This window comes from Notamacropus eugenii, chromosome 6, assembly GCF_028372415.1.
Source record: "Notamacropus eugenii isolate mMacEug1 chromosome 6, mMacEug1.pri_v2, whole genome shotgun sequence".
NCBI lineage: Eukaryota > Metazoa > Chordata > Mammalia > Diprotodontia > Macropodidae > Notamacropus > Notamacropus eugenii.
In genome coordinates, this window is record NC_092877.1 from 325,860,564 (window position 1) to 326,148,921 (window position 288,358).

Below are 288,358 nucleotides of genomic sequence, written 5' to 3' on the forward strand. Positions count from 1 at the left end.
TCACTGGCTCTAACCAATGCCTAGAATGCTCTCCCTCCTCACATCCAACTCTGAATTTTACTAGCTTTCTTCAAGATTCAGCTCAAATCTCACTCTTAAAGGAGGCCTTTCCTGGACCTCTCAGCTTCTGGTCCCTTCCCTTAGAAGATTATCTTCTATCCACCCTGTATATATGTTATATGTACTTAGCTATTTAAAGATTATCTCCTCCATTAGACTTTAAACTCTCTGAGGGCACAGATTCTTTCATGCTTAATGTGATCTCTTACACTTTTTTGTTGTGGTTAAGTCATTTTCAGTTGTGTCCAACTCTTCATGACTCTATGTAAGGTTTTCTTGGCAAAGAAATGAAGAGTGGTTTGCCATTTCCTTCTCCAACTCATTTTACAGACGAGGAAGCTGAGGCAAACCGGGTTAAGTCCTTTACCCAGAGTCGCATAGCTAGTAAGTGTCTGAGGTTATATTTGAACTCATGAGATTGAGTCTTCCCAGTTCCAATCCCCGCTTTACATAGTAAGTTTTTAACAAACACTTGCTGACTGAATAACTTGAACATATTACCAATAGTCAAAGACCTGTAATTGTTTTGGAATTACAGCTCCCAGAGTGTGATATTCTTCTACCTATGCCAATGGCAACTTATCTATAAGATAGTTTTAGGGTTACCTAAGAAAGATTAAATTGCTTGTCTGTGACAACACAGCTAGAAAGTGTCAGAGGTGGGATTTGAACCTAATTCTTAATAATTTTATATCCTGATTGCTAATCACTATATCATGCTACCTCCCTTGAATACAATAGGCATTCAAAAAATAGCTATGGGTTGACTAACTTAAAATGACCATCTTAGAGTCTTACTTCTACCTAGCATTTCTCTTTGAAACTCTCATACTTATATAAAGGAATAAAGCCAAATGTATTGGTCCCCAAGAAAATTCCTTCAATTTTCTGTTAATAACCAAATTATAATTTTAAAAGAATAACCAATTAATTTGAGGGTCTGGAATAATTCCAAGATCCATTAGAAATCATTGAGGTGGTATGAGTTCTTGATCTCTATGGTGGGTGATCCTTAGCCAGCAGCTTTCTTTACGTACAATTCCTACTAAAGCTAATGCACTCTCTTTTTCTAGACACAACATCACACTTTAGTTTGAGTCCTAAGGTTTTTTTCCTGGAGATTATTTTGCTTAAGCTCAGGACATGACAGATTCTTTCAAAATGCCTTCTTAAAAGGAAAGCCAAGCCTACCCTGTCACTTCCCTTTGATACCTTGGTCTAGACCACAAAGAACTTGTTGAACAAGAGATTTAAAACTCAGCAAATTTGCTACTGTTCAATAAAGGATGAACAGATCATACATGGAAAGAGGTAGAGATTTCCACAGGAGATTCTCAAAAATCTCAAAGAGTATTATTTTGGCCCAGAAGTTAGTAATAGAGTAGTAAAACATGAATGATTGGGACTCTCTTGGTCAATTATTCAATAGTCAATTCAATATTATTGATCCAAAAGAAATAAACAATATGAGAAATTCAGACAAACATGGAAAGATTTGTGTGAACTGATACATAGTAAAGAAAGTACAATTAGGAAGTATCTAAAATTATAAATTGTAGAGAAGGTCCTGCATTGGTAAAGTTATCCCCTGGGAACTTCCTTTGCTGATGAAATGACAGCTCTTATAAGAATTTACATATTTACATGAATATACACACACATACATCTATGCATATATACATGCATGCATACATATCAATCCCAAGCAATGAAGATGTACATGGTTGGGGTGAGCAGGTATCCTTCCTTACAGCCTTGTCAAGATGAAAATGATTCAATAAATTTAGTCACTAAATTATTTATTACCTTAAAGTGTTAATCAATAAGGTAATATTCGTAATGCACTCAGCACAGTTCTGACATGTAGTTAAGTGCTATACAAATGGTTATTCCTTCACTCCTCACTTTAACTTGATAAGAGGCATTTATTAAAATGACCCTTAAGAAAGAGCTCTTAAGAAGAGAGCAAGGATTAAAAACTTGATCAGCATAGAAGGTATTATAATAAATATGAGTTGTTAAATCTTAGTATTGTGGCAAAAGTACTTGATTTTAGCCAGAATGACTTAGGTTTGAATTTTGTCTCTGATGCATATTAGCTGTGCACGGTTGGAACCCCAAATATCCTTTCAGCCTCACTGTACTCTATTCCTCTTCTTATACTTAAGAATGGTGCCAAAGTAGCCTTCCCTTTTGTCCAAGCATCTTTTGTCTCCCATTTCTCTGTCTTTGTACTACCCATCTGCCATGCCTAGACCGCACTCTCTCCTCACCTCAGACACATAGCTCAAGCCTACATTCTACATTGTCTTTCCATATTTCCCCCAACTGCTGATGCTCTCCATCATACATTCTCCTGTATTTCTTTTGTATTGATGCAGCATATAGCTATTTCTATAGATAAGTTTTGCTTTCCCCCAATAAAATAGAAGTTCCCTTTGAGAAAGAAGCATTTCATTTGGAGGGGGTTTGCATCCCCAGTAGCTAGCACAGCGCCTAACCTATAGTAAATGCTTATTGCCTAGTTATTTGGCTGATTGACCACAGCATGTCACCTCACATTTCTGAGCCCCAGTTTCCCTGTTTTAAAAACTCAGATAAAAAGTTGGCTGTGAAACTCTAGCATGTTGACAAAATGCTTTGCAAATTTCCACGTACTATATAAACATCGGTTGTTATTTTCAGTAAACCCAAAGGATGACTTTCTAATGATGTAATTTGAGGCACTGTGGCATGAGTGTAAAAGATATTTCGGGTCTAAGGTTCTTTCCATGGCCCCTCCAACTGACCCACAGAGGGAACTATCTACTCTATTTCTGTATATGTCAGATAGGAATCATGACATCTAAGGCATCGAGAAAGACCCACCTCTGCCAGGAACTGGTCATGTGCTCAAGGCAAGTCACTTAATCTCCCTTGACTTCCCTTTCCTTGTTTACAACATTAAGGAGGTGGATAAGTCCACATCAGAGGTTCCTTCTAGGTCCACAATACTACAATGAAAGAAATGTACTCTCTAGGCTGACTGAGAGAGAAATTCTGCATCTTTTTATCTTTTGTTTGGTTTTTCCCATTAAAGCGTGATGCCTCCTCCTGTGTGTAGATAGTCCCTGGAGCCCTAAAGAATCAAGTGTTACATCCGTACCTCTCCCTAGATGCCATCCTCATTAGTTTCAGCATCTCTTACTTTCTAAAGATTCCAGCCGTCTTGGCTGGATCATCTTTATCTCACAACAATTTGGATTTTTTCCCTGTAAGTGATTGCCATCTGCTTTTTCCCCCTTAATTGACTTACTGCAATTAAACCACTAAAGCAGTTTCTTCTCAGTATACATACTTTCCCTTCTATGACTTGTTTTTTTAAAAGATCATTTTCTCCTATCTTTATATCTATTTTGTTTCATGAGGAGGATCCAAAAGGAGGGGGTAAGAACAAACATTTATTAAGTACCTACTATGTGCTAAATACTGTGCTAAGCACTTTACAAATATTATTTCAATTTGATAAGACGGGAGAGATATATGGTGGGTGTTACGCCACACACTAAAAACAACTAAATGAAAGGAAGAAAAAAACATAAAGGATTTATCAAAGAAGTGCATGAACACAAGAATCTGGGTTCAAATGTTAGCTTTGCTTGACCTTCAGCAAATCACTTCATCTCTCTGGATCTCACTCTCTTCATCTGTAAAACCAGGAGGTTGGACTACATGAAGGATCTTTCATATTCTAAACCTACGATCTTATAATGTTTAAGCACTTTCTACGTGCCACTCACTGTAAGAGGCACTGAAAATACAAATCCGATAAATAAGCCAATACCTATTCATAAGGAAGTTACATTCTCATGAGAAAGACAACAAATACATATGTAAGTATACACAGAATCAATTGAAAGAGAATAAATACAAAGTAGTTAAATAAAAGATCATTTTCAAAGAAGGACAGTATTAGGGCAATCGGGAAAGTCTTTATTAGAAGGTGGTGCTTGAGTAGTGTTTTGTCTGGAATGGAGCTTCATCATGTCATGCTTGTACTATCACAAGAAACTCTCAGTGGGTCTGTCGGCTTCAAGTCTCTTTCCACTGCATTCCATCCTCCATTCAACCACCAAATTGATCATCCTAATGGGCAAGTATGATCATGTCACCTCCCTCCCGCCAACAAACTCCAGTGGCTCCCTATCATCTAGAGGATCCCCCCCCAAAAAATCCTCTCTTTGGTAATCAAAGCCCTTCATAACCTGATCTCCTTCTGCCTGTACAAGCTTCTTATACTGTACTCCCTACCACACACTCTTTTTTTCCTTCTTTATTTATTTATTTATTTAACTTTTAACATTCATTTTCACAAAATTTTGGGTTCCACATTTTCTCCCTTTCTGTCCCCTCCCCCCACCCCAAAACACCGAGCGTTCTAATTGCCCCTATCTGCCAATCTGCCCTTGTTCCTAACTTTGAGTTCCAACTTCTCTTCCTCCCTCCCTCCCCACCCCTTCCCTTTGGAAGGCAAGCAATTCAATATAGGCCAAATCTGTGTAGTTTTGCAAATGACTTCCATAATAGTTGTGTTGTGTAAGAACTAATTATATTTCCCTCTATCCTATCCTGTCCCCCATTACTTCTGTTCTCTCTTTTGATCCTGTCCCTCCCCATGAGTGTTGACTTCAAATTGCTCCCTCCTCCCCATGCCCTCCCTTCCATCATCCCCCCCACCCTGCTTATCCCCTTCTCCCCCACTTTCCTGTATTGTAAGATAGGTTTTCATACCAAAATGAGTGTGCATTTTATTCCTTCCTTTAGTGGAATGTGATGAGAGTAAACTTCATGTTTTTCTGTCACCTCCCCTCTTTTTCCCTTCACTAAAACGTCTTTTGCTTGCCTCTTTTATGAGAGATAATTTTCCCCATTCCATTTCTCCCTTTCTCCTCCCAATATATTTCTCTCTCACTGCTTGATTTCATTTTTTTAAGATATGATCCCATCCTCTTCAATTCACTCTGTGCACTCTGTCTCTATGTGTGTGTGCGTGTGCGTGTGCATGTGTGCCACACACTCTTTAATGCAGCAACACTGGCCTTTTTGCTTTTCCAAGAACAAGACACTCCATCTCTCTTCCCCAGGCATTTTCTCTGATTGTCCTTCATGCCTGGAGTGTTCTTCCTCCTCATCTCTACCTGCTGGCTTCCTTTAAAAGTTCCAAGGAAGCTTTGCTCAAACTGTCTTAATTCTAATGCCTTCTCTCTGCTAAATATTTATAATTTATCTTGTTTGTAGCTTGTTTGTTCATATTTGTTTGCTCTTTATTGTCCCTATTCAATTGTGAGTTCCATGAGGTCGGGTATTAACCTTTGCTTCTTTTTGTATCCCCAAGGTTTAGCACAGTAACTGGCACATGGGTGTTTAAAAAAATTTATTGATTAACTGAAGAAAAAGAAGGATTCTCTGAGGAGGAATTGAAGAAAGGGCAAATTTTAGGAAGGGGTGATGACCAGTGCAGACACAGAGATGGGAAATGAAGCTTTGTATATGAAAAAAAAAATTATTTGGAGACAAGCTAATACAAAGTTTAACACCATGTCTAGAACATAGTAGGTACTTAATAAATGTTAGCTGACTAATTGGCTAACAGATCACATGGCAACAGTAAGGGGTACCTGATGGAGACAGCCTATATACTCTTTGTCCTGCGTCAAGAAAATGTGACCAAGCACGATGACACAGGCCTATAATCCCTACAACTGGAAGAAGCTGAGGTTCTAAATCCAATCGGGTGCGCAAAGTAAGTCCAGCATTAAGACTGAGTCCTCAGAAACAGAGGATCACCTGACTGGCCTTAGAGGGGGCAAACCACCTAGACCAGAAAAATAAAACATGTTAAAGCTTCCATATGATCAGCAATGGGTTAGACCCCATGAGTGGAATGACTACTGTACTTCCAATCAGGGTGAGATTGAGAGTGAGAGACAGGCAGGGAAAGGAGGGAAAAAGAGAGGATATGAGAGAAAGGAAGAGGGACAAAAGGAGAGTGAGTGAGAGAGAGGGAGGAAGAGAGAAAGAAGACAGAGAAAGATGGAGGAAGAGGAAAGGAAAAGGAGAGGGGAAAGGGAGAGATGGAGAGAGGAAGAGAGAGAGAGAGAGAAGGAGGATAAAGAGGAGGAGGAATGGAAAGAGCTCAAGGAAAGGTCTCCTGTGATCATCTTATGTTAAAACATGAACCAAAGACACTCAGAATAGCAGAGCAAGGTAGGCTGGGATCTTTAGCCTTGGAGGGGATGCCCACATTGACTAGCAGGCTGCAACCTCCAAATAAAGAAACTTTGAAACAGCTTCACCAAAAAAAAAAATCATGTTATCAGAGACAACTCTGATGAAACATCAATCGATCACATGGTTGGAACAAGACATAACCAGTTGGCAGTCTGTAGGTTGCACCTGTATCCTTCCAATGTCAAGGAAAAGTGAAGTCAACCTCCAACATGTTGGATGAAACCTTCCAGGGACAAACTTAGGGGCAATATAGAAAAGAGCTGCACAAGATCATCAGGGGTAAGTAGGCTGCAGTTTATATCTTTGGAGAGAATTTCTGAATAATAGATGAGATCATAAATCCATTCTAAAATTTGCATGTTTACTATCAATGTAAAGACAGAAACTCTCCGTACCATTCACACATTCAAAAATTCCAACTGTCATAGTCAATGGGCAAATGATATATGCTAACCCTGATAACACAAATTTTCATTAAGCTGATTAATCATCCTATCAGTCAGTTGTTGGTAGCCTCAGTGGAGGGTGCTCAAATTTCATTCTGTAATACGTTTACAAGAGAAACTTTCCAAGTGAAGTCAGCCAATCACATAATCAGTTTCTAAATCTTGAAGTTTGTTATCTTCTATTTTACAAAATATTCAGCCCTCTAAAGGCAGCATTGCAAAATGGATAGAACAGTCTTCAAGGCATGACAACCTGGATTCAGCTCTCTCCTTTGGCACATACTGGCTCTGCATGATCCTGGGCATGTCATAATCAGCTAGTGGCACAGGGGTTTTGGAATCAGGAAGATCTCAGTTCAAGTCTGACCAAAGATACTTTACTAGCTGTGTGACCCTGGGCAAGTCAATTAACCTCTGCCTTCCTCCATTTCCTTAATTGTAAAATGGAAATAATAATAGTTCCTCCCTAGCACCAGGTATTCATGTGAGGATAGAATGAGATATTTATAAAGTGCTTTTTACTATGCCTGGCATATATTAAACTCTTAATAAATGTTTGTTCCCTTTCTTCTCCTTTCCCCCTCCCAATGATCCTGAAGAAGAAATTGGAGAGCTGTCACATGTCTGCATGAGTAGAGGGAATTTCCTTGGATTTGGATCCATACCCCCAAAATGGTCCCTTCATACAATGATTCTGTACTTCTCTGATCCTGTGGATAGATATATGTTCAAGAAGTTAACTTCTTAGAAATATTTCTTTTCCCCCAGCTATAGGGAAAAGGTTAAGCCTCTCATTATTGCTTTCATTCTTTTTATTCCCCTTCCATCTATTATAACATCAAAAACACATGACCTTGGGCAAGTCACTTTCCTCCATGGATCTCAGTTTCCTCTTCCTTAAAGATGAGAGAGAAGGGTAGAGCCTCATATTCTCCAGACTCTTTAATCAAAGAAATAACAGCCATTTTCCCTTTCCTCATAATTTTCCACAATGCAAATGTTATCACCCATTCACAATTGATCAATTGAGAACGCAGATATGTCCAATGTTATCCCAGCCTCCCATTATTAGTAAGTAGTGAAGCTAAGATTATTTGCTTTTGCATAGAGCTACGCCATATCCTCTTGGAAAGCTTCTAGTAAAATTACCTTCAATAGATGTCAGCCCTGCTCTCTTCCTTATAGAATTGATGCCAAGGTACCTGGTAATAACCTGGAGATTTTATTGCCTTCCAGGCTTTTCTATGGTGTCTATGCACCACGTGGTTGTTGGGACTGTTTGGACAAAAGCAAGTGCATTTACGTTACTATAGATTGACTACAAAGGCAGGCTCTGGGAGTAGTTCAGAAGCTCTCTCCCCAAAACCTTTGATGATATCCAGAACTTTGGAACAGTAGACTGGACTGGCCAGCAGTAAAACTATAATTACAGCTTGTTATTTGCACTGCCAGGAAGATCAGATGGAAAAGAAACCTTCTCCCCTCTGCACTGTGACCCAGCCCTTGACAAAGGACAGTGTGCTCTGGGAGACAACCAGTTTTGGATTGTGCTGCCAGAAGCCCTTCCTCCTTCCCCACACCTCCCCACCCCTTATTAAGGAACAGCCTTATGGAGCCAACAAATGAAGGGTCATGTTTACTCTGCAGGTGCAAGAGACACACATGCTGACCAGTAGGTTTCCGTAAGTGTCTCTTGCTGCTTCGAGTAGTTCTCTATGGTGCCTTTGATTTAACCTTTTTGATACATGCCAGCATAAAGCATGGATTTCCTAATCAGCTCCCAAGAAAAAGAAGAAATCACCGGGAACATTTACAAGATGAAGTTAACTTTGACCCTGAAGATTGTTGCCTTTTAAAATATTCCTGTCTTTGCCAACTTCCTACCTGCTTGTCATATAGCTTTAGGCTATCTATCACACAATGGAAACATTATTAACTGTCTCTTCCATCTGAGGCTAGAACGTGGCCAAGTTGGTCTGCCTGACCTTTGGCCTCGATTCCTAAATTGTCTTGTTTGGAGCAGGTGTAGATTGTGTTCTCGCCCGGTTCCTGAGCCATCTGCAGTCACCTGTGCCAGTTTGTAAGGGTTAGCTGCTATGAGGCAATGGGGTCTCTCGGATAGAACGTGGCACCTGGATTCTCATCCAGACTCTGGTATTGTTCTCTGACCCTAGACAACTTCATTAAGCTCAGATTTCCCATTTATAAAATGGGGCTACTAATACCACACACTTAATATAGTAGTTATAAGTATCAAATGAGGAAAATATGTGGAAAGTATAATATAAATGGAAACAACTATGGTCCTAGCCCCTGAGAACACAGTGTAACTCGTTGGGTCTTGGATGAAAGTGCTGTGTGAACCTTAGAGGCTCCCATGAATCCGAAATAACTCCTATTATATGGGCCAGTCATCATTAGAGCCATTTTGATTACTTATCCCCATAGTGCCTTGCTCATAGGATAGGAATTGGATTTATGATTTCATCGTAAAGAAAAACCCCAGAGGAGGAAATTCTCTCCACCAACAGAGGTCATCACCTTCTTCATAACCTATATTCTTCAAGACTAGCCTAGAGCAAAAGGAAGTGAAGTGAAAGCCAGGAGGTGTGAAAAGGGGATTTGAGCACAGGTCTTCCTGTCCCCGCGTTCAGCTCTTTCGTCAATAAGCCACAGCCTTAATTTGACAAATGTTTGTTGAATTGAGTTTTATGATGAGGAAATGGGGGTTCAATTAACTAATTGAGCCAAGGTCATAGAGTGTCAGGATTAGAACTAGAACCTGTGGTTTTTGACTTATAGTACAGGATTCCTACCCCTACACCACTAACATCTATCATACTCCATGGCCTTTCTCTAGGAAACAACTGAATGTTGCCTGAGTGTTATGTATTGTATAACACAAAATGTGGGAGGAGGAGAGCCAATTGCCTGAGGAGATGTCAGTTAAGCATCTTTTCCTGTGTGGATTCAAGATGATATCCTCTCTGTTCTGATTTCTGAGAATGCCTTTGGCCTGGCATTCAACGGCATGGGGCCTGGGTAAGTAGCCAACTGTAAAGTTAGTAAGTCCACAAGCATGTCTTAAGCACTTACCTTGTATAGGGACCAGTACATGGCTACACCAACCAGCACCACTCCAGGCTAAGAAAGCAGAGCAGAATTAGTAAAACTATGCCAAAAAACAAAATAATAATAACTCGCATTTTCTTAGGATCTTAAGGTTAACAATGGCTTTTCTCACTTTAACCCTGTGAGACAGATAAAGTAAGTATCCCCATTTTACAGATGAGGAAATTGAGATACTCTGAAGTTGTGTTTTACGCAGAGTCATAAAGCCAGTAAATGTTGGAGGTAAACTTTGCTCTTCTGATGCCAATGCCCTTTCTATTGTATCATAGGGACTTTCATCAGGGCATGCTTTCTGTGGTGCAGTGGTGGGGGTGGTGTAGGGGAAAAGCACTGGATTTTGAGTCAGAGGACTTGAGTTCAAAAACTACCTCTGAAGCATGCTACCTTTGTAACCTCAGGAAATTTAACTTTCCTGGGCCTCAGTTTTTCCATCTGAGTAAAATGAGGTCAGTGAACAAGAAGGCTTTGAGGATGTGATTCTGTCCCAACCCAGTTTGGCAGTGTTCCCTTTAGAATCCCATTTTCATGAGGGAGAAGGAGGGAAAGCATCTCTTTCCTCTACTTTGCCCTTTACGCAACTGCAGATCAGGACACTAAGAACCTTTATGTGTGTTTATTTACTTACTATTACGCTTTCTTAAAAATAAAAAAAAAAAAATCAGTCATTTCTCAACGTAACCCAGCCTCCATAGCACTCTACTTTGAAACAAAGGGAAACAGTTAAGCAAAAGTCAACCTACACACTCACCTTATCTGACAATCTCTACCAAGAGGAGGGAAGTGGGTTTCATCACCTGCTCTTTGGCCTTGAAATTGGTTATTACAATCTATCAGCTTTTTGGCTACCTTTAAGCAACCAGGAAGCTAGGGAAGCACAATGGACCTAAGCTTAGGAAGACTTTTCTTCAAATCCTGACTCAAATGCTTACTTAGCCTTGTGACCATAGGAAAGTTATTATTTCAGCCTCAGTTTTCTTATCTGTAAAATATGGAACGATAATAGCGCCTACCTTCGAGAGTTGTGAAGATTGACAGACATGATATACATCAAGGGTCCTGCAAATCTTTAAAGCACTGTGTGAATGAGAGTATTATTATTAATTTCATTTCTCTCAGAAAATATCTGACAGAATTTGTACTTGTCAAATATGCTACACATGGAAATCTTTTTTCAGGCATGGTTTGGCTCTATGACCGCTGAGATATCTTTGAATTATGAAATCCTGTGAATCTGAGATTCTCTGAATTCCTCAGATTCATTTTTCTTACAATAACGTTTCATTACGTTCCTGTGTTACAATTTTTTTAGTCATTTATTTAGTCATCCATTCTATGGATACCAATTCTTTGCCACAACAACAAACATTGCTATGAATATTTTAACATGCATTAGGCCTTTTATCCTCCTATCTTTGACTCACTGAAGGTAAATGTTTATTAGTGGGATTGCCGGGTCAAAGGATATGTATGAATACTTAAGTGACTTTTTTAACATTTTTCCAAATCATTTTCCTGAATGATTGGACCAATTTGCTACTCCAGCAGTGTATGAGTATGCCTGATCTCCCATAGCTCCTCCAACATGGACTATTTCTACCTTTTATCATTTTTGCCATTTTGTTAACATCTGAAATAAAGCTTTATTTTTTAATTTATGTTTCTCCTTATTAGTGATTGGGAATATTTTTATAGGGTTTCTTGTAATTTGTAGCTCCTCTTTTGAAAATTCTCCTTCATGTGGTTGTTGATCTACATGAGTTTATTCTAGTATTTCCCAAAAAATGCATCCAGTGGAGCAGAGTGAATGCATTTAGAGCAGTAACAGTAGTAGATATGGATAACATCTAACTAGGTTAACAACCCCATCCTTGGGTATAAATTAGGTATTTTGAAAAGTACATTAACTCCTTTGGGTACTAGGGTTCCACTTAGTAGTCTGGATCAGTAATTTTCTAAATAATACCCTCATGACCTAGACAGAATTAAAGTGGATATAATTTACACATAAGCAGTAGTTTACTCACCTTGGGAGTATCTTAACTATTATTAATAAATAGCAATTGATGTATTCTACACTCATTCAATCTTAAATACTCCCCCAACTTCCTTCTGTTAAGACAGTATCAAGTCAAGCTGGCCAGAACATAGGAGTAGGGGATTTCAAATTGGAAGAAACCATATAAAGTCCAACCTCTTCATTTACTAATGAGGTGACTAGGAGGGGAAGTAATTAAATCAGGAAACAAAGTCTAGGTCTCCTGTTTCACAGAGCTCATAAGCATCAGAGCCGAAATTTGGTCAATAAGGAAATCCATTGCTTTTAGACCAATGGAAGGAGGGCTGATGCCAGAGCAAGGAGATCTAAATTCAAATGCAGATTTTGTTACTTAATGCCTGTGTCACGTTGAACAAATTGATTCTCTCTCTAGAACTCAGTGAAGGTAAGATGAGGGCACTGCTTTAGGTGAGTTCTAAGATCCCTTCCAGCACTAAATTCATGATCATGGCATGCCAAAATCATTGTTTTTCATTACCCAGTACTTCAGAAATGTCTGTACATATGATAACAGACAATGGCAGAATGAATGATTGCTGCTCCCAGTTGAATGGCCCTCATGTCTCCTGACCCAGGCCTCAAAAGGTGTTCTGTTGCTCCTTGCTAGGACAGGTGGGTAGAAAGAAGGCAATCAGTTGCCAGCATTTAGAAGCTGTGACCCTTCGCTTCTGTTTTCTTCTCACTACCCAAAGGTGGCTGTACTCATATTACAATAGCACAGGAAAATGGGGGAATGGGCGGTCTACAGTGTTCCACCCACTCTCCTTCAATATAATGACAAGGAAGTCAAAGGGTGTAACTGACTTTGCCACATTAAGCCCATTCCTACTGTTTGGGTAAAGTCAGGCTTTGAGAAAGAATCACGGGAAGTGTTGCAAGACTTGCTTAGCAAATACTATTTTGTAATATTTTGATAATGTCAGGGCCTTTGGGGCCAAAACTTGATGTGGTAGAAAGAGCACTAGACTGGAAGTCAGGAGACCTCCTATTATGACCTTCAACAAATTACTTGCTGGACCTCATACCAGAGAGACTTGGGTTCAACTTATGACTTTGGAGTATACTTGTGTGAACTTGGCAAAGTCACTTAACTTGTCTCAAACTCTGTAAAATTGTGCCAATGATACCAGTAGCCTCTCTCTATTAGGAATGTGTGGGACTCAAGTGAGATAATACATGTAAAGCATTTGGGGAATCTTAAAGGGCCACATAAGTGTCAGCTATTATTATTTTTCATACAGTTAAACCTCAGTTTACTAATTTATTAAATTAGGTGGTTAGACTAAATAATCTTAGAGGTCCTTCCTAGTTGTAACATTCTGTATTCCCCTCATGGATAGCTGAGAAAATATAAAAGAAAATGAAACCACATAAGCCTTTCATTTTACAAATGAAAGTCCTTTTCTCTAGGATAGAACATCTAAGTTTTCTAAAAACATATCTCTTCTTTGAGGAAAATTATGCCTGCTTTTCTCCATTAAATGAACATTGAACAAAATGTCCACTTTTTATTCTAAGGACACACTGCTGTTTTTGAAGAGAATTTTTGGACAGTTCTGCCAAAAAGAGCTTTGGCAGCTCCTACGAGTACCGTCTTTGTGATGGACAGTCCTGATTTTGTTTTAACCAAATGTTCAGTTGCACACAGGTCACTAACTTAAAAAAATATCAGGGAGGGACAAATATATCTGTATCCTTTTCCTTTTTCTGAGTTTCAAAGGGACAGAAAAACTTCATGAGTTCCACACTCTGAATTCAGCAGAAATAAACTGATTAAGAAGTTGGAAAGAAATCAAATGGTGAAAGAAAGGTGCTGATCACTGCTTATAAGAGGAATTAATTTATGCAGCACCAGCTTTCTCTAGTAGCACAGGTGAGAAAGCTCTTTTCAGTGAATATTTTCTAAAGTCATAGACCCGTTAAGAAAATGCATTTACAATTCATCAGATTGTTAACTTTGTATTATTTACTTGGTTTGGTACATTGTTGTTTTTTTCTCTTAGACAATTTTTCACCTTTAGAAGGGAAGATTTTAACTGGGAGGAGGTGGAGAGAAGGAGTTCAAAAGCTAAAACAGACCTTCAGTCAGTACTATGTTCAAGAAAACTTGGCAATTATAAAAATCTCAAGACCAGGTCAGTCCATAGATCAAGATTAGAGAAGATTAGAACAGAACCCTAACTAAGTTTGAGCATCTTATGCCAAAAACTAGAGGCACACTTCTTTCAGTTCTGCTCACCCTGTACCTCTATCATCCCCACACTAAAAGATACCACCAGACTCACTAAAGGATGAACTATCCAGATTTACTACATCTGACAAGGGAAGACCTCTGTGCTACTGTTCATTTTCTACCACTTTCCAACTCCTACCCAACCCTGTACTCAACTGAGTTGAATTTGCCTAAGAATCTGAATTCCTTGTTATAGTATCATTGGGAAATAATATTTCCTCAACACAAAACCTCACCTTCTGTCTTGCCAATTAACTATTATAAATTGACTATTGCAATTCAGAAGAATAAACACTTGGTGATAATTGTGGCCAGCGAGCATTATTCTATCTTAGGGGAATGAGCATCACACTGGGAATCAGGTGATCTAGGTTAGAATCCTGATTCCACCACTTTTTAATGATACATAAAACCCAGGAAAATACTAATTTCCTTTCCAAAGGGAAAGCTGTATAGGATGGGAAGCAGTTGTGCTGTAAAAGAGAAAACATTGGACTCAGAGAACTAGCTGAGTGGTTTTGCTCTAACATCATCATCATCGTCGTCACCATCATCACCATCACCATGAATTGCTAGTATTTATATAGCACTTTGAAGTTTGCAAAAACTTTGTATGTATCTATTTTTGGTGGCCATTGGGGTTAAGTATGTTGTCCAGGGTCACCCAGTTGGTAAGTGTCTAAAGTCATATTTGAACTCAGATTCTCTTGACTCAAGGGCAAGTGCTTTAACCACTGCACCACCTAACAGCCCCACTTTGCATATCTTATAACATTTAATTCTGACGACAACCTTGGGAGGTACATATCGTTATAATACCCATTTTATGAGTGAGAGGAAACTGAGGTTAAGAGAGACTGACTGACTTGCCAAGATCACAAAGTTATTAAACAATTTAATTCAGTTCTCCCTGACTTCAAGTCCAAAATTCCATCCACTATGCCACCTACCAAATCCCTTTTAATAACAATTTTGAAAATCAGAGAAAGCAATACAAAAAAAAAAAATGCCCCAGGTGAACTGAGGCACAGGTGGCAAAAATCAAACCTTCCAATCAATTCTGTGACTCCAAATGTGAAAATTCTACAAGAAGAAAGATGGTTCAATTGAGTAAGAATTAGTTACTAGAGTGAGGTGAGACTGAAATCTGCAGAAGGATAAAGTCTGACTCATGTGAAATGGGGCAAGGTAGACCTGACCAAAGTATTTGCAGATCTTGGATGGAGATTCTGAGTTCAGACCTCTTTGTCTTACTGACTCATCCTTCTTTCAGAGTCAGCCTGACAAGGTCTATGCTGCTTTCAAGTTATTTCAATATGATCTATTTTAAAGGACCTCCAGGAGTGTTTATCTGGGATAGCATCTACTCTAGCTGACTTCCTCGAGGAAGAGCTACACCTCAGCCTTCTCAGCAAAATGAAGATCTATCCTACTTTAAATAACTCCAAGGAATGGAATTATGAATGTTTTGCTGGTTATTTATTCACATTTCTAACAAACACACTCTAAGGCAATTTTTCCTTATACCTTAATACTTGACCCTCTACAAAATTCCCTGTCTCATTTTTTTCCTTGGGGTATGTAAGTTCCCCTGGGTTCTCAAGGGCTATGCCAACAGAATACAAACTTTGGCAGATGCTACCAAGGCAGAAATGCTTTGAGCACAGTATGTCTGCCATTCAAGTAGATACCTAGCTAAGTGCCCCATAGAAATCCTTCCTGGTATAATAAAAGACTGTTTCTTACTACTTTAACTTCATTAGAAATTAAGAAGAAGTAGGCATATAGTAAGACACATACACTGGCAGTTAGGTAGCTCAATGAATAGAAGCCTGACTTGGCTTCAGAAAGACATGCTCTTTAGCTGTGTGAATTAGCATGCATATAGATAATACAGGAGCTAGTGCACTGGGCCTGGGGTCAGGAAGACCTGAGTTCAAATCTAGCCTCAGACACTCCCTTGCTGTGAAACCCTGGGCACACAATCTGTTTGCCTCAGTTTTGTCACCTGTAAAATGGCAATAATAATAGTACGTACCACACAGGGATGTTGTAAGGATAAAATGGGATGTTGTAAGGATAAGAAGCACTTAGCATAGCATAGTAAGCATTTAATAAATGCTTATTCTTACCTTCCTTCCTGTATAACCCTGGGTAAGTCATTTAACATCTCTCAGTCTCAGTTTCCTTTCCTGCAAAATGGAAATAATAACAATACCACTCATCTAATATAGCAGTTCTCAGGATCAAATGAGATAACGTGCAAAATGTTTTGTAAATTTTAGATCGCTATATAGATGGTAGCTCTTATACACCAAAAGACTAAAATGAAGTAGTTTTTCCTTTGTTAGATAGATTTTTTTTTTTGGTTTTGCTCCTGCAGTTGAAATCATTTTTGAAACAAGTCAACGTTTTATGTCTTGTTTCAAAAGTCTATTGAGGGTTTCAGAGAGAGGGCACCTCCTAATATTTTTTTTCTTTTTGCAAATAACTGCCAAAACATGGCATTAAAGTACAACTCTCAAATTAGTTAATAGCAGCATATTCTATCTTAGGATTCTGCTTATGAACATCGTCATCATCTTATCCTCCTCATGGAATAATAAATCTAGGGCTAGAAGGAACCTTAGAAGCCATCTAAACCAACCCCCTCATCATACAGAGAAAGAATCTAAAGTCCAGATGTTAACTTGTCCAACACCATATGGACAGCAAATGTCAAAAATGGGATTTGAACACAGGTCTTCTCATTCCAGTATTAGTATTCTGCCCAAAGACAGAGCTGCCTCCTGAATGGAGTTCAGAGGGAAGTGGTGCGAACTTAAGGTCTGGACCTGTGATTCTATAGCTCTAAAGTACTTCCTCTATCAAAGCTAATCGGTGCATTCTCTGAAACTTGAAGTCTTAGAGAAGACTGGTTTAATGCCCAGAACACTAAATAATTCGCCTAGGGTTGTCACACAGCCGGCATATATCCCAGGCAAGACAGACCCAGTCTTCCAGCTCTCTACTTACTTCCACAGCTGCCATCATTCTCTCATATTCTATAAGTTACAGGAAGCTAAAATAATTTCTTTTTTGTTATTGGGTAAAAGTAGTGGGAGACAAAGTTACGGAAGCTAGATGATAGCATCTTTAATTAATAGGTAGAATGATGAATTTGATACGTACCATCATCATATTCCCACATGGTTCTGAATTTTTTTCTGCTAGATTATTATTAGCAATAATAATAATAACTGATACAGCCTTCAAAGTTTGCACATTGCTTTGTACATACGTACTCCCTTCCCTCCCCCCCCGCCCCCCATGGATTGTTGTCCTTTGTTCTTGAAGAGGAACAAAGTGACATCACTATGTTAGAGTCAAGTTACAATGTGTCCAACTGTGACTTATCAGAACAATACGAACTTGGAAGGCTCTACCTCAGGTCAAGCACAAAGAGTCCACATGACCATGTGGGGTAGATTCTCTAATTTTGCACTTCTTGCATTTCTTTCAAACTGCTTCAACTCTGCTTTCCTCACAGAGCACAGCCCCTCCTTTGATATGGATATGCCATGTTGGGTGGTCCTTTGCCAGGATCTCTCATGTCAGACAGTCAGCTTGAAACTTCTTCGCAGAGACCCTGAGAATGTATTACTTCTTCTGACTCTGTGAGCACTTGCCTTGTGTGAGTTCTCCATAAAATAGTTTTTAGACAAGTGTACATTTGGCATTCGAATAACATGGCCAGACCATCAGATTATGTATTCATATATACTTACATGTGTGTATATGTACATATATGGTATATATTATATATATGTGTGCATAGATGTGCATATAAATATATACAGACATATCTATAGATAGATTGATATAGATCTGTATCTATCTGTCTATCAATATCATGTGAGTCTTACGAGAACTCGATACTACAGGTATCACGATACCCATTTTAAAATTCAGGAAACTAATGATCACAAATTTTAAGTGGTCAGGATCACATGGTTCATATACTCAGTATTTGGTGCTTTCCTTTAGCAGTGACCATTTATTTCCAGAGTGTCTTCATGTCACTAATTTGCCAGTGGCAAGAACTTTCTTTGTGCAATGCTCATTTAGTCTTCAGCAAACATCTGTTTTCCCAAAGGTATTGCAGCTCCTGCTACATGTGGCTCCCTGCCCTCATCTAATATGTCCATACGTGCTCAAAGGTTGCAAACTTGAGCAGTATTTCAATAGTATGATTACCCTGTATTATTTGACCTTTATGACTCCAGGACAAAGGGACCATTGGTGGCATGGAGGGAAAAACACTAGTCTTAGAGTCTAGAGACCTTGATTTCAGTTTCAGCTGGGCCACTAACCACCTGTGTGACTGTGGTCAGATTACTTTACCTCTCTGATCCTCAGTTTCCTTATTTGTAAAGTGAAATCATCTAGTCTGATCTGCTTATTTTACAGTTGAGGCAACTGAGGATTTGCATTTTAATTTTTTATTTTTATACCAGAAAAAAACATTAAAATGTCATTATTAAATAGTAATAATGACCACATTAGCACTTTCCTTACAAATATAGGTAGAAATAGATAGTAGAAGATAAATAGTGCAAGTGCTATTAGCCCTGTTTTCCAGAAAAGAAGCTAAAACTCAAAATAAGTGACTTGCCTAAGGGCACAAAATGTAGCAAGTATCTGAACTAGGATTTGAACTGAAGCTTCCTGCCTGAATAAGTGAGAGAATGAATGCAAGGGTACGCTATAAAAAAAAAAAAATTAAAAAAAATCCCTGCCATCCCTAACATTGCCCTCGAAACATTTACTTTGATTATTTCAGGTTTCTTTCTGATTCAGTGATACTAGCCTTCTTGTTGTTTCTTGCATTTTCACTGGCTTTTCCCTAAGCCCAGAATCCCTTATCTCCATTTTCTGGCTTTCCTGGTTTCTTTCAAGTCCCAGATAAAGTTGTACCTTCTACAGAAAGCATTTCTCAATATTTCTTAATTCTAGTGTTCTCCCTCTGTGGATTATTTCTTGTTTATTCTGTAAATAGCTTGTGTGTACAGAATTGTTTTAATGTTATCTTTCCCATTAGACCGTGAGTTCCCTGAGGGCATGAGCTGTCTTTTGTCTTTCTTTGTGTTCACAGAGCTTAGCACATAGTATCTGGAATATAGTAAGCATTTAATAAATTTTTATTGACTGAATGACTTCTGTACTTAACCTACCACCACCCAAAAGTCCTAACTAAAAGCTCCCTAACCTTCCACTGTGCCCTCTGGAATGCCTGCTCCATAAGCAACAACTTGCTTTCATCTTAAATATTTTCCTTTCTCACTCCTTTCATTTTCTGGCTCTCACTGAGTCCTGACTCCTCATTGATGACATATTCTCCCTTGGCCACCCTTTGTAGAACTGACTGCAGTTTCCCTCATTCCCTTTGCCTCACTAGTTGAGGTGGGAGACATGGAAGATTCTTTGCTTCCTATTGCCACTTCCAGGTTCTGCCTCTACCATTATCAGGTAGTAGTAACCTCTCCTTCTCTGAAGTTCACACAATTCATGTTTACCGACCAATGAAAATCCTCATAGCTGTTGTCTGCAGAAGGACATTCTCCTTCTTTCCTTGATAAATGATTCACAATCTTTGTCCCCTCCCTATCATACTACAGAACTTCAAAATACATATTTTTAATTCCTCAAAAACCGTAAGTTCAACTTACTCATTTTCCATGACCTCCTCCTCCTCCCCACCTCAGCCGCAAACAAAGACGGCCACATTCTTGATCTTGCCATCTCCCATAAATGTATTAATTCCATGTTCATAAACTCTGAAATTCACTTCTCCTCCTACCAATCTGACTGTTCCTTCTCAGTCTCCTTTGTTGACTCCTCACCCATATTGTGCCCAGTAACTGTGGATATTCTATAGAGTTCTGTGCTGGGTCCTCTTCTACCTCTATGCTATTTCACTTGGTCATCTCATCAGCTCCCAGGAATTAAATTAGTATCTCTATGTTGATCATTCTCAAATGCACTTATCCCACCCTTACCTCTCCACTGATCTCCTGTCTCACATCTCCAACTGTTTATTAAATGCCTTGAATTGAATATTCAGTAGACATTTTAAGCTCAACATGTCCAAAACTGAATTCCATATAATTCCTCGTAAACTCTTCCCCGTTCCAAATTTTTCTATTACTATCAAGAGCATTGTTCTCTTAGTCCCTAGGTGTCATCTTTGACTGTTCACTGTCTCTCATCTCCACTCCCATATCCAATCTGTTACCAATGCCTCTAGATTTCACCTTCACAACATTTCTCACATCTGCCCTATTTTCTCCCAAGACATTGTCACCATACTGATACATGCCCTCATTACATCATGCCTGGATTACTGGAATAGCCTGCTGGTTGGTCTCCCTGCCAAAAACCTCTTCCCACTCCAATGCATGCTCCGTTAAGCCATCAGTTTCATTTTTTTTGAAGCATGGGTCTAACCATACTCCATAAGCTCCAGTGGCTCCCTATCATCTTCAGGATCAAATATAAAATCTTCTGTTTGATGTCCAAATCTCAGCTTTACAACCTTCTTACACTTTACACCCCATTCTTTGATCCAGTAACCTCTGTGTTATTTCTCAAACAAAATACTTCATCTCCCAGCTCTGAACAATTTCAGACTGTCTCTCATGCCTGAAATGCTTTCCCTTGTCATCTCCTCCTCCTAGCGTCCCTGGTTACCGTGAAGTCCCAACTAAAATTCCACCTTCTACAGGAAGTCTTTCCTAATCTGTCTTAATTCTAGTACTGGGCTCTCTGGTGATAATTTAATATTTTTTCTATGTGTAGCTTGTTTGCTATTTGCATGTTGTTTCCCCTATTACACTAAAGCTCCTTGACGACAAACACTGTCTTTTGCCTTTTTTTGTATCTTCAGCAGTAAACACAGTGCCTGACACGTAGTGGACATTTAATACAAGCTTATTGCCTAAGTAGTGATTTTGCAAGTATGAGCTCTGGCTAAAAATGTAGATTTCAACCCATTGGTGGCTTACTCAGTAGACATTCTTTGTGAGTAGCAGCCACTCAGACCTTCATCACTCTCATTCTGGTGAAGGGCATCTCTCTGTCATAGCGAGGCTGGTCATTGGATGACAGCCTGTCATCAAGTACATTCTTGAAACATTCCCAGTTTGGTAGGAACTTCCTTTGCTAGTATAACCTTTCAAAATCTGTGGTCACCTCCACACCATCATGAGGCATCAGATTAGTTTTTTAGTGAAGGGTTATTTCAACACCTAAAAATAGATCACTAGCTATAGACTCAGATTTCTCTATTAGCATTTTCCTTATAGCAAGTGTTAAAATTTTACCTCACTCAACAGTAGTATATTTCTTTTATTATGATGTTTCTATGATAACCAAAAGTAAAAAGCCTCCATAATGTCTAAGGCCTTCATTTCATAGAGGGCAAAACCACAGAGAAAAATTTAACAACAATAAATTACTGGCAAAATAAATGTTAAATTGTGTGGGACAGTGAGAGAATCATTAGAAATAGGGTCATATTAGAGCTGGAAAGAACCTCAGAAGTCACTTTAAAGATGTCAGCCTATAAGATCTGCAAGTACCTGGAACCAGAATAAAATATAATTAGGAAATGTTTAATAAAATTAATAAAAATACAACATAAATAAGGTTAGCTTTTAATTTTCTATGTCAAAATGCAACCCACAGATATCTTTTTCTATCTGACTTTGACCTTACTGACTAGTCTAACCCCTCATTTTCTAAATAAGGAAACTAAGGCCCAGAGAGGTTAAGAGACTGATCCAAGATCAAAAAACTAATAAAAATCCAAGGCAGGATCTGAATCTAGATCTTCCTGACTCCAAGTCCAGGGTTCTATTCATTATAGCACCCTACTACTCTAGCAAAGGCTTTTCAAAAACCTTAGAATGCTAGTCCAACACTTCCTTTTATGTATGGAGAAAATGAGACTCAGAGTCTTGTCTAAGGTCACACAGGTAAAAGTAGAAACATAAAAATTTCAACCCAGGTCCTCTGACTTCAAATCCATTGCTCTTACAAATTTAATACATAAGTGTTATACAAGTTCAGGAGGTAAAGAGAATTCACTCAGATCTGGAGTGGCTAGAAAGATTTCACTAGAAGAGATGAGACTTGGGCTAGTCAGTGAGGGTTAAATGAGATCTGGATAGGTTAAAGGGTAAGGTTATGATTTGACTCAAGTAGACCAAAATGGACCATCATTCATAAATTAAATCCTGTAACTCATTCAAGTTTCATTTTTATACTTTGCCAACTTCAAAAGATATCCATCACCTACTGAGGGCACCATCTAATTATGAACAGAATTTGATATGGAAAACCTGCTGTCAGTTATTTAAAACCCCAGCAGGATAGGATTTTTCTAGTAGAAACTTAAAACTCATGTTACAAAGGAAATCACATAGATGTCCATGAATGATGTTCACAGGAAATTTTACCAAAGGGATAACCACCAGTCAAGATATGTGGTTAATGATTAGAATTGTAATGGAGAGATAAATTATTGACCTAGAGAAACTAAGTTAGTATCAATCCAATGAAATTCAACAAATATTTATTAAGGGTCAACTACATGCAAAGGAGTATACTAGATGCTGGGATACAAAGACAAGAATGACAGACTCCTAGCTGCCAAAGCACTTTGCATCCTACATTCTACCTGACAGAAGGTGGGGGAAGGAGGATAGTATGACAAGTACCTAGTTAAATAAAATATAAAATATGAACTGTGACTTTAAAAGGGGTGAAGAAAATTGGAATCATTGAAAGTTAAGGGTAGGAAAAGAACTTTGAGAGACTAGAATCATAGATTTGCAGCTAGAAAAGACCTTAAGGTTTATAGAATTTACAGCTGGAAGCGGCTTTTGAAGCCACTGAATCTGACCTCCCTTCTTTACAAATGAAGAAACTCAGTAGATTAACTGTCTTGCCCAAAGTCATACAGTTTAGTTAGTGACAAAACCAAGTTCTGTCTCTGTATCCAGTAATCCACCTAGCCCAGCCTATCAGGTTTTTCTCATGTCATCCTTCATTCTTGAAGAGGACCATGACATCAGGGAGATGATGACATGACTTGCAATTGACTTTGATCTGAGTGAGGGAGGGCTGTACGAGGTCACCTAACTCATTTTCTTCTCCAGAGCCATCTAGGTCCAGTGATCAGAACTCATTATACAGAGTAGAAGACCAAAGGGCTAGATAAGGCAGCTTATGTTATAGCCCTACAAATGAATGTAACTGTATGATTTTATCCATTTCTGTGGGGAGACAGATGTATGGTCAAATTTATCTATTTCTTTGCGTGTATGTGGCAGCTATTCTAGAGTGTATCTATGTTTATATATCATAATGTGTATGTATTTTTAAGATACCATCTTCATTACAATTTTATGACACATTTTAATGGCCAAATTTTATCCTATAGATGCTAGTCAGAGGGCCGACTGTCCAATTGGACAATATGACTCTGAAATCCAGAGAAGCCCAAGAGGCTTGCCCAGGGTCACACAGCTAGTTATTCCATTGTATTTGATTCAACAAACATTTATTAAGTATCCACCATGTGCAAGTCTCTTTGACAGAATACAATGAAAGAAGGAAAAAAGATCTCCCCTGCCCTTAAGAATCTTATGTTCTACTGGAGAGTCCGAGTTTGAACCCAGGCTTCCGCAGTCCAATGTTATATCTGTTATTCTTCAGTGTGTCTGGGATTCTTCTACATAGAACATTCATTACTCATGAACCACCCACTTGATCATGGATATAAATTCATGACACTTTTCAGGAGGGAACTATAACATGGTGAGAAAGATTGCAAATTGTGATCTCATTTCTCTAACATCGGGAACAAGAAAATGTGGTTGGTTTCAGAAGTTGGAGATGAAAATGTAGGCTCGCGTCTGTTATGGAACATAAATAAAAATATAGATGCCATGTATGCTTAGCACTAATGATTCACTGGAAAGATAGATAGAAAGAAAGAGAGAGAGATATGCATATAACATGCACATATACATATGTGTATATATGCATAAACACACACATACATGGGTCAGGTCAAAACTGGATATAAAAAACAATGAGGAAAATTCTCCCTTCTCCTAATTCTCAAGTGAACTATAAATGTTCTTTCTATTTTCTGCTTTGCCCATCCTCCACATCTTTCTACACAGTCCCTCACAGATACATATATGCTTCAGAGCATCTTTTCCTCAGATAAACTATTCATCTTTATGCTTCTCCTTTCTAGTGCTAGGTATTACTACTGAGAGTCAGGGTAGACAAAGACATATTTGCAGTGATGAGAAGACTCCTCCATCCTCCCTCAAAAATTCTGTCAAGTTGGTCTGTCTGTTTTGGCTACAGTTATTCCTCTGGTCCCAGGAGGAGGAATTAGGGAAAAGGGTCCCAGATGGTGCTGAGAATGAGTTCCAAGAGAGACATGGGGAGCTGGAGGCTTTGTATCTCAGGTCTCACATAACGATCGTTGTGTGATCTTTCATTACAAGCAATAAGCTCAGGTCTCCCCTCCCCACCAAAAAAGAGGCTAGTCAAGAACCAGAAAAACTATAGCCTGGTTAAAAGAGACAAGCCTGGATAAAGTAAAAATTACATTTTGAACTGCTCAAAACATTCATAGGAAATACACAGTCTTAAACCTGTTGACATCCTGCTATGAGAACACCAGAATTCTCAAGCTGAAAAATGGCCAGTCATTTTCAGTAAAAGGAAGAACAAAGAACATCCTGGTTGGGGGGAAAGAATTCTGGGTACCCAAATTTCAGCACTTCAAAAGATCTATGATTTATTGAGGGTGTTGACTTCCTGCACCAATGGAGATTACACATCAGATAATTTCATGAGTTGTGGTCAAAACATTCATCACCTGGTACCAAACTTTTGATGGTGAGCTTCTGGGAAAATAGCCAGGCTGGACCTCAGACAGTCTATCCCTCGAATCCTTTCCAGTTTGGTAGAATCTACCAGAAATGGCACAGCTTTGGAGAACCCATGACCACATCCTTACCACAGTGAGGTAAATGCTACTATGGCATTGTGGCCCCATTCAAAGATGAAGGGATGAGAAAAAATTAATACCCAGAAGAAGGCAAGGAAATGAAACTGTTAAGGGAAGATAGATGACAGGATGGAAGGCATCTTCCAAGCTCCAACTAGGAAATAGCATTTTGTGCTCTATTAATCTTCCCATGAAATATATTTTCCAATCTTGCCACAGCTACTTTAGTGGAGCAAGGAATAGAAAAGAGAGTGTCTTTGGGAAATGCCTTCTCAAGCCTTCCTCTGTTTCAATGTTTTGTGGTGGCAAGGGTCCCAGAGAACCCAGAATATGGACTTTACTTGAAAGTCATAGATCATTAAAACTAAATAGGATTGTAAAGATAATTTAGTCCAACATTTCCATTTTATAGAAGAGGAAGCTGAAGGTCACAGAGATAAAGGTTACTCAGTCACGCAGCTGATAGAGTCAACATTAAAATCTGGGATGTCTGACTCTTGGCTTACACCCTTTCAACTATGACTGAACCTTAAAGTTAAAGGTCTTGGCATTTTATCATTATTATTTTTGTGATTATTATTAATCTTGGAATTAGATATAAAAAGAATGGGCAGGAACCAAACTTTGCCTCTCTTTGCATCCCCAGCACTTAGCACAGTGCTTGGCACATAGTAGGAGATCAACATGTTTATTGATTTATTATTGATTTAACAAACATACAAAAACAAATACTGTGGTATTTTTCTATGGGAATATACTAAAGGGAAAAATTGTTCTAATAAAATAAAGTATTGAAAATATATGTGGATGAATAAGAAACTTATGGTGTAATGAATAAATCATTCTTGGATTAGAAAGACCTGAGTTCTAATGCACACTGTTTGTGCGACCTAGGGCAAGTGACTTAGCTTTCCCAAGTAATATTCTGAGACTATAAATTGTTCAGCTACAGCACCGGTAGAGGAAGGCCCTCACCTGGAGTCCTCACAAGAGATTTAAATTACCTTTAAGAATTAGGGTAGGGTGGGGGGGGGGGGCAAACTCTAATATTTATAGTACTTGCCATGTGATTGGCTGGGGGGCAGGGCATGAAGGAGTAAGCAGAGAATGGGGGTGAGGGGGAAGAAGCCTGGAGTTTACACTTGTAATTTCATCAGTATTTGGAACACTCAATAGAGAACACATGTCAGTATTGCCCATGGCCACACACGGCTAGCTTGTCAGAGAAAGAACTTGAACCCAGGTCTTCTTGATTCTAAAAGCCAGCCCTCTGTGCACTAGACCACATTGTCTCTAGCTGGCACATAGTCAGTGCTTAATAACTTCTTTAGTTGAATTGAATTGCTTTAGGAGTTCCATTTGCATAAGCAGCTAGTAAACTTAAGTTTCTCTACTGGATAGCATACTGAGTCACACAGCGAGGAGGCGTGATAGCTAGAGGGCTGGATCTGGAGTCAGGAAGACCCTCATACAAATCCTGTCTCATAGACTTATTATTTCTCCCTAAACAAGTCATTTAATCTCTATGCCTCCATTTCCTCATCTAGAAAATGAAAGAGTTGGATTTAATGACCTTGAAGACCCTCCCAGCTCTTAGCTGATGTTCCTATTAGAAAACCATGACCATGTGACACATCCCTGGCTGTCAAATGTTTCAGAAGAAGCTGCCCAATCCATTCAGGAAGGAAAAAGTTTCAGCCAGTCCTTCCTTCCTTTTAAAAAATGTGAATAGGGAAAGTAAAGCACATTCCTCTTTTCACATATGGGGGATGTGATCTTGTTAAAACATAGATGTGGGAGGTGATGGAGATGTAAAATGTGATAAAGTCTTTACAGTTAATCAAGAGATGAACTTTCGGGCCACGGGAAAAGTCTAGCATTTCAAACTGATAGATTTCCCTTGAATTTTTTTTTGTTTTGTACTTTTTTTGTTAACTCCTTTCCATGAGGAAATAATAAGAAATTGCATTTATCTAAATGTCAAGCCACAGTTTAACAGCCAAGCATCATAATAAAATATTTCTTCAAATCCACTCCCAAAAGATTACCTAAGTTTTAAATACATCAATTAGCCCAGACTACTTAAGTGCCATCTTAGAGGAGGGAATAGTGAAATGGTTTGGGAAGGTAGGGAGGAGTTAGGCTGAGGAAGGCACTGACCAACTTTCAGATCAGCTAAGTCAATCTAGAAGGGAGAGTCCCTAAGATCCTTCTTGCCTTTAAATCCCTGTAATTCTTATAAAGTTAGAAAGAAAGAGCACAGGTCTTTGTTTAGCTCCTTGCTAGATCTCAAGCCTGCTGCTTTTGCATCAATAAAGCTCCCAATGGCTACAGAGAAGGTCTAAGTGAATTCATTCACATTTTGAACCAGCTCTCCCATCTCTCTCTTCAATATAATAGTGCGGAAATCCGGGAGTCCAAATATTAATTGGACTCCAATGATCTTCTCCAAGCCACTGGGCTAAGAGCAACTTTTAGGATATCAACCCCTTCCCCTGATGACCCCAAGTGGCTTGCCTCTCTCCATCCTGGACTCAGTTGGCACCGCATTCTGCACCCCACACTGATCACCACCCCCCAACTTGTTCTGGTCCCTGAAGTGAACTCTTTGCCCCTGTTCAGCAGGAAGCAGCCACTGAAGACAATGACCTTCGTCCCTTTTCCCTAAAAGAATTCTCCTGCCTAGTGGTTTAGTAGGGAAATGATGTGGATAGAAATAGTGCTCTAAGAGCTAAAATAATATGGATTGACTTTGTAAAGCCCTTGGTGCCCTAAAGTCTCCCCTTACCACAACTTCTTATCCTGGACCATAAGATTCCCTGTCCCCACCCCTCATCCTGGGGATGAAATTTCCTTATCTTGTGACATTCATACTCCTCACCCTGTGCTTTTATCTTGCAAGACTTACCCTAGATCTCCAATCCCCACAAGGAAATCCTACAATCATCCTATATAAGTCTGGTCCTTTTCCTATATCACTGCCTTTGTTTAGCTCCTTTCTAAATCTCTAGCTCACTGCTTGTGCATCAATAAAGCTTACAGTGGCTACAGAAGGAAGGAAGGAAGGAAGGAAGGAAGGAAGGAAGGAAGGAAGGAAGGAAGGAAGGAAGGAAGGAAGGAAGGAAGGAAGGAAGGAGGAGAGCACAGATTTTGGAGTCAGCATTCAAATCCTAACTTCCATCAACCTCAATTTCCTCATCTTAGGGCTGTCTGAGGCAAAAAAACAAAACCAAACCCCCAAACCCCCATCATAGTATCCTATATTGGGGGAAATAAATCCTAGAGATGTCCTGAATCAGGAAATATTGACTCTTGCATCACTCCTGTAGTAGGTAAAGAAACATTCAATAAGTGGAAAAACATTTATTAAACATCTACTATGTGCTAAGCACTGGGGCTACAAATATAAAAATGAAATAATCATGGGATCATGGTTCTAGAGTGAGAAAGCGTCTCAGAAGCTATCTCATTCAAGCTTCTCATTTCATAGATGTAGAAACTGAGGTGCCCAGAGCTGAAGTCATTTGCACATAACTGGTAAGCCTCAAAGGCAAAATTTGAAACTAATTACACAATTGTGATCTTTTTTTACTATGCAATCCTGAGCTCTGGAAGATTACATTCTTCTGGGAAGGAACTGTAGGGACAAATAATCATAAGATCTGTGTAATATAAATACACAATAGCTGAGAGGTGGCACTAACCACTGGAGGTATCGAGAAAAGACTCTTAAAGGACATTCACTGAACATGAGTGGGGTCTTAAGAAAGCAGCACTGACATGTTAATGCCATCACATCTCAAAGGAGTTTGCAGATGAGTGGAAAACCCAAGATCTCCAGGTTTATTTTGTTTTGTTTTTTTTGGTTCTGAATTGATGACGCACAGCTAGAATATTCAAAAGTAAGGGGCAATTCAAAACTAAAGGATCCATTTCAGTCACTCACAGTATCATACACTGATATTTTGCTATAATACTGTCTTTTGAATCCTAGGCTATGGAGCCATTGTCCAGGTGATGCCATTATACAATGAAGTCTTTCTACCCCACCCATTTCAGACTAAAACTGAGGGCATGAGACACCTATATTTTAGCAGATTCTGCTTGAGAGTCAAAAGGCTGTTATAATGTGGTTCCAGCGTATATAAATCATGTTGAACTCGATTCATTTGGGTATCTAGAACCCTTGAACAAAATGCCTTCTCTATACACATTGCCATCTTTAATAAAGTAGGATGGCATATGACTGTAATACCAAACCTCTCATTAGACATATTTTTTATACATAAACACTTCCTTTAATGCATCAATAGTTCTATGATCTCATCAATGGGGGTATTCCCTCCCGATAGAACTAGCTCTCTGTAATCACTACTACTACCTTCTCATCTTATCTGATTATTGTCCGTCCTTACTCACAAATGCTCCAAAATAGAACATGCAGGAAGCCTTCCTGTAGGCCTCTGAACTACATGAGCATCAGTGTAGCATTTGGTTTTTCCATCATTCACTCTTCTGGGAGGAGTTCCCCTCCTTTCCCGGTCAGATATACCTTTGTTATCTTTCACCTGGCTTCTTGCATACCCATCTCCATTGGGTATGCAAGTAATATGGTACAGCCTTCTTAGAGCCACTTTGAGTTTCTCCAGAGCCATTTGGTTCAATCAATGCAAGGCAAACATGCACTGAAGCAAACCTATTTGGGGCCCTTTTCTAATTTACTTTTAACTGCTTGGCATTTTATTTTATTTTTTATTAAATTGTGCAGTGGTCTTTCTAGTTTACTTTTGATTACTTGGTCTTTTATTTGTTATCTATTCTGTTTTTACAGTGGTCTTGGGCCAAAAACATTCAAGTGTTTGTTATTATTCTCAGTCTTTTTTTTCCATCTTCATTCTCTTTGACCTTTGTGCAGGATTGGACACTTGATTACCATTTTCCTTGAAGTTTCCTCTCCTTTGCCTTCTCTATTACTACAATCTCTTGAGTCTTCTCCTAACTCTATGATCACTCCTCCAATTCCTTTTTGACCCATAATGTAGCCATTCTCCAAGGCTCTACCTTCAGTCTAAACTGTTCCCAGTAATCCTTACACATGGAATACACTTTATCCCATCCCACCCTTAATCTCTTCCTGTAGAAACCTCACTCATCCTTGGAGAATTTATTTAAAGACCATGAAGCCTCCTGTGATGAGCCCCCAGCCAGAAGGGAATTTTCCTTCCTCTAAACACTCATTGCAAGCTTTGGATCCTCTTTGTCCTCAACACTTTCTGCTTTGCATTATGATCTACAAGCAGTAAACTTGGAGGTTAGGAACTGAATTATTTTATCTCTGTATTTCGGTCCACTGCACATAGTAGTCCCTAGATCCTTAAGTATTGATAGTGTATATTTGTTTAATATTTTCTTATTGAAAATATTCTGATTTTCTTACTGTTTCTTAAGAAGTTAAGCTCTTCAGACACTTTGGGATAAAAGGGGTGAACCAGTCATCCAGCCCCATAACCTCAGAGTTGCCCCTGATTGCTGTCTTTCACTCAATGTACTATCTAATCTGTTTCCAATTCTATTGTTTCTACCTTCACACTAACTGTCCTTTAAGCGTCTTCTCTTCATGCACACAGCCCTAACTTTGGTGCAGGCTTTCATCACTTGACACCTAGACTATGACCCTAACCTGCTGGTTGGTCCCCCTCAAGCCCTTCCCCATGCCAATCAATCCTCCACTCTGCTGTTAAAGTGATCTTCCCATGTGACCGTGTCACTACTTGGTGATCTCCATGGGATATGCCCATTATCACTAGGATCAAATATAAAATGCTGTTGGGTGTTGTAAGTCTTGTATAAGCTGGCCCTTTTTTGCCTTTCCAGTCTTTGCTCCCCTCCCCATACTCTTAGTGAGATCTTGGCTGATCCTCATATAGGACACCTTTCCACAAACTGTGCCCACTCACATCTGGGTGACAAACTCTCTCCTTACCTGTGTTTCCTTGGTCAATCCTACTTTCTGCATGCCTTTCCAGCCTCCCCTTCTGAGACTACTTTTTACCAACTCTCCATCAATATCTTGGATGTATACTTGTTTCTACTTTGTTCCCATTAAAACGTGAGATCTAGAGGACAGGGACTGTGTTTTTTGCCCTTCCTTGTAACCCCAATGTAGTGCCTGGCACTTAGCAACTGCTTAATAAATGCTTGTTGACTGACCCGTATGAATTTGATCTAATTACATGGGAGTCTGTTCACTGATCAATCCCTAGTTTTTTCACCACTGACTACACCAACGCATTCTCATGCCTCCTTTTTTCATTTCCAGAGGAGATAAGGCAGTTTGGTGTGGAGAGGAGGGGAGGAAAGGGACAAGGGAGAAGATTCTCTAAGTTATAGGTGACCTCATTAAAGACAAAAAATGGAAGATGGAGGTTCTGAGAGTCAAAATGATGAAAAAGGACTATGCCTTCAAAGGGGCTGGTGTGAAAAAAAAAGTGGGGGGATGGGTGGAAAAAAAGATTAACTGTAGCCTTCAAATTTACCTCTGCTCACCTGGATCCACTGGATTCTGAAAAGTAGAATGCTCTAAAAAGTAGAATATGCTAAAGTAGAGCAGAGCATTTCAGTCCCAACGCAAGTAAATTGACTTATTCAGAAAAACCTTAGGGAACTAGAAAACTGCTTTTAGTACAGATGAACTAAGATCAAAAACAAAAGGGAAGGACAGAAATAAACATAGGAAAAGTTCATTATTTTGGGTCCTACAATTTTATATTTATGGGCTGGGCTGAAATTTATTCTTTTAGTAGGAATAAAAGGTTTAAAAATTAAATTTAGGAAGGGGCTTTTTGAAGGAGGGTAGAGGAAAATAATTTTGGGAGGACAAACTGGTTTCTGGGAATCAGTGTGGCTGTGTGAGAGGTTTTGCTCCCTTTGGACTCTGAAGGCCTCAATTTAAGTACTGGCTTTGCTACTGCTTCTCACACTTGTGTGATAGGGCAAGTTACTTAACCATTCTGATTCTCAGCTGCCTTACACCTATAAAATGAGGGTGAACAAGTCCCTTCCAGCTTTAAACTGACCGTACTATGAACTCCTTGATACCAATGAACACTTTTTTGAAACATATCCTGATTTTAAAAAATAGTCCTAATTCATCCAAAATGTTAGCAATATTTTATTAGCTATAGTTTATCATATGGAGTTGGAATGAATAAAAACAATTCTTAAAAAATATTCTATAAATCAGACCTTGAACTCATGCCAAATACTGAGCAAAAATTGCAAAGAAGAAAAGAAAACATCTCCTTAACAATTAAGGGAAACAAATGATTAAAGCACTCATGGAGTCACTCGGAATGGTACAGCTAAATAACGAAGAGGTTAATTATAATTGATTCTTATTTAAAGCCCGTAAAAGATTCTCTAAGACTTAGAACTCAGCTTCCTGGTCCCCTGATAGCTCATACTAGAAAGAAATAGTAGGATTTGTTTCAAAATATTCGGAAACAGGCTTTTCACTATCCAATTAGGACAAATGAACAAACTTTTACTTAACACCAATAAAGGTGGAACATCTATTTAGGCTGTTTCTGTGCTGTTCTGGAATCTCCAGTGTTTAAACATAGTTGGTTTACAACTAGCATAAAAGTTGATTGGATTGAATTCTATGCTGGAAACAGGCAGTTTATATTCAAAACGTCTCTTACCCAGTGCTTACTTCTTAAGTCCTTTCTAGGAGGCCAGGCATTTTAAGACAGTCAACTCAAGAGGATGTCCTTTCCACCTAAAATAATCCTCTGTGGTTTTAGAGGTAATAAAGTCACTGGGGGTGTGGATGGGGTGGGGGTAGGGCAAGGAGAACCTAATTATGCTAGCAGCTGCAAATCTACTCAAACCTCTTCAAAGATGTTTTGCTAGATCACCGGAAAAGCCAAATGCACAGGTGAGTCTTAAAGCAAGTTTGACTAGTTGTTTTTGATCAGTATTCTATTTCCCAAAGACACTGAGGATAACTAATATGAATTAACATCAGTGAATTCATTTCCACAGTTTTCTTTAATCAGGGATGAAGACACTACAGTTCTAAGTACCAGACAGAATCTTCGAGACTAAATCAAGAAAAAAAATTAAAACCAGAACACTACCAAAACCTTGAAAAATGAAACACTTCTAAATGGAAATATACAACTGGCCTGGTACCCATGACATATATAGATATATATGTATATATATATATATATACACACACACACACACACACACACAATACATTTTTCAATACACATCTATACAAGAGAATGTTTTGGTAGCAATACAGACCATGCCTTGGTCTCTTTTTGAACACAAGTGAAATAGCACCATGGGCAGCACCTTCATAAGCTAATGAATTGAACTGTACAAACATTTTCAGTGAAAACATGTATGTCTTTTATTCTTCCCATCCTAAAGGCAGTCCCTGAGGCGTGAAGAAAAAGTTGTGTGCCTTCAAGTAGCATTGTACTGAGGAAACAGGGCCTGCGCCTACCATAAATTACTAAGAACTGCTATGCTACGTGTTGTTTGTGTATACAAATGAAGACAGACCTGCCTAATGTTATCTACAAGTGTAGACTGATTTTCCTGTTTTGTTCTAAGTATGCTTTCACTGGGAGGATGCTTAACCCTTGGGAAATGACTATAAGCGACATCTGGATTTTTTGATAATTCCACATCATAGATGCCAGGTCAGCAACTGGACAAGACAGTGCTTGTACCACCCAAATTCACACACACACACATACACATACACACATACACGCATACATGCACACACACATACACACATGCATGCACATGAATACACATTCCCCCTGGGGTGTGGAATCTTAATAAAAAAAAGTTAGATTGCAAGTTCCTTAGAAGTAGAAACTTCTTAAATGACAAGGACTCAAGCATATTTATTTTGCATCTCCTACAGCACTTTGGATGTTGCTTTTCCAGTTGATGGCATTTTTCATCCATGTGTCAAAAAGTGATTTCATTGGTATAGGATCTCCTGATGTGAGAACTCCCTTTCCCTAAAGCAGATCACAACCTCTAGACTGAGATTGAGAGAAGTTAAGTGACTGCCATGTGGTCACACAGTATGAGAGGTTACATTTAAAGCCAGGTCTTTCTTTGTGAATCCAAATTCAGCTGTGTATCCGCTATATTCTACTGCTTTCTTCATCCACATATTAGAAAAATGCCATTGGCTTTGTGAATCAAGACAATGCTCCTGCTTGGAAAGGATGGAGAAGTAACAGGATTGGCAAACACTCCCTCTCTAATTTACTGACTACATTCATCTCCGGCTGGTCCTTTCCAATTTGCAGACTGAGAAGGCAGAGCTACCACACCCCTAAAAATGGCAGCCACCCTCCTCTTGGGTTTGACAACCATCTACTAGACAGCAGCGTTGCCTTAGCCTGAATTTTATTGTATTTTTGAAGCATTCCCTCCTTCAGCTTGCTGGGAGGCCACATTTGGCCATAGTCCATTTTTTTACATGCCATCCCAACAGAATTGTCTATCCAATATCATGGTCATAATTCCCATGGAGTCTTGGGGCTCCAGGATCTTATCATCTGATAGCTAACATTTAGGTAGTGCTTCATGGTTTGAAAAGTGCTTTACATGTATCATTCCACTGGATCCTCAGAACAGTTGCAAAATGAGTCTGCTTTGACTATATTCAGTTATGAGGACCATGCACAGCCACTCTAGATTTTACTCTCTTACCTTTCACTGAGACTGGAGAAGGTGAACATTTGTCACCTGTGTAAATATTTCTCTCTAATTAAATAAGGTACACTATAAATGATGACAATAGGATAGTGTTTTAGTAAAAACACCGTAGAGGCTCCTTAGTATTTCACAAAAATCTTACAAAGGTTTAAACATTTGGGAAACAGAAAGGTTTTGTACATTTTGCTGTTAGGAAAATTTTAAAATCACAGAAATCAACCTAGATCTATTAAGATAAAATTTAATGGAGTTAAATGTAAAAGTCCTATGCTAGGGTTCAAAAAATCAACTTCATAAGAACAATTCAAATAATAAAGTTTGTTGTGGAAAAACAAAGCAAACAAAAATATATAAACCAGGCCAGTGAAAAAGTCCTTGACCTTAGGCAGTTATACAGAAATAGCCAGATAAATAAAATTACTTCTGATTTATCCTCATTGTCAGGAGGCTCATCAGTAAAGGAATGACTTCATTTTATCTGGCTCTACAACCATTTTTTAAACCAATGGGGGTATTGTCTTAGGTAGGAAACATACTTGATATTTCCAATAATTTTAATAAGTCTGTGTTTGAGCCTGTAGGAATGAATGCTACAAAAGGCTGTAGGTGGTATTATAGATGAACTATTCTGCTAACCAAAAAAAAAAAAAATTCTCACTTTTAGTTTCTTGTTTAATTCAAGTTTCTGACTTTTCTTTAATTGGCTTTAAAACACCGACCTGGGCTTTAGTTGAACCCAATCAAGACTCAAACAGCTGACCATCCTCAAGATGGCACCTGCATGGAGCAGAGATCTCTTCCTTGAACACTCACCAGCTTTTACATGAGTCAAGTGACATGTCACTCCTTTGCCTTCACCAAGCTCAGGTCCACAAACCTGGGAAAAGTTATTATCTCTTAACTATTTAACCCATTAACAAAACAAAGGCATAAAAAGCTGGTGGAGGGAGGAGATCTCTTTTTCAATAAGGAATTTTCTACTGGGTACTCAGCCACAAAAAGTGGTGTCCATTCCACAAAGAGAAGCGCCTAAGGTAATACATCCAAGAAAACGTCAGGTTTCTTGAGCTGAAGGAAAAATAACTGGTTTTATAGGAAAAGAGTTGGTGCTGACTTGGTTCATTGATTTCTCTAGAACTACTTGAGTTCTTAATGGAATACAATAGGCAAGCTTGCTTTGTTCTTTATACTTACTGTTAAAAAGATCAGTCAAAACAGGTGAATGATGAAAGTCAGCTCAATTATGAAGTCTACTTTTTATAAAAAAAATAAGTCTTTCATAGCAGGTTTTTCAAAATTAATAGAGAGAATTTCTACAAAGAATAATCATATTTAGTAAGGTCTTTAAAAAATATTTAAATTGTTGTTTATAACTGCAGGTCTATTCATTTCAGCCACTGCTGAACATGCAAAATATTGGCATCTGCGATGAAGAATCAGAGTCCAACAGCCTGTGGGACACGTGCCATTCAGCTGACTTAACATTATTCACACAGGCTTTGGCAGCATGAGGGGATATTCACTTATCTCTTTCCTCCACCACTATCCCTCTTCAAGAGTAGTGCATTAGCTCCCAATTAGTCAATGGCTGGGCAATGGCCTCGATCAAGTTCTCTCTAGTGATTTCAAGTTTTAAGGAAATAAAAAATAGCTCATCCCCACAAAAAGTTGGGGCCCCCTGATGCAGAACTGCTACTGACTTCAGAGGGAGCCTGGTATCTAAGTTAAGTCACTAAAGTATTAGAAAGTTCACCAGTGAAAATATAAAAATCTGTAATCAGGCCTCCTACTTTAAAGGTAGATTCATTGCCATTTCTTTGATCACACACACATACACACACACACGCACACACACACACACACACACACACACACACACACAAAATTCCCAGAATGTTTATGTCTCCCAAACAAGAAAATGATGAACTGTTCTGGGGACTGCTTTGATGCTCCATAGGCAAATTAGTATTCCTGGTGTACTCGTATCTTATTAACTAATACACTAACAGGTCAGTTTTAGTACCCTTTGAGTAAAATAGTCTAATGACATTCTTTTAAAAGCTTTACACTGAAAGGTCTCAGGAAACATGAGATAAAGGTCTTTAGTTGAGTGAGATGTTGTCCTAGCTATCTTAATACACTTTCTGGAATTTTAATTTCGTTCAGCAAGCACTCACTTGTCCTGCCGCCATTCTCAAGACAACATGGGAAATGAAATAGCTGTATGTGTGCACAGAGAAAAAAAATTCTGTGAGAATGGATATAGCTTATAGAAGGGGGAAAGGAAAAGAAAGATCAACAGCATCTAGTTTATTACTCATAGAAAGAGATTTTCAGAATTTACAAACACCCACAATGTTCATTCCAAGGAGAGATTTGGATTTGAAGGGATCACCCATGTTTCTTTCTTCTTTTTCTTTTTTTGCTTTTTTACAATATATACAATGGAAGACTTTGATTTCTTTTTGTCTTATTTTTGTTTCTGCGCACTTGCTGAGTTCAAGCTGACAACTGTAAATACCAGGTATAGAAAATTTGTCTTCAGTTTAGTTAACATGGCCTACTATTGTCTTATAAGAGAAGTATAAAATTATGATTTCATTGTAAGGAACTCAGATCAACATCAGGTTTATGTTACAAGAGATATTATCAGTAAATATAGCTGTACAATCGAGGGTCATCTGCGGACCTAGGAATAATATTATATTATTTTCTGAATTACAATATTCAAACAAGAATAGTCCCCTACTCTATTCTCATTAGACTTGTTTTTAAGCAGTTCCCCCATTCTGTTTACAACAGAACATGGTGTACCTCAGTTCCACATCCAAAAAAAAGATGTGCTCTAGGAAAAAAAATGTTACATTTTAATTAAAAAAATTACATATAGAAATCAAAACCTATGTTAAATATTTAATACTCTCCAACCAACATCAACAGTTTGCGATGTAATAATTTACAATGATGATCCGTCATACAGGTTTTTCAGCAGCAAATGAAATTTAGCATACTGTGTAAATGTGCTAATAGTACCCAGTCTGGTATGACATAGTGGTGGGCACATCAGTTCATTGTGGCCAGCTAAGTCCTTGTGGTTGCCGATGAAGTTATGGAGACTCCTTGTTCTGATGTCACAGTGCTTTTTTGCTTGGCACAACAGAGAACGTGCAGTTCAGTCAACAGACTCCTGAGGTTTGTGTTAAGTAAACAAACTGAACTGGGTGCATCGTACCATCTACTGAGGAAGAGGATGTGAGGTCCTAGTTGTGAGACATGAAACACTTGGCGTCTGAATACCCATGAGTTAAGAAGGATTTGCTGAGGTTGTGTAGGTCATCAATCTGCAATTGAAAAAGAAAAGAAAAAAAAATTATGATCACAAGCATTTTTCACTACAAATAATGATTATTTTAGAATGTGAAGGAGGGTTGTGTAATGAAGAATCAAAGGTGCCAGGCACAATAAACACTGTACTATAGGCCTAAAGAAGGCCTGTGAATCTTGACTTTATTAAAATGTAAAAATCTAAAGCTACCATAAATAAAGCCAGTAGACATTCACAGGCAAAGAAATCAGTACGATTTTCAATGAGAATCCTGACTACTTACTGAGGCGGTGATGTGGGCAGCTACTGGGATATTTGAGGCAGGGGAGGGGAGGGAAGGATAAAAAGGGGCCATTATAAACATAAAAGTCTATCCTTGAGGCACAAGTTGTAGAAAAAGTCTTTGTTAAAAATCAAGTGAGAGACACAAAAATGTAGCACTGCTTAATAGAAGAATTTGGGGGGTGGGTGGCAGAATCAAGGAAGATGCTTAGTTTAACAACAAATAGCCAAGAAGGAGGCCAATTCAAATTTAGACTTACAGGTACCGTTCAATGAGGTATCATAGAATTTATTTCACTTGGGTGTTTTTTAATGTTTTATTTTCAGTTCCAAATTTTCTCCCTCTCTCCACTTCCTCTCCTGTCTTTAAGAAGGCAAGAAATAAAATGAGTTGTCATAGGACTGGGGAGGTGGAACGGATGGACAGCTAGGTGGTGCAGTAGATAGAGAGCCTGGGCATGGAGTCAAGTAGACCTGAGTTCAAATCCAGCCTCAGACGCTGACTAGCTGTGGAACCCTGAACAAGTCCCTTAATCTTGTCTGCCTCAGTTTCCTTATTTGTAAAATGAGCTGGAGAAAGAAATGGCAAACCATTCCAGGATCTTTGTCAAGAAAATCCCAAATGGGATCACAGAGTCAGACATGACTGAAAATGATTGAACACAGTAAATCATTGCATTGTGTTTCACTTTATTTTCAATTCCAAATTCTCTCCCTCCCTCCACTCCCTCACCTGTCCAATGAGAAGACAAGAAATAGGAGGACACAGCATAGGATCTGGAGGTGAATGTGGACCCTAGAGATAAATTCTTTTATAGATAAAGAAATTGAGGTTCACAGAGGATGCAATATGTTCAAGATCACACAAGTGGGAAGCATTTAAAGCTAATTCCTCTGACTCCAGTCTGCGATATTTTCACTCAATTACAGTACCTCCAACTCAAGAAGGCAATGCTTACAAAAAAGTGTTATTCATTCCCCTTTATACAGAATAGTGCTGAGACAGATGCCTTTTATAACCTCAGTCCTTCTTTAAAAATAAAATGCTCTTAACAAACTCTCCTCAACCATCCCCAGTCTTCAGCTAAGTCTATAAGAAGGAGACACCAGATCCCTAAGCTCCGAAAAAAACCCAATGAAGAAGGTTACAATACTGCCCCAGCTCTCCCCCTCCCTGCCTTCTGCCTCATCTCCTTTCCAAAGGGGGGTTTTGCTAATATTTACTCTGGCTTTCAGGTAAGTCCAAACTCATGAAACTAGGATTATAGGCTTATATATGAGAGTAGTTCTGTATATGTTAAAATATGAACTCTGCTACTAAAAGATAGGCAAACAGTCTTATTTTTCCCCATTTGCAAATAAAGACTTGCCATAGAGACACCAAGGTAGAAATTTGAAAAAGGCCTCCCTGTCCTGTGCCCATTAATTGCCAAGGAACAGAATTTACTTTGTGTGGTCTTCAAGTGAAAGGGAAGCCTATCTTTGCAAATGACGTGTGGTATGCTGGGAAACTCCCCAGAGAATTATCTCACAGATCTCTTATTTACTCTCAACTTTCTCCTGAAGCCCTCTAGCAGCGAGTGGAATGTTCCTCCCAGAATATCTCCATGCAGCTTCCTTAACAGAGCTTCGACGCAAGGGGCCTAAAATTAGACAGTAATGCCATACTTTATTACGGGACTGGTGACAAACAAAGAAATTGCTTAATTTAAACAGGGAAAGAGGGAAGGGTGCATGGTTTGCTTTGCATTTCATATCTGGCAGTTTTCCAGAAGAGCTGAATGAATAGCTCAGCAGAGAAACAAACTGTACCCAGTGATCTGCGTGAGCACATGCTCCAACCTGCACTGGCTGTACGAGGGATGAGGTTGGGGGCCGTTGGGGAGGGAGGGAATGCAGAGCTGCGCAGTACGTGTTGAAATCTATTGCTCTGAGTTGCTTTAAATACACTCAAGTCATTTCTGGCATGTAAGCTGAAGTCACGGGAGATAAGAGGCAATCTGCTGGCTGTTATGGACCTACCTACACCTGAAAAACAGCAAGTACATTATTCCTCAAGTCGTTCTGGGCAAAGCTTAGACTAATGCTCATTGGAAACTACAGAATGTCAATGTTAACCAAGAGCTGGGGTTCTCCCAGGATTCTCTAATATAAGCCGAAAGCAAGAAGGAAACTAGGGTCTGCTGAGCTCCAGTCATTTTAAAAGGCACTTGCTAGCAGAACATATACAAAAAAGCTTTTCATTGTGTGGGTTGGGATGTGTGTGTGTGTGTACACATATATATGTATGTATAGGTATATGTACATGCATGTATGTGTACATACCTGCTTGCATGTATATCTGTACACATACACATAAATGTGTATTATAAGTATATGCGTATAGGTACATATATGTGTCCAGCCAGTAAATAAGCATTTTTATTGTCTATTCTGTGCCAAACACTGTGCTAAAGTCATTAACCTCATTTTTTACCAAAACCCTTTTGACATAGTTTGATCACTGACCTTTGTCAATAGATCTGGCTCCTGATGAGCTATTTCTAAAATTTAAATCTTAATATGATTTAAACTCTTGGGCTCTTTCTAAACATGAAACCCATTCTCAGTGTAAGCATATACTACCAATTTGGGATATTTGGAAGGATGCACAAGATAACACAATTCCCAATATTTTGACCTTTGTCCATCATGAATGGAATAAATCTTTGGTCTTCCAAGTGACTCCCTTATTAGGATAGTACATATCTGATAGTAGGTTTCCAGGAAGTTTATTAATTTCCTTTCTTTATGGGTTAACATCTTATACATGCGGGTATCTGTACATCACATCGATAAATACATTTATTTATTTACACACACACACACACACACACACACACACACACACACACACAAAACCATGTTAGGAAAGCAAGTCACTAAGTGCTATATGGAAATGCCTTCATAAATTTCTATGATTTAGAAAAACTATCTAAAAATACAAAGAGCGATAACTATGTCAAGCTCAAGTGATGAGAGAACAAAACGAACAACTCTGATTATGTAAAATTTAAAAGCTTGCGCAGGAACAAAATCAATTTAAGCAGAATTAAATGAATACTAGGGGAAAAGATATTTCCAGAAAGTATGTCTGATAAAGATCTGCTATCGAAGACATATAGTAAATTGGTGCAAATAGAATCATTCCCCAACAGTTAAGGGTAAAAGAATATTTACAGGCAATTTTGAAAAAAAAAAAATAAATGCAAACTATTGACAATCATATAAAAAAGTTCCAAATCATTAAAAGTAGTAGAAATGGAAATTAAAACAATTGAGATTTCAACTCACACTAATCAAACTGGAAAACATGAAAAACAAGGAAAATGATACATGTTGGAGGGACTGTGGGAAACTAGTCACATCAACACATGGCTGGTGGAGTTCTGACTCAGTCTAAACTTTCTGGAAAATAAAACCATGAACTGTTGCAGAGTAGAAAGTGTAAGTGAGAGAGTAATGATCACAATAAAGTAAAGAAAACCACTGGAAGGCATTAAAACTCTGATCAATACAGGGTCCATTAAGAGGAAATTCAGAAAGATGGTGGACTATGGGTGTGGGTGGAGGCACTTGAGCCTTCAGATAGAGTCAATATCTTGGTTTGTCTTGAATAAGTACTTGTCTGTTACAAGAGGGAGATTTCATTGTTGTCAGGGAGCAGGGTGAAATGTCACCAAGAAATAATAAAGAGGTAAAAAAAAATCTATAAAACTATTTTTCCTAAATGAAAGAAAAACGAGTGTAAGATTTTTCCTACTTTTCAAGCTGCTTCATTGTATTGGATTGTTCCTATCATGAAAGCAAGCCAATATCTTGTATGGTTACAAAACTGGTCCAAGAAGCACCATCAAAGTCATCCAGATTGGGTTTAAAACCATTTATTTAAGGGTGTGTTTACAAGCCCTGAAATCGATCAACAGCTTGTTTAGCAATGCGTGACATAGCAGCATACATCTGGTGAGAGCATTATTTGTAATTCCTGTTTTACTGAGGATAGAGGTAAAGAATAGCAAAGTTGTTCAACATATACTGTAACACTGCCAGAAATACCATATTTCCTGTTCTAAATACACTTAAAAATTATTGTATTAATTAGTTTTCTTCAGTGGAGCTCACTGTCTGAAATCTCACATATGGTTCAACTAGAAAAATAATTCGAGGAATTAAATTCAACTATTTAAAGTAAAATAATGACAATCTAAAGAAAAGAGTATGCTACTCGACAGGGCAAGTAAAAGCTAAGCAGAATCGAAGAAAAAGAAATTTAAATACCCCCAAGTAACAGTATTATTTGTACCTTTTCACATATACAAATTAGTAAAAGGAGCAGGTAGGGGGCGCAGTGGATAGAGCGATGGGCCTGGAGTCAGGAAGACTCATCTTCCTGAATTCAAATCTGGCCTCCAACCCTTACTAAGTGCGTGTCACTGGGCAAGTCAATTCATCTTGTTTGTCTCAGTTTCCACATCTGTACAATAAGTTGGAGAGGAAGTGGGAAACCATTCCAGTACCTTTGCCAAGAAAACCCCAAATGGGCTCAGAAAAGAGTCGAACATGACTGAAAATAACTGAACAACAACCACAAAACTTAGTAAAAACAGTTTTTTTAGTTTAGATAAAATAAAAACCAAAATTTCTAAATATGACTTGTTGGTTCATTTATGGCTGTACAGGTGCAAATTATGGAAGACTACAGTCTCCAAAGAATTAAATTTTAGGGCTGCCCAAAAGATAATGGAGAGGTACATGTTGGGAAAGCGAGTTGTTCATAGCAAGGGAAAGGGCTAAGCAATGAATAGTCCAGTCATTCCATTGGTATCCTTGCAATGTCAAGAGAAATAAAGAAATCCCTCGCACGTTGGGCAGACCCCCATTGAGGAAGTTAAACAGCTGTCAATGGGCACAAGTACTACAGGATGTATCTATATAAATGAGATCACCGATATGCTGCACTGAAGTCATTAACTCATTTGACTAGTGTGTCCAAGATCATGAGTTCTTTCCCCACGTGATCCATTGAGCCATGCTCTTGTTACATGACCACAGATCATATCTAAATTCCTCCAGCTATCTTATAAATGCATATCACACATGGAGATTGGGGGAGGGAATCAGGATGACAAAAAAAAGTGTATGTCCTGCTCATAGTGGGTCTGCAGGGTCATCTCCACATACAGGCAATAATATCTTTTTATTCACTCATGGTTCAATACTTTGAATTATCATTTCTTTCACAATTTAAACAGCTTTGACATTCTCCATCTGACCATCTGTCCTTAAGCATTTTTTTAATGATTCAATACCTTCAAACTACAATCCTGGGTTCCTATTCATAGACATAATTCTTTTTTAAATGGGTAGTCCACAGCTGCTGCTTCTATTTCCATTCCAATTCCATTCCTGGACCTCCACAATCTGGTTTCCATTTTCACCAGTCCACTGAAACTTTCTCAAGGGTCATCACTGACCTCCTCTTAGATAAATCCAATAGTCTCCTCTTCATCCTTACCCTTTGAGATCTCTCCATTGCCCTAAGCACTTAACTCCTGGGTACTCAAATCATAATTCTTCCCACTACATACTCTAGGTTTATTTATTTATTGGGGGAAAGGGGAAGTGCCAATTGAGGTTAACTGACTTACCCAAGGTAACACAGTTAGTAAGTGTCTGAGGCCAGATTTAAATTCAAGTCCTCCAGACTCCAGGGCCAGTGCTGTATCCACTGTACCACCCAGCATCTTTAGTTTTTTTCCCCACCAAGCTTGAAATTTGACTTTATCTTTTCCAAACTATAGAACCTAAAAGCTAATACAATGCATACCTGATTAAGCCCTGTCAACAACATTCTCAACTAGTGTTCATCTAGCCTCTGCTAAAGGACTGACCATAAAGAAACCCACCTTCTCCCAAGGGATCCCTTTCCATTTTCCAACCTGGAAGCAGGATCTGAAGGGATTCGAGTAGATGACCTCAATGGTCTCTTCTGAATTCTAATTTTGGATCACTCTAACGATTAAGAGCTTTTCCTTACATTGCTGGCATATAACCTCCTTGAGAGTAGGGGCTGTTCCATTCGTTCTATTTCCAGCACCCATGGCAGTGCCTAGCATATCAGAAATGCTTAATAAATGCTTGCTGACCCATCTGGCTCCTTCCAACTTCTACTCATTGAGTTTAGTTATGCCCTTGGAAGCTGAACAAGACTAAGCTTTCTCCAATAAGGCAACCCTTCCAAATTCTTGAAGGCAGAGATCTTTTCCCTTAAGTTTTCTCTTCTTGTAATTAAACATCCTAAGTTCCTTCCACCCATCCATCTTGTTGTGTGGCAAGTTTCTTGAGTTCTCTCAGTCAGCCTGGTTACCTACGTCTAAACATTTCAATTTGTCTACTCTCCATCTTTGCTAAAATGTGGCACCCAGAACTGAACTCATTACCCATTCTCAACTGCCCCACCATCACCAAAAGAATCTCCTTGCAGCATTGATCTTGTTCTCAGTCCTTAAGTCACATCATTATTAGGCATTTATTAACATCTAATTTTGCCCAACATTAATTTAAGTGCTACCCAGATTTCAAACTGTTTCCACCAAATAGACTCAACCCAACAGAGAAAAAGACACTAATAATAAACCCAATAGATAAAAAACACTAATAATAATAAAAACACTAAAAATGACATTTATATAATGTTTTTAATACACACAATATCAAATATGTGATACTGAGCTAAAAGACTAAAAAAAAAATCTAAATTAATAAATAGATGAAAAAAAAGAATTTACATTATACACGCTTTCAAGAAGAAGGGTACCATGTCTTCTTTCTTCAGTCTTTTGGATCCAACCAATTCCCCAATACTGCTTAGTTCTACCACCTTTCCATAAACACACACACACACACACACACACACACACACACACACACACACACACACACACACACACACACACACACACACACCCCTCCCCAAGTCTAGTGCTATCTAGTTCTTCTAACAATTATAAAGAATTGTAACAATGACCTGGCAAAGTTCATCTAAAATTATACTTCATAATGATAAAATATACTATTTTAAAAAAAGATCAAACCTTTTATGGTATATGCGCATTTTTAAAGCATAGCAAAAATGCTGATTTCTAAATCTGCTTTAATCTCACAAATCTGGTATCAAATAATGAGTAACAGTTAAAGGTTTTCTATGAACACACACATATGGAGAGCAAATGAGAACATATATAGGTATCCTTTGTTTTAAACAAGCTCATTTGTGGTATATATACATACACACACACACACACATATATATATAGAAAGGATTATGCCTAGATTTAAGTCTAAAAAGTGTGGTATGGAGTCTAATTTTTCTAGCAATTATAAAGAATCATAACAAGAAAAGAAAGGAAAATGAATTTTGGAAGCTGTGACCATGAGATTTGGGGCTCCTCATGCAAGGAAGGAATCCCTTAGCTCTTAGAAAGAGCCAAATTGGGAGGTGGAAGGGGGCAGAGTGGGTGGTGGAACATAGACCTAGAAGTTGCAAACAGGTATTAAAAGCATCCCCAGTACAAAAGTAGCCATTACAGCCAAGATATACTTCTGTACTAACTCCTTCTTCCAACAAATTTTCGCTTGATTCTATTGGGGACCCTAGAAATTCCATTTAAAAATCATTGATTATTAAGTACCTACTTTGCCTTGCTGGAAATATAAAGGCAAAAATGAAAAAAGTCTCCTCTAAAGGAGCTTACATTCCACAGAGGGGATACATATGTACGTAAGTATGAAAAAAAATGAAAAGCATACAAAGTCATTCTAAATGAGAAAGTCCTAACAAACTGGTGGAAACCAGAAAAGGCTTCCTATCCAAAGAGGCACCCCAGCAATGCTTTGAGGGAAATGAGAAATTCTTAAGGTAGGGTTTGGGAGGGGGAGGGGGAACCTGCTCAAAAGCATGGTGAAAGAGATGGAATTTTGTATTTTATGGTAGAGGCAATGGGGAGCCACTGAATATTTTTGAGTGGCATGGGGGAAGGAAACATGTTTCAGGATCTATGTTTCAGGATATGGAGGACAGAGTGGAATACAGTGAAGGCTGCTACAATAAAACCTAGGCAATAAAAATCCAACTTTATAACTAAAATCACTAGGGAAAAGAGGATTCACTTTAGAGTCCACTAATAAAATGGAGAATACGTTAGATGTTTTCCATGCATAGAACAAGCCCAATGAATAGAAAGGTTGTACAAGATTCCCCTTTCATAGAAGCCAAGAGTATGCTTCTTAGATCTTTTTCCTAACACCCACTGAAAATAAATAGAATATGAGATTCTGACTATGACTAATTTAAGCCCTAAGAGCAGTACACAATTTGTGACTAGTTTGTTCTTTCTTTTCTAAAACCACCCGTAAAGTACATCTATTAAAAAGAGAAACAAAAGAGTATCATTATGAAAAATGAAGCTGGAGTTAAGCTAGCTAGAGGTAGCTACAGATATTTGCTTCTTGAAGCTGAAAGGGTGGAGAAAAGTCATTTCAGCAAATGAAAAGAAACTTGAATAGGGTAAAGTCGGGCTGTTACTTGGCGACTTGGTCTCTTTGATGGCAAAGGGTAACCTCCTAGCAGAGCCAAAAGCTTTAATGGGGCTGCTTAAATAGCACTTTTGCCTGATCCAAGTCACATGGGTGGGGGCTGAAACACGGCAAGGAGGCTAGCCAACATTTCAGTGCATTGCATTGCCAAGGAAGAAAATGCAGGGAAAGCCGCCAATGTGTGGAAGGCCCTCTCTCTCCTGTCTTTTTGTCCCGAGAAAAGACCTTCTGGCAGGACTGGTGCCTTTCTGAGACCACCAAAGAAGAGAGGTACATGTAAATGATGCAGGCAAAAGCCAACGGTTACGGACAACACCAAGCCATCTGTCAGTTCCCTGGAAAGTCCAAAGAGGAGAAAGGATGTTGGTACTGTTGCTTTGCTCTTCTTCAATGGTTTTTTTAAAAGGTTCAGAGAATTTATTTTTAAAAGGTTAGATGTTCTGTTAAAAGATGGAAGAGGGGAAAGCACTGATTTCAGTAGTAATTAATGATATTTGATGAAGTCAATATTAGCATCTAATGGTCATTCAGTCTGGCTGGTTCTGTCTACTGACACAGGGTACCCAGAGATACGCCAAATGGTAGCAGCCATGGCAGTAAGGATCTGACTTGATTTACATTCAAAGTACAACCTCCCGTACAAGGTAGATAGCATGGTCAGCAAAGTTCTCTGTGCACATACCCTTTTTACAGTCTGGCAACTGGGGAATCAATGAAGCTTGTTCCTGTCCCATTTACTCTCATCTGACAGCAAATGGAGGTTTCTGTTTGGCCTCTCCCTGGAGCCCTCTCATGAATGACTTCAAAAAAAAGTGCTTTCTTCTGCATCTAAGTCATCATCTGGATACCCCATTGTTTCTTATCAACAATCCTCAATGTTTCCTTAACAACGTATAAAAACAGTTCTCAAGACAAGTGTTTTAAATAGGGGGTGCTAGGACTGCAGTGAGCTGAGGTAAGGATCATTAACATCGCTGACATCATTGTTGGCAGCTGGAGAAAAGGGGAAACCTGTGTTTAATCTATTTCCTACTCACCACAAGCTTTAGCTGGAGTCCCCTAGAATATGGTTTGTGGTTGACTTTATGGAAGAATTGGGTAATGCAAGAAAAATGTACTGAGGCCAATAAGCATCTTTAAAAGTTACTACAAGGTACCTCTGACAAGTGGTCTCTGCTTGACATCTGTTCTGGGATCCACGTAGATAAGACTCACATTAGGTCCAGCTGGCAAGGCTTTCCTTTCCACAGGGTTTTGGTTATTAGGAAAGCCCGAATACACAATAGCTAGACTGCATATGCTAGTATTTTTGAGGCTTACTACTAGACTTTCCCCATTGCACACACCTAATTTACATCTCCTGGAAAACATAACTTTAAAACCACAAGCTAAAGGTTTCAGCCTTCATCTCCACTCCCGCCTTCAGGGGGGTACCAAGGGAGAAATGTTAGGGGGCGGGGGTAGGATATATGAGCTAGAGCTCTTTGATGTTAAATAAATTATCCTAAAAATCAGGGTTGTCTAGACAATGAAAGAACACTATCTTAAGCCAACTGAAATTTGTTTTAAAATACATGTGGGGAATATATTTTTAAAATGTATGCATCCTAAAAATCCTCATTTTTTCCTTCTCAAAGTATTCCAGATAAAGTACAAATGAGATTTATTAGCTGTGGGGAAAACACAACTGGCCTACCCTAAAAAGGAGTTTGGAAAAACAACTTCCACTTTACCAATCCCTCGATATCACTAGGGACCAAGGGTGGGTGGGGCTTGTCTAATTGGGTCAAGTTAATTATAAGCTATAATTTGGAGTACAGTGAAGTAGTTACTATAAACTTGGGCTGCCTTTGTATCACCAGTGCCACAACTTTTTTAAAGTTGCTTTGAAAAAGTTATAAAAAGTAATTGAGGAAGTTCAGCAATCACCATAATTTAAAAAAAAAAACCCACAATGAAAATGGAAAACAGAGTGATCTAATGGGACACCAAAAATTAATCTGAGCCAAATCATGTTCCATTCAAACCTTTGGAAAAAATAAAATTTTCAAACCACAACAAGACAGACTTATACCAACTTTTCCCCAGTCTCTCTGACTTCAGGGGAATCAGAGTATGAAATTGTTCTAATATCTTGCCTTCCTATGGTACTTAAAAATGGTACAAAAAAAAAAAGGAAAGGAAGGAAGGAAGGAAGGAAGGAAGGAAGGAAGGAAGGAAGGAAGGAAGGAAGGAAGGAAGGAAGGAAGGAAGGAAGGAAGGAGGGAAGGAGGGAGGGAGGGAAGGAAGGAAGGAAGGAAGGAAGGAAGGAAGGAAGGAAGGAAGGAAGGAAGGAAGGAAGGAAGGAAGGAAGAAAGGAAGGAAGGAAGGAAGGGAGAAAAAAAAAAGACACCCTAACAACTGAGAAGAAATCCACTAGCAGGAAACAACTGAATTATAAGGGCAAAAGCCAAAGTCTGGGGGGAACCTCGAAGGAAGAAATGAAATTCTTTTCAGAAGACATGCAGGAGAATACTACAGTCTCCAAAGAAAAGGCAACTGGGAGAATGAGATCTAAGGGAACCGTACCATGGTGTAATTTCATACCCACAAAGGGAACATCATGAGGTGATACGTTAACGATTACGACAGACAGCCTTAGCCTAACTCGAAGGGACTCTTAAAATTAATGCTTTCCACAGAAATCCTTTGAAAGGCCACTTCTATCACTTTCACAGAAGAAATAAAAAAAGAGAAAAAGAAAACAAACGTGAGGCTCTGCCCTTTGCAGTCTTTCGCTGACGTCACAACTCGGCAAAGAATGAATGCTACATGAAAGAATTCCCAAAGATTTCTTATGAATAGGCTTAAACGGATGTTCAGTGAGTTACTCATGCACTATTTCCAGGTTCCCAAGCAGAGCTAATAATATTTTGGGAGGAATTGGGTGTTTTGGGTGGGCTTTTTTCAAAACTCTCATATGAAGAAACTGCACCAGAGAGTAACATAGCCAATGCGGTATGACTAACTTTGTGAAAGACTGAAACTGCTGCCAGATGCAGGCCTAATTGTTCTCAGCTGGGGGAGTGTGAATCAAATCTGAAAGATGGACTGAAATCATTGATAATGTACTTATTGTTCACAGTTCTAAGTCCTTCTGAGCAGAGAAGGGCTAGAAATTTCAAGATCCCTGCAAACTTTTTTTCTAAACTCTAATTGAGAAGGATCTCCAATTTATACCAGACCTTGACCTATGATTTTGCCCATACAAAGCCTCTAATTCTTCTTTAAAGATTTATTTCCATTAGACATCTAGAGATCCTTTTCCTCTATTAGCTGATGTCTAGGGTTTTTTTTCTTTTATCTGAGAAACTGCATTTACTCAAACGTCCCCTAATATCATTCTGAATTACATATTATCCTGCTTTCCTGGTGCTAAGTAGATTGCCTAGCAAGACTCAAGGTACTCTAAGGACATCATCGTGGCTGCTGGTGCCAAATGAGGACATTTGCTTTGCTAGAATTTTCTCCTAAAGGAATATTTAGAAATGACCCTAAGGTGATCCCAACCTGATTGGGATCAATTAAGGTATTTCCATATCTCTTGGAGTGCCACCCAGGAGCATTCGGATGTCCCTCCACCAAAGTTGGCTGAGTTAAATTCATTTTTCCTCTTAGGAGATCTTTGATTTGCTAGACCTCCTTAACAGTGCTTTCCCAACAGGGGTGGAAACACAACTTACTGAAAATAGTAATGTCACTGAACTGGATAGATAAGGTTAATAATGCTGATAATGATGCTAACTGGCATTTTTATAGTGCTTTCAGATTTACAAGGTGCCTTAAATACATTATCACGTTTGGGCTTTACCTCATAAGGCAGGTGGGTAGTGCAGGTATAAACTCATTTCACAGATAAGAAAACTGAGGTTCAGAAAGACTTTAAGTAATTCATAGGACTTCCTTTGGAACACACAACTGGTAAATGTGGGAGTTGAGGGGGAAGGTCAGAGCACCAAAGGTCCAACAAACTTCTGAGCAGATTTTTCCCAGAGTGATCAACCACAGAAACTCTAATTTCTAAAGCACAGAGAGAGGCTGAAACCTGATTTGAACTTAGTAGGAACTGAAAAGATGTTTTCTGAATTAAATAAAGAAATTTCACCTTTTCAGAGAACAGAAAATATCTAAACATATAACAGCAAAGAAGAGGGAACACTCACTTCAATGTAAGAGATCTTCGGATTATGTTTATACATACATACATACGTATATGTGTGTGTGTGTGTAGAGAGATATGCCAAAGGCATACATATATGCACACAAATGTGTGCATATATATATATATGAAAAGAGAAAAGGGGGCGAGAAAAGAAAGAAAGTTATGCTTGGAGGAGTATCTAATTGGGGGAAGTTGAAGCCTTATGGCAGGCTATGATGGGAGCAAGAAGGGTGAGCTAGCTGGGCTTTATAGCCCCTACTTAACAGAATGATGACAATGATTATTTTTGCATATGTTACAATTTTTTCCCTTTTTTGGGTTGTTTTTCCCCCAGTAAGCACAGGGAAGTGTTCAGAAGGGGACTGGCAACAGGTTGCCCCCCCAAAAAAAGGAAGAAAGAAAAAATAAGAGTCATTAAAGCACTTTTGTGCACCAAAGAGAACAGAAAGAAAGCCAGAAGAAAACATAAGCACACGGGACAGCTAGGAAAGTTACATGTTGACGTTATTGTACAGCTAAAATGAAAACCCAACATGCGCAACAGGGGGACGTCCAGATTCCGCCAGATTTCTAATGAGGGAAAATGTTCTGTGCTGGGATGGTGGCTCCTCAGAGAGTTGTGTCTTTCCTTATAGAAAGCTGCTTGGCATTTCTCAACTTCCACCTACTGTCCCAGAGTGCTAATAAGCAAACTGAGTCTACATGACAACCTATCAAACACCTGAAGTCAGCTATCATGTTAATCAATCAATAAGCATTAAATTAGGGTCTGCTCATACCAAGTCGGGGCAAAAAAAACCAATCCTTGACCTCAGGAAACTCACATCCTGTAAGGGGAAACAATATGTACTGATAGAAGTAAATATAAAGTGTATACCTCAATTCTGGTGCAGGAATAGATGGAGAAATCAGGAAAGGCCCCATGTAGAAAGAATTACTTAAATTAGCATTAAAGGGAGCTAGGGATTCTTAGAGGTGGTAGTACACGAGAATGCATTCTGGGCACAAGGCACAGCCTTTGTAAAGGCATGGAGATGGGAGATAGAATATTACATGTAAGGAATCAGCAAATCGTCCTGGTTTCACTGGATGGAAAAAAAATAATGTACAATATATTTGAAAAGGGAGGCTACAGTTAGGTTTTTATGGGTTTTATATGACAAATGAAAGAGTTTATATTTGATACTGGAAGTATGAAGGAGCTGCTAGAGTTTTCTTGAGGTGGCTAGGAGGCAAAATAGATAGAGCACTGGATTTGGAGTCAGGAAAATTGATCTTCTCGAGTTCAAATCCAGCCTTAGACACTTACTAGCTGTGTGACCTTTGGCAAATCACTTAACTCAGTTTCCTCATTTGTAAAATGAGCTGGAAAAGGCAAACCACTCTAGTATCTCTGCAAAAAACAAAACCCCAAATGGGGTCATGAAGAGTCAGACAAGACTGAAATGACTGAACAGCAAGAGAATTTTCTTAAGCAGGAGAGTGATGTGGTCAGACAATTTTTTTGGGGGGGGGAGCCGATTTCTTTGGCAGCTATGTGGGGGATGGACTTTGGAGAGGGGAAACACTTGAAACAAAGAGGCTAATAGGTGGCTTTTGCAATGAACCCAGTGATAAGACCTGAACTAGGCTGGTGGCCAAGGAAAGGATCCAAGGAGATGTCACAGAGGCTGAAATAATAAGGTGTGGGAAGCAACTGGATATGTGGGGAGGGCTGAGAACTAAGTGTTGTGAGTCTGGATGCTTGGAATGATGGTGGCACCCTTGTCAAAAATAAAGAGGTTGGGAAGAGAGGCAACTTTTGGGGAGGGGGGGAAGCTAGTGAGTCCTGTTTTCCATAGGTTGGACCTGAGATGCATGTTAGACATCGAGTGGAAAAAATATCCAATAGGAGGGTGATGATGGAGGCCTGAAGCTGTGATAGAAAATAGGGTTGGACAGAGTTAAGTAAGGAGTCATCTGATAAGAGATAACTGAACCTACAATGGCTGATGAGACCACCTAGCAAGAGGGTACAGAAAAAGAAGATAAGAGAGTCCAGGACAAAGCCTTGGGGTGTACTCCCAATTAAAGGATGGGACAAAAGTGATCATTTAAAGAGACTGAGAAGAAGCACGTGTCCCTGGTGAATCTTCAGTTTTCCAGGATAAATGTCCCTTATTCCATTCAACTGATCTTCACAGCGCAAGAATTTAAGGTCCCTCATCCATCCAGGCTGCCCTCCTCTCCACTCTCTTTAGCTCAACAATTCCTCTTTCCTGTAATATTATACCCAAAACTTTACACAACACCCTAGGCATAGCGGTCCGGGGGCTGAATAGAAGGACTCTCACCTACCTCATCTGGGGCAGTAGGCCTCTCTTCCCCACAGCTCAAAATCTCATGAGCTTTTTTTCTTTGCTGTAAATGACAAACTCAAATTGAGCTTGCAGTCCACCAAAACTCCCAGACAGCTTTCACACAAGCTAATCATTTTTCCCCCCATGATGTTCCTATGAAGTTGATTTTTTGAACCCATGTACAAGATTTTACCAGATCCCTGGTAGATGTTTCTTTTTATGAAGTAGGATCTATAGGGAGAATGATTCACATAAATATCCAGGTTCATTCCATAAATATAGAAGAAAGCCTAAGGGGACGTATTTCTTGTCTGCAGTAAATGCTAACACGGGGAAGTAGGAACTGAAGTGAGCCACCATCGGCGTTATGACATGCATTCCTCTACCATCCCTCATAAACACATTTTCTGCTAATAAGGGTACTATGGGATTTAAAATATTGAACTGACCACAGAAAAAATACATTGATTTCCAAATGGCTAATTCAAAGATATCCCATATTAAGTACCAATGGAATGCCCAGCAAGAAAAGATAAATTTTCAACTCAACCATGGGAACAGTTGGAACTATGTCACACATAGGAAACAATAGCTGTTATTCTCTCCAGACTATAGTCCCAGACACTGACAAAATGAATTCAAAATACTACTTAACCACATAATTACACCATTACTATCAAACAGTGACAGGCTACAATTAGCACTTAATTAACAACCCAAAGATGAGCTTCGCTTAAACCAGGTTCAAAAATGCCTCAAGTTTTTTTTTTTTTCAAAATAATCAGGCTACAAATGGGTAATCTATTTGGTATGACCTGATTCTGCCTTCTGCTACCATGAAAACAAAGTTGTGTTTCATGTTATTTCCCATTTTAAAGACAAAGCTAGATGCCAAGAATTGTTTTCAGTTTATCTCCTCCTCCACAAAATTCCACTGGATAGTCTTGCCACATGCTATGGATGCTGGTCTAGGACATAATATTTGACCTTCTCCAGGTAAGGGACATATTAACAAAATAGAAACAATGGAAATACAGTGAATATAAAGGTACAGAATCTTTTATACTAATATGCTCCTAACTCTCACTGCAATAAGTCAGTCTCTTGGCTCCCCTACTCAAATCCTCCCTCCCACTGTGTGAGTGTGTGAGTATGTATGTGTGTGCATATGTATGAGTGTAAGTGCGTGTGTGAGTGTGTGTGTATATGTGTGTGTATGTGAGTGTATGAGTGTGTATGTATGAGTGTGTGTGAATGTGTATGTGTATGTACATGTGGGTGTGAGTGAGTGTGTGTGGAAGTGAATGGGTGAGTGTGTGTGTGAGTGTGAGTGTATGTGAGTGTGTGTATGTATGAGTGTGTGTGTATGTGTATGAGTGTGTGTGTGGAAGTGCATGGGTGAGTGTGTGTATGTGTGTGTGTATGCATGTGTGTGTATGTGCAAGTCTGTGTATGTATACGTATGTGTGTTAAGAGTGTGTATATGAGTGTGTGCGAGTGTGTCTGTGTGTGTATGTAAGTGTGTGTGAGTGTGTGTGTTTTGAGTCATTTAATAAATGAATTTAATAAACTGAATAAACTGGTGTAGGGAAAAATGTAGACATTCTCCAAGCTACCAGGGCCCAATCACCTTGGGCATCTTGCCGCCTTCTCTGCCACCTGTCTCTCAGATATCACAAAGAACATAATTTCTCCAAATTCAAACCCCTGGAAGTCACTCTTCTCTTCTCCCCTTTCACTCTGTGAATACACATACCTCTGAGACTCACCCTGGGGCTGGATTAGAAGGTGAGTCAATCCTCATCTCAGACTTATATATCTAGCTGGCCAGACCATACTTCATTCCAACTACCATTCAGCAGGACACTAAAGCCAAATCAACATAGGCATCCCACATCTGCCCTGTCACCATGCCCATACCTCTCTCTCCCAAATCCTCCCCAGACTTCACCCCCTTTCACCTCTTGCTCAGGAAACAATAATTAAATCAGTAGCACTACTGATACTCTAAAAGGTCATGAGAAGCTACTGCTCTATGGCTCCATTCATAATTACTGTGATTTCCTAGAACAAAGCTCTTTTTTCCCAGCTACTGCCCTGCCCACTCTTCCCATATATGATGACTTACGAGATCTAGATATTAGAAAACTTGAATAGACTTTTAGGTTCTCCAGAAATCCATCAAAAGGCTATAGCACCTTCAGTATTCCCTATCCTTACTTCCTTTGGGTGAAAACAAGTAAAGACATTGAGTGGAGCGAAGAAGGAGTAAATGGAAGTGGTGAGTATAATTCATATTAATCCTGAAAAATAAAAATACAATAAGATCTTAAAAGGTTACATGCCTAATGTTTTATATTCTCAGTCTAGAGGAAGTGTGGTGGGGGAAACTACTGGTTCAAGCTCTCAGATGATGGAGATAAAAGAGTAAATGGAAGATGGCCGAGTAGAAAGATGCAAATACACATAGCTCCGAACCCACAACCCATAGAACATTTGTATAAAGTAACTCATGGCAAATTCTGGAGCAGTGAGGCCACAGAACAGTGGAGCGAAGGAGATTTCTGTTCCAGAGGGACCGGCAAACCTCTCACAAAAGGTCCGTCGCGCTGCAGACGCGGAGCCCAGCCCAGACCTGCTGCGGCCGCGGCCCCGGCACCGAGAGGAACAGATCCGAGCAGGCTTCAGGGTCGGGATCTCCAGCAGCCGCACAAGTCCCTCCACCCACAGGTGACGGGGGTTGGTGAGAGGGTCTCTTTGGCAGGTCGAGAGGGGAGTGGGGTGCCCCCATAACTCAGGCCCCCCCGGGAGGCAGAAGCTGAGAGGCGGCTGCAGACCAGGGCTCTCCAAGCAGGCAGGAGCCTAGATCCATTGTTGAAGGTCTGTGCATAAACCCCCTGAGGGAACTGAGCCTGAGAGGAGGCCCTGCCCCCACCTGAGCACCTGAACTTAATCTCACACTGAATAGCAGCCCTGCCCCTGCCAAAAGCCCTGAGGCGGGAAGCAGCATTTGAATCTCAGACCCCAAATGCTAGCTGGGAGGATCAGGAGGCGAGGTGGGTGTGAGGAGAATATTCAGAGGTCAAGTCACTGGCTGGGAAAATGCCCAGAAAAGGGAAAAGAAATAAGACTATAGAAGGTTACTTTCTTGGTGAACAGGCATTTCCTCCCTTCCTTTCTGATGAGGAAGAACAATGCTTACCATTAGGCAAAGACACAGAAATCAAGGCTTCTGTGTCCCAGCCCACCCAATGGGCTCAGGCCATGGAAGAGCTCAAAAAGAATTTTGAAAATCAAGTTAGAGAGGTGGAGGAAAAGCTGGGAAGAGAAATGAGAGACATGAAGTCAAAGCATGAACAGCAGGTCAGCACCCTACTAGAGGAGACCCAAAAAAATGTTGAAGAAAATAACACCTTGAAAAATAGGCTAACTCAATTGGCAAAAGAGGTTCAAGAAGCCAATGAGAAGAATGCTTTCAAAAGCAGAATTAACCAGATGGAAAAGGAGATTCAAAAGCTCACTGAAGAAAATAGTTCTTTAAAAATTAGAATGGCACAGATGGAGGCTAAGGACTTTATGAGAAAGCAAGAAATCACAAAACAAAACCAAAAGAATGGAAAAATGGAAGATAATGTGAAATATCTCATTGGAAAAGCAACTGACCTGGAAAAGAGATCCAGGAGAGACAATTTAAAAATTATGGGACTACCTGAAAGCCATGATCAAAAAAAGAGCCTAGACATCATCTTTCATGAAATTATCAAGGAAAACTGCCCTGAGATTCTAGAATCAGAGGGCAAAATAAATATTCAAGGAATCCACAGAACACAGCCTGAAAGAGATCCAAAAAGAGAAACTCCTAGGAACATTGTGGCCAAATTCCAGAGTTCCCTGGTCAAGGAGAAAATATTGCAAGCAGCTAGAAAGAAACAATTCAAGTATTGTGGAAATACAATCAGGATAACACAAGATCTAGCAGCTTCTACATTAAGGGATCGAAGGGCATGGAATAGGATATTCCAGAAGTCAAAGGAACTAGGACTAAAACCAAGAATCACCTACCCAGCAAAACTGAGTATAATACTTCAGGGGAAAAATTGGTCTTTCAATGAAATAGAGGATTTTCAAGCATTCTTGATGAAAAGACCAGAGCTGAAAAGAAAATTTGACTTTCAAACACAAGAATGAAGAGAACCATGAAAAGGTGAACAGCAAAGAGAAGTCATAAGGGACTTACTAAAGTTGAACTGTTTACATTCCTGCATGGAAAGACAATATTTGTAACTCTTGAAACTTTTCAGTATCTGGGTACTGGGTGGGAGTAGACACACACACCTGCACACATGCACACACACATAGAGACAGAGTGCACAGAGTGAATTGAAGAGGATGAGACCATATCTTAAAAAAAATGAAATCAAGCAGTGAGAGAGAAATATATTGGGAGGAGAAAGGGAGAAATTGAATGGGGCAAATTATCTCTCATAAAAGAGGCAAGCAAAAGACTCATTAGTGGAGGGATAAAGAGGGGAGGTGAGAGAAAAACATGAAGTCTACTCTCATCACATTCCACTGAAGGAAAGAATAAAATGCACACTCATTTTGGTAGGAAAACCTATCTTACAATATAGGAAAGTGGGGGACAAGGGGACAAGCACGGTGGGAGGGATGAAAGAAGGGAGGGCATGGGGAGGAGGGTGCAATTTGAGGTCGACACTCATGGGGAGGGATAGGATCAAAAGAGAATAGAAGTAATGAGGGACAGGATAGGATGGAGGAAAATATAGTTAGTCTTATACAACACAACTATTATGGAAGTCATTTGCAAAACTACACAGATTTGGCCTATATTGAATTGCTTGCCTTCCAAAGGGAAGGGGTGGAGAGGGAGGGAGGTAAAGAAGTTGGAACTCAAAGTGTTAGGATCAACTGTCGAGTAATGTTCTTGCCACTAGGAAATAAGAAATACAGGTTAAGGGGTACAGAAAGCTATCTGGCCCTACAGGACAAAAGAGAAGACGGAGACAAGGGCAGAGAGGGATGATAGAAGAGAGAGCAGATTGGTCATAGGGGCAATTAGAATGCTTGGTGTTGGGGGGGGAGGGGAAAAAAGGAGAGAAAATTTGTAACCCAAAATTTTGTGAAAATGAATGTTAAAAGTTAAATAAATAAATTTAATTAAAAAATAAAAAAAAAATAAAAAAGAGTAAATGGTATTCTCACTTTGGTGAAATACATACATCCAACCACCCACCATCTTCAATCAACCAGTACCACAGAGGGCAAATGATGGTGAGTTTTTCAATTGGACATTTTTACTCTTTCAGACATGAACCAATGATCAAGTGAATTCTGCTGCCAAATATGGAGAAGGGGATAAAATGAAAGCAAAAAGCTAGAGAACTGAAACAATGTATTTTCTTTTCATTGAAAATTTATCTAAATTAATCAGAAATTAACTGGAAATTGGAAATGAGTAGGAGAAAAACCTATGTTATCAAAAACACTAGGATGGGAAAATATTCTTTTCTCTAGTTGTTTGTGCAATAAATGATCACCCTTGGGGATAAGGATGCTTCTTTCATTACTCTCTTTTCTACAAGGTCCTAGATACCTGATAAAATAGAGGGAACTCAGAAACCATCTAGCTTATTAGTCCATATCTGAACAAGAATCTCATCTATGGTACTCAACAGGCAACCATTCAGCCTGTGCTGGTGACCTGCACAGCCCTCCCTCACTCAAACAAAGTCAAGTGCAAGTCATGTCATCATTTCTCTGATGGCATGGTCTTCTTTGGCAATGAAGAACAAACACAATAAACCCCCAGAGAGATGGAGGGAAGCCATTACCATCTGAGGTACCCAATCTGTTCTACTTCTGGACAGCTCTAAATGTGAAGGTGTTTTTCATTTTTTTTTCCTTAAATCAAGATACAATATGCTTTTTACAACTTTTACCCTTCGTTCCTAATTTTCTGGTTGCCTCTTCTAGAAACAAGCCCACTAACCCTTGTCTTCTTCATTCCACATGGTAGCTAGCCCTTCAAATATTGAAGACAAGCATCTCTTCCTCTCCAAGGTAAACATTCCCAGTTCTTTCAAATGATCCTCACATGAAAACAATTCCCTTCACCATCCTGCTTGCCTTTGTCTGGGACACTTTCTAACTTATCAATAACCTTTCGAAAATGTGATGTTTAGAACTGAACATGGTAGTCTTGATGTGGTCCTACTAGGGCAACGTAAAAAGCTGAAGCAAGAAAATGAATCCAAATGGATTTGCAGCATAAGTAAGAAACTAGATCTGGAATTAAAGGATCTGAGTGCAAATCCCAGCCCTGACAATTATTACCAATGTGATCTAGGGTGACTCCCTTCATTTCTCTGGATCTGTTTCCTCACTGGCCAAAAGAGGTCAAAGAGGTCAGACTAGATGGCTCTAAATCTACAGCTCTACCTCCATCTGCTCTGTTGCTCTTTAAGTGTAGAAATCTTGGCATTCAGTGCCGTGATAAAATGAACCCTCACAATCTGGAATTTGGTCCATTTCATCTAATGCTGAAGGGACAGAGATATGGGAAGATAAGAAAAAGACAAAAACAAAGGCAGAAAGACAGACAGATGTCAGAGATGAGAGAGAGCACACGTATGACCGACGTAAAGATGAAATAGTTTCTAAAACGAAGAAACAAAAACTTTGAGGGAGGAAGCCAACAATTATAGATTTCTGCCCAACAGACATTAGGAGAAAAAACATGGGAGGAAGAAATGGTTATCCACCTTCTTATGAAGGTTGGAAAGATAGGTTGTGAATTACTTTAAATGCCAAATACAGGAGTTTCTATTTGATGCTGGGATTAACAGAGAACCATTAGAGTTAATTGATTAAGGAAGTGATGTTGTCAGAACTGTGCTTTGGGAAAATCACTTCAGTAGTGGTAACAGCACTTTACAAAATGCTTCATGGGAACAGTAAGAAGGCTATGAAGTAGTTCTTCACCTGTCTTCAAAGGACTTCATTCAATACTTTCTTCAGTATGACAGTAAAAATCTAACCAAGGAGATCTTTTCCAATTTACTTGGGTCTTGTGAACTTGAACTCAGTGGATTCAAGAAAAGAGTGACTGAGAAGCCAGGGGTGCCTTTATTTTTGTTTTTCCTTATAGGCTATTTTGAAAATGGCAAGTCTCTGCTCTGACTAAAAATATGCATTATGAACATACCTAAGACAATGAGTCACTAGAAAAACAAAATTTGAAGGGCCATGCACAAAGACGTTAAAAAAACACTGGACTGGATTTTAAAGACAAACATGTCTATGGTGATGACAAGAACCAGGTAGCTGAAATCAAATATTAGTTTTAAGTGCCTGAGCTGGAAAAATCATCAAAAGCTGGTTAATATTTATTTCCCTCAAAAGATACGAAGTTCAAAAAAATAATGTATCCTGGTAGAATCACGGATATAATTCTTGCTGACTGTGTACTCCTGAAACAAACAAAACACCTGATATTGTTTTAGATCTTGGCTATCCTTAACAGGCTTTTATCATGAGCACCCTGATTGTGCCTTCAACAGCTACTAATGTGATTTTCCCAAAGCAAGATCTGACCATGTTAATCCTCTAATCAAATAACAGTTCTCTATTATAAACTCCAACATCAAATGAAAACTCTTCTTTTTGGCATTGAAAGTTTCCCTTCCCAGCTTTATCACACATTCCTTCCTTTCATGGTGTTTCTTACTGTTCCTCAAAGCACTGACTTCTCCTCTCTCTTTGTATCTTAATACTGGCTGTCCCCAATGCCTATAATACACTTCCTCCTCACCTCTACTTTTTAGAATAACTACTTTCTTTCAAAGCCGAGATCAGCTATCTACATGAAATCTTTCCTGATCTCCACACCCCACCCCACCCCACCTCCAGCTATTAGTGCTTCCTTCAAAATTACCTTGCACTTTTTGAAGTACATATGTGTGTGAATATATGTATGTAAATACATACTTTTTTTGAGGGTGGGGTGGGTATGGGTATGTATATATAATATACATTGTTCAGTTGTTTTAGTCATGTCCAACTCTTAGCGACCCCCTTTGGGGTTTTCTTGGCAAAGATGCTGGAGTAGTTTGCCATGTACTTTATGTATACACACACACACATACATACATACATATATACACATACAAGTGTGTGTATGTGTGTGTGTAGTATATATAGAGGTGTGTGTGTATGTATGTTGTCTCCCCTAAGAGAATGGAAGCACGTTGAGATCAGGGGCTGTTTCAATTTTATCTTAATATCCCCACACTTGGTACAGTGCCTGGCACATAACAGGTACATATTAATGACTGCTGATTGACATATTTGCATAAAAGATTGGACCCTTGTGTTTTGTTTCATTTACCAAATATTTTCTGGAGGGAAGGAGGGAGAAAGAAAAAAGAAGGGAAGAAAGGAAGGAAAGAAAAAAGGAAGAAAGAAGTTAAGCCCCTACTAATGGTGAGACATTGTTCTAGGACTAGGCTCTGGAGATGCAGAGACAGAGATGACAAAGATCTTGCTCTGCAGAAGATCATAAGAAGGAAATACCATATAAACAAATGATTATGGCACAAGGAAGAGTGAGCACCATGTAGGACGCATTAAAGAGGTTACTGGCTAGACGCAGAAATAGCACTGTGGAGGCTATGTTACTACTCAAGCTAAGAGAAAATGAAAGCTTGAAAGAAGGTAGTTGTGGAAGAAGTGAAAGGAGACAGGAGACATGATCAAGGCACAATCAATAGGAATTTACTCCAGAGCTAGAAGACTGGGGTCAAATCCTATCTGGGATGTTTTGTGACTTTGGTTAAGTTGCCTAATCTACCAGGTCCTCAGTTTCTTCCCCTGTAAAATATAAAAGGTAGAATCTGGCTTCAGACACTTATGTGTTGTGTGACCCTGGGCAAGTCATTTCACCCAGTTTGCCTCAGTTTCCTCATCTGTAAAAATGACCTAGAGAAGGAAATGGCAAAATCACTCCAGTCTCTCTGCCAAGGAAATCCCAAATGGGGATTTCCAAGAGTCAAGACCAAGAGTTGGACAAGACTGAAAAGGACTCAACAATAAAAAAGCTCTTTGAATAAAGACATAGTTTTGTTTTTGTGTTTCTAGAGGCCAGCACAGTCCCTAGGACATAGTAGGTCCTTAATAAGTGCTTGTTGGATTGAATAGAAGGAATTGAAGAAACATGAGCCAATAAAAAAAGAAAAATGGGGACCAAATGGCACTAGAAGAAAGGAACCATGAGGATATAATGTCTCAGAAAGCAAGGAAGGAGAGGGTTTTCAGAAGAAGGTAGTGTTGCCCGTCAAACCCTGAAGTTGGAATGTAACAGTCAAATCACAAATGATGCTGGACAGAGGTCATCCCTTCACATCCATTCTCAACACATGGAATCGGATTCATTTGGCACTCTCTGGGTAAAGCGCACCTTACGTAAAATCTCATCCTCTGAACTACTCTTTACATGCTGCCCTTCAGGAATTAAAGGCATAATGGATTATTCTTTGTCAATCAAATGAGATAATATTCGCAAAGCCCTCAGCACAGTGCCTGGCACATAATAAGCATTATATAAATACCTATTCCCTCCCTCCTTCCCCCAATCACTGGGTATTAGTATCAGCTTATCTAAAATAACACAAAACCATAAAATATTCATCCAGGATAAATTCCATTATAAAAAAAATAAATCTCCCAAGAAATCTGACGTATTTCATTGCAACAGAACTCTATTAAATTGAGGGTGTTGCTACAAGTTGTGATTCTACTCCACAGGACCTTGTCATAGTCAAGGATGATACGTACAAGCCAAGCCTTTATTCATCTCTAAACTCTTGGATATTTTCTGTGCCCTGGTTAATTTTAGTGGGTGGCTTGGAAATCTGGGTGGGGTTTGGAATATTTGAGGTGATGAAGGGAGTGGACAACTAACTGTCCTTTTATTGTAAGGATACAGAGCTATGTTCTTTCCCTGTCTACACTGCAAACAATACAAGACCCAATTTTTATTATTTTATTTTTATTATAAAGTAATGATTAAATAGAACTGATGAAGCACTTCTTGTTCTTTGTAACTCTGTAACTCTTTGTAACAAACTCAACAATGTACTCTGGGTCCCATGCCAGGATCCAGAAAGAGCTTTATTTTACGGAGCTTTAGTATCTGACACACAGCAGGTGATTAATAAATGTTTGTTGAATTGAAATGAATAAAATACTTTTTTAAAATAGAATTTTACTTAAACGAGGTCTCCTGACATCCAACCTAAGGTGCCATTTAGATGCCTGTATATAACCACTGACTACAAGAAACCCTTTCTACTACTGCATTATGCAAATTTCGAGCATCCTCTGCAGTCTTTCTTGTTAATGAATATTGATATACACGCAGTATTTTAGCTGTTTCCCAAGAAACCCCTCCAAAAGACAAAATGAGGAAGGAATTGCTAGAATCAAGTCTCACTGCTTTTAATAATTCAATAATGGATGACTGAGGAGAGTCAGAAGAACCTTTTTGGAGAGCTTTCTGGAATGGCAAGCCTCCAAGTCTTCTACCTGCTAGGGAGCAGAAGCCACAGCATTCCCTCAGCTCTGGCCTCCACACTGGGACAAGCCATCTGGTATCTATCTCATTTTCTTCCCAGGAACACAAATCAGACTTCATTCAGTGGGGCTTCTCCAACACTGGATAAACTGACTGGCATCCACAAACCTATTCAGGATTTCCTTTTATCCTTAGAATTATGGAATTTTAGAGTTGGAAAGGACTTGAGAACACATAGGAAACTGAGGTCCAGAAATGAAAAATGATTTGCTAATGGTCATTCACTCCACACTTCAAAAGAGCTGGCATTTCACTGATGGCTACCAACACAGGCTACACCCCTCCTTTAAGGGGTTCTCACCCTTTTACACCACAGAATCCCTTTGGCAATCTAGTGAACCCTATGGGTTCCTCCTCTGAATAATGTTTTGAAATCACTGAAGGTAAACTTTCCATTTAGAGATTAGTGAAAAAAAGGTGTAATTCTTTTTTCCCATCTAAATTCATGGAGGCTCTGAAATCATCACATACCCCAGGTTAAGAGTCCTTGCCTCAGAAGGTGTTCTTAGAACAGCTTCACTAATCACAGAATGAAAAAATCAATTAAAAAAAATTCCAGAATGAGACATACATTTTCATACCCAGTCAAAGTGAGAATCTATTTTCCTTCACAATGCATATTTGTTAAAAGATTTTGTTTTTCTTTTTTTCTCTACTGAGTGGTAGGGAGAAGAAAACTAGGAATAAAGTGGAAAAAAAGGAAAGAAATAAAAGAGGGTCATTAAACATGATTCTGAAATACAAAAAAGACAAGAGAAAGAAATCCTGGGGAAGCAGGTTAGCTTGAAACCTGAAATCTAGCAATTCCTTCCTAATTTTTTCTCTGGGAGGGGTTTGGAGCTAGAAGACAAACCTGGACAAGCAGGTTAGCTCTGAAAGTAACATGTTGAATTTATTATATACCTGAAAAGAAAAGCAAGCTAAACATGACAGATTTGTAGTTTTGAGTACAATCCTACCTTTTTTACTATGTAAAAAAATGCCCATTTGAGTTGATGTTCAGAATTTAGAAAAAAAAATGGGTGATGGGTGTTGAAATCTAGTGGCCAAGGCTTTTCCGAACTCAGCTTAGTGTCCTCAGATAGTTCACCACTTGGACTGTACCTGAAGCTTCTTCGATATGGTAAGACCTGCCAGGAAATATTCCCACATGAGGACAGCCTTTGAGAACCTGGGGTCAAATCTAGACTATGATGGCACCTCAGAAGAGGTTTTTCATGAAAGCCCAAGGTCATACAGCAAAAGAATGGCAGAATGCTGGCTCCCTGCCCCTCCTTGTTCTTTCCCCTACAAAATGCTGCCTTCCAATATGTATAATGAGGTCATTTACATCTCTGAACCATAATCAGGGTATTTTTTTAAAGGAAAAACACTTAAATTTTATCCTGAGATCCTATCTTGAAAGCTAGGCCTTTCTCAGCTCTGAACCTTGGGATGCTTCCATATCACAACAGTTATAAAAGTCTGCACAGCAGAGGATGCAAGAGTTTGTCAAATCAAACGACGGTTTTTATCTAGAGCCAATGAGCTAAAGGCCAAAATGAGAAAAGGAAGCACTTCACAGAGTTTTCCTCAGTCTGGAATCCTATGCTATGTTTTCTTATGAAAACAGAGATATTTGCCGTATTTTAAAATGGGCACTATTCCTAATTGGCAAGTATTGTCACTGGTCTTTCACCTGGTAAAAAGTGAATCCAATTAAGTTTACCTCCAGTAAAACAAAAGCTTCTTGAGGGCTGGGACAAAAAGCAGGAGTCTTTAGATGCTGACCCACCTTTGCCTTAAGGAAACCTGAAAAAGAGAAGAGCTCGGAATAAAAGTTTGATTGGCCAGTGAATGAATGTACTGATAAACAGGAGACCTGCATTCCTAATGACATGGTCACACTAAGCATATGACCTTAGTTTTAGCATTCCACTCTTCCTGACCTCAGTTTCCTCACCTGTAAAATGTAGAATACATGTTGTAAAATATCCTCTAGTTCCTAGGATTCTCTGTGTTTTGATGGTTCAAATAAGTAATCGTTGGGACACATACTGATAAAAAGATATTCAGACTTTTGCTTCCAAAAATTTTTTAAAATATCTTTCAAAACACTAGTAATGAACCACGCAAACAGAATATCACAGTTAAGCAAAAAATTCATAGGGCCAGGATAAGGAGCTGAAGGTCATCTAACCCCAAACTTTATTTTACTAAAAAAAGCTAGCATTTATGGGTGATTTGCAAAGCACTTACAAATATTTTGTCTTCACAACAACCCTGGGAAGTGGTACTACTACTATCTCCATTTTAGGGATGAGGCAATTGAAGTAGACAAGTTAAGTGACTCACTCAAGGTCACACAGCTATTAAATGTCTGAGGCTATATTTGAACTCAGATCTCCCTAATTCCAGGTCTCATGCTCTACTCACTGCCACCCAGCTGCCTCATTTTACAGATGAGGAAACTGAGGCCCAAAAAAATTACTTAACTAACTCCAAGTCCTCCAAATCCTAACTCTGACTCCACCACTTTTTAAATGCACCAGGATGTCCCTTCATTCTGGGGGAATATCTTTATAGTATACCTGGCAATGTATTTTAAAATTTAGTAGGATTAAGCTCAGGGAAAATGCAAGTACCAAAGGATTTACCTAAATTGACCTTCTATTGCCTGCATGGGTAAGTGAAGTAATTAATACTCACTTGATGATAAGATTTCAAAATATTATTGGCCAATGCCATAAATTTCTCTAATGGGAAAAAATGAGTTCTAAGTGATGAGAAATATAAAACTCCCCTGTGACCATGAAGGTGGCCCTCAAAATCTTAACTGTGGTTGGTGGACTAAAACTCCTATTACTTGTAATATTACAGTGAAAAAGAAAAAAATTAATTCACTATGATGTTTAGTTACTGTGATATGCACATTAGAAGTGTGTATTATCTTGGCTAAAACACCAGCATTAATGAGAGAACCATCACTGGCAAGTTTATTGTTGAAGTTCTGTTCAGTCGTTCCCAAGGCTAGCTTCTACTATTATAAACCCGTCCTCAATAAAACTGTTCATACCTGAAAATTCTTGAATTTCACACAAGGAAGACAGGCATTGCTAAGACATTACTTTTATGGAATAACACCCTCAATTAAGAGAAAAACTTTTAAATAGTTAGCCTTGGGATTAGAAGACAAAAAGAAACACTCTCATTTGCTCAATGTTCTTTCCTCACTGTGGAGATTTAGGGAAATTGAATTTTGAGCCATTATCTTTGTGCTTTACTTGCCTAGTAAGATAAAGTTAAAACCTTTTCTCTCATTTTAACATTAAATTAAAACCATCAGAACTTCATAGACAAACAGAGGAGGGAAGACATGGGACAAAAAGCAATCCATTTTTTGTTTTGTTTTGGTTTTCTTAGTCATAAAAAAGAAAAGAATCAAAGGAGGAATTGTCCGTGGAAGGTGGGATGATAGTAACTGACAACCGTTAGAACCCAGAGCTACACAAGTTTTATTTTGCTTCTATAGCCTATGCCCACAGAGCACCAAAAACGGCTAACTAAATATCAATATTCCAAAGACAGCACCTGGCTTTCCTTGATGACCTCAATAGAAAAGATAAACCATATCTCAGAGCAACAACTTGCGTCTCTATAGCTCTTTCAGGCTTACCAAGCCCTTTTCTCATAGCAGCCCACTGCAGTCCATTGTAAAAATAGTATTAGTCCCAAATTTTCAAATAACTAAAGACCAGCAAGACGAAGTGACTTGTCTGGCATTAAACATATAACTGGCAAAATGGATTTCGAAAGAACCTGTAGATGGGATTTTTGACAATGTCATTAAGCTGTAAAAGATCAAGGCACCACAGTTTAGGGAAAATGGTCATCCATTTTTTTTTTGTCTACAAAGCTATAGGATAGCAAGGGTAACTTTAATTCCTGAAATATTTTAGAACATATCATTAAAGAGAGAGCATGGCTTCATCAAGAATAGAGCTTGTCAGACTAACTTTATTCCCATTTTTGACAAAATCCCTAGGCTAGCAGATTTGGGGAATTTAGATTTTAGCAAAGCATTAAATAAGCTATCTCATGCACTTTTTGTAGACAAGATAAAGAGATTAGGTTAAACAGTCATATTCAGGTGGGCGGACTGAGAAAGTGCTAAATAGTTGGAAGAGTGCTAATTGTTTGATGTCAGCTTGAAAAGTTTCAAGTGGAATGTACCAGAGGTCTGTGCTTGGTCTACACCATTTAATGTTCTTGTGTTTTGTTTTGTTTTGAATCAGAGAATTAGACAGACACACAAATAAAAGAGGAAATGTGGGACAACAGAAAACATACAGAATTCAGATTGAGACGACCTGAATTCAAGTCTCTCAGTTCTACAGGCTATATAGTCTTGGGTATGTCTCTTCCCTCTTTACAAAGTCTCATTTCCTCATCTGTATAATGAAGACATCAGCTCTTCAAGGATCTTTCTATCTCTTGAGCCTATCTATGAACTCTTATAAGTGTTTATCAAATCTCAGATGATTCAAAACTGAGGGAGAGCTAATATACTGAATCACATTCAAGATCCTAAAATACATCAGAAGACCAGAATACTATGCCAAAACTGAATTAAATAGGGATGAATGCAAAATCTTACATTTGAGTTCAGAAAATCAACTTCAAACCTACAAGATGGGGAAGATGTGGCTAGAGAACATTTTTGTCCGGAAAAATATAGAGATTTTAGTTCACTGAAAGCTCAATGTGTAGGTCAACAGTGTGACACGGAGCCAATAAAAAGCTATTGCAATTTTAGGTTGAATTTAGAGAGAATGGCATCCAGGACTAGAGAGGGAGGTGAGAGGCCTCCTGTACTTTGTCATGATCAGACCAAGTTTGGAGTATAATGTTTGGTTCTAGATGCTACATTTTAAGTAGGACACAAATGGGACACTGGAGAGTATTCACCGGAGGAAAATCAAAATAGGGAAGGGCCCAGAAGTCACATAACAAGAAAATCAGCTAAAGAAACTAGGGGTAGCCTATTAATTAGGCTATAGAAGAGAAGACTTATGGGGGTCATGGGTGCTGCCTACAAGAACCTTACAGGTTGTCATATGAAAAAGGGATCACCTTTGTCATCCCTGATCTCAAAGGGAAGAACTAATAACAATGGGTAGGAACTATTTTTAAAAATCAGATTTAGGTTGATGTTAAAAAAAAAAAACAACTTTCTAATAATTAAGGCTATCCAAAAGTATAATTAGCATTGAGAGAGAGGTAGGGTTCCCCTCTCTTATCCCCACTACTACCACTAGTGATCCTGAAAGCAATGATTGGATGACTTTTATTGAGTAAGGTATGTGTTAGATTACAGGGCTTCTGCTATCTATTCCAAAGCTGAGATTCTTTATGTACATATATGAAGCAAATGAAGAACATATGCCTTTAGAGACTAGGCTAGTACTACATGCAAGCATGTTTGGTGACTGCCTACACAATGGAAACTGCTGTATGCCCAAAAATCTCACCTACTCCCAAAAAAACCTCCTAGACTGGAATGCCAAGTTAGTCACTTCTTTGAGTCAAGGCATAAAAGGCACCTGTCCAAAGTCGAAATCTGTTATCTGGAAGTCAAACACCATATATTCTGCTTAACAAATGTTTCTTCATAATTAAGCCAGATATCAGCCATTAATATCTTAACCACAAATTAATTTATCAGATTAAGTAGCAAAGAAGCTAGCAACCTGCCATTTCCCTTTTGGAATAGGACAATGGAATGTTCCTAATGGAAGAAGATAATGAGTAGGGTCTGAAATATAGGATGCTACCCAGGGAGGGTAGATGTACATGGGATGCTACATAGGGCTCACCTTTAGCAGTCATTAGCATGCAGGAATAAGGTGGTTGCTATAGTGGAAATGAGGAGCAAAAAAAAAAATAAAGGTGGTGAAGAAGTCACTGAAAGGAAAATGGAGGAGCTCATTAAGCAAAGTGCCCCTTTCGCAATTTTGCCCAGGGTTAGACAGGATACAGAGACAAACACCTCAAAGAGGCAAAATTGATACAAAACAACACTAAAAATCAGTTGATAACTCTGCATGACTAACTGAGAAATACCATTTTATTATTCAGAAAGTGATTTGCCATTAGAAAGGCTTTTTTACAATTTGTCTTTGAATTAAAATTTAATATATGACTATTTAATTGGAATGAGTTATCCTTAACTAAAAAGATATTTTAAAGCACCCTAACCATGAATGAGCTTTAAATATTCTGCTTTTATACACAAATAACAAGTTATTACAGCACTTAATAATAAAATAGACGAGTTCAAGATGAGGCTTTAAAAAAATAAAGAAGGGCTCAAAGTAACTAGCACAGAATAGAGAAATTGTTCCTCACTTCAGTTTTGCAATTGGACAAAATTAATTTGTCCACTTTAGACCTTCTTAATTGATTCATAAAGAATGTACATAAATACAAAAATTACCTAACCTTGAATTTTTAGATTTAACCATTTGATTTCCTAACCTAACCACTCATAACAAGAAATGTAAGACAAAAATAAAAGTTCTCAAATCATGGTAAGATGAATACTAGAACATTAAAAATGGGAGACCCCACATTATTAATGTATTTAGTTCTTGCCATTTGTATTTACAGTACTTCAATATTATCTGTGATCTCTTCACAAATACGGCCTAAAAATTGGTCTTGTCCATGTCCTCACATCAGTCCCACATAGACCTTGTCCAAAGTGTTGAGGTCTTCTCTGGGAAGTCTTGACATTACATGGGAATCAATACAATACTCAGGTTGCCCAAATGTAACTGAACTCCCACAATAGTTCAACAAACTTATATTAAGCTCCTTTTACACTCAAGGCACCACACAAGGCACTGAAAACACAAAGACAACCATAAAAGTCTCTGCCTCATGAAACCTATAGTCCACGGCTCCATGAATGAATCGTGTTTTGCAATTGTGTCCAACTCTTTGTGACCCTGTCTGGGATTGTCGTGGTAAAGACACTGGAGTAGTTTGCCATTTTCTTCTCCAGATGAGGAAACTGAGGCAATCAGGGTTAAGCCCAGGCTCCCTCAATTAGGTAAGTGTCTGAGGCTGGATTTTAGCTCAGTTTTTCCTGACTGCAGGCCTGGCACTCTATCCACTGAGCCACCTCGCTACCCCTGTGAATGAATTGCACCTCACTTTTATTACACAAATCAACTGCTTCATCTTCTGGTCATACAGTTCCCTGACATGTCTTATGCCATTTCATTTGAACTATTTACCATTCTTAATTTGTGGCATCCAATTAACTCATCATTTATCTTTTCATCATCCTTTTAATGATCAGAAAAGTTGATTCCTCAGAAAATGATATTCTAAGATTCATGACCATTGAGCATCACTGTAAAAAGGCTTTTGTTTTGACCAGCCCTGTGATTTCACTAATACTGGGAATTCTCAGATGAGGAAACTCCTACTACCCATGCAGACTGGTAGCTGCTCAGCAACTTAAAATCTTCAAGAATCACCCGGGGGCTTAAACTCCAAACACTCACATCTCCAGCTTCCATCAGGAAATCTTTACCTACAAGCCCCAATGACATCTGAAACCCTAAAGATCTAAAACCAATCTTAGAAGCTTTTTCTAAATCAATTTTTCTCTTTGACTTTACTATTTCTGCTATGCCATTATCACTTATCAAATACTTATCCAGCTTCTGAAATCTTGATGTTCTCCAATCTTTTTTGGCCTTCATCGCATGTTTCTTCAAACAACAAATTATGTTCATTCCACTTTTACAAGGTGGCTCACATCTCACCCTTTCTCTCTATTCCTACAATTATTAAGATATATTAAGATCATCACAATCATGCAGAGCATTGCAAAAGTCCCCTCACCTCTGCCCCAGTTTCCTCTAATGCAGTTCCCTACCTCCTCCCTGGGTTAGCACTCTTGGGAAATCACTTTACATATATTTTGCATTTATTTCCTTTGGAATAGTTCTATCTCCCTCAGTAAAATAAAAACTCCTGGAGGCTAAGGACTGTTTAGTTTTTAATCTCAGAATGCCCATGGAGCCTTACACCTAACAAGCATCTGGATTGAACTGAACCTTCACCACTAATAACATTTATAGGACAGATTGCCATCAAAAACATAAAGGCAGCGCAATAAGTGATTAAAGCATCTTCCTGTATAATAACTAAATATAAAAGTTCTAATTTAAAGAATATTACCAGCAGAGGACAAAAGTAACTGACTGTAACGAACAGATTCTGACATAAAAACACAAATATGGCCTAAAAGTAAAGTATGAAGGCTGCCATTTATTGACCTTATAAAATACAAAACCTTTTCCACTCTAGATGACAGCTTATACTGGCTTGTTGCTTCAAATCCAAGTTCTGGTAAATGTGGGGATATTTATAACATGTGACTTTCCCTTTGGCCTCCCCTCCCTTTACATAGAAAGCCAAAACAAAACCATAAGAAGTATACTTATAAAATCATAAGCCATACACTATAATAGGTAAACAAAAGCCCTTTAACATCAGAGGCCACAAAAGTACAGAAGATTAAAAAGCAAATCATAAACAGCTGCATTTCCCCTACCAGTTGTTTACATTTCCTAGGCATCTACTCTTAAAAAAATATTCCCTATGTAGATCAAAACATTCTGTGCTTGGAGAAGGATAAAACAATGACGTGAGCTTTAAAATATTATACAGTTTACATATAAACAGTTCAGCTTATGCATATTGCCCCAGTTGGTAGTAACTAATCTGAAAATGCTCACAAGGATGGCTCTATAATTTAAAATGTTAATTATCATCACCTACAAAAATATTTAACAATTCTAAACTTATGGGGGAACAAAAGTCTATCTTGAAAAAAATGTGCTTTCTTATATATTTGAGATGATACGTAATCTGGGCAAAATTAGCTTAGCCAAAACACAAACAAAATGAAGTCATATTCCTTTTCCAAGTCACTCTAGACTAGAGTGAAATCTATGTAATTGGGGACAATGCTGTCTCCTGGGCATGTCTCTTTTCTCCTTTTCTTAACTGTTACTTAACTTGGATAGCACGGCCCCACTAATTTTAATCCTGAAGAGGTTGTTGTTTCCTGACCCCCAATTGAAAATACCTTTGACCAGAGCTATCTTCGGTTCTTGTTTTGATGAATGAGAACACCAAACCCTCATATAATAGAGCACTAAACCCAAATATAATAAATACAAATATATTTATATTAGACATGGATTTCTGGAACCAATGTAGAGTCTAAAACAAATTTAAACATCTTAGAGTAAGGAAAATTACAGTTTCATATGATCCTCTGTCTTTTAATCTTGCTGGAATGCTTGTTTTATATTTAAAAAACCAAAAGTCTATTCAATATGAAAAGTTATGTTATTTAAAAAGGAAGGAAGGCATCTTTCCATTTGGTTTTTGCCAATCCAATCTCAAAACTGACTTCCCTCTGGAAAATTTCTATGATAAATGACATCCCACTACAATTATTTTTTTCTTTTCAATCTCCAGCTTACTTCTGTATTTTCGGTGTTTTATTTTGCATTTTTTGCTACATTGATATGTATTAACTCTTTTTGAGCCTAATTATTCACTTTCTGATTTAGGATGTAAACTCTAGTCAGGCTGAGGTTTCTTTACCTCTTTATTTCTAGTATAGTGTTTGGTTCACAAAGAGTCTCCAACAAACTGGACATCACCTTCTTTTCCACCAAACCCAACAGAAGCAACACCTCACTTTTCTGGGAATCACTTCATATTAATTTAAAACCAGAAGGAAGCAAAAATAGCTTCGAGGTAGTCAGGACAAATGCCATAACACTCATGCACTTTACTCAAGGGAAAATCCTTTGGATTCTCATTCAAAGTTTATCATTACTCTGTATGTAATTCTGATAACCTTGGCGATCTGCTTTCCTAACCCACAAAAGGCAAAAAAATAACAAAATTGAAGTCAACCAGTCAATTAGTCAACAAGCACTATTAAGCACCTACTCCATGCTAAGGAAAATGGAGCTATGAGAGGTAGACAAAATAACAGGAACGAAAAGTAAGAGCTGGCATACCGTGAGGAAGACATAAACACTACAAAAAATGACAGAACTCAAAAAGAATTTAGCGTTGGATAACCACCCATACACATTTTAATGTACTAAATTATATTCGCAATAATGACCTAGACTCAAGAAGTTAATTTGTTCAGTGAGCATTTTTTAAGAATACAAGGAACTGAGTTATTAGTCACCTAGCTAAACAGTCTAGAGAAAGGTTGTCAGACATGGGGAAAGGTGTTTTTAAGCAAGTGGCCTACTCTTAACTGCAACATATAACACACTTTTATGATCCCCAAAACCTCTCACTAAAGTCTGTATTAGGAGGTACATGTTCTGTTGAAATTCTTCTAACTTTAACTGCCCTTACACACTATTCTGAAAACTCTGTTCCCATGAATGGTTCGTTGCTCCACTCCTTTCTGATCAGCATGGCATTCTTTCCTTAGATTCTTTCCAGCTAAGATAACTGATGATTCCACTGTCTATTTTATCTTGTCTTCCAATTTAATTCAATAAAAGGTTGGTGCCCAAAGCAACTCCCCCTCTTGACCAACTGAAGTTGGCATTGGTATCTGAAATAAAACAGTTTTTCCAATCTGTGGTAGTTAACTGTGGATATATCATCAGTATGATAAGTCAGCAAAAAAGCTAATGCCACGTTAGGCTTCACTAAGAGAGGCAAAGGGTCTAGGACTAAGAGAAGTGATAGGTCCACTGTACTCTGCCTTGATCAGACAACATCTGGAGTACTGGACACATTTAAGAAAGGGTAGTGATTGGATGTAGGATGTTAAAAGATGGGCAACCAGATGTACCAGAACTTGCCAACAAGACTTTGAAACTTCTGAGTTAAGATCTTATATATTGGAATACTTTCAAGTCAGTGTCTTGGGGCGCTTGCTTGGTATGATGCCACGAAAGAGATTCCTGGATCCTTTACAACTAAAATTAAATGCAAGTAACCTTAAAGCTACAAAGGTACCTCTAAATTTAAGTATCCCTACACATCTGAGAAAATTTTAAGTCAATCCTTCCAAAAAAAAAAAAAAGGAAAAGTAGCAGCTCCATTTTTATCTTCTGGGTCCAAGTTGGTCTGATAAGAATGTATCACAATGCTAAATCTGAAATTATTCTTTAAATGGACTAAAATATTAAAATCTTAGCACAACTTTCTTGTTATTCTATCATGAAAGCCACACAGAACAACTTATCAGTGAGTCAGGCAACCTAAAGGACTATTTTAGAAACAATAAAATTATGCAAATCAATTACAAGTCCATTAACATGCAGCCAATCTCAGAGTGCCATGGGCTTGGCTTCAATACTGCAGAATTCAAGTTACTATAATTCACATATCTTGGGTGAGGAGTCATGTAAAATGTGTTGAGAGCTTATTCAACACAGATATTCCTCTTTCAACAGGATTTTCATTTGAACTAACTCTTTTGAACCCTTACTAATAAATTAGCTCCTTCTACTTGGTCTTCTACTAATATTAACATGAGAATAAGCATATTTTGGAATGGAAAAGCTAGTGAAATTGTCTAGACACGAACAATATTCTTCTTAAAAGTCATATTTGTTAATGGGAGCAGAGGAGGAAAGAGGCAGTATGTAAGTTCCATGAGGGTATGGACTTCGTTATCGTCTTCATATTCCCAACACCCAGAACAATGCCTGGCACACAGTAGGAGCTTAACAAATGCTAGACCAGAGGTTCTTAACCTGGAGTTCAAGAACTTTTTAAAAAAATATTTTGAAAACTGTCTTTCAATATCATTCGGCTTTTTTGGTAAAGCCATGTATTTTATTTTACATATTTAAAAGCATTATTCTGAGGAATTCATAGGCTTCACCCAATAGCCAAAGGGGTCCAGGATACACATAAAAATGGTCAAGAAACCCTGGTCTAGATAAATATATATTTTACTTTATCTGGAGCATTAACTTATGGGGATTAAAATCTTGGATTTGGCAACTGGGAAAGACAAAAACATGCATACTGAAATATAATATTGTGCTAACTCTTCCTTTTACTTCCAAAGGGTTATAGTGACTGATAATGTCCCTTTAAAATACCTTCCTGTGCAAGACACTGTCTAACCCTACAGATTAAGAAAAATAATACAAAGGGATATATTTTCTTTTAGAGAATAGAATTGGTGTGGGAAGGGAAAAACATCTCTAAATTGCGATATAAATAGAAATTCATTCTAATAATTCGCTGGCTGGAATAGAAAATGGAGTCTAAAACTGATATTTTTAATGGGCACCATTTTGAGGTTATATTCAAGTCATGGAACTTGAATGCAGTTTTGGAGACAACATTCATACTCCATGTAACTTTAGTGAGTGATTATGGAATGAGAGATTATTGAAATTATAAATTCCACTTCTGTTTGAACCCAGAAGATGACCCAGAGAGGGACTCCGAAGGGCAAGGAAAACAAAATATACTTCCAGTATCTAAACTTGCACAATATAAGGGGAAAAAAAACATTACACATGACTCAAAAGCCAAACCAAGAATCAGCATCATCAATAAATGGTTCATATTGAGCATCCATGTGGTTTTTGAAACATATTCCCAAAAAATAAAACCTCATAAGCTTAAAAAAACACTTGATTTTGGTAAACACACTTTTCTTTGAAGCAAACAATGCCCAAAGACAAAAAAAAAATTTTTTGTGTTTAGTACAAACCTATTGTGCTCTGGAAGTACATTCTGGTTTTTTTTTAAACTTGTTAAATGTATCAGCTTGAAGTTCTTCAGCCTACAGCCACAACAAGACTTTAAACATACATACTATTAACCATGGCAGCTGGTAAGTGTCCTGAAACAATAACTGCTGAACAGCAGCTGTAGCAAATCAAATTGGGAAACCCTGTAGCACCTCCTATATTTTGGTATGCACTGACATTTATTTCTGCAGTGAAGTTGAATGGGTATCACATGAGTGGAGAAGAATGGTTATAGGCCAAGGCAGATACATCTTTCCAAACCCATTAAAGACTACAGAAAACAAATACCCCAAATTCATGCATGCAGGAAGGATCAAGGCCAATACTGCCACTAGTGATAGTGTTTTTCTCGGGCTTGGGGAACAATATGGGATATCAGAATTCATTATAAAATGTCAGTACTTGAGGAGTGCCATGTGTCACCAAACCAAGAAAATATGTCGAAATTCTTTGGCTAATACAAAAATATTGGAACATCTGCACAGACTTGGATTGGTTTAATAATCACGCAAAGGAGCAGCAAAAAGATCCATGCTACATACAATTAACACTGCTCAGGCTTGATGAAAACTGGATACTTTTTTTTTTTACTTAAATAAATTTGTAAATCAAATTAAAACCCTCAAAAACCATAAGCACAGTTTTATTAAATGAGAACGTTTAAAAATAAATGAAAACTTTCTTTTTGCTTTTAGATTTGCCTTTGGAAATTTCTTCCTATTCCTCATGAAAAATATGTTTCAATAAACTATTTGCAAAATGGTAACTTGGAAAGTATCCTATGATCTACAAGTAGGATAGCACCCTAGTTTGTATCTGATTGTAAATACATAAGATCATACTTTTAAAAAATTCCCTTGATCCCTAAAAATATAACCTGTCATTTGGACCCCTGCCCATCTGGAATGTCTTTAGGTCAAATACAAGCTTTCAACACACTTCTACAGGAGTATAAGCACAGCTGGGACTGATTCTGGCATATATATGGGAAGCCTGCATGTGGATATATATTCATTCTGCTGCACTATTTCCTACCCCCCAATAATGACAAGCCTTTCCAGGCCTAGTCATTATAAGCATCAACAGATTCATAAAAACTTTTCTTTCCATTAAGAAAGACAGTTAAGGACAAGATAATATTAATAATAACTAGAATTTATATAGTATTTTGATAAGTTTGCAAAGCATTTCCCAAATATTATTTCATTTAATCTTCATAACAACCCTGGGAAGTATCTGTTGTTATTATCCCAGAGAGGTTACAGGTCAGTAAGTATCTGAGGTCACATCTGATCTCAGGTCTCCCTGATTCTGGGTCTAGCCCTATATCCTCTATGCCACCTACCTATGTTACACAATAATTTCTCAAAAGTCAAGTCAACAAGCAATTATTAAGTATTTCTTATCTTCCAGGTATGTGCTATAAGCTGGAAAGTAACTTGCCATCAGAAATACCTTCAGAAATTCAAGGTGTTGTCATGTACAAGAATTTCATAAGATGTATATACTGAGGGAGGAAATCTTTGCAAGCTACTGCTGTGCAACCTGATGCTGAAAACTAATATACAGTAAAAACTCAGGCATACCTGTGCATCTTCAGCAAGACCTAGCAGTTACAAGGGTTTTCCACATGGCTTCAATGAAAACTGATACTTCCAAGTTTCGACAACAAGTTGTCAATGTGTTGGCAGGAATAAGAATATACCGTCAGCCCTTGGTTACTTACGCTAATGGACAGGGACAGGTTTGGATAATTCAAAATACTAGCTAACAAAAAAAATTTATATTTGGTTAAATAATGTGAATGTGTCTGAGAGACTTCAATTTTAATAGGGATATATTGGTATATTGGTGATTCATTTCAAACTAGATGCATTATCAGATAAATTTGACAAGTGGTCCACTTGGTTCCCCTTATATCTATCCTTAAATACTTTCCAAATTCAATTTCCCCCAGCAGTTTATTCAATACTGGAACCAGATTATAGCCATATTTTCAAGCTTCAACTGAGCAAAAGCCTCTCCGCATACAAAGTAAAGTCAACAAGCCAATTAATTATTGAGCATTTATTAAGCACCAATTGTATTGTGTGCCATAGCCCCACCTCATGCAACCACCCACAAAGAAAGGAAGTGAAGGAAGGAAGGAAGGAAGGAAGGAAGGAAGGAAGGAAGGAAGGAAGGAAGGAAGGGAAGAAAGAAAACCAGTCCTTGCCCTAAAGGAATTTCTATTCTACAGGGGGAAAGGTGAAGTCTCAAACGTACAAGACTCAATGTTTATACTCTACTAATCAAGAGTAAACTATATCTAAGATTAGCCAAAATTAAATGACTATCTTATTTAGGAACCATGAAAAAACTACAGCATTTTTGTTACACACTGCCAATGGTATTTTCTATTCTGTTGTGAACTTTCTCTTTCCAATTATTTTAAACCAAAATCACACCTTACTGGATGACATGGGCAGTGTGTACCTAATCAAAAGCAAATAAATATGGGCTACATCAATACAGTAGGTTGTTGGTGATAAGATCGAGCCTTTAGACCTAGAGAGAACCTCAAAGGTTACTTAGACCAACCCTCTCATTTTACAGACAAGGAAATCTATGGCTCAGAACCCAAGTAACACCAAAGGCAAAGCCTGAACTCAAACGCTGGTGCTCTAACTCCAAATCAACCAATCAACTAACAAACATTTATTAAGCACCTAATATGTACCAGGTATACTTTGACTTTACCATAGTACTTGGGAGCTGCGACAAAGCAAATTCAGGCTTGACAGGAGGAAAACCTCTTAAAACCACTCAAAAGTGTACTGTTCAAACGTGGAACAGGATGCCTTGGAAGTTGCTGAGTTTCTGCTCACTAAGGACCTTTGCAAAGACTGACCACTTGATGAGTTTGAGGTAGAAGTAATTCTTCTTTAGGTATGGGTTGGACTAGTTATATGGTCTCTGAGGTCACTTCTGACTGTGATTTTCTGAATTTCACTCTGCCTAGGGAATTCATTCCTAAAGGGAAGCACTGCTTCTCTAAGAACCATTACTACTCAGAGAAGGGGGTAGCCCAGAGTCAAACAATGAATCAGAGGCGACACTATCAATACAGTTCATACTTAATGAGAAATAGTTTTTAAATATAAATGACAGCCTTCAAAAGTTTCTATTGGATTGCAACAACTGTCATTGCATTCTTTTCCCTAGGAAAAAAAAAAGGTCTAGATTCTTATCTGACTTTAGAGAATCCAATTAAGTGATTTTAATCCTCTCCTCTATGAATACTGACTGACCCCACCCCTGTTAGAATACAGCATTCTGACCTATCATCATCCTGAAGCAAAGCTGAAATTAGCAAAGATGAAATGACACTGTCAATGAAATACAAGCATTGGCCATCCAGAAATTTCTACTCTGAAATATACAATGCAAGGGACAAAAGGTCAAAAGTGCGGTTCCCAAATGCCACAAATTATTTATTTAGGGCACTGATAACATATTTTTAAGAGCACTAAAAACAACAACAAGAATAGTGCAAAAATATTTAAGTAAATGAAAAGCACCTTAGGGTTTACAAAAACTTTTACATACTTTACAGGAAAAGTGCTGAAATAGTTGGTCTCCTTTCGAAAGTGAATTCTAGACATAAACCCTAAAAAGGCAAAGAAAGAACACTTCTACAACCCAAAGCACACTATTAGCAAGATAGTTTGCTGCCAAAAGAACCATGAAATGTTAATTTTACAAAATAGTGTCCCCTAAGAATGAACTTCCCAAGGAAAGGATAAAATCAGAGAGCAATTGTATTCAGTTATCATTATCTTCCTTCAAATGCTTTTAGAACAAAGCAAGTAATTTTCTGAATGAAAAGATAAAAAGAGGAGAGAAAGTTTCAAAGGAATTCACTAATTCACATATCGAGAAAAGCAGAATTGGGGGGAAATGTATTACCGAGTTCCTCGTCAGTTTCTACTTACCATTTTCCAAACATTTCCCATACTGATCTATTTTTAGTTTCTTTTTATTCAAATTACTACATTTTTGGGGTTTTCTTTTTATACCATCTTGTGGCTTCTGCAGTCCTAAAATTATGCAAAACCCTGAAAGTACTGTATTAAGTCTCTCTGAGAAGGCTACTGCCCAAATTTGTGCCAAAAATATAACAAACAAAACCCACAAAAAATGCCATGGATGCCACATCTCAGATTTTGGCGGTCCCCCCTCAGAAAGCCACTAGAAAGAAGAATGAACTTACCAGCACACAAATCTCAAGTTGGAATGGATTTTTTTCCCAAAGGAGGACATATTTCTTCCAAATAGCACAATGAAAGCTTTAACGGTCATACATCCTTCATCAGAACTGCTCAATCCAACAACAGCAAAAAACTGTATCAAAGTCTTTGTGGTCTTCTCTCATTCTTGGCTTTTATGGTATCAACCAGCCCTTCTGCCATTTAAGACTATTTTTCTCATCAACATAACAGTTCCTATTACTTTGTTCTTTAAAAAAACAAATCAAAAAAAATTTAAACTCTGAAGTCACACACACACACATACACACACACACACACACACACACACACCTCCCACAGTCACTTCAAGCTTTAGAAAACAAGACTGTCTGAAACAACACCAAAAGCCCTTCACTAATGTGAGGAATACTTATCATGAATTCTACCTCCTAACATTTATTCTTGGAATAATTCTACTTTTTAATACAGTATTTTTCCCTGTCAAAAATCAATAGTTGAACTTGAAGCATGCTGCTTGTACTAGGGAGATGACGGTTGAATAATAGTATTAAAATCAGAATCACTACTCTGACTCTCTTCCATAGTAAAAGAGGAAGAAGTGAGATGGGTAACCCTAAAGATCTAACAATCCAACCATCATATCTGTTTAGTTTATAATAGATTTACAGGAGGCTTCTGTTTAAGCCTACATTAAGATCGGCTTGCATGCCCTTAGCTCACACACAGCAGCTGGTGTGAGGAAGGGTGGCCACATATACATGCATAAAAATGAAGAGTAAAACTTTGTCATGAAGAATAAATACCCAAAAGAGAGGATTTCCGTAGCAGCATTCAAAAGGTGCTTTCAAACGATCACATCTTAGAAGAGATCTCAAAATGATTTCCAAATTCCAGTCTAATGAGCCTACTTATTTTGGAAAACATTAGATACGATAAACTACCAGTACACAAAAACTATTTGGGCAGGATTTGACTTGTACTGAATTCTGGAATATGCATAAAAATGAAGATTGAAGAAAGAAATACAATATAAAAAAAGATCATCAAAAATCACTTATATTTGGAATATGATCAGAAAGTGAAAATCCCTTTTAGAACATGGTCAAAGACATAAATTTCATGCAAAAACCATGTAAACCCATTCCCCCTCACTAGTCTCATCCTCTCCTCCCACCCATACACAGTCTAATACCTCCTTTCTGCTTGGTTCTATCACTGACACGCAACTGAACAATTAGGGGGGCAGCTGGAGGGTGAGAACCCCAGTTCTCTGTAGACAATCCACCCAGCAGATAAGGTATTTGCAGCTGACTCTAACAGCAGTTGCCTCTACGCAAATCTGCTGAATATCTTCTACAGGAAATTGCGAAGTATGTTTCAAACAGTATTTAGTTCAAAATGATTAATTTAAAACAAAAACTTGGTAGTTTGTAACATGAACTAATGAAGGAAGGGTCATACATTTAATCTTCTATCAGCCAACTGGCTTTCCAGAGGAAAAATAATTTACCAAAGCCACTAATTAAGTCTTTCATTCCAGCCAATCTAACAAGAGATAATGGAAAGATAATGTGATACATAACTCAAAAGTTACTCTGAGATCACCATTGGAAAATCAACTTAAAGTACAAGCATATGCTGTTCTGTACTATTATCATTTGTGTACAAATTATTTCAAGGAGTAAAGGGAAAAGGAATAAGCATTTACACGGCACCTACTGTATACCAGACACCGCGCTAAGTGTTTTACAAATATTATGTCATAATACTTCGAGGAGCACATTTCCTTGAAGACAGACATATTTGGTTGCTTTTGCATCCCCCGTATGTGGTCCAGAGCCTGAAACACAGAAAGTACTCAGTCAACGGTGAATTGTTGAACTGAAGGGGGTCAGTGGCATTATTTTCTTAAGTGAATCCCAAAGCAATTGACAGCAATAAAAATCATACAATTTATTCTTAAATCAAGATCAGATAGTGTCATACGTATCCGTATGCAGAATAGGAAACTATCCGCTGTCTAATTGATTTTTCTACAAAATTAGGTGAAACAAGAGACACAAATTAACCCTTCCCCAAGGATACAAAGCAGTACATGTTTTATCATCAGCTTTAAAGCATTGAGTATGGGATGTCATCATAAAAAACCCCTTATCTACCAACTTCATGTCTTGCTATTTGGTATGCCAAGGACCAGTCAGATTTCATTGACACAAGGAACTTCTATGAAGACTGCAATCCTTCCATAACTTATAGACTTTATAAGAGTTGAAAGAGACTTGCCCCTGGTCACACAGTATCAGAGGTCAGGTCTAGCATGGAATCCATACCTCTATACTGTCTCTCTCACAGAATCATAGTAGTGGGAAATGTTAAGCTGAAATTTTGATGTTGCATGCTTCAGATACCTTTACCTTTAAATACAACACTAAACATGTTGATAGGTGTGACGGCAGCAACCCTTGCTAAAAATTCATGCCTTATTTCCACTGCATAAAAAGGTCAGCCACCTGGCAATCTATCATTTAACAGGAATGCTGACGAACAATCTCACTCATCCCTCAAGAGTTGGTAAGGATGGTACTGGAAACATTCAGATGCTCACAGGGCATCAATCCAATGGCTGATGGATGACACAGGTTGTTGGTGTGCTAAAACATCTCTGATGGTGGCTGGCTAGAAGCTACTCCTAATACTTCCTATACTTTCACATGTGGGAAGACAAGGGCAGCAACTGGGACTTTGATCTAAGGTCCAGGAGTGGGGAACCTGAGGCCTCAAGGCTACATGAGGCCTTCTAGGTCCTTGGGTGTGGCCTTTTGACTGAATCCAAGTTTTACAGAACAAATTTTTTTTATTAAGGGGATTTGTGCTATGAAATTAGAGGGCCACATGTGTCCTTATGGATGCAGGTTCCCCATCCCTGGACTTGAATCACTCACTACTGAGTATTGGTCAATACTGAGAGAGCTAGGGAATGAAAGAGGGAGGGGAAAGCTAGATTTATCTAGGGATTCCCTTGAGGTCTCTGCAGACCATCTTCTGGACCTCCCCTAAAGCCTGACCAAATCAATCTGCTTTCCAAAGAGCTCTCCAAACTCTGAGGCAGCTCTGGAAGCCTCTACGGCAGCTGCCTGGACCAGAGCAGACACCTTTCCAAGACAGGCATCACATATCATGGACCCTTCTGAGGCAAGTTTAGAGATCTAAATGAGACATCTCCCAATGCTTCAAAGTGGTAGGGAATTCCAGTTCTCATCTCTGCAGCACTGTAAGAAATTCTCTTTTAAAGGAAATAGAAGACCCTTTTCTCTTTTTTTGCCTTTTCTTTCTGAAGGTAGCATCAGAGAATTGAGATCTGTAGCAAGATTAGATTCCCTCAGCCCACCCATACGACTGGAGAAGATGCTGCCACAGACTATGAATTGGAAGCAACACACGCCACCAGCACCACATCCCAGAAAAGCAAACAATATGAAGAGGACACTATTAAAAGCTACTTCATCTATCACCATTTCTTGGTGAAGTGGGGAGAAATAAACTTTTTTTTTTTTAAAAAGAAAGTGTTTCGGCTGTTTTATATACCTCATCTCTGGCATATAACTTCCCTATACTTTTAAAAATGATGGCTAACCAGTGCTGTGAAATGTGGCTACAGAATCAAACTAATAATATCTGGTATAATATAGGGGAGATTAGAGAATTCAAGTAAAATAAAACTTAGGTTCCTAAAACATACAAGCTTCCACAAAGTGCCAGTCCCCTGGTGGCCAAGTGTTATCAGCAAGTCTAAATTTAGATTTCATACCCTAAAAACCACTCAATATAAGAGTTCAAAAATAAATGCTAATCTAAAAATAAGGGCCAGGAGTATAACAGGTTATTTCAGGTGACATGGAGGGGAGGGGGGCAAACGAAACAAAATCTTCTTGCTAGAGCCTAATTTTAATTCAATATTTAGAGGACTATTTGTATTGAGAACCTCAGGAAGAAGGATCTGATTCATTCATTACAGAAAAATAGAAACCCAGGTTTCAAGTGAACCAGAGTAGAAAAGTCAGTTATGCTAACTAATGTGCAGACCAAGGTAGCCTAGGGTTTGGGCTATTAGCTCATCGAAAGCCAGACATGACTGGGATGAAGTCCTACAGAGTGAATCCCAAGAACTCCACACCCAATACCTAGATGGACTGGTTTCTCAGGCATGTATCTCAGGGGCTAGGATGACATAATGGGGCATGGCTAGAGATGAAGCCATCTTGTAGTAACCCCTTTACCAACCCATGTAGGGCTCTAATTAAGGGAAATAAGGAACTCTAACTATGAAGATTCAGTCCAGATGTGGTTGGCTGGTTCATATCCAAGTATGAGATTTTGTGGCTGAGTTTACTAATGCATCACCAAAAAAGGTATGGCTCAAAAGTTTGTAATGAGAAGGCCTTGCCTTTCCTACTTTCCACACATGCAAAATGGTTTCTAGAATAAATGACATGGAACTTCAGAGCTGGAAAAAATGGAAGGCCCTCCTTTGTCTAAAGGTAGGCATTTGGGAGGTCTTGGCACACATGGTAGTTTTTTCAGCAAGAATATTATTTAGTTACACATTTCCAATCAATTTCATTATTCCTTATGAACCTAAAAAGTAATAAACATGGAATCATTTATGAAGCCCACAGGGAAAAAGGCAGTCAATGAATGGACTAAGTTATTTAGGTCTTTCTACACCACGATGAGCTAAGAGTTGTTTAGGAAAATTCCTTTGACCTCTAAACTATTTAGTGACCTTAAAAAGTATTGAAACCACTAGTAGATGCCTCTCTGGCAATTATTAAACAAGTCTGAGGGTCCTGAGAAGTTTACTAAGATCCTGAGGCTACTTCAAGTTAGCAGAGCTGACTACATCACCAGAATTAAGCATAGCTAGCCTGACCCATTCCCCCATTACTGCCATAATACTGGATTACAATATCAAGGCCATTCCTAATCAATCTCTTTTATGAACTATGTTTGAAGATACAGCAAGAATCTGAAAGCAGGTTAAGAATACTCTGATCTCAATATTATCACATGCCATTGAGATCCTCAGGAACTGCTATATTTTGGTAATTACACTCTTATAATAGTCCTACATAATAGTATGCTGCTTGGCAGAGTCAGTACTGAATTTCAGACCAGCAAGAAGATCTCAAGATGCCTATGGTTGCTTCTCAGTCAATACCCTGAGAAAGCTGACGAATGGGAATGCAGAATTGAACACTGCCACTAAAAACATCCCATCTGGGAAGCTTACAATCTCCCTGAGCTAGGGAACTGAAGAATCAATGGAAATAAAACCATGGTAACCCAGAATACTTTTTAAGAGACTAGAATCATACCCAATGTACAGAACTTACTGATCTGCGTATACTGCTTCACCAGAAACAACATTACAACTGATGAACCTAAACATGTCTGTGACAGACATCATACTGGGCTTCCAAAGAATTTCATAAACACTAACTGACATATGGCAGTGTTAACACACTAGAGACAGCACACACACTTGAAAATCTACAGCCCATCAACCTATCATTATGAAACCCAGTAACAAGGCTATCATTTAAGTGGTAACACCATAGCTAATGGGAAAAGATTCACCCTAGTCATTATCTCTAGGTTACTTCAAATCTAAGATTCCAAGAAACCAGATAATTACGTAAGAACAAGCACCAGGTCAGTCAAAAGAGAGGAGTCTACCATCTCTTCTAATAGGTGAATAAATCTGGATAATGAACAAATAGTCTATGTTCCTATTATTTCTTACAAAAGCATAGAGTTTAAGCCTTAAAATCATATAAAATTTAAGTATCAATGTTTGTTATTCTGGATGAAACCACGACTGTTATGCATTTATAACAAAATATTCATGTGAACAGGCTAAGCACGGAAGTTATTGTACATAACTAAATATAGTTTGAAATACAGAGATCTCTAACTAGGACAGGGTGACTAGAGCTGTGCGTTGGGTTACTGAAATTCATGAGACACTTTCACTCCTTCAGCAGGGAGAAATAACTAAGCTTAGCACCCAGGTAGCAAGAATAATTGTTTTAGCAAGAATAATCAATGAAGATAGTTTGTCATACACATACACAATAATAGCTGTCCCCCCAACATAGCCTCATGGTATCCCAAGGTCTTTCACCCAATGGGACTCTCTCTGCAGTCCTCCACCTTTGCCCCAGCTATACTTTTGGGTGACAGCAGACTTACTCATGATGGCTCTGTTTGATATACCATGGTGTGTCAGAAAGAACACAGGAAAGCCAGTTCTGCTTCTGCCACCAATCCAATAGGCCTTTGGGTATCAGTTCCCTCATTTGTAAATTGAAGGAAATGCAAAAGTTACTCTAATGTCTTTCCCAGTTCTAAAATTGTATACCTTTTTGGGAAATGTTGTTGATATGATATGCACACAAGCAATGGAACTTCATTATAACTTCTATTATTGAGCAAAATCTAATTTAAAAAATATCTGGTTAGTTTTAGGCCCCATAAGCATCCTACACTCTTTAACAGGATGCTTTAATCCCTGAAAAAATCACACAAGCTCATGACCATATGTGTATGTCTGTTGTATTATTCTGGTGAGACATAGTTATAATGCACCCTCACCAATGTAACAGCCCATCAAAGTGACTACCCATCCATCAGTCCAATATGCCCATCCTACCTCCAAAACAAAAATAACTGTAACTCACTGCTTTTGGCCACTAGGTCAATTACCTTAAACAGATGCCCACCTAGAAATGGACCTCTTCTCCCTCCCTTGTTACCTTTTACTTTACCCAACTCTCTTTGTCCTTTTCTTTCTATTTCTGTAGCCAGGTATGCTGAGTAAATTTTGACATAAACATGAACTGACTAAACCACAGTAGTTATAGTTCTGGAATGAATGAGCTCTAGACCCAGAAGGAACAGGCTATAAATTTTGGGGGCAGCCACGTTGTACCATGCCCTGAATGGCCACCTCTCTGTTTTGACAAATTTAAATCAGGAACAACCAACAGCAGCCCATATTTAAGGATTATTTTTTTCTTTCCTCAGGGTAAAAACATATGAACAAATGCAAAAACACAAACAGCAGACAACACTATCAAAGTTACTCTAATTACAGTGAACATGCAAGAAACATTATCTGACCAACTTCTCTTTTCTCCCTGTTCCTTTCTCACACCCTTCCTTTCTCTTTGGGACTGGTCAGCTGTGCAGTTCAGATTTCTATGACCAAATTCGAACAGCTGACCCAGCTAGCCAAGGGAAATCAGCATTGCTCTGAAATGTCATCTACCTATTTCCTGTAGTGGCACAGGTCCATGTTAGGGCTCTCTCTTCCATCCTGGCACTGGCTAGCACCAAGGACCACCCGGCCACCTTACTGCCTGGGCCTAAATCTTAGAAGGGCTTAAGGAGCAAGAACTGTGATAGCAAGAAATATCCCAGCAAATGCTGACTGGCAAATGCATCCTACTTTTATTTTCCATATTTAAAAGGTAATTAAATGCAGAGAAACTACTCACATACCCTATCAAAACATAACATAACAAAAACATAACAAAACATAAATATGCTTTAAACTGTATGTGTCTAATTTGTGCTTTCGGCTTAAAAATCACTTGTTCTAAGTGAATTGTTCCAGGGGGAAAGGGGGGATTTCCTTGCCAAGCCTATAAATGCAACCCAGATCTCCAGGATTTGATAGTAAAACCTATTCATTCTTCCTGACAAGAATGTCTCCCCCCAACAGTGAGCTTCACATATCTTTTCACATTAGTGTCACACAAATTAGACATTTAAGAAGAGAACTGTCTGAAAAAAATATTTTCAATCAAATGCAAAAACAAAAAATCACTTCAAATGTACTTTTCCATCCTAGTGGGTGTGGGAGAAGGAGATGAAGAATTCAAATAACTCAGAACCTCTAAATTCTTCAATTTCCTTAGGTTTATGCTGCATTACATTGAGATTAAACCATGCTTATGGGAGGTGGGGGAATTGAGACTAGCAACGTATCAGATGCAGACAGACACTTTTGCTCTAAGCAAACTGAGAGAGATGGGAGGGAGAAGATCTTGGTAGGAGAAGGAAAAGGTGGCACCAAGGTGCCAATGAAAATATTTTGAAGACTCAAAGATTTTTTGGAAACACTCAGTAAGGCTGATTCTAAATAAAAAGATGTGTGTATGTGTACATGCATAAGCTCATAGGAAGATCAGGCTACTTAAAATGTAGTCTATCACTTACTATCCTGAGGAGGAATATTAACCCTTGGTTTCCTGCTAATGGGGCCTCCTCTGAAAGGCTAAAAGCCATCATCGTCCACATAACCTCCCATGGGAGGGGCACTTCCCAAAATGGAAGCTTTGGGGTCTTTAGTTCACAGGCAAGGCTGTTTCATAAATAGCCAAATATAGGTACTCCAGGGGGCTGCTACACTTTCAACGCAAATACATTCCGATTGTGTCAATTCCCCTTGGATGTCAGTGACTGGAGAACATAGTGCCTAATTAAAACATCACAGAACGTCTATAGAGGATACCTTCCACGCCTGCATTGAATGAATCCCACAATGACATGTGGTTTGCAAATGAGCATGAGACACCAAGTACTACAAGCTATTTGATGTTCTGTAAGTTCCTGAGAACACTAGAAGAGATGCCATAATGTAGTGGAAGGAGCAAAGGAAGTTCAGGTATATCCCTGACCAGCTGGGTGACATTCTCCTCCTTTTTTAGCTTTGTTTTGTATACTGCCTTCCCCACTGTATTGTAAACTCTTTGAGGGCAGGGACGGTCTCTTTCTCTTTCCTTCCTTCCTTCTTTCATATTTGTGTCCCCTAGAGCTTGGCACAGTACGTGACACACAGTGAGTGCTTAATAAATGTTTACTGCCTCTTGACTACCCCATCGCAGGTCACAACTCCTCAGCATTCTAGGCACTTCTCTAAGAGCAAAGGTGGGAGAGAAGGTGCCAACCTGCAAAGGCAGAAGGCATTTTCCTCACCAGAAAGCTCCTGAAACGAATGCAAACACAGGTCCGGTTCCTATCCCCATCCTACTTCAAAAGGCTGTTATGAAGAAATATTTTGAAAGCTATGTTTCCAGGGCTGTAAACTACAAGCCCTGAATAATAATAACATTTTTACTCAGAGACTCATTTTGGTGAAAATAACGCACAACAACTGGCCCTGGGTTTTCTATTCTGAGCTAATTTCCCAGTAGCCTTCTCAATCAACAAGTACAGACAACAAGAGAGATTATAAGGGAATGTGCTGGAAAAATTACCAATGTAATCCAAAGTTAAATATATAGAGAAAGCACACGGAGGTAAAACCCATCCCTGGTTGTAATCTTTTATGATCTAGGCTGTAAAGAATCTTACTGTCAGATCTACAGGACAAGTTGAGGCAGTTCTTAGACAAAAAAAAAAATACATATTTTTTTTAAATGAGTGTCTGGCTCTTCTGAAGGGAAGGGAAATGACATAAGATGTGCATGGTCTTTGAAAACTTGGGATGCTGCATAGCTTTGTTTTCTACCCAGACACTTTGATGATCTAGGATGAATCCCTTTTCTCTCTATCCCCATCACTACCATGCCAAAGCCAGCCTCATTATTATAAGTCGGGGAAAGGCAACAGAGACAGCTGGGGCAACAGAGGAGCCCTGAGGGCCCCAAGCCTCAGGAGACAGGGCTTCTAGTGCAAGGTTCTGGCTCTCATTAGGTAAATACGTGACCTGAGACAAGTTATTTAACCTTTATGGACTCAGTGTCCTCATCTGTAAAATGAAGGAGAAATGCTTTCCAGTTCTAACATTCAAACGTTCCATGATTAATGAGAATTGGTACATGCAAGTCACAGAGGTGAGCACGGGCTGTCCCAGAAGGAAAAGGGGGGAAAGAATCATACTGTGCCCCCTCCTTAATCTTCATGCAGACAAAATATGATTAAATATGAATGCACAGGCCAGCCTGGAAGAGGAAAATGAGTAATAAAGAGCAATATGTGTCCCTGAAAGGCGTAGACAGAAGGCTGCCCTCTATGCATATGAGTACCCTCAAATGTTGGGTAAATGAATGGTAAATATTGTTTTTTCCTCCCCAGTGAACCAGGTACCTTTCCATAGTGCAGACCAGTATCCATGCCAGTGAGGGCAGGGGCTTAATTCACCATGCCCTAAGAATGGAAATTCAGACCCCCTCCTCCCCTCTCCCCCCCATCACATTTTCTAATCTGCAATCTGCTTAGGGCATGCAGACATGGACTGGGTCAGTCTCTGGAGAATTCAAACACCATCTACGTCTAGATCAGGCAAGCTAAGGAAGTATAAATGTCCTGGAAAGAGCACTCAAGAGACCATGGTTCTAGTCCTGGCTTTGGTAAGGCCCTCATTTCACCGAGCCTCAATTTTCTTACCTGTAATATAGGAGCTTGGGACTTTTTGTCTTTTCTGTGATGTCTTTTGATTCATACATAAATTGGATTTAAGTGAGGCAGAGCTGCATGAAGTTGTCAGCCTCACTCTGTCCTCCCGAGTCATCATAGCCCAGAGGCAGGACAGAGTCAAGATGGCTGGCGATGGCTCAGGATGCAGTGGATGCCCTTGGCTTCTTCCGTGTCTAACCATGCTCTAAGCACTCCACATCGCCTGCTTCATCTGCCTTCATGTTCCTTCACTGGAACAAATTGTTCTCATCTGCCCATTCCACCAGATGAAGTCTTCACATGCTTGGGGTAGATACCCCCCTAACTCACCAATGGATTTGAGAACTTTTGGTTACCCTCAGCCTGGTTTGGTCCGTCTGCTGAAACGGTTTACCAGGGTGTGGCTGCTGCACATGCTGCAGCTTCTTGGAGCCACAAGTGAGAGTTAGACGGAACAGGTGTACACCAAAGATGGAAAGAGCCCTGAAAAGGGCTCAGCAGCCATCACACCAAAGGTACTGGTCCTCCCTGAACACACCCTACACCCCCAGAGCTTGAGTCTAAACGATCTGTGGAGGAGTTCTTAATGTAGAATCCATGAAACTGGGTTTTCTAATCTCTTGATCACAGTATTTCAGTATGAATATCTTTCTGTGTCATCCTACATATTTTACTTTGTGCATTTAAAAACACTATTCTGATGGTGGTCCCATAGGCTGCCAAGGGAGTCCAACGTATGTGTGTACGCACGCGCGCACACACACATACACACACAAATACAAAGTTAAGGATCCCTGATCTATAAGGACCCTTTTATAAATGAAAATCTGTTTCCTCCTGAAACAGGGAAAACTGATAATGACAATGAAAGACATCAAATGTGTCCTAGTTTCTATAGTTTTTAATAAATGTTACGACTGTTAAAGGAATTTTACAAATTGAAAAAAGCAAGTAAACGTAGTTCTATTTCCAACAATGTTATTTTGTTTAACTTGAGACTTAAATAATATCCATAGTTCTGAAGAATGGCATGAGTAAGTTGGAGCATATATCAAGTAAATACCCTTCATAAACTAGAGAAATAGAAAATTAAAAGAAAGCATCTAATACAAACAAAAACACACCTGAGGGAGGAAAAACCCCATATTACACAATTGGAAGCTAGGAAATAGTTATTTAGATGACACTGTGAACTCCTCGAGAGTAAAGCCTGTCTTTTGCCTTTACAATGCTGCTCCTAGTAGGTGTTTAACAAATGTGTACTGACTACATAATTGAGTGATCACAACTTAGGACGATTCAGGGATCTCAGTGGACACCAAGTAGAACACAAATGAATAATACAGTGCTAACATTAGAAGAATAATCACACATGTGAGTAAAATAAAAGGGGTATCATGGATAGAGACCAGGAGACTAGTTTTCTATCAAGTAGTCAGTGCTTGTTGGACACCATTCTACTAGTCATGTCCAATTATGAGCTCCACAGCTGGAAGAAGATGTGGAAAACTTTATGATGGCTCTGGAAAAAGCCACAAAATTGATTAAAGGGGAGGGAAATAAAGCCTATAAGTAGAAGCCACAGAACTTATTATTATTAAGAGAAAGTTGAGGGGTTATCTTTCAAACATTGAGGGGGTCAGTGAGTTATTTTCTGATGACTCAAGTTCCTCGCTATAAACTAAGATTTTGTACTGGGACATGATTAAAGCTACAATGGTAGCCACACCTGTGAAGATATGACATAAAACAAGGGCTTGAATGGGTACTAACCCTATAGGTGGCCCTATTCCCCATTTTCTTGAAAAAGTCACTGATGTCAAATCGTTTTTGTTCATTTGCCTCTGGCTCATACGAGGAGACATATTCACTCTACCATAAAGTGTTTAGTAAATATTTTGCCTTTAATCAATCAACTGATTGGCCTAGGAGTACCTAAAGTACAGACACTGAAATGTACCTTCCTTCAGTACATTTAAGGAATAGATTAGACAACTATTTGATCTTTAGTGTCAAAATGAGTCACATGTGGTTCTGTAAAATATTCCTCTGAAACCATTAGTAATAATACAATTACCTCAATTCTTTCAGATACTATGCTAGAAAGAAGATGGGCCTTGAGAATGGAAAATGAAGACTGACATAAACTTTTAATTTTGTAAAATGATAGAGCCACACCATTAGTCCAATCTCTATTTTAAAAAAAAGCAAAAGGTATTGCAATAGAGTTATTAGCAGTCAAATATAATTTCAGAGAAACTTCCTTATTTTTACAAAGTTTTGATTTCCTTTCCTAATTAGGGAAAAGAAGTCCTAGTTTTAAGTTTCATTAACCTATTTTCCTAAGACAGTTGCATAAAAAATGCTATTTAAAAATTTCAAAAGATGTCTGGTCACAGATTCCAAAGGTTGTTGCAGATATAGAAACGGATGTATAGCTATAAATAGATACATACAGATCTATGCTGATATATAAGTCTATCTAGCTATCCATCCATCCATGTTGTTGTTGAGTCATTTTCAGAGGTGTCCAACTCTTTTTTTTTTTTTTACCTCATTTGGGGTTTTCTTGGCAAAGGTACTGGAGTATTTTGCTATTTCCTTCTCAAGCTCATCTTACAGATAAGGAAACTGAGGCAACCAGGGTTAGGTGACTTGCCCAGGGTCATACAGCTAGTAAGTGTCTGAGGTCAGATTTGAACTCTAGAAGATGTCTTCCTGATTCCAAGGCCACTGCTCTATCCACTATGCCACCTAGCTGATATACATGCATATATGTATGGGTATATATATATATACATATACATGCATACATGCGTATATTTCTATTAACATACACACATATACATACATATATACAATATACTATACTTACATATACTATATAATAATAAAATACATTCTATTTAATACAGTACTCGAATATATTATTTTATAATATATAAATGCAGCATTATATGTTACATATAACAAAATATATAACATATTTTAATGCTGCACTTTTAATATATTTATATTATTATAGATGAATATACATGGCATATGTACATTGTTATACATATTATAATGTATATAAAAGTCATTTAGCAATTTAATTTTAAAATGTTAATGATAATAATTACCATGTGTCATGCACTGAGGAAACAAATACAATGAATGCCTAAAGAGTAAATTGTCCCTTAACTTCTCCTCAATATCTGGCACACAGGAGGCAATTATTAAAATTTTCTAAATTAAATTGTTAATTGGTTAACTTCTTTAAAAGCTGGAGTTAATTCTAACTAATAATAGCTCATATTCATATAGCCTTTTCCATCTCTAAGGTGCCTGACATACATCATCTCACTGCTCACAACAATTCTGTGAGGGTGATCCTGTTATTATCCCCAATCGATAGATGGGGCAATGAGACAGAGAAAGATTGCAAAGTCGCAGAGTTTGTAGAAGAGGTAGTATTTGAATACAGGTCTTGCTCCTTACAAGTCTAGGGCTCCATCACCTGATGCTACTGCTGCCCCCCAAATGGTGGATATTTTAAAGTTTTAAGGAATAAAGACCAGTGAGTGCCTCAGTAAAGTGCTGAAATTCTGAATTAAAATACGTTGTTCTACAGGGACATGTGCTAAAGGTTAATGACATTTGACTGAATGAAGTTATAGCTCCCAGAATACGACCAGACCCAGGGTATAGACTAATCCTTCTCATAACAAGCCATGTTCAAATGAATTTTGACTGCAGCTGGTGCAGCTAATTGTAACAACAGGAATTCCATGACTTTTGCCTTAAGACTAAAGTTCACTTTCTCAATTATCTATGGAAATGAGGGATGGGGGAAGGGCCTAAATGTATGCCGTAATCCCCAAATCTCACTTTTAACTTCTCTTGCTCAGTTCGCTTTTTAGCAGAGCTGTTAACAAAACTGACTGACTTGAATTTCACTTCCTTTCCCCAGCCCTGCCCATGCTTATTGGCAGAGGCGCTAATGAGCAGTGAAATGCCCAAGAGAAGGACAAGAGAACCAGAGGGAGAAAATGGGGACCCAAGGGGCCCACACTGTCCAGGAGCTTAATAACTAGTTTCTGAATACCTGAGATCGCTAGAGTAAAACCATTATTTTTAGTCATTTTCTTACGGCTTTCGATTTCCGATTTCCTTAAACCCAAATGCAAATGCTAAACTGTGACCTGAATCTGTAAAACACAATTAACATCATATGAATTATGCTAGCAGAATAAAAGCTGATGAAATGTTATTTCGAGTAGAGAAATAAGCAAACCCCATCAAAACAAAGCAAAAGATGTGTCCATCTTCAAGAAACAGACAGTGTCTTTATGGAAAATAAAAAAGGAGAAAGGCTTTGAGATAAATCAGACACAGAATCATTGATCATTTATTCAGGTCCACGAATAATTAAGTTCTAATTCATTTTAACCGTGATTTTACATTCAGTTGAAGAATATCATAAGGTTTCAACAGGTAGCTCACTGTCACTCCCAAAATCATTCATTCTGAGTGAGTAAAATAAAAATATTGCACAGGGATAAGGGATCTGCTTAAGGTACCCAAAAATGACAAAGAAAAACAACCTTTTTCTAAGTTGTGATTATTATTATAGTCATGAGGTTTTTTTTTCCCTACACACTTCCTGATTTAAAAAAAAACTTTCTTAAGTTTTGAAAATCATAAGAAAAAGGTATAATGTCTGTAATGTAGGGAAGGAAAACAGAAGTGGATGAGAAATAGGAAAGGAAGGGAGAACACATCCAGTCATTTGTATACTCAGTCAACCACCATTTTATTTGGCCAGTTCAATAATCATATTGACTTTCACACAATCAAAATTCATTAATTTGACTGCAACCTCAGAGACCCCCTAGTCTAAATGCAAACCTGAACCCTCTATGACATTCCCAATGAGTGATTATCTAACATTCATGAAAACCTCAAGTGATGGACCACTTACTATATTTTCCTCCAAGATAATCAATTCTATTTATGGATAGGAATAAATATCCATAAATGCTAGTAGCTCTTCCTTGTAGTGGGCCCAAGTCTGCCTCTCTATAACACCACTGGTCCTAGTATGGGGCCATGCAGAACAAATTAAATCCCTGGTGCCATGAAGCATCTCTTTAAATATCTAAAGATAACTGACACATTTCCCCCTTCTTCTCTCCAGACCAGAATCTTTAATTCTGTCAGCTGACCCTCCTGTGGCATGTTCTCTAATCTTCTTGCCATTCCAGCTGCCTTCCTCTGGCCATGACCTTGAAACATGCTGCTTTTTGTCACTGTTGAGTCTTTTTAGTTGTATACAACTCTCTGTGATCCCATTTGGGGTTTTCTTGGCAAAGATAACAGGAGTAGTTTGCCATTTCCTTCTCCAACTCATTTTATAAATGGAGAAACTGAGGCAAACAGGGTTAAGGGACCTGTCCAGGGTCACATGACTAGTAAGCATCTGAGGCCAGATCTGAACTCAGGAAGATGAGTGTTCCTAATTCCAGGCCTAGCATTCTATCCACTGCTTCACCTGGCTGCCCAAACATGCCAATCTGTTTTCTCAAACAGGGTATCCTGCCCATCAGTGAACACAGCACTCCAGCAAAGTAAGCAAAGACATTATGAAGACACGTATGATCAGAAAAACAAATTGGCCAGGCACCAAGTGAAAGATCCCAGGTGGAACAGAACATGAGAATCTCAAAATAGTGAAAATAACAGATAAAGGTTTCCAAACCTGAGTTCAAATTCCGTCCCCCCTTCGCCCCTGCAGACATTTCATGGATGTTTGATTATGGGCTAGTCACTTCATGTCTCAAGGATTCAGTTTCTTCATCTGTAGAGATAACAATGCTTGTTCTCCTTACCTCATAGGGCTGCTGTGAGGAAAGAGTTTTCTGAACCTTATAGTATTACCTCAGCATGAGTTATTACAAAGCAGTACTTCCCTGGAGGAGTTATGAAAAAAACAAACAAAGAATCAGCAGAAGGAGGCACAGGCACTGGGGAAAAGAATACTCGCAGCGATGAACAATGGGTCCGTCAAGGGGACTGAATTAAGAAATACTTCATTCCCACTACCAACCTGTCAGCTAGGTGGTGTTATGGAAAGGGCACCAGGCCTGGAACCGGAAGACCTGTCAGAAGGCCTGAATTCAAACTTGGCCAAAGACGCTACTAACTGTGGGACCCAACGTAAACTTCTGCCTCAGTTTCCCCATCTGTAAAATGGGAAACGACAGCACCTGCCTCCCAGGGTTGTTATGAGGATCAAATGAGATAACTGTAAACCTCTTAGCACAGTGCCTGGCTGGGAGACAGACAGACAGACAGACAGACAGAAGCACTATATAAATATTAATTATTGCGAGGTGTCACATCCCCTTACTCCCACCGCACCTCTCCACCCCAAAAAAGTAGCTACAAATTGCCAGTACTCTGGACCTGTCACAAACTAGCACAGGAGAGAAAAATGGCTAGACAGTTTTTCTATTAATAGAAAAAAAAGTTAATTAATTGAAAGTGACCAATCTGCAAACATACTACTTAGCAGGCGCAAGGATACTCAATTAGATCAGACTGAATGGCTCAGTGTTTTTGCTGTGTATTTGATAATGCAAAGACACCATCTGAGATCTTGTCTGACAAAGCCTTGTGTGATATAGGCTTTGAAGACACAATAACATTCTTCAGGGGGGTTTGGAGCCCAGAGGCTAAAAAGCCCCAAATAGCCATTCATTCTTCCATCTTAAGACACATTCCTAACCCAGTTCAAAGAACTAGCTACAAGCCTGCACACCTTCTGAAGGTCCTTCCTTGTAGTAACTTGTGAAGGACAAAGGCTTATGTAGCAAAAAAAAAAGTAAAGGCAGGGCTAAATTCCAATACAGAGCGTATTTCTCATGTTTCCGAGTGTAATTCTTTCCTATACATCTTTTCAAAATTAAGTTCATCAATGAACGAGAAATTTTTAAATCTAATTCCAACAACTTCTAGGTTGTTCTAAAAAGGGAAATACAACATTGTCAAAAAGCAACAGTTGTTCTCTATTTTAAAAAGCAACAGTATTTATGCAGGAAAAATCTAGCTAGAGAATGGACTGAAAAAGAAGGATGCTCCAGATAAAGCAATGGTGGGAACCTTGCATGTGGGAACCTTGGGGAAAAGGGGAGAAAAGTTCAAACAGGAGCACTCCAAATGCTCCACAGGAAGCCCAGAGACTCATCCTGTCCTTTGGCCAGAAGGAGGTTCCCTTGAAATTAGGTGATAGAAACATTTAAGGTATTTGACAGAGATAAGACAAAAATGTGAATGTTGACTAGATCAGAGATTTAAAAGTAATACACCAAACACATACATGCTCCTCTATTTGTTTTTCATAAAAAGTAAATGTCTTATCAAAATCTGGACTTGCATTCAAAAAAGAAAGCACAGCCCTCGAACCTTAGGAAGGTCTCTAACTCAAATGACTTTGCTACTTGTACCTCCTTTCTTTCACTGTACTTAGAATCTCACATCTCAGAACTGGGAAGGCACAGTTAAGAGGTCACAGGATCATTCATTAACTTAAAGCTGAAAAGAGCCTTATATCTAGTTCAAATCTTCTAAAGTTCATTCATTGCTTCCAGCTTCTAAATCTCAGATGCTGTGATCTAGTTTAAACTCCTTCATTTTATATGAAAAAACAAGGCCCAGAGAAGGTTGAATCAGGTAGGTATTAAGTGATAAAGTCTGACTGCAAGTGTCCTATAAGTCCAAATTCAATATTCTTTCTACTGTATCAGGTTTGACCTTCTGCTTTCAGGCATGTAGGGTGGTAACTGAGACCCACGGTGATTAATCATGGACACAGGGGTGAGTGGGGGAAATGGTGAAAGGAAAAAATGGTAGAATAGAAACCTAGTCTTGCCCTGCTCTTTCCTTCCACTATAGCCATTTGGGGAGACTGTGATTTTGTAGAAAAACACCTTTTGACTATAGGTTCTGAGTTTGAATTCTGGAGCTGTTTTTTACTTATGGGAACTTAATCCCTCTGGGTTATAGGCAGTTCATCTGTTGTATGAAAAGTATGGATTAAATAATCTCTAAGGTCCCTTCTAGGTGTTTAAAAAAAAAAAAAAGATTTTGAAGCCACAAGAGCCATTCTACAATTCATCAGAAAAAAAAAAAACAAAACACTGATGATTTTTAAAGGTAAGAAATCCATGCCATCAACAGCCACATGAAAAAGTGTTCCAAATCACCAAGAGAGAAATAAAAATTAAATTGCCTCAAAACCATCACAATGGCAAAGTTGACAAAAAAAGGAAAATGACAAATGCTGGAGGGACTGTGGGAAAACAGGCACATTAATGCACTATTGGAAGCACTGTGAATTGGTACTGCTATTCTGAATAGCAGTTTGGAACTATGCCCCCAAAGTTACTAAACTGTGCATACCCTTTGACCCAGGATGCCACTATAAGGTTTATATACAAAGAAATCAGTGAAAGAAGAAAGGGAGTCATATATACAAAGATATTTAGAGCAACACTTTCTATGCTGGCAAAGAACTGGAAACTACAAGGATGTCCTCACTTGGGGAAGTGCTAAACAAATTATGGTACATCAATGTAATGGAATAGTATCATGACATAAGAAATGATGAGAGAGATGGTTTTAAAGGAACCTGTAAAGACTTTTTATGAACTGATGCAAACTGAAGGAAATAAAAGCAGACATTATAAAAAAGGGAACAGAAGCAACAAACATCATAAAAGTTTTTTTTAAGATTTAAGAATTCTGATCAATGAAACTGATGCAAACACAATTCCAAAGAACTAGCCTCAGCCACCTGGGGCCTCCACTCTGAGCATTCTCAACAAGCTGACGGGGCAGCCATGACTGGCAATGTTCAGGCTCTTCAGGTCTCTCACTGGGCTCTGTATGGATGAAGCCAGACTCAGAATCAACCCATTCTGCCGGAGCCAGGCCCCTCAGGGGGAGGTCAGGGATACTAAGAAGCATCATGAAACTCTAACATAAGCAGGGCCATCCTTTCTAGTGCTGGACAAAGGAAGGGAAGAAGATTTGGAACAAATATCCAGACAAAGTCCCTGTAATTGTGGAGAAGGCACCCAACACCAGAGTCCCTGACCTGGACAAATGGGAGTACCTGATGCCCTCTGACCTTACAGTTGGTTGGTTCTTAATTCAGAAGTGGACCCACCATTGTCAACAACTATCCCTCCTCCTATCATGGGCAACCATGGGCCAACTTTATGAGGCCAACCACAAGAAAGACCATTTTCTCTATATGGCCTTAAGGGATGAGGAAGAAAAAGGCATTATAGGACAGAGCTGGTGGACTGGCCAGGGGAAGTTTTGGATATATATGATTAGGAAATGGGGAGGGAGTTCATCCTTCCTGCTCTCTTACCACCCTGCAAATTAACCTTTGTTGTGCTGGACAGAAGTATCAGGAGTTTGAGAGGTTGTTTTCAGGTTGTCTCTGTCGAGGAAGGGCTTCCCAGTTTTCTCACCCTAGAGGGGTAGGAGGGTGGGAAACTCAGTTAAATACATTGGTAGGAAGAGTGTGAGTGAGGAAAGCAGAAGAAAATGTTCTATGATTATCCCAGTATTTAACCAAACTTGTTTTTATCATCCCTCCTTGGCAATATCTCTTCCATAGGCCTACAGTGGGTTTTATTCTCTCCCAACATCCCTAGGTATCATCCTCAGAAGGAAAATGGCCCTAGAACTATGGCTACTATTGCCTGCCTTATTGGGCTTGCTTCCAGACTTCGCAGAAAGACATGAAGTACGGAGGATAAGGGAATATTGGTTCCTCTATGTCTTCTATGTAGGCGTTGGGCCAGGAGCTTACATCTCTGTTCCACTGGACATTCCCTTCCTGTCTTTCTAAACTGAGGGCCAAGACTGGGGACCAAAGAGGAAACCTATCAGGCATCAGGACTCTAAAATATAATTCCTTCTTTCTACACCATCCTGCCTAACTGCCATTCTACGGTCTTATGAAATGTTCCAGGGATGGTGAAATTACCAACAGAATATAGCTCTGAATTCTGTGGGCTTTGGAAAGGGGGGGGTAGACTATATCACTAAACTGATTTTATGGAGAATCTTTGATCCAGCACCCTACACTCTGGGTATTTCAATACAGAGCAAGAAGACCTATCTGTCCTAGACTGAAGTAACCTTCAAACACTCCAATTATAGATGGAAACCTTCCCTAATATTTGTAAACTCTACCATTTTGGGTATGGGGGAAAGATTAGGGGAAGAGGTGAGCTCCCTTCTATCATTCCTGCTCCCATGCACACATAAACGACTGAGAAATTCAACTCCTTTGTTCTGTATTCATTCATCAAAGCTACTGGTTAGAAAGTTCTGGGTCCTGATTTATTTTGTTGTTCTTCATTGTTGTTTTCTCTTTTGGGTAAGGTGGGGGGAGGAAGGAAGGGACGGATAGAGGGAAAGAAGTGAAGGAGGTGTTGAGCTCAGTCATTGACTCCCATTTTTGCTCTGCTGACAACCTGGTCCCCTGTGATAGGGAGACATTTTCCTTTGTCAGTTGTTGTTCTAGCTACAGGTTCCTGTGTAAATTAAGTTGTCACTACCAGGGTAAACAAATAAAATAATTGCCTATTTTAAGATCAAAAAATAAAAAGAAATAAAATGAAAGTACAGACATTATCAACAAAGTATGCTGTTGGTTGCTGTCCTAAGTACAAAGGAAGGGGGGAATACTTGAGATGAGGTGAATCTCCATGAGTTCTTTCAGAAGAATTATTAAACAGTTGGATGTTTAACTAAATCTGCTATATTTGTTTACTAAGCTTCAAAGTCTGAGAAATCATAGTAAGACATAAAACTTACCGAAGGCAAGAAAGATTCCTATTTATATCTCTGTGAAAGGCTGCTAGCAACTTCTTAAGAAGGTATACTCCGTTTTTTTTTTTTTTTGGGTCAAAATGCAAGGCCCCCTGCATAATTTCAAGCCATTCACAAAAAAGAGAGAGAAAGAGAAAGACACGCACACACACACACAGAGACAGAGAAAGAAAGAGCACACCTATTCAGCAAAGACAAAACCTCAAAGAAGGCTAGACTTACAGTTGGATCCTAGGACAAGAGATAAAATTCATAGGGTTAGGATCTTTTTCTACTAAAAGTAAAAATCAACCACCCACAGACAAAAAAGCCCTTGCAAATTCTAACTTTAGATTCAGGAGCTTCATTTGAGTATGAGAAAACTTATCAAACAAAAAAAAGAATCAACAACCCAAATGTTTGAGCAAATTCACATCTCTGACTTCCAACGTTTTCGGGTGATCCAACTGCCGCGTCAAGTAGGGATATAGAAGGTTCAAAGAACACAAAACAGAACAGCAACAGCTCACGCGCATGTGCATGTTACAGCTTACAAGGAGCTTTAAATGGAGTTATCACATTTGGCCTTCATAACTAGACCGCGGGATAGGCAGCACAAATGAGGAAACTGAGGCTCAGATATTTGTCCCAAGGTCACATGCTCAGTAGATGGCATGGTCAGAACTTGAAACTGTGATCTGATTTGAAGTCCAGGGCCCTTTCACTGTTTTCCCGCATGTGCACGCACACACACAGTCTCTCTCTCTCTATCTGGAAAACTGTTGAGTTGTTTCCAAAAACTTGGAAGCAAGATATCCTGTCATACTCATCCTCTTGGGTACTTCACAGTGTCCCAGATTGGGATAACCACCTAGCAGGTACCAGATTAAAGGCTGTTACTGATCTGATTACCATTAATGCTTTCTCCACTAAAAAGAACAGAATCTTGGCTTCCTCCTCCAAAGAAGAACTGGGAATTTTACATCGGGAAAGGAGAAGATTAAGGAGTGGAAGGTGAAAGGTAAATAAGGCATGCCAGCTGCTAAGCCCCGCTGCCCATGTGGGGCACCGTGCTTGGTCCTGGGAAGAAGACCAAAATTAACATCTCTGCCGTCAAAGAGCCAATGTGTACATATATGCCAAAGTCTGTACAAAAATAAGCTATAGTAATAGCTAAACTTTATAGTGTTTTATGATTTGCAAAGTACCTAATGTCAATCTACCATCTATCATTTTATCTACCATCTAACTGTCACCCATCTCTCTTATCTTTTTTCTATAGTATCTAACATTTATCATCTCTAGCTAGCTAGCTATTTAGCTATATGTATATGCCTTTGATCCTCCCAACAACCCCAGTAGTTAAGCTCTATTATTGTCCTCATTACTCAGAGAAAGGGTAAATTTGTTCAGGGGTACACAGCTGCAAATTATATGAAGCAGGATTCAAACTCAGATCTTTCTGCTTGATTCCAGTTCAGGTATTTTATCCACTCTGCCACCTAGCTGCCCATAAGGTATATTTGGGAGATGGGGTGGGCAGGCCCTGGCATCTGAGAAGGCCTAGATGCTGCCAAAATCTTTCTCTTTTTATACATAAATCGGAAGAATCTAAGGACCTAAGCTCAAACACCACCCTCACACCCCACATTATCTCTGTTATCTGCAGCAAGTCACAATCTCCCTGGGCTTCTTTCCTTCATTTGTAAAATTAAAGAGCTGGACTAGATCAGAGGCATTAAACACAGCTACCTGCCTTCCAAGTGAGGCTAGAACCAGATTAAAATATAATTGAGAAACATTTAGTAAAATAATTAAAAATACAGTACAACACAGATAATGTTAATTTGTGGTTTTCTAAGTTAATATACAACCCTATTCTATTTGACTTGGACCTTTAAGGTCCCTTCCAGTTCTGAATCTAAGATCTTTTAAGGACAATCTGAGATTTTACACTACCTGAAAGCCAAAAGTCCAAATTCTGGGGCATTGCAGAAAATGCTGGCTGCAAAAGATGTGCTTAAAAATATTTAAGTGAAAACAATGAGAAGCAATGATGAACAACAAGCACCTTTTTGATCATTCCAACTCAGACAACACAACTAGCAGCTACTTAGGATTAAGAGATGCTTCAACAGTGTGACCCAGATATGTCAAAGAAGATCAGAGGATGCCCCTCAATGCCTTTGAGTTAACAAAACAAAACAAGTGGAGAGTTGATGGAAGACTCTTTTACTCACTATGGCTTATAACCTTTTAGGTTCACTTCCCATGCTAACAATAAACAGATCTTAACAATTTATTATTTACTAAGGCATCTCAGCACATACTAATACACTAATGAAACAGTTTGGTGCAATACGACACTGAAGATAGGACATTAGAAAGAAGAGACTCATTTTCTGACTTATGACAGTCTTAGTTAGATGCATCCATGGATATAGGGACAGGGCTTTGGTACTGCAAATATCCCTTTAAATTAGAAACAGAAAATGAGATTTAAAACCCATACATAAAGTTGCCTTTTGTAGGTACACTTAATTTAACTATTTCAAATTATGTTATTTTTAAATGACTCAATCAATAATGAGCACATAATATATTTATCTAACAAAAATATTGATTTTTAAGAGATAGATCACAGCGCAGACCCTACCAAGGCTATCTTTTTGTGAAGAACTCAATTTACCTTAGGCATGTTATACAAAAACTCTTCCTACCTTTGTGAATTAAGATGAAGGCAAATGTAATCATCTCTATGTGAATGATCAATCAAAAAACCCCCATTTATGCATGGCTTACAGTTTGCCAATCACTGGAGGTAGGAAGACATAAATGAAAGAGTATCTGCCTTCAAATGGTTTCTGTTCTATAGAAAAAAGAAAAAGCAAAGAAGTGGCAACTATAAGAAGCCAACTTTTCTTTGACCTACAAAAATATTTTTTCTCATTTTCTCAGACTATGATTTCATTTATTTAGTTATCTCCTGCTGTAGTAAGTATAACCATTAATATAGACTGACAACTCATCTGTAAACTATAATCTTGCCTCTAGGACTGAGAAGTTAATTGCCTTGGCATGGCCATATAGCTTTATATATATAGCCCAGGAGTTGAAGGATCTCAACCTCGGTCTTTGGTATTCTATAGTCAACTCATGCTGTCTTGTTAGTAGAGTTATTAATAAAATTAAAATTGTTGTTGTTCAGCCATATCCAATTCTTCAAGACCCCATCTGGGATTTTCTTGGCAAAGATACTGGAGTGGTTTGCCATTTCCTTCTCCAGTTCATCTGACAGATAAGTAAACCAAGGCAGAGTTAAGTGACTTGCCCAGGGTCACACAGCTAGCAAGTGTCTAGGCTGAATTTGAACAGGTCTTCCTGACTCCAGGTCTGGTGCATTATCCACTGCCCAATATTAAAACAGAATTCAATAAAAATAAATCAAAGTGCTTTCTTATTCAGAGTTCATCTGAATTCAAAATGGAAAAAATAAAGTTACTAGGACCATTTCTTAAAATTGAGCATATCTATGAATCAAAAAATACTGAAACTTTAGTTTATATAACTAGAAGGATAATATTTTTAGTTTATATAACTAGAAGGATAGTATTTGCTATTTTAAAGAACAAAATATTTTTATCAAAAAAGAATTAATAATACCTTATTTCTTCATGAGACCATTTACAGAAATCACTGACCTCTAGCATCTTATTATAAGAGAATGACTCTTTTGAATGCAATTACCAAAAACCCGATAAAGTAGAAAAACAAATCACTACCTCAACCAATATCTCACTTCCTGAAGGGCAGACGGAGAGGATGAGGAGGACAGTGACACTTTTTCAGATTGTTAAGAGTGCCATTATACCGAATTACCATTAAAGCTGAAAAGGTAACATTTATATATTATGGAGCTAAGAAATTTATCTGATTACTACCACGGTTAGAGAAGGATTGGATAAGGCTATCAATGAAGCAATGAATGAAAAAAGTCAATGGACTATTCTAATGATTTATGAAATCTGCAAGGTAGTAAGTAGTGAAAGCTTAGAGTTCCTTTCAGAATACAGCAAAAACTCAATGCTCGGGAGGAAACTGGAAACACAACACATAATCCAATGCAAATTGCTGAGAAAACCTAAGGAAGTAAATCTGAGACCAAACTAATTTAATTGTCACAAAAAATGTTTAAATCTTTTACATATGCCTAAAAAGGAAAAACCAAGCCATAGGACTTCACAATGGAGATAGGGACTGGACCCATGATTTAACCAATATCAGGAACTTCTGAATGAGGAAATTCCCTCTACTAATACAAGCTATCATCTTTTCTGCAATTTATGGGAACTTGCCCATATAGACAGATGAACTATTTGTATACAACCTGTGACAGAGCCTTCCAAGCTTGAACTGGTCTGATCAGCCACAGTCAGACACACTGTACCTTGACCCTAACACAGTCAGGTCATTGAGTCTTCTTCAAGCATCAAGAACAACAACCTAAGGTTATATGGCAAGCATGTGTCAAAAATGGGAGGCCAGTTCTTCCAGGCTCTAAGGCTGCCTATCAGATTCACGAAATCATACAGATGTAAAAATGCAAAGACAAAATGAAGGCATCTAGGTGGTAAATCATATAGAGCATCAGGAATACCTGAGTCCAATTCAGCCTCCAGACATTTACTAGCTACATGACCTTGGCCAAGTCACTTAACTGTTTGCCTCAGTTTCCTTATCTGTTGAACGAGCTGGAGAAGGAAATGACAAACCACTCTAATATCTCTGCAAAAAAAAAAAAAATCCAAATGAGGTTGCAGAGAGTTGGACACAACTGAGCAACAACATTAATGAAAAAGCAAAGTTATCTTCCATCTTATATATGAGCTTTTTAGATGCTCTCTTCTTGCCTGAATGTCTAGCTAAAGTCTTGTGGATGCTAGGATAGTGCAAAAATAAACTGAACAAGGATTACTCATGATAAGAATATATCCATGGCTGCACAAGATAGGTGAAGTACATGGTATCATCCAAGGCACCACTGATAGCCCCATGGCTGGCAAACCAGAATTCTTCTCCAGTGGAAAGAACAGAAGGACCCAATTCAGTCTGGAGAGTTCTCAGGCAAGTCCAATCTAATCATCAAGGTCAATGAAGACCAGACCAGTTCTAAAGTTTACCTGGTGGAATCTGGACAATTTCTTTCTTTCCCAACAGGAAAGGTACCCAAGTATTCCCTCTGGCCTATCTGGTCAACCTAGAATCATGCTCAGGATCTATGGCTGAGCAATAAAGTATCTGTACCTCAAAAACCTACATCTGCCTATCCTAAGGGCTTTCTGATGTCCACTAGGGCAACTCAATCCACAAACACATAATATCTTTTATACTTGAATATGTCTTTAAATCTGACCCAGTAAAGGAACTTGAGTAGTCACCTCCTGAGAGCAGGGGTCTTATTTTAGGGCTTGCCTAAGATGACTGATCTACAAAGAGAAAAACAGCCTGTGTAATCCCAAATCCTGGCTTTAAAGTCAATACCATGGACAGCATTTATTTATTCTTTGGACAACAACAGTTGCAGGAGTTCCAAAGTATTCATCCAAAAGTAGAAAGCAATATTAAAAAATGGTTTGGGGGAGAGGGAGAAGTTAAAGAATTGTCAGTTAATGGATTTTATTTTTAAGCCTTAAGAATTAGTCTAAACAGGGTGAGATCAGTAGTTTGTGAGTGATTTGAACTGTTGTTAAAATCATTTTGAAGTCAAAGAACTTTACATTCTGCTTGGAAGTTGCTCTAGGACAAAACATTTTTTTTTTTATGTAGCATGCCAAATCATACAGTGTTCCCTTGTGATGATGTTTCAATCAGCACCTAAGGAAAAGCACTGCCTTCAGGACATATAATTCAGTGCAGGAAGAGAACTTTGGGCTGAGCTGGCTGAAGCCAGTGACAAAACAAAAACCGTACAAGTCGGTCCAGAGGAAAGGTGTTTCTTCCCATCATCTTTCATCCTTCCTTTTTTTTTTTTTTAGAGGATAAAATCAGACCAGAACAGAGATGAACATATATGAAAATGGCCAATCTAATTTCACATTAGATATATAATTTATATACATATATAATTTGTGTCTGTATTTCACATTGTATTTGTAATTCAGATGGATATGCAACAAAATGCAACCAACTTTCAAAACTGGATTCTCTTGTCTTATGTTATTCACTCCAAAATGTTAGATTGATTTAAATTTTATAATAACCTAAAAACAATACTAACACTTTATTTCCTACTTCTGTCAGTACCTAGCACTTTCCTTACCCATATCTATTACCTCTCCAGTTCCCTAAATTCATACAGTTTACTGGTTAGCATTTTTTTTTACTTTTGGAATTCCATGCTGGATTTCTGAAGGGTAAGTCATTATAGGGGAATGTCACAAAAGGCCCAAGTTACTGTATCTGCATTTCTCCTATTGTTGTCTCTCCTTTTCATTAATAAGATTTAAACCCAAGATTCCCTTGGAAACTGCCAGTCCAGCACAGCCCTGGATGCAGCTTCCCCAATACATGGAGTCAGGAGACCTCCAAGCAAGGGAGGAAGCGGTGACCCAGAGTAAAAGATGAGACTGGTAAAATAGCCCGGCACTGGTCCGTTATCATTAAAAACAGCAGCCACCACAAGGATTTATTAAGTGCCTACTGGACATCAAGAATATTTGTTAAGTCCCTAAAATGTGCCAGTAACTATCCTGGGCACGGAGGATACCAAACAAAAAAAGGGGGGTATTTAAAATAAGAAGGCTCATTGCTAATCTACCATTGGGTAGGTCTAATCTATTTTCCTTCCCGAGTTCACAAGCTGGCGTACATGCAAAAATAAGGCTGGGCTTGTAAAACTGGAGGAGCAGGGGGAGGGAACGAAGGGGGAGCTCAGTATTTAAATCAACATGCTAGATGCAGACTGGCACCGCCTGGCCAGCCGCCGAGGCCACTGGGGGGCCGCCCCCCAGGGGAAGGAGCCTGAGCTGGCCAAAGCCAGAAGAAAAGCAACGGCAGAACCTCAGCTGCAGCCCCGCCTCCGCCCCCGCGACCCCCTCCCCACCCCAAGTCACCACTGGCAGTCCTTCCTTGCCCTGCCCTTGCCAGCCTTCACAGCCAGGGTCACTGTGCCCGTCCGAGCCACAGTGCACTGCTGCCATCCCGGAGGCGTCCCCACCTCCCCGCCCCTCCAGCCTGGCCACCGGGAGGGGGGGGGGTCGTCCCTACCACACCCACCACCTCCTCGTGAGAGGTGGCCTGGTGCCTGGCAGAAAAGCCAAGCTAGGTAGCAAGACTGGCAGGGAGCACGGGATAAAAGGACACTAGGGGTGCCCTGGGCACAGGGTAAACACGAAAGCTGGGGCCAAGGGAAAGGAAAGAGAACAAGGTGAGTGTGGGGGAAGGAAGATCACCCAAGAGAAAGTCGTGGGGATACAGAATAGCACCTTAAATCAAAAAGAAATACAAGGTAGCGCCCTAAGCCAAAACAAAGGACAAAAAGGGAAAGGGGAGAGGACAAAACAAGAATCCACGTGGCTTTCCCCGCAAATGGAGGTAGGAGGGTGGGATGGGGATGGGGATGGAGGACGGAAAGTCCTACTGTGGCCCGGCCATTCTTTCCAAAATAAAAAAGGCTTAGAGTCAAAGGGGGCCGACTAGCCACGGGCAACAATGCAAAGGCTGCGGGAACCCCCAGATCAACCCCTAAAACAGATTTCCCTGTCCCCCAGATTTCTGTTTTCCTCCACTCCAATCCACGCCCATTCCTCTTTCCCCGCCCAGCGGAGCTCCCAACTCCTCCCTCTGCAGGCTGCAGAAGGTGATCCACTTGGACAAACAACGGCCTGGAAGTGGGGGGGGGGGGGGGGGGGGAGGGGGCTGTTTAACATTAACAAAGGCTGGAGACCAGAGTCGAAGTAAGCCACACAGGCTTCCCCTCCCCCTTTCCTAAACTAGAAGTGATCCCTCCTCTTCTAATCTCTAGCTCTCCCCGACCTGTCTTAAACATTCCTTATATTCTAACCTGTATTGATCTAAGTGGTCTCTAGCTCTCTACTAGGTTGACTGTAAGCGCTCCAAGGGCAGGAAAGGTTTTTCATTTGTTGTCTTCCCACCCCCCCTACGCCTTGTGAGTGGCAAGTACTTAATCTTATTTGCTAAAGTGAATGGAAGAAACGGGGAGGCCAGGAAGGGGAAACTGAGCATGGAAGAAAAGACAAGGCAACCAGTGATAAGGGGAGAGGGAGGGAAGAAAGGGGTTTGGGGGGAAAGTGGAGGCAAGAATGTGAGGAATCCAAAAGGTGCTGAATGAAAGAGGAAATAAAACGGAAGGAAACAGTTCACTAGCACCTTAGGCCTCTCACAGCTCCACATTCCCCTTTATCCTTCCTAAAGATCCAAGCCCCACCTGGGTGAAAAAATAAATAAATGCCCAGGAAGTTACATGGTTTTTTTTTTTTCACAAATGCAAAACTTACTTAGCTCTATGAGCTGCAGTCTGGCCACTGACTGATAGGATTCATGTTTGTATCATGAAAAACAAAATATCTCTTAACTGAACTGAAAACAGGCCTAAGGCAGGCTTTACTGAAGAGAACGTGCCCCAATTTTGTTTTGCTAGCACCCTATTCACACCAGCCCCTACACTGCCCAATCCACAGAGGTATACATACACCGAACATTTCCAGCTCTCCCCCACCCCCTTCACACATGCACTCCTTATTCTGTGATTATTAGGATTTGATTATCCCAAAGTATTATTTTTCCTGAAAAGACATGAATACCAATTTAAGAAGAATACCTCCTCCACTGGGAAGTAAAAGAAGGGCACAATAGAAATGAACAGACTTGTTGTGAACTGGAAGCTTAAGTCAAAAAAGCATTTTATGAATGAATATACTTGGGAAATCCTTTCTACCTCAGTTGAACACATTTCTCTTTGGGAAGATTATTACTAAATGTCTCTTTTCTTGCTCACTTTTTTGGCTCCATCATGGAGCAGCTATGAATAAATATGATGAAACAACATTTTTTTTTTACTTCTGTCTACTCTACCAGTGATTCATACTCCAAGGAATCTAATTTCAGAGAAACAAGACAGTTCTTCATTGATAAATTTAATTCCAAATATTTACACCCAAAACACATAGCCCATCTGGGTCAAGCAAACACACTGAAGATAAACAAGTAAGCACCATTCTGTTGACGAATCCTAGAATCTAAACTTCGTTTGATGTCATTACTTTCCTGTCAGTATGTTTTCACACACCTAAGACAAAATAATGATTGATGTGGGTCAAACTTCTAAAGCTACTAGAATCAAGGAAATTGTCCCTATAGAAATTAACTGACTTGCCTGAAAGGTCAGTACAAAAAACCCAACATTTTAGGAACACATATACTTTAAGAAAGCAAATACTTAAAAAAAAAATCTCATTTTGAAACAGGAATAAGAAAGAATCACAAGATAGCTGGTTCACTAGAATAAATTGTTTCCAAATGGTGAAAACTTCTTAGTAGCCAACTCATCATACAAAAGCACTCCACAGTTCAACCCATGGCTATGACCACTAGCCAGGCAACATGCTCCATGGAGAGAAAAGGGAAGCAACAGCCACTATGTTCATCCTCAACACAATCTTAACCAAAACATTTACTATTGAAATGTCTATTTTCAAGCTTAGAGATCAACAGTGAATGGAAGGATAAAGAAGATGGCATTAATAGAGTTCATTTGTGCTCTTTGTAAAAAAAAAAAAATTTAAAAATCCCCCATGTTTTCTGACTTACTTCTCCTTCCTTTCAAACACCACAAACAGAAATAGCTTAAGTAATTTTAAATAAACTGGACAGTAGCCCCCAACAGATATTTCAGTCTCAACACAGACATTTCCAAAAGCAGACTACTGTAATACAGACACACTGTAATGAACCTCCATAACTCTTCACTAATAATGGGTCCCAGTTGCATGCAGAGGATTACTGCATATCCTGTCTGAAAAACAGTCATGCTTAAGAGATGATGTGTCTACGTGTGAATAATATTATCAGAATATTGATTCAGGAACAGAGAGATCTTATTTCTTTACCCATTATTACTTCATTCTTAATATTTTTTAAAGCTAGATTAGAATTCAGTAATGAAATCTTAAGGGCATTTTGAATATGGCTTCCCATTTATGTTTATGATGCCTTAGCTTTCTGAAAAAACAGACCCAAAGTCCCAAGTTAACAAGGCGACCTTGAATTTGAGTTAAACCAACCTCAGATGGAGTGGTAGCCACTTTTTAAAAACTCAAGTAAATATTATTTTGTAGCAAGATTTCTGCCCTACCCACCCCGACCCTGGGGGCCAGTCTGTTGATTTTTTGTTTTGTTTTTGCTCTTAAACACTGTTGCAATTACTAACAAGAACAGGCTAGGCTTCTTTCTCTTACACAAGCCTTAGCAATGGCATGCGTAAATATCCAAGTGTATACACGTACATACATATTCACACATATGCTATATATTTGCATATATAGATATCTATAGACCTGAAAACCTGTGTGTCACCGTGGCCAGTAATACTTAAGTAGGTCCCTTACCCAGTCACCCCACAAGACAATGACTGGGTTTCTAATGCAGTTTTGGACTCTGCTAGCTGCCAAGTTTTGGTTGTAGATCACTAGGGGATAATTTTGTGTGTGTGTATGTGCACACAAGTGTGCATGTGCGTGTGTGCGTATGTGTGTGTCCCTCTGATCCCCTGGGCAGGTGCTGCAAAGTAGGGAAGTGAGGAAGGAAGGAAGACAGGGAGAGAGAGAGGTTGGGAGGGAGGGAGTCAGCAATGGGGGACAAGTTTCTGCAGCTGGCCTTTCTCACGGGGAGACTCACCTGCTACGATTTTTCAGGAGGAGCTATGGAAGGTCCTCGGACTGCTTCTGAAAGTTAATGCTAGCATAGGCGCTTAGATCCTCACTGGAGCAGCCGTTCCCACTGGCTGCACCACTGCCACGCGGCTGATGAGGAGGCTGCAGCAGAGGGGGACACTCCTGGGGCCGGTGATTAAAATCCTTGACCAAATCCAGGTCGATATAGTTGAGTCCATTCTCTAAACCTCCTGCACCCCCACTCATTTGGGAAGTCTCCTTCCTGCTGGGTGGGCCCCCTAGATCGCCAGGCTTTAGCCAGACATTTTCAAAGGAGGCAGAACTGTGGCGTTTAACATCTTCACTGCTGCCACTGGCCCCAGAGCCACCTGCGCCTGCGGCCCCAAAGGGCACTGCAACGTTACTGCCCCGGGCAGCACTAGGAGTAGAGGAAAAGGTCTCTGAGCTGTGGCGCCTCCGGCACCCTTGGGGGTCAGCCCGGATCACTTTGGCACTCTGGTTGCGGCTGGGACTAAGGTTCACCCGTGTAAAGGCGCTAATCCCTCCAGGTCCCTTTGGACCTCCTAGCAGGGATGGGCGGCTGGCCAGCTCTGCCTGTCCTTGATGCTGGGGAAGAGACGGGGAGGGGGTTGTAAAAGAGGGGGAAGGGGCAGACGCTGAAGCAGCTGGGATGCTGGACTCTTCTGAAGCCCTGCTTGTTTGCATAACCACATAACTGAGGGAGGTATCTGCACAGCCTGGACAGGGCCCACCCACCTGCATGGTCACGTAATCCTGGCTGTTTGGCACCACTCGGCTAGGCCTACACACACCACCCACCCCAGTGGGCAGGGGGCACGCTCTACCAGGCTTTGCCACAAAGCTTTCTTGACAGGCAGGCCTCCGGGGAGGCCTCAAGTCCATGTTCATATACTCCTCAGAGCCAGTCTCATCTTCTTTGGGGGCTGGCTGTAGCTGGGATGGGCACCTGACTGTGGGAGAGCAGAGAGAGATGGCTGAGCCATGGGAATAGCCTGGCTGGTCACCAACAAACTCAATATTCACGTATTCTCCTGGGCTCTTGGGTTCTGGAGGAAGAAGAGGCTGCTGTGGTTGCTCCCGGGCTCTAGGTAAGGTGCTGGCCTTGGGGCCATCCAGAGACAGCCTTGTGGGTCGAGTTAGGCGATTCTTGGTCTGTGCAACCATGTCCACTTTTCGGGGCAGGTGGGGCTGCAGGGGCTGATGGTGATGATGGCCATGTGCCCCTTCCTGAACCCCTCCTCCCAGACTGTCACTGCTAGCAGAAGAGGATGAGTCTTCTGCGGCTGTGGCATACAGGAGGCGGCTGGAGCTGACCGAGAGGCGCAGGTGATGAAGCCTGGCACCATCTTCGGGCTCCCCTCGACGCTGCTGCTGCTGCTGCTGCTGCTGCTGCTGCTGTTGCTGCTGCTGCTGCTGCTGCTGTGTATGTTTGAAGGATCTTGGCAAAGAGTAGTAAGAGTAGATGGCCTTGTTTTGTGGGTCATCTGTGCCATAGTAGCAGTCAGAGGGGCTGCTGGTGGCAGAGTCCCCAGCTGGGGACATGTTGATGTAGTCACTACTGCAAGGCAGCTTCCCATCATTGCTCTCCACAGAGAGCTTTGGGTGAACATGGTGATGGTGATGGTGGCCACCAACCCCATTTGTCCATATCTTGCCAAAGCTGTTGCCAGAAGTGGCAACATTGCTGCTGCCAGATCCCCCAGCACTGTCGGGGGAACAGCTGCCACTGGGAGACATCATCATGTAGCCATTGGGGTCTACCCTTTGGGAATGACGTCGGCTGGGGTTAATGATCTGCTGTGGGGCAGATACACTCTTAGGACTCATGGGCATGTAATCCCCACCATTCTTTCGGCCACTGGGTACCGGGGCCACCCCAGGAGACATGGGCATGTAGCCATCATCTGTGTGTAGCACTGGAGCATCCCCCCGGTGATGGTGGCCACCTCGCTCCTCTAAGGGATGAATCTCCAAACACTCCTCAGGGTAGGAATGGGTGGGCACAAAGGCTGAGTGCCGGTAGCCTTGCACCCGGTTCCCACTGACAGCTGCTGAACAGGGCGGGTAGGAAGGCATCATCTCTGTGTACTCCTCAATTGATGCTACCGAGGATTGTGAAGAAGTCTTCTGGTGGGAAATAGTAGGAGAAGTACCTGCTGAGTGAGTTCTCTTTCGGAAACTCTTCTCCAGCTCTGCAGCGGTGGCTGTCTCATCTCCAACTGTAGCAGGACTTGGGCCAGCTCCCGGGGTATACCGATGCCCATTGCCACTTCTGGATAGGTTATAGTGGCCATTGGGGGCTGTCAAGTTAGGCGTGGTTTTGCCTCCCATGCAGATATAGTTGCTGAGCTCTTCTTCACCCCTAGCTGGTGGGGTATGACCCAGGGAATCTGGGGTGACACTGCGGAAGGAATTTCGGAAGTCACAAGGGCTGGAGCCATATTCATCAGAAGAGATGAAGCCCCCATCACTGGGTGAGCCAGACACCGAAGCACTAGATCTCCTAGGGAAGAGGCAGTCTGATGTTGACCCGTGACCACTGGTGCTGCTAGAGGATAAGCTGACTGGACTCGTGGCTGAAGGGGAACATCGAGAAGAAGGCATGGGGATGGAACGGCTGTGGTTGAGGGGTGGGTGCAAGCGGGAGCTGCCCCGATGCCGGTGAGAATGGGTCCGGTTGGTACTGGGACTTACAGGACTCCCATCCACCGAAGCTGGTCGGGACATGGTGCCTTCTCCATCACTGGAGGCCCGGACACGGAAAGAACAGGGCTTCCCACCTACTACACTGGCTGGGGATGTGGCAGTCACGCTCTCAGTGCGGGATCTTCGGGTGAGTCCCACCTGGCTGGGGGGTGGGTTATTGAGGTGATGCCTGCGCAGAGGTACACTGATGGGGTTAGAGCAGTTTGAGGAGGACTGGCTCTTGCTGCGAGGCCGAAACTCCTCACTCATTGCCCGCATGGCTTCCAGGATAGTCTCATGCATGTTCTGGGCAACAACAGAGTCATCCACTTGCATCCAGAACTCCCCAGGTCCAGTCACTGCAGAGCGCCCCACCTCAATAAAAAAGAAGTTTTCTGAGTGACCACACCTGCGAATGTTCATCAATTGGAGGACCACTGCTGCTGCCTCGGAGTTCAGCTTCACAAAGCTGATCGTCTTACTGGTCAGGCAGAGCCGGTAGATGCCAATCAGGTTCTTTGTCTGCCCCAAGCCCTTAGGCTTTAGGATCACTTGCCAAACCTCCTTGAAAGCTGGTCCTGGGGCCATTTCACCATAGCTACTGTCCTCCCCGGCATCTCCCAGGCCAGAGCTACCGCTGCAGCTCCCCCCTCCTCCTCCTCCCACTCCAAAAGCTGCAGCCTCGTGGTGGGAATGGTGCAAGTGATGCCCCTTGGCCCGATTGTGGAGCTGCAGGAGAGCCTGGTACCAGCTCTCCTGCTCCGACTCGCTGTCCGCGGCAATAGCAAAATGCTCATCCCGAGTGTAGAGGGCTACCAGGTGTTTGTTTTTAGAGTCAGCCCGCTTGTTGATGTTGAAACAGCTCTCCAGCGGGATAGAGCGCTTGGGGGCACCAGATTTGTGCCTCCACTTCTTCTCATTCTCATAGTACTCCAGGCGGGCTGGCCCCCCGGCCTCACTGGCTGCCCGCAGTACGAAGAAGCGTTTGTGCATGCTCTTGGGTTTGCGGAGGTAGCCCACCTTCCGCACGTCGGAGAAGCAGCCGTCCCCCTCCGGTGGGCTCGCCATGCTGCCGCTGCCGCTGCCGCTGCCGCCGCCGCCGCCGCCGGTGCCCCAGCCACCGAGCAAGGAACGAGGGGTGGGCAGAAATACAAGCGGGTGGGTGGGAGAGCGGGCACCTCCCCCAAACACAGCACATGCAAACAAGTCAGCCCGAGGGGGGGGAGGAACAACGGTTTAAAAAAAATACAACCTCCCCCTTGTCCTTGATCCAAATCTCCTTGATTTTTCTCCCCCGCCGGAGCTCAGAAGAAAAGCAGCTGCTCGAGAAGTCCGGATCCCCAGCGAGAGAGTTTACGGGTGTTTCATGCCCTTGGGGGTGAAAATCAGCCCTGGACGAGGCCAGTCCCAATCCATGGAGAGCAAAGTCTCCTCTCAACCGCTGGGAAGAAGCAAAGATGCATCTTGCATTGCATGGGCTGAATTCCTGCACAGGGAGGAGGAGCTGGGGGGGCTGGAAAGTGTGTGGGGGGGTCCCTGCTTTTCCCCTTTCTCTCGGTCTCTCTCTCTCCCTCTCCCGCACACACTCCTTCGGTTTCTGAGTCCTCCACTGGAAGCCGCGATTCCCGAGGCAAATTAAATATCCTTGGGCCGGGGGAGGCGTGTTGCCAAGTCCCAACGTTGCACAGGGCTCTCCCTCCTCCTCCTCCTCCTCCTCCTCCTCCTCCTCCTCCTCCTCCTCCTCCTCCTCCCTTTCCCCCCTCCTCTTCCTTCTTCTCCTCCCTCTCCTCCAACCCTCACCCTCCCACCGCCGCCACCAGCAGCAGCCTGAGCCTCACCACCAGCGGCCCCACCCCCCACTCCTCCTCCTCCTCTCCCCAGAAATACCGGGATCGGATCTCAGAGCCGGCCGCGGGGCTGCTGCTGCCGCCGCCCGCCAGGGCTCCCGAGGCCAGCCCCATCCACTCGAGGAGAAAGGGCCATTTGCACGCGAAATGCGGCTGGGTCCGGCAGGAGGCCCCCGAGGGCTGGCAGGGGATATCGGGGAGAGGAGTCCTAGGCAGAGTCGCCTTCTCCCTGGGAGGGAGGAGCTGGGGCCGACCCTCTTCCCTCCTCCTCCTCCTCGGAGAGTAGCAGAACCCAAACAAGCGTCGGGGCCCCCCTGCCTCTGCCGCCGCCGCGTCTCCCTCCCAGGACCGCGACACGTGACGGAGGGAGCTGCCACCGCCGCCGCCGCCGCCGCCGAGAGGCTCCAGCCGAGGTTGCTACATTCCGATCCGACCCGCGCCCGCCCCCCTCCTCTTCCTCCTCCTCCTCTTCCTCCTCCCCTCCCCGCGCTGCGCTTAGGCAGCGCCCCGGAGCGGTGGCTCGGCCCGGGAGTGCACACCCAGACACACACACACACACGCACACACGCAAAATAACGCCTCTGACTTCGCCGACCCAAACCTGGCCCGGCCCCACTGAGCATGCCCGGCTCCAGCCAGGCTTGTTTGTTTATTTCAGCTTTGACCTAGAAGGAGGCAGAGAGGAGGGGAGTGGTCCTGCCGTGGGGCGGAGGTGCCCAAACAGCCGCCTCCCGCCCTGAGCTGCCGGGAACGAGGGCTGAAAACCTGGGGGTGGGGGGGAGGACAAGGGCGAGACCCCCACCGAGAATGATGGAGACAGTTGTGAGCCTGCTTCTCCTCGTATCTAGCACGTAGTAGGTGTTTCCTACATGTATTAAGTGGCTAACAGTTCATCCTCTATTTCAAGATAATAGGTGTAAAGCAGTTAGCACCGCGTCAGGCACGTAGTCAGGGCTTTAGTCATCTGTCTCATCTCAAATGAGGTACCTGTAAAGCACTGAGCGCAGTGTCTGGCACATAGTAGGTGCTTCATACATGATTATTGAGTGACTGGCAGACTGGTTTCTTATCTACCTCATATCTCAAATGAGAGAACGATTGTAAATCGCTTAGCACAATGGCTAGTAAGCTCTATATGAATGTGAGCTATTATGATTATTAATCTATGCAGATCTTCACATACTCTTGGTGTATTAAAAGGAGGCTTTGATTTTCTGGGAGATTGACACAGATTGGTCAACGGAAGCTGTTGTTCGTTTTTTAGCGTGTGTGTGGGGCGGGGGGGGGGGTGTTCTTTTTTTTTTTTTTAAATGGCAAGGTTTTTAGGAGACATACTGCAGCCTATTCCGTATGCAGGTCCGGGTCGGATGTAATGCGAAAGGGTATGTATGGTGCAGTACCAAAGAGGGAGGGGGGACTTTGGCGGTGACTGTTTAAAAAAGCTCAGTCTCACTCAGGATCGAGAAAAGGGAGGGAAGAAAAGAATGATAGTAAGAGTGGTGCAGTTAAGATCAGCCATTTCACGGTGGGTTTGTAGGTGTGGGAAGGGCACTGGCTGTGAATCCGGAGAACAAGGACCCCTTGGGCCCCCTGGTGAAGTCTCAGAATAATGTTTTTAAGTGGAAAAAAATAAAATGCACAAGGTTACAAAAGAAACTCATGATATCAAAATACAGATATCCTTCCAAAAAAAAGTATAAACCAAGTTAGCACACCCCACTTTAGAAACCTTTGGAATAAATGATCTCTAAGGTCCCTGCCAGCTTAATCTGTGATCCTGTGATCTAAGTATGGGGGACAGGTGAGGATAACAATTACTTGCTCTTTTCCCTTGGGCCTTATACAATTTCTCCTTTTCCCCTCCTCCTAGTCAGAATGATAGGCAGACACAGATGGTGAGGGTCTCCAAAGAAAGTTTGATATTCCTTTCATTGGTCATACTACAGGGAGAGGGTCTCCTTTTCTTTTTTAGGCAAGTAAAGGGACTCCCAGTCAGCTAGAGCATGGACTTAATTAGGCCAACATGAAAGGTTCAGCCCTAGTATATAGTCCAGTTAATGAATAGCCAAAAGGAAGAATTCAACCCTGCAGCCGCTGATGCTGCGCAACCATATCACCAGGAAGCCGCGTAATAAACGTGTGCCTTTAATCACAGGGGGAAATGGGAAGAAAGATTATGGATGATTACAAACTCATTACTACCACTGTCTGTCATAAGTCGAGGTCAGGAGCTCTGCTTGTCCAGACAGCCCCGTTGTGGCTGTTTACCTTCTCCAAGGTGTTTACCTTCTGCCTTATCACAAGTAAATGTGCCCCAGAATTTTTTTCCTTTAAGCTGACCTACAAACAAAATGTAGCCTCTGCCCACTCACGTCACTTAAAGGAGCTGATAGAAATGACGACCATCAATAAAGAGCAAAGTGGAAAGCAAAGCCTAACTAAAGATTCGTCGTCCCGTTCCTCCCACGCAACACCCCCATCACTGCACTCTCCTGCAGTCCTTTTTAGGTTCCAGCCCTAGTATTGATCTGCACTGGTCCCTCCTCTCACTCAAGCTTTCCTGAAATGTAGGATGCTCCATACTGCAACCCCACTATGACTCCAGTCTAACAGCTGAGCATGCTCAATAGCTAAAAGGGAGGGGGGGGGGGGGGGAGAGAGAATTAAAAAACTAAAAAAACCGTCTGAAAGTAGGAAGCCTTCCCTGAACACATGAGCTTCTGCTTTGGGAAGCCTGCTGATTGGTGAGGTGATTTGTCCTTCAATACATCGCAGAATGGGTGGGGAGAAAGGATGAGGGGTCCAAGGTAGGTTGCAAAGCATAGTAAAAAAAAAAAAAAGAAAAGAAAGAAAAAGAAAAAAGGTAGACGCCATTCAGTGGTGTGTTATTTATAAACTGGGGGACTGTGAATCTCTGCAGTGTGGCAGCTCAAATCTGGTGACTCGTGTTCTCTCCCTTCCTGTCCTCTCCCCTTCCCTCCCCTCTCAGCCCTCTGTCTTATCTAAACTGTATTAATCTTCAGGGTGCAACACACACACACACACACACACACACACACACACACCGCCACAGCTTGGTAACACTGGCACACGTGCCCACATTAACAAGACTATAAATAGGAGATATTTGTTAAAGGGTGAAACACACACACACCAGCAGTAACAGTCTAGTTCAATATATTCGCAGGGCTGCTGGACTGTGGAATTGGGGAGGCTACGGGGTGGGTGGGTGGGGGGAGTCTTCATCTACGCAAGTTGCACAGAATGCCTGTGGGACTCGATAATGACAGTAAAAGGAGTGTTTTTAGTAGTATGATAATGTAGTCCAGGTAAGACTGAAGGGGAAGGGAGGCAGTGTTAATTTTAGGTCTGGTTAGAACGCCCAAAGAATCAGTCATTCAGACCTGCTTTTTTGTATTGTTTTTGAAGTGAGATAATACTCCTGTAATGAAAATAAGGTCATAGTGATGCAGCATCGTCTCTCCTCAAAAGAGGAAATGGAGGGCTTACTTTAATCTGTAAATATTCTGAGTTTGCAGTCATGTGAAGTTGATTCACAACAAAGTGTGGTAGAAAAAAGAATGACTCTGGAGTAAGAGTAAAATTCCACCTCAGAAGTGTTCTATGTCTGGGACTCTGAGTAAATTACTTAGTCTCTTTAGACTCTAATGTTCCCATCTGCAAAATGAGATGGCTGCCTTTTAAAGTCCCTTCTAGTTCTAGGACTCTGATGGAGTCCTGGTAACCTACACATGATCTAAACTATGATCTAAATAAAGCTAGTCTTTCTTATAAATGTAACTAAAGTGGCTAACAAAAAAGACTCTGCCAATCCTTTAAGCCATCAATAATAATGATAAGGCAGGTTGCTTTGCCAGATCCGATTCTGAACAAAAGACATGCTGGCAAATGTGTTTCATACTGAATTATTGGTTGATTATTGATTATTTAAGCTACTAAACAAGAAACCATTTCTTTCAATCTGACCATTTCATATATGAGTGCTGACCTTAGAAGTAATTGAAATTTTAGCATTTGGTTTCAGCACATTTATATAACCATTTTATTTTTTTTAAAAAAAGACGGTTAAGTTCAACACAAAAAGCTAAGTTCAATATTTCCTACATTTTATATTGGTAGGCAGATAGGTAGATATATAGATAATCAGATAGAAGAGGGGGAGGAAAGGAGAGGATGAGGATCAGAGTGAGAGACAGAGAGGAACTCTGGAAATAGGAGTCTACAGTTACTCTGTATTTTGTGGATCTGGAAATAAGATGCTTTTGTAGAATTTTACTACAGTGTTGTCAAGCAATTAAATACATTTTCCCCAGCCATTATGTTCCAAATTAAATCTGCAGCTTACAAAAGTGAAATGTATATACATAGGACAATTGACCAGCCAATTACAAAAACATGAATTGCTCAATGCTGCCATCTATAGGGAAATTAGATATAACACAATATTCTATTCAATAACGTGGTAAATCATCTAATCCTGTCATTTTAAAGGTGAGGGCCACTCCAAACTTTAAAAAGGAATTTAGAAAAACTCAAAGGCGAAGAAGATCATTATTAATTCTTTCTTGATGCTAGGTCCTTCTCTAAATTGTATTACAGTTCTTGCCACCAGTCGCTTTTCCTCAAATGCTATAAACAAGCTGCCATTTTCCATCTCCGCCCTAATATCTAGTTCCATGTCTTCTTTCTTCATGTCCAGATCCTTGCCTTTGGCACTATGACCCATTCCTTAGTTCCTCTGAAGCTAAAGCACTCCCTTGTCTTTGCTATTTCTCCTAGAGACTAAACCCCTACCCCAAGCCACTGCTTCTGTCACTGTTCCACAGAAGTCTCTGGAACCTTCCAAGACTTCACTAATTGCCCACCACCAGAGACTGCATTAGTCAGGAAATGGATGGAATGAATGAATAAACTATTTGTTAAATTCCTAATATGTGCAGAGCTTTGAGGTCTTTAACATCTGCTGCAGTCTTTCACCGGAGCATCTTGTGATGTCTACTCACTGTTGAGATCCTTTCAGATTACTGGTCCAATCCCTGCCCTTGCAATTTGGGTATCCCAGCTGACTCACATCATTACCAAGCCACAGGCCTGACAACGTGGAGACTAGAGTCATGAAGGATAGGGCAGGACTGCTCTCACTTTCAAGCTAGAGTGCTCTTGAAATGGAGATGTTTAATGCCTTCTTCACCATCTCCCTACCTAGGACTCTGCTCTCACAGCAGGACTCAGCCTTTAAGTAGGCACACTTGCCTGGCTAAGGCAACAGCCCATAGGCTGTGGAGTTAGAAGGCACATAAGATATTACATATTTAGAGCTGGAAAGGTCCCAGCTCCAAAAATATATTTAATTAGATACAGTTGTGGTAGGCAACACAGTTGTGAGGCCAACCTCACCTGACTAAGCAAACTTTCAAATCTGTGGTCTGTTACTTTTATTTACAACCTGTGTCCAACCCTTTCATTTTTCAAATGGGGCAACTGAGACACAGAGAGGTCAAGTATCAGACTCATTGTAAGCATCAGAGATGGAATCTGAGCCCAGGTTCCTCTGTCTCCACAGTAAGTGATCCTGCACTGCACCAAGATCATCTAATTAAATCTTTTTTCATGTCATCACTGAGGGAAACTGAGGCCCACAGACACAAAATGACTTCCCAGTGTTACTTAGGAAGAAATGAGAGTTGAGTCCTGGTCCTCTCACTCCAGATTCAGTGCTCTTTCTGTTACACCACTAGGGAGTCCAATAAACCATTAGAAGGCTACTGCTTAACCCCACCCCAGTGTCTGGATCCAACCCTAGATCCTAAAGACCCATAGACCAAGTCATTCTTGCTTCCAGTACAGAACTTATGCCACATATTGCCCTTTTTTTGATGCAATCAGGTTTAAGGGACTTGCCCAGCATTACATGACTAGTGTCTGAGGCTGGATTTGAATTCAGATTCTTCTGACTCCAATGCTCATGCTCTATCCACTGTTCCACTTACCTGCCCCATTGCCTTTTGATTTTAAAGCAACCAAGCACAAGGGCCACTTGTAGTAATTTGCTCACTCCCTTCCCCTGAACACCCTCATTTTCCCCTTGCCATTTAAATCCTTTATCCTTTCATAATAATTATTATACTTTTTTAAAGCTAGTAAAAGGAAGGGAATTAAAATTAAGATGAGTTAAAACCCAATTGGAAAGTCAGATTTGGCACTGAGAATATGTTAAATTGTTGAAGATTAATTATAAAGCCTAATAAAATTATGATGTGGAATAGAAATGAGTTAATTTGGAGACTTATTTGGTAATATGGACATGAAAAGATAGCACCAACAAAAATCCCACTTAAGGAAGATATAATTATTCTTAGCTTCCATGCATGAGATACTAGATAACAAATCATTCTGACAAATATCACAAGGAATTGTTTTATCTCTTAAGAATTAACTATAAGCTTAAGCTCCAAAAATATATTTAATTAGGTACAGCGGTGGCAGGCAACCTAGTTGTGAGGCCAACCTTACCTTATTAACCAAACTTTTACATCTGTGGGCTGTTACTTACATTTATGACAAAAAGGCACTAGGCATCATGGTCACATGTAGTGGGTCACAATAGTAGCGGACTAGGGTTCCTCCCCTGAGAACTGATAGCTCAGGTTTGAGGGTGATACCAACTTGTCTCCTTAATTGCCACCCACCCCCACTTTCTTCACTTTCCCTTATGACCTTAGAGTTTTGTTTTCTTTCCCAGTTTCTTCTCTAGTCTCAATGTCTGAACCTCTTTCCTGTGATCTGGACAACTGGAAATGTGGAACTCGACATCTCTGCCTCAGTGTACCTTAAACACTTTAGATTGAATAGATTCAAAATCAAGTTCACGAAAATCTGCCTCTTCACTTGACTTCTCAATTTCTATTAATGACTCTCCATTCTCTCATTAACTCAGGCTCCAGATGTGAGTCATCTTTGATTTCTTTTCTTCACACTATAATGTCATTAGTTTCCAAGTCCTATCAATACTGTCTCCATCATTACTTTTTTATTTTCTCCATCCTTTCAATTCCTTGGTGCTATCAGCCTGGTCCAGGTCCTCATTCCCTGTCATCTGAGTTGTACTGATCTCCTAACGTAACCAGTCCTCCCAGCTCTAATCCACATCCTGCCTCATTGCCAGGCTAATCTTCCTGTGAGAAAATGTGATATTGTTACTAGACTACTCCAAAATGCTCCTCCAAATAGTTGCCTTTTGCTTACTCAAAAATATCCACATTTGGAAACAGGTCAGGAGACAGCTGGACAGAGACAGAGGAGTATAACCTCTGGAAACTAAGAAAAGAGCAGTTTCTAGATGTTGGGTGTTGAAGTGTACAAATGAATGGTCCCAGGGAGCATAGCTGAGTGACCTGACCAGTGGAGATATTATACTCAAGTCATACAGAATGAAGACAACATGAGATAGGAAAGGACATTATGTTCCTGCTTTCCTGGAGAGAGTTAGAAACAAAAAGCTAATTGTTCTAAATAGTAGAAGCTGCCTGCAGATACCTGGTTTACACCTCCATCATAAATGAACTTTGTCATCGCAGTTTTTATACTTTCACCAATGACATGACTAGACTTTTAATTCTAAGTGCCACGGGCATTCAAAGAGGTAAGTCAAAGGGTAGCTAGTCCCCCAGAGACATAGAAGAGAGTCTGCCTGCTGGTACTGAGCTAATGCAGTTCATTTTCTGATGCTCGCACACTGATAAACAGCCCCTGGGCTGTTGCTTTTTAAGTGACAAGAGCCTTCTAACTCTTGGAAAACCTTTCTGGCAAATGTTGAGGAGAACTCTCCATGCCTTGATTTGTTTTTCCAGGCACATATGTGACTGTGGTATAGTCCATGCTTCTTAAATTTTTGGAATCACTGTCATAAAAGGAAAGAAAACATATATTTGCACATATGCTATTGGTTTTCCTCTCTTTTAAAAATGTCTCCTGGGGGCGGAGCCAAGATGGCAGAATGAGAACAACTACTCACGTAAGCTCTTAGACAAACTCCTTCAGTTACCTCTAAAAAGATAATCTGACCAGATTTTGGAGGGGCAGAATCCAATAGGAGACAGACTGTGGTAGATTCACAGCCCAGGACAGACTGGAAGGTCAATGGGAAGGATCTGTTCCACAGAGCTGTGGAGGAGCATACAACACACAGGCTATACCAGTGCTTCCCCATCTCAGCAGGGCCAAGCAGAAAGCCCCAGCCAGCCTGAGGCAGCGGCTGCACTGTGAAATCTCAGACATATCAGCCTAGGATGGGAGTCCAGTGGAATCGAGCAAGTGAGAGCCACAGAGCCCCAGGTATCAGCCGCAGCCACTACTGAGACTATCAGCCTGCAGATTAAATGTCTGTAAGTCACCTACTTGAACTTCCAGGAGCCAAAATGGCAGAGTGATCAGTAAATGCTCTCTCCCCCTCCCCTTGTTGACCTTGAAAGAACCATAAAATATTTCCCCAGAAAAAACCTGGAACAGTGGGATCAGAAGAAGGGGCAAACAGTCTCACAGCATGTGAGGCTAGGAAAATTGCTAAGGATGATCCCTCTTGCTGTGACAGAAGGGGACCAGTGCAGGACCAGAGCTGTCCCAGATAACCCCACCTCAGCAAATGGGGAGGAAATCCAGAGCTCCAGGGGGGTGGAGCCCTGCAACCACCAACACCAGGACCCCAGGCTTGCCTCAGCACCCCAGGGGAATCAGGAAGATACTAGGGCAGCCAGGATCACCAGCTGCTGAGCTTGCCTATGATCTAGCTCAGCAGAGGAGAACTCCAGTGGCCAGACCACCCCTCCCTTACACTTAACAAGCTAACTCCAGGATAAATATGGGGAAATACAAAAAGACTTCACCTGGCCTCTGCTTTCTCACACCAACCAGCTCAGCACCAGGTAAGCTGCAGCACTTTAGCTTCTAGCTGACAAAACTAGAGACCACAACACGCAAAGCCTCATCATCATGAGTAAAAAGCAAAGCAGGAAAGAAAAGACCATAGAGTCTTTCTATGGAGACAAGGACCAAAACACGAATACCAAAGAGGTCAGCATTGAGACTGTACTTCCATCTGAAACTTCAGAAGGGACTATGAACTGCTTGCAAGGACAAAGAGCACTCTTGGAAGAGCTGAAGAAGGATGTTAAAAGTCATATTAAAAAAATAGAAGAAAAACTGGCCAATAATTTTAAAAGTATGAAAAAAGATTTCAATGAAGAGAATAGCTCCTTAAAAAGGAAAATTGGACAAATGGAAAAGGAAGTAAAAAAAAACTAACTGGAGAAAATAACTCCTTAAAAGGAATAATTGGACAGATGGAAAGGAGATGCAAAAGTTCGCTGAAGAAAACAATTTGATAAAAATTAGAATTGGGCGAGTAGAAGCTAATGACTCTATGAGACATTAAGAATCAGTCAAACAAAATCTAAAGAATGAAAAGATAGAAGAAAATGTAAAATATCTAACTGGAAAAACAACTGACCTGGAAAATAGATCCAGAAAATCTAAGAATTAATGACCAACCAGAAAGCCATGATGAAAAAAAGAGCATGGAAAATATATTCAAAGAAATCATCAAAGAAAACTGCCCAGAAGTCCTAGATCCAGGGGGAAAAATAATCTTCAAAAGAATCCAGCATTCACCTCCTGAGAGGGATCTCAAACTAAAAATATTCACATTCATAAAAATACAAGTCATTCTCCAATTGATAAATGGTCAAAGGATATGAACAGGCAGTTTTCAGATAAAGAAATCAAAGTTATCTATAGTCACATGAAAAAATGTTCCAAATCACAATTAATTAGAGAAGTGCAAATTAAAACAACTCCAAGTGCTACCTTACACCTATCAAATCGGCTAACATGACAAAAAACGGAAAATGTTGGATGTTGGAGATGATGTGGGAAACTGGGACACTCATGTGCTATTGGTGGAATTGTGAACTGATCCAACCATTCTGGAGAGCAATTTGGAACTATGCCCAAAGGGCTATAAGACTGTGTATGCCCTTTGATCCAGCAATATCACTACTAGGTCTGTATCCCAAAGACATCTAAAAAGGGAAAAAGACCTATTTGAACAAAAATGTTTATAGCAGCTCTTTTGTGGTATCTAAGAATTGAAAATCAAAGAGATGCCCATCAATTGAGGAATGGCTAAACAAGTTGTGGTTTAATGTAATTATAGTGGAATATTATTGTGCTATAAGAAATGACAAGCACAGTGATTTCAGAAAAAACTTGGACTTACATGAACTGATGCATAATGGAATGAAGAGAACCAGGAGAAGGCTGTACAGCATAACAGCAGTATTGTTCAATGAATAACTGTGAATGGCTCAAGTATTCCCAGTAATACAATGATCCAAGACAATCCCAATGGACTGATGATCAAGCTTATTATCTGCCTCCAGAGAAAGAACTGATATTGATTGAATACAGATTGAAGCATGCTATTTTTCACTTTCATTTTTTCTTCTTGTACAAAATGACTAATATGGAAATGTTTCACATAATTATATGTGTATAACCTATATCTGATTGCTTACCATCTCAGGAAGGAGAGCAGGGAGGAGGGATAGAATTTGGTTAAATGACTTCCTCAGGATGAAAAAGTGAGTAAATTTCAGTAGCAAGATTTTATTCCATGTTTGTTAAGTCCATTACTCTAGACACTACTCCCTATGATATTCCTATGATGTTTTGACTATTGTTGCTATTATTATTAACATATAAATATCTTTGTTATTGTTGTTCAGTCATTTCAGTTACATCCAACTCTTTATGACTCCATTTAGGAATAGTTTGTCATTTCCTTCTCCAGTTCATTTTATAGATGACGAATGGAGGCAAACAAGGTTAAGTGACTTGCCCAGGATAACACAACTATTTATTAAGTGTCTAAGGCCAGAGTTGAACTCAGGAAGGTGAGTTTTCCTGACTCTAGGCCCAGTGCTCTATTCATTGCACCACCTAGCTGTCCTGACAAATAAATATAATATTAAATAATTAATAATCTTGTTTTTCTCATTTTTTTGGATGGAGTGGAAGATAGAAACAGTCCTAAGAAGACAAGTTCTTATCCTGAAATTATTCTTTTACTGTTCTACAGTTGCACAGGTGGACAAAATAACTTTTTTTTACAAACAAGTAAAAATATTTAGATGTAAGACTATTTTTGGTGAGCTCACCGAAAACACCTTTAGGACAACACTAATAGCAGATAGGATAATAATACTATGTACTTCATCCATCTTTGGTGCAAATATAGGCAAGCTATAAGACCCCTTTGTTACCAGGCCCCTGCTAATAAAGGATATCTTTCTCAGAGAAGAACCTCAGTCTGCTCTTGGGCAGCTAGCTGGAACTATGGACAGAGCAACTGGCCTGGAGTCAGGAAAACCTCAGCTCAAATCTGGCCTCAGATACTTACTAACTGTATGACCCTGGGCAAGTCACATCACCCTGTTTGCCTCAGTTTCCTCATCTGTAAAATGAGCTAGAGGAGGACATGGCAAACCATTCTAGTATCTTTGCCAAGAAAACCCCAAATAGGTTCACAAAGAGTCAGACATAACTGAAAAATGACTGAATAACAAAAGTTCTTCATCTTGTTCCTACATAGGTTTTCCTTCTTTTGCTAGTTCTTTGTCTTTTGAAGGTTTTTCAGTGCATGTAACTTAGAGATCAGAAGGATTTTGCTATGGCATAGACAATTAAAACACAATTCTTAAGGGTTTTTTTTAAAGAATCAATGTTTTATCTGAGTGATTAGGGGCAACAGTTTGGTCTGTAATAATCCCCTGATTATTTTTATTGATTAAATTCTTCAAGATATTTCAAGCTCCATATTTGTAGTTAGGGATTTGGCATATATTACAGTATGAAAGATAGAGAGCTTCTGATGGATAGTTCTAATCACCCTGTCATGTCAGACATTCAATAGATGATAAATACTTATGGTCTGCTAAAATGGGCTACATCATTTCTTCCACTTCCTAGAATAGTCTACAATCATCTCTAAGTCTGGACACCCTAAGGATACCCCTTGTGTAATTTCTGGTGGTGATAATGTGATCCTGAATTGTCATCATAAAGTCTTCAATTTCTGTAAACAAGTCTGAACAACTCAGCTATTTATTTGTTCAGTTTTTTGTTTTGTTTTGCTGATGTCACTCATGGAGGACCTTTCGATTGCACTCTTGAATGCTAATTAGCTGTTTTATAGGCTCCATCTACAGATAAAACACTTTTGTTTCCATTAGACAAATTTAATAGCATGGTCCTATATTCATCTAGTCATCTGTAACACAGTTGCTCAATTAAATTAGGTTTGCTATTCTAAAAGTATTTTTATAGATTTTTCTTAACCTAAATATCACATGCTCTGAAAATGTCTGTCAATCCTCCTCCTTTCCGGCAAGTAGCTACCTTAAAGTAAAGGTCCCATTGATGGGTTATGGGTTTCAGAGATCAAAGGAAGGAGAAAAGGACATATATATACAAAATATGTATAGAAACTCTTTTCTTGGTAGCAAAGAAATGGAAACTGAGAGGGTGCCTATCAGTTGGAGAATGGTTGAACCAGTTATGGTATATAAAAGTGGTGTGGTATGTAAATGTAAACATTATGGTATGTTTTTTTGTCCTTTGTTCCCAAAGAGGACCATGGCATAAAGTGTTGCCATGACTTGAAAGTGAACTGGAGGGAGGGCTGTGCAAAGTCATCAGCCTTACTTTCTCCTCCAGACCCATCTGGGTTCAGAGGCAAGTTATGGATCAGGATGACTGGAGATGGCCCCCATTGTGCCATAAAAAAGGTTGAAGGGGTTTTAAATATACATTATTCATCATTTTGAGGCAAGCTCCATTTATTCCTGTGCTCTCTAGTGTTTCTAATAGGAATGGGTATTGTATTTTGTCAAAGGCTTTTTCTCATCTGTTGAGATAATCATATGATGTCTATTGGTTTTGTTATTGATATTCTCAGTTATGCTGACAGTTTTCCTAATATTGAACCAGCCCTGTATTCTTGGCATAAATCCAACCTGGTCATAGTGTATATTGGTTGTGATATATTGCTGTAATCCCTTTGCTAATATTTTATTTAAAATTTTTGCATCAAAATTCATTAGGGAAATTGGTCTACAATTTTCTTTCTCTGTTTTGGCTCTTCCTGGCTTATGTATCAGCACCATATTTGTGTCATAAAAGGAATTTGGTAGGAATCCTTTCCTATTTTTCTAAATAGTTTATATAGTATTGGGATAATTGTTCTTTAAATGTTTGGTGGAATTTGCTTGTGCATCCATCTGGTTGTAGATGTTTTTTCTTAGGAAGTTCATTGATATTTTGTTTCATTTTTTTTTCTAAGACTGGGTTATCTAAGTATTTCATTTCTTCTGTTAATCTGGGTAAAATATATTTTTGTAGATACTCATCCATTTATTATAGATTGTCAAATTGATTGTCATATAATTGGGCAAAATAGTTCAACAAAATAGCATAACAACTTTTTAAATTTCCTCTTCATTGGTGGTTAATTCACTCCTTTCATTTTTGATACTAGTAATTTAGTTTTCTTCTTTCCTTTTTTAATCAAATTAATCAATGATTTACCTATTTTATTGGCATTTTCATAAAACAAACTTCTAGTTTTATTAGTTCAATGGTTTTCTTACTTTCAATTTTATTAATCTTTCCTTTGATTTTCAGGATCTCCAATTTGGTGTTTAATTGGAGATTTTTAATTCGTTCTTCTTCTAGTTTTTTTTTAGTTGCATGCTCAAGTCAATGATCTGTTTTTTTCTCTATTTAATTGGTGTAAACAACTAGAGACATAAATTTTCCCCTAAGTACTGATTTGGCTACATCCCATACATTTTGGTATATTGTCTCATTATTGTCATTTTCCTTAATGAAAGTATCAATTGTTTCTATGATTTGTTCTTTGAACACTTGCTTTTTAGGATTAGATTATTTAATTTCCAATTTTTTAAATCTCCTTTTCCATTGTCCATTATTGAATGTAATTTTTATTGCATTATGATTTGAAAAGGATTTCTACTATTCTTCATTTAGTTGTGAAGTTTTTAGGTCCTAATACATGGTCAGTTTTTGTATAGGTGCCATGTACTGCTGAGAAAAAGGCGGATTCCTTTCTATTCCCATTCAATTTTCTCCTGAGATCTATCATATTTAACCTTCACAAAATTTTGTTCACCTCCTCAACTTTTTTTTTTGTTAGATTTATCTAATTCTGAGAGGGGAAAGCTGAGGTCCCTCATCACTATAATTTTATTATCTATTTTCTCCTGTAACTCATTCAACTTCTTCAAAAGTTTAGATGCTATACCATTTGGTACATATGTTTAGTATTGATATGACTTCATTGTACCTTTCAGCAAGATATAGTTTCTTTCCTTATGTCTTTTAATAAGATCTATTTTTGCTTTTGCTTTGTCTAAGATCTGCTTTCTTTGCTTCAGTTGAAGCGTAGTAGATTCTGCTCTATCCCCTTACCTTTACCCTGTGTGTCTCTCTGCTTTATACATATTTTTCATAAGCAACCTTATTGTAGGATTCTGGTTTTTAATCCATTCTGCTATCTGCTGCTGTTTTATGGGTGAGCTCATTCCATTTATACTTATACTTATGATAACTATATATTTCCCTTAATGTGATTTTTTTCTTTGTTTATCGCCTCTCTCTCTTAGCCCCCACCCTTTCTCTCCTCACAAGTGTTTTACTTCTGATCACCACCTTCTCCAATCTACCCTTCCTTTTATCAGTCCTCCCTCCCCCTTCTATTAGCCCTGTTTCTTTTTACTTCCTTATAAGGTAAGATAGATTTCTATATATATCTGAGTGTGTATGTTATTCCCTCTTTGAGCCAATTTTGATGGGAGTAAGGTTTGGGCTTTGCCCACCATTCCCCTACCCCTATCTTTCCCTCCATTATAATAGCTCTTTCATGCCTCTTTTATGTGGGATAATTTATTCCATTCAATCTCATCCCTCCTTTTTCCAGTGCAATTTTCTTTCTTACCCATTTATTTTGTTTTTTTGAGAGGTATCCTCTTATCAAAGTCACCTTATATCTATACCCTTTATCTACAGTAACTTAAGAGTTACAAATATTAAATGCCATATGGAAATATTAAACAGTGTAACCTTATTGAATTTCTTATGTTTTCTCTTTCTTGTTTCTTTTTTACCTTTTTGTATTTCCCTCAAGTTTTCTACTTAGAGGTCAAATTTTTTGCTCAGCTCTGGTCTATTAATTAGGAAAACTTGAAAGCCCTCTATTTCATTAAAAATTCATTTTTCCTTCTCAAAGATTATATTCAATTTTTCTGGGTAGGTGATTGTTGGTTGTAATCCTAACTCTTTTGCCTTCTGGTATACCATATTCCAAGCCCTCCTGTTCTTTAATGTACAAGCTGCCAAATCCTGTGTAATCTTGACTGTAGTTCCACAATATTTGAATTGATTCTTTCTGGCAGCTTGCAGCACTTTCTCCTTGATCTGTGAGCTCTGGAATTTGGCTATGATGTTCCTGGAAGTTTTTATTTTGGGATCTCTTTCAGTGACTGGTGGGTCCTTTCAATTTCCATTTTGCCCTTTAGTTGTAATATACCAGGGCAGTTTTCTTTGATAATTTCTTGAAAGTAATTGTCCAGATTTTCTTTAATTTTTTTAAATCATGACTTTCAGGTAGTCCAATAATTCTTATATTAACTCTCCGGTATCTATTTTCTAAATCAGTCGTTTTTCCAATGAGCAATTTCACATTTTATTCTTTTGTAACTTTTTTATTTTCTTTTATCATACCTTGATATCTCATAAAGTCATTAGTTTCCACTTGCTAAATTCTAATTTTTAAGTAATTATTTCTTCAGTGAGCTTTTGTACTTCCTTTTCCATTTGGCCAATTCTAGTTTTAGGAAGTTATTTTCCTTGGTAAATTTTTGTATATCTTTTCCCATGCTATTGACTCTTTTTTCATGATTCTCTTGCATTACTATCATTTCTTTCCAAAATTTTTCATCTGCTTCTCTAATTTACTTTTTGAAATCCTTTTTAAGCTATCCCAGGAATTCTTCTTGGCCCTGAAACCAAATTACATTTTTCTCTGAGGCTTCGCATGTTGTCATTTTGACACTATTGTCCCTCTTCTAAGTTTATGCCTTGATCCTCCCTGTTACTAAACTTTCTATAGTCAAGTTCCTTTTTTTTTGGTGGGGTGAGGGGTTTGCTCATTTTTTCTTCCCTTTTTTGTGACTTGGTATTTTTATGTGATAGCTGGGCTTGCATTGTCCCAAGTTTTTTATGCTGGAACTCAGAATCTTACTGCTGGCTTTCACTGGGCTTCAGGTCTTAACTGATAGCTTTCACTGGAGAGTAGGCTTCCCTTCTGGCTTGTACTGGAGGATGGCACTGTTGGCTTCCCCAGGGGCAGGGCCCTGCTGGTTGATTGCTGTGGAGACATATCCTCTCTGCCAGCAGACCCTAGAGCAGGGCTTCTTAAACTCTTTCTACTTGCAGTCCCTTCCGCACTTCTTAAATTGTGGGTCCTGACCCCCATGGAAACCCACAGTTTAAGAAATGCTACCTAGAGGCATAATCTTGGTGCTAGTCTGCCCCAGGGTTTGGGCACAGGTTCTCTCTGCTGGTAGGCTCCAAGGGTGAGGTCTTAATGTTAGCCAACCCTGGGGGCGGAGCTTCACTACTGGTTAGAAATGGGGTCAAGGCCTGGCTGGAGCAAGGCCTTGCTGTGCTGCACAGACTGCTCACTTGTTTAGGAAGTTGCTGGTTTGCAGGAGGACTGGACCTTGCTGGTGGATTACCCCAAACTTGTAACCTTGCTGCAGCCTCCCTGCTGTGAGGCTGACTGTTGCTGCTCTCGGACCTTGCTCCCCTCTCGTTCCAGTGAGACAGATCTTTCCTGTCATGCTAGTAACCTGCTTCCTTGCTCCTAGATCAATACTGAGGCAGTTTTCTAAGGGTTTGGAGGGGAATTTGAGAGGTCTTCAGAGGGTTCCTTCCTCACTCTCTATCTTGGCATCAGAAGTGAAATGTATTTACTTTTTAAAATGCTTCAATGACATTTTTTTTCCTTTTTTGAAAGGGGGGCAACCTACTGTTAACCCTCTTCTCTCTGACCCTCTACCATTAAAAAAAAGATAAAATACTTGAAACAAATATGCATGGTGAAGCAAAGCACACTCCCACACTGGCAGTGTCTAAAAATGCATGTCTCATTTCGTACTTAGAAACCATTCCTTCTCTACTAGGAGATGCCCAGACTATGTCATTATCAGCCCTCTGGAATCAATGTTGGTCATGACATCAGTCAGAATCCTTAAGTCTTTGAACCTCTCTTTTTTCTGGAATTTCTCTTACATTAGCATGTTATCTCTTTACAGGCAGGAACTTTTTCTGATGTTGTATGTGATGTTTCCCCAGAACATCATTTGGCACACAGTAGGCACTTAATAATGTGGTTTTTATTCATTCACTGTTGTTGTTATTGTATGAATTGTTCTCCTGGTTCTGTTTTCTTCACATTGCATCAGTTCATAGGAGTCTTCCCAAGTTTCTCTGAAATCATCCCTTTCATCATTTCCTATGTCATAATAATGTCCTATTTATTTGTTTTTTGTGGGCTGAGCCTTACTCAGGATGGTTTCCTGATAGCTTAGACTCAAACTGGAATAAAATAAGATACTCACAATCCACTGAATAATGAACAGAAGGAGGTGTATTTATCCATAGCAGGGGAAGGACATTTAGAGCAGAGAAGGGGAAGTCATAAGGAATGGATTCAGTTAAGCACAGTCTCCCAAGACAATTTATATCACTGGCCTGTGATCACAATCTGAAGTGGGGGTGAAGGAAAGAATTTGTGTTCTGGTGTTGTTTTTATAAACAAGTTATAACAATGACCCAAAGCCTTCATCCACTGAGTCATTTATCTAGAGGATAGTTCTAGTATGCCTGGGAGTCAGGAAGACTCATCTTCCTGAGTTCAAATCTGGCCTTAGATACTTACTAGCATAGGCAAGCCATTTAACCCTGTTTGCCTCAGTTTCCTTATCTGTAAAATGGGCTGGAGAAGGAACTGGCAAAGCACTCCAGGATCTTTTCCAAAAAAACTTCAAATTGGGTCACAAAGAGTCAGACGCAACTGGACAACAATAGTTTCAATACCTTTTATGGAAAACTTAGTCTTATTTGTACAAGAGAAGGACCATCCTCTCCTGTATTTTAGTATTTTATTCCCATTACAACGTAGTACAACATGTTAAGTCATTCTCCAGATGATGGACACCCCCTTAGTTTCCAGTTCTTTGCTAGAACAAAAAAAACCTAAAAATACAAATATTTTTGTACATGTAGGCCATGATAGGCTTTTACCAGGCCCTACCGCAACCCCAACTGAGACCCAACTGATGTATACAGATGAGTAGCCTGAAGGATGTGGGCATATTAAGAATGTGACCAGATGGAATCAGTTAAGCAGGACTGAAGCTGGGAAGGAAGTACAAAAAAACAAGGTAGTAAAATAAAAAGGAGGTAGGGGGAGTCCCATGGAACTTGTTTCAGCCATCACCCATGGGAACCACCTGCTGATGCAGCAAATAGCATCCAAATGAACAAAAACAGTCCTAAAGAGAAGGATCATTACTCTTCCAACTATTGACAGCCTCCCTACATGCTGGCTCTTGCTCTTGGGACCTGGGATAAGCCTCTCTGCAGGAAACAGAGTAGGGCACACGGAGCCAATCTGCTATTATAGGCCCAATTCTGCATCATACCTTTCTATGTCTTCTTACCTGTACCTGATCAATCATTTGTGACATCCCAAAACCTGGGCATAGTTTCCTGTGTCTAGCACAGGATTTATTTTCTCTTTATTAGATTTATTTGGGCTATGGGCTTACTACTGGTATGGGCTTACTTATGGATCAAAGGGTATGCACAATTTACTGATTTTTTAGGGCGTAGTTCCAAATTGTCATCTAGAGGAGCTGGGCATTTCAACGATCCACCATAACCCCTCCAACAAGTGTCATTTTCCATTTTTTTGTCATCTTTGCCGTCTGTTAGGTAGAGGTAGAATAAGAGGTATTTTGATTTTCATTGCCTCTAATGGTTAGAATCTCGCTGATAGCTTGGATTTCTTTTTTTGAGAACTCTCTATTCATATCCCTTGATCATTTATCTATTGGGGAATAGCTCTTGTTATTACATAATTGAATCAATTCCTTATTATAGATCATATCAGCCTTTATTGGAAACTTTCTTCAGAGATTTTTTTCCAATTAGCAGTTTCCCTTTTAATTTTAAATTTACTGATTTTGTTTGAGTAGGGCCTTTTTTTATTTTATGTAATTAAAATTGTCCATTTTATCCATTGCGAACCTTTCTTTCCTTTGTTTGGCTGTGAAGTTTTCCCTTATCATAGTTACAAAAGATATTTCCTTCCTTGCTCCTCTGATTTTCTATGATTTAATCTTTTATTACTAAGTGTAACAGCAAGAACCCTGGCATACACAAAAGGGCTCACTGTACTGGTTCATACATCTGCTTTTCTAAAAGGAAAGCAACTTTTAAGGGGTCATCAATCTACTTTAATCAAGGACGTATATCATTCACTTAGTTCAAGGGGAAAAGTCAGCACCCTGAACTTCAGAGAAAATACAAAACAGAAATTACAAGTAGAAATTATAAACAGAAAGACCAATAGACAGGACTTCCAACTATCTGACCATAGACAATATGCACATCTTCACCAGAGAGAGAAGCACCAACATCTGGGTTTTCAGAGCTGGGGGGCTCCTTAACAGCTACCCAGAGTCTCATCTGGCACACCAACTTTCTTCCAAAAAAAAAATAAGCTCCAAAGCAAAATCTCACCTCAGATACATAAACTCTTTTCAGGGCTGGAAGGCATGACCCTCATGATCCTGTGCCTCATTAGAAATTAACAAAAGGTATCTGAGGCCTGTTAATGGGCAGGGAAGATCTTTAACTTGCCCCCCACCCCAACATCACTATTAATCTTACATTAACATTACACTAACTCATGTATTCACTTGGAGCTTGTCTTGGTCTGCTTCATCCACTGGTTCCATTTGATCTTTGGAGTCAAGTTTGAAGTCTTCGGTCTCTATCTTTTCTTGGCATGCACTAAAAATTTTACACTTACTGAGATCAAATTACATTTTAAAAAATCATCCATTAGCTATAACTGTTTAACGTAGTTTTTGTTGGGATTGTATGACTGATGTCATCTATAGATACCCAGTGACCAATAAGATGTTTTATCCCAACTCCCTCTTTCAGGTGAAAGCAATACTTTATTTAGGAGAGATCAGAATAATTTTAAGATAAAACAGAACCTAGGCTTCAACTGTCTTTTCAGTGACATCCAATTTTGTATCAATTGTCTTTAATAATTTATGGACATAGGATCATATACTGAGAACTGGATTGTAGAGATCCTCCAACCCAATCTCCTGATTTTGTTGATTCAGTACTAAGGTCAAAAAAGGTTAAGTGACCTACTCAGGATCATACTGCTAGTAATTCATAGGCTGAATTTGAACACAGGTCTTTCTGACTCTACATCGAATGCTATTCCATTCACTAGTTATCAATTATCAATCTATTAATTAATCCAGCATTAATTAATTCATTATGGCATGCTACCTTGTTATTGTGTTTATAAAGTATTTTAAATAGAGAACAGTTTTTGACATGGACATTGAATACTTCCCATCATACTTAGGTTGGTTTTGTGTATTTATAGTACACAAACAAGCTATGAGTACAAAACTTAATCAAAAGCTTTGTGGTGATAAAGGCAATGTAAATGTTATAGGTTATTGGGGAACTATATTTAATAAGTATCAAATTGATAATAAATTACTTTTTATTCCCCTAGGATTTTTAATGTATCTTTTATAGTCCTTAGTTAATTTATTGTTTTCATACAAATATTTTTAGATTATGTGTTTGGGGGGGATGTGAGGAAGGATTAAGACAGAGAAGTTGGGGGGGTGCTTTGTTTAAAGCACACAAATGTGAGTTAAAATCCAGCCTCAGATACTTACTAGCCATGTGACCTTGGGCAAGTCACTTGATCTCTGGTTCAATTCACTGGAGAAGGAAATGACAAACCATTCCAGTATCTTTGCCAAGAAAACCATATGGATAGTATTGGCATGCTGTGGTCCACAGAGTCATGAAGAGTCCAACACAACTAAATAAGTGAACAACAACAAATATGTTTTAAAATCATAGATTTAGAGCAAGAAGGGACCTTAGAGATCATGTATGCCCCACATTTTATGGATGAGACTGAGCACCAGAGAGATGATGATTCAGCCACAAACCTGAATCCCTGAACTCTTTTTGCCCTTTCTATTTTCCTTTTCAACGACTTACTATACTGACTTTAAAGGATGCGAGTAAGTGACCAACACCAAGTGTGATCAGACAAAAGTGTTAATAATAGATGCCACAGCCATGGATCAATCAATACTTGTCTGCCCACGATGACCAGCTAATGCCTCACAATGCCCAAGATCCAGCTTCTTTGGAGGGTCTCTGAGGTCAGTAGGACTTATGGTTGGGGTTAGATAGTCTTCTAGTCACATAAAGCTAGGTTCAAACAATATTAATAAATAATAAAGTGCTTCCCCCACACTTCATGCTATCAAAAGCAAAAAAGGAATTTTTGAATTCCTAAGTATACCCATCTACTTTTCAAAATTATCTGAGATATTTTTAAAAACAATAATATTTTGTTTTAGATAAAATTGCTAGAATTTGTATTAAGTAAAGATTTCTAGTTGCCTCAGATTCTTTGACTTTTCTTACTTCAGAGTTTAGTAACTCTTCAATTTTATTTTTTATTTCATCTAATGTAGAGTTAAAGATGAAGTCATTTTTAACAATTGTCCTACACATGGTAACAATACATTGTTGTAAGACCTCAAACTTAGGGTACCACGAGCAAGAAAAAAGTGAGAAGACTGTCTATATTGTTTGGATCTGTTTCCAATTTTGTTTTGCTAATACTGACACCTAAGGAAAGTATTGTTTTCAATCCATTTCATATACACTTCTGTTTTATACATTTGAGTGGTCATCCCCATTTGCATGGAGACATTTTCAGCAGCTAGGGTATTGCTATTTCTGATCCATTCAGGTTTAGCTTGCCTTCTTGTAGTACCAAGATAGGAAGGAATGCTACTCTTTCTTTTCTCCTCTTTGTCAAGCTGAATATGGTAATGATTTCATGTAGGGTTTACCTCCAATTCTCTGCCACCCAGTCTCAAAGGAACAGTGGCATCTCACGAGTTGGGGTACTAACTCAGTGTGAGCAAAAAATAGGAACCACAGTCATTTTACATGTTGAAGGACTAATCCCCCCCATCCCCCTTCCCTCCAAGCAGAAAGTCATCGATCACTATTGAATAAGAAGTAATATGTAAGGAGATGGCAAAGCAGATGGTCATCCATTGTTGGAATAGCTATTGGTTGTCCTTCGATAAGAGGGGTTTGCAGCCTTGTTTAAGGGTCACCTCAACACTGCTATTTTGCCTAGATGGACCTCTTTAACAACTATAAAAGTATTCTGTTGTCTCTCCCCTTGTCTTCTTCCCTTGAAATGGGAATGTTTTCTCATTCTGACTAAAAACCCTGACTTCAGTATGACAAATCTGACTCTGAAATTTCAAGTCATTCACCCCAATTGCCTTCTGGAGCCAAACAGAACAAGTTTGATATCTCTTCCCCAGGTTTCTGTTCTTGCTCTGTAATTCTACGTGCTAATCAATCTGATTAAATTCTCTGTGTGATCCCATTAGATCAGTCCTCCTCCAGGAGGAATCATCTCTGACTAATAAGCAGAAACACTTTTAGATACCTCAAGATGTATATAAATTTTGTTGGCATAATCATCTTAAACAAGCATCTTTTAAAGAAAGATGTGATTTTTTTGAAGATTTTGAAGAAAATATGATCATTATTCAGGGAGTAATACAATCATTTTTATCTCAAAATAGATTTTGGTGAAACTGTTAAGACTGAATAATGAATTCATTTCGCTCTCTGGCTAGACTAATGTTTTACCTACAAACTTTTAAATTCACTTCATCACAGCTAATATTTGCTAAATTTTGTTTTTCTTGAAGCAAATGGAATTTAACATAAACTATTATATATCCTACCCATCCATCTCAGAATATTTCATTTTAATGAATTGGATCATTGTGGGGCAAGGATGATGTGCAAAGGGAAGATTCTAATTTAGTTTTTCCTTTAGATTAAAATTTGAAGCCCAAGTTTGAATGAATGGATTCTCCATATCCTTAAAAATCAAGAGTCATTTAGGGGTAAAAATGGTTTTATTACCTACAGAAAAATGATTCCATTTTCCACAAAAGATGTTTGCTGCCAGCTGTCCTGGAGTGGCTTGGAGAGTCTCAGACTATTAGGCAAAAGTAAGTCTTTCTGGATTTCATACCTCAAATTCTGTCTGGAAGTAATACAGGGAACTGCTTGTGCTTAAGTAAACTTGACTTTTTTTTCCCAAAAAAGTTTGAGCAACAAATGTAAATGATAACTTTAGCCATTTTTAGTTGAAGAAAGTTACAGAAATGAATATGGCTTACAAAGTGAGTGAATGATTCTATGATCAGAGGGCATGAGCACATTTCCAAAAAAAAATCTAACAACCAAGAAAAAACCCTAATTTATTTCCCCCTAAGTCTTTTAATTCTTACCCCAAATCATTTTTTTCTTTCACATTGATTAAAAATTAAAATCATTTGGGGATGAAATCATTTTTCTGTCATTTTTCTACAATGTACTCAAATTGTTATTCCTGAGTTTCCTGAATACCAAACAGTAATTTTGTATTTTCTTATATTGTGAATGAATTTAAAAGAAATTGCTACATCCAAGGGACAAATATTGCCAACTTCAGTTTTGAATGGGACAATTACAGATAAGTCTTCTGAAAACTCAATGCTTGCATGTAATCTTGTCAAATAACCCAAAAAGCCCCATAACACATGAGAAATGCCGAGTTATTTATCAGAAGACAATTCTCACATCCGAAAGCCCATGGCCTTAGTGAATTTCCTGCCAAATGAGGAATTTGTGAGGGAAAAGATGGTCCGAGTGTTGTTGCTGGACAATATTCATTCAAAAGAACCACTGCCTGTACAGTAAGACAGAATAAATCCATTTATCTGGAATCCTCTGGGAATGAGTCATTCTAGATAATTAAATTTTCTGGATACATGAGTGTTTACCAAGAAAACCCTTGAAGAACTCTTTTTAAAATGTATTACTTCTTGCCTTCTTAGAGAACATAATGTAATCTTTTCTTGATGACTCAGTCATCATGGTGAATCAATGACGATATTGAACTGTAAATTCAGTGAGTGATGTAAGTCCTTGGAGGCAGTTGAAGTCAATCGGAATTCAGACCACTGATCATTTTCAGTTCTTATGTCTGCTATTTATTTATTTTCTTGTCTTCTTTCTTTCTGAAATAATTATAGCTAGCATTTTTATAGAACTTTAAGTTTTGCAAAGCACTTTGTAAATATTATCACCTTTGTTTCTCACAACAACCCTAGGAGGTAGGTGTTATGATAATCCTCATTTTACAGATGAAGAAACTGAGACTGAGAGGTGAAGTGACTTATCCAGGGGTACACAACTAGCTATGAGGCAGGATTTGAACTCAGATCTTCCTGACTCCATATTCAACACCCTATCTTCTACGCTGCCTGGGCCACCTGACAGTGAGTCCATCAACCACAACTTTTTGATGTCTTTAGAATATTTATTTATTCTCTCAGCCTTTCTAAACTTTGTATGGCCTTAGAAAACAAATAAACACACTTATTAAAGCTGTAAATGGATAATGAGTGAGGACTTAAAGACCTCTCCTAAGGATACAGTATATTATTTGCAAATAATATCTCCCTCATATAATCTCAGGGCATTCCTCTTATGCATTTATCAAATTATAATTTCTGATGTATTTACCCATAAGTTCCTTGTTACCCATACTAGACTATAAATATTTGAAAGTAGCAATCATATTTTATTTATCTTTTTATCCCTCACAGCAACTCTCATAATACATGACATGTAGTAAGTAGCTGATATGTATCTGTTAAAGAAGTGAATGAATGAATTTTATGACCCCTCAACATTTTTCTTCTTTTCTCAGTTTGTTGACTGTTTCAGGTAGGTGAGGTTACTAGACAATGAAGGTGGGCCTGACTCAGGCCAGTACCCTCTCAGTTCAAGTTCAGTGTTAGAAGAGTCGCTCTTAGATCATTCAGCAGTGAACAGGAGAGTTACTTAGCTTTCACATAGAAAGGGTAATAAACAAAGATACAACAGCATTTAGCTTGAGTAGATGTAGGCCCTTCCTTGTCTCCATGTAGAGATAGTTGGTCAGACAGAAGGGAGGACAGACTGGAGTAAGGGGCTAATGGGGTGCATGCTGTCCTGGGATGAGGGAGTGGAAAGAGATGAGGAAAATTGTATATATATGTGTGTGTGTGTGTGTGTGTGTGTGTGTGTGTGTGTGTGTGTGTGTGTGTGTGTGTGTGTGTGTAAGGAAACAGATGGTCAGTATGACAGGGTATGGTAAGCCCTAGGGTTTTGGGACACCAGCAGCCCTATTTCTATGTGGATGGACCTTTTTATGCATTTCTGTGATAAGTCATGATAGTAATATCACAGGCTATCTGGAAGCTGTATGAAGGGAGATAAAGCTTGAATCATAGTCCCCTGGGGTCAGGCAAGTCTTAAGGATAGCTCAACTTTCTCATCTTTCAAAGAAAAATTAGTCTAACTTGCATGGAGGAAGAGGTTAAGGTTGCTCCTGTCATAGTCCACTCCTTAACTATAAGATCCTTCAAGTTTTCTAGAGGATCTTCCACCACTTAAACTACATCAGGCCTATTACTAGCCAACCTTGACTTCTTATATTTAAGAAATTCTATATAGGAGAAAAATACATTTAAATTGGAAACATAGCAAAAACAAAATAAAGCAAAACAACGTAACAGCGCCCTAAAGGAATAACTGAATCCAGGAGGGTCCCTAGAAGGAAATGGTCCCAGGTCCATGAGATGGGGAATGCCAAATCCATGCAGTTCAGGGTCTCTCTCAATGGAAAAAATGTGATAGTAAGTAGAAGCATCCCAGGAAGCATCAGGAGCATGGAAAAGGGGATGGTACATCTTGTAAAGTCAACAGTCATGATCAAAAGTCAGGGAGAATTTTCCAGTAAGACTAGAGAAATCTCATACAAGCTGGTAGCTTCATGGAATGGGAGGGGGGGGGTGTAAAGCAGACAGGGAGTACAAAATCTTCACTTCATTAGAGGCTGTTCCCCCCTTCTACCATGGTGGCTGACTAGACACCTTAACCTCCCCTCTGCTGCCAGAAATTGAGCCCCTCTCCAATGTCACCCCTCTATTCTCCAATTTGGGAGGAGGATTTTACCATGATCACTGGGTAGTGTATTGACAGCAGTGTGGAGGTGCTCAATCAGTTTTACATTATAGTAAGCAATGGGCTGCCATGGATCTTCATTTTGCCAGTGTACATGCCAGTGCCGACTCTTCTGCCTCCAGGAACCACTCCCCATTCACCCTTTCTGGGGCCCACATCTCTGCCCGCTAATCCAACCACCACTACTGCAGACCACATCTGTGCCCACTGTACCCTGGTCAATACTGCTGGGGCCTGTATCTTTGCTTGTTGCCTTCTCTATCAGGGTTGGCTGCTACCCCCATGTGCCCAGGCAGGATAACGGCTTCTCTTAGGGCCTTATCACGGCCCAAGTCTTGAATGCCTCTATTGCTCTTACTATTAGTGCCTAACTCCACCCTATGGCAAGCCCAACTTTGCCTCCTTTGCAGAAGGCAGTCGGGGGCTTGTGCTGCCACTGACCTCTTGTGCCCAAAAGGAACACCATGCGTGTTATTGCTAGGGCTTAAATCTGCCCTCCAGTATTGGGGGAGTATACCTCACACCTGAGTTCTACAATGGTGTCTCCCTCTGGTTCATAATCTGGGGGTGGGAGTGGAAACTTTTTAGACTGATTCAGTCCCATCGCCTATCCTTAGAGCAAATTGATGGGGGTGTAATTGGCACAGTGGTTCATATTCCATTCCCAAAATGTCTCACTGAGGATGGAGCATCATCCTTTCAACTGCTTTTCCAAATGACTTGCCCAAAGGAATGACAACAAGTTCCATGGGGTACAATTCCTTTTGACCTCTCAAATAATAACAATAATAAAAACAGATTTCAAACAACTTCTTCAGTATAGCTGTTGGACAATGCTAAAACTGGGGATCTGCCTTGATTTGTTAGGATCCCTCATGACACCCTCAGTGGTTCGCTATGTCTATAATACGATTATAGCCCTGAGAACTACTTGTTTTTCCAGTTGCATTGCTATTTCCAAAAAGCCATTCAAAATGAAACAGTTCTTTCCCCATTCACACACACAAACACACACATACACACACACACACACACACCTCTTTAATGAGGAGGGGTCTTCTTTCAATAAATTTCCCCTAAGAGAATTGGGTGATAATGACCATAAGCATCCAATCCCAAGAAGGGCAAAGCACTTCTGAATTTGTCCTTTATAGGTAAGGATGGTCCATGATAGACTTATCAGGGGCAGGGAACCTGCGGCCTCAAGACCATATGAGCCCTTCTAGGTCCTTGGGTGTGGCCTTTTGACTGAGTCCAAGTTTTATAGAACAAACCCTTTTATTAAGGGGATTTTGTTCTGTGAGGTTTGGGTTCAGTTAAAGGACCACATTTGAGGACCTACAGGGCCACATGTGGCCTCGAGGCCATAGGTTCCCCACCCCTAGACATAAAGCTTTCTTTACCCTCCCTAACAGCTTAATCCAATACCTATTGAGCTAATTGCTCCATATGACGGGGGCCTTGCTATCTTTTCCACTAAAGAGTCTCTCCACACCACCAGAAGGGTCCTTTCCACAGGATGACATGGTACTAAATATCATCTTCTTACCATCTCATCTTCCTTATTTGTAGTGCCTTTCCCCCATTTCAACAGTGATGTGAACCACACTGGCATCTTGTCCCAATCACTAACTATGACAAATGCTAGGGTTGGTCTCTACCGTAGTGGTTCTGGCTCTGTATTGGAACAAAATGAGGTACGCAGAGACCATCAATAGTTAACAAAAGAAGGTTGATGGAAACACATTTGGTCAGCAACTGAGGATGTGGTGACTTAGGGACATCTGCCAAATCTGAAGGGCTCTAACTCCATGTGGATGGACCTTTATGCCCTTTGGTGACTAGGAAGTCATATCAACATAGACAAAGAATACCAGGAAGCTGCAGAACTAAGCTTGAGCCAATCAAGTCCTGGGGATATCTTTGTTGCTTTTCAGAGAAAAACTATCCCAGCTTGCCTGTGTAGAGGACTAGGATAGTCCTCCTACTGCAACACATGAGTTGAGTTCCCATAACATTTTGCCCAGGTAAATTAAATAACTGGGTTTTTTTGTAATTGAGTAAAATTATTAGGATATAATCTCACCTTTTGAAGACACATAAAAAGCATCCTTAGTACAACTCCAATAATAGCATCATCATTACTGGAATGTAACCAACAAATTTTGTATTAAAATTGGAGCAATATCACAGAATGAACTGTCAGCCACAACAACCCATAAAAACTTAAGAACTACATTTTTAATAGATGTTGCCATACCAAATAATCATACTCTCCAAGATACATGGAACTAAAACTTCCAAAGTATAGAACCCCACATCAAAATCATGTGAGAATATGATAAGTCATTGGCCATCTCTGTTGTCCTATTGGCCTCTGGGACTACCCAGTGTGCTTTCAGAGACTACAGAAGATGAGTTGCACTTTAGTACTTTTATTCAATAACAAAAAGTAGTTATTTTTGCCCAGCTGTGTAATAGTGTGCCAGATATTGAACACAGAGGAATGAGTGCAAACCTGGGCAAATGCTTTCACTTGCCAGAGCCTTGGTTTCTTTTACTGTAAAATGGGGAGAGTAAACTGGAGGCATTTGTACTACCTGCTTCACAAGGTTGTTGTAAATCTCCACACACTACAAAAATATGAGTTATTCTTATTCCCCTCTGGTTGTCAGTGGTTTAGAACACAAAGGTACCTTTCATAACATTTCTTAAGAGTAGTCCCATGAAAGACTGAAAACCTGGTATAAACATGATGAAAATTTTAATAACTACCATTAAAATAGTAGTGATGAAAATTCTTATAATTAACATTTCCCTCAAATAACCCTAAATAATCAATGATTCAATTAGGATACTCCCCAAAACCAGATAAAAATATAATTGGGAAATATTTAACAAAATAAATAAAAATACAATAGAGATAATGTTGATACTCGCTTTTCTAAGTCAACATGAAGCCCATAGGGACCCTTATGCACAATTTAGTGTCCTGGTTTCTATCTGACTTTGACAACACTGTTCTGGAGCCCCAAGAGGTTATATAATTTGCCAAAGGTCACACTGTTAGCATGTGTCTGTCTCTTGTACTAAAGGGTTGTTCATAGAACAACATACACTGATAATGCATAATACTTTCTTTTGGAGGAGCAGGATGGTTCAGTAACACTCTAGAGATTTTTACCTATGCTTTAAATCCTTTGAAAATATATCTTTATCAGATTATAAACTCCATGAAGGTAGAATTTATCTCATCTAAATTTGACATCTCCCCGAGCACCTTAATAAATGTTTGTTAGATTAATTAATATCACGTCTTAGTTATTTGACAACCTCAAACCTCAGTTCCCTGAACTGTAATGTAGGATAAGATGGAGAAGTGATACTTTACTTGGGGTTAAGAGTGCATCATGCATTGATTTCGAGGGTTCTGTGAACTTGAATGGGGTGAAAATTGCATATTTTTCTCTAACCGCTAACTGAAATTTACATTTCCTTCAATTACTTAAGAACATTCTTGAGATATAAAAGGACAGCCCCCCCCAAACCCACCTCTTCATGGAGGCAGGAGGTCCACAAGTGTTGCACATTGCAAGTTTCCAGATTTTTTCATTTTTTGATCAGTTATGTTTCTTTTTTCTTTCATTGCCTTAAAAAATATTGTTATATAGAATGACTCACTGGAAGAATGGGGAAGGATACTGGGGGAAAGGATGATGACATAAAAGTAGAAGAAGTCAATAAAAACTTATTTATTAAAAAAAGAACATTCTTCTAAGAAGTGGTCCAAACGCTTCACCAGACTATCAAAGGGGTCTATGACAGCAAAAAATGTTAAGAACTCCTCAACTACATAATCACTAAGATTTCATTCTCCTTGAAACTCTATGATCCTATGATTTTGTGAGTAGCAAAGACCCTTTTTAAAAATTTTTCATTTTATAAATTAAGGCCAGCCAGTCCTTCCTAGGTTATCACATATAGTAATTAAAAATCATATATAGTGAAGACTTTGAAAAAGCCATAGATAAAAGCAGATGTTCCATTTTCTAGGTCAATTCTATAATCAGAAGGTTATATTCTTCTCCATATAAAATATTTCTATATTCCCTCCCCAAGGTTCGTAATGTACTGTAGAAAAATCATGCAATTCAAGAACTGTCATTATGGTTAGCATTTGATAAAGCTAAAGATTTTCTTTTTTCAATACTCATAGGAGATAGTAGACTTTAAATTTCTCATCTATTCCTTAGTATATTTGCCATATAAATTTAACTCTGAACTATATACTTTTTTTTTTACTATAATATTATTTTTCAGAAGTGAAAATGAAGGTCAACACTTTGGTTGGAAAGTATGGAAGGGGAGGAAAAAGAGAGAGGACGATTACAGTTTAAAAATCCATTCTTGCAAGAATTGTCAGCCCTGTGTGTTATCACACTCTGCATAATCATCCTGATGACCCAGCTATTGGCTTAAAGGTAGGGTTGCATGTGTCAAAGCAGACCAGTTTAATCTGAAAGGTGAATTCAATAATGGAATGCTGACTTGCAGTCTGTAATGCTTCTGATTAAGGGTCATCACATCTGGTACCTGATTTTATGTCAGTAGCTGACCTTTTTTTCACCTTATTCCCTGAGGATCTTCTAACTCAGTATTCCTAAAGATATTATACTGTGTCATCTTGCTGACTTCGACTAGGCAGTGACAAATTTGATGTTGCTTCACCTTTGCTAAGAGTAAATTCAAGACCCATTGCTGTGTCCGGAAGCCCAGTATCTTATTTGAATATTCTAAAGAAAGAGTCTCATTGCATTAGTCAGAACTGGATGCAAATGATGAGAATGAAAGGACAAGATGAGACAAGGACTTTGCCATTCCAGATTGTAAAAAATTTGACCAGAATCAGAGGAGAATAGAAGCAATTACCTTCCACAGTTATTGCTAGGGAGGAGAATCATAACCTAAAAGAATTAGAGAACTTCACAAAAGACAAAATAGACAATTTTGATTATTTAAAATTAACAATGATTTTTAATATACAAAATCAATGCAGCTAGAATAAGAGAAATAAACAAATGTTAAAAATTATTTCTATAAAGTATCTCTGACTTTATAGTCTAATATCTATATCTAAGAAAGAACCTGATATAAATATATATATGTGTGTGTGTAGACATATATATCTACATCTATATACATATATAATATATATATCTTCATGCATATATATATGAGACCAAGAACCATTCCTCGGTAGTCTAAAGGGTTAAAGTGTAGGAACAATTTTCTAAAGAAAAAAATGCAAATAATCAAGAACTACATGAAAGATTCTTTTGAGTTACTAATTGGTATATAAATCAATAAACAAGCATTTATTAATTGCCTATGATTTTCCAAGCAGGCATAGTAGGCAGAAGGCTACCCTTGCAATCAGGAAGACCTTAATTCAATTTACATTGGCACATATTAGCTGTATGACCCCAGGCAAGTCTCAACTTCCCTGTGATCCTAGTCAAATCTATACGACTATAAAATGCCAAATAGTTGTTGATCTGCATTGGTAGAGGGTGTTCCTTACACTAATAAAATAGAAGGTCTGGAATTATAACAACCACCTTGACGTTTCACCTTAGATCCCTCAAAGTGACATAGATGACAAAAGTTCTGACTACAGATAGGTTCCAATTAGTTCTACCAAAGAATTCCCATGAAGTGGTTGGATTATTTGAATTCACACTGCATATTTCCACTGAGCTAGAACCAGTGGCCCTTTTTTACGTAATTATAACTTAGAAGAGTGTGTATTTGAATAAATGGGAGAATTTCTGGGGATTCATTATTTGTACAGTACAAAGTGGAGGTGATAGAGGAAGACAAACATCCCAGTATAGTGCTACTGTGGGAACTTCTTCTATCATCAGCATGACTGAACCAATCTATTACTTAGTTAAGCCCTAAAGAGTTGCCTGAAGCACACAGAGTGAAGTTACTTGCCCAAGGTTATACATACAGTATATGTCAGAGGCAGTGTTTTAGCTCGTGTCCTCCTGACACCAAACCCAGGAATGAATTATGCACATACAATTATTCCTAATACAAAACTGATTTTATTATACACAAAGTTAAAAGCTCACCTTTCCCTATAAAATTAATTGATACATTTTCATTATTTAATAGCGTTTTCTATTTTTTCTTACCAGATGCCTATTTGGTATGACAGGGGAGAGGTGATAAAAAAGATTAGATCTTTATGAGCCTATTAGTTTAGTTAGGCATTTAGAATAACTACTCTATAATACGAACATCTCAATATGTTTCAGGTTGTGCCTGCAGATGTGTACTCATTTTAGGAAAATCTTTTACAATTTTGAATTTAATAAACAGATAAATTAGAATTATTTTCATTTTAAAGGATCCTTTATGAGAATTTTTATCATAACCTTCCCTAATATATTGAAAATATGGTTTGATCCTTTTAAAATGGACACATCCAATTTTTCGGGAACACCTTGACTTCATCCTAGCTAAGGTGCATTCCATTGTAAAATGAGTGATTTGGACTAGGGAGTCTCTAAGGTCCCTTTCAGCTCTAAAATCCTGTGAATCAGACAGATGTGATCTCCAATTTTTATAGCTGCTTCTAGTCTCTTCTTCTCTCCAACTCATCCTACATATGGTTGCCAAAATAATCTTCCTAACATACAGATATTAGCATATCTCGTACTTAAAAACCTCCAATGACTCCCTTTTGACTCTACTATAAAATTGAAACTCCTTAGCCTGGCATTTAAACCTATCTGCAATCTGGCTCCAGACTACCTTCCCTGCCTTACTTCGTATTACTCCCCTTCATAATCTCTACATTCCAGCCAAAGTGAACCACCAGCTGTTCCCTAAATTTGGCATTTCATCTTCAGCCTCTACATTTACACAGGCTACCCGGCTATGCCTGGAATGAACTCTGTCCTTATTTCTGCCCTTTATCATCCTCTCCTACCTCAGGATTAAATCTTTCTTCAAAAGGGCCACGTCTTCTAACTATTTTGTATTGATTCTCTTTGCATTTATTCTGTATATTTTTATATATAAACTTGTCTTGCATGTTAAAATGAGAGCTCTTTGTTAGTCAACACTATTTCATTCATTGTATTTGTGTCCTCAGTGCCTAGCACATAGTCAGTACATAATAAATGCTTGCTGATTGTGATTACAGCAGTTTTCCTAGAGTACCCTGGTCTTTTCACTCCCAACAAAATCTATTTTTCATTACATTTATCCATTTACATGCTGTAGTCCCCCTTAATTAAACTATAGGTACTTTGAGAGCAGGGATTATGTCATTTGTTATCTTTGGATTGATGCTTTTTAAAAATGGTACATCTAGTACAATAGCAAATCCTTAATAAATGTCTTTTCATTCAGCCATTCGTCAACAACAAATATAATAAATAATAAATATGTACTACATGCAGCCACAACTAGGCAATGGGGATGTAGAAATTACAAATGGCATCAGGGAACATATCATCTAATTAAGGCATCATTATATCTATTCACGTATATACATGCAGGCTAGATTGTGATAAGGGGAAAGAAGACAAGCAGAAGAAGTGCCATAAGTAGATTTAAGAAGGAAAAAGACCACTGTGGTTTTGATAAAGTATTGCTTGTGGTCTGCTAAGTGAGAGCTACTGGAACTTAGAAACTTTGAGATCTTTTCTAGCATCACAGCCACCTAGAATCATTTCTGTTCCCTTATAAATAGACTTCTTGCTTAAGGAACATCATGAAGCAACCTTGACTCAAAACCATAGTTCATGAGCCCCTACCAACATATTTCTTTTATCAGTTAATCAAAAATTCTTTAAAGTAAAAGATATTTAATTAAATAACATTGCAAAATAAATGATGATGATGATGATGACTTCCCCCCCACACACACACTCCTGCATGCACACAATACCCTTTGGCTGATTATCAGACCATTGAAAGGAAAAGGAACTCATGGCTCTGATATCTCTGCTTGTTCTCCTGAAAAGCCTCTAATGTCCTTTGGTAATCTTCTCAGGTAAACGACTTTGTTGATCTCAGGTCCTTTGCTTAGCTTCTGGTATTTCCCATGAGCTGCTCTCTACTGAGTATTTCTAAGTTATTGCTACTCTCTATTGCCATCTTTTGGGCTTCAGATGCCATGTAGTCTTTTCTTTCTCCCTTTAGGGGAAAGAGCATATCAGTTCTTTTTGCTCACAGCCCCAAGGGTTATTTCAGCACCTTTGTGTTGTAAACTTCAGATCTATAACTGAACCAAGAACCAAGCCTAGTATCTGGAGAAACCCTTAAGTATTGTAGTCTACACCTTTTGAACTGAAGAATTCTGCTGCCATTTAATATATTTGAATTATGGTCATAAAAATACCTTTTAACAGCTATCCTACTCCAGTTGTCCCGACCTAGGTCTTTCCAGTGGACTCAGATGACTCTGAAGGAGAGAGTGAGGCTGATGACTTTGCACAGCCCTTCCTCACTTAAATCCAATTCACTTGTAAGTCAAGACATCACCCTCCTGATGTAATTGGTCCTCTTTGGGAATGACGAGCAAACAACAGCAACTCATGGATGCTGGACTTGGTCCCTGAAAAGTCATCCTGAGAGCTCTGTTCAGCAAATCTACAAAGGAACAGAGAAGAGCCTTGCTGAGAATATTCTGTTGACAGTACCCCATCTATGTTCAGTAACATCATCTTGGGAGCAAGACTGAAAGCTTGGGTGGAGTTGGTAGAGCTAGTAACCTTCTCCCTGCTTTCCCCTAGCAACCAAATTTTTCCACTCCAGATCTGGCAACCTTTGTCCTACTTCCCCCCAGCAGTCAAAAATCACTGTATTTCCTGCCCAAGTTCTTGTGATTTGTTAGAGTCTAAGAATGCCAGCAAAAGGGGAACAGCTGTGCATTGAAGGTAATGGAGTTCCACAGCTGCTCACAGCTGCCTGTATACTCTGGGCCTATGCAGAAAGCATCACAATATACCTAGGCATTGTATGAGAGGCCTGGTATGTATGAAAAAAAGGGTCTTAATGTAACTATCAAAAATGACCAAGCCAGTGTGATGAATGAGTGGGAGAGGGAGCAGTATCATAAAGCAGGGGGATCAAAGTCGGATAGAACTGGGGGCTACTAAACCAGAAGGGACATTCTTATGGTCTGATAACCTGGCAAAGGGTATTTATGTGTACAGTGTGTATGCAGGGAAAATCATCTCTGTTGTTTATTTTGCTATGCACTTTAATAATTTTTTTTTAACTGTAAACTGTTTTCTGACACAATAAGAATCCCTTTGGGCTACATGTTGACTTATTTTAAAATGCAATATTATCTATGCTCTGTTGAATCTTTATCTATTTTGTTAAACACTTCCCAATTACATTTAAATCTGTTTCCCACAGCACTAGGGAGTGGTGAAGACCACAATGCAGCCTGTGGCCACCTGTTTCTCACCTAACGTAAAGCATAGCTATTTTAGCATGTGCAAAAGAGTGTTAAAAACCCTGGCAGGGTTTTTTTTTAGGGGGAGAGGGGGAAGGTGTTGTTAAGTAGAATGAGTAGATTGTGTTCATAATAAGGAGAGTGTGTGGATTAGAAGTAAACTTACGTACAGGCAAGAGAGAGGATTGAGGCTAGAAGTGGTATGTGTTATGGTCAGGGTCTGTATCTCCAAGAGGGATGTAGAGAGCCAGTACAAGTGTGAGCATGTATTGGCAAGTGGGATACCTTCTTTGTCCTGGTGCTTCCCCTATATCTCAGTACCATTACTGGGAAGCTGTGACAAAAAAACCTGGTGAGATGCTGTATAATGCAGTATATCTGAATAACAAGTTTCTGAGTTACCAGTCATCTCCACATGGGGAGAGTGTGCCAAGAGAGTCACAAAGGGAAATGACAGCATGGGGTGTGAGTGAGAACAGGGCTACTGAATGATGGATCCCTAGCAAGGATCCTGACTTTTGTCTTTTTTATTACCTTAGAAGCTATTTTAAACTCAATTTGTTTTGAAAATTATCTGATCACAACGACTGACATTTCATGTTCAGACTTGTTTTACCCAGATCCCCTGGGGTGCTTATACTACAGCTCTTGGGCTGAATCCAGCCTAATTCAGCTAAAGAATAGCCCAGTGCCCATTAATTAAGCAAAAATCTGACTCAAGTTTCTTACACAAAGCGCCAAGCTGATGTGAAGCAGATCTAGCATTTTGGGATATTGGGGTGGAGTAGAGGGATAATTTGCGGTGAATGTTATTTTGCAGGAAAGAAAGCTAATTTTGTTACCAGGAAAAGTCATCAAAAATAAAGTTTTCAATTAAATGATGACTGGTATTTTTTAAAAGTCTATTTCATATTTTTAAAAATAGCAAATATTACAAAATAACCCAATAGAGAACAAACCATAAGTTGTCATCTTATATGAAATATCTATACTTCAAATGTTTAATTTGTATATTTGTATGAAATATCAATAAAATGATATGCATTGTTTTTCTACATGAATCAAACACAATCCAGGAACCTCACTGCTCCCTTATTGACTGAAAGATATGGCAGAACTGGGAATATGTGGCAGATAGCCATGACCCAAAGCTGGTCTATAAATTCCACCAATGATAACAAGAGAAAATAATTATTAGGGAATAAAGTAAAGGACAATTATCATCAGCAAAAGATAGAGCAAGGTACTGGCCATGGTACTGATAGTGCCTGGCACACAGACATTCATTTATGTGGGTTTCTCTGAAAAAGAAGTATACCTAGAACATTTACTACTACCAGGGGCACATCAGGGGCTCTGACTATCTTGGTGGGCACCAGTTTGAAGCTAGCATGGAAGTCCTACCCATTGCCAATTATTACATATTAGAACAGCATTTACTAATCCAAATTATGGTGCATCCCCATTAAATATCAAAGTTCTGTACCTAGAACTGAGACAGGATCCTAGATTTAGAGTTGGAAGGGAGCTCAAAGGCCATCTAGCTCAACACCCCAAGCATAAAGGTGAGAAAACTGAAGCTTTGGGAAGTTAAATGGGTTTTTGCCACCTCATTTTAAGACAGTCTTGGGGAGTAAAGGTGATAAGCTGGCAAAGAGAATAGGCATGGTGAGAACGGATCAATATAGAGGAAAAAGGAGGCATTAGATGTTTAAAGTTATAGATTTTAAGAGGACATCTGCTAGTTAATTTTGTATAATAGTAAAATGGCATAGTAGCTAGATATAAAATATGTATACACATAAGAAACAATGTATCATTTGAGGGGTCATAAGATTTAAAGCTGGAAGGAGCTTCAGAGATTATCTAGTCTGAATTTGCTACTTTACTAATGAGGAAACTGGTGCAAAGAGGTTGTGATTTGCTCAAGATCACATAGGTGGTAGAAGTGGGATTCAAATCCGGGTCCATAAGAATTCTTTCCATTATATACCTCTCTCTCTTTGTATTTGTTTGTCTCCCTCCCCATTCTCTCTCTCTTCTCTCTCTATCTTCTCTGTCTCAGTCTCAGTCTGTCTCTCCCTCCCTCCCTCTCTGTCTCAGTCTGTCTCTGTCTCTCTCTGTCTCTCTCTCTGTCTCTGTCTCTCTGTCTCTGTCTCTCTGTCTCTGTCTCTCTGTCTCTCTCTGTCTCTGTCTCTCTGTCTCTCTCTGTCTCTGTCTCTCTGTCTCTCTCTGTCTCTGTCTCTGTCTCTCTGTCTCTGTCTCTCTCTGTCTCTCTCTCTGTCTCTGTCTCTCTGTCTCTCTCTCTCTCTCTTTCTCTCTCTTCCTCCCATCCCTCCATTTGTAGGTAATATATTGCATCTCAGTAAAGAGAAATAAATACTTTGAAATCTAACAGTCATTCTAAACTGCTAATTGAATAGTGGTTCAACTAACAACTAACAAGAACAGGCAAAAGCTCCCTCCAACTTCTGAAGTATATATAGAACAGACTAGCACTAACAAACTAACAAAGCTCCATGAGGAAATCCTATTGTTCAGAGCACAGAAAAAAAATACACTGTAGCCTAAGAGTAGAATGTACAAATCTCACAACATTAAAAATGAAAGACTGAATCATGATACATTGCTGAGATAGAAATCTTCAATGGGCAAAACTTTTTTATATTTATGTGTGTGTCTTGTATTTTTAAATCAATTCTGTATCTCAGAAATCATACTTTTATGTTTGTCACAAAAAAACTTTTCCTGTTTTTCAATTTATTTTTTTATTCTAAAGATATTTACTTCATTAATCTAAAACTTTTTAGTTTTATATAATCAAAATCATTTATTTTGGGGGTTTTTTTCTTTCTTGTGGTTGGTCAAGAATTTTCCTCTTTGCCATACTTTTGAAAGGAACCTCCTTCCATCCTCTTCTAATTTTTTATGTAGTGATCTTTACACACACACACACACACACACACACACACACACACACACACACGCACACACGAAACTTACCATTTTGAGTTTTATTGTAATATATGGTGCAAAATGCTGAACTAAGCCCATTTTCTGCCAAACTATTTTCCAATGTTCCCAATAGTTCCTGTTGAATGAGAATTTCTTCCCCCCAGTAGATTATTTTTTAACTTACTAGACTACTGTATTTATTTACTTCTAGGTTTGCTGTTCATCTATTCTATTATACTGATTTACTCTTCTATTTTTCAAACTGCTATCAGGTTGTTTTCATGAATCCTGCTTTATACTATGATTTGAGGCCCATTTCATCCTTATTTTTGTCTGAATTCATAATTAAGTTCATGCAGGGAACTCATGCTGAGGAAACTTTTTCTCCTTCTAAGATCAATTGCAAATTCCTCTCTATGCTGTTTGAAGACTTTCACAATCTGGCTCCTATCTATATTTTTCCATTTATTATACATTACTCTCTTTCATGCATCCTATCATTCAAGCAAACTGGCCTTCTTACTGTTCCTCATTAGTGTCATTCTATATCCTATCTCCATCCCTATAATACAATTTCTCCTCATCTTGTTTTCTTAGAACCACTAATTTCCTTCAAAGCTCAGCTCAGACTGCTTCTGACATGAGATCTTTTCTGATCCAACAAGCTAATTTTATGTGCCTTTCCTACAAATTTACTTTGCATGAATTTTGCATATACTTATATATGTACGTGTTATCTCCCTGATGATGTTTCAAGGTTCTTGAGGGCAGGGAGTATTTCTATCTATGCATTCCTTGCACTTAGGATACTAGGTGGCATATAGGTAATTAATAAACAAATGTGTGTTGGTTGGTCGAAAATGAAGACTGACAATTGAATTGTAACTTATAGTCTTGGAGAGCTGTCAGGGATACTCAGAGGTTGAACGACCAGTTTAGGGGCACAAAGCCAGTCTTTTTCTTGTCTCCAAAGACATATCACTATTATACCATTCTGCCTTATCTTCTTTTATAACACATAAATAACAATATGATATTTGTACCAACCAGAGGTACCCTATCAAGTCACCCACCCACACATAACATTTTGTAATCCAATTAAAGCCATTCCGGGTTTGAGGTGCAGTGGAGAGTCAATATCTACGCAAAATTCACAATTCTTCCTCAACGTGGTTCTATTACCAGGCATCCAAAGGGCACATTATTCCAAAGCAAAAGGCATCAAATTAAATAGTATGACAAAATAAATGACAAGATAAATGATGAATAGCATAGCAATTAAATGACTCCCCTTCTGCACTCATGGTCCCACTTTTCCCCAGTGGGAAAGCTACCAATGTCCTCCGGTCACATCATAAGGGTACTGAGCTACTCTCTGATTTCAACTTCTAGACTTTTGTTATCTTTGTAGCCTCTTCCCACCTAGGAGCTCTTTCAGCTGAAAGCTTTCAGGAGTATTTCAGCTCTTTTCTGATTCAGACTACAGTCATAACCATCCAGAGAAGTCCTTACACATTATCTTTTGAACTGAACTCATACTACCACTAGGACTCGGAATCACAAAATTTCTAGACTGGGATGGGACCTCACCTGGCCATTTATTTCAAACGATAGCAGAAAGTAATCTCCATTCTTACATACATGAAAATAGGCATCCAGATTCAACTTGAAGACTTTCAGCAAGAGGAAAAACACAGTATACCTCCCAAGGCCTCCATCTCTATTTTAGGTAACTCTGATAGAAAATTCATCCCTTGTTCCTGTTCCTCTTTTCTAGGGTCAAACAGAACAAGTTAAACTTCTCCTCCACATGAAAGCTCTTCAAATGCTTGAATATAGCTATGATGCACTCCCACCCCAATTTTCTTTTCTGCAGGATAAAGATGCCCAGTTCCTTCAGAAGCAATGAATTCCATGACTACATTATCAGATTTAATCTCTGTCCTGAAATCTAGTCCTGTATTTCTAACTGCCTGCCATGCATCTCCACAAGGATGTGCCATGTGGGGAGGAGATGGGAAAAGAAAAGAGAGAGGAGGAATAGGAGGAAGAAGAGAAGGAAAAGGAAGATACTGACAGAGAGAACAGAGAATTTGGAGAGAGTAGCATCACAAAAGGGCAACTAGATGGTACAATGGATAGAATGCTGCACTTGGAGTCAGCAAGACTCATCTTCCTGAGTTCAAATCCAACCTCAGACTCTACTAGCTGTGTGAATCTGAACACGTTACTTAATTCTGTTTGCCTCACTTTCCTCATCTGTAAAATGAGCTGGAGAGGGAAACGGCAAACCATTTCAGTATCTTTGCCAAGGAAACCCCAAACAGGGTCACAAAGATTCAAACATGACTGAACAATAACTAGTATTAGATAAACCCAGAGATGAGAAACGTATCCAGGAGAAGAAGGTATTCAACAGAGTCAAATGCATCAGTGAGGTCAAGAACAATGAGAATGGAGGTCATTAGATGTGATTGGTGATTTTCAAGACAGCAGTTTCATTGCAGGGATGATGTCAGGCTGCAGAGGGTTTAGAAATGGTATAGAGGAAAAGTAGAAGGAGGCACTGAGTGTAATAGACTTTTAAGGAATTTGGCTGAGGAAGGGTGGAGGAGGAGCAGACAGAAAAATAACTAACAGGGATGGTGAGATCCAATGAGATATTTTTAAGAATGCGGGGAAGCTTGGATATGTAGAATCCAGTCCAGAATCTTCCCATTAGTCCTTTCACCTTTTAAAGGATAAAATTATCAAATCAAGAAGCTGCTTTGCTTTGGAAGAGAAAGTGTTCCAACAGATGTCTGGATAATTAAAATCCCCTTTAACTACTGTATCACGTTTCTGTGCCAGCCATTTAAGCTGTTTCCTGAACTCATCTAGTTCTCTCTCTGTACACGTGGCCTGTGATGCATTCCAATGACAAAGGCATTTCTGTTTCTTCCTCTGTTGACCCTTTGCCTGATGTCATGCTGTCTCCCTTTGGTTCACATTGCCAGGTCTTCTTAATATACCACAATTACTCCTCCTTTGACCCACCCTATTTCTTTTGATAAGACAAACCCAATCAGAGCCATATTTCAATCATAGACGTTATGCTATCAGTCTCAGTTATGCCGGTGAGGTCAAATTTGCTTCCTTGTGTTGGGACCTCAGATCTCAACTACTATTTTTCTTCTATCATTCTTAGTACTTTCAGTGGTTTTTTGCTCGATGGCTGTCCACAGGCATTTTTCTCCCCTTTCCTTTTTTGTTTTAAAGTCTTTTTTTTTTTTAACTTTTAACATTTATTTTCACAAAATTTTGGGTTACGAATTTTCTCCCCTTTTATCCCCTCCCCCCCCAAACCCAAGCATTCTAATTGCCCCTGTGACCAATCTGCTCTCTCTTCTATCCTCCCTCCCTGCCCTTGTCTCTGTCTTCTCTTTTGTCCTGTAGGGCCAGATAGCTTTCTTTACCCCTTAACCTGTATTTCTTATTTCCTATTGGTAAGAACATTACAGTTGATCCTAACACTTTGAGTTCCAACTTCTTTAGCTCCCTCCCTCTCCACCCCTTCCCTTTGGAAGACAAGCAATTCAATATAGGCCAAATCTGTGTAGTTTTGCAAATGATTTCCATACTAGTTGTGTTGTATAGGACTAACTATATTTCCCTCCATCCTATCCTGTCCCCCATTACTTCTATTCTCTTATGATCCTTTCCCTCCCCATGAGTGTCGACCTCAGATTGCATTCTCCTCCCTATGCCCTCCCCTCTATCCTCCCCCCGACCCTGCTTGTGCCCTTGTCCCCCACTCTCCTGTATTGTGAGATAGGTTTTCCTATCAAAATGAGTGTGCATTTGATTCTTTCCTTTAGTGGAATGTGATGAGAGTAGACCTCATGTTTTTCTCTCGCCTCCCCTCTTTATCTCTCCACTAATAAGTCTTTTGCTTGCCTCTTTTTTGAGAGATAATTTGCCCCATTCAATTTCTCCCTTTCTCCTCCCAATATTTCTCTCTCACTGCTTGATTACATTTTTTTTTAAGATATGATCCCATCCTCTTCAATTCACTCTGTGTACTCTGTCTCTATGTATGTGTGCGTGTGTGCATGTGTGTGCGTGTACTCCCACCCAGTACCCAGATACTGAAATGTTTCAAGAGTTACAAATATTGTCTTTCCATGTAGGAATGTAAACAGTTCAGCTTTAGTAAGTCCCTTATGACTTCTCTTTGCTGTTTACCTTTTCATGGTTCTCTTCATTCTTGTGTTTGAAAGTCAAATTTTCTTTTCAGCTCTGGTCTTTTCATCAAGAAAATTTGAAAATTCTCTATTTCATTGAAAGACCATTTTTTCTCCTGAAGTATCATACTCAGTTTTGCTGGGTAGGTGATTCTTGGTTTTAGTCCTAGTTCCTTTGACTTCTGGAATATCCTATTCCATTCCCTTCGATCCCTTAATGTAGAGGGTGCTAGATCTTGTGTTATCCTGATTGTATTTCCACAATATTTGAATTGTTTCTTTCTAGCTGCTTGCAATATTTTCTCTTTCACCTGGGAATTCTGGAATTTGGCCACAGTGTTCCTAGGAGTTTCTCTTTTTGGATCTCTTTCAGGTGGTGTTCTGTGGATTCCTTGAATATTTATTTTGCCCTCTGGTTCTAGAATCTCAAGGCAGTTTTCCTTGATAATTTCATGGAAGATGATGTCTAGGCTCTTCTTTTGATCATGGTTTTCAGGTAGTCCCAGAATTTTTACATTGTCTCTCCTGAATCTATTTTCCAGGTCAGTTGTTTTTCCAATAAGATATTTCACATTATCTTCCATTTTTCCAATCTTCTCGCTATGTTCTGTGATATCTGTCTTTCTCACAAAGTCCTTAGCGTCCATCTGTGCCATTCTAGTTTTGAAAGAACTATTTTCTTCAGTGAGCTTTTGAATCTCCTTTTCCATTTGGCTAATTCTGCTTTTGAAAGCATTCTTCTCCTCATTGGCTTTTTGAACCTCTTTTGCCAATTGAGTTAGGCTAGTTTTCAAGGTGTTAATTTCTTCAACATTTTTTTGGGTCTCCTTTAGCAGGGAGCTGATCTGCTTTTCATGCTTCTCTTTCATCCCTCTCATTTCTCTTCCCAGTTTTTCCTCCACCTCTCTAACTTGATTTTCAAAATTCTTTTTGAGCTTTTCCATGACCTGAGCCCATTGGGTGGGCTGGGACACAGAATCCATGATTTCTGTGTCTTTGCCTGATGGTAAGCATTGTTCTTCCTCATCAGAAAGGAAAGGAGGAAATGTCTGTTCTCCAAGAAAGTAGCCTTCAATAGTTTTATTTCTTTTCCCTTTTCTGGGCATTCTCCCCAGCCAGTGACTTGACCTCTGAATATTCTCCTCACACCCACCTCGCCTCCTGGTCCTCCCAGCCAGCGTTTGGGGACTGAGATTCAAATGCTGCTTCCCGCCTTAGGGCTTTTGGCGGGGGCAGGGCTGCTATTCAGCGTGAGGATTAAGTTCAGGTGGTCAGGTCAGGGCAGGGCCGCCTCTCAGGCTCAGTTCCCTCAGGGGGTTTATGTACAGACCTTCTACAATGGATCCAGGCTCCCGCCTGCTTGGGGAGCCCCTGTCTGCCGCCGCCTCTCAGCTTCTATCTCCCGGAGGGGGCCCAAGCCATGGGGGCACCCCACTCCCCTCTCGACCCACCAAAGAGACTCTCTCACCGACCCCCATCACCTGTGGGTGGAGGGGCTTGTGCCGCCACTGGAGATCCCGTCCCTGAAGCCTGCTCGGATCTGTACCTCTCGGAGCCGCGGCCACCGCAGGTGTGGGCTGGGCTCCGCATCTGCAGCGCGACGGACCTTTTGCGAGAGGTTTGCAGGTCCCTCTGTGGGTGGAGGGACCTGCGTGGCCACTGGAGATCCCGTCCCCGTAGCCCGCTCGGATCTTTTCCTCACGGTGTCACGGCCGCTGCAGGGCTGCCCTCTGCTCCCAGTCCCGGCACCCAGTCCGCAGCGCGAAGGACCCCCCGCGAGAGGTTTGCAGGTCTCTCCGGAACAGAAATCTCCCTCGCTCCAATATTCCATGGCCTCTGGGTGCAGAATTCACCGTGAGTTGGTCCCCTCTAGCCGTTCTGTGGGTTGTGGGTTCGGAGCTATGTGTATGTGTGTCTTTCTACTCTGCCATCTTGGCTCCACCCCCTTAAAGTCTTTTTGATTAGACTTGAAAGACACCAGACAAATGCCTTCTTACTGGTCTTTGGGGAGTTCATTCCATCCCTGGTTAGAAATCTGTCATTTTCAGCTGTGATCTACATTTTAGCTCTGATAGGAATATTCTTTTTAAGGACTATCATAGTTCTTGTTTCCAGGGTGGGTCCCTGCCAATCATCCTGGGACTGAAAGGAGATGGTAGAATATATGAAGCTGGTATTCTTTGTCCTACTCCCCAACCTCCACCACCAACCAAATTGCTGCCCCAAGATAGAGTTGATGACCTTTGTCCTACTTCACTCCACAATACAAATCCCTGTTTCCGTATATGTTGGCTGAAGACTTTTCATTATCTTTGGATTATTCCAGTATATCTTTTCATATTTTTATGGAATATTTTTATCATTTTGTGAGCATCCAAGTGCACATGTGTAGGTGGAGAAGAATATAATTTTATTGTTCATAAGGAACTTATAATTTAGCTAGTTTAGAAGTCCTTAATTATTTTGGCATCATGGACCCCCTTGGGCAGACAAAGTGATGAAGGTTCAAGTCTTAGAAGGATCAAATCTTGTCTCTGCCTATGACTTCTTGTGTGACCTTGAGAAAGTCATTTACCTTCCTTGGGCCTTAGTTTCCTCAGTTGTAAAATGAGAGGATTGGACGAAATGACTTTTGAGGAATGGTATACTAGTGACGGAGGCTTAAATTATCTAGGCATATACTGGAGCTCTTTGTCCCATAGGACAGTACCCAATAACTATTTTACTTACTAATAATTTTATTGTGCAAAACCACCCTTCCCAGAATTCTATTTTGCATCCAATTCTAAGAAGGTAAGGAATAGGGCATTGTGGTAGGAAAGATGGTAACCTTGAATTATCATTCTAGTATTTGGGATAGAGGAAAGAAAATCTGGGTATAATATAATTCCTTAGATTTTGAGAAAGCAAATTTCAAAAAGTAAAGATTAAAATAATGTCAGGAATACTAAAGTTTACAAAGAGGCAATGTCAACAATAAGACCAATATTGCTCAAGGTTCTCCCCTACTCCGCTCCCCCTCCATGAGTTAAGCTAGATTTCCCCAAAAGCCAACAAGTATTGGACTTGTTTGGGATTGGGAACACTATCCCCCTTAATGAAGCTTTCTAGTAACCTGTGGCTGTGTTGCTTCCTGGGAATGCAAGGGCATAAACAGTCACGTACACTTACAACAGACCCTTCAGACTTAGAGAGATGTCCCAAGATCTTGTGAGTCACCAAAGCCTGCCCTGACCAGATGCTTTTCCACATGGAAATGGAGAGAGTAGGGCACTTCTGGTCAAGCTACATGCTACTATACTTTCTCTATGTGAGGCAGAGTAAGTCTTTTAGCAACTGTTGAATGACCTTTATGAATGCCTTATTTCATCTCAACCTGAACTAACAAGGTGCTGACATTAGGGCTATCCCTAACATTTGGTGTGGCTGATAATCTTGGGATAAGATGGCCTCATGACTCATATCTATGTTGTATTAGGGGAAAGTCACTACAAAGAAGAGGAGTGGGTGGTTGGATAGCTGGATACAGCCCTGTGGAGACCCTAGGGCAAATGCCTTTCTGGTTGGTGGTATATAGGAAGTCTTCTCCACGATGCAGGCTGCTGCATACATAGATTAATAAAGTCTTTGAGTGCCAGAGGAGGCTGCCAGGAAAGATTTTTAAAAAGGCCCCAGACACTCATATGCACATATGTGCATGCACACATACATGCACACACCCCCCCAAAAGTCAAGCATTCTCTGGTTAGTGTTGACCATCTTGCAGAAGCCAGACTATCAGCATAATATCACTTGAAGGTAATTGGCCCAGCTCATTCAGCAACTGGAAATAAACTTCTCAGCTTTGAAGCACTGTGCAATGAAGACAAGAGGCATGTAATGGATCTAGAAACCACACAAATGAAGGGACTTCTGCTGATGGAGGTGGAGACCAACAGGTCACAACCGGGAGAAGTATATATAATATACTTTTCACTTTCCCATGAAACCCAGAGGTTTCACTAAGATCAGGGATAATATGGAAGAATAAAAGTAAATTGAGGAAGAGATTTAGGAACTCTCACCAGTTGGAAGAAAGAAGGAAAGAAGGAAGGAAAGAAAAAAAGAAAGAGCTTCACACTTATTATCATTCTGCTAGAAGGGTGATTTTCTCCACGGAGGGAGGAAGGAGAGGGCAGGCCACTGCCAAGGCACTGGTGAGCTTGTAAGTTCAAAGAGCAATCTGATGAATCACTGGAAAATTTCTCCTGAGAGCAGTCAGGGCTGAGACACTGCAGGAGAGCTTCAGAGACTTAGGGAGCTCTGAGATATTACTGTTACTGATTTAATAAATCAGTTAGAGGCTCCAGATGGGGACTGCCCTTTGACTCTATTTAGGTGGCTGAGATGAGGAGTTACTCATATCTGGCCCCAGAAAGCTGAATTCACATTTAACTGGTTCCATGATGGGGACCTCCTGGAAAAGAGGTGAAGTTCCTGAAGGAAACAAACTTGATAGATTGTATTAATGTGGGGCCACCACACACATACACCTGCTACACCCCATGACCAGCATGCTTCATGGGCAATTAGATCCCACGTTCTGGGTGGAAACCTACCCAAAGGGCTTCAGACATCCGCTATAGGTCTCACCTGCCACATAACTATACAAATGTGGGCTGATTAACTGGTGAAATTTGAGCAGGAATTTGGGACAGCTGTGGCTTGGGCAATACTGCTGTCCGTGCAAATAGGCGTTCAGGGAATGGGGGTAGGGGAAGGAATTACACAGCTTATACCCTGCTAAGTGGGCAGAATGTGAGAACACATTCGGTGCATGTGGCTCCTGAAACAGGTTTGGTAAGAAAGCAATTGATAGCAAGTCTATGGAGCTGATAATAAGACTGTATAGGGAAATTCAGCAACAGGAATAGTTTGGGTCCTTCAGTCCCACAAATGTCTAAAGTATTCTCTAAAATCTCGGCTCCATTCAAACCACTCAGAGAAAGCTACAGAGTGTGGAAGAGTTATTGTGGGCTCTAGGTGGTATCTTTCAGCAACCTCTAGACAGGTGATCATGGGCAGGATCAAAGCCTAAATCATCCCATGGATTTAACGATAAACAATACTGAGTCACCAGGGTTGGGAGTGGGAAAAGGTGGGGCTCAAAAGATATTTCTTCTCAGAAAAAGAAATTAAACAAGCAATAAATAAGCTTCAAAAGGAGGGAAATGCTAGATCAGATAGGTTTACAAATTGCATTCTAACCAACATGCAAAGGACAATAATTTTATTATTATATAAACTTTATTTTCAATAGTAAAAAACACCTTTTCCATTTATTTCTATGCTGCAGTTATGGTGCTTATACCTAAACCAGGAAGAGAAAAGGCATGCAAAGAAATCTACAGACAAATGTCTTTAATGAATATCAATGCAGAAAAAAATGTAACCAAATATTAGCAAGTAAGCTGCAGCTGTATATTATCAAGATTATATTCTAAGACCACGTTGGGCTTCTGCCTGGACTTCAGAGTTGTTTCAACATTAGAAAGACTATAAATATAATAAACCATATGAATAATATGTGATGAAAACTACATGATCATATCAGTAGATACTGAAAAAACTTTTCACAAAATCCAATACCTGTTTTATTAAAACTCTAGCAATCATAGAAATAAATGGACTTTTCCTGGATATGATAAATATCTATCTAAAGCTAAGAAAAAAATATTATGTATTGGAGAAAAGTTAAAGGTTTTTTCAGTAAGATCTAATGTAAAGTCAAGATGTCCATTATCATCACTACTATTTAACAGTGCTAGAACTGCAAATGAGAGCAAAAAGATAAGAAAATGAAACTGAGAGAATATGTCATATATTATTATAGAGAAAAACAAATTGGACTTTGAAACTCTGAGCGCCAAAATGGTAAAAATGAAGGTCCAAAAGAATGAAGATAAAAGATGTCATTTCCTTCCTTCCAGAGAAGTGAGCATGCAGAAAAAGAGCAATATTTTTGGACAAACACATGTTGAACTTTGTTTCGCTGGACTGAGCATGTATGCATTAAGGGCTTTATTTTTCAAAATTTAAATGAAAAAATAAAATTAATAAAATAAAATTAATAATTAATATTTATTTAAAACTAATTTTAAAAACTTGCTTAATCAAGGGTAGGGGTAAGAGGGAGGGTAATAAGTGGAATGGTAAAAAAAAAGAAGAAATAATTAACATTTTAGAGATATTTCTTTTCTATTGATAAAGGAATGCTTTGTTACTCTGTTATGCCAACTTTCTTTTCAATATTCTATGTTGTCAGTGAGAAAAACCAGTGGCATCTGGAAGCTTATGGTAGACTACAGGCAACTGAACAAAATCATCCTTCCTATCACTCTCATTACAGTTGTTTCTGATGTTCTGACCTCATCAATATAGACCAGATATTCCAGACAATAGGTGAGTGGAATGGGGTTACTGACCTCCTCAATGCCTTTTTCCTCTATTCCTGTGGCTGAGAGTAGCCAGATTCACAAGGATAAGAATAAGGCATGGATAGATAGCAGTTTTTCTAAAAGATCTTGGAATTTTAGTGAATTACAAGCACCATATTAGTCAGTAGCATAATGTCGCAGCCAAAAATAACTAATATGCTCTTCAGCTTGTTTAGAGGGATTTGTTATTCTTTCTAGGAATAGAGAGGTGAGGCTCTCCCTCTTTTCTGCTCTTATCAAGCTTTAGTAAGAATATTGGGTTCAGTTCTAGGCACCATGATTTAGGACACTGATGAGATGAAGAATGTCCAGAGGAAAACACCCAAAATAGTCAACGGGCCTGAGTCCATGACATATGAGGAGCAGTTGAAGGAATGACATATGTTTAGTTTGGATAGAAGAAACCTTAGATAGGATATGAGAACTGTCTTAAAGTATGTCTTAAAGGCTGTCTTGTAGAAGAATGACAAGACTTACTCTATTTGACCCCACAGGAAGGACTTGGACACATGCGTGGAAACAGCAAAAAGGAAAATTGGTAAAAAGGTAAAATGCCTTGTGTAGAGAAGAGGGGTGTTCCTTCTCCCCTAGGTCTTTAAGCAGAGACTGGATGACCACTTGTTGGGTATGTTATAATAGCGGCACTCTATCCACTGAGCCACCTAGCTACCCCATCCTTTCATGTATGAGTTAGGCTAGAGAGTCACAGAGGTCCCTTCCAAGTCTCAAATTCTATGATTCTTCCCTTTCCATCTTTAGATCTTTGAGCCTATGAATATACACCATTACATAAGGTTTTAAGATTTGAACAGTACTTTCCTCACAGCAATCCCGTGAAGCAACTACAGTAAGTATTATTAATCCCATCTTACAGATGTAGAAATAGAGAAGTTAAGTGATTTGTTCTGAGACATATAACTAGCAAGTGTCGGAGCCATGTAGTAAGTCAGATTTTTCCTGATTTCAAGTCTAGCACTCATATCCTACATTATCTCGCTGCCTCTGCTCGCTAGCTGTGTGCCATGGGACAAGTCACTCAGCTCACTGAAGGGAAGGGAAGGAAGGGAACAGTACTTGCTGTACTGACCTCAGAGGACTACTGTGAGGAAAAAGACATGTGAACCTCAAATTCTAACGTGTGTGAGCTACCAGATGGAGGCTCAATGATACAGTCACATCTTAAAGTATTTTTTAAATTAATCAATAGACTCTATAAAATTATCACTATTTCATTAATTTTCCAAATTAAATATGAATGCCCAAAACAAAATTCAATGTTTTATGTTAGAAACATTTTAATTGATTCCATGGCATTTATGGAGCCTTTAAGAAATTTTTTTTTCTATTGATGATTTTATAAATATCCTTTTTGCTTAGTATTAACTCATAGTTTTTAACTAAAATTGGAAGTACATTTACATATGTCCCATTGTTCTGATATTTATAGGAACATGTGGAAATATTTTATTTGCTTGTTCCTTTGAATCACTAAGCCCTAAATCAGTAGTTTCTTCCTAAAATAATAGTTTCAAATATCATATTTTGACATCTGTGGTGCTGTTTTTTAATATCTACTACAATGCAGTTGCTTCACAGACTAAAATGTACAATTTCCATTTTAAACTTTACAAACTCATTTCCTAGATGCCATTTAAAGATGCATGCTATCTTTTCAAACCACAATTTCTTAAATCTGTCAGACTGTATTATGAAAGGTGGATATGTCCTATGGAAAAAAAAAATTCATTCAGATAATCAGTTTAAAAAAGCCAATTGTGAAGGATTCTGGGTGGGTGAGGGGTTCAGGGAGAAAGGATGCATATAAAAAGATTTTACAAAGAATATGAGAACAAATGCTTTTTATCTCCTCTTGGGAAAATATATTTTAGTTAGCATTAATAACTGTAACCTGTCATTACATTACTCCAGCTATAAATGTCAGCAGTTCAATAAATAACTTTATGCTAGAAGTCTATAGGCCAATGATGTGGGCTAAAACTTGAAAAAGGAATAACCTTGAAATGAGATGTTTTGAAGCAAAAGTCAGTCCATTGAACTCAAAGGATGAAAGGAGATATGGGGAACAATGGATATAGAATATTGTATATACTGCCAGACACCATTAAAATGTTTGCTAGTTTTACTAAATTGCTTTTTTAAAAAAAAGTTTCTCTTTTTAATCTGGGCAAGAGATATAATCCGAAATGGTAATGTAAAATTTTTTAAAAAGAAAGCAGACAAAATATTTTTTGTATTATTTTATGCCAATGCATTTGGGTTTTAATCAGATCTAATAATTTAAGACATCTTTTTTATTAACTTGTATAATTTAATGCTCTTATTTCCAGATAATATAATAAAACTGGGGTTAAGATGCCGAAAAGAGAAAAATGAAATGTATAGTTGGGAGCTGTTAGGAGAATATTCTATAAGGTTAACTAACTAACTAATGATGTGCTGAATGTACCAATGGCAAACATCCAGGAAAGAAGTTCCCAGGATTATCCTATATAGTGTTACTAGAATAATCTTTCTCATATATAGCTCATCATGTCATGCCTCTACTCAAAAATCTTCCTATTGTCTACTGGGTAAAAGGTTAAAATCTGTTTCTTGCATTCCAAGGTCTCCACAATTCATTTCTATCATAACTTTCCAAACTTCTTGGAAGACAAATCAGGACTTTAAATCTAAGAGCCTTGGGAACAGGAATGTCCTCAAAGCCACTGGACCTGCTTTTGACTTATCCCTGCTAAGTTTTTTTACCTCATCAGTGAGGTGAAAAACCTTGTGGAGAAGGAGATCACCTTCCTTATCACCAACAACTGCCTACCAACTGCCGCTAACAGGGTAAATGAACACAAGAGCCTCAGGAGTGGCAGCCTCTCTCAAACCACCTATGTGACTTCTAGCTCTCCCAGTCATCATCTGTGGAGATGGCACTAGTCATCCCCACCAATTGTCATCCAACTCCCATCCACATAGCAGGCAAGTCAACCTTGCTGAAGAAGTGGGGCACTCTGAGGGATAGACAGCTTGGAGCATGAGCTAGCTAAATCAAAGTACCATCACTAACTTAACCACAATGTCCTCCCAGATGAGAGCTGGTTCAGTACCTTGACCCCATAAGCCTTTGGGAAAGCAATGCAGCCAGACTGATACCTGCAACCATCATCCTGGGAAGCAACCATGTGAAAATGTAGCCTGGAAACTGCAGGTATTGCAGTCACATCTGTTGAAGACCCAGAAAAGAAAATTCTTGCCACCCAAGTCATTGCCACTGCCAAATGGTTCAACACCGGAAACAGATGTGATTTTATCATTGTAAATGATATTAACAAAGTGGCCTTGCCATTTGATTTGTTGCTGCACCTTAAGACGCATAGGATCTTTTCCATATGACTTGCAGCTAAAATCTTCCAAATGCCTCCTTTTCCCCATTAGAATGTGAGCTCCTTGAGCTCATGGTCTATCTTTTCTGTTTGCATCCTCATCACTTAGCAGTCCTTTGCATGTAGTAAATGTAAAATAAATGCTTCATTCACTCATTCATTCTCTGTGTCTCTTGGTTTCTTTGACTTCCTTAGAGTCTCAGCTAAAACCTCACCTTTGGCAAGAAGCCTTTCCTAGTCCTTAATGCTGGCACCTTCCCTCTGAGATTACGTTCGATTTATCCAATTATTCAATTTTATGTATCTCATTTGCACACAGGTGTTTGCATTTTGTCTCTCCCCCATTAGACCATTAGCTCGGAGAACAGTGGCTATTTTATTTTGCCTTTCTTTCTTTTAGAAAAATTCTTTATACTTTTTTTAGTTTTCAACATTCACTTTTATAAGATTTTGAATTCTAAATTTTTCTCCCTCTGCTACCCCTTCCCCAAGACAATATTGTAACCTAATTTAGGCTATACACGTACAACATATTAAACGTATTTCCACATTTGTCATGTTGTGAAAGAAGAATCAGAAGCAAAGAGAAAATCCAAGATGAGAAGGGAAGCAGAAAGCTGGGAAACAATTTTTGCCTTTCTTTCTAACTCCAGCACCCAGCACAGTGTTTGGAGCACATAGGAGGCACCTAATAAATACTTGTTGACTCAGTTTTGGAGACAACATCTCAGAAAGGACATTGATAATACGAAGGACATCCAGAGGCAGGTAACCAGGATGGTGAGTAGATCCAGGACTATGCCAATATGAGGATTAACCTGGGTAAGTTAAGACTTGGGGCAAACATCAAGACTGCATTCAAGTACTTCGCAGAACATCATCTGGAGTTCCACGTGGTCCAAGTGGGCCAATCTAGAAACAATGAGTAGGAACTACAAAGGAGAATTAGGTTTGATATAAGGAGAAAAACTTCCAAAGACTTAGAGCTATATAAAAGTACAATGGGTTACCTGGGTAGGGAGTGGGCCTCCCTTCTCTAGAAGTCTTCAAAGTAAACCTTTGAAGAGGGCCAATAGTTGGGGATATTATAAAGAAGATTCTTATGCGTCCCTTCAATTCAGTTTAACAATAATTTATTCACTGCCTACTACGAAGGCACTGTTAATAAAAAGACAAAAATGAAAAGCAATCCCTATCCTCGGGGAGCTTGCTCTCTACTTAAATTCTTCCAATTGTAAGGTTATTAAATTCTAACTATTATGAAGTTTGGTCTCTGATACTTACTAGCTGTATGACTCTGGGCAAGTCACTTAACCATGTCTGCCTCAGTTTCCTCATCTGTCAAATGAGCTAAAGAAAGAAATGGCAAATGACTCTAGTATCTTTGTCAAGAAGACCCCAAATAGGGTCACAAAGAGTTGAACAGGATTGAAACAACCAAACAAGAACAACCAAACTATTATTGTACCAAAAAGTGGAGGATGAAATGATTGAAGGATTTCTTCAAATCTGGATCAGCCCCATGACCTCCACTTGTATCACAGTGGTCTTTTCAAGCTGATAATGCCTCTACTTCTATAACCTCTTCCTTTGACTGGTAAGTTCTTTCTCAGAATTTCTATTTGAGGAAGGAGCAAGCATGTGCTAGTAAACATTTAAACCCAGAAAAGACAGCATCCACTTTTAAATTTAATTTTCATTATTAATATTTTCTCCTATAATCTTTTCCTCTGATTGGTGAGTTCTTCCCCAGAATTTCTATTTGAGGAAGGACCAAATATGTGCTAGTAATTATCCCATACACTTCAAAGTAATTACTTTTGTTAGGTAAGAACAGCTGTTGATTACATCAATCAACCTGGAAATCTAGGGTGAATAGGATCTGAAATTTACATAAAAGGAAGGAGTTTTGTTTTTCTGAACTGCAGAAAGATGATGAGTGTCAGCATATGGAGAAGTTGGTGCAAATGTGGGGGTCAGGTAACTCTGAGTAAGGTAAGACTGAACTGTAGCACTGAAGTGATATTTCCCTTCTCCTACCTTCTTACTCTACCCAAAGAAGTTGCCAATAAAATTTTTAAAAAAGGGAAAATAAATCATCAAAAGAGATCAATGCATTAAAAAACCCCGACATGTGATATTACATACAATGTTCTAATACCCAAAGAGGTCACCAATAACTTTTTTAAAAAAAGAGGAAAATAATTCATCAAATGTAATCAACACATTAAAAAAACCACACACGATGTTATATACAATGTTCTAGTACATATGGAAAGGAGCAGGGATAGAGGTGTCTTCCATTACCTCTTCTTTCAGACCAAGCTATTTTCTGCATAATTTCACATTTAGTTTTAAGTGTTTTGTGAGCTTTTCTTTCTCATTGACATTGCTGTTATCACTATATTGCTTTCCTATTTCTAATTACTTCCCTTTGTATCAGTTCATGTAAATCTTTCCTCAATTCTTTATATTCAGTCAGTCATCAAGCATTTTTCAGGTTGCTAGGACGTGCCAGGCATTATGCTAAGTGCTGGGAATACAAAAGCAGGCAAAAGCCAAACAGTCCATTACAGTCTTGGATCTCAGTTTTTTTAGCCATTCCCCAATTTAAGGTTTTCTATTTTATTTTCATTTCTTTGCTACTACAAAAAAAAAAACTGCTGCTATAAAGATTTTGGGGACTTTCTTTTTGTTGATAACCTCCTTGGGATGTATGAGCAGTAGGGGCATCTCTAGGTCAACAGCTATGGACGTTTTATCCACTTTATTTACACAATTTCAAATACCTCTGCCAACTATACCTTAGTGTGTTTGCCGTTCCCCAACCTCTTCAACATGGTAATCATTCAAATCTTCTGTCAAATCTCTGCCAATTTGCTGGGTGTGAGGTGAAACTTCAAGATTGTTTTGATTTTCATTTTTCCTGTCATTCGTGATTTGGAGCATTCTTTCAAATGGCTAATACTTTGTAATTAGTCTTCTGAGAGCTGTTTTTTAATAGCTTTTGACGACCCATTATTCTTCTATGTTATTCTTATGTATTAGTTCTTCCATTTGTTCTTTGGCATTAATGAACTGGCAAGATGCTGACTGTTCATTATCATAGCATTTAAGATAGGTGAGATGCTGAAAGTGATTCAATTGCAAATTTAAATGGTATTGGAACAAGACAGAGTATGTCCACTTTAATAGTGGCTGTAAATGATCCAGTCTATTCACTGAATGATAGAGTAGAGCAGGTAAGGTCACATAAGACAGTAGATCAATTTTATAGCCTCTAAAATGTGCATGAAATTTTCACCGTCTTTGCTCGGAGTTGATTGCAGTTACCTAAGAACAGAATTTGTTCCTGTCCATAATTAACTTTTGCACGAGGTTCTTTTGTTAAGAATGTGTGATTTGTAGTCTTGTTTAAGACCACCTTTGCATTTGATGTATGATGAAAGGGCAGTATGTTGTAGAGTTCAGAAGGAAGATGACATTAGTATTAACTGAATCAAGGAGCATATTTTGGGGTCAGGAAGAGATGGTACGCATAGGAGATTCCTTGCTTTTGGGGGAGTTGCTCTTTGTTTCCAAAAGAAAGTATTTTTAAAGCACCTATTAGCAACCTACACTCTCTGGGAACTTAAACTCATGCCTTCAACTCATCCTCTATCTCCCCAACTCCCTTCTCTTCCTAAGGCTCTTGGAGTCAGCAATTCTTTCTTATCTAGATGTTGCTTTTAGAAGAGACTACAATTATCATGAAGGTTTTATAGCACATATTTGCAGTTTGTGGCATACGCAGTCAGAAAGACCTGGCAGGCAACTTGCCTCATCTTTGCTCTTTATCTCAGTATGTATGACCCTAGGCAATTAATTCTGTTTGCTGCAGTTTCCTCATCTCTAAAATGAAATGGAGAAGGAAATGGCAAATCACTCTGCCAAGAAAACTCCAAATAGCATCACAAAAGTGGGACATGACTGAAAAATGACACAACAAAATAAAGGAGGCTCCATTTTTACCCTTTTTTTCTCCCCACCATCTTCTTCAAAAACCTTCCCTTCCCTTCTCTCCCCTCCAGTTCTGAGACCATGGTCAAATAATCTTGCCCTTGTTCTTATGTTGGAGCTTTTCATTGATGATGTAAACTCCTGGAAGTCATGGGCTGCTTTTTTTTATCTGTATCCACCAAGTTTAGCACAGAGTTAGCCCTTTGTAAACATTCATCCATTCATTCAAAACAGGCTAAGTTCTACCTCTCATACATACTGCCTCTGTGGCCAGGGAGGAGTCATTTTAATTTGCTGTATGCCTGGCAATTCTTTAAGATTCGGTTACCTTGGCTTTTCAACATGCCTCATTTGAAGTTCCTTACACTAATGAAATCACAAGTCAGGATCCAAATTTTTAAAAATCTTCACTAACTAGGAAACGTAGGTTGTCTGGGTTGCAGGCTACATATGTACATACACACATATGTATACACATGTATACATTCATGCATGTATGATTCATTAACTTTCCATATGAATTTTTTAAAATATAAACTTTTTAAAAACTGTTGAATTTGTGTTCCCAAAATATTCAGTACACTGAATTTTTTTTTTAAATTCAAAGTACTCAAACTGACATTTGGTTGAAGAGGATAGAAAATAATTCTAAATGGCTTTGTATCATTTACATCCATCAGAAACTTCCCTGATTCTTTAGGCCAAAATGCCAAAACCTAGGCTTCCATGAGCAATGGTTTGAAGGACTACTTAATGAGAAGGCAATCTGGCAGAGTAGACAGTATACACAGTTTAGAGTCAAGAAGACCTGGGTTTTTTTTTTTTCTCATACAAAACAATAAAGATAATTTAACTTCATATGAGGGCATCATTTGCCTTAGGAAAATAGGCCAATCTCTTATCAGCACCAGTAACCTCAATAAATAAAATGCCATAAAACCAATAGCATGTCCTATGAGCATGGGCATTAATCAAATCTTTCCTTCTAAGAAAAGGAACATGTTTACTTTAGTTATCTGAATCTTGTATCCAACCAGGAGATAAACCTTTTGTATTAGAAAATAAATATTGAAGCTGGCACTTACAACTCTATGTGAAATTGGCTACAAATTAGCATGACTGGAAACTGAAAATTAAGACAAAATAGCAATAGACAATATGGATCAAAATGCAGTTCCTTCAAGTGAAAATGATAAAAGAGAGGAATAAAGTCTCAACCTAGCTTACAAAAGTGTTCAAGGCCACTTGCGATCTTACATCTCAAGCGTTACCTACAAACTGGCTCAGAGATAAAACAACCTGTCTCCACCGAGGCTGTGGGTACAAAAGTCCAAAGTCCATTTCACAAGTTGCCTTAACTGACATCCCTGTCACTCTTAGTCACGCTTCTAGTAATTGCATTTCTTAAGAGAAATCACAGGTCAGAAACCCTTTTCTCAGTCCTCTCCATTTCTTAGCAAGGCTGTTTCCCGCCCCCTCCTAGCCCTCACCCTCTTAGGTGCAGGGAGGGGGAGCCTCCTTCAATGAAAATATCCCACGTCCTCTACTTCTACCTGTTAGCACTCTTCCAAACAGCCAATGGCTTTCCAGCTGTTTATCAGTTTCTCAGAAAACACACCTTTATACTGGGAAAACTTTTCAGAGAGAAAGGAACCTGAGAGATCTTCTAGCAGGGATTCTTAACCTGTAGTCTGGGAACTTGTTACACAAAACACAGATATACACACGCGCACATATATGTATATATTTTACACACACATATAAAATATATACATACATGTGCAATATCCGTTTATCATATATACATGATATATATACACGTATGTACAGTATGTGTATATATACTATCTAAGTACAACAAATACAATGGGTTTCCTTTGTAATTCCGCGGATTTCATTTTAGGCGTTAACAAATGCTATTGAGTTCATCAGACTACCGAAGGGGTCCGTGACACACAAATTAAAAGTCCCAGATCTAGATCACCTCCTTCCCCATCCCTGGTTTTTACAGGTGGGAAAACTGAGGCCCAGAGAGGAAAAGGATCATAGGGTATACTTATGGAGCAGTCTGGATTCAAGCGGTCTTTTAGAATAACCCTCCCTTCTTGAAAACCACCTGTGTCTAGCTGTTCGCATCAATCTAATCCAGAGCTATGGATTAGAAACTTCCTCTCTTTCCGTTCCCCTGCTGCCTGGGTCCTGCACCCTCCTCACCTTAGCCCAGCCCAGACCTGGCCGCATACTAAAACCCGCTGAAATCGACCAGAGGCTGAAAGTGAAAGAGGCTGAAATCTACGAGCACCGCCCTAGCCCGGGGCGGGGCTTGCCACTCAGGCATGCTCATTGGTCGGGACCCGGCATCATGGGCGGCTCCCACGGAGCCGGCCACGCCCACTCCCTGCCTGGGAACGAATGAAAAACGAAGACATCTCGGAAAGTCCCCTGTGGCGCGGTGATGCAAGTGCGTGTAAGGAGACGTGAGGACGCGCGCATGCGAAGCAGCGTGAGTGCCTTGTTTCTTTTCCTTGTTTCCCCCAATTCAGGCTCCAGTTTCTGCCTTCCCAGTTTTCCGGGACGTTGGGTTTGGGGTCCAGGAAGCGCTGGGGGCGGGGGGCGGGGGGAGGAGCTGGGGTTCCCAGCGGGGCACGGGTTCCCCCCCCCCAGGGAGTTTGAGATGCTTCCTAGCCCCAGTCCTGCTGTCACTCCCTGAAGAATTAGCACAGGAAACTGAAGGACCCCTGGTGTGAAGCCTTGCTAAAGCTTAGACAGGATGGTCCTGAAGTACTTCCAAATAGTAAATGGTGCAGCTGGAAGAAGAAAGAATGAGCAGAAGCCAGCTTTTTGGACTGGCGCAGTCAGCCCCTTAGCAGTGGTGTCGAAACCACTTTTTCTTACAGTTTCCAGTTTGCCCAAGTACTCTGGATCTCAGAAAAATAATCCAAATATTCACTTCTGTGATGGAGGACCCACAGGCAGTGTGAGTTATGGAAAGAGGGCTTGGCTTGGAGTCGGTCTTGGTACTGCCTGGTTCTGATTCTGCTTCTGGGACTAAATTAACTCCCCTGGGTCTCCTTTGTAAAATGAGGGTGTTGCACCGTACATGTAGCCTTTGAGGTCTAGATATATGAGCTTATGAGAGGGACTGAAGTTGGACCTCAGACCTGGTAGTTCAGTTACTTATCCACTGAGTCTCGATAAGTCTCTGAAGACTTGTCTGCTAAGTTAGATAGCTGAGTTGGGCCTGTAGGTGGAGGAACCCTTTCTTCCCTGATGAAATCTCAAATCTCTTGTCCTTGCTTGTCTAAGCCAGCTTCATTATCTAGAGTGATGTTTTCCAGGCATTTAAAATTTCATTTAATTACCAACTTAGAGTATTCGAACCAGTTTGAAAGGAAAACTTAAGGGGGAAAAAAGTGTATGCTTCCATGATCATGCTGTCTAAATCTAAATGCTATACAGAATCAGTCAGCTTTTTCTTGGTGAACCAGGGTCAGCAGGTTGAACTTGCATGAATATTTGTGGCACAAACCCTCTGGGCCCTTAACTTTTAAGGATAGGCCTTTTTGTCACTATGCTGATTGACCAACACTGAGGAGGTACTACCTAGGGCCTTTTTTAAAAAATATCTTTAGCAGTTGTTACTTCTCACAATTTTAATATCTTCTGATTTGCCCCTTCTCTTCTGTGACCTGGGCATGGAAACAACTCCTGAGTGTAGTTTCTTTTAGGTTTACAAAATGCTTTGCATACGTGTATTTGTTGCATGCTTTCTACAAGGGGGTCCCAAAAGTTCTAGAGAAGCTTTAAGCTTTAATAGATTAAAATTTGATAATTTTGGGATGCTGTATGTTGGATCCTGCAGATATTAGTATTGTTTTTTAATGATGAGGAAACAGGTTTGAAGAATATATGTGACTTGGGTTAAATGGTTCAGGGAGGCAGAAGACTTGCATTTAAATCTTGGCTTTATTTTCTTCTCTTTTGCCGCCTGTGTGACATTAAGTTCTTTGGGCCTTTTTTTCTTCATCTAAAATGAGAATGGAGTATGCGACCGCTGAGGTTCCGGACCTAATCCTATGATCTAATAGTTAGTAGTTATTGGAAGAAAGATTGGAGCCCAGGCCTCCCTTGATTCCATATCTAGGACCCTTTTCACTCCATCACTGGCGCACAGCTGGGAAGCAGTCTTGTTGGACACCTGTGCTCAAAGCTTGAGTGACTTTTTAAAGAAATTTGTTGCATTGCTTTTAGCTGCTTAGAGGGCTTTTTTGTTTCTGGCTTTTCACCTGTCACAAACATTGCTGGAATAAATAACCTCCTGATGCAGTTGAGCATGACTGTACACACATACTTCAACACTATTATTGACTAGTTTTTAAAAACTGGTTCATTTTGTTTATGTCCCCTTCATTTCCAAATTGAGATTTCACCTCTCCCCATCTCCTCTACCAATCCAGACATTTCATGTATATGGTTTCAGAAAGAAGAAAAATGCAGAAAAATTAAACAGCCCATCAGTTATGTCTGATACATGCAATGTTCCTTGTCCGTAGTCCTTCTTGTTCGATGAAGGGAGGGAAATGCATTTTTCTTTTCTTTATTTTAAATAAATTTTTATTGATAATTTCTTATTTTTATTGTGGTGGGTAAAAGATGAAATGAGGGAGGAAACAAAGGTTCAAGCTTCTGAGCATATTGATTTATTAAGCAATAAATGCCAGTTGCCCAACGTATTGGGACCGGTAGCTTTTCCTCAGCTTTGACCCTGGATCCCAGATACAGAAGAGGACAGATTTGTGTACGTTAAAAGCAGTCAATCGGGTATATTAGGTAATCTGATTTCTAAGTGGAGGAATACTTAAGGACTTTCTAAGGTGGGAGGAAGAGAGTAAACAGGTACAATTCTCCTAGAATAAGGTATCCCGTCCCCTCGCAGTATCTGTAAACAGTCAAGGAAATGTGAACAATAATTGATTGGTATGGGGCCAATTTTCAGATAAGACATATGAGTTGCTTGAGATATACAAGTGTGAGAAAACTCCTTACATCAATTTTGTTTCTTACTGGGTTTCTGGTAAGCATAATCTAGATCATCCCGGGTTAAGAATCTCTAAGTAGCAGGTAGAGGTAGTTCAGCTCTCCAGCCACACAAGGCCGGGTTTGAACAATACAATAAGATTTTCTTTTAATTCCCCCAATTCAATAAAGTTTTCTCACAAGACAGAAGTTGGACTAGACTCGTAATTGAATAGAAAAGGAACTGAGCTAGCTTTAGAATTGTCACAAAATGGAGTCAGAGTGGTTCACTCAGTTCCCACAGTTAACACTTCTGGCCTCATTCTCTCAATTCCCTCATTATATCACCTACATTTTCTATAAAATGAAGAATAGAGAGGGGAAAAAAAAACTCCAACAGTTCACCCAACTGATACATCAAAAAAATCTGACACAGCCAGTTTCACACACTTGGGACCCTCAGTGCAGAAGGTGGTGAAGTGACTTCTTAAGCTTCTTCTTACTTGGTCTTTAGGGGCAGCTAGGTGGTGCAGTGGATAGAGCACCAGTGCAGGAGTCAGGAGGACCTGAGGTCAAACCTCACCTCAGACACTTGACACTCACTAGCTGTGTGACCTTGGGCAAGTCACTTAACCCAGATTGCCTCATCCTGGTCATCTCCAGTCATCCTAATGAATATCTCATCACTGGATTCAGATGGCTCTGGAGGAGAAGTGAGGCTGGTGACCTGCACAGCCCTCCCTCACTCAAAACAAAGTCAAGTGCAAGTCATGTCATCATTTCTCTGATGGCATGGCCTTAAAACACACATTTGGTCTTTATAATCGTACAGCATTTAGTTTATATCAGTGATATAGAACTAAAATGAACTGTATGTAAGGATTCCTGAAAGCTGTACGTTGACTCAAAAAACCACATATTAGCATTATCTAAGTTCTATTGTATTTTTATTTGTTTTATTACATATTTCCCAGTTACATTTTAATTCTAGTTAAGGCTACATAGATTTAACACCTCTAGTTTAGATTGTCTCATTCTTTCCATTTGGAATGTTGTAAATTTGTATTGTTTTGCTGGTCCTTATTACTTTGTACCACTTGTATAATCTTCATGTGTTTCTCTGGTCTCTTCGTAGTCATTTCTTATTAGTCATATTCCATTATGATTATATATAACACTTTATTGAGCTACCAATGATGCAGGTGACCTCCCCCCCACCCCCACACCAAAGTTATCAATACCTCTCTGCCTTTATATCTGTTTTTGTAGTTTTCATAATCTCTAGAGGTGTGTCACTGATTGTAAGTAGGAGTGATTGGAAATTTAGCATCCTCTAACAGAGGTGGGGAACCTGTGACTTCAAGGCCATATATGGTCTTCTAGGTCCTTGGGTGTGGCCTTCTGACTGAGTCCAAATTTTACAGAACAAATCCTTTTATTAAGGGGATTTGTTCTGTGAAGTTTGGATTCAGTCAAAGGGCCTCACTTGAGGTCCTACAGAGCCACATGTGGCCTTGAGGCCGCAGGCTTCTCATCCCTGATTCTAACATATGACTGTATTAGATTCTACAGTGTTACTGATGGAAATTATGAATGAGAGAACATCACTTGAATGTCACTTAAAGCTTTGTGGCCTTGAATTTCAGTTACAATAATATCTCCTGGTTATTGTATTCTAAAATGAGCACCTTCCCATCATGTAATGTTTGGTTTTCAAAAATGAATAATATGGCACTGAAAAAACATGGTACCACTTCCACTATAGTCCCCTCATTTTTTTCTCCCGTAGTCCTTGTTTAAAATAAGGGATTTGCCATGATTTCAGAACCAGATGAAAGTCAGAGTTTTACTCTCTGTGAGTGAGACATTTCTTTCATAATGGAAGTTCGCCTTGAAAGGTAAAAATCCATGTCTGGGAGTTAAATGCCATCTTCATTCCAATCGCCAAGGTAACAGAGTTGACCCTCACATTGTTTTGGGGACTGGATGGGAATCCAAAGTCAGGGAACTTGGTGTTTTGAACACCAAATGGAGAACTGACACGTAGAGGATGGTATCTTAAGTCCCAGATGATCAAGGGGACCTCGCTAAAATTTTGGCTGAAATCAGTGTGAGTGACTTGATCAGTGTCAGAAGCTGCTGTTGCCCTGGGTTCTTATTTTTCAGTATGGCTGCTAAATAACAACTTGCAGCCTGTTCTGGGTTTCACCCGCAAAAGGAGAATTCTATGCAAATTTATGAGCTCTGATCTCAATTGTTTCCCGTTTTTGTGAGTTGTGACAGCTGTATCATTCTTAAAAGCTATTTAGTATTGCAACTGGCTGGTACTTAACATTACAAACAACTCCAGAATAATTATAATAAAAACTCATGGAAAAGAGGGAAATACAGTACTTGTATTTACTGGTTCCAAGTTTTTTTGTTGTGTGAAAACAGCTGGTTTGCATTCATGTTTATGATGTTTTAAAATAGTTGACTTTTAATTAATAAGCATTTAGCACTTTGTGCTATCACAAAGGGAAATACTTTGAAATACCAGTTTTTAGTAATTATTTTTATTGCGAGGCAGAATGGTGTAATGGATAGTGTTGGCCTTGGGGTTAGAAAGACCTTTGTTCAAGTTTGCCTCTATATGCTAGCTGCGTGGTCATGGGTTGATAAATCACTTGGCCTCTCAGTGACACTTTAAAAAGTAGATGAGTTGTTCACTTCCATAGGTAGAGGGAATTTCTACCCCAGAGCTCCCTATACCCATGAAATAATAGGTCCAAACTCTCCCAGATTAGTTATTGTTGATGTGGTTACAGGTATAGACAACTTTTCCATATTGGGGAGGCTCACTAGGGGATAACTCAAGTATACCCCTTCATTCCACCAGTTTCACTGGACCCTATTGTAGTAAAGCTATTTAAAGTTCTGTGGAAGATTTTGATAGTATCCAGCACATAGTACAGATTGGAGTGATCATGTTTTCAGGAAACTACCGTATTGTTGGCAGTGAGCCTTTGGATTAAGACAACAGTGTCCGTTTAACGGGGATATTTTTCAACTTGTTTGACTCTTAGAAGTCAGTAACAAAGTTTTGGTATTTTGTGTAGGCTCTATTACATACTGTATTATGTAACATACAGTATATTATGTATATATACACATAATATACATGATATATAATATAATACATAGCATAATATATGATATATTTCAATTTTTTAAGAAACCTACACTTAGCTCCTAATATAATATATATGTATATAGATATACATACATACACACATATGTGTGTATTTGAGGGAGATGTAACGGTAAAATAAGATGCCACTCATGACCATGAAGCAGCTAGTGCCTATCTTGGAATCAGGAAGACCAGAATTTGAATTCTGACCCAGACATTTACTAGCTGGATCCCCCTGGGCAAGTCACTTAGCCTCAGTTTCCTCACCTGTCCATTAAGGATCATACCACCACCTCCTTCACAGAGTCATAGTGAGGATCACATGAGATAATTGTAAAGTGCTTTGCGAGGCTTTTAAGAGCTATTTTAAATGTGTGAGGTCTGTAAAGTAAGAAGATTGATTTCTATCAGTCACCTAAGAGACGTCTTGCTTTATTTCTGGTGCTACAGATGACGGTTTGCTTGTGTTCTTTGGCAGTGATCATAGCACAGGGTCTACTTTAAGGGTTCTCTGTCGCATTATGGAGCACTTTTGCAGCCTGGGCTTGCCTGTAAGTTTCTTCTCTGAAGACTGTTTTAAAAGGCAAAAAAATAAAATTCAAAACATGAAGAAAACCAGTTGTATTGTTATAGTTATCCAAATATATTGACAGAAAAACGTTCACACATCCTAGATTAAGAACCTCTGATCTAGAGAGTTACAAGTACATAGAAATATCAGCAATTATGAATGACTCACAATAAGCTTTGTGACATCACCTTCTGAAGATCTGTGCTAGTTGTATTCCCATCACAGGACTTCTCCCATTCCTCATTCCCCCCCGCCCCGACCTCCACTGTCTCAGGCAACCATTTGAAACATCATCATCATCATCATGATTTGGCAAATAATCTAAACTTGAAATTTAAGAGACATCTCTGTGTGCCCTAGTGACTCAGTAGTTTTTCCACATTTACCATGATGTACTACTGCTCCTATGAAAAAACACTGCCCATCCCTATCTTGCTTTGTGTGAAGGCTTACCAGGAGAGGACAGCTTTAATTTTCTTACTTGGAGACCTGGTTTTATTTGTGGTGCAGTTTACCAAGGCCTTTTCTGAAATATTTGCTGGGGGAGGATCCTGGAATTTTAAAGTTTTATCTTGTGGTTATTGATTAAGCAAACCACTTTGGTAAAGGTCATTATCTTTAATGAAGCTTGATAGTCAACATCAACTCTTTCGATCTTGGGAGAAAGTGCTGGGGGTTTGGACCATGTATGTAATTCTTCTCCTTCACTGATACAGGTAAGTTGTTGTTCAGTCATTCAGTCTCATCCGACTTGACGTGACATTGTGGACCATGGCATGCCAGTATTGCCCATGGGATTTTCTCAGCAAATATACTGTCTCTTTTTCTAAATCTCTGTCTCTCTCTGTGTCTCTGTGTGTCTCTGTTTCTTTGTCTATCTATCTTTCTCTCTCTCTGTCTCAATTCTGGGCTCATCATTAGAGAAATGTGATGGTACATGTCGCACCATCTGGTGGTGGTCAGTCTCTTTATAGAAAGTGATGCTCTGCTTCTCCCTGTTCTTGGCTGGAGTCTCTCAGGTAGACTGATAAGTCTTGGCTGTCTAGTTTCTTGTCTCCACGAACCTGGAAGAGACACGGGGCATTGTTGGGGCTTTCTAGTTCATGCCTTCACCTGTCAATGGGGATAATGATATCCCTTATGTCACAGGGTGATGGTGATGATCAAATACTATCACATGTAAAGTACTTTGCAAACCTGAAAGTGCAGCATAAGTGCTGGGTATTGTTGTTATGATATGAAAATGCCTGCTCTAGAAATTTGAGGTACATTGGAGGCTCAGCTACTTGGTGTTTTTTTCTTTTGTAGACGACTTAGGATTGATGAGGCTGTGAAGAAACTAGGGTACTGAATCACGTGATCCCTCAGGGATTATTTATAAAACTGACCCATGATTCTTGAAGCATCATTAACGACGTGTTCCAACAAAAGACTTTATAGACACTTGGGTCTTTACATGAGTAACCTGGATTGTTGGAGGGTGTGTGTGGTGGAAAGCAGTAGACGAGGTGTGTACGGATATTGATGAAGGCAGAGAAGGTCCAGAGAAGGTCAGTGAAGATGGTAATGGTCTGTGAGTTCATAGGATCTGTTGAAAGATTTGTGAGCCATTAGCCTGGGGACTTCCCACTGACGAGTGGGCATCTCTCCTTTGCTTGAAGACCTCCAGTGAATGGCAGGGCTACTACTTCCCAAACTAATCCATTGCATTTTGGGATAGCCATCATCATTAAGGAAGTTTTTTCTGGAAGTCAAGCCCAAGTTTGCCTTTTTTGCAATTCTTCTCCTTTCTTCCCTTTTTTTTCCCCTTTGGAGCCAAACAGAGGAAATCTTAATCCCTCCTTCATATGATACCACTTAAAATATTTGAACTACGTAACCCTTATCCCCAGACCTTCAATGTTCTTTGGGCTAAATATTCCTCGTTCCTTCCCTAAAACTCCCTATTGGCATGGAACAGGTCCTTAACAATTTTTATTACCCTCCCCTGGACAAAATCAATTAACAAGCATCTGTTAAACTCTTGATCCCTGTATGAGCCACTGTGGATACAAAGGCCAAAAAAAGGAAACAGTCCCTGCTCTCAAGAACCCTATGTTCCTTTAGGAATTGAATGTCAGAATAGAGAGAGATAGGGACCTGTTAAGGGTTAACTTGCCCAGGGATATAGGAGGAGAAGCAGGAGAGAATAGTGCCATGAAAACCTGGAGGAGACAGAATCTATATCTGCGATGAGATCAAAGGCGTGGTGAGCTTATCAATATCTGTGGGACCCAGAATGGAACAGGTTCTCTAAGTATGACTTGACCAGGGTTCTTTGTTCTTGATGTGTAATTTTGTGTAGTTAGGGAATTTCCGGTAAAGACACGTCATCTACCAACACAGATTTGTAGCTCTTCTGCAGTTTTTGGTCTCAGTTCTCAGACACTAAGAGATGTGTCTAGGGTCACATAAGCAGTTCAAGGTTATGCTTGGATTGTGCTAGGTCTTCTGTCTCACGACCCATCATTCTCTCCATGATAACAGGTTCCTTCCTATACTTGGAAGCCTCTCAAGGTATCCCAAAATTAATTTATGGTGTTGTTTATTTGTTTTTTGGTGGGAGGAGAATCTGCCTAATAATAATGTTAACAATAACAGTAATTAAAATAATAGTATTTATATAGCACTTTAAGGAAGTAGTACCTCATTGGATCCTTATAACAACTCTGGGTGAGAGAGGCTGTTATTGTCCCCATTTTACAGATCAGGAAACTGAGGCAGGCAGAGGTTAAAGGACTTGTCTAAGGCCACAAACTGAGTAAATGTCTAAAGCAGAATTGGATCTTGGTCTTCCTGACTTCAAGGCCAGCCCTGTATCCACTATACCACTTGCTAGCCTTATCACACTGTTGTCTCGTGTTGAACTTCAGTTCTATTCAGAACAAATTTATTTAGCCCCTGCTATGTGCCAGGCACTGTGAAGAGTGCTTTACAGTTATTATGTCCTTTGATCTTCACAATAACCCTGGGAGGGTAGGTGCTTTTATTATCTCCATATTACAGATGAGGAAACTGAGGCAAACACAGGTTAAGGTGACTTGCTCAGGGACATGCAACTGGTTAAATGTCTGAGACTTGAGAGAGCAATGCAGTCCTCTAAAAATCCCAGATCTTCAGACTGTATATCTTACCAGGTTTCCCTCAACTTGTATCTATGAAGTAGGCTTTTTTTGGACACAAGTGTAAGACTTTATATTTAAGCCTGTTTTTGTCCAGTCACATCGGACTCTTCGTGCCCTCATTTGGGATCTTCTTGGCAAAGATAATGGAATGGTTTGCCATTTCCTTCTCCAGCTGAGTTGACAGATGAGGAAACAGAGGCAAACGGTGAAGTGACTTACCCAGAATCACATAGCCAGTAAATGTCTGAGACCAGATTTGAATTTAGGAAGATGAGTGTTCTGACTTCAGGCCTGGTGCTCTATCCACTGTGCCACCTAACCACCTCTTCAGGCAGCTATTGCATTTCAGTTTTTTAGGTTCTAGCCCAGCAAGAGCTTTGGGGATCTTGGCTATGTGTATGTACAAGCAATCTCTCCCAGCCTGATGTCATTGTCAGGTTGTATAACCATCCCAACGTCTGCCTTTAAGTCATTGACAAAAGTGATAAACTGTATGTGGCCAAATATGGATCTTTGGGGTCAGTTATAAGTTGAAATAGAACCATTCGGGACTTCTCTTTTAGTCTGGCTGCTCAGCCACTTTGTTCTCATTCTGTTCTCATCTAACCCACATCTCTGTCTTTCCACAAAAAATAGCCCAAGATATTATATCCAATGCTTTGCCTACCACTGGGTAAACTGCATCTATGCATGGTGCTCCTCATATGAGGATACGGTTCCTTCCATCACCCTTGGCCTGTTATGTTTCTTTTGAATAAATCGTAGCTGTTCAGAGCTGAATTCTAGTCAAGGGTCTCCTCTCCCCTAAGGTCAAATTTACCTTCTTGTGTCTTGCTTGTTGTCTAGATTTTTCACATTATATGTAGCCCTTTGAGGCCATGTCTTCCTCCTTGGATCTTTGTGCCTTGTCAGTTTGAGCATCTCTGCTGTTCTTCTGTGGCTACTCGCAGGGTTCCGGCTTGGTGGATAGACAGAGGCAATTTTTCTCCTTCCCTTCTCTCCCTGCCCTTTTCACTTCACTAACTTTCCCATTTGTTATCCAGGGCATATTTCTTTCTCCCCCATTCCCTACCCAATCTCAGCTAGTCGTAGTGGGGATATTAAACACAACCACTGGGAGGAATGTCACATGCTTTAATAATCCTTAAGAATTCTTGGCCAGGGGATAATGTGAATGGTGGAGTTCTATGTTTTCATTGACTTTGGGGAAAGGATAAGAATGTTGGGTGCAGGATACACCTGAGTGTTGATTTCTTAAATCAGCATGAAGCCCATGATCTAGGGATGTTACACTCACTGTTCGCTATGTGGCTTCAGTGTTAAGGACAGAGAGCTTGAGGACTGTCACTCTGAAAACTTTAATGAGCACTCATTACACTAAAACCTGTGTCCTATGAGTGGTGGAGCCAGCTTGCGATTGATATAGGAACTCATCAGTGGTGATGGACAAAAATTGGACTTGGCACTAATTCACCTGGCTGTGGAACAAAATTTGAGATTATCTACAAACTCAAGCAGTTACATTTTTTCAGTCATTATTTTTCATGTATAAAGCTGATTGTAATAAATTCTGTTAAGCATACATCACTTTAAAAAAATAGAGGACGGCATATGAATTTTGGAAAACTGACACCACTGGTTTTCAGAATGGAACCTCATTAAATTCCCCCAAAACTTCTAGATAATCCTGACAGCAGCTCTGGTGTGAAAAGTGGATTTGTATGTATATGTGCAGAGCTTATTTTAATTAAAAATTTAAATTAAAAATTCCCCCATCCTGCTAAGCAAACTTCATATGTGTCCATTTTTAAAAAATCATTTGACCCCACCAGTATTAACTTATTCACCTAATATTTATATATGGATCTTGGGGCAGGGGGGGGGGGAATGGTGATTAGTTATTATGCTGCAGAAAAAAATTTGAATTATTTAAAAAATTTCAATACTGATTCTTATTTTCAAAGAATATGATTCCTCTCTCCCCATACTTGACTACACGGTAGTACAGCATGTTATTTAATTTATAATTGGCCATTAGCTCCCTTACATTTGCAGTGGAGAAAATTGTGAAATTGTGAAACCTGAATAGTCTAAATTTAAAAATTACTTAAGGAGTTCCTATTGATAGCTCTTGATAGTACGTCCTTTGCTGTAATGTATGTTTTCAGCCCAGATTCTAGACCTTGAAAGGTTTTTGTTTTCATCTCTTGCTTTTTTTGTTTTCTGTAAACAGATATCAAGTTGCAGTGGAGTCTACTTTGTGAAGTCTTTTATCTTTTGATCTGGGAGTAGCCTGGCAGGTAATAAAGCTTGAAGTGGATGGCTTTTTTTTTGCTTTCTAAGTGAAAAAAAATTAAATGTTATTTAAGATGGTTGATTAACAAGAAGCTGTTCTGTGTAAATTAATTGCTGCTTTAATGATGTCACAGCCTTGTCTTTTCTTGTTAGCCAGATAATTGACCAGAAGTCTCGAAGCTTATTGTAACTGACAGTCATCTGACCTTACAGGCTATATTCAAATGACACATGTACAATGAATGTAAATGCAGCTTGTTCATCGTTTATATAGTTCGTAGGGCACCTGATCTGGTCTTCTCCTTTTTTACTCTTGCCTTACTTTTCCTTTGAAATTGATGGTTAAGAAATGGAATTTTTCACTTATTCTTTCAGTAAATAAATTCCAAGACAAGATGAGAGAAAAAAACAATTTAAAGACAATGCTAGCATATTTAGAGCTTGTAAACAAGAGAGCTGACATAGCAGTGAATGAATGAATAAATGAACTAATGAATGAAAAAGAAAATATATATTGTTTTCTACTGTGTGCAAAGCACTAGACACACACACGCACACACGCACACACACGCACACACACACCACACACACCACACACACGCACATGCACACGCACACACAGACACACACACACGCGCACACACACACACACAGACACACACACATCCACACACCCACCCACACACACACCCACCCACACACACAGACACACGCACACACGCACACACATGCACACACACAGACACACACACATGCACACATGCACACACACACATGCACGCACACGCACACACACACAGACACAGACACACACACCCACACACACACCCACATACACGCACGCACACACACACATGCACACACACACAGACACACACAGACACAGACACACACACAGACACGCACACACACACACAGACACACACAGACACAGACACACACGCACACACACGCACGCACGCGCGCGCATGCATGCACACACACACAGACACACCCACACACACACACAGACACACCCACACACCCACACACACACACACACAGACACACACAGACACAGACACACACACACACACACACACGCACACCCACCCACACACACAGACACAGACACACACACATGCACACGCACACACACGCACACACACGCACACACACAAATGCACACATACACACACACAGACACACACACACACACACGCACACACACACACACCCCCCTGGCCTTGCTCTCAAGTGGCTTATATTCCAGTTGAGGTGGCCATTACATCACAGTCATTATATTGTATATGTGTATGCATGTGTATATATGTTTGTATAGTTATATTCTGATAATGGGGAGGAGAACAGTGTTTTGGTTTGGAAAGTCCTAGGGATGTTGAGTGGAGCCATTGGGAAGTAGGCTCATTGACCTTTCTAGTTGTAACATCAGTTTGGATTTGATTTTTCTTGAATATGAAGAGGGGGAGGAGGAAGAGTACTGAGGAGAAGATGGTTGGCATGTAAAGGAAAGCACAGCCAGGCCTGGGTAGAACTAGTGAATCTTGGGAGGCATTCACCAATAAGGATCTCAGGATCCCCATTTTGGAACTCAGATTTAATAAGTTCTGAGGGTGTGACTGCATGGGGGACAGCAAGAGAATGCCTGAGGCATAGTATGTTTTTATATGTTTGCACATCACCCATGATGTCATTGGTCCGCTTCGAAAACAAAGGACAAACTGCAACACTAACATGTTTACCTAAGTTGAACAGGGAGATATCACAAGGAAAGGTTTCCATGTTTAGGTCACTTAGGGAGGAGAATTCACGGCATCTCTCATTAGTCCAGGTGATATTTTCAAGGGGTCTGTCTTAACAATGAAAGAGAATGCTGTCAGTGACCTGAACTGGAGAAGGATGCTCTCAAGTATAGAGTATAACTTAGGAGAAAGCCCAGCAGAAGGAGGTTGAGTCATTTTCTTTGGAAGGAGTGGAAAGTTAAGTGAGGTATGTCAGAGAAGCTCACTTAAGACTGCTGAAGTAAGAGTTAAAATCCTTGACACTGGAAAAAGGAGGAGATTGACTGAAGAAGCAAAACAACCAAGTGCCCTTTAGAGATGACCTTGAAGGTTGACCTGTAGAATGTCAGTCAATGAGAGAGGAGCTTGTGGTGTAGTCTGTTTAATTCAGCAAGTGTTTTTGGAGCACCTGTTGTGTTCAGGGATCTGCGACAGATGCTGAGGATTCAGAAACAAGAGTCCCAGTTCTCAAGGGAGTTACATGCCAGTAACCAAATAAACCTGGAGGTCTCCAAGTAGAGGTTGTATGAGTGCTTGTCAGAATTTTTGGAGAGGGACCTCCTGCTGGAGAGTTTTCCACAAGGTACGGTCTTTCTTTGTGCCTTCTCAGCTTTGAAATTTTATTGTCCTTTGTACCCAGGTAAGTATATGCGATGTAATTTGAGTAAGGAGAGAAGAGAGAGAGAAGGGGAAAGGGAGGGGAAAGGAGAGGGAGGGGAGAAGAGGGGGACGATGTTAGTGTTGGGGGGGGAATTGAGGAAGGTTGAACAGGAGAGATGGAGGTGAAAGGAGAATACCTTCCAATCACTGGGAGCAGCTTGTTCCAGTGATGGAAATGGAACATGATATTAAATTTGGAGAACAGTTATGAGGCCACTTTGGCCCCAGCATACAGTATTTGTAAAGTATTAATGTGGAATAAATATGGTGGTTGGGAGCTAAATGATGGATGGCCTTAAATGCCACACTGAAGATTCTGTATTTAATCCTAGAGATTATCCTAGGGAGTCAATGAAGGTTTTTAGCAAAGGCATGGGTGGCATAGTCTCACAACTAGGAGAGGCTAGAAGTAGGAAGATCAATTAAGAGGTGATGACACTGGTCCAAGTGAGAGGTGATAAAGGCTTGTATAGAGAGGCCAAAGATGCAGGAGATGGCCTGTACATAAATTGACCTGACTTGGTGACTGACTGGATAAAGGGAGACAGAGGAGAAAGAGCAGCATGACTCCAATATTAGGAATCTGGATAACTGGGATCATACGACTGTAGACTTGGAAGTGGATGGGCCATTAGTAATCTCTTAGTACAGCTTATTTTTTTTTAACCCATGAAGATACCAGGACCCAGATAACCAAGTTCTTTGTCCCAGAACCCACAGGTAGTAAGTAGCAGAGCCTGGAGGTGAACCAGGTGAACCTCTAGCTCCAAACCACTTTATTTAGGTCATTCCCAATTATCTATAGAACTGACCAATTTCTGGATTAAGGAGAGTGGTTTTTATTAATATGAGGAAAGTGAAGATTTGGGAGATCTCATTTTGTTTTATCTTGAGGGTTTTTTAAATTTATAATTTAATTTTTTTAGTTAACAAAAATATATTTCTTCCTCTCTTCCCCTCCCACCCAGAGTACAAAACAAAGCTTTTATAACAAATATTCATGGTTATACAAAACAAATTCCCTTGTTGGCCATGTCCAAAAAATATATTCCATTCTAGATCCTGAGTCCATGACTTTTCTATCAGGAGGTGGGTAGCATGTGTCAGTCACTGGTGAAAGGAATCCATCTAGATCTCCTCCAGCCTCTGTTTGAAGACTTCTAAGGAGGAGGAACCCATTACCTCTGAGACTACCCTTTCCACCTGAGGACACAAGTTTTTCCTGACATCAAACCAAAATTTGAGCCTTCACAATTTTTACCCAATTTTAGCTCTAGGCTCTACCTTCTGGTCTGATTATGAACAATTCTAATCCCTCTTCCACAATAACCCTTCAGCTCTTTGAAGACAGCTTTCTGCTTTCTTTCCCTCAACCCCACCTTGGCCTTAAGGCTAAACATCTGTAGTTGCTTCAGTTGATTCCCTTGAGACATAGACTTAAGGCCCTTCAGTATCATGGTTATCTTTCTCTGGGCCTTTTCTAACTTATCAGTATTCTTAAACAGAGACCTGAGCCAAGACTTCAGATGTGGTATGACTACAAAGGAGAGGTCACTGGATCTAGAGTCGATAGGACTTGCTGACTCTTAACAGCTGTGTGACTGGGGGCAAGTTACCTCAACTCCTCACACCTCACTTTTCTGTAAAAAGAGCTGGCTGAATGACGTGGCCCTGGAGGTTCTTTTTCACCCTAGATCTGGGAGAATCCACTGTTAGCAGTCATCTCCCTCTTTCTACCTCTTTTAATGCAGCCAAAGACCTGATAAACCTTTTTGGCTGACACATCATACTGTTGACTCACACTGAGCATGCCCACCCCTGAGTCATAGATAAAGCGTTCTGTATCCCCTGTGATAGGGAAACTGAACACAGGGTGACTAATGGGAGTAGGGGCAGAAAGAGGCTGCACAAGAAGGTTCTGGGAGATTGGAAGCAAGATGGAGAAGACCAGAAAATCATTGGACCAGCTCCACATGCTTAGTGAACCCCTCCCAGAAGGGCAGTGTAATCATATTGAACCTTTACCTACTGTGCTGTATGGAGAGAGCCCAGGAAGCATTTGGCTGATACCTAAAGAGCGATAATTAAACGAGAAGAATCCTAGTTTAAGTTTGTTTTGTAGCTAGGATTCAATAATATCTCCCCAAGGAATTTTATGGGATCTCTGAAACAATATGCCAATCCATTAAATTAATGCTAATGATACCTTGTGTGTTATACTTCTAACATGGTCAAAGTTCAAATAACACACACCCCTGTGAGATGGGGAGGGTCATTTGAAAGAAAAGGAAATGGAGGTGCAGAGAAATTGTGCCTAGAGGTCATTTAACTTTTTTAATGATTGAGCCAGAATCTGAAGCTGTGACTCCTGTCCCTTGGCTTATGCTCTTTCCACTTGGACCTCTCCCCTTTAGATAAAGGCTGTAAGTATTTATTTCTTCTAGGGCTTGTACAATGCATATAGGTGCCAGTGATCAAAGTGTAGAGGAATAGGAACCAGGAATTTTTTATTCTAAACCAGAAAAGCACCCCGAACAGTGCTCTGTGTTTACCCTTAGTGACCCAAGTGGCATTGGAAGCTACCTCTAAAGAAAGGTGAGTATGCTCATGGACTTTGGTTTACAAAAATGAGTCGGGATACCAGGATTCTGTTTGTGGAATTTTTGTGAGAGAAGAATGTGTTTCTTTAGTTTAAAGTGGCATCCTCTTGTGTGGGATAGGAGAATAGTCATGGTTTTTTTTTTTTTATTTGCCATTTTCATCCATGTAGAGAGTGTCTATGCTGGTGGCATTTATGAGTGTTTGTAGGAGGGTGTAGCAAACTCTTGACTAAACCATTGATGACACAGAGGTGATTGATTCAGACTGCAGAATGACACCTATTTTTTGGACATGGCCAACATGGAAATTTGTTTGACTTCACTCTGCATATTTATTGCAACCCTTGCTGCCCAGCTTTGATAGGGGGAGTCTCCTCACTGAGAGTTCCTTGTGCAGTCAAGTCCAAATAAAAAATGCCTTTAATAGCTCTGGGCCTTAGATTATAAATTGCCATAGGTTATAAACTCCTAAGGTAGGGATTGGAAAATTACAGTTTGGGGCCAAGATGCCACCTATTTTTGTTCTTTGTGAAAGCTAAAAATATATATATTTTTAACATTTTAAAATAAAGTTTTATTGTATTTTAAAATGTAAAAATCATTCTTCTATAGAGCAATTTGGAACTATGCCCAAAGGGCTATTAAACCATGCATACATCTCATTTGACCTAGCAATACTACCACTAGGTCTGTATCCCAAAAGAGATAAAAAACAAAAAGCAAAAAGGAAAAGGACTTACATGTACAAAAATATTTATGTTAGCTTTTTTCTGGGGCTAAAGAATTAGAAATTGAGGGGAGGCCCATCAGTTGGGAAATGGCTGAACAAGTTGTGGTATGTAATTATGATGGAATACTATGTACTTTAATAAATAATGAGCAGGATGCTCTCAGAAAAACCTGAATGGGCTGATGTGAAGTGAAACATATTGGGTGCAAAGTAACAGCAATAGTGTAAGGTGATCAGCTCTTTCTCAGCAATATAATGATCCGTGACAATTCTGAAGGATGAAAAATGCTATCCATCCCTAGAGAAAGAACTGATGGTGTCTGAATACGGATGAAGCATACTTTTTTTTAACTTTATTTTTCTGGAGGTTTTTTTTGTCTGTTTTCTTTCACAACATGACTGTTATGGATATGTTTTGCATGACTACACATGTATAACCTATATGGAATTGCTTGCCTTCTCAGTTGGGCTGGAGGTGGGGAGGAAGGGAGAGAATTTAGAACTCAGTTTTAAAAACACATGTTGAAAATTGTTTTTACATGTAACTGGGGGAAAATTAAATACTAAATAAATAAAAATATAGCCTGTTGATAGGATTTCACCGTCAGGTGCAGTTTGATGGTCCCTGCTCTAGAGGACTGAGCTGTTATCCATTTCAGTGAGAGATGCAGCATCCCCCAGAGACTCCATCCTGAGATAAAAGGTGGATGAATTATTTTTGTTCTTGTTTTGTCATGGTTGTTTGTCCTTTGTTCTCAAAGAGGACCAGTGACATCAGGAGGGTGATGTCTTGACTTGCAAGTGAATTGGATTTAAGTGAGGCAGAGCTGGGCAAAGTCATCAGCCTCACTCTCTCCTTCAAGGTCATCTGAGTGCAGTGGCAAGAGATAGATCAGGACAACTGGAGATGACACCAGATGCAGTGGGAGAACTTGGCCTTTTTAAGCTAAAGTCTTTCCCAGGTCTTAATTTGACTGAGGCAACACCCATTCCGTGATTTAAGGCTAGGTAAGAAGTGAGGCAAAAAATGACCTAGTTTGCCTGCTTTAATTAATATCAAACTCGGAGGGAAAGACCTTCAGGGTTTCCAGTCAGAACAGAAATAATTGCTATTTAACACTCATTCTGAGCTATCAAAACCTAAACAATGAATGACCAAGTGAGGCTTGGGCTGGACCTATTTTTTGCCAGCCATTGAGAGCCAGAGGGATTTGGGTTTAAGTAGCACCATTTCAAAGGGAATCATGGGCATCTTCTCCCAAATATCCTTGGAAATTGAAGTCCAAAGAGCAGTACAAAGCCAGGTTTGGAGGTACTGAAAGTTATTTAGAGAGTTACTGAGTGGGGAAGCGTCCTGCATTGTGCTGCAGGGTCAGCAATTCCAGTTCTGTCAATTTTGATTTTGTCTTGTCCTGACATTAGTTAGTGGGGAGTTTTGGGGAAATTTTGGTCATTTCCCCCTCTAGATTTTCAACTCAGCAAGTGTAAGTTACCATTAACTAGGTGATGGGGATACACAGACAAAAAGCAAACAGCATCTGTCATCAAGGAGCATAATTATGTTCTAGTGGAGTGGGATGGTGGTAGGAGAAGTTATCCTGCATAATCTCAATTAACAAGTGGGGAATTGGGAAAGACGCTGTATAAGAGATGACATTTGAACTGTACTTTGATGCTAGGGGTTTTAAGACAGGGTGAAAGGTTAATGCTGAGACTACCTGTGTAAAGGAATGGAGATGGTCTTTTCTTTTAAAAACAGGAATAAAAAAGTCATTCCATTTATGAGACCTTTTTTCTTCCTTCCTCAGAAGCCAGGAATGATAGTTGATCCTCTAAAATGTATTGACACAGATTTTTTTTCACATTTGGCCTCATAGGAAACACCAACATAAGAAAAATGACAGACAGTGCTGGGCTGTTGCTCTGAAATGCCATTCATTTTAAACACAAAGTTCTTTCAACAATCTCAAACATTCTTCTCCCAGCCTCTACAGAGTTTCTTAAAAGGCTAGTGAGATCGGAGACAATGACAAACTTATTCCATCTTTCATCCATTGATTTCCCAAACATGCCACAACCTCCGAAATGTACAAATTTTCAAACTGGACTTGAAGTGAACATTTGTCTTAAATAGAGCCTGCCACATGGATACATTTTTTGTCACCTACTCAAAATAAATGGAAAGTTTTAGAGAGTTCCATAAGGGAAATACGTTGGGTTCCCCTATGAAAGCAACAGAGGCTGCCCTAGCATTCCAGGAATTTGGTTTTGGTTTATTTTTTTACTCATCCAATGAAAAGCATTTGAAAAGTCTGAATAGAAAAAATTCTAAGACCTAAGAAAAGAAAGACTGCTTCCACTTTTATAGTAAGTTATGGTTAAAGACCTTGCTTCAATTAATAATTTTCTCTCAAGGATTTTGTGGATGTAACCCATTCCCAGTTTCTGGACTATTGAGTCTTCCCCTGATGGCCTGGCAAGTTAAACAGTTCCAAACCCTTTTCTGCTACCTCTCTTTTTATTAGAGAAAACTGACCACTAGCAAAATGGGCCTTTCTATTCCTATGACCATACAGTTGATAGGAAGGCCATAAAGCACCTCAGCTGTGAATAATTTGGTGATTGACTTGTGGGATACAGGTGATAAGTAATGTACGAGGAGACTGACTCACTGAGGAGCAGGAATTTGAACAGGGCCTTGAAAGATGGCTAAGATTTGAATCAGCAGAGAGAAAAAAGGGAAGGTATTGGAATACCTGGAGGTAGAGAGACAAAGAAGAGATGGTGTAAAGTGTGGTAAGGAGCTTTGGACAGAGGTCATATCTTCATTCTCACTTCTGTCAGCATCTGCTTGATACATGCTTATGAGAGAGTTAATTAACTTTCTAGGGAGATAAAACTAACACCTGCAATAATTTGACTTTCATGAAATGACGAGGAAGGCTGCTTAGAAGTTCTTAGGAGATGACTTTGGGGTGGCAAGCAGTTGTAAATTTAAAAAATTTGGCATCTTAAAGGAAACATTTCAGAAACATTACCCTTATTCTGTAAGCAACTTTCTAATCTCTACACAATGTCTGCTTCTTTCTGTTCTCATAGCTTCCACCCCTTTTCCTTCATTGCCAGACACTTAGAAGAGCCCCCAAATGGATATTTCCCATCTCCAGTCTCATTGCTCCTCCGTGCATCATTAAAGGTTTTTCTTCATTTTGCATAGACCTGATTGTCACATCCACCTGACACCCTTTGCAAGCCTCCTGTTGCTTGGGAAAATAAAATTCAACCTCCTCACCCCATCTTTCAAGGCCCTCCTTCTCCTGATGTCTGCTGACTTCCAAACTTCTCTGGGTGCCTGTACCCCAGTCATACTGAGCTGTTTATTGTCCTTTGGACACATTTAGAGCATCCCGATCCCTACCTTTACGTGCATTAATGCGATGCAATGGAAAGAGTATTGAGTTTGTAGTCAAGGAAGCAGCATTCAAATCCTGGCCCAAGGCTTGCCCAACTTGGCGCATTCTGGTAGTATAACATGGGTGTTTGGGCATCTGCCCCCTCTGGGTCTCAGTTACCTGAAATGTAAAAAATAGTGGAGGGGGAAGAGGTAGACTAGAGGTAGAACATTCTCACTGACTTCTTCTCTCTTCATCCTTCCTTCTGCTCTTTGAAATCCTTCATAGTTCCTAAGACTCAGCTCAGATAGGATCCCCTTCAGAATGTTTTCTCTTACTCCTTCAATCAAATAATTCTTCCTTCCTCTGTTACATAGTCTATACTAGTCAACTCTATAGTTATTTCCCATATGTAACAATATAAACTCTTGGGGTCCTTATCCAGATTGGGTCCCCAGAAGGTGGCTAGCTTGGCCTCTCTATCAGGGTTTTAAGGGCAGTGAGGCACCCCCCCCACCCCCATCCTAGTGTGTTTTCTCCTACACCAGTCTCAGGTGTGATTTGATATCTCCTTGATATCATTGAAAAGTAGTTGATACTAATTAGTTTTTACAAAGGAAGGACAGAAGTTACAAAGAATGTCCTCCTTCCTTATCATCCCTTAAACATTTTGGTGTCTAGGGAAGGGAGGATCACACTGAAAAAAGTTGCCCCAAATGCTTTGCCACCAAATCATTTCAGTGCAAGGCATTCTGATGGATGGAGGGACTTCCTGGCTTGCTTCTCAGCTTCCAGGATGATTCACTGCTGCTGGATCCCACAGTTCACTCCAGAGGGGATTTCTACTGGCCTCCTGGCTGGACTGCCTAAAAACTCTGGCAAGCAGAAGTCTAGGAACTCTAAGTGTAGGAACTTCCTACTGACCTTCAGAAGCTCCTGAGATTGCGGCCTGATCCTGAGCAGGAACGAATAGACCCTTCATGGACAGAAGCAATAGGGCTGTGAGTCCACAGGCCCCATGTTGGCCCATGTAGGGGGCATCTGTCACTGGCACCTCCTCTCTCTCCTCACTCAAATGCATACAACAGTTCTGGCCTTGGTCACAGTGAGGAAAAAGAGAGCTCAATTTGGCGATGCACCCTCAGTCCTGGCTCAAGCAACCAGTCAGAAGGATTTTCTTCATCACACGTAAGTCAACAGGAAGCAGTCATAGACTACCTACGTGTGCTCTGGAGTGGAGGACGGAGCCTTTTCTGGAAGCAGGCTCCCCAAGCATCCGACAGGGTTGTTGTCACCAGACAAAGCACGCTGTGCATGATCTGAAGGGGAGAACTTGTTTTTCAGTCATTTAGTTGGTCTGACTTCTTGTGACCCTTTGGGCCATACCATGGCAATGCTGTCCTTGGGGATTTCCTGGCAAAGATACTAGAGTGATTTGCCATTTCCTTTTCCAGTGAACTAAGGCAAATGGAGGTTAAATAACTTGACTAGGGTTACACATGTAGTAAACGTCTGAGGCTGGATTTGAACTCAGGTCTTTCTGACTCCAGGCCTCATACTTTATTTGCTGAGCCATCTAACTGCCTCAGAAGCAGAAAGCTAGACCCCTCTATTCCATGTCATCATGCCCTTGAAAAAGCAGGCTCACCATGTGGGACCCCAGAGCATGCTTCCAGGGGAGGGTCCTCATTGACCCATTACATTTTGTATAGTATTGTGAATTTATACATGTTCTGTTCCCTGTGCTATATTGTGAATTCTACCAGGGCAAAGGTCATGTCAGTCTGTGTCAGCTTAATAAATGGTTGTGAAAGAATTAATTACCTAGGAAAATAGAACACTAAAAATAATTTAATTTAGCAAACTTTTCAGAACTTACTCTGTATCAGATATTATACCTAGGTTCATGAATACAAAGACGAAAAGTGATACCCTGACCTCAAGGAGTTAATGGTTGACTAAGTAGGATATGACATGATAAAATAGGGATTATGTCTGTGATTTTACTGATATAGGGAACTCCCAAGTCAAAAAAATCTCCTATATCAGAGCAGGCCACCATCTTCCCTGAAACTTACAATTATAGACAATTGGCTAGAAACTGAGCTTGCCCAGGTTCAATCACTACATGTCCAGGGGAGGACTTGTCCCCGGGTCCTCCTAACTTTGAGCTTGGCCTTCTTACTTGACCCCATTGTCTCTGTTATGTGTACTATAAGGCAGTACGTGATCAGGATGATGGAGAGATCCAGAGTGCTAAAGAGATCATTTGAGAAGGGAGGAGCTCATAGGAGCAAAGACAAAAAGGAAGATTTCATGGAATGGGTAAAATATCTGGCCTGGGACCTGAGGGAAGGAAAAGATTTTAGAAGGCTGAGGTGAGGAAGGCATGCATTCCAAGCATGGGGGATGGCTTTCATGAGTACATGGAAGCAGTTTGGCTGAAAGCTAGAATGTGTGAAAGGGGAGTCTTGTGAATCAGAGAGGAGAATCTCAAATGCTCTAGTAACAAGGGTTTTCTCCTCTAAGCTAAAATGGCCAACAGTCCAACACAGTTGATAATAAATGCCAGGCTGTCCAATATAAACTGCTTTGAATGGATACCCTCCAAAATCTCATTCAAAGACTCTTAAACTTGAATGTTACGGGGAATCTGAGGCATCCACTCAGAGGAGAGGAAGGGTTAAAATAAATAGGAAAAAATTCATGGAAGTGGTCATCCTTGAATTGATCCTTGAAGGATAGGTTTGGCTAGTCAGGAATGGGGAACTTGCAGCCTCAAGGTCACATCTGGCCTTCTAGGTCCTCAAGTGTGGCACTTTGACTGAATCCAAACTTCACAGAACAAATCCCTTTAATTAAAGGGTTTGTTTTGTAAAACTTGGACTCAGTCAAAAGGCTACATCCAAGGACCTAGAAGGCCACATGTGGCCTCAAGGCCACAGGTTCCCTACCTCTGGAGGGGAGGACATTTCAGACAGACTAATGAAGGCCCAGAGGTAATAATGAGTGTGCCTTATTTGATATTTAGAGAGTAGAATGTTGGAATGTGTAGGGGGTGTTTGATTAAGGATGATACATACAAAGCATATAGTAAGTGGCTACTGAGGTACTGCCCAATAAATATGAGAGCCCGCCCTGTGTATGAAAGATAGAGAATGAGAGAATGGATGAGTCAACACCCCTGGGTTCAGTTCTGTCTCTGACATGAGCAGGATGACCTTGGATGAGTTGCTAAACCACAACTTTCTTACCTTCACATCAGGGTACTACACGTTTATTCCACCCCGCAGGATTGTTGTGAAGAAACTGTTTTGTAAGCTTTAAAACTATTATATCAATCAGAGCTCCTGCTATTATTTGTCATTATTCCTAAGGGTAGGCATGAAGAGGAAAATTGGTCATCAGTGCTTCTGTGATAGAATATATTATAAACAGCAAGAATGGTAGATTTTAAAGCATTGAGGCTAAGAAAGTGAGAATCATTCTGAAGGGGCAATTGTTTCATACACACACACACACACACACACACACACACATCTCGGCAACAATTTAGTAGTGAACGTTTTAGGACTTTGGACAGCTCGGGGTATATGTAGGGGAAAGAGTCCATATTTAAGGATCCACTTCTCATTCAGGATGAATGAATGAAAATAAATGGAAAAAAGAAGTTTATTAGTTGCTTCCAGCGTACCAAGGATGCAGAAGAACAGAGCACAAGACTTTTGTGTGTTTTCAGGGAAGCAAGGAAATTGTGCCTCCTTTGTACAAAATTGTGTCTGGTCCCCTGGAGGTTTAAGTCTTCCCTTAACAAACAGGACATGATTTATCTCAAAATAAATACTTGTTTGCTGTCATAGGAAGTGGAATTTCTTGGAATTAAAATGTGCATTTTTTAAAGCATGAAATAGGAATGGCTGAACAAGTTGTGTATATGATTGTGATGGAATACTACTGTGCTATAAGCAATGATGAGCTTCATGATCTTAGAAAAATACGGGAAGACTTTCATGAAATAACGAAGGGTGAAATGAGCAGAACCAGGAGAACACTGTATACAGTAACAGCAACATTGTTTCATGAATGACTCTGAGCAGATAAGTTCTTTGACTATTATAAATAACCCAAGTTAACTACAAAGGACATAGGAAGAAAGACAGGATCTGCTTCCAGAGAAAGAACTGATAAACAGAAGTATGTATAGAATAATTTTGTATACACACAAAGGGGGGGAGAAGAAATAAAGGGGGAAAAAGAAATGTACATGGTAACTTTGTTGTATATTTTAAAAGAATAGCAAATTGTAACATAATAGATTTACAGTTTCATGTGCAGTCATCTTTATTATACTACTGTTAATGGAAATGCTTATTTTATTCCATAATTTAGCAATAAAATAAGTGATGGATGAGGAGTATAAAGAATGTCATCAAAGATAAGGAAAAAAACACATTAAATCAGGTGTCCAGAATGCGCTCCTGATGGGCCCATCTTCCCTGGTGCGTTGTGATCCATGCAATCTGAAGAGGATTTGAGGGTGGCCCTGGGCACATTGGGCAGACTTGTGGGATAAAAGTGGATGTTGTCATCTGTATGGTGGAGGGAATAAATAGCCATATTTTAGATTCCTTGGAGTACAGTCTGACTTTTGGTTCTGTATTCCTTTTCTTATATCATGTTGTCTCTCCAATTGGTGGATGTTGTCATTATGGAGATGATAACTAACTTCTGTTTTGAGCTTTCGAATTTACAAAGCACTTCCTGACAATAATCCTGTGAAGTGTGGGTAGTGCCAGAGTTATCCCTATTTTGCCAGTGTTCATAAACCACCGTCACTGACATTTTATATGGTCCTTGGATCTCAAAACATTTTGCAAGCATTGCCTTTGATGCTCACTGTAATCCTTGAGGTAGGTAAACTGAGGCTTGGAGAAGGTAAGCCACTTGAGAGGGTTAAGCAAGTTGCCTGTGGCCGTACAGCTTGTCACTGGGGGAGCTGGGATTCAGCCAGGCCTTTCAGTCCTCTGCTCTTTCCACTATATTATCCCATGCTATATACACTATACTGATTTTATACAAAAACTTCCCCAAGGTCTAAGGTTCTTTTCCTTTTCCTCTGAACTGTGGTACAAGCTGTACTGTCCTAAGACATGATTATCAAATCTGAAATTGACAATTTCTTTGACCGATTCTGCTTTTTACCTTAGGCATGAATTTCCATTGTTCAGCTAATTTAATCACATGGAATCATTTTCCCTATTTAATTTAAACTCCTATGGGCAAACACACCCACATACTTCTTCCTGGTCCCCCTTTCTGCTCAATAGTGCCAGATTAATTTTCCTTTATTTTTAAATGTACAAAACAAATGTTATTTTTTTTTTACTTTAGTGAAAATATTTGACTTTTTTTTTTATCATATGTCATAAAAGCCCTTAGTTTTATTAGTTAGGTCACCATACTTTCATGTTGAAGCTATTTTATAAGAATTCTATTTTTTAGGAGCCTTCAAAAGTTTTTTTTTTAGTTTTCAACATTCATTTTTATAAGATTTTGAGTTGTAAATTTTTCCTACCTCCCCAAGATGTATGCAATCTGATATAGGCAATGCAATCATTTTATTAAGCATACTTCCACATTAGTCACGTTGTGAAAGAGGAATCGGAACAAAAGGGGAAAATCACGAGAAAGAAAAAAACCCCAAAAAGAGAAAATAGCATGCTTCGATCTGCATTTAGACTCCATAGTTCTTTCTCTGGGTTCGGATACCATTTTCCATCATAAGTCTTTTGAAATTGATTAGACTTAGCTTTTCTTAGCAAAGCAATGATCTATCAAGCTTGGTCATAGCACAGTGTTCTCTTACTTTGTTCTGCTCAGTTCACTCTGCATCAGTTCATGCAGGTCCTTCTAGATTTTTGTGATATCGGCCTGCTCATCATTTCTTATGGAATAATAGTATTCCATTACATTCAACTTCTTCAGCCATTCCCCAGTTGATGGGCATCCCCTCAATTTCCAATTCTTTGCCACCAGAAAAAGAGCTGGGGCTGGATAGGAGGCCAGCACAGGCATGGCTACCCAGAGTCTCACCTGGCACAGGAACAATATACACACTTTTCAGAGCCAGAGAGCATGACCCTTATGACCCAGGGCCTATAATTAACAAAAGATTAACAGAACAAGCCTCCCCTAATCAAGCTTCCCTTAATGGGCTCCAGGTGAGGCCTATTAATGGACAGGGAAGGTCTTTAATTCTAAATAACATTACAGTTGATATACCTAGTCCTTCTAGTGTGAAATCCTAACCATCCTTCAACTTTCTAATGCCACTTTATCATGGTATGGTGGAAGAAAATCATTGGCTCTGGAGACAGATGGCCTAGGTTCAAATCATGTAGCTAATAGTGACCTTCTATATGACCTTGTGTAAGGCACTTAACCTCCCTAAACCTTGATTTCTTCGTCTCTAAATGAAGAGGTTGAATCAGGTGTCCTCTGATCTAGGAGCCTTTTTTTCCCTCCCTTGGAATCATCATCTTGTGGAATCAAAGATTCAGGCAGCTAGGCAGTGCAGTGGATAGATTGCTGGACTTGGAGTTAGGAGAACCCTGGTCCAAATCTTGCCTCAGAAACTTACTAGCAGTGAGACCCTGGGCAAGTCACTTAACCACTTTCTGCCTCACTTTCCTCATCTGTAAAATGGTGACAACAATAGTACCTATCTCCCAGAGTAGTTGTAAGGATCAAATGAGATGGTATTTGTAATGTACTTAACACAGTGGTTGGCACATAGTGGTGCTCAATAAATGCTTGCTCCCTTCCTTTTCTTGGCAGTAAGAAATCACACCTTTTCTATGTAGCCTTTCTTAACTCTTTGAAAGATGGTGTTTAAGATACCTTCTTTCCTTCCTACCTTCTTACCTTCCTTCCTTTCTTTCTTCTAGCAAAGCCAAGATTGAAACCCAGTCTCTCTGATTCAAATCTAGTAGAGTTTTTTTCCCCACTGTACCATTCTGACTTCTCTTCATTTTTTTAAGTTTAAAGACCAAGTAGTTGTGAGCTAAACTTTTCTGGGCAGTGGGGAGACATCAAAAGATTGACTTCCCTGAAGGAGAAAGATCCGTTGGGAATGAAAAAAGTTAGTTGGCTAGTGAATATTATTTGGGTAGCGATTAAGAAGTAAAAACAGAAACAGAATGGAATGGACCATTTGGAAAGAAAGAAAGATGCATGGAAAGATGAGGAATGTGGGAAACAGGCTGACACAGTGATGGGAGACTGATTTTGTCATTTGTTGGACCTCTCTTTTAGCCCATAATAGAGGTAACTAATTGACTTGCCTTAATGGTAATTCCATCCTTCAGAAAGAAAAGGAAATGAGGAAAATGTCTCATCTATGTCTGATCCTCACCAATGAGGAACTGTTAAGTGGAGGGAAAATGGGTACCATGAGGGGGGAAAAAACCACTCACTGTTAGAGTTTGTCATCAAAGAGGAGAGGAAAACCAGACATAGTCGGACATGCACATTAATTTTTGGGGGAAGCATATGACAGTTCAAAGGAAGGATGTAGTAGGACGACATTGTCTAAACTTCCACAGGCAATATAAGTCCAAGTGGAATGAGAAACTCAAGAAGGGAATCTTAAAGGCACCTAGATTCAATTTCAGTGAATAAGTATGGTGTTTAAAGAGGCCATATTCATGCACAAGGAATTCATCAACAAACTTAGATTTTTGGAAAGACACAGAGAAGATAGAAGTAGGACAAATAAGACAGATTGAATTTAAAAACGTGTCTCACAAGAAAAGTATCATTGCTAAAGCTTAGAATGGGGAGATTTTGTTTTGGGTACTGATTGGAAGAGGCAGCCTGGGAGGTTTCCTTCTTGTTCTCAGATCATGTGATTGACTGTATAATGGGTAAATGTGAATACTATGAGAAGAATCTTGAATTTTAGTAGATGTAGGGGCTATAATATAAAATCCTAGAATGTTAAAGCAAGAAGAAACCTGAGGTAAGCCAGTCTCATTTTATAAATGAAGAAGGAGAAGGAGGTTCAGGAAGGTGAATGTCTTGGGATCCAAAGCAGAGAAATAATAATATGAAGGAAAAAACATTTGAGTGAAGCTGAAACACTAGTCTATAGTGTGGATTATAGGAGGGAGAAATTAGAGCCATTGACAGCTATATTAATCCAGTTATGAGGTCCTGAGGGCCTCCATTAAGGTAGTGGACTGGCAGCAGGAAATCACACCTTTTCTATGTAGCCTTTCTTAACTCATTGAGAGATGGTGTTGAAGACACATCTGTCTCTCCCCATATAAACGTAAAATTCTTATGACTCATGGGATCATAGGTTCAGTGGTAGAAGATCCTTTAAAAATTATCTAGCTCAAACCCTCTCTTACATATGAGGAAAACAGATGTCTGTTATATAGACAGAGTTGTCCAGAATCACAGAACTAGTCATCAGTAACACTGGGACTTGAGTCCTCTGTCTCCACACTGCTTGTCCTTGTTACGGCCTCATTGACCTTTGGCCATGTTGTACGTACATCTCAAATGTTTGTAGCATTTTTTTGACTTAATGATTGCATTTTATTGCCCATTTTATACGTCCTTTATTGCTCATGTCACTGTTGTCTGTCTTAGATGACGGTTTCCAGAAATTAGGGACTGCGTCTGTTAATTCTCTTTTTTTCCAAATATTCTACAACACACCATGTCAGAGGTCAACTAAGCCTCCCTCAGTAGTCCATGCGATAATCTGCACTTCTTTATTTGAGATAAAGGAGAATATAGGAAGTAGGGAGTCTGACGTTTTCAGCAATTCTCCGCTTGATAGTCAGGTATTTACTGTAAGAATCTGTCCACCTTGCCTTACGGAGGTGATTTAATATGAGAGTCACCCAGAGTTTGATTTATTTAAACAAAAAAAAATTTTTAATGCGGGGGTGAGGTTAATGATGACTAGGGGATCTAGGATTAATGCAAGGCTCTATGGGGCAGATGGGAGGCCTTCCAGGAAGAAAACAGCTTCCACCGCTCCTGATCTCTTTTGGAGCATAGCCAAAGTTGGAGGTACCTCAATTAACGGGCTGCCTCAATCTCTGAAATGTAATTACTGAAAGCTTTCCAGTATTCATAGAAATCCCATGCCCCCTTAACCTCTGACACTCTTGTATCCCGGTCTTCATTTCTTATTCATGAAATCTGTTTGCATTTAGTTGATTTCTACCTTCCATATATTTTTTGCTTTTAGTAGCAAGCAAATAAAACAATAGACCCTGCCCCGATTTCCCTGGGTTTTAACTTTTAATGTAGCTCGTCAGGTCACAGTGGTTTAGGGAGCCAGGAGACCGTTTTTCATGTCATTGCAGAATTATCATGCTTCTGCTAATGGAAACAAGAAGGCAATTCCATATTGTACCCCCAGGACTCTCTGCCTCATAACCTGCTTGGGTGTATTAGGCCTTCTGGTAAATTGAGTGCATTGTAGTGGTATACAGCCACGCTATATGCTGTTACATCAAATGCGTTAATATAGTATTATTTTAAATGTATAATTTTTATAGTATTAATAATGGGTCACATTCCCATAGCTCTGTCCATATATTTTCTCATTTTTTACATAGCCTGTGAAGTGCCTGCAAGCAATAACTTATGGAACCCTTAAACATAGTTTTGAAATGGTGAGGCAATTTTCTTTGTGAGAATTTAGTTTTAAAAACTCATTCATTTTCACTGTGCTCACACACCCTTTATCATATACCATTTTCTCCTAAGAAAATTTCACAAGTCTTCATTCTCTATGCAGGGTTATTTCTGCCCTCCTTAGGGAGGGCAGAATGCTCTAGGAAAAATAAAAATGCTCTAGAATAAGTTGTTCCAAGGAAAGGGCAAAGTCAGCTCTCAACTCAGCTTCAGTGAAGTTATGTCATCAGTTTGGGATGGAGAAAACCATGTAGCACGTAAGGCCCATTCTCCTGATTATCGTTTGGTAAGGATTTACACGGATTCATCGGGCACTTCTGAATTAAGAAGAAAGAAACTGGCTTGAGTTCTCTCTAATAAATTAGGTAAAGAGAGAGACACAGGAGACAGAGAGAGAGAACAGAGAGACAGACCCAAAGCTCCAAACCTCCTGTGCTCAGGGTGTATTTTGTATCAGTGAATAAGGCCGTTAAATGGCCCTAAACTGTTGTCCAACTTGTTCCTTTAAGAAGCAAGGAACATTTTGTACCTAATGTAAACGCTGACTCCTTTTCTTTAAGCCCTGCTTTGTTCAGGGGACTTAAAGCACCCCAGTTGTCTTGTTTCCTTCAAAATGAAATGTTTCTCTTGATTGTGTTTGCACTGTAATTTGTGCGAGTAAGCGCATTCTCAAGCTGTGGAAGCACACCAATGTTCCTTGTATGTGTGTCCACCCATTCCGTGAGCAGAGCTGAGGAGTCAGGAGAAATCGGAATTAAAACCTGAGCATTTGTGACCCTGGATAAGTCATTGGAATGTCTCACATCCTCTGTGCAATGGGAATGAATAATTCCTGTAGGACTTATCTCAAAAGATTATGAAGATTGGATGAGTGAGGATGATACATAAAATTTTAAATTCCTTGACGGGGATTTTTTTCTTCTTTTTTTTGTATGTGTGTCCTAGCACCAGCTAGCACTACACCTGGAAATTAGTAGGAGCTGAAAAAATGCTTGCTGATTTAATTGAGTGATTGCAGAAATTAAAATGCTGTGCATCTATCAGTATTATCACTTTATGGTAGGATGATAGTGGAGCTCCTCTTTGAAAGCTTTATGATCCATTTGGTGACCTGGACCTTCTTATCCTCACACAGTCTCTTCCAAATTCCTGAATAAATAATAGCATTGACTGGCTCTTACTGTTCATCCAACCCAGTGACCTCACTGCCCCACCCTTCTACAGGGGAAGACACTGAGGCCGGGAGAGATGAAAGTTAATCTAGACAGAGGTGATCTAGATGAGATTGGAAATCAGGTTTTCTGACCCCAATCCCTGTGTTCTTTTTGCCGTGCCCTAGGACATGGGATACTTTCTTCTGATTCTTCTAATATCTTGAGAATACCAACGTAGCACTCATTGATCACAGTATCATATGTGTAGGGTTAATCAGACTCCCTCCTTTACAGAGGAGGCACTTCAGACAGAGAGATTAATAAGGTTACACAATAAATACCAAACGCAGGATTCGAACTCTTGTCTGATTGATGCCAGTGCTTTCCCCACCAAGTAGTGCTGTACAAGCTATCCATCTTCTGTAAACATGGAAGATATCTAACTGTATAAAGCTAAATCATTTGAAATGTCAGGAGGGTCATTTTGTCTCACCTAGACATGGCAAATGAGGTTGCTGGGTGGCATGGAGTCAAGAAATTCAGTTGTTCAGTTGTTTTCAGTCATGTCTGACTCTTCATGATCTCATTGGGAGTTTTCAAGGCAAAAATATTGCTCACTTTACAGGTGAGGAAAATTAAGTGACTAGCCTAGAGTCACATAGCAATAGTGTCTGAGATCAGAAAAATGAGGCTGACTCCAGATCCTGCATTCTAAAAACTACTAAATAACCATCCAGGTTCCTGGAATCCAGACAGAAAAATCCAGCCTCAGACACTTACTAACTGTATGACCCTGGGCAAGTCACTTAACTTCTGTCTGCCTCAGTTTCCTCATCTGTAAAATGGGGATAATATATTGTAGAGTTTTGTGAGGATCCAATGAGATTGTAATTGTAAAATGCCTGGTATATCTTAAGTATGATATAAATGTTAGCTATTGTTATTATCAAATGACTTTAGCATGATACTGTATAAACAGCAATGGATTTGGAGTCAAGAGAATCCTGATTCAAATAAATCACTTTGCTACTCTGGGCCTCAGTTTCTTCATCTGCAGTAAGAGGAGGTTGGACTAGAAGCCCTCTGAAGTCCCTTCCAGCTCTAAGGCTGTGATCCCCTCTTTTCACTTTATCCTGGGGTGCCCAAAATGGGGTCGAATGCGGAGGCAGTCTTGAACTGGAAGGAGCAGAGTATCTGTACATTGCGTTTGAAATTCTAGAAGTGATCATCACTGCTACTTGTGTTGTTAATTCATTCCAACAAAGGGGATAAATGGTTTATGATTTTACAGTTTTTTTCTTTTCTGAAAGGAAGTTCATAGAGAATATTTGCAATCACATGAATGATTGCACATGCTGCTTATTTCTTCTGCGTTCTTGCCCCTAGGTCCTTCTGGATCCCAGGATTTGCTTAGAGTATACATTTCATGGCCCTTTTTGGGAAGTTGAACTATGTGTAAAAAATATACTTTTATCAATGGCTCAACCAGTATGTAAGTGCCTACTCTGAACTCAGCTAGTGGGGGGATGCATGGGGTGGCTCTGTGATCTAATTGGGGGGAGAAAACAAAGGGAGGAAATGGAGGTGTGTAGTCAGTAATGTCATTTCCTTAGTTTCCTAGTGCTGTAAAAATTCAACGAAGGGATGGGTGGATGCACCAAATCCTGAAAAATTGGTTTTTTCCCCCACAGGATTGTTCTGTGATTCAGTTGTCCTGTAATAGCCCCATTTCACTTATGAGTTTTGGGAAGACTGGGGATAAATGAATCAATGACTGTTGAATGAATGAATGAATGAATGAATGAATGAATGAATGAATGAAATATTTGCTTAGCACTTAACAAAAGGATCAAGTACTATGCTAAGCTCTGGGGTATGCGTACATATACAAAAGCAAAGAAGATCCTACCTTCAGGGAGCTTATGTTCTAATGGGAAAATACCAGGACATGGATAACCTGGAGGGGTATTTCTGATTTTGGTTTAGAAAATTACAGGGATGGAGAGTGAACGCATAGGGGAATACATTGACATACTCTTCAAGCAGCAATGGCAGGGTTGATTTGATTATGGTTTCAGAACTAGAAAAGGGCTATAGTGACCAGACAGCTGTACAAGATGGTGGAATAAAATGGGAGCTGGGAGGGAGGAGTAAATTGAAATGAACCATGACTGGTGCTAGTTATTGACCAGTGAGGATAGTGGAACCCTCTGGGCAGTAGTTTTGATACTGAAAGGGTCAAACCCTCCAGGGATTATGTATCTTCTTTCACCTTTGCACTTACTAAGTAGTGGGCACACAGTAGGGCCTCAACAAATGTTTGATCATTCATTGGAACCAAGCAGGACTTTTTTCTCTCTCCCATGAGCATTTCTTATATTGTCAGGGTGCAGTTTGAAGTGGAAATGACCAAAGACTTAATTAGTAAAATAAAATAATAAAAATGCTGCTACCAGGGTGAATTAGCTATGTCTCAAAGATAGGAGTATAAATCTTTGCCATCTGCTTAACAAGAAACACAATTTAAGAGTATTTCATGGTGAGTGGTTTTGTTTTTTCTTTACTCATCTGAAAAAGGCAAGCCTGGAAGGCATAAGGATATAGTGAAAGGCGCTGGAGTTGGATATTTTTGGGGAGAGGGCAAAATATTTATACTCCTTATATTGTAATATATAATACAACATAGAAGTGTTCAGTCGTTTTTAGTTGTGTCTGAATCTTTGTGAAACCCTTTTAGTGTTTTCTTGGCAAAGTTACTGGGGCAATTTGCCATTTCCTTCTTCAGCTCGTTTTACAGATGAGGAAGCTGAGGCAGAGGATGATATGATTTGCCTGGGGTCACAGCATTCTATCCAAAGGGCCATGTGGCTACCTTACGTATAAGTATAATAATATTGCCAGTATCCCTATAACATTGTAAAGCATTTATTTTAATAATAATAACTAACATTTATATAGCTCTTACTACATGCCAAGCACTGAGCCAAATTCCTTATAGTTATTACATCATTTGATCCTCACTACAGCTCTGAGAGGGAGTTAGATGCTATTATTGTCCTCATTTTTAATTAAGGAAACTGAGGCACACAGGTGAAGGGACGTGCCCAGGGTCACACAATTAGCAAGTGTCTGAGGCTGGATTTAAACTTGGATCTTCCTAATGCTAGGACCAGTATTCTTTCTATCCGCTGTGCCACCTAGCTGCCCCAGCTTTATGACTTTGCATCTTTGTGATCCTTGCCCTCTCACTGCTGCAGCCTCTCACATATAAAGCAAGGTATTGGATGAAATTATCTGTGGTTTCATTTTAGATTCCAAACTGATTTCCACTCCCCTCCCAATTAAATTTGTGTGGTTTCTAAACTTTTGAGACCATATTGTGGGACCATATTGAATATAGAATTTATACACTAAAGTATGTAGCTTCTCTCCTCCAGAGCAAATCATATATCTCACAACAGATCTAGAACTTAGTAGATATCTTCAGATATTAACAGTGTAAGGCTTGGAACTAACCTGATGGCTCTGGTCATTTAGCAAGTGTCAGAAAAAAGATTTGAACTCAGGTATCCTTGACTCAAAGACTAGTGTTCTTCCCAGACATCATGCTGCCTCTCCATAGAATTTATTCATGTAACAATTGATTAATTGATCTGTATCAATTTAGGAAAGGGACAGAGGTGGTACAGTGAATTGAGGGCCAGGCTGGGAGTCAGTAAGACCTGAGTTCAAATGTGACCTCATACTTGCTAGCTGTGTGACCCCAGGCACACTTAACCCTGCTTGCCTCAGTTTCTTTATCTGTAAAAGGAGCTGGAGAAGAAAATGGCAAACCACTCCAGTACCTTTGCCAAGAAAACACCAAAAGGTCAAAAAGAGTCAGACTCAACTGAACAGTCTGTTTAGGAACCTTACAGTATGAAAATTCTTTCCACCAATACAATTTCTAGCTCCTGTAAAATCCCAGAATCTCTGAATTTGAAAGGACCTCAAAGGCTATCTATTCCAACCTATACCTTAAGAGAAATCGCCGCCCCCTCCCCCCGGAACATACTAGATGGTTATCCAGCACCTACCTAACCACCAAACTCTAATGAGGAGCCACTCACTTCCTCTTATGAAACCCACTTAACTTTTGAACTGCTAGATTGTTTGGAAGTTTTCTCTGATATCTATCCCAAATTTGCCTCTTCTCAGCTTTCCCTCAGGATTCCAGGCTCTGCCCTCTGGGGCCAAACAGAATAAACCTACTCCCTTTTCCTCATGCCAGCCCTTGAGATGCTTGAAGACAGCTACCATGTTTCCCCTGAAATTTTCTTTTCCAGGTTAAATATCCCCATCTCCTTCACCCTCTCCTCTTATGCCATGGACTGAAGCCTTTCCCCATCCTAGTTGCTTTCCCTAGAATCCTTTCCAGCTTATCAAAGCATTTCCTAAATTCTGGCACCAGAACTGACCACAGTAATTCTGGTGTGGTCAGATCAGGGCAGCACAAAGAACTATCATCTCCTTGTCTAGAAGCCTCGAAGGATGTTCCTCGTTCATCTTGGGCCAACTTTTCCCAAAGAATTTTAATCCATGGGATCCTGCCTGTCATTCTGAACCCTTTGAAATCTATTCTCCCCTAATCTAGGGGGTGTATCAGATATTTCCTGGCTTCTTCTCCTTTATAAAAAAAAAAAAAAACTCTTAAGAAAGAATAATAACTTCTCACTAGGTTCCCCATCTTTTCCATCCCAACATCCAGTTCCTCCAGATAAGTTGTCCTTATCAGTTCCTTCATCTTGTAAATGACATTCCTGTAGTAAATGCAAGCCAAGAAGTTAATAGATTCTCCGTATTTAGTAGAGAAAGTACACCAGCAAATAGCTGAATAACTGAAGCCCCATCATCTCCATCTTTATTGGGCCAGCCAGGCTGTCTTCTGATTTCCTCATCTATTTCTAGTGCTTAGCCTCATGCTTGACACATAGTAGGTGCTTAATAAACCTTGTCTGATTTCTTCTTTTCTGTCCAGATGGTCTATACTTTGACAAAATGACCTGTTCTTCCCCGTGAATCAGGTAATCAAGCATTTATTTGAGTGCTTGTTGTGTGGTTAGCATGTCAGATATAAAGACCAACAGAATTAGCCCTCAGGAATGTTAAGTTCTTTCAGAGGAAACAGCATGTATACATATAAATAAATAATAAACAGAATCAATTCTGTCTTCACCCAAATGCTGTCTACCATGCTTCTCCACTTGAGTGGATTCCCGCATATGAATGAATGTCCATTAGATTGGAAGGTCTTTGGGAAAGCAGAGTCTGTCTTTTGCTTTTCTTTGTATCCTGGGTTCTTAACAGTGCCTGGCACTTAGTAGTCTTTTAATAAATATTTGGCTGACTAACCTTCTTATTATATGTTATGATTACCTAACCCCACTTTTCCTTTTCTTGTTTTTTTGAATAAAGTCTTTGCATCTGGAGTTATCTGTCACCATGGGTTTTATCCCATCAAATCTCAGTGATACCTTTAAGATTCTTGTATTAGAGCCTCTAATAAAAAGATTCTTCCTTCTATTAGGAACTCTGTTTTTTCATGCCTTTCCCCTAAATTTTATGCATTTCTGTTTAGATATTTGAGATCATGAATTTTTATTACTGCCTATTTTCGTAGATGTTGTCTCTTGTAAAATCAGGGTCTTTAAATGTCATTCCTTATCTGTGTGTGTGTGTGTATGTGTGTGTGTTTAGTTGCTTGGGGAACCCGAAAGGTTCAGTGAGTTGCCTGTGGTCACACAGTTATGAAGTAGCACTTGAACTCAGGTCTTACTGACTCTAATATGGCTCCCATCCTCTGTGCCGTGGTGCTCTCCTTTTCTGAGATCTCATAAATTGGTGAACTCTCATTCTTACTGGATGTCTGAAATGTGAAAATTGAGATATTTTCACTCTCTTGGTAAATGACAATATTGAAATATTTGTTCTTCCTACTAAGAAGGAGCTGAAAATCACTCCCATTCATTCCTCTTTCCCTTTCTACTTTAGCTTTCTCCCCTGAGACCCATCCAGTTTCCAAGTTATAAACTTCCTTTCTCATGTTGGTTCTAGCCACTTAGGTTTTATTACATTCCCGTTTAATTTTTAATTTCTCATTAAAGTAAATATGGCTCATTTTCCGATCTGTATTCCTAGAAGCGCTCCATTTCTTCCTGACACAATGCTGGCCAGTGAGCATAACCGAAAAGTGATGCTTTGCTGGGAGGCTTTGGCAAGAAAACTCATTCATAGATTTGCAAAGGGCATGGAGGCTTTTCTGTGGTAGGCACCCTACTGCCTGCAGAACTTAGATTTTGGATGGGAGAAAATGATTCCCACAACTTGACTAAAAATCAAATATTGCTTTTTGAGAAGCTTTTTGAAATTATAAGCAAAATACTTAAAGGTGGGAAGAACATAGCTTTTTATACTTCTTATGTTTTCAGTCAATCACATTGAGTGTCCATTCTACAACAGTTCTAGCATTTGTTAACCACTGATAATGTGATAAGCAGGACAGCTAGGTGTTGTAGTGATTAAAGTGCTGGGACTGGAATTCCATTTGGGATATCTGCTCTGACTCTCTGTTAGGTCTTCTGAAAGCAAGAATGCCACTGGAATAACTGCAAAATTGCCAAAGTATTCTGTATCTCTGATATTTACTGAATTCCTGGGGCAGCTAGGTGGTGTATTGGATGGAGTGCCAACCTGGAGTCAGGAAGACATATCTTCCCGAGTTCAGATCTGACCTCAGATACTTACTGTGTGACCCTAGACAAGTCACTTCATCCTTTTTGCCTCAGTTTCTTTAATCTATAAAATGAACTGGAGAAGGAAATGATAAACCACTACAGGATCTTTGCCAAAAAAATCCCAAATGGGTTCACAGAGAGTTGGACACAACTGAAAACAACAAAGTGTGCCAAGTACTGTGTTATTGGGGGAAGAGTCAAGGAGGTGGTAAAAAGATTTTTATGACTTGAACAGCCCCTGCCTTTAAGGAGCATATTATATGCTCAGATAAATAAATATTAAGAAAATTGCAAGTAACAGAGCAATTTTAAGAAGGGATAAACATGAATAAGTCAGGGAAGATGGAGATTTAGAGAGCCTTTAGGAAGGAGGTGCCACATGGTGTATGCATTAAAGTTTTCTGTCATTTAGCCTCTCTGAGCCTCATTTTTCTGGTCTACAAATGGGGCTAATAATACCTGAATTATATCCCTCAGAATTGCCACAGGGTTAAATGATATTGCCTTGTAAGCCATAGAACATATACCCCAGCTGTTATTATTTTACATATTAATATAGATATCCATTAAAAAAACAACAACAGCCCTTTGCATCCCACTTGGGAGGCAGGGTGCAGAGACAGGGGAGGCTGGGAGTGAAATGGACTTCACATTATTTCCCAGAGCACTGACCCCGAGCTACAAACAATTGGATCAATCCTTACTTTTGTAGTTTTAGCTCAGAAGGGATTATTCTGTCTATCAGCCTCTGATTAACTGTTCTACCATCGTTTTTACACACAGTAGTGTTCTCTGAGGATTTTCATGAACTTGACAGGTCAGGCAGAATTTTAATTTTACATTCAACGAACATTATTGAGTGCCTTCCTATGTACACAGCAGGACTGTGGCTGGTCAGAGCCCTATAATGAGGCTGAGGTTGCAGCCTCATGTAAGCCATCACATGGGCCAGGTACCTTTGCTCTGTCCTCAGATCCCGGACTCACTGGCTTTGCCCCAAGCAGCCAGCACATTCCTTTGGATTTGATGAGGTGCAGACCTCGAAAGTAGGGATGAAGCTGTGTTAATCCATATTTGATGATGCAAAAAACAACTACCTCCAAGTCATGCACTTTCTGAACCCTTAGCTTTATGTTAGTTGAGAGGTACAGAACTAGACTGTTTGAGAAACTTTCTTCCATTATCTGTATGGAGGAAAGACTGAAGTTGGGGGAAGAGAAAGAGAGAGAGGGAGGAGAAGGATTGAATGAGGACAGATGTGAAAAGGTAGAGGAAAAAAATCTAGTATAAGATTGTTGTAAAAAAAGCATTCTGTAAACTTTAAGGTGCTCTAGAATTATTTTTTTTTAATGGGAAATGGAATATAATGTCAGAAAATTTGGAAATAAAGATTTGAGAATCTGCCTACTGGAATTAGTTATAACTGTCACAGTGAGCGAGTTTCCTTAATGAAACAATCAGCCAACTGGGGGGATCCTACAGTTGAAGGTTTAGCCGGGATAGAGCAGTCAAAACAAGAAAGGGAGAGTGGGCAGGGTGATTAGTGGAGAGCTTTTGTTGAAGAAAAGTCATCAGTCAATCAACAAGTATTTATTAAGCCAATGCTTTGTGCCAGGACCTGTGCTAGGAAATGAAGAAAAAATCACGAGAGCTAGATCTCATTTCTTTTCTACTTATTAAATAGAGGCAGTAAATTAGGTGAAATTGCGAGCTCATCCATAGAGGAAGACCTTGAATATTCTTGAAGATAAAGTGTAGAGAGATTAAAAAGTCTGACCAGCAGTCAACAGTTTGGTGTTAAGCTTCCATGAGAGGCGGTGGAATATTGGGAAGAGAAACTAGATTTCGAGTCTTGTTCTTGCACTTACTGACAGCATATGACCTCATTTTCTCTGTCTGGGGTGAGGCCTCTGTCTTCTCATCTGTGAAATAGACTAGATGATTTCTAAGGGCCTTTTTTGGTCTCAGGCCTATGGTTCTGCATGAGCTAAGCCACGGCTGTCAATGTAGGGCTCTTCCCAGTGAGAGGATAGGCTTTTTTCCATGTCTAAATCTATAATGGTAGCTGACTTTATCTTTTTAAAAAAATAACAAGTCTATACCCGCTTCCTTCCCACCTCCCCTTTCATTTTTCACCTACTTAAAAAAAAAACAACCTCACAACAAATACTCATAGTCAAAACACATCTTCAAATTGACAATATCCAAAGAAATGTCTGTATCCCTCTACAGCTCCATCATCTCTTTCTCTCTATGCATTCTACTCTAGTCCTATGGAATTGTGAGTGGTCATCATACTGTTCAGAGTTCTGAAGTCTTTCAGAATTTTTTGCCTTTACAAATATCGTTGTTAAGTATACTTTACTTTGCTTGGCATCAATTTACTTTTATTTTTGGAGGCAATCGGGGTTAAGTGTCACAGTGACACAGGCCTCTAACTATTGCTGGAGTTATGATATGATTCCTTCCAGAGAGAACTTCACTTTTCCTTAGCCAATGCTCTTCAGCTTCTACTTGCCCAGTTCCAGTTTTTAATAGATTGTTTTCTTCTGTTAACTTTTGCATCTCCTTTTCCATTTGTCCAGTTGTTCCAGTTAGGTTTTGTATCTCTATTCTTTTGTCCAACTTTTGTTTTGTATTCTTCCGTGAACTCTTTTTTCATATTTTTTAAATCATTAGCCAGTTTTTCTTCTACCACTCTAATTCGGCTTTTAAAATCCTTCTTGAGCTCTTGCAAGAATGCTCTTCAGGCTTGAGACCAGTTCATGTTCCCTTCTGAGGTTTCACATGGGAGTCTAGTCTCAATGCTGATCTCTTCAGTATTTGTGTTTTGGTCCTTGTGCCTATAGTAAGCTTCTATGGTCTTTTCTTTTCTGGTTTGCTTCTTGCTCGTGAGGATCATCTTTTTCCTGACTTTTAAAGTGGATCTCTGCTTCTGGGGCATAGGGGGCTCTGTCCCTGGTTCTTGTGCACTGTGTGAGGTATGGGGAGAGGGGTGGTCTAGCCGCAGGAGGTCTCCTTTCCTGAGCTAGAGCACAGGCAGGCTCAGTGGTTGGTGAACCCTCTCTGCACTAGTGTTTGTCCAATTCCCCTGGCTGTGCTGAGGCAGGCCTGGGGTCTTGGTGTTGGTGATTGTGGGCTCCACTTCCCTGGGGCTCAGGATCTCCTCCTTATTCACTGAGGTAGGGCTGTCTGGGATAGCTCCCATCCTGCCCTGGTCCTCCTCAGCCACCGCAGGAGGGATCCCCCTTTGTAATTTTCCTAGCCTCAAGGGCTAAGAAACTGTTTACCCCTTCAGGGATAAGGAAAAGGTAGAGGAAAAAATCTAGTATAAGATTGTTGTAAGAAAAGCATTCTGTAAACTTTTCCAGGATTTTTTTAATGGATTTTTCAAGGTTAACAAAGGGGAGGGGTTTATCAATCACTCTGCCATCTTGGCTCCCAGAAGTTCAAGTAGGTGACTCACAGACCTTAATCTGTGGGCTGATAGTCTCAGGAGCAGCTACTGGGGTTCTGCACTTCTCTCTCAGTTTCACTGGACTCCCATCCTGAGCTGATACGTCTGAGAATCCACAGTGCTGCTTCTGCTTCAGATCATCTGGTGCTTCCTGCTCGGCTTTGCTATGGTGGGGTCTGCATTGGTATAGCCTGTATACTGTGCACTCTTCCAGCCCCATGCAACAGATGCTTCCCATCAACCTTCCAGGCTGTCCTGGGCTGGAAATCTGCCGTACTTTGTCTGCTAGAGGATTCTGCCACTCTAAATTTTGTTCCAGATTCTCTTTTTAGAGGTATCTGAAGGAGTTTGTCTTAGAGCTTAGGTGAATATGAGCTCTCACTCCACCATCTTGGCTCTGCCCCCCCACTTAGACAAAATCCTTATCCAATAATTATGAGGCTATCTTCTTTCTTCTCAGGTAGGATTCTCAACCAATAGACATAAAGCTTTTTATTTTTATTTTGTAAAGTTTCCAGGCAATGGGTGTGCTAGAAGCTACAAACTTAGATTTAAAATCAGACCCATCCCATAAACTCTTAGAACCCTTCTGTTAAACTGATTTTCTGAACTTCCTTTAATTGCCTGGTACTCTTCTGGTGCCCCGTAAGTCTATGAGTCTCAACTATCATCTAACTTGCAATCAGAAAACTAATTTTACTTTCTTAGGTCTTCTACCCCCTGACTGAGATGACTTTCTTTAGGAGTCTACTTTATCAATATGAAAAAAAGATTAAGAGACATGATGGTAATGAAACGTCCCCCCAGCCCCTTCAGCAATATGCAGATAACAATGGGCTGTGTTGGCTAGATAATCTGAAAGGCTGTTTACTTTTGACCTACTTCCTTTAAGCAACATGTTTGAGCCTAGTGTCTTTCTCTTTCAAACCTTTCTACAAATGTATTTTTTTCTTCTTAAGGAAGGCTGATATTTTCAGACAGTAGTAGTAAACGTTATTTTTTTTAATAGATGATACATTAAAGAATCTGAAGTTTTGTGTTTAAAGTAGAAGAATCTTACCACTACTCAAAGTGTGAAAACAAGCTTCAGCCCAGCCCTATCATTTTACAGTCAGAGAAATTGAAGGCCTAAGAAAATGTGATTTCCGAAGATGACCCAGCTAGCTAAATGAATAGCATAGCAGGACTTAAAATCACCCCCACCCCACCTTCACCATTGACTGTGATTTAATTATTAATTGCCTACTTTGTTCAAGGCACTCAGATACAAAGGAAACTATCCTTACGCTTCTGAAGCTTACATTCCTTTAGGGGGAGACAACATTTCCATGAAGAAATATAGAGCACTGTTGGACAAAAGGGGATCTGGGAAATCTTCACAAAGCAGGTAACACCTCACCTGAGCCTAAGGAACATGTAGATTCTGACAGGTAGAGGTAGAGAGAGGAGCAAGTGTATTCCAGGCACTGGGGGCTGATAACTGCTCTTTGAACATGGCAGAGACTAAAAATAAATATAAATTCATGACTTACCTTCATAACCATGGGCCTTAGTTTCCTTTCCTGTAAAACTGGGGGATTGGATTACATAACTTCTAAAGATCTTTCCAGCTCTTAAGTCAGTCAGTCAATCAATCAAATAATAAACATTTAGCTAGGTGGTTCCGTGGATAGAGCACCAGACCTACAGTCAGGAAGACCTGAGTTCAAATTTGCCTTCAGAGGCTTACTAACTGTGTGACTCTGGGCAGGTCACTGAATCCTGTTTGCCTTTGTTTCCTCATCTGTAAAATGAGCTGGAGGGAAAAATGACAAACTACTCTAATACCTCTGCCAAGAAAACCCCGAAATGGGTCATGGACATTTGAACACGGAACAGCAACTAAACATTCACTTTTTACCAGGCACTAAATTTGAATCTTTTGACCTAATTCTAGTAAACCAACTTCTCTTAATCCCAACCCCAATATTGTCTCATAGTCTTCAACCTCTGGTAACATTTCTGTGACTCAATCTTGGACTTTCTAATTTGTCCTAGTGAGCATGCATAGATAGATAGATAGATAGATAGATAGATAGATAGATAGATAGATAGATAGATAGATAGATAGATAGATAGATAAATATATATAACCTCTCTCTCCTCCCTTCTGCCTCTCCTTTCTAGGGTTTCCCTCCACAATGTTTTTTTACTGTATGTTGACATCATCTTATTCTCCTGAGTATTCTCCATGGTTTGTGTGAACTGGAAGATCTGAATTCTTTTCCTGAGCCAGAACCATTACCCCTGGCATTTTCTGGGCAGGCAGCTAGTTCAATCTGAGAGTTGCTTGCCCTAGATTCTGGCTTTTGGATTCTCTCTATTGGCCATTTGTAGCATTACCCCAACCTGGGCAACAAGCTAACCCTCTTGAGTGTATTTATATAGGCCTGATACTTGGTTTTGGGTATAGGTCCTGATGGAATAAGGGTTTAGCTTTGTTCATATTGGAAGGGACCCCGGGCATCATGTAGTCCAGCTGCCTTCCCAGTACATCAATCCCTTTTATAGTACCCTGCTAAGAGAAGAATCAAACCCTTGGATTTCCCAAGTGATACAAACCTTACTACTTCTCCATGCCTCATCCACTTGTAGACAGCTCTGATTGCCAGACAGATTGGTTTGTCAGGTTGCAGTCACAGTCTGTTCAACCATCTGCTTTCTTATGGTCAGAAAACCCATTTTAGTTTAGTCTGCCTCCAGCTGATCTTCCTAGCCTTTCTGCACATAGTTCCACTTAGGATATTCTTTGTTGCAGTCAGAAAGACAGTCATATGCCAATATTCTGTCTTCCTCTTCTGTTTGCACAAACTCTTTTCTGTGATTGGAATCTACTACTTTCTCTTCTCCACCTGTCACAATTCTTATCTCCCCTCAAGACTCCACTTTTCAATGAGGTCATTAAAGATTCTTGCCCTTCACCTTCACCCCAGTTCTCTCCCTTAAATTTTATATAGGATTTAGAACTGGAAGGGAACTTAGAAAACCCAGTTCAACCTTCTCCTTGTATTTACATGAATTCAAAACAACTTCTCAGATGTAAAATGGGGGAGTACCAAACAGCAACTTAGGTGAGGAAAAAAAAGTCCAGTTTTTTAGTTCAATACACTTGTTTAGCAGTGTGGTTTGGCCAATGACAGCAACTACTATGGCAATGAAGGCTAACCTGATCTTAGGCAGCACTATAGCACTTAGAAAAAGGAGAGGCAAGAAATAAAAGATAATCTGTTTTTTAGTGGTCATACCTTGAATATGGGTGGCAGTGGATGCTTTGACCTGAACTCAAAGGAAATGGATATACATCCAAAGATGTCAAGGAAAACATCTGCTTAGTCCTTGGGATATAAGTAGGGTAGGCCAGCAAAACACAGCACATAGAATAATGAATTCCAGATCCATAGGGTATTTGGAAATAGAAGGGACAGCTAAAAGGGACTGGAAGGAATTATTCAAAGCTTTAGTCTTCTTGATCTGTATAATATACTGTATACTGCATTACCCTTCCCCCCTCACCCCAAGGTAAGCTTCTTGAAAGTAGGCATTATTTTATTTTCAGGTGCTTAATGGATACATATTTAATTGAACTGAACCAGCCCTCCCCCCCAGTTACTTCTGCCCTTTTATTCTTGTTCTGCCTTCTGGAATTGAACAGGATATATCTAATTCTCCTTCCTAAATTGTTTAAATGTTTGGACACAACTAAGGCCCCCTTCTCAAATTTTCAGCCTGTGTGTACCCAGATCCTTCCAGAATATACTGTCAGGCCCCTCACCAGCTATGTTCCTCTTTCCAGTTTGTCAGCCTCTCACTTAATAGGTGGGCTCACAGTGAAATCTTTCCTAGGATCAAAGATAGAGAGCTGGAATGGAGCTTAGAGATCACTTTTCCCAAGGAGGAGACTAAAGTCCAGAGAATTTAAGCTCTTTGAGGGCAAGGATTGTCTTTTGCCTCTTTTTGCATCTCTAACACTTAACACAATGCATGGCATATAGCAGGCATTTAATAAATGTCGATGGGTTGATTGATCAAGTGATTTGCCCAAGATTATATAGATCAGCACTGGATTTGAAACAGCTCCTCTGAGTTCAAATGCAGTGCCTCCTTTCATTGTGCCACAATTTTGGCCTTGCAGTCTCAAAACTGTAAGATGATGATAAAGATCAAGATTAGATAATTTCTTCCAGGCCCATCTTGCTGTCATTCATCATTTATTTCCAAATACCCCATGGATCTGGAATTTGTTATTTTGTGTGCTGTGTTTTGTCATTCTCCCCTATTTTTGTTTTATTCTGATTATTTGGCAGATGTTTCCTTGACATCTTTGACTGTAGATTCGTTTCCTTTGACTTCAGTTCAGAGCATCCACTACTATCCATATTCATGGTAGAACCGCCCCCAAAATAGATTATCTTTTTATTTCTGTCTTGTACCTCTCTTATTCCAAATACTGTATTAATATTAGTGGAATCTAATATCAACAGCTCAGTGGCATGGTAGAGTGCCAGACCTGAAGTAAGGAAGGTGAATATGAAGTTCAAATTTGGCCTCAGACACTTACTAGCTGCATGACCCTGGACAAGTCGCTTAACCCTATTTACCTTAGTTCCTTACCTGTAAAATGATCTGGAGAAGGAAATGGAAAAACACTCCCAGGAATTTGCCAAGAAAATCCCAAACGGGCTCACAGAGAGTGGGACATGACTAAATGACTGAACGACCAAAATCATAGCTTTTGTGGTTACGGTTGTTCAAACCACCCTTTGAAGTATATTGAACTAAAACCCAAGTCTTTTTTTCCCTCCACATAAATTGCTGTCTGGCCATTTCTCTCTCCCATTCACCATTTGAGCAACAGTTTTGGACAGAAGTGTTGAATTTCAGATTTGTCCTTATTAAGTTTCAACTTGTTACATCTGGCTCATTGAGATCTTTTGGCATCCTGATTCTGTCATCCAATGGATACAGTTAGCCTTGTGGTAGACCCCTAGAGGACATCTCTTTTCAAATTCACATCAGTTCATTCACATACAGTTGTTTAATTGGTAATCATAACTTGTAGCTCACATTTTTTCATCTTGTTCACAAGGATATCAAAAAAGACCAGCAAATGTCTTAACAGAATCCTCTAGGCTATATCTATGCCATTGGCCTTTTCTGACCCTATGGGCAGCCAATACCCTTCCCAAAAATATTTCATATTTATCTGTATCTACTTAGAGATAGATATATTGTATCCCAGACAGACTACAAGCTTCTTGAAGGTAAGGACTGTTCCATTTTTGCCTTTTATCCCTAGCACCTGCCACATAACATTCTATATCGACTGTATGTTAGTTTTGTTTCACTGTCCATTTCATCTTTGGTGTTCAAACCTGTGATTTAATGATATAGAAGATTCCCACTACCAATGTAGATGGGTAACTGTACAAAGTTTTTAGAGTTTCCTGAGAGATTAAGGGATTTACAAAAGGTCACCTAGGCATTGTGTGTCAGAGAAGGGACCTGAACCTAGGTCTTGGTCTTCCTGACTCTTTAAGGTAGGTTCTCCATCCACTATGCTGTGAAGCTTTGATGTTATAAGCAGTTCTGTTACATCATCAAAATGGGAAATGAAATGAATCTGAGGTCACTCTAATGACTTTGGATCATTCCCGGAGTGTCTCAAGGTATTGGATGGAATTGATTCCCAATGGTGGAAGCTTCTTTTTAAGTATTTTTTCCTATGAAAATACTTTGATGGATTTGTGATCTCATTAATGTAGGTATTTCCTTCAACAGTGTAGATTGCATCGCCATCCATGCTTTTTCATCTCTTAAAATTGTCAGCCATGTTCTCCTGTAAATCCTTCACAGGGGAAACTCCCACCAGTTCTTTTGACACAGGGTAAACAGCAATGGGTCACGAATGCTGCCAGTTTTTTCCTTGTTGTCCCCAGCAAGGACATTTGTATTTTGATATTTCTTTGAAAATAGAGTGATGAAAATGACAGTGTACAAATTGGTTAAACCCTGATTACTTATTTGTACATACATTCTGCACCAACTGATAAACAGAAGCAAGATATGAAGAAATACATCAAGGCACAGTTTATTGCCTTCTTTCTCTAAGCTCATGTGTTTTCTAATCACTGATTAGCTTATTTTAACTTTCACCAAGATAATATTAAAAAACCCTCTATATCTAAATCTTTTCTCATTGTCAATGACTAGGTCATACTAAAATTTAAACATATAACAAGCTGCTTTTTTTCCTGCTTCTAAATTAATTCTCTCTAAGCTAAGTGGCATGGTGAATAGAGAGCCAGACCTGAAGCCAGCAAGACTCTTGAGTTCAAAGTTAGACTTAGACACTTACCAGGTCCGTGTGACTCTGGGCAGACCACTTAACCTCTGCCTCAGTTTCCTCCTTTGGGAAATGGAAATGATTATAATAGCACTGACTCCCAGGGTTGTTTTGAAGATATAGTGAATTTTTAAAATGTTTTGAAAAACCTTGAAGTGCTACATAAATGCTACCTGTTTTGTTAAACTATTCTAATTGAGAGTTTACCCAGCTTCCTAATGTCAAAGGCTTGAATTTTACCCAAGAGAATTTTACTTTTTCTCTAAGAGGATTCTTTCTACATCCATTCCCCTGACCTTTCTAGTCCTCTTCCTTTTCCTTTACACCATTCCTTTCTCAGACTCTAATGCCAAATAGCACCAAATGGAGGGATATTGTACAAGAGTTCCCTAAAATGTGGATAATTACTCCATTCTCATGGACTGGTTTTTGTTTTTTATGAGATTATTTACTCTTGTAATGAAAATACTTTGTAGCTCTCTACTCGTGTTTCTTGATACAAGTGGTGGTAAAGCTTTTGATGAGTCCAAAATGAACAATGGGTCCCATTATTAACCAGGGCTCAATGCAAAACCCCTTGTAACAGATGTACATAGCCCAGCAAAACATATTCCCGTGTTCCCTTCAGTATGACTGATATTGAAGAAGTATTATCAACAGAGGGTTTTGAAATTCTATAGAAGTGACCCTATCTGCATCATATAATTTTGCAAAAAGCCTCCGTTCTAATGGACTCGATTTTGTGTTTTATGAAATTATTTACTCTTGTAACTAAAATACTTTGTAGCTCTCTACTCGTGTTTCTTGATACAAGTGATGGTAAAGCTTTCAATGAGTCCAAAATGTACAAAGGGTCACATTTTTAATAAGGGCTTAAGGACCTATATTTTTTCCTGACATTGACTATGCTCTGTCAGCAGATAGTCCAACAGAATTCTACATCGTGTAATGATAATGAGGTTTCTAAATCACTTTGTGTGTTTTCTTATTAAGATCCTTAAAGCATGGGGTGTGGGTTGGGAAGTGCTGCTAATTATCTCCATTTTACCGATAAGGAAATTCTTGAGGATGATAATGGTTTAATAATTTATTCTACAGCTAAAGAAAGGATTCAAACTCAGGTCTTCTTGACGATCAGATTGAGTACATCTGCTGTGCCAACTAATTGTCCTTATCACTTTCATTTAAAAAGAAATACAATCTTCCTCTTAGGCTGAAATTGTTTCTTGCCATTATCAGCAATAGGTTTGCAAAGTAACAGATTTTCCCAAACATGAGTTTCAAAAATTTTTTTTACATATATAATCAAATGAACATCTTTAATTACATTGTTGCTTCATCAGCTTGCAAGGCAAAAGAGGAAGATTGTGGTTTCTCAGCTAATTGATTATAAAGACCTTCAGTGAAATGGGTAATTCTACTTCCCATTATATATCAATGTGTATTATTCTCACTGTATTGTTAATGTGTTAGTTAATCTATAAGAGGAATCACTTGAATCTTTCTTATATATGATTCTTCAAGCATTGTTTTGACCTTAGCAGTCTTTTCAGACAGTACTAATGTTTTATTATGTTGAATGAGGCTTTTTTTTTTTTTACTGTTAACAGTTCTGAATTGCTTATTTTGGTAACGCAAGCCAACTCTGACTATAGACATCAGTTTACCCTTTCTTATGAAAAGCAGCTAATTTTATCTGGAAAAAATGTCTTAGCAACATAGTCAACATTTACACTTTCAGTGTATATCAGTCTATTGGGTTACACACTAAAGCATTTATACAAAGCAAATGTACTGGTCTTTCCACTCTTCAAAAATTGCATTTGTGAATCCCAGTGGTAAATATAGTGGTTTATGTTTTCTAGATTTGAGCTTTTTTAACTTTGTGTTTCCATATTTCTGCTATTGAAACTGTCTCTCATCTTTGCTTATATTAATCTTAGCTCCTCAAGTAGATTTTGTCTTCAAGCCTATGTATTTATCAATCATGAAAGAATATTAACTTTGCTTTAGAAGTCTAAGACAAAGCTTGAAGAAATTGAATTTGAGCGTAATCAATTAAAATAGTGTGATTATCTATGATCATTCTTGAGTTATTTCAGCTTTTCAAAACTTGAAGGGTTTTGTTTGTTTCTGTTATTTTTTTAAAGCAGCTTACAATGTGCTTCACAAAATGAATGGCATGTAGAAAGATAACATTATGATGCTTTTTAATTTCTATGTGACCGTTTATCTTTGAATTTACATATTGCCATGCAGTGTGCAGCATGACATTTAGCTGCATTATGAATCTGTGTCGTAAACAGCCAGTAATTTTAGCCCTCGCATCCTGCCTTTCTCCCCAATTTTGAAAACTCTACAAAGTAGGCCTTTCTCTAGTTGTGTGATACCACATCAGTAGGATTTCAGCTCCTTACCAGAATTTGAAACAACTTGTAATTCTTTCTTAAAAAAAAAAAACGAGCACACACAGAAATAAACATTTCTGTATACAATGTGGAGCATAAAAAGAGGCTTGAGTGTGGAGAAACTGTAGTTCTTTACGTAATAAAATTGTAGCCCGAGGTCTGGGAGCCAAGTGACTTCTGGTGCTACAATTTTGTCACTAAATCTCGTGTTCTTCCAGATCCTCTCCACTTCCTCCAAAAAAAAAATGTCAAAAGAAAAGACATTTATAGAAGGATGACTTTGGGAGCTGGAGGACCTTGCCTCTGATATGTACGGCCTCTGTGGCCTTGGGCAAGTGACCCCTTTGTTCTTCGTTTTCTGTGTCTGTAAAAGGAGGGCTAGGTGTCCTCTAAGATGTCTGCTATCTCCAAATCTATGATCCATTGAGAATCCATCAGGCCTCTACTGTTATCAAGTCTTAACATTTCCGGAGTGGTTCTCCAATCCTTAAATAGTCACTTTGTTGCTCATTTTTGCTTACCACAAGTGATGGTATGGATATTTTTCTGCACCTGGTTTCTAACCAAGGACTTTCTTGGAAGGGAGAACTTGCAGAAACTGATTTTTCTGCTCTGGTCTGACACTATTCCAGTTTCCATGTCTTATCAGGATATCATATTCTTTTTCCATTTCAGGGAAAACCTAATAGTCCAGAGGACATTTTAGTTTTCTCCCAGAGAACCTTCATGTGCATCATCTTGGGAGAAGAGCCTGGATTGAAAGCCAAGCCTCTGCCAGTGATGAACTGTATGATCTTAGATCACTCTTGTAGATCATCTTTCTGACTCTCTGTCATCCTCATCTGCAAAATGAAGGGATGGTTATAGAACTCTTGATTCTGTGAATTGGAAAGGGTGTAGCATCAGAATGTAAAATCAACACAGAAATGCGTATTTAAACAGTATGCATCGTTTTGACTTCTATTTCATTTTTATTTCAGATATAACTGCTAGTTGACTCGTTTTGGATTTTGAAAATCATATCATATTTTGCTTCCATTGGATTGGTCTCCTGAGCTTTTAAGCACCATGCAGCGGAGGTCAAGAGGAATTCATCAAGGCCTGCTTTTACTTTTTTTTCAAATCATGCAGGTTGGGATCACCAATGTTCCCCCTGTCACTTTGGCATGTATAGCCCTCAACATCTGGCTTTTCCTCAACCCCCTGAAGTCTTCCTACAGGCTTTGCCTAAGTGTGGAATCGTGTTATGAGAAAAAAGATTGGCAACGTCTGCTGCTTTCTCCTTTCCACCATGCAGATGACTGGCATTTATATTTTAACATGGTGTCCATGCTGTGGAAAGGACTAACTCTGGAAAGAAGACTGGGAAGTATTTGGTTTGCCTACATCATAGCAGTCTTCTCCTTGCTCACTGGTGTGGTATACCTGGCATTGGAATATACTGTTGCAGAACTTCTGGACCAACCTGCCTTCAAAATATACTGTGCTATTGGTTTCTCAGGTAAGGCAGGGTAACCTTTGGAACGGCATTTGTGAAGATCCTCAGGCAGCACTAGGTGTATGTTCTCCATGGGTAATGGCCATTTCATTACTATCTAGGAAGGACTTTGGGAAGGTAGAGAGAACCTTTTGAGGAGGGTAACTAGTTTTGCCTGTATGAGGATTGCTTGAAGGAACTGGGTATGGTTAGCCTAATTAAAGTAGCTGGATTCAGGTATTTGAAGGGCTGACATGGAGAAGAGGAAATTCTTTTTGATCTGTCTATGCCCTTAAGGCAGAACCAGAAACAGTTAGTAGAAGGTACAAAGAGGCAAATTTGATGTCAGGAAAAATATCCCAACATTTAGAGGTATCCAGAAATGGAATGGACTGCCTGTGAAGGGAATGAATGAATGAATGAAAAAATTATGTATATTAAGCACCTATTCTCTGTCAAGCACTGTGCTAAACACTGAGGATTCAAAAATAAAAAAGAAAAGTAGTCCTTGCTCTCAAGGGCTTATATTCTAATGGAGGGACTAATTAGATATACTTATGAATAGAGATAAATTGTAGAGGTAATCAGGGAGGGCCACTCTAGTTGGAAAATGACAACGGCTGGTGACTGGGTTGTAGGGGCAACAGATTGAAAACAGCCCTTCTGTAAGGGACTAGGTGTCTGAGATAGAGGAGAAACTATCCAGAGGAGGAGATGGCCAGAAAGGTAGGAGTGAAGTGCAGCATGACTGGGGTGTTTGCTGAAAGAGTGGGCCAAGAGGGACATTGAAAAATCTAAATGCATTTCTTTCCTCTCCATCCCTACCTCCCCATACTCAGGAGGAACTCAGGCAGAAATTAGATGATCCCTTCTTGGTTGTGTTGTAGTGGAGAACTTTGTGGAGAGAGAGAGGTGGTGTATGGGTGGGAAAAGATGGTCTTTGAGATACCTTCTAACTTTGACATTCTCTGATTCAGGGCTAGAGTCATGAGTGACCAGTATCCCAGGGAAGGGAAAGAAGCCTAGTGTGATAGACAAAGCCTGATTTGGAGTCAGGGGATTTTGAGTCCCCTACCCACTTCTGTCACTCAGCAGTGTGAGACTTCTTTCCAATTTACTTAGCCTCAGTTTCCTCATCTGTAAAGTAAGGTGAACTAGATGGTCTTTAAGATCTCTACCAGAGTTAACATGTCTCGATTTTAGGAGCAAGGCAGGAATATTGTCAGCAGTGATGAATCTAAATTAAGGCTCGGAGAAACATAGTTCTTTTTCTTCAGTTCTTTCCCCTGTGGCTCCCACTATTATATAGCTATTAGGCCATAGAGAGTGGTTTAGTGCTCAGTGTGCTCAGAATCCTAGAAGTCAGCTTTGGGTAGTGCCAAAGGTACTGGATTGTAGGAGGGTTATTTTATGCCAATGGCATTCCTAGAGTCAGGAAGACCTGGGTTCACATCCCTTCTCTGACACATAATGCCTAGATGACCCTTGGCATTTATGCCAATGTGTGCGTAGGATCCATTAGATGTTGGTGTTGAATTGCTTGTGATAAGGATTTTTTCAAAACTGTTGAACCTCACTTTGACCAACTTCTACTTCTTGGCTTCTCCCTTTTTTTCATATAGATTTTCTTGTGCTGACGTTGTTAGTATAATCTAAGTTGTGTATTTTAGGATTTAGGGTGTAGATTGAAGGAGGAGAAAAATGCTTCCTGAGAATGAATTCTTCTTTCCCCAGCTCTATTTTATACTGAGCCTCCCTCCCTTCTCCAAGTCCTTACACCCTATTAAGTTTGAGAAATACTTTCTGCTGGTGATATCATTAACAATAATGATGAATGTAATAGTGACTGTCATTTGTATGGTACTTTAAGGTTTGCAAAGAGCTTCTCATGTATTATTTCATTTCATCTTCAAATACTATTATCCCCCTTTTACAGCTAAGGAAACTGAAACTAACAGAGGATAAATGACTTGCCCAGAGTCACATAGGTAGTAACGGTCTGAGGTAGGATTTGAATCCAGGTCTACCTGATTCCAGGACCAATGCTGTATCTACTCTGCCATCTAGTTGTTTCCTACTTCTCCTTGAAATCAGGAAGGTAGCATATGGTTGTGGACTTAAGAGCCCATTGGTAACACATTAACTTCTGAATTAAGTTAGCTAGAGAAATAATTTCATTGAATCTTTATCTTCCTCCAAACACCCAACTTGACAGGCTTAGGGGAATCATAGAATCATTCCTGGCAGTAAGTTGTGGGGGATGGAGTAGCCTTTCTTTGGCTTTGAATTTTGTTTATAGAATTGTTGATGCCATCTGTGTGTAGTGTGTTTTCCATTTTTTAAATAACGTGTGTTTATGCTTTTTCTTTCTTTTCAGGAGTCTTATTTGCTTTGAAGGTTCTTAACAACAGTTATAACCCTGGAGGACACACGAATGTGATGGGCATGTACATACCCAACAAGTATGCCTGTTGGGTAGAACTGGTGATGATTCATTTGTTCTCCCCAAAGTAAGTGTTCATTTTTTTGGAGAATCAAAATGGAGGCACTCAATGTAGGCTGTGAAATGCTTCAAGAGAAACAGAATTAACTCCTCTTTAATTGGGAGAGAATGTTGACATGGTTACCTCTAATGATAAGATTCACAGAATGTTTGAGCTAGAAGGCACCTTAGAGCTCATCCAGTTGAGCCTTATCATTGTACAGAGAAAGAAACTGAAACTCCCAGAGATTCAATGGGTTAGACAAGGTCACACAACTGGGGCAGAACCAGGGCTAGAATCTAGGCCTCCTGTTGGCACAATACCATGGTCCCTCCTTTGTTTTTGTTGGCTTTGTTTTGTTTGGTCGAAAAGGGGAGCTGTTTGAGATGATCTCATATTAGCCATCAGTACTTGTGGCTGCACTGTCAATTGGTTAGCCCACAAGCACTTCTTATGGCGGCAGTGAGGTGAAACAGTGGATAGAGTCAGGAAGATTGAAGCTCACATGCAGCTTCAGATGCTTGCTAGCTGAGTGACCCTGGGCAAGACACTTAGCCCCTCTTCATCTTAGTTTCCTCGTCTGTAAAATGGGCATGATAACAGTAGCACCTGTCTTAAAAAATTGTCACTTGAATTAGATGAGATAGTACTTATAAAGTGCTATGCAAATGCTGTCGTCATCATCATCATCATCAATTATTATTATCTTATGTACCAGACATTTCCTGGGAGGAAAAAGACAGAAGTTCAACATTCTGTGTCCTCAAGGTACTTAATGTTTTATTGGGGGAGATAGCATATGTGTGTGTGTATACATATATGCACAAATATACATATATACACCTATATATACACATACACACACATATAGCTATATACATACATATACACAATACATACACACACATACATACATGCATATATACATACATGCATATATATATACACACACACATACATATACATATATATGCAAAGTATTTTGAGAGGGTGCACTGTTACTATCAAAGTAGATTCATTTTTGTTGGGAGCACCCTAAAACATTGCTTGGGAAAGGAGAATATGGGATAAAGGAGGAGAAATTAGAGATTAAAGAAGAAGTCATGGAAAGGGGATCATGAACTCATAGATATAGAGCCAGGAGGGCTCTGGAAGCCACCTAGTCCAACCTGAATTAGCCCAAGTCACACAGACAGCAAGTGACTGATCCAGGATTTGAACCCAGGGTCAAATCCAGTTCTCTTTCCCTTGTATCTTGCTGCCTATCAACATTTCTTCTTGATTAGGGGGATTTTTATACATTTAATAAGAGAGTATTTACCTTTATTTGAGAATATTCTTTCTTGGCAGACCCGCCCGGCTGTGAGATCTTGTCGTTTTCCAGCCTTCACTCTCCCTTTAGTGCTGATTCCTAGTCTTGGACAGCCATCGTTTGAAGTGTATTGTTCTCCAGTGGCAGTTTAGCTAAGAGAGCCTAACAGAATCATCAAAGTTTTCCCTTTAAAAAAAGTCCAATAATGTCTGACCTTTTATCATTTGAATAGTTCTTTCTCACCTTGTCACACCAAAGGGCCTCTGATGGGTTTGATCTAACTGGGATGGAAAACACAGGCTTTCTTTAGAGACACTTACAGATGACAGTCTCCAGCTAATATTCATATGCAAATGAGTTTTCTTGGCACTTGAACTTTGAGATCATGTCATGAATGTATTGAACAGCAAGGTCCTTTAGCATTCTTACGGCACTATTTCTGAGGAATTCTGCGGTACTTCTTTCTTATCATTAAAAAGGCATGGCCTTGTTTTAAGTGGTGTGCCCACAGTACGGGGAACGACTTGACATACTGAGCAGGGAAATGATGTCAAATTTCTCTTCCTTCAGGTTTGCAAGAACAGTGCTTTAGATTTTCAAGAATAGGGGCTTTGAAAGATAAATTCCTTATATCCAGACATCTGCATATGTATTTATACAGATGAGGTCTCAGGAAAACAATAGACAAGGGCAGGGGGTTGGGAGTAGCTGACAGTAGTCCAGTGGGAACGTGAGAGTGGAAACTTTTTCTTCTTTGTTTTATGATTTTTATTCTGATAACCAATCAAAATTTTCATTAGACATACACTGTATTTTTTTAGATTAGAACCTGCTTTTGTCAAGAGAATCAATGGCTTGCCCTTTGGAAGCAAAGGATTGCCTTCTGACATAAATGTTAGTGGAATGCTGGCCTGAAGAAAACAGAGTTAGGGTCTGGTTGTATTCTGTGCTGCTGGCTTTACCAAACACACCAACTGCCACTTTAGATGGTCAACCATTAGCCCTGCTAAGGTATATGAAAACCATTATTGAGGTTATCTTGGCAGGCAAATGTCCTACCATCAATTTGCGTTCTGCCCTCTGAAGTCATACTGTATAGAAATCCAGTCTTTTCTTTAATTAGCAGAATGCTTTCACTGTATTGCCTCAGGAGAAGATTCACCAGCTTTATAGAGGGAGGAAATGTATTTTATTTCCCAAAAGATTTGTGATCACTGTGAGATAAAGTACTTACTATGTGTTAGGCACTGGGGGTACAAAAAGGCAAAGCAAAACACTGATCCCAAGAATTGGACATTCGGCTGGAAGAAATAGCATATGTTACAGATGACTGCCAGGCAAATCTAGCATGATATATGTAGGGCATGGGTTTGTAATCTGAGGGTCCATGAATTTGTGTTGTTTTGAAAAAAAAAACCCACAGGTATTTCAGAATAATCCTGTGCCTTTGTAATTCTACATATTTTATTTTATGCTTTTAAAAATATCATTCTGAGAAGAGTTGGCAAAGCTTCAGCAGACTGCTGAGGGGTTCATAACACATACCAAAAGTTAAGAATCCCTGGTGTAGTGGCAGAAACGCAGAATCTGGAATCAGAAGACCTGGGACTTTGGGCAAGTCCCTCAGTTTTCTCATCTCCAAATTGAGGGTTTTGTAGCTCTTAGATTTCTTTTAACTCTAAATACTGTGGCTCCTGAGGTCCTAGGAAGAGGCTTGCTAAGGGGCTGTGCTTGGTGGGGTTGAGGGGTGCTGAAGTGGCAACTTCTGGACAGCTTCATTCTCCCTGCCTCTCATTCTGAACATGCCCATAAATTTGAAGGCAGGAATGTGATAGGAGCTGCCATTTCACAATTGACCAGGTTATACCTAGCTGGGGATCCCTGAATTATCTTATTTGATTCTTAGAACTGCCCTGTTAGGTATACTGAGGAGGTATTACTACCCCTATTCTGGACTAGACCTGACTCAGGCCAAGTCTAGTGGTTTAGATCACAATGCAGGATTGGAGCAAAATGAGATGCTCATGGACCATCTGATGTTTAACAAAAAAAAAATTGTTTCCTTAATGGTAGCAAGAGGCAGCCCTCCTCCTCCCCATATGAAAATGTATCTGATTAGAAGGCATGTGCTGACCCAATTCTTTGGCATCATTACATACATCTAGTCTGAAGAACATTGACTCCTGGTGCACTAGGCTTTTTATGCCCCAAGCAACCCTAAAGTTTCAATAATGGATTGAGTGAACCCTACTTCCCTTGAAACCATCAGGGCTCAAGTATGACTTCCCTACCTGTCAGGGGGAAAACTAGCCCAGCCCACATGTCAAGGACCCTAGTCAGTGTGGCTCCTGCCACAAGCTCTGTCTGCAAGACGAAGAAGCTAATACTCAGAGAGGTTATGGCTTTCTCAAAATAGCACAGCTAACTTGTTGATAGAACTCAGACTTCCTGACTCCTAGCCCAGGACCCTTACCGCAGTATCACATACCAGCATCGTATAAACACTCAGTGTTCACAGAAAAAAGTAACACTTAGGCAGCATAGCCACAAACAGACCTCTGGAAGATCTCATCATTTACAAGTTTTCCCTTTGGACTCCATGCTGTACTTTCTTCATGACGATGGTGAGTACCTTTGGTGACCATGTATCTCTCTTTTTTATGCCCCTAATGATAATTAGAGGATTGTTGAGCAAACTCCCCTTTTCCATAACACTTAATGCTTTCCTTGAAACAATTCTGTGAATTGGGCAGCTTAAATAGTTTCATCCCTATGGTACAGATGAGGAAACTGAAGCCCAGGGTGTGTATAGGTGGCTTGCCTGAGGCCACTGGTAGAGCCTGGGTTGGAATCTGGTAATAGCATCTATGGGTCCAGTGTTCTTTCTACTACATTATTGCCACCTCCCACATTACTATGATTGATCACTTCTGAGACTGTAGACCGCTTGGTGGCACCATAATTGGGATGTTCCTGATTTGTAATAAGCAGTTGAACTTTGGCCCTCCTCAAAAAGTATTTGCTGAATGAATGAATGATTGGGTTAGCTTTTGAAGTGCATTGCTTCTGTCATTATAAAAAGTAAGTGATAAAATCTGCTAGCACTTATGGGTGGATTCCCATGTTATAACTGACTGTTATAACTTCCATATTCTCTTATAATTCTCCTGTGTGACCCTAGGAATGTCCTTTAAGGGTTTTTAAAAAGATAAAATGGAGCTAATAATGGAGCCCTTTGTACCTTGAGGTCTTAAAGAATTCTAAGGTGAGAGAACAAACCTTGGTTCTAGAACAGCAGAATATTTGTCTGTACCTGCATCAGGGCCCCCAGAGGGCTCCAGCAAAAGGGAGAAGTTTTGGATCCATTGATGTCTCAGGTATGTCAAGATGGAGTGAAAATTGTAATGGAAAGAATATAGCCCAAATCCCATCCACCCAATAGCCTGATCTGGTCCTCCTAGTGTTTGGTGTGTTGGTGACTGTCAGTAGAGCTGGAAATTAGCAGACCTGGCTGTTGTTGTGGCCCTGGGAGGGCAGATCAATTAGCATTCTCATCACATACTTTCTCTAAAACTTGCCAATGGCCAGAACCAAGAGAGAGAGTGAGCAGAATTACTCTGTCCTTGGACAGAAATCTGTGGTTACAAACAGGCAGAGTTCACCCCTGCTAGAGTTCTTGCCAAGTCATGCGTTAATGACCAGATGTGTGCTTTCTCAGTGCAGGTCTTCCTTCAATCAGAGTATGTCCCAAACCCTTCATCCATTTTAGTGAATGGTTTTGTCAACAGCAGTGACCCCCCTCCCCTTCTCCCTTCCAAAAAGAAAAAATCAAGGCTTGGTTGCCAGTTCTTCTGGTGATAAAGAGAGTTTCTAGGCCCTTCCAACTTGGAAGGGCTTTGGAAACTTGAATTCCTCTGGCATAGCTTTGAAGAATCCAAGGGGGGGTCACTTCCACACTACCATGAAGCCCTGTAAATAGTACTTTCATAGGGGTTCAGGAATGAAATAGGGATGTGGGTAAAAGTCTTTGAAGACTCAGGGTCCTTTTGTGCAAAGGGGAAAATAATGAGTAATACTTTAATGAGAGCAACTTGTTCTCATTAAAAGGTTAATCAAGATTCATTTGGTGGGCGTAAAGTAACCTGCAATATAGTTACCTATCAATTAGCACATATTTATTGAGCCTCTCCTATGCTCTAAGCACTATGCTAGATACTATGCATGTAAATACAAAAATGAGATCATCCCTGCCCTCAAGAAGCTTATGTTGTTAGTACAAAAATCAGAATATCTTTGCCTTCAATGAGTTTATGTTCTAATTTACCAATGGAAGTAGCCTGAGGAGGGATGGATCACTGGCATATTATAATGGAACCAGATGGTGGCCAGGTGAGGGTCGGAGACTGAGGGGTACCAGATGAATGTCATTACTTTAGTTTTCGTAGAATGTAAAGACACCTGGAGGAAGATCTCCAGGTATATTGGGTAAACCCTTTATTGAAGACCATTGGAAGAATATGCATAAAGAATCACACTGAAAAGAAGGCAGGCTCAGCCTCTTCATTTTATAGGTAGAGAAACTAAGGGCCAGAGAAGGAAGTAAGTTATCCAAGGTCCCACAGATTTCAGGTGTCAGGGGTGGATCTCAAACCCAGGTTTGCTGACTTTAGATCCAATGAACTTTATGCTGTACCATATTGTTTCTTTCCCTCCCTCCCTCTCTCCCTCCCTCCGTTCCTTCCTTCCTTCCTTCCTTCCTTCCTTCCTTCCTTCCTTCCTTCCTTCCTTCCTTCCTTCCTTCCTTCCTTCCTTCCTTCCTTCCTTCCTTCCTTCCTTCCTTCCTTCCTTCCTTCCTTCCTTCCTTCCTTCCTTCCTATCCACAGTGCCTACCACACAGAGATAGGGACCATCCCTATCATTTCACTGATAGAGGAAAACTCTGAGATGAGGGAAGTCCCTCCCCAGTGCAGAACAGCACCTTCTCAGTGACTTACAGACTTAGTAAGTTGCCTTAAGCATTGAGAGTTCTCAGGGCTTTAAATGATTTACCCGGAATCCCACAGCTTATATGTGTCCCAAGTGGCTCTGAGGTCAGCTCTGTCCCCACTGTGCCAGAGCAAACACTTAATAAATGCTTGTTGATTGATTGATGGGTAGTGGTAGGAATACCCACACTGATGACATGACAGCACCATCGGAGTCTGCCTCCTCAGGAGACTACATACATGGGGTGCCATGAAGATAGGTACACGTATGTGAGTGTGTTTTAACGATGCTTTAAATCATTACTGGGTGAATATTTGTGTGGTCATTAACTTCTTCCCCCTTTGCATTCACATGCTTTCAGAAGTGTTCCATTAGCTACCTAACATGATTTCTAAGTAAGTTTTAATTTAGTAACAGGAGGACATATTGCCGCATGTAATTGGACAGACCTGCTGTGACTTTATTTGGAAATGCATATGGCATTCATAGAGGTTGAGTTAAGCTCTGCTGGCTTAAGAAACTTCACTTCTAGGTACAAGGACCAAAAAAAAAAAAGAAAAAAGAAAAAAGATATAGGACTTTCGTAGTATATTAACTAGACAGTCTGCTATTTAAGGCATGTTTTACCTAATGGCTTGCCTTCCAGTAAAGGAGGTAAGCCCTCTGTGGAAATAGGGAAGCAGCTGTTTTTTCCAATGGACCACAGTGCTGACTTGAAACCAGGGTTTGCTACCCAGGCTTCAACTAATTGGCTGTCATGCTGTGATGTAATTGTGGGTGTGTAGACGATAACACCTACCTAATCTCTGCTTTAACTAAGAGCATTGTTAATGATCAATAATAGGGTTGCGGTGACAGGTGTGGATATGGCAGATAATGATGACTATAGGTTATTTTAAGGAGATTTAGTTGATGCAAGAAAAATCATTTGTCCTTGCTTAGGAATGATGCCACTGAGCATGGCTACTTAAAATGTAAAGCCAGTGTGTTTTGTGAGGAATGTGATTCTTTTTAAATCATAAAAGCAAGAGCTAAATGTTGCAATTATTTTGACTTGCCTCTTTTTCCTCTTACGAATATTTTTTCATTAAAAAACCATAATGAAGCTGGTGAAGTTCAGTTATTTCCCTTTGGAGTATTTAGGACTTTGCACTTTGGCCTTCTTGGAAGTGTCTGTGGGAGAAACTGTTGTAGACATGTGTTATACAATTAAATATTCTCTTTCTCCTAATAAGATGAAAAATCGGATCTCTGGGGATTTTTTTCATGTTTACTGAATCCTTCCCATTTCAGTGTAGAAAAGAATATTTTATAGTTAGCCCTTTTTATATTTGCCTGTATATTTTTTTGCCTCCTCTTTTTTTTTTTTGAAGTAATCAGTGATTTTGGTTTAGAAATCATGAAAGTCTATTTTAATTTCGCTTTGGTTCAGATTATGTAGAATTAAGACCGTCTGTACTGTGAAGTCTCATCATTAGCTCATCAATTATTCTATGGTAAGCAGCTGAGAACCAGCCACAGTGTGCATGGTACTCCCATTAGAAGGTGATTTCCCATTAGCTGTCTGAGACAGGAAACAATAAAGCTCCAATTTATCTCTTTTTAGATGGCCCTTATATTCCCTTCTGAATTCAGGAGGCTCGAGTTTTACTTTCCAAAGCAGTCTGTGACTTCAAGGTCAAATAAATAACACTTCTTTTTTCATTTTCTAGAAAAACTAGTCTTTTGTGTTATTAGAGAGCTATTGTTATCTTGAAAGGTATAATGGTAGCGATGACTTTTTGAACAATCTCATTTTAAACAGTAAATTAACACTACTTGACTTGATGGGGAGATATTATTTCTTACCCAAGATTCAATAAAATATTCTATTTCCCTAGTTGTTTTTAAAAGCTGATTTGAAATTCAGATTTCTCCTTTCCTCTCTCACCACAGGCTAAAAAGTATTGTCAATGGTAGTTGGTGATACCAAGAATTTAAATATACCTCCTCTGACGACTAAACTTTATAGGATATTAAAATAGGCTCTTTTAATTTTCTGGAAAAAAACCCCACTTTTTTATTTTAAGAATTCAGTGGCCCCTTGTATTGACATCTATTTTTCTCTTAAAGTAAAAGGAATACAATTAAAATTTTATGATTCAAAAGACATTTTCTGTAGCATTTTTTTTTAAAAAATGAAAGCACATAGTTAAATTGTTCTCTTGGTAACGCATCCAGAGTACAGAATAAGATGCCAAAGGAAACCTCCATCCCTGTAATAGTTATTGGTTAAAAAAATTTATACCAGTTATGAAAGAGAATTTGAAAAAAGGTCTCCAATACAAGTCAGTCTTTAAGGTTCTTATGGGGAAAGTTCCCAACACACTGGGAAATCTTTATGCTTAGAGAAATAACTCATTGAGTGATATAGAATAATAGAATATCTTTGGACTGAAGGTCACATTTCTTTCTGTCTCTTTGTTGTTTTTGATTTCAGTCATGTTTGACTCTCCATGACCCCATTTGGGATTTTCTTGGCAAAAGTACTGGAGTGGTTTGCCATTTCCTTCTCATTTTACAGATGAAGAAACTGAGGCAAACAGGGTTAAGTGACTTGCCCAGGTTGATATAGTGTCTACCATCAGATTTGAACTCAGGTCTTCCAGATCCCAGGTGGGATAGTCAATCGCCTGTGCCACTGGAATCTTGTGAAGCATTAGTTGGTAAATATACTCTGTGACTTGCTAATGAAAGACTGTGTGTGTATGGAATCTGCTTTCACTGCACATATTTTTATAGATCCCGAAGATGCTGTTGACAACAGTATTTTAAAAACTGTCAGGTGTATATGTGTGTGTTTTTCAGATGAGTGTTAAATAATTCAGTACTGTGTGCAATAGGGAGAAAAATGACTTTATAAACTAGGAATGCTCTTTTGTACTGAAAATGCAGTGAAACGCTCTGAATTGGAAGTAGGGTAGCATCTGTTCCTTCTTTTTAGTTATCACCAATGTTGTATTGATGGAAACCTGTCTGACCTGTGCTCCCCTTAGATTAGCTCTGGGTAATTTAAATATAGAGGTGAGGTGCGTTCTCTTTGTGGGATAAGTTACTAGCAGCAAGCCTGCTCTCCAGCACTGGTCTAAAGTAATGGTACCAGGGCTGGCAGCTCGAGCTCTCTTATAAGATTCATTGCCCCATCATCATCCACCCACCTTATGGATGCCACTACCCAAAATCTTTTGGCTTCTCAGAAGTTTAACCCTCCAGAGTGGACAGATAGCAAGTGTATATATTGTGTGATGCAGTTCTGTACAGAGAGAGATACCAAAAAATTAAAAATGCCTACCCTGCTCTGGAGGAACATTCAGATTAATCAGAAGCAAGAAATCAGGAGGATTGGGAGTAAGCGTGGCTATGAATCCTATGTAATAGCTCTCCTTTCTTCCACCCCTCCTATTTGACAGGACTGTGCACATGAAAAATGGTGTGTTGACATGAAAAGGCGTTTATATGAAATAGCTAAGTGTACATAGTACAAATGAACTATCACTCAATCCTGAATCCTTTGCAGTCTGGCATTCATCTGCCCCCCACCCCCTACCCTGAAACTACTCTCCCCAAGGTCTCCAATGAGCTCAGGTGCCAAATCCAATGAATGGCCTTCTCTCGGGCCTTATCCCCCCTGACCTTTCGGTTCCATTACGTGCTGTAGACCCACCCCCTCCTTCCTAATACTCTCTCTGCCCTTGCATTCTGGGATACTGTTTTCTTTTTCCTCTTTCCTTTTCTTTCTTTTTTTATTTTAAATTTTCTAAATCTAAATTTTAAATAATCTTAAATTAAGATTTTAAAATCAGGCTGACCTATCTTATTTGTAATTTCCTTTTAAAAAATAATATACTTGACAAATGTCAACAAACAGAGACATTTCCATATACAAAGAACAGCAGAAAAGAGGATTGAGGACTCTATATGAAACCAGGTATAGCCAATATATGTACATATATATATACATATATATGTATACCTTTTTCTGATATTTCAAATTTCACTTGATAATTCCATCACTACTTTGCTTTTTCTACGTCCCCTTCAGAAATTCCCTTCTGCTCTCTTATATTTTTTTAATGATTCACTGGTGTCCTTTTTTTCCTTTTTTATCACTGCCCACTTTTTCCTCTGCCAACCCCAACCCCCAAAAGTTCTCTCTGTTGTTACGGTCACACAGCAAATGCTCATATTGTCCATGTCTGAAAATGTTTGCCTCATTTTGCAGTTTTAGTCTATCACCACTTTGCTGAGAGGTAGGAAACGTGATTCATTGTCAGTCTTCTGGAGTTCTGGAGTGATTGACTGTCTGACCTCTTAATGCTATCTTTTGCCATGCCAAAGTGAGTGTCACTTCACAATTCTTTTTTTTATTTTAATTGCTCTACTTTCTTTCCTGTGGGGAACTCTCCAACTCCCATGTCATCAGTTATCATGTGTAATTCCTGCCCACACCCTAAACTCAGCATATCTAAAATTGAACTAGTCTCTCCCCCAACACCCCTCTTTTCATCTCACACGTTTCACTTACGGTTCCATGGTGCTCTGTCATCCAGGCTTGAAACTTTGCAGTCATCTTTAATCCTATGCTATTCCAATCTGATCAGTTGTTCTGTAGACTCTACCTACGTAGTATGTTTTGTGTCAATTCCCTCATCTTCATGAATACTAAAACCATGCTAGTTCAGAACCTCATTTCTTTTTAAATTAAAAAAAAAAGTTTCATTCGTGTCTTTTTTTTTTTTAAACATCACAGTCATTTTTGGATATCCTCCCCACGAACATCATCTACACTAGCACCTTGGCCAACCCAGTGAGACTTCCTAACAACAAAAATATTTAAACCAAACTGTCACTGGAGTTGTGTCCGACAGTTTGTGCAACATTCCATATCTCTAGACCCCTGCTTCTCCAAAACAAAGGAGAGAAGAAAATTTCCTTACCTGTTCTCTGGGGCCAAGATTGGTCATTGCAATTATACAGCCTTTGGCTTTATTGTAATATTATCTTTATGGTGTCTATGACTTTCCTTATTCTGGTCACTTTGCTCATCTTCAGTCCTTACAAGTCTTCCCATGTTTCTCTGAATTCCTCAGTTCATCATTTCTTATGGTATAATTCTGGATTTTGTATACATACATACATACACATATATGTATGTGTATATGTGCATGTGTGTCTGTGTGTACATATATATATATATATATACATACACATACTCATACACACACATATATCACAATTAGTATAGCTATCTCCCAGTTGATTGGCCCCAACTTTGTTTCTGATTTTTGTTACCACAAAAGGTGCTGCTATGAATATTGTGCTATACATGGGACCTTTATTTCTGTCTTTGACCTCCAGGGATATATATGCCCCTTCATAGATTCTCTTGGTCAAAGGGTATGGTCAAAACAGGTTAATTACTTTTTTTTGGTACAATTCCTAATTGTTTTTCTCGATGGTTCACTTACAGCGTTTTTAGGGTGTCTGTATTTCTCCAGCCTATCCAATATCAATTATTCCTGCCTTTTATAATCTTTACCAATTTCCCAGATGTGGGGGTGAAACCTTAGAATTAATTTCCATTTCTTTTATTACTAATGGTTTGGAGCAGTCATCCATATGGTTGTTTATAGTTAGCAGTTCTTCCACTGAAAACTCTACTTGGTTTTGGACTCTTTCTATATGGAAGACCTCATCACTTCTAGCCTGAACCACTATAATTATGTTCAAACAAGTCTTCCTCCAGTTTTTTCTGCTCTCACATCAGTCTTTCATTGTCGAAGTAATATTTACACAGATACGACAAACATCGTCTCTGCTCCAAAGTCTTCAGTAGCTCCCATCATCTCTAGGATGATATGTGAGCTGCTCAGCGTGGCATTAAAAGCCCTTCTGTAATCTGGCTTGTATCTGCCTGTCCATCCTTATTTTGCTGTGTTCTGTCTCACACATTCTTTGCTGTTCTCAAACAGTACAACTGTCTTGATCCTTTACTTAATGCCCTGCCACCATCCATGAGTGCAAATTGACCCCAGGTCCTCTTTTATTATCTCTTTGTCTTTCAGAATGTTTCTCGTTCAAGGCCAGCTCAGGTAACACTTATCATTAGGACCTCAGAAGCTATCTAAAATCTACCCCACACCTACACAAGAATCTTGTTTATCATACCTGGGAAAGGGTCTTATAAACCTTGCTGAAGGACCTTCAGTGAGAGGGAGCCCACTCTCTCTGGGAGTGGGCCGTTTGTCACTTGTATACCTCTGATTGTTAGAAAGCTGTTTCTTCGTTTTAAAAAAAAAATATATTATTTTATTTATTTATTATTCTAAATTTGCCTTTCTGTAACTTCCACCCTTTGCTCTGAGGCCCAAGCAGAGTGTCTCTCAAGTCACTCCCACACAGCTATTGTGACTCCATTGTATTATTTCTTCTCTGGGCTAAGTATCCTCAGAATTAAGATGAAGATTGTACCAGCTGAGATTCCCTTATAGCACTTTGTCTAGAGTTCTCCGTCTAGAGTTTCCAAGGACAAAGGTGCATCAGGTTTTTTGTCTATTTTTCCGCAATGTCTAGTACCTGTGGTATTTAAATGCACTTTTGAATTAAATGTTTTTGTCTTCAATACATTTTTAGTTTAAATATTTCTGGTTACATTAAAAATTAAATATTAACCATTAAATTAAAATTTAACAATAAATTTAATTATTAAGAGAAAAAACAGGTATAAAAAATGTTATCAAGGAATTATATGTTAGGAAGAGACCATGGAAGAATTACATACCAAGGGATGATGAATAGATAGGCCAAATACTGTACTCTGATACTATATTGATGTCAGAAGAAATTGAGGAAGACCTCCTGTGTTTGGTTGGCCCTCCTGTGGTGAATTTATGGGAGGACACGGATAACAGGTGCAACGGGGGGGGGGGGGGGGGGGGGGCAGGCATGAATGGATTGTGAGGTAACGTCGTAATCGGGATCACAGATTGGTTTAAGGATTTAAGTATTAGGTGATTTGCTTATCACTGGAATATGCCTTGTATAAAACAGTCTGTCTTCTGTGAAGGATTCCATAAACACCCTTGGATTTTTCTTAACATTTCCTGATGGCAGTACAGCTTTAAACAATAACGCCAGTCATATTCAGGGACTACCCAAATCATCAGTTAGGGCACCACAGGGTTTTACAAGATCAAGTGTAGTTTCCTTCTTGGCAAAACTTGGTTCACACGCTCAGGGCCTAAATCCCAAGGAAACAAGATCCTTTCCGTAGAGATATGGGAAATGGTTACAGTCACATCCACACAGATTATAGTATTGTAGTTGGATGTGGAAAGCATGGGAACACCTGTTTTGGCATATTAACTTTAAAGCCTTCTGCCTCGCTGCAGCAGTTTTATAGATCTGCCCAGAGAAACTATAAACGTTCATTTAAAATTCACAAAATTCCACTCCGGTGTCTCTCTGAGCGCCCCGCGTATCATTGCTGTGGAGTGTCTGCGGTGTGTTGATTATATACTGTTTAATGGACTTTACATCAATTACACATTGATTGTTTCAGAAGACACCAGGGCTGTTGTGCCTGGCATGATCTTCTCAGACCTCTACTTCTCTGTCTGGGGTTAGGTAAACCTATGCTCTGCTGATGAGGGTAACATTCTTAATGTTCTTCTTAGCTTTCTGAGATAATGTCTTCAAAACTCTTCACTCTTTTTCACGATGCCTAGGAGTTCACTTTTGATCTGGATTTCATAGTTTCTACGTGCTGGTCTTATTAGTTTACTCTTCCAAGGTTTGGGGAGTGGAATGGGAGACAAGGGAAGAAAAAAAATCCACAAAAGAATAAAGACAGTTAAAGTAGGGTGATGTTTTTTTGGAGGGGAGGATACCAAATGAACCTTTCAGACATCAATCAATCAATGAATAAGCATTTATCAAACTCTTTCTATGGGCTAGAAAAGCAAAACAGTCCCTACCCTTAAGGTTCACTCCTCCTCTCCTAATTTTACAGACCAAGAAACTGAGTCCTGGAAAAGGGAAGGAACTTTCCACCTCAGTCCCTTCACATTCTAATTCTGTGACTTCTGTGATATCCCTGACATTGTTTAGATATATCTAAGCTTTATTTGATGCTAATAGTCCAGATAGCAGCACACGTAGGTGGATGCTATCGCACACAACATCCTGGAGTCAGGAAGACCTGAGTTCAAATGCAGCCTCAGACTTAGTCAACTGTGTGATCCTGAGCAAGTCACTCAACCTCTGTTTGCCTCAATTTCCAGAACTGTTAAAACAAGGATGAAAACAGTACCTGCCTCCCAGAGTTGTCATGAGTCTCAAACGAAACATTTGTAAAGTGCTTAGCACAGTATCTGGTACGTTGTAGGTGCTGTATAAATGCTTCTTATCTTCCCCTCTTTTCTCAGCATGCCATCGGAATGTTGTTCCTTTGGATAAAATTAATCCATTTTTTGATGACGCATTTTACAGTGTTGTTTTCAATCCTCACCTAGTTGGGGCAAAAGGGTGGGCTGTCTGTAATGGTAAATCACCAGCTGCTCCTAGTAGGCAGACCAAGATTGACTTGTCCATTGTTGTGTTATCTTTTGTATACATTTTTATCTGTCACAGTGTTGGTTGCTGAATCACAGTCTTTAAAAGCAATATAGGAAGTCATTGAAAAGGGGGCACATTGGGCAGAACTAGTTCAGGGATTCAGACTTGTGGCTAGTGACACCAAATGCATTTGATGCCTTTCCTGCTTCCAGAGCCCCCATAGAGCACGTGCTTAGTACTGTGTTTCCAGATACAGCCATTATATGTCATGTGGGTGATTTTTCTCTCATTTGATTTTTTAAATCCTTTTTTTTCATCCTTTGAAAATAACTAACAAATCAAGCATTTCCATAGTAAAAGAGAAAAAAGATTATCCACGAAAATGAGTCTGTTCTATATGGTTTTCTTTGCTTTTTAAGTATAGGATAATTTCAACTTTCAAGACTTTCCTTGTCTGTGATTCCTTCTGACAGTTTTCTTTGTATTTAAAATAAATGTTTCAATGACATTCTTCTTTAATTTGGTTTTTAATTTTTTAATTTTTCTTATTCTTATATCACCTCTTTCTCCCTCCTTTCCCACATTCTCCAAACTGGAAAAAAAACACATGAAACTCTTGTTTAAAAAAGGAAAAAAAATACACATACATACATACATATACACACACATACATATACATACACAGATACATACATACATAAGTAGATAGTAAAGCAAAACAAATTCCCACAATAGCCATCTCCAGAAACTGATGTGCTGTTTCGCATCCTCGTTCTGTCACTGCCCTATTAGCATGTAAGTAGCATGCTTATCACTGGTCCTCTGGAATTATGGTTAGTTACTGAATTGACCACGGTTGTTAAGTCTTTCAAAGTCATTTGTCTTTACACTACTTTTCTGCTTACTTCACTCTGCATCAATTCATGCAAGTCCTGCCTTCTTCATCGTTTCTTATGGAACAGTTGTGTTCCATTACATTCATATACCATAATCTCTTCGGGCATTCTCTAATGTATAAGGAACCCCTTAGTTTCTGGTCTTTGCCACTTCACAAATATTTTTTGTACATATGGATTCATCCCTTCTTTCTTTGATCTCTTTGGAGTGTACCTAAACCATTTTCCTAATGTTGCTCATCTCATCAGCTCATCGTAGAACAATGCCTAGGCTGCCATCCATTCATCTAGGCCTGTGCCAGCAGGGCTATGTTGCATTCTTACTAGCCTCTTGTGTTGGTGGTGGTTTTAAGGACTTGGGTTGTAATTCATCCCGACTTTTGTTGTTTAATGTTACGTATGCATCTTAGAAACACAGAATTACAGATTTAGAGCAAGAAGGGGCCTCACAGGTCATGTTGTCCACTTCCCATTTTATAGATGAGACTGAACAGTAGAAAGATTAAGATTCAGCCACAAACCTGAATCCCTGCACTATTTTTGTCCATTTTCCCTTCTTTTCAGTAACTTACTATATTGCCTTTAAAAACTATGATTCGTTAATCAACACTGAGTGTGCTCAGACCTTAATAAGTATGCATAATAGATAAAACAGCAAACAGACCCATCACTACCTCTGCCCACTATGACCAGCTAATGTCTCACAACACCCAAGGTTTTAGTCAAGGGCTAGGATTTGAACCTGTGCCTCTGACTCCAAATACAACATTCTTTCCATCTTTACACTGCCTCCCTGTAAATAGTGCTCACAAAACTGCACGTCCCAGGCTTTGAGCCTTGTAGAATTGTTCTTGAATGTTAGAGACCAAAGAAAACTGGAAAGGGGTTTTCTCTAAGCCCCTCCTTTTACAGATGGAGAAACTGAGACCCAGAGAGGGTAAAGTGACTTGCCCATGGTTATGCAGCTAGTAGTTATCAGAGACATAGACATAGACCCAGATCTTTTCAGACTCCAAGTCCATTCTACAGTGCTGCCTGGAATAGTGGGGGAGGGGGAGATGTAATTCTGTGAATGAGCTATGGTTTAAAAGAAAAAACAAAGAACTGTTTTCCCCAAAATACCTTTGGCATGATGGCAAGATGTATTTCCTGCTTTTTAGAGACCTAAGTATTGATTTTAGGCATTTCTTTCTTGTATTCCCTCAGCATAATGTAAATACATGACCTAAGAGGGGTAATACATTAATTTTTCATCCCGCTTTGTTTGAAGCAAAAGAAGTAAAAGCCCTTTTGTAAGATACTTACAAGAGGCCCAAGAATTTCCAACAATCTCTCTGCTTGTGAAAATTTTTCCCTTGGCTGAATATTTTCACCTCATAACAGTAGCACATGGTCATGTTATGCCAGACTCGATCCAACTCCTCTTTCATTTCATATTAACTTTCTAGAAGTGATGTGAAAAATAGTCATTCATGTGGCATCTAAAAATGTTTGTTGTCTCTAGTAATAACAGATGGTCGAATATTTTTCACATGCCGGGCTGCCTTTCTTACACCGCAGTGCAATGTGGAAGCCATCACTGGGTCTTTCAAATACTCTCCCTCCCCATGTGCGGTACAGTTGTCCTGGACGAGAGTGTATCAGGTGAAGATTTGCTGATTTCTTCTGGTCTCGGGCCTTGGAATTACAGCAAGGATGACCAGACTGTAGTTAGTGCCTTTGTTCTATTGTAGCTGTTAATGGCATCCCCTTGTTTTAAAGGGAGAGTGTGTTTAGATGCCTGATGATCGCGTTTATTTCCCCGATAAGTCATTAAATAAGTGATTAAATGCTCAGAAGTGTACCACAGAGATATGGAATCCCTGGTGAGTCATACCAGAAGGGCTGTTTTCCCCCTAAAGAATTTCACTGAATCTTTAACATCTGTTTCAGAATTAAATGGTTGACTTTGTTATTCATTTTTGATGTCATTTTATTTACCTATCACTTTCATTTTGTTTGGGGGGTAAGGGGGATTTAATATCAGGAACTACAGAGAGAAGGAAGAGTCCAGTTCAGTGTGAGTGATTAAGGCCTTTCTCAGGGGTGTTACTTTAGAATAATTGTACGGACTGCCAATTTTTCTAACCCAAACAAAACATGTTACCTGTGTCCATTGGCATGTCCAAGGTCATGTAATCTTCTTGAGCCAGCTCAGGTAATTTTCTTCAGGTCAGGCTATAGCACAGAGGGGCCAAGTCAGTTTGTAAGTAGCTTCTTCTCCCATATAAAGTAGAAATCTGCAGGTAACCCAGAAGCTCTTTGACCGTGACTTTTTTATGCTTCTAGTAATAAATAGCTATATTTTGGGTCCAGATCTTGCTTTTGCTAACTTTTGGGGGACTTAATATAAGCTTGAAGGGGTCCACCTTTGTTACATTCCCTACCTGAGGGGATCAATATATGCGTTCCCTCCTTTGGGAGAGATGCCCTCTTCTCTCCTGGGACTCTTTTTCATGTCTGCCCATCATGTTCCACCCATGTTCTACACACCTTTCTCTCCATTTTACTGCTTGGAAGCACAGAGGCTGTCTCGTGATTATCTTTGGTTCTTCCCAGGTGCTGATTCTCCTAGCTGGTATTGCATCTCTGATGATACCCTTTATATCCCTTTCCCTAAATAATTCTTCATTAGTAATGTGTCCTAGCCTATTCATACATACCACACTTCCCCATTGTCCTTTGGGTGACATGCAGTTTTAATTCCTTCCAATTCATGGAGACTATAGTGTTCGTTCTGTGACTTGCAGCCGTACGTCATCACTAGAAGAAAGAATTGATGTTCACAAGCTACAGCTTTGTTTCAGGGAGAAAAGAAGTCATTCCAAGCAGTGAGCAACTTTCCAAAGGTAATCTAAGCCATATTCTTCTTCCTACTCCATTCTAGTCACAGTTCCTTATCTCCCTACAGTGCCTCTCTACCCACCATGCCAGGCTGCCTCTCTAGAAATAACCTCATCTTGACAATAACTCCTATTTCTCTAGGACTCTCAAGGCTTTTAAAGATCTCGAGGTAGGTAATGTATGTTGTCGGCTTCATTTTATGGAGGAGGAAGCTCAGGCCAAGAGGGACCAAGAGACCTTCTCAAAGTCACTTCTCTGTTAAGCCGCATGACTGGGGATTTTGACTCAAACTCTCCAACTCCCAAGGTAGCAGCTTTCTATCCACTGGAACTTGCTGCCTCCCAAGATTGTGGACCCATTCCCGATTTCTTCCAGTGCTGCTGTGGTCAGCATTCTTTAAGTTGTCAGACTCTTGGTATTTCACATTACTTTAGTCTGTAGCCAGGACCAGCTGTCTTGGAGTTGCTGCTGTTTCTTAGCTTTTGCCTAGAATCCTGAAACTGCAGCCCTTTTAATCTAACTGAAAAGGCCCTTTCAGGTCTTGCCTGAGCTGGACTGAGCGATTAGCATTCTTCTGCTGATGACTTTGATAGGAATGAGTTATGAAGAGCAAAATAAACCACTTCCAGTTAACTGCCTGGGCCTTTTACCTTATGCCTCTTCTCTTATTTTGTATAGTAAGGCTCCATTCTTAATGAGATCATTTATCCTGCATATGCAATGAGATGGTCTCCTGGTAATACATTTTCACTTTGAGAGCTGAGCCTTAGAGAGGCAGCCTCTTCAAGCTGCTGAAAGAATTAGCCTTTTAACTGAGGGGGGACCTTTGTAACTTGTCATAGCTTTCATTCACATATCGAGTTTCTGATTTTTAAGGATGTCACTAATGAGAGAAGGAACACTTTACATAACTGCATGGCTCAACTTTGCTTATAGCCCCTTAGCAATAGTGAATATTAATCCAGGGTAGGGGGATGGGAGAACACGCTGGTTTGGTTTGGGAGTTTTGTTTGGTTCAGTTTTGATAGCTACAGTCAATCCACAGTTAAATAAAAGTACAAAAGGAGGCTGGACTGGCTTGATAGCTCATCATTTTCTTAATATATTTGCAAATCTCATTCAACTCCTTGCAGATATTCATCTCATGAATATCTCCTTATCTCAAACTTACTCTTATTAGTTGCCATGTTGCTCAAGACCTAACCAGACCTCTTTGCTCATACATAGGTAGAATAATTGCTAGACTGAGGAGCATAATTTAAGGGCTAATGAGAAAAATCCTTTACTTCAAAATATTCCTATTGGCCTATTGCCTACCGGTGGGGACTCAGATTTGTCCTTTATAAAACTTCAGATTAAGGGTATTGGGGGAAGGAAAAGAGACAGATGGAGCTACTTTCTATTTTATTTTAGAAGGCCATTCACAGAGTGGAGGAAACTCTAGAGGCCATTCAGCTGTAGCCCCTGTTATGATATAGACAATGCTGGCAAGTGGTTGGCTATCCATTTTCTCCATCTTCAGTCTAAAACTGCCTCTATCCAGCCTCCAGCCATTGGTCCTAATTCTCTCCTCTAGGGCAAGCAGAAGAACTCCAATCCCTCTTCCCAGCGACAACCCTTCAAGCCACAATAGTCTGGTGTTCCCCATCATTCAGCTTTTCTACAGGCTAAAAATATACCCATTTCCTTCAGTCAGTTCTTATTTGTCATGGTTTCAAGACCCTTTAAAGACCCTACATTTGTCCTTTCCCCCTCAAGTGCTCGTGGGTCTGAGATAATTGGTAAGAAATATTTAATTAAGTCTGTAGGTATTCATTAAGTTGCATCTTGGTGTCTGGCCTTAGATTCAAAGAAATGAAATAAGAAAGAAAAGACATCTTCACTTTGTCTGAAGAGCTTTCCCTGTGCTTGGAGAGGCAAGTCTAAAATGCATAAAACCATTAGAAAATGGTATAAGAAAGTGTAGAATTGAGGGTTCTAGCTGACATGAAGTTATTTCTGACACCATGCCTAAATTTGCATCTTCGTAGCAACAGAAATGGCTGGAAATACAGTGGGACACAGGGCGTGGTGAGTAGAGGGACTCTGGATGAGGATTGGGGCAAATAATTCAAGTTTTGTTTCTAAAGGAGGTTTTACAGCAGTGTAAAGGCTGGAGAAGTGCTTGAGCTTCATGTGAAAAAGGAGATTATGAAGGTGATTGGGTGTGGGGTGAGGTGGTGGGGAGGTGACCAGCATTTGATTTTATGAAGGTCCAGAATTGAATCTCAGGTAGAGAAGTTTGGGGGAACTTGAGGAAAAGTTGAAGGAGAACAATTCATCTGATGAAAAAGGGCTTAATCTGAATGAGAAAAAAGACTGAGGAGAAGGAAATTTCAAGGAGAAGATGATTGATCCAGAAAGGCAAATAAAAACAAAGTAAACTGGTAAAACAAAATTTGTAGTGATACAAGGTGGGAAGGTGTGAAGGATGTACTTAGAAAGTGAGTTGGAAATCCCCACAGGCAGTTTGAAAGACAGAGCTAAGGCTCATGGAAAATGGAGAATTTTTGGTGACTTGAATTGACTATTTGTATGTCTGCTGTAGTTTTTAAAATTAATTTTTTTAATGGACATACATTTATTTTCTTTCTCTCTTACCTTTCAGCCACCCTAAAGTAAAACCTACATAAAAAATGTGAATAGTTAAACAAAAAATTCTCACATTGTCTACTCCCAAAGATGTATGTGTCTCATTCTCCGTATTAGTCTATCACTTCTCTTTCAGGAGATGAGCAGAATTCTGTGTCATTGGTTCTCTAGAACTGTGGTTGATCAGAGTTCTTAAGTCTCAAAGTCATTTGTTTTATTATTTATTTGTATTATTATTATTATATTATTATGTTAATATATATTTATTATTTTTAATAAATTGTTCTCCTGCTCATGCTCACTTCAGTCTGCATCACTTCATACAGCGTTTCCTTCTCTGAAACCATCCCCTTCACTGTTTTCATGGCACAGTAACATTCCATTACTTTTACACACCATAATTTGCTCAGCTATTCCCTGATGGATAGGCACCCCCTGTTTCCAGTTCTTTGTCACAACAAAAAGAATTGCTATAAATGTTTTTGTACATATAGGACCTTTTCAAATAGAGACTGCTCAGGATGTTAAGAGTTCTAAAGCAGGTATGGGGAACCTTTGACCCCAAAGCCACAAGTGGTGACCTTTAACTGAATCCAAACTTCACAGAACAAATCTCCTTAATAAAAGGATTTGTTCTATAAAATTTGGATTCAGTCAAAAGGCCATACCCAAGGACCTAGAAGGCCACATGTGGCCTGTGAAAAACTTCTAGGGGATGCCTCTCCACCATCCAGGTTATAAGAAACCATAAAACATTCCTGGGAATCCAGAAGCCAAATTATAATGGAAAGACAAAGTAGGAAAAGGGTTTGAAGTGAAAACGAAAGAAACTCTTCCCTGGTGAAACCACATAAGGAGTATTGTTCACATTTCTGGACCCCACATTTAGGCAGGACATTTACACACTGGAGGGAATCCAGGAAAGGGTATCTGGGATGATAAAGGACCTTGAGCCCATGCCCTATGAAGACCATTGGAAGAAACTGGGCATAATTGGTTCAAAGAAAAGAAGATTCAGAGGGAGTATGACAGGTGTCCCCAAGAATTTCAAGGACTATCTAGAGTCAAAGGAAAAATTAGGCTTGTTCTCTTTGGCATCAGAGGGCAAAACTGGAAATATGAAGTGAAAGTTTCAAAGGAACAAATCTAGGCTTGATATCTGGTTTCCTTAATGATTAAAGATGCCCAGAAGTAGAATGAGATGCCCTCAGAGGAAGTAGGTTTCTCACATCTTTGAGTGACCACATTTTTTTCCAAAATTTTTTTTAACATTTTAAAAGTTTTGAGTTCCAAATTCTATCCCTCCCTCCCTCCATCTCCTTCTCCCTCCCTGAGACGATGAACAAACGGATATAGGTCATACTTGTGCAATTATGTAAAGCATTTACATATTAGTCATTTTATACAAGAAGATTCAAAAAAAATGAAAGTAAGTGAAAAATATCATGCTTCAGTCTGTATTCAGACAATATCAACTCTTCCTCTGGAGGAGGATAGTATGCTTCATCATTAGTTTTTTGGGATTGTCTTGGATGGATCTTTGTATTGCTGAGCAGAGCTAAGTCATTCATAGTTCTTCGTTAAACAATGTTGCTGTTACTGTGTACAACGTTCTCCTGCTTCTGTTCACTTCACTATGCATGAGTATGTGTGAGTCTTTGGGTTTTTCTGAAATCATTCTGCTTGTCATTTCTTATAGCACAATAATATTCCATTACAATCATATGCCGTAGCATGTTTAGTCATTCCCCAATTGATGGGCATCCCTTTGATTTCCAATTCTTAGCCACCACAGAAAGAGCTGCTATAAATATTTTTGTACAAAGAAGTCCTTTTCCCTTTTACATATGGGTGACCACTTTTTGTATATGTTCTCATGGGGAATTTTTGGGAGAATGAGTTGGATTATATGGCTACTAACGGTGTTTTTCCTAAAATGTGGTATCCAGATTCAGTTTAATTAGGACAGAATTCATCAGAACCTTTGCCTCTGTAGTTCTAGATACTTTGTTTGAATGCAGTTTTTTGTCGTATCACACTGATGACTCATACTTAGTTTCGCAGTCAGTTAAAACCTCAGGAATCTTTTTTAAATAGTTTTTTATTTTTTTTTCCAATTTACATGTCAAGACAATTTTTAGCATGTATTTTTACAAGATTTTGAAATCCAAATTTTTCTCCCTCCTCTGTCCTCTTTCTAAAATGGTAGGCAATTTGATATAGGTTATGCATGCACTCTCATGCAAAATGTATTTCCATATTAGTCATAGTTGTGAAAGAAGGAACAGATCAAAAGAAAAAATATAAAGAAAGAATAAAATAAGTGGAAAAAGTGTGCTTCGATCTACATTCAGAGTCCATCAGTTCTTTATCTGGATATGGATAGCATTTTCCTTTGTGAGTCTTTTGTCCTGTTCTTAGAATGTTGTGTTGCTCAGAAGAGCTGAATCATTTATAGCTGATCATCACACAGTGTTGCTGATAACGTGTACAGTGTTTTCCTGGTTCTGCTCACTTCACTTTGTATCAGTTCATACAAATCTTTCCAGGTTTTACTGAAATCTACTTGTCTATCATTTCTTATTGCACAGTAGTATTACATTACATTCATGTACCATAGGTGGTGCAGTGGATAGAACACCAGTGCAGGAGTCAGGAGGACCTGAGTTCAAATCTCACCTCAGACACTTGATACTCACTAGCTGTGAGACCTTGGGCAAGTCACAAACCCCAATTGCCTCATCCTGGGTCATCTCCAGTCATCCTGTTGAATATCTGGTCACTGGATTGGGATGGCTCTGGAGGAGAAGTGAGGCTGGTGACCTGCACAGCCCTCCCTCACTCAGAACAAAGTCAAATGCAAGTCATGTCATTATTCCTCTGATGGCATGGTCTTCTTTGGCAACGAAGGGTGAGCACACACATACCACAGCTTGTTCAGCCATTCCCCAACTGGTGGAGATCACCTCAGTTTCCAGTATTTTGCCACCACGAACAAGACTCCTATAAATATTTTTATATATGTAGCTCTTTTTCCCTTTCTTATGAACTCTTTGGAATATAGACCTAGTAGTATTGCTGGATCAAAGGGTATGCACAGTTTGGTTACCCTTTGGGTATAGTTCCAAATTGCTCTCCAGAATGGTTGAATCATTTCACAACTCCACCAACAATACATTAGTGTCCCAACTTTCCCGCATCCTTACCAACATTTTTCATTTTCCTCTTTTGTCATATTAGCCAATCCAATAGGTGTGAGGTGATACCACAGATTTGTTTTTATTTGCGTTTCTCTAATTGAAAGTGATTTAAAGGGAGCCAAGATGGCGGAGTAGAAAGACGCACATACACATAGCTCCGAACCCACAACCCATAGAATGGCTACAGGGAAATAACTCACAGCGAATTCTGCACCCAGAGGCCACGGAATATTGGAGCGAGGGAGATTTCTGTTCCCGAGAGACCTGCAAACCTCTCACGGGGGGTCCTTCGCGCTGCGGACTGGGCGCCGGGACTGGGAACTGAGTGCAGCCCTGCAGCGGCCACGGCACCGAGAGGAAAAGATCCGAGCGGGCTTCAGAGACGGGATCTCCAGCAGCCACGCGGGTCCCTCCACCCACAGAGGGACCTGCAAACCTCTTTCCAAAGGTCCATTGCACTGCAGACGTGGAGCCCAGCCCAGACCTGCAGCGGCCGCAGCCGTGGCACCAAGAGATACAGATCCGAGCAGGCTTCAGGGACAGGATCTCCAGCAGCCACACAAGTCCCTCCACCCACAGGTGACGGGGGTCTGTGAGAGAGTCTCTTTGGCGGGTCGAGAGGGGAGTGGGGTGCCCCCACAACTCAGGCCCCCCCGGGAGATAGAAGCTGAGAGGCGGCTGCAGACAGGGGCTCCCCAAGCGGGCAGGAGCCTGGATCCATTGTGGAAGGTCTGTGCATAAACCCCCTGAGGGAACTGAGCCTGAGAGGCGGCCCTGCCCTGACCTGACCACCTGAACTTAATCTCACACTGAATAGCAGCCCTGCCACCGCCAAAAGCCCTAAGGCTGGAAGCAGCATTTGAATCTCAGACCCCAAATGCTGGCTGGAAGGATCAGGAGGCGAGGTGGGTGTGAGGAGAATATTCAGAGGTCAAGTCACTGGCTGGGAAAATGCCCAGAAAAGGGAAAAGAAATAAGACTATAGAAGACTACTTTCTTGGAGAAGAGGCATTTCCTCCCTTCCTTTCTGATGAGGAAGAACAATGCTTACCATCAGGCAAAGACACAGAAATCAAGGCTTCTGTGTCCCAGCCCACCCAATGGGCTCAGGCCATGGAAGAGCTCAAAAAGAATTTTGAAAATCAAGTTAGAGAGATGGAGGAAAAACTGGGAAGAGAAATGAGAGAGATGAAAGAAAAGCATGAAAAGCAGATCAGCTCCCTGCTAAAGGAGACCCAAAAAAATGTTGAAGAAATTAACACCTTGAAAACTAGCCTAACTCAATTGGCAAAAGAGGTTCAAAAAGCCAATGAGGAGAAGAATGCTTTCAAAAGCAGAATTAGCCAAATGGAAAAGGAGATTCAAAAGCTCACTGAAGAAAATAGTTCTTTAAAAATTAAAATGGCACAGATGGAGGCTAATGACTTTTTTCAAAACCAAGAAATCACAGAACAAAGACAGAAGAATGGAAAAATGGAAGATAATGTGAAATATCTCATTGGAAAAACAACAGACCTGGAAAATAGATCCAGGAGAGACAATTTAAAAATTCTGGGACTACCTGAAAGCCATGATCAAAAGAAGAGCCTAGACATCATCTTTCATGAAATTATCAAGGAAAACTGCCCTGAGATTCTAGAACCAGAGGGCAAAATAAATATTCAAGGAATCCACAGAACACCGCCTGAAAGAGATCCAAAAATAGAAACTCCTAGGAACATTGTGGCCAAATTCCAGAGTTCCCAGGTCAAGGAGAAAATATTGCAAGCAGCTAGAAAGAAACAATTCAAGTATTGTGGAAATACAATCAGGATAACACAAGATCTAGCAGCCTCTACATTAAGGGATCGAAGGGCATGGAATAGGATATTCCAGAAGTCAAAGGAACTAGGACTAAAACCACGAATCACCTACCCAGCAAAACTGAGTATAATACTTCAGGGGAAAAATTGGTCTTTCAATGAAATAGAGGATTTTCAAGTATTCTTGATGAAAAGACCAGAGCTGAAAAGAAAATTTGACTTTCAAACACAAGAATGAAGAGAACCGTGAAAAGGTGAACAGCAAAGAGAAGTCATAAGGGACTTACTAAAGCTGAACTGTTTACATTCCTGCATGGAAAGACAATATTTGTAACTCTTGAAACATTTCAGTATCTGGGTACTGGGTGGGTGTACACACACACACATGCGCACACGCACACATACATAGAGAGAGAGTGCACAGAGTGAATTGAAGAGGATGGGATCATATCTTAAAAAAAAAATGAAATCAAGCAGTGAGAAAGAAATATATTGGGAGGAGAAAGGGAGAAATTGAATGGAGCAAATTATCTCTCATAAAAGAGGCAAGCAAAAGACTCATTAGTGGAGGGATAATAAGGGGAGGTGAGAGAAAAACATGAAGTCTACTCTCATCACATTCCACTAAAGGAAAGAATAAAATGCACACTCATTTTGGTAGGAAAACCTATCTTACAATACAGGAAAGTGGGGGATAAGGGGACAAGCAGGGTGGGGGGGATGATGGAAGGGAGGGCATGGGGAGGAGAGGCAATTCGAGGTTGACACTCATGGGGAGGGATAGCATCAAAAGAGAATGGAAGTAATGGGGGACAGGATAGGATGGAGGGAAATATAGTTAGTCCTATACAACACAACTATTATGGAAGTCATTTGCAAAACTACACAGATTTGGCCTATATTGAATTGCTTGCCTTCCAAAGGGAAGGGGTGGAGAGGGAGGGAGGTAAAGAAGTTGGAACTCAAAGTGTTAGGATCATCTGTCGAGTAATGTTCTTGCCACTAGGAAATAAGAAATACAGGTAAAGGGGTATAGAAAGCTATCTGGCCCTACAGGACAAACGAGAAGACGGAGACAAGGGCAGAGAGGGATGATAGAAGAGAGAGCAGATTGGTCATAGGGGTAATTAGAATGCTTGGTGTTTGGGGGGGGAGGGGATAAAAGGGGAGAAAATTTGTAACCCAAAATTTTGTGAAAATGAATGTTAAAAGTTAAATAAATAAATTTAATTAAAAAAAAAAAAGAAAGTGATTTAAAGCACTTCTTCATATGCCTATAGATAGCTTTGATTTCTCTATCTGAAACTGTCTGTTCATATCCTTTGACCATTTATCATTTGGGGAATGGCTTGTATTCTTATAAATTTGACTCATTTCTCTATATATTGGAGAAATGAGACCTTTCTCAGAGATACTTGCTATATTTTTCCCAGCTTTTTGCTTTCCTTCTAATCTTGGTTGCATTGGTTTTGTTTGAGCTAAAGCTTTTTAATTTAATATAATCAAAATTATCTGTTTTGCATTTCATAATGCTTGCTATGTTTTATTTGGTCATGAACTTGTAACGCAACTCAGGAATCTTTTTAAGATAAGCTGATGTCTAGCAATACCTCCCTCATCTTGTTTTTTGTGAAGTTGATTTTTTTAAACTTATGTAAGACTTTATATTTATCCTAATTAAATTTCCTCCGATTAGATTTGACTCAGCATAGTACTGTTGAGATCTTTTTAGTTTCTGATTTAATTCCTGATTTTCTTCCTCTCAGTCTGATATCCCACCATCTTTGTGACAGTCTACACATTGGGGTAATCATGACATCAAATTTGTTATCCAAGTCATTGATAATTGATTGGTTTTATTGGTTACTTTCTTAGATGCCTTTCATGAACTGCTGTGTTTGGCAGGGCATAAACTTCCCCCTGTAAACAAACTCAGAAACACTTGAGGGCTGACCTATATAATTGGACTTGTACTGAAAGCCTGACTGGCCTTTGTGGTGCTCTGGAATAGGGTGTCACGCTCACCTCTGTCCATTTATGAAGCACTGGGGTAGGACATCAGTGGAATCATTACATTTTAATGGGACAGCTGAGTCAAATTCTTTCTAATGGCATCTGAGAGCAGTCTTTAATGGGAAGCTATGGAGAAATAGACATAGGGAACAGGTCAAGCCTAGATGGTTGAGCCTAGGGAGACAAGGACATCCAGGTATGGGGAGTATGATGGGAAAAGGACAAGGAGGATTAGAGGGAACGAAAGGATAAATAAACACTGAGAAGGAAAGTGAGAGGGGCCACCCATGACAAAACCTGATACCTGCACAATTTTTCCTAGCCCTGGCCCTGCACATGTGAGAAACACACCCAAATACTATGTGTGGAAAATCTTACTTCCTTTCTATTTTACTCCTTTCCACTCCTTACCTTGCTGTTATTGATTTATTCTGTTGCCACAGATAATAATCTAGCTTTGATTTTGTTAGTGATTTTTTGGCATTCTATAGAAAATTATATACTTTTAGCATTCAAGGAAAGTTCCAAATTGATCATTTTGGAGGGTAATCTGATCTGATTTCTTTATAATTTTCTTCAGCAAAATGCAAGAATTTTATTTAATAAGGTGATGAAGGGGGGAAACCCACTTAAATCTGATCAATATTACTCCCTATTATAGTTTGTATTTTTGATGCTAAAATAATATTTATTTGGGGTCTCTATGCAGTCTAAATTTTTATAATGCTTTTCTAGAATACAAAGAAATATAACCACACTCATATATGGTTTTCAAAATCATTCACCTGCTCATCACCTAAATGTTCGGTCAGATTTGTTTGAAGGAAGGGAAGGAGTAGAAATTCATAGCTAAGTTATTGATCCTAACCAAGGACCTTGTGGGTGAGAAGGAGGGGCTGTTATGAATTGGAGGATGTGGAGAGTAACCGGGAGTGGTGTTTATTTTTCTAGTGTAAAGCACTAACTTGAATTCAGTAATAGAGTAAAAAGCCAAACATCTGATGTACCTTGTAACCACCCTTCATAAAAAATGTTATTAAAATCATGTCAGTGTAAAAAAAAGTACAAGAGAAATATTCCCTTTTTCATAAACAGACCAAGTGCTTCATGTTAGAGACAGCATCTCTCCAAATCTCCCTACTCGAATATCTTCTTGCCCCATGCAGGTCCTTAGAATGCTGGTCTCCTCCCTTGTTCAGTCCTTTCAGGCATGTCCAACTCTTTGGGGTTTTCTTGGCAGAAATACTGGAGTGGTTTGCCATTTCCTTCTCTAACTCATTTTACAGATGAGGAAACTGAGGCAGCATCCCAGGTCTACTCTGCAACTGATTTTATGACCTGGGCAGAGGAGGGAGAGACAGGAGAGACAAAGATGGAGACACATAGCATCACTACTCTAGGTATGCTGTGACACTGGATTTATTTGAGGCTCCTGCCCATGATTTTCTACTTATGGAGTTTCTAAATATACCTAGGGTTGCAGAAACACAATTAAACTGTTCCCCTTACATTCTCAAATCAGCAGAGCATGAGAAAAGTTCTGATAGGGATGTTCTCAAATGTGTGGTTTTTCCCCAAAAGTACTATTGGTATGCGACAGCCCCACAATATGGGCTCTTCTTGATCAGAAATGAGTACCCTTATTGGATACAACCCCAATATCTGATCAATCATTCAGCCACGTATTTGTCTGCTAGCCTGGGCCCAGTCTTTAAGCACCCAATAGTGCTTAAACTCAGTGGGTGAGTTCCTCTGCCTATGTCCTTCTGGTTGTGTTTGTCCTTTGTTTTTGAAGAGGATATGACATCAGGAAAAGGATGGTGACTTGACTTGCAGTTGACTTTGATTTGAGTGAGGGAGGGCTGTGTAAGGGCACCAGCCTCATTTTCTTCTCCTGAGCCATGTGGGTCCAGTGGCCTGATATTGATCAGGATGACTGGAGAGGGCCCAGGATGTCAGGATCTATGTCTTTCTATAGTACACAAGAATTATGCAGTGTCCAGATATTTGACCTGATTTTGTGAGGAAGAAGTAATTTTCTTACCCTTTGGGAGTACATCACCTATCACAGGACATTAGGTACCTTTCTGTGAACCAAAGGAGTTAGTTTGCTAAATGACTACCAGTGGTGTGAAAAAAGTTGACGTCTCTCCATGGAAGAGTGTTATTTCTTCCTCACTACTAGGGTCAGTCTGTCCAGTCTCCTCCTCCCAGATATTCAATTTTGATGGCTATCATATTCCTCAGTCTTCTTTTGTGTTTTTGCTTGCAGCCTTTTAAGCTGATAGTTCAGATGGTAAGACTTTTTAAATTGTCGAAATGTAATAGTTACTCAAAATCATTATGTTTGAAGATGACCTGAGACTCTTTGTCATTGACTTGACTTTTCCACCATAGATAGATGACTTCAGCTTCTAAAAAATTATTTATAGAGTTTAATTTAATTTTGCTAAATTGTATTAAACTTTGATTTCTAAATAAGGCTCAAGATGAAGCACTTGGTTTGCTTATGAAAAAGGAAATATTTCTCCACTTTTTTACATTGATATAATATTAATAATTTTCTGTGAAGGGTGGTTACATGGTACATCAGATGTGCGTGTTGTTTTTTTTTTTTTACTCTGTTATTAAATTCAAGTTCAGTGCTTTTACACTATAAAAATAAACACCACTCCTGGTTGATTCTCCACATCCGCCAATTCATAACAATTCCTCCCTCTCTCTTTCCTTTTCTTCTCTGAAAATAGTATTGGGGTTTCATCCAGCTTAAACAAACAATTTATTAAATTCCTCTGGAAAAACTGAGGGCCAAAGAATACCAGGTTTCATGCTGTTCTCCTTAGGAAGTGATGTGCTAAGTGTGTGATTCCCAGAACTCTTTCACTAAGGGGCTTATGCCGCCCAATGTATTTAAAAAAGGGAGCGAGTCTCTTTACTGAACCTTCAGGTATGCTGTGGGAGGTATGTGGTAAGCGCTTAACAATGCTTTGTAATTTAATCGTATATTTGAAGAACTGATTGTTCTCTTAACTGTCTTTCTTCCTACATCTGTATTTATGCGTCTGAGAGTTTGTTTTTTTCCAACTATGAAGACTTGACTGGATAATGGGAATAAATATTGATCCGCCATGCTTCAGATTCTCTACCCCCTTTCTCCCGCTTCTGAAAACTTGTGATTGTCCCATTTCTCTCCAAATTAAGCTCCTTCCCTGTTGACCAAACTGTTCTTTATAGGTATCATTCCTATTGTCACATTCCACATCTGGTAAAAATAACTTCAGTAATCCTTCATGTACTGTTTCAGATACTATGGGAAAGCCTGTGGGTAGAAACTTAGTCCTTTTCGCATTTCAGAGGGCTGTAGAACTTAGCTCCAGGAGAGTTTTTAAAGACAGCTAGCATAACCCCTTCAATTTACAGATGTGGAAAACTGATGAGATTTCAAACCCAGGTCCAGTGACCCCAGATCTATTCCCTCTTCTACACCACACATTTGTTGACTGTGTATTCTGTAATCTATCAGTGAATCAATAAACATTTATTAAGATCCAAGTGTGTATGAGGTGACTAGCACTTCTGATGTGGGGACCTGCTGAGCCCTTCTCAGGGCTGCTTATCCACCTTTGGTGTCCACCTTCACCCAACTCTCACCTTTGGCTCCAAGAAACTAGTGCATGTGTAACAAACACACCTCAATAAAACTCCCACCTCACACAGGCTAAACCAAGTTGAAGGGAACTCGTAGGCCTCCGACCCATCGGTGAGTGAGAGGGATCTCTACCCCAAGCATGTGAAGACTTCCCTTGGCAAGTGAGTGGGTGAGAACCATTTGTTCCCATGGCTTTGAGGGTGGCTGAAGCAGCCACTGTGGAGCATTTAGATCTTGGTCAGACAGCAAAGACGCCAAGGTCATGCTAAGACATTGTCAGTTGTCCTAAATTTTGTCCTGTCACTGGACTTCAGTAACTCTGGAAGAGTGAGGCTGATGACTCATGCCACTTTCCCCTCACTTAATCTAATTCTCATGCAAAACATCACTCTGTGATGTCATAGGTCCTTTTAAAAAATGAAGGACCATGACACTAAAAGCCTCCCATGTGCCAGGCATTGTGCTAAGCATTAGGGATACAAAAAAGAAGAAAAAGACCATCCCTGCCCTCAGGGAGTTCACAATCTTACTGGGAAATGTGGGAAGTGTCTTTCTTGTTTGTTTGTGTTGCAAATTGATTGATGGGGATTGTAGCGTGGTTCATTGTGTTTGGAGTAAGAGATATATAAATTAATAAATAAAAATGAAACTTACTGAAATATAAAAGAGAGAGAGAATCTGGGTTTGAGCCCTTGGATGAGTCCCTTGACCTCTTGGGGCTTCACTTTTCTTATCTGTAAAATGAGGGGACTGGATCAGATGACCCCTAAGGTTCCTTTCTACTCAGAATTTACAGTTCTGTAACACAGTTTGGTTCTGCCTAGCACCAACCTTTAGAAAATCCTCAAAGTGCTAAGATTTTACTGAGCCCTGCTATCTGTCTCAAATATCTTTGTGATCAAAATGGGACTTCAAGCAGTCCCAAACATAAGCCTACTGCTGTCAGAGATTTTCTCTCTAAATGGGGCCACCCAAATTCTGCTACAATATTCCCTGTGGTTATTCCCCGCCTTGAGTAGTTTTTCTACCACCATACACACTCAGCGAGCTGATTTGGGTGCCCAGACTATTTTCCTTTGCTGTGTAGAAACATTGGGTTTTAAGCTACATTCAGGGTCACAGGATCATAGATTTTGAGCTTCAAAGGAATTTGGAGGTTAAATAGCCCAAGTCATCTTATTTCAAAGGTAAGGAAACTCTGAGGCCTCCTATGGTTAAGTGACTTGCCCAAGGTCACATAGAAAATAACTGTCAAGGCCAAGATTCTAAACGCCGTCTTCAAACTCCAAACCATTATTCTTTTTTCTCTCGGACTGAACATCATAATGTGATTTCTTTAACCTGCATGTGCTTTTATTCTCCATCCAAGTTCATGAACCCACTCCCTCAGTCTTCAAAGCATACCTTCCTTCTTTGACTTTTTCCTTCTCTCCCTCTTTCCCTATCCCTTTGGCTCCTATAGTTACCGACAAAGCAAGGTCCTTTCCAGTTTAGTTCACAGGAACAAGCCACCTGTCCCTCCTCTGGCTCTAGGTCTGACCTGGGATTCTTGATTTACCGTGAATTAGTGCTATCCTCCCTCCTTTGGTATTTCACCCAGTCAACATCGTTGAATTATCCTCCCCTTTTGGGTACAGAGCCTAGGAAATGAAGGCTTCTGTACCCTGAACTCCTCTTCCTCATCTCTTCCCTCTGCTTAGTATTGTGATAACAGGGTTTTGAGCAATTTTCAGGTGACTTGTCTTTGACCAAGTAATGCGTAATGTTTTCTTTGTGTTAAATCATTGTGCTAGCTGATTTATTTTCTCCAAATATTTCCATTTTTATCTTCCCTCTTTATCACTCCTCCCTCCTTCCAGTCCCTGGTTTCTACTAGTCAGTCTAGCATTTAGTAAGTGGCAATACAAAAAACCAGTCCTGGTACTCTTAGATCTTTTATGTTATTGAAAAACATCTAGGTGAATACAACACACATACACACACACATACACACACACACGTCAGTACAAGGTAATGGGGGGGGGGGGTGACACACTGCAGCCTGGGGGTAGAGTCCTGTGGAATTCTGGTAGCACTTGAGCTGTACTTTGAAGGGAATCTGGAATTTTAGCAGGCAGAGGGGAGGAGAAAGCATAAAGGGGAAGTATACAGTTTTATAAGTATATAAGGAGACAGCCCGTGCACATAGGTGGAACGTGTGGTCAAGCAACACCAACTTGGCCAATTTGACTGGAATAAAGGGTGGATAACTGAGTTACATGCTGAAGCCAAATTGTGAAGTGTTTTGAGCATCCCCCTTTCATCTTAAAAGGCAGTACGGAGCCGCGGGAGTTTTCTTTGAGCAGGCAAGAGACAGAACCAGGCTTTGATTTAGGAATATCACTCTGGCAGCTGTTTGGAGGCTGGATTAAAGAGAGGGGAGGCTTGGGACAGGAAGAGTAATCATCACTAAGAGGTGATGAAGGCCTCAACAAAGGTATCAAACATGGTGACTGTGGGGAGTGACAAGGAGTTGGAAGTAGAAACTGAGATTTAGCATCTGATTGGATATATGCAATAAGGAAGAGTGAAGAGTTGAGGGTAGCTTTGATGTTGTGAGCGTGAGTGATTAGAAGGATGGCGACATCCTTAACAGAAATAGCAACATTTGGGGGAAAAGATAAGAGTTCTTTTGTGGACATGTTGGGAATTGATATCCTTGGGATATTTGGTTTGAAATGTACAGTTGACAATTAGTGATAGTGGACTGGAATTCAGGAGGGTTCCCATATGTTTTCGGGCTCAATATATGGATCTGAGGAATGTTAGAATAATGGTGATCAGTCAGTCCCTGAAAGCTGATGAGATGACTGAGAGAATGTTGGGAGAAAAGAAAAGGACCCCCGGAGGAAGCATTGGGGTGTGCCCACTGGGAGAAGGAAGGACATGTGTAATGGTGAAAGGAATCTGAGAAGGAGTGGTCAGCCAGGTAGGAAGAGAGCCAAGAGAAAGCAGTTCTGTTCCCTGAAAACCCAGGAAATAGAGAACAGCCGGGGGACATGGTAACCAGCAGCAATGTTGCTGGATTTGGCGATTGAGAGACATCAGAAGCTCCTGCCACTCCATTGCCCTCTTGCGTGTTTATGGACTCTGACAACATTCCTATATGCTCCTCTTTTGTGTCTGATAAGTTCATGTACTACAAAACAGGTATAGCATACCTATGGTAATTTGGGAGGTAGCACAATGATTGACCAATGTGACCAGAACTTGAGGACTTCTCGAAATTTTTCAACATTTTCTTTTCTGCCTTGTACACAAAATTGGGCCTTCTGCTAAATGTCAGTGGTGTGCATTTATAGCAATGGATCAGAAAAGTTTTTCTTTTTTTTAATTCTTCCATCTCTTTTCTTGTCTTTTGGCAAATGCCCTGATTTGTTTTATTCAACAAGTAATTTATTAGGCTCTGGAGATGCTACCATAGAGGATAACTGCTCAATTAAGAAATGTCATGATGGTTCTAGGGCATAGTTCTAGACATCTAGAGCATAGTTGAGGGAGATAGGATGTCCATAATAATCATAATGATGATATTTTACTGATTTTTGTCCTTATGAAAATACTGTGGAATAGGAGACAATTGCATTTTATGGCTATGTCCATGAAATAAGCAGAGAACGGCATAGGACACTTTTCAGTAGATTCTGCGAGAACTGTTCAGAGATACTTTTCCTTTTCTCACTGTTCTTGCCTACCACATTTATGTTCTCTTTCCTTCCCCAAACACATTTAAAACACGGTGAAAGCCATGGTTGGACGGAAGACTTAAAAAAACTATTGAACGCTTGGGAGGTGGAGGAAGTGGACTTCTCTGAACACAAGCTTCTGGAAAGAGTTGACCAAATGCTACCATGGTGGCTATGACCAGTCAAACTGTTGAAATTATTCCACTCTCCCCAAAGCTACTGTTTGAATATTTTTGAGAGTAAAGAAAGTTGGGAAACCATTGAGAAAGGCTCAGATATCTTGAGCTCTGGAAACCTGAGCTGCAGTGGGTTATGCTGATCATGTATCTGCGTTGTTTGACATTAATTGGATAAGTATGGAAGTGGAGGACCAGTAGGATGCTTAAGAGGGTTGAACCTGTTTATAGCCTGGAGAAAGAAAGAAAGAAAGAAGGAAGGGAAAGGAAGGGGAGGGAAGGGAAGGGAAGGGAAGGAGAAGGAAGATTTTGAAATATTATATGACATATTTGATAGATGTAACAAAGATGAAGTTGACAGGACTTGGCAACAGATTGGGAGATCAGGTATGGAGTGTGTATGGAGGGGTAGAAGGGTGGCTGTCTAGGATGACCCTTAAGTTCTAAGTGTAGGAAGATGGTAGTACTATTGGGAAGTTAAGAAGGGGGAGAGTTTAGGTGGAAAGATAATGAGTTCAGTCATCAAGTTTAAAATCTCTAGGAGACAGTCTTCAAGAGCTGCCTACAATCCTGAGGGCTGTGACTTGCCTAGGGTCCCACAGCTATCAAGTGTTAGAAGGGCTTGGTTTCTAAGAATACAGGAGGAAATTTAAATGCCTTATCAAACCCTAGTTTCAGTATCATTTTCAGCTTTAAATTGTAGTGAAGGCCTGGCAGATGTAGACCCAGACTGGTTTCTGTTTGGAAATGGGGGAGGGAATCACATTCTTCTTTTTTTTTTTACTCTCCATGCACTGCTTTCAGAACTCCCTGATGTGCACACATGTAGCAGTCATCAGTGCTTTGAAAACAAATAAGATAACCCATCCCTCCCATTGGCAGGCCGAGGCAGCATTCAGCCCTGAGCGGAGCAAACTGACTTCATGTGACTGCAGGGAGAAGACATACTGGATCAGGATGAAAGCCCAGTGATTGACTGGAGCAGACTTGTAGCTTTTTATCTCTGCCGAAGGATCCGCATCAATCCTTGCAACCCAGCCAGCTCCTCTGCCCTCCCCATTCCTGCCCCCCCACCCCAACCCCACGCCTTGGCTTGGTCTGGGTGTTTCCATTTCAGCATGTTGTGATTCATCTAGCATTAAAAGAAAAACAGAAAGGTGGGAAATGTTGTTCTTTGGACCGCCCAGCACAGAAGGCATCCTAGGGAACAAAGGCTACAAACTGGGAGTAATTGACGTGCCTCGGGATAGCGAGAGGACAGAATGTGTCTAATCAGCAGCAGTACAAACACTGACAAAAGCTTTCCTTTCCTTCTAGCACTTCCTTTGCTGGGCATCTGGCGGGCATTATCGTTGGACTGATGTACACGGTGGGGCCTCTGCAGAGGATCATGCAAGCGTGTGCAGGTACCGAGCACACATCTCTGGCCAGACTTGCTGCTGAACGCCTGCGTTCCTTTGAAAGGGGGCACAAGCAGACCCTTGGGTTCCCTACCTGCCCAGTTGTTCTACAGCTAAAAAGAAATCCACCCCAGCCCACACCCTGCAAGCACAAAAGTAAAAGAGCTGCTGCCTTTTAATGTTCCTTAAGCAGCTCCAAGGGGCAAAGCTGCAAATTGGAGTTTCAAGTCTCCTGTTTTCCAGGTAGAGGGATGAAAATGTAAATTCTCAGCCTTGGAGCTACCTTAGGAACCTCTGAGATGTTCTGGAAAATGGCAGGTGCTGAGGGTCTTTATGGGCCCATTTTAAGGATGGGGACAGACTTGGGATTTCATTGGTATAAGACACTCCTGGGTGAGGAAATTCCTCTCTCTGTCAATTCAGGTCAGCACCCTTGCTCCAACTTAATCATCTTAAAGAATTATATAAAGATGAAAGGAAGGGGAAAACCCAGCATTAACTGAGTGCTTATAAATGCACCTAGGATGCTGCAGTGCAGAAAACCCAGAATTTATTAAGGGCCTACTATGTGTCAAGCCACTCTGCCATGCACTTTATAAATATTATCTTATTTGATCCTCATGGTAACCCTGGGAGGTAGGTGCCATAATTATCTCCATCACATAATTGAGGAAACTGTGGCAAATAAAGGTTAAATGACTTGCCCAGGGTAACCTAGCTAGAAAATTCCTGAGGTTATGTTTAAACTTAGGTCTTCCTGACCCCAGGACCAGTGCTCTATAGCAGCTAATAGGGTTCAAAGGCAGAATTCAAATCCAGGTCTTCCAGCTGTAAGGCCAAAACTCTAGCCCCTGGACTTCATTGCCTCCATTTAATATTATACAAATTGCCCATGAGCATGTCTGTCCTGAAATGGAATGAAAAGCCAGCTCCTTAGAATTTGGGGATTTAGAATTGGGGTCTTTAGAATTCCTGCATGATAGAGATTTGCTCAGGCTAAGGACAAAACAAACAAAGTTGGAAGTTATATTTACCCACAATTATCATATTTTTATTTTCAATGAATCCCCCTCCCATTTTGGAAAATAGGAAATTTTCTCCCTTTCCGTTTAGAATATATATTAATTGCATTTAGAGCATTTAAAGAAACTATTATCTTAAAAAGTTGACTTACAGGAAATATGAAAGTACTCTCTTTGAGAGTACTTTACCTTTTCTTGATCTATAAATAACTAGGTTTCACAGGTTTTATTTATGATTATTTACAAAAAGTATTCGTAATAGCAGAAAGTTTTCAGACCATCCATTGTCTCTTTTAATGTTGGGTTGGTTTCCCTTTGCTTGGAGGCCCTGCAGCCCAACCATGATACATTCAGGGGTCTAATATTTGCTTGTTGCACTATTGAAACAAGCATATTTGGGGAAGGTCAAGTGAATGTTGTTCGATGAAAGTGCTTTCCATCTTTATTATCTTTGAGAGAAGATGTGGTTATGGAAATCTCTTAAGTTTTATTTTTTGAAAACTCAGTACTTTGACTTCAAAAGAGATCTGGCTTCCAAAAACATATGCTTTGTTTTGATATGGGTTTTTGTGGCTCAAGGATTTATGTTCAGGGATGATAAATCCAGGTAAGGTTTTCTTTTCAAATATTCAAGCCTTTTAAAAGATTTTTAAATGCTTATTTTTTCTTAGCAGTTTTAAAATTTTCTCTTAAGTCCAATTTATGTATTCATACTGGGATACTAAATTTAAAAGATAAAAGGAATCATGGAAACCATCTTACCCAACTCCATTTCATACATTAAGAATCTGAGGCTCAGTGTTGTATGAAAGGAGAGAAGGTTAGCACTCCCCTTGATAAGGATGGGAGAGGTCCTAGTGGCCTTTACAACACATATACGGTTAAGGCATTGCCACCTACTCTGTGGCATCTAACCATGTTTTTTGAAAAGTTTTTGCACAACCAAACCCAGTGCAACCAAAATTCGGAGGGATGTAGTAAATTGGGAAAGAATTTTTACAGCTAATCTCAGGGATAAAGGCCTCATTTCTAGAATATATAGAGAACTGAGTCAAATGTACAATAATACAAGTCATTCCCCAATTGATAAATGTTCAAAGGATATGAACAGGCAATTTTCAGAGGAAGAAATTAAAGATATCTATAATCATGTGAAAAAATGCTCTAAATCACTTTTGATTAGAAAGATGCAAATCAAAACAACTCTGAGATACCACATCACACCTAGTAATTAGCAAACATGACAGAACAGGAAAATGATAAGTGTGGGAGAGTTGGAACACTAATTCATTGTTGGTGGAGCTGTGAGCTCATGCAACCGTTCTGGAGAGCGGTTTGGAACTATGCCCAAAGGGCTACAAAAATGTGCATACCCAGTATCGCTTCTAGGACTGTCTCCCCAAGAGATCACAAAAATGGGAAAGGGTCCCACATGTACAAAAATATTTATATCAGCACCCTTTGTGGTGGCCAAGAACTGGCAATCAAGGGGATGCCCATCCATTGGGGAATGGCTGAATAAATTATATGAATGTAGTGGAATAGTATTGCGCCATAAGAAATGATGAACAAGAAGACTTCAGGGAGGCCTGGAAGGACTTGTATGAACTGATGCTGAGCGAAAGGAGCAGGACCAGGAGAACTTTGTGCGCAGCAACGACCACAGTGTGCGAGAGTTTTTTCTCCTAGACATGGAACTTTGTAACAACGTAAGAACTTTAAAAAAAAAAATTCCCAATGGTCGTCTAAGGCAAAATGCCTTCCACACTCAGAGAAAGAACTATGGAATTCATTCGCAGAATGTAGCAGATCATTTGTGTGTGTGTGTGTGTGTGTGTGTGTGTGTGTGTGTGTGTGTGTGTGTGTGTATTGCTTTGATTTGTTACATGATTTCTTCCATTTATTTTAGTTCGTCTACGCAGCATGACTATAGTGAAAATGTATTCAGTAGGAAAGTATGTATAGATCCTATATAGAATTGTATGCCGTCTTGGGGAGGGAGGCGGGTGGTGGGGAGTAGGTAGGGGGGAAAAAAATCTTAGTTTTATGGTAGTGATTGCAGAACATTAAAAATAAAAAATAATTAAAAAAAGAATCTGAGGCACAGAGAGATTACACAGGTATTAAGTAGCAAAGCTGGGACCCAGAAATCACCCCCCCCCCAAAAAATTAGGTGTTAATGGTAGAATCAAAAATTAATTTCTCTTCAGTTGATAGTTCTGTAAACAATTAGGACCAACTGTCAGAAAAATCTGGGTTTGAATCACAGCTCTGATTTATAATATGACCATGAGTATGGATGCTACATATCTAGGCCTCACTTTTCCTGGTCTGACCCTCTCATCTTATAGATAAGAAAACCTGAGATCTGGAAAGATTCATTAAGTGACCTGTCCAGAGTCACACCAGTACTGTCATGGGTGGACTTTGAACTCACCTCTTTTGCCAAAGCCAGTGCACTTTCTCTTGTACCATTCATTTTTTGTAGAATGAGAGGATTGGAATAGATCAGGGATGAGGAAGCCATGTCCTTGAGGCCACAGGTGGCCTTCTAGGTCCTCAAGTGCAGTCCTTTGACTGAATCCAAACTTAATTTGTTCTGTGAAGTTTGGATTCATACAAAGGCAAAACTTGAAGACCTAGAGGGCCACATGTGGTTCCCCATCCCTGCAAGAGATGATCTCTAAGGGTATTTCCAGCCCTAAGACAGAGGCAGTTACTCTGTGCCAGGGCACTGTGCATAACTGGGAAATAAGTGGGAGCTAAAATAAAGACAATCTTTATCTTAAGGAATTTACATTCTCATTAGGGAAGATAACCTATAAAAGGAAGCTGCAAGTATTGGGGAAGGTACCCATGTGGGGGCAAGGTAAAGAAGTAGTCCAAAGGAGTTCAAAGAGAAGATGAAATGAGTTAACATATGGAAAACATCTTTCGTTGTTCAGGCAATTTTCGGACTCTTTATGTCCCCATTTGGGGTTTTCTTGGCAAAGATACTACAGTGGTTTGCCATTTCCTTCTCCAGCTCATTTGACAGGGGAGGAACTGAAGTTAAGCAGGGTTAGGTGACTTGCACAAGGTCATGCTGCCAGTAAGTGTCTGAGCCCAGATTTTAACTAAGAAAGATGAGTCTTTCTGACTCCAAGCCCCAAACTATTCACTGCATCACCTAGCTGCCCAGTGCCCCTAGCTAGGAAAGCATGGAGGCACTTAATAAATGCTTTTTTAAAAAATTCGCATTATGCTCGGTGCTTAATAAATACTTTTAAAAATGTATACTGTGCTTGATACTTCATAAATGCTCTAAAAAACAAGACACTTTGCAAACCTGAAGTGCTATGGGAATGCTAGATGTGGTTATTAGTCCAGGCGTGGGCTGCTCTGGGTTGAAATAAGCATGGCTGTCCTGGGTGCAGGGAGAAACTGACCAGTTGGAGAAAGCGGCTGTACTGCATGGATGCTGGGGAAGAACCTATAATCCTGAGAGAGACCACTGCACAGGGTCTTTCTCAGAAATGTCCCGTAGTTCTAACAGGTCCGTTGTGCTCACCATATCTTCCTCTTAAAGAGCATCGTTGGTCCTGCTGAGAGCGACCTCCTATCACTCTGCTTGGTTCTGCCTTGCCTTTCACTGGGGGGCAGGGATGTGAGATTCAGGACGTGTGGGGAGGAGGTTCAGGTAGCACCTGTTGGATAGGTTCTATCTGCAGGAGGGTCATCTCCACTATTACAGTTCTAGTTAAATATATACAGCTTGTTCCAGGAAGTCCGCCCAGAGATGAGCTTCATCAGCAGGAATGAGCAGGGCAAGATGAGAGTCCTCATTTTTTCCCATGTCATCTATTTCTTTTGCAGCTGATGCCAAATTAACATCTCAGAAGCCACAATCATTTTAAAATTTCTCCATGTATCCCTCCCCTCCAAAAAACTTGCCAGCTTGTAGGAGGACGAAGAAGTTATGCAGTGGATAGAGCTCTGGGCATAGAGTCAGGAACACTTTAGTCCAAATGCAGTCTCAGACACTTACTAGCTAAGTCACTTACTAGCAAGTCCTTTAACTCCTGTTTGCCTTAATTTTCTTATTTGTAAAATGGAGATAATAATAGCTTCTACTTCCCAGGGTTGTTATGAGAACCCAGTAATATAATAAATATAAAGTATTTATGCACAGAGCCTACGTGGCACATAGTATGTATTTTATGGATGTTATTAGTATTATTGTTGAGAATGAAAACTGGAATTTTCGTCAATGAATATTCCGTCTTCTGTCAATCTTTCTCTTTTTGTGGATCTCATGAATCAAGTTTGATACTTTTTTTTAAAATGTGTATATTCCTTCTTCAGAAACACAGTGAATTTGTACTAAGAGTATTTTCTATTAATGCAGTCATGGATCATAGAATAATAAGTCTAGAACTGGAGGCACCTCAGAGACCACCAAGTACAACCCTGTTTTGAGTTAAGGAAATTGAGCCCCAGCAGGTTGAGTTAAATGACTTGACCAACATCACTTAGTCACTTAGTGAATGTTAAAGGTCGGAGATGAACACAGGTTTTCCAACTACACAGCCAGGGAGCTTTTCGCCATACTGTGTTGACACCTTGACATTATGGATAAGGACTTATTTAACCTCTTATCAACTATAGACAATATAGTGATGCCAATTCTGCAAGGAATGAAGGAAGAATATAAGGAAAAAAAACACTTTTTTTGCTGGAAAAATTGAAGACATTAAAAAATATTTTGAGTTTACCTCAAGTATCAGCAAAATAATTATAGTTTTGAATTGTGCTTTTTTTTATTATGAACTTAGCCTCATTACCAAACACAAATATTTTGATATACGAGGAAGAACAAAGTAGCGTCATGTATACGCAACCAGGAACTTATGTCACTGACTGTGGTTTTTTTAAAGGTGTATATTAAATTGAACAGGGAAATAACAAAATTGACCTGATTTGTTTGTATCCCTCTTTTGAACTTTTTTGTTTTCTTCGCTATATTTTAAATGTGAGTATAATTTATAAAGCATAAAAATATCTCATGTCCTTTTTTATTTTTCTTGATCTAGGTATATTTTCCTTCAGCACCCATTACCCAAGACAGCAGTATTACTTCAGTGATACAGGTAAGTACTTCGTGAAAATAACTTTCACCAACAGTTTTTAAAATTTCTTTTATATGATTTCATTCATGTGGGAAACCTTCTCCACTCCAGGAAATTAGTTAGGGTTAAGTGACTTGCCCTCAGTCACTTAGCTGGTAAGTGTCAGAGGTTAGATTTAAACCCAGGTCTTCCTGACTTTAAACCCAGCACTGTACTCACTACACCACAGTACCTATTATTGCTTGTTTCATTTATTAATGTATCAATTTATTATTTTTTTAATTATTCTCAAAGTGCTGGTTTATTAATATATTGTTCCTATAACTGGTTATTCTATTTATCATAATTTATTATTTGTTGAGAAACGAAATAAAGTTTCCTTCTTTATAATAGTACTGCTAGGATATCTCATTGTGGCGTAGAGGTGACCTTGGTTTCTAAAAGTCTCTGCCAGAGAAGCTCAAATTTTGGCTGATCGTATTAAGCCGGGGAGGCTGTGAATACTATCCCATTGATGATCCATGGACTGAGGGGGCCCCCCTTCCTATGTGCAGAGGTCCTTATCACAGCTTAGCCAGAAGCTGTGGCTTTATTTGGCCCCAACAATCTTTGAAGATGTCTAGTAGTTATAGCATTCTAGAGCAGTTCTAGTGTTCTAGAGCAGTTCCTATTGATGCTGGAGGAATGAATGCTCACACCAGTAAAATCTGATATCTTTGACGGGTTGACACAAAGATTGGCTAATCCAATTGGCAATAGTTCAAATAATGATGATGGTGGTGATGATGATAAAACAATACTCTATTCTAATGTGGAACTCAAAGCTCTTTCGGACTCAGGATAAAGTATTTCATTTGTCCCTGAAGGGAAGCTAAAAATAAGGTTGTTAAAGGGAGGGGCAGATGAGGAAGGGGTGGGGAATTGGTAATAAGAGTAGTGAGTTGGAGCCATAGGCATGAAAAAGTGTATAGGAGAAAGCCACAGGCATGGTAAAGTCCAAGCTAGAGCATGGGACAGCTCATTCCTAGCCCAGAGGCCTTTCCTTTTAGCTTTTACTACTGAGCGTTAGGGACTGTCTCCAGTTAAGCAAGACTACCCTAGCACTAAATATCTACCCAAGCTGAGAGAGTGCCTCTAAAGTTAAAGGATATTAGATGGGATGAACAGAATGCATTGTTTCTTCTCCTTACTTTCCAGTAAATAGGTGGGGCAGAGTGCGTGGTTCAAATGCATAGGTCTAGGGCTGTATGTACCACATTCCAACTACCCCAGGGAGCACTGGGGTAACTGGAGCATTGCCAGGTGACATACTAGAGAAGCAGCAGGCTTGGGAAGTACTCTGTGTACTTTGCATGCATGCCAGTTTAGAACAGCTATAGAGTTCAAAATATAGAGTTGTGGATTTGTTTTAAAGAGTGGGTCCTTTGATTTTTTGATATTTTGATCTGCAGATCCAAATCTGCTGCCTTTTCTTTATTCCGTCATAAAGTATTAAAGATTGTTTTTAATCCATCAGTCAATTACATTTATCTAGTGACCACAGCAGAAAGACACAAAAAGGAAAAGATGACGTGCATCCTCGAGAAATTTATAATTTAAATGGTAACACAGGACCGACACGTAATAGAGAAAGACAGTCCTGGGCAAGTAACATGATGCATTTGCCTAGTGAACTGTAGAATAATGGAAATTGATTTATTCCAGGTATAGTTAGTAAGGACTAGGTAAGACAAAGAGCAGTGTGGGTGGGATGTGCATAGCATGTGTGGAAGGAAGCATGGTTTTCCATGTTTTGGAAACTGAGGATATTTAGCATGAATTAGAGAAGACATTATAGCTGTCTTCCAGTATTTTTCAAAGGCAGCTACTTTAAACAAAAGACAGAATAGGATGTGTTCTGCTCGGCCCCAGGTGGCAGAATGAGAAGCAGTGGGTAGAAATGACAAGCTTTTTTAAGCTTTTTTTTTCCTTTTCAATTAATGAGCATTTATTTTCCTTTCCTCTCCATCCAGGTCTTCCCCATCCCTCAGGGTAATAGGTTACTTGTCTGGTAACTAGCAACCATTAACTTAACCTGACAGAATTGAGAAAATAAACATATTCTTTAAATTGTCAAGTCACAAGCTGTCCCCCCCCCCCCACATTAAAAAAATATCCGTAGTTGAGCATAAGAAATGTCTGTTCTGGCCGTATCTAAAAACGTGTCTCATTCGGTCTTGAATCTCTCACCTCTCTGTCAGGAGGTAGGTGGTACGATTTATCATTAGTCCTCTGCAAAGTCTTTCAAAGTTATTTATCTTTACAAATAGTATGAATTTTCTTCCGGGCCTGTTCACTTCACTCTGCCTCAGTTTATGCAGTGCATCTTCCCAGATTTCTATGATGCTGCCTCATATCATTTCTTATATCATTATGGTGGTATGCTGTTTCATTCATAGACCTTAATTTGTTTAGCCACTCTCTGACTGATGGCATGATGGAGAGAATGGCTAATTTTTAATTGTTCTTTCATATGATCAGCTTAGTCATCGTAACCAAATATAAATGTTTCAGCTTATCAGGAAGAGCAAAGTAGAGGAGTATATAAAAGCATGGATGATGAGTGCTGTCCCAAAGTGCAAAAGGCTGCTTTGGAAGATAAGGATTTTCCTTTCCTGGAGCTCTTAAAGCAATGGGCGGATGACCACTCACTGGACATGTGGTAAACAGGGTCTTCAGGTCAGATGGTGTAGAGTAGATTACCATTGAGTCTCTTTCCAACCCTGGTAACCCATAAACCATGATAATTGTCTAGTTTGCCTATTGAATTTTTTTATCGATTTTAAAGCCCTGCCAGGGTTGTTTCAGTCACTAGGAAAAGACTAGCGCATGACCACCAGCCATGTTCACACTGTATGACGTTAAACACCATCCATCGACTGGCTTGCTGCAGCTGTTGGTAATGACTTGGCTTTTTATATATACCAGTGCTTGTTACTTATTAAACCGAGAGCACAGGACATTTTTTGGCAGTGGATGGGACAGAATATTTTATAAAACTGACAGCAACAAAAGCTATTTTTTTTATAACACTGTTCTGCCAGTGTTAAATCAGAAACAGTGAGTGTGTTCACAGCTTATTTCTGGTTGTGACAGTCAGGGTGACAGCAGGTTTGCTTCCCTGTGTTTTCATTACCTCTGATAACTAGGCACCATTAACTTAACCTGGAAGAATTAAGAATAATTCTTTAAATAGTCAATTCATAAGATATCCCACTTGGAATTGGAAAAGGGAAAAATGAAATTGGTTTTCACCATTATAACTTTGAGAAAATAATAATATAGCCTCCAAGCTCTCTTTGAAAGATAGCAAAGGATGCAAGAGAGAGAGCCAGAGGGAGGGTTAGGAATGGAAAGATAAATCTGGGATTCATCAATGTGAGGGTTATAATTGAGGGCATGGGAATGTATGAGATCACCCAGGGTGTAGATAGGGAGAATCATCCTTGAAAATATGTAGCAACCCTAACCTCCCTTGGCATAGTACACAGATCCTTCACTAACATTATAGTCAAAACGTTCTTGATTTCAAAAATCCACTTTCAAACTCAAATCTTGTTGGTGGCTATGTCCCATATTCAATTCAAGAAAGATTTTATTAAGAACCTAGTATGTATAAGGAACTGTGTGAAGCACTGGGGGCTCCAAAGGTAAAAATTGTATAGACCCTACCTTTAATGCACACATCTTCTCCTGGGGCAAATGTTGCTCATCTTCTACTGGGGAGAATGTCATGTACAAAAATAAAATACAGCACAGGGAATGAGGAGGAAAAAGTGCTGTAGGAATATCTGAGGAATGAGAGAATACTCTCAGCCTTGGAGAATCAGGGAAGGTGTCCCCTGGAAGAGGCTCTTGAGCTAAGCTTTTGAAGGGAGAGAGGCATTCTGAACAATAGAAGTGAGAAGAGCTTTTGCCTTACATGCATAGGGGGATGACTTCAGTGAATGTATGGAAGCCACAGGTGACATGCTGGATTTAGGGGAGGACCTAATAGTCGTATTTGGCTATAATATAATGTATGGGAAGGGTAGTGATATGAAATAAAGTATGGTAGGTGTCCTAGATTCAGAGCTATAAGGATCATCTAGTCAGATTTTGGAGCACTTAACATAGTGCCTAGCATGTAGCAGGCCCTTAATCAATATTGGCTGATTGATTGGAAGACCTTTATTGAATTTGTATTTTAATACCAGAAGCAATAGGGAGCTATGGAAGATTTTGTTTTGTTTCTAATTAGAGGATTGACACAGTCAGATTTGGTGCCTTAGGGAGATTACTTGGGAAGCTAGGTAAAGAATGGATTGGTGATGGAAAATACTGGAGTCTGATTTAGAAGCTAATGCAATAATTCAGTCAGGAGATGATGAAGCTGCCAACAAATCTGGTAACAGTATGGAGGGAGAAAAGGTACGTGATGGAGCTAGATGTGATGGGTATTGGCAGCCAGTACATACAGGTGCTGGATGACATGAAAAGATCTGAAGATCACAAAATCAGATTTGGAAGGAATCTTGAAGGCTACTTGAGTCTAATCTATACCTCTTCCCCCTTCATCTTATTTTTTAAAAAATTTTTATTAATTATTTTTAGTTTTTAACAGACACTTCCACAAGATTTTGAGATTCAAATTTTCTCCCCATCTCTCCTCTCCTCCCACCCCAAGATGGTGTCCATTCTGATTACCCCTTCCTCCAGTCTTCCCTCCCTTCATTTTATAGATAAACTGAGGCACAGAGAAATTAAGTGGCCTACAGTCACATAGAACTAGTAAGTGACGAAGGTCTTCCTTACCCAGAGTCCAGCACGGTTTACTTTTCCATGCTGCCACTAAAACTCCAAGATGATGTGGTTTCAGATCTGGATGCCTGGGAGGAAGATGATGCCCTCAATAAAAATGGGGAAATTTGCAGGAGGGCCCAGTTTTGATGGGATGATGAGTTCCATTTTAGAAGGGATGAGTTTGAGGGGACACACCCATGCCCAGCAGGCAGTTGGAAATTCAGGACAGTATTTCAGGAGAAAAATTAGAGGTGATGGAGAGATATGAACATGGTTAGCCTCAGAGATTATTCAAGGGGCAGAAGAAGACATGGTAGCCATCTTCAAACATTTAAAGGAAAAGACTTTGTGTGGAAGTGGGAGGGACTAAGAACTGTTTTATTTAACCCCAATGGGCAATGATTGGCAAAGAGGCCATTGTCGTCTGGACATCAGGAAAAGCTTCCTTAAAATCAGAGCTATCCTCAAAGTGGAAATGACCACCTTGAGAGATGATGTCTTTTCTGTCTTTGTTGATCTTTTGGCAGAAAAACAATGATCATTTGTCAGGTGTGTTATGGTGGAGTTGCCTTTCTCATATAAGTTGGACCAGAGAGGTGGCTGCCATTGTCCCTTCCAAATGTTGTATTCTGCGATTCTGCATCTTAGGAATAATAGGCTTTTGAGAGCTGGGTGGAAAATGGATTGAAGGAGGAAAGCATGGAGACCAATTGGGAGGATACTGCAGATAAATTTACAAGTCTGAATGTCATGGCAGGTGGAGAGCCAGCCTCAGAGCCACGAAGACATGGCTTCAAGTCTTGTCTGTGATATATATTGGCCATGTGACCCTGGATGAATCACTGAACTTCTCAGTACTCTAAGCAGCTCTCTTAAGACTAGAAGTTTTGGGGAAGATGCCAACCAGCCTTGGTACAGGGATGCCAGCCAGCCTTGGTACAGGGAGTGAGTGTCTTCCTTTGTGAGCTCTCTGTGTCAAGGAAATCACATACCTTGGCCCTATCCCTTAACAGCAGAATAGCAGTTTGTCCCAGGATCATTTCTATCAGAAATCTACCAAAGACACAGCCTGGTCTTCTCCTTATCCCCGTTGAATTCCTACTGAGCTGTCTTTTCTATATCTTTATCAGTTCCAACTCAATAATTTGTTTATCTGTGAATCTTTCTGAGTACGCCTGCCACAGTAATCTTTCTTAAACACATTTTCACTTAAACTCAGTCTCAGTATGTGGTGAGAGTCAGAAGTTCTGGATTCTGGTCACAACTCTGCCATTTTTCTCTGTGACTCTCTGGCTGTCAGTTTTCACAGCTGTAAAATGAGGGGTGTTGGACAGAGTCTGTAAAACCCTGTGATCCTCTGCTCAGAAACCTTGTTGCCAGCTCAGTCAAATGCAGATGTCCCTACCAGTTTTCCCAGGTTTTTCCACCTTTGGACTTGTCCCATTCATCCCAGTTTTCTCTCTCACTCCTCCCGCGCTTGAATCTTTTGCCCAGTTTTAAGCTAGTTTCATTCTCATCTATGACACGTGCTACATTTATTGCCTATTCTGTGTTTGCCTTAGTTTCATTCATTCATTTAAAAAAAATTTATTAGCTCCAAGTTTGTGTGGGTTCTGTGCTGGTCCCTGGGGAGATAAGAAAAAGAAAACAAAACAGAATGTAAATAACAGTCCTTGCTTTCAAGGCACCCCCAGTCTGTTGGAGGGGAACAAATTAGCCGAGGAAAGTGACTATCAAATTTATACAAAATAATTTCCAGTGCGGGGAGGAGGAGGGACATAGCCTGCAAGAGATGTCCCTTGTGTTTTTAAAGAAATGAGAAATTCTGGGAAGAAAAAGTGAGGATCAGAGAGGGCATTCCTGGCATAGGGAGCAGAGCAAAGGCATGGCACTGAGAAATGAATGGAACGTCACATTCTTGGAAGAGCCAATAGGCCAATTTGGCTGGAATTGTAAGTACAAAAGGTGAGCTGTAGCGACGTCATAAAGGACTTTAAATCCTGAACAGAGGAGTTGGTATTTTATTTTAGAGACAGTGGAGAAGCCACTGGAGTTCATGGAGAAGGGGTGACATGTATAGACCTATGCTTCCGGGAACATCAATATGGCAGCCATTTGGAGGATGTGAATTGGAGAGGGAAGGAGCTGGAGGCAGAGACTCTGCCCTTATCATTTCCTTTCATTGTCCTTGAAGACTTCGGTCAAGTTACTTCTCCATTTAGGTTTCCTTGACCCCATTTATTTGTAACACCCCTGGACTCCTGTAAGGCTTAAAACGTGAAGCAGGCAACCACACTTATTCATGTTGTTTCCCGAATGTTTCCATGTCTCTTTTTTTCCTCAAAAACTGGATTTTAAATTGCTTTGGGCATCCAGATTCCATGTCTTCTTTGGCATCCTGTATAGCACCTAGCATGATGAAGGGCACATGGTCGAGCTGTCCCAAACATTTGATTTAAAACAGTTTCTCCTGGAGGCCTCAGGATGGGAGGTCTAGGCTAGACCGGTGGCCCTTTCTGCCAGAATCTGGGTGCAGTTCCATTTTTATTGATGTTTTCATAATAAACCTCTATGGGTACAGGCCAGGTTGACCCACATTTGCCATTATTGTAGCTGACTTTGGCTCTAGGATGTCTACATCAGAGCTGGGTCTCAATGACACACTGAAAGTGGATGGTCATCTGGTTAAGTACCATGGGCCAAACTGGCAGCATCAAGTGTATGGCAGAAAGTATCCTTCATAGAATTTTCCATATTTATAGTGCTTAGGGATAACTACTCTTATTCTATTGTCAGCAAGAAGCTCCTGGAGCATGCCACCCAACTCAAGTCTTCTTATCACAGTTGCTATGGTCAGATGGTTGGGACTTCTCTAGATCAAGGAGAGAGTGAGGCTGGTGACTTTGCCCAGCTCTGCCTCACTTAAACTCAAGTCACTTGCAAGTCAAGACATCACCCTCCTGGTATAATTGGTCCTCTTTGAGAATGAAGGACAAACAACCATCTGTTAGTAGTAGTAGCTATTCTACTGGGAATCCAACTGGCCAGTTCCAGTTGGACAACGCTCCTTCCTTCCTTTCTGCCTTCCTTCTTTCCCTCCCTCCCTTCCTTTCTTCTTTCCTTCCTGCCTTCCTTCCTTTCTTCTGTCCTCATGGGAAATCATACCCTTACCTGCAGGTGCTCTGTCCAAAGGACTATAAATTTTGATAACTAAAACATGGCAAGATATCATGGGGTTTATGGGGTTTTTTCTCTTCCCTACTTATTTATTCTATCATTTAAAAAAATAACTAGGGCAATTTGATTCTTTTGCCCCAGTGGATTTCATTTATGATTTCTTGAAATACTGCCCTAGAAAATCCAACCTTGATAAAGCCCACGGGATTCAAATGGAGCTTCTTGATCATGCCTCAAATATGATTCACTTTGCCTCTCACTGATTGGCCAAAAGTAGGTCCCAGCCCAAGCCTCACTTGGTCATTGTTTGGTTGCTCAGAATGAGTGTAAATAGTGTTTCTGTTCTGACTGGAAACCCTTCCCCTCCCAGTTTGGTTTTTGTTTTTTCTAAGTAGGCAAATGAGGCCATCTTTGCCTCATTTCTTACCTAGCCTTAAATCATTGAATGGGTGTTGCCTCAGACAAACTGAGGCCTGGGAAAGACATTACCCTAAAAAGGCCAAGTTCTCCCACTGCATCTGGAGTCATCTCCAGTTGTCCTGATCTCTCTCTTGCCACTGGACTCAGATGACCCTGGAGGACAGAGTGAAGCTGATGACTTTGCCCAGCTCTGCCTCACTAAAATCCAATTCACTTTCAAGTCAAGACATCATCCTCCTGATGTCATTGGTCCTCTTTGAGAACGAAGGACAAACAACCAGATCTGGAGACCACACGATCAGTATGAGGGAATGAGACATTATGGGAAGACCCAAGTTCAAGTCTCACCTCAGACACTTACTAATTGGGTGACTCTGGGCAAGTCACTTCACTTCTGTCTGATTCACTTTCCTCATCTGTAAAATGACCTGAAAAAGGAAATGGCAAACCACTCTATTGTCTCTGTCAAGAAAACTCCAAATATGATTACAAAGCGTCAAACACGACTAATACGACTAAACCACAATAACAAGCTTCCCAGAGTTGTTAAGACAAAGTGAGATATTCCCACAGTTCTTTGTAAGTCTAAAAGCACTATTATCAATGCTAGTTATTATTGTTAAATTATTTGTAGAATGCTTTATAGAATGGTAGTTAGTAGGACATAGAGATTTTCGTACGTTGGTCTTTCATAATCTGATCTGGATGCAGACATGCCATCACTTTTGGAAAGCCTGAATAACAGCCTTGGAAGCAGTAATAGAAAAGCTTTTGGCCTACTTCAGCTGGCCTGCTTTGCGTTCTTATGGAATCACTGTGTTTTGGAGTTGGTAGGCATCTCAGGATTTATCTAGACCAGGAGTAGAGAACCTGGGGCCTTGAGGCTACATGTGCAGCCCTTTGAATCCAAATTTCACAGAATAAATCCTTGAGGCTACAGGTTCTCCCCTACCCCACCCTGCCTCCATCTAGACCTAATTCCATCTGGAAATTTTCTCCTGGGAAAATTTGAACCTCAGGTTAGATGCATGGGAAATGGGTACATCTGCATTACATTGTTTTTGAAGTCAGTACTTCTGAGTTCCTTGATAGGGAAAACTCTTCCGTGTAGAGACTCCCCCTCCCAATGCAAATCCACAGCTTAGCTGTAATGTGCTACCTTGGAGAGTTCTCTGGGAGAAACTTCCTTATGGGTATACTATACTATGTTTCAGAGACAAGACTGGAACTCAGGTCTCTCCTGATGCCAGAGCCACCCTCTCTACCTACTTACACTATGGTATTTGTCATATAGTAGGTATTTAATAAATGTCTGATCACAGTCCTTTAGATTGTGAACTCCTCAAGAATGAAGATTATCTTTTACCTCCTTTTGTATTACTAGTGATTGGTATAGTACCTGATACATAGTAGACTCTTCTCATGTTGAGTACAAAAATAGTTCTTGGTCCTGTAGAATCATTATACAGTACTTTTTATGCCTGTATGTGATAACTTTCTCCCTTCATCTGCATGGTCCATTTTTAGACCACACAATCCTAGAGGACGCTGATTAGATTTGTTTATTTTTACGCTGTCCTAACAATACACTGTATGCACCTGGAACAGAGGCAGCTGGGTGGCCCAGTGTATACAGCCTGATATCAGGAAGACCTGAGTTCAAATTGGCATCAGATACTTGGTAACTGTGTGACCCTGGGCAAGTCACTTAACCCTGTCTGTCTCAGTTTCTTCATCTGTAAAATGAGCTGGAGAAGGAAATGGCAAACTACTCCAATTGTCATTGCCAAGAAAACTCCAAATGGGATCATAAAGAGTCAGAAATCACTGATAAACTGGATAAACAACTGGATAAAACTAGAACTTGTGTTATTTGGTTTGTAGTACAATCAAAAGAGCCCTGACTCTTAGGGGGAGGACCTGGATTTAAATCCCACCTCTAGTGCTTATTACCATGTGACCTTTGGCCTAAGTTTCCTTTTCTGTAAAATGGGGAAGGGAATGAAACTCGACCTCTGAGGTCCCTTCTAGTTACAGCTGGATAAACCTGTGATCTATGTTTTTTTTCCTCTCAGTCTGGATTCTTAAAGAGAAGTCATGGCTTCCAAAGGCTAATTTAATTGTAAATTGGTGCGTTTTATTTATTTGTTCCTCCTGTGACTCACCCTTCCCCTTTGTTAAAAGGGAACCCGCTTGTTAACTCCCTTCCATGGAAGATACTCAGGATCCAGAAATCAGACCATTAAGGGGGCAAAATAAAGGGCCCCATTTTCCTTCTTTAGAACCTTTCTGCAGCCCCTTCTCTACCCCATAGAAGAATCACCAGATCTGCATTTTTTCACATAGTTTGAGTACAGATACTGGGTGGCCATGGGAAAATCACTTAGCCTCTCTGATCTTCATGGTCCTTATCCCTAATATGAGGAATTTGAACCAAATGTTTGCCAGAGTCCCTTCTAGCTCTAATGTTCAATGATTCCAGGAAAGAATTTTAGCTTTGCAAAAAACAATATCCTATAAAGCTGAGGATTCATATCGGCAACCAGCCGAGGAACATTTAAGAGTGGATCTCTCATGAGTACAGACTTATTGTCAATGTGACCATACCCAGCTAAGAAAGGCTTTATAAGCCAATGAACCTCATGAATGTTAAAAAAATCTGTGACTAATTTTTCTAATCTTGGTATTGTTTCTTGATCTCCTTTGCCATGAAAATCTGGTATGTCTATAAGGAACAGATGGAAAGCTAATGGAATAATGATAACCAGAATTTCTTTTAACATAGTGCCAAAGTATATAGCTATGAAAGAATGTTCAACTAGGTTTGGTTTTTAAATACAGTTTAAATGTAATTCTCTTAAGAGTTTGAGTTTTAGAGTTTTCCAGGAATATAAATTACAAACCTATAAAAAGAAAGCTAATTGGACCAGCAGAACCGTTAGAGAACGTTCCCGGTACCTGAAGACCTATTCTCTTTGTCATACATGTCATTGAGATACTCAGGGTTATTGATGACTCATATATAATACCTTTAATCACACAAGTCTTTGACTTACAGGCTGCAAGTTCCTCCCAACCCTCCTCCTCCCTCCTTTGTCTGACAAGTACCAAAATTAGGTTCTGTAGTATTCACATGTTCAGGCTTGTAGACTATCTTTCAGTAAGGCATTGGCTGGAGTGTTTGAATGAGAAATAACATGAGGAAAAAGGCATTTTCTAAATCAAGAAAATGTTCCCTCAAATCACAGTAAATGTGTATGACAGATAAATTATAAAGATACAGGACTGAGTAATCAGAGGTATTCAGGCATTTTGGATTTTAATTTAACTGAATGTTAAACAACAAAAAATACCTCCTCTACCCCCTGCCTAAATGATACAAAAATTCCTAAAACGCATCAGGAAAGAACTTTTGTGAGAAAACTACTTTTTGTAAGAGTGCAGGACTTGTCATAAATGACACTGATAACTGCCCAATATGCTTTTTCTATTTCCAAAAATAATAATAATGTTGTTGTTTAGTTGTTTCAGTTGTGTCTGACTCTTCATGACCCATTTGGAGTTTTCTTGGCAAAGATACTAGAGTAGCTTTCCATTTCCTTCTCAGACTCATTTTACAGATGAGGAAACTGAAGCAAACAGGGTTAATCGGCTTACCCAGAGTCACACAGCTAGTATATATTTGAGGTGGAATTTGAACTCAGGTCTTCCTGACTCTAGACGTGGCACTTTATCCACTGCACTACCTAGATGCACCTAAATGATAAAAAGAGTTGATATTAAGAGAGTGCTTTAAGGTTTACAAAGCAACCTGCATAAAT

General features: G+C 39.7%; 2 protein-coding genes, 1 long non-coding RNA gene, 1 other non-coding gene and 1 pseudogene across 27 annotated transcripts in view; 4 read left to right on the forward strand and 1 right to left on the reverse strand.

Moving 5' to 3' along the window:
- Window positions 1–33,307: 33,307 nt before the first annotated feature.
- On the reverse strand, window positions 33,308–117,581 carry IRS1 (insulin receptor substrate 1). Of its 2 annotated transcripts, XR_011968992.1 has the most exons (3): window positions 113,802–117,581; window positions 81,551–83,388; window positions 33,308–38,377 (listed from the first exon to the last, which is right to left on the reverse strand). XR_011968992.1 is itself a non-coding variant. In XM_072617987.1 (2 exons), exon 1 carries the CDS (start codon window positions 117,569–117,571, stop codon window positions 113,825–113,827), a length of 3,747 nt encoding a protein of 1,248 aa, XP_072474088.1. In that variant the 5' UTR covers window positions 117,572–117,581; the 3' UTR covers window positions 33,308–38,377; window positions 113,802–113,824. The 2 variants fall into 2 exon arrangements, 1 of the variants encoding a protein (XP_072474088.1); XM_072617987.1 differs by lacking the exon at window positions 81,551–83,388.
- LOC140509917 (gamma-aminobutyric acid receptor-associated protein-like 1 pseudogene) lies at window positions 101,023–101,392 on the forward strand (annotated as a pseudogene).
- Window positions 117,582–121,000: 3,419 nt separating the features above from the next.
- On the forward strand, window positions 121,001–171,731 carry LOC140509918 (uncharacterized). 2 transcript variants are annotated; one of them, XR_011968993.1, is made up of 4 exons: window positions 121,001–121,157; window positions 167,924–168,060; window positions 168,590–168,641; window positions 170,721–171,731. It is a non-coding gene; the product is annotated as an uncharacterized lncRNA (long non-coding RNA). The 2 variants fall into 2 exon arrangements; XR_011968994.1 differs by lacking the exon at window positions 121,001–121,157 and adding an exon at window positions 149,260–149,438.
- Window positions 171,732–177,923: 6,192 nt separating this feature from the next.
- Window positions 177,924–288,358, forward strand: part of RHBDD1 (rhomboid domain containing 1) — a 179,380-nt gene continuing 68,945 nt past the window's right edge. For 6 of the 22 annotated variants that reach the window (XR_011969002.1, XR_011969003.1, XR_011969001.1 and 3 more), the window contains exons 1-7: window positions 183,807–184,961; window positions 189,643–189,709; window positions 229,742–230,262; window positions 232,616–232,748; window positions 251,461–251,562; window positions 269,907–269,995; window positions 276,084–276,140. Coding sequence is in view for 13 of the 22 variants with exons in the window: in XM_072618044.1 (XP_072474145.1) it covers window positions 229,830–230,262; window positions 232,616–232,748; window positions 251,461–251,562; window positions 269,907–269,995; window positions 276,084–276,140 (814 nt within the window). In the remaining 9 variants the exon portion in view is untranslated. Of the gene's footprint in view, window positions 177,990–178,039; window positions 178,464–183,805; window positions 184,962–189,642; window positions 189,710–229,741; window positions 230,263–232,615; window positions 232,749–251,460; window positions 251,563–269,906; window positions 269,996–276,083; window positions 276,141–288,358 lie in introns of those variants that run through there. The other 16 variants (XM_072618051.1, XM_072618053.1, XM_072618056.1 and 13 more) reach the window with 13 other exon arrangements.
- On the forward strand, window positions 271,810–271,937 carry LOC140512955 (U6atac minor spliceosomal RNA). The gene has a single exon (XR_011970007.1). It is a non-coding gene; the product is annotated as a U6atac minor spliceosomal RNA (small nuclear RNA).

Excerpts from the sequence above, each read along its gene's own strand:
- IRS1 (XM_072617987.1), bottom strand. The coding sequence starts at position 117,571 with ATGGCGAGCCCACCGGAGGGGGACGGCTGCTTCTCCGACGTGCGGAAG.